Source organism: Chlorocebus sabaeus, chromosome 18 (assembly GCF_047675955.1).
Source record: "Chlorocebus sabaeus isolate Y175 chromosome 18, mChlSab1.0.hap1, whole genome shotgun sequence".
In the NCBI taxonomy this organism is placed as follows: Eukaryota; Metazoa; Chordata; class Mammalia; order Primates; family Cercopithecidae; genus Chlorocebus; species Chlorocebus sabaeus.
In genome coordinates, this window is record NC_132921.1 from 22,642,792 (window position 1) to 22,931,149 (window position 288,358).

A 288,358-nucleotide genomic window follows, 5' to 3' on the forward strand; every position below is an offset into this window, starting at 1 on the left:
AATTAATATCCTGGGCTTAATCCAATGCTTCAAAATTTCTTCTTCTATTTCTATTATCTTGTGATTTTGGTTTCTCTGTTATAAATGATTTTAGAGCCAAACAGAAATAGTTTAGAACCATATTATGCTCTGTATCAGGAGGTTAGGAGTTCGAAATCAGCCTGGCCAACATGGTGAAACCCTGTCTCTACTAAAAAATACAAAAATTAGCTAGGTGTGGCTGTGCACACTGTCATCCCAGCTACTTGGGAAGCTGACACAAGAGAATCGCTTGGACCAGGGAGGCAGAGGTTGCAGTGAGCCGAGATTGCACCATCGCACTCCAGCCTGGGCGACAGAGCGAGACTTCTCTCAAAAAAAACAAAAACAAAAACAAAACAAAACCAAAAAACAAAACAAAAACAAAAACAAAAAACAAAAACAAAAACAAACAAAAAAAATTTCCAAAACAGATTGAAAAAAAGAAAATCTGGTCCTTCACCGCAGGTAATTTGAGAAGCACTGATTTAAAATAGTAGCTCTCGATCCTGCTTTATTTCTCTTCATGGCTTTTACTAACACCTCGCATTATAAAGTTCTGTCTGTTTAATCATTTGTTTCTTGCACATCTCTTAGACTAGGGTGCAGCTCAGTGGGAATGGGAACCTCCTCGTTCACAATTATACTTCTAGATCCTCAGCAGTTGCTGGCATGTGGTAGATGGTCTGTATTTGTTTTCGTGGAGGAAGGACTCAGTTCTCAGGCATAACAAGTGAGGTGAATGGGTTCATTTGGCTAAAGTTGCCCAGGATTTCCTCAGTGTCCAGCTGCAGTCTCCTTATCTAATATTAAACACGTCTGTTACCACATATTCTCTATTAATTAGCACTGTTGATACAGCTCTGTGATCATAGCACTTGTCCTGATTTTCTGAGTCCTAGGAATCCTGACACCTAAGCATACTCACTAATAATTGAATGAGCCATTGAATGAGCCATGGACCTGCTATTAAGAATTGGGGACACACAAATACACTTTAGATAGTTTCCTTTTTTTTTTTTTTGAGATAGAGTCTCACTCTCTCCTAGGCTGGAGTGCAGTGGTATGATTTCGGCTCACTGCAACCTCCACTTCCTGGGCTCAAGCGATTCTCCTGCCTCAGACTTCCAAGTAGCTGGGATTACAGGCACCGGCCACCACGCCCAGCTAATTTTTGTGTTTTTAGTAGAGATGGGGTTTCACCATGTTGGCCAGGCTCATCTCGAACTCCTGACTTCAGGTGATCCACCCGCCTGGGCCTCCCAAAATGCTGGGATTACAGGCATGAGCCACGGTGCCAGGCCCATTTTAGATATTTTCATCCAAATGATCACAATTTTTAAATTTTTTTTTTTTTTTTTTTTTTTTTTTTTTGAGATGGAGTCTCGCTCTGTCGCCCAGACTGGAGTGCAGTGGCCAGATCTCAGCTCACTGCAAGCTCCACCTCCCGGGCTTACACCATTCTCCTGCCTCAGCCTCCCGAGTAGCCGGGACTACAGGCGCCCGCCACTTCGCCTGGCTAGTTTTTTTGTATTTTTTTTTTTTTTAGTAGAGATGGGGTTTCACTGTGTTAGCCAGGATAGTCTCAATCTCCTGACCTCGTGATCCGCCCGTCTCGGCCTCCCAAAGTGCTAGGATTATAAGCTTGAGCCGCCGTGCCCGGCTTAATTTTTTTTTTTTTTTTTTTTTTGGTCACAAAAGTAATAAGTCTTAGTTATCTAGAAAACTAATCAATATAAATTTTTTCATGCCCTGATGAGGAGTTCAATTAATGAGGTCACAAGGAGTCTCTCTCTTGCATGCATTTAGATTATGAAAAAAAACAAGAGGATGAGAATTTTTTTTTTCTTTTTTGAGACAGAGTCTCTCTCTGACGCCCAGGCTGGAGTGCAGTGACATGATCACAGCTTGCTGCAGCCTTGATCACCTGGGCTCAAGTGATTATCCCACTTCAGCCTCCCAACTAACTAGGACTACAGGCACTTGCTACCACACCTGGCTAATTTTTTTCTTTCTTTTTTTTTTTTTTAAAGAGATGAGATCTCACCGTGTTGCCCAGGCTGGTCTGGAACTCTTGAATTCAAGCCATCCTCTTGCTTTGGCCTCCCAAATTTCTGGCATTAGAGGCATGAGCCACCACTCCCAGCCAAGACTTTTCAAACAGAACTTCAGACTTTTCAAACAGAACTGGCCAGGCGCGGTGGCTCGTGGCAAGGTGTGGTGGCTCACGCCTGTAATTGCAACACTCTGGGAGGCCGAGTCGGGCAGGTCATTTGAAGTCAGGAGTTCAAGACCAGCCTGGCCAACATGGTGAAACCCTGTCTCTACTAAAAACACAAAAATAAGCTGGGCATGGTGGCCCGTGCCTATAATTCCAGCTACTCAGGAGGCTGAGGCAGGAGAATCGCTTGAACCAGGGAGTCGGAGGTTGCAGTGAGCTGAGATCGCGCCACTGCATTTCAGCCTGGCAACAGAGCGAGACTCTGTCAAAAGAAAGAGAGAGAGAGAGAAAGAAAGAAGGAAGGAAGGAAGGAAGGAAGGAAGGAAGGAAGGAAGGAAGGAAGGAAGGAAGGAAGGAAGGAAGGAAGGAAGGCCGCCCAAGGGAGGGAGGCAAAGCAAGATGGCCAAAGAGAAGCCTCTAGCAATCGTTCTGTTCATAGGAACACCACATTTGCCAACTAGCTACACTAAAGAGCACCTTCATAAGAACCAAAAATCAGGTGAGCAATCACAATACCTGGTTTTAACTTCGTATCACTGACAGAGGCATTGAAGAGCGTAGAAAAGAGTCTTGAATCTCTGATGCCACCCCTCCCCAGTCTTCCAGCAATGGCTGCTCGGTGCAGAGAGAGAATCTGTGTGCTTGTGGGAAGGAGAATGCAGAGGTGGGGGACTTTTCATTAGGACTCAGTGCTGCCAACACAGGGCAGAACTCAGCTGGTGCCCATGGAGGGAGCATTTAGACCAGCCTTAGCCAAAGGGACATTGCCCATACCAGTGGTTGGAATTTGAGTTTTGGCAAGCCTTGCCACCACGGGCTAAATGGCCCTGGGGTCCTAAATAAACCTAAAAGGCTCTCTAGGCCACAAGGGCTACAAATCCCAGGCAAGTCCTAGTGCTGTGCTAGGCTTGGAGCCAGGGTACTGTGGGGACACGCACCCTAGTGAAACACTAGCCAGGGGTGCTAAGGGAGTACTCCCCCAACCCCAGGCAGCACAGCTTGCAGCAATGAAAGTGACTCCTTCCTTCTGCTTGAACAGTGGAGAGGGAAGAGTAAAGATGACTTTGTTTTGCACATTGGATACCAGCTCAGCTACAGTAGGATAGGGCACGGGGCAGAGTCGTGAGGCCCCTATCCCAGGCACTAGCTGCTGGATGACATTTCTAGACACACCTGGGCCAGAAGGGAATCCGCTGCCTTGAAGAGGAGGACCCAGTCCTGGCAGGATCCATCACCTGCTGACTAAAGAGGCCTTGAGCCCTGAATAATCAGCGTGGTAACCAGGTAGTATGCGCTGTGGGCCCGGCTGAGAGACTCTGAGATGTGCTGACTTCAGATGTGATGCAGCATATTCCCAGCTGCAGTGGCTATGAGGAGAGACTCCTTCTGCTTGAGAAAAAAAGAATGAAGGGGACTTGGTCCTGAAGCTTAGGTATCAGCCCTGCCACAGTGGAGAAGGGCACCAGGTGGCCTCTGGGGGTCCTCAATTCCAGGCTGTGGCTCTTGGACTGCACTTCTGGACCTAACCTGGCCCAGAGAGAAGGCCACTGCCCTGAAGGGTGGGTCCCAGGCCTGGCAGCATTCACCACAAGCTGACTGAAGAGCCCTTGGGCCTTAAGGGCACATTGGTGGTGCCCTGGCAGTAAGTAGTCTTCCCCATGCACCTGTGGGAGTGGTGAGTGGTGGACACGGGGAGACACTCCTCTGCCTGGGGAAAGGGGAGGGAAGAGTGGGAAGAGCATTTATGTGTGTGTGTGTGTGTGGTTTCAGTGCTATCTCAGCTGCAGTAGAATAGAGCACCAGATAGATTTCTAAGGTTTGCAACTCCAGGCCCTGGTTCCTAGATAGCATCTCTGGACCCACTCAGGGGAATTTCCCACCCCAAAGGGAATGACACAAGGTTGACTGGCTTCACCATCAGCTGATTAGAAAACTCTAGGGCTTTGAGCAAACATAGGTAGTGGTTACAACAAGCCTTGGGCTTTCGATCTGACCCAGTACAGTCCCAGTGTTGGTGGCCACAGGGGTGCTTGTGTCACCCCTCCCCTAGCTCCAGGCAGCTCAGCACAGACAGACAGACTCTGTTTGCCTGGGAGAAAGTAAGGGCAGAGAACAAGAGTCTCTGTCTGGCCATCTAGAGAATTCTTCTGGATCTTATCCAAGACACCAAGGCAGTACTTCTATAAGTCTGCAAGAACCATAGTGTCACTGGGGTTGGGGTAGCACCTAATGCAGATACAGCTGCAGTGACCAAAAATGTAGATCAGAACACCCAAGTCCTTTAGAATACCTGTAAAGCCTTCCTAAGAATGATGAATATAAAGAAGCCCAAACTGCAAAGACTACAATAAATATCTAACTCTTCAATGCCTAGACACCGACGAACATCCACAAGCATCGAGACCATCCAGGAAAAAGTGACCTCACCAAACAAACTAAATAAGGCACCAGGGGCTAATCTTGGACAGATAGAAATATATGACCTTTCAGACAGATAATTCAAAATAGTTGTTTTGAAGAAACTCAAAGAAATCCAAGATAACACAGAGAAGGAATTCAGAATCTTATCAGATAAATTTAACAAAGGAATTTAAATAATTAAAAAGAATCAAGCAGAAATGATGTCCCAGGAAACAAATATGCACTGAGATGAGAAAAGCGTGAAAACACTGAAATGTTAGAAGGAAAGATAATCCAGATGTGTTGATCCCAACCTTGGCTGCACACTAGAATTACTTGAAATCTTTTTTTTTTTTTTTTTTTTTGAGGCGGAGTCTCATTCTGTCACCCAGGTTGGAGTGCAGTGGCGGGATCTCAGCTCACTGCAAGCTCTGCCTCCCGGGTTTACGCCATGCTCCTGCCTCAGCCTCCCGTGTAACTAGGACTACAGGTGTCCGCCACCTCGCCCGGCTAGTTTTTTGTATTTTTTAGTAAAGATGGGGTTTCACCAGATTAGCCAGGATGGTCTCAATCTCCTGAACTCACGATCTACCCGTCTCGGCCTCCCAAAGTGCTGGGATTACAGGCTTGAGCCACTGCACCCGGCCAGAATTACTTGAATTCTAATGTGAGCAGTTGTAAATCCTGATGCCTGGCCACACTAAACCAATCAAATCAGTAATTTTAAAACTCCACGGGTGATTCCAGTGTGCCTGCAGACTTGCCCACCACTGGTCCAGAACAGCCCTCGACAAACCTTAACCTGCATATAAATCATTTGCCTTTTTTTTTTTTTTTTTTTTTGAGACAGAGTCTTGCTCTATCACCCAGGCTGGAGCACAGTGGTTCAATCTTGACTCACTGCAACTTCTGCCTCCAGGGTTTAAGTGATTCTCATGTCTCAGCCTCCCAAGTAGTGGGGATTATAGGTGTGCATCACTGCATCTGGTTAATTTTGATATTTTTAGTAGAGACAAGTTTCACCATGTTGACCATGCTGGTCTCAAACTCCTGGCCTCAAATGCTCTTCCCACCTCGGCCTCCCAAAGTGCTGGAATTACTGGCATGAGCCACTGCACCTGGCCTGAGTCATTTGCATTTCTTTCTTTCTTTCCTTCCTTCCTTCTTTTTGAGACAGAGTCTGGCTCTGTCACCCAGGTTGGAGTGCAGTGGCTCAATCTCAACTCACCGCAGTCTCTGGTCCTGCACTCAAGCCATCTTCCCACCTCAGCCTCCTAAGTAGCTGAGATTATAGGCACATGCCACCACACCTGGCTAATTTGTGTGTGTGTATATATATATATTTGTTTGTTTGTTTGTTTGCTTGTTTGTTTTGTAGAGATGGGATTTCGCCATGTTGCCCAGGCTAGTCTTGAACTCCTGAGCTCAAGCTATCTACAGACCTCAGCCTCCCAAAGTGCTGGGATTGCAGGCATGAGCCCCTGCACCCGGCCAAGATGCTGCATGTCTAACAAGCTTCCAACTGCTGCTGCTGCTGGTCCAGGGACCATACTTTGAGGAACAAGGCTCAAGAAGGTAGGTGGCAGGCCAACATGCAACTGATGAACAAGTAGCAGGATAGCAGGCAAGAGTTTGAGAAGCATCTGCAGCACAGTACTTTTTTATTGTGGGAAAATATACACAACACAAAATTTACCATCATAACCATTTTTTTTTTTTTTAATTTGAGACGGAGTTTTGCTCTTGTTGCCCAGGGTGGAGTGCAATGGTGCAGTCTTGGCTTACCGCAACCTCCACCTCCCAGGTTCAAGCTCCTGCCTCAGCCTTCCGGATAGCTGGGATTACAGGCGCCTGCCACCACGCCCAGCTAATTTTTTTATTTTTAGTAGAGACGAGGTTTTACCATGTTGGCCAGGCTGGTCTCAAACTCCTGACCTCAGGTGATCCATTTGCCTCGGCCTCCCAAAGTGCTGGGATTACAGGTGTGAGCCACCCGCTGGGCCTCATCATAACCATTTTAAAGTATACAGTTCAATGACATTAAGTACAATCGTAATTGTGCAACCATCACCACCATCCACCTCCACACATTTTTCATCTTCCCAAAGAACTACTCTGTCCCCATGAAACACGAACTCCCCTCTAACCCCTCTCTCTAGCTCAGTGGTCCCCAACCTTTTTGGCACCAGGGACTGGTTTTGTGGAAGTCATTTTTTCCACAGACCAGGGTGGGGGATGTTTTTGGGATGATTGGAGCTCATTACATGTATTGTGCACTTTATTTCTATTATTATTACATTGTGACATATAATGAAATAATGATGCAACTCACCATAATGTAGAATCAGTGGGAGCCTGAGCTTGTTTTCCCGCAACTAGATGGTCCCATCTGGGGATGATGGGAGACAGTGACAGATTATCAGGTATTAGCTTCTCGTAAGGAGTGAACAACCTAGATCCCTTGCATGCGCATGCGCATTTCACAGTAGGGTTTGTGTTCCTGTGAGAATCTAATGCCGCAGTTGATCTGACAGGAGGCAGAGCTCAGGCAGCAATGTGCGTGATGGGGAGTAGCTGCAAATGCAGATGAAATGCCACTTATCACTCGCTTGCTAGCCGCTCACCTCCTGCCTTGTGACCTGGTTCCTAACAGGCCACAGACTCGTACTGGTCTGTGGCCTGGGGGTTGGGGGCCCCTGCTCTAGCCTCTGGCAAACACCATGCTACATTCTGTCTCTATGAATTTCACTATTCTAGGGACCTCACATAAGTGGAGTCCTACAGTATTTGTCCTTTTGCGACTGGCTTGTTTTACTTAGCATCATGTTCTCAAGGTTCATTCACATGTCAGAATTTCTTACCTGTTTAAGGCTGAATAATATCTCATTGTATACATAGATGCATTATTTTTGAGCAAATTGATCTCTGTAAGAAAACTGATCAGCTGTTTTGATGATAGAAGAACATACCCAGGGTGCTTCAGAGCAAAGGGAATCTATTAAACAGCACCAAAGTCACTCCCCTAAATGGACTGTCCTTTGTAATACGAAGATGACCTCCTTCTAGGGGTTCTGATCCGCCATCCTTTTCCCATTCAAAATCAGTCGGGAAATTCCTGGTTATCAGTGGCATAACACGTTAGTTAGCAAGTAGTCAGCTCTGCACTGTGATGACGAAGCTCAAAGCTAAGCTGCTGGAATAGGGCCAGAAGGATGAGGTCACCAGCGAGCCTGACTCGCATACTCTCAGGTGACCTCAAAGTGACAGAGAAGCTTTCGGTAGATACGCCTCAGTGACAACTATGTAAAAGCAGCAGACCCTCTGGGGACAGCACTAGTGACCAGTTTTTCCTGGTAGAGGTACTGCTGCCTTAGAAAAAGGAGGAAAAAAAATCCCCCAAAGGAAATGAACAAGGAGTTCTTTGCTGAACTAAATGAAAAGGTTGACACCCAAAAATAAAACAATGTAAGAACATTCCAAAGGAAATACTGGATCTGCATTTAGAAACATGAGAACTTACTTCCAGCAAGCCAGTAAGAACCAAACTGACCACCTGTGGGGAGGGTTTTTTTTTTTTATCACTCTCAAATATCAGGAAGCTTTCCCCAAGGTCCAATCCTGATATAATCTCACCGCGATCCCTGCAGTCTGGGGTTGACTTTTTCCTTGGAGTATAAACTTTTCCCTGTTGCTCTTTTTCTGTGCTTATTTGGCATTTGTGAAGAAGGACTTATCTAGTTAGCGCTTGAACAGGAGGGGATTTTCTGCTCTGTATTCCAGAAACAGCCTAGCAGGATCTTAGATCTGGGAATTCAATGGGTCTGGGATGGAATGCTTCCTCTTTGGGCAAGTTATTTATTCATACTACCACAGTTTCATTTATCTCATTGGTAAAATGAAGCTGAAGATCACTTCCATATAGGATTAGCATAAGGATGACATGAGGTGGTGTTTATAAAATTGTCTGGTCAATTCTCAAAAGAAGACAACTAACAACAAACGTATGAAAAAAAGCTCAACATCACTGACCATTAGAGAAACGCAGATAAAAACCACAATGAGATACCATCTCATACTAGTCAGAATGGTGATTATCAACAAACCAAGAAACAACAGATGCTGGTGAGGCTGTGGAGAGATACGAACACTTTTATACTGTTGGTAGGAATGTAAATTAGTTCAACCATTGTGGAAGACAGTGTGGTGAGTCCTCAAAGACTTAGAACTAGAAATACCATTTGACCCAGCAATCCCATTGCTGGGTATATACTGAAAGGAATATAAGTCATTCTATTATAAAGATACATGCATGCATATGTTCACTGCAGCACTACTCACAATAGCAAAGACATGGAATCAACCTAAATGCCCATCAATGATAAACTGGATAAAGAAAATGTGATACATATACACCATGGACTATTCTGCAGCCGTAAAAAGGAGCGAGATCATGTCCTTTGCGGGGACATGGATGGAACTGGAAGCCATTATCCTCAGCAAACTAATGCAGGAACAGAAAACCAAACACTGCGTGTTCTCACTTGTAAGTGGGAGTTGAACAATGAGAACACATGGACACAGAGCGGAACAACCCACACCAGGGCCTGTCGGTGGGGTGGCAGGGGAGGGGGTGGCGGAAGGAGGGAGAGCATCATGATAAATAGCTATGCATGCTGGCATTAAATACCTAAGTGATGTGTTAGGTGCAGCAAACCACCATGGCACACGTTTACCTATGTAACAAACCTGCACATCCTCCACATGTATCCTGGAACTTAAAATGACATTTTAAAAAACTAAAAAAAAAAAAAAAAAAAAATCAATTAAAGTGTCTGGTTACAGGGCACACTATACATGTTGGTATGGATGTCCTTTCTGTATTTCTAATACAGGTACTGCTAGGTAGAGGGAAGCCAATGACGAGCAAAAGCAGACAATGCCCACCCTCAAAGGGCTTCCAGGGTAGAGGGGAGACAGAATGGGAAAGGAACAGAGTGCTATTAGAATTATGAGAGCTATGATGAGACTCTTTTGGCGAAGCTTTCTCCTGGAAGAGACCACTGACCTGCAGCCTGGAGGGTAAACTGGCCTTAACCAGGTGAGCGATAAAGCCTGTTCCAGGCCAAGGCCTCAAGGTGGCAAGTGACAGTGTTTGAGAGAAGACAGGATAGCTGGAGCCAAAAGAGAGAAGTTGAGACAGAGTGGAGGGAGGTGCCAGACAGGGCAGAGTGTTGATAGCCATGCCAGGTAGCTTTGTCTTTATTCTGAGACCATGGGAAGTCCTTGGGGGCAGGCAGTCACTGTTGAAGGCCAACATTTCACTTTTGGAAAACTCCTTGGTCCCAGAGACAGACGATGGCAGACCAGGATGGTGATGATGGAGACGGAGACAAGAAGATGGATTGGGAGCTTTGGGGGCCATAAAACCATAGGTATCACATGGTATTTGCTCTAGACGCATTTGGAGAACAAACTGACGAATAGGATTGATGACTGGCCCAGACATCAGTCTGAGACACAGGAAAAATGGTGTGTGTATAATTTGGCTATAACAAGGAATGAAGGAGTGTGCACAGCTTGGATGAGCCCCAGAAACGTTCTGCTGCGTGGAAGACATCAGTGACAAAGGACCATGTAAGTGATTCCATTTCTATGAGATGTTAAGAATAGCAAAAACGATTGAGACAAAGGAAATCAGTGGTCGCCAGGGTTGGGGAAATTGAGGGGTGACAGCCAAAGGGTATGGGGTTTCCTCTTGAAGGGATGAAAATGTTCTAAAATTGATTGTGATGATCATTGAGCAACCCTACAAATATACTAAAATCCACTGAATTGTACATTTTAGAGAGGTGCATTGTACAGTATATAAATTATCTCTTTCTCTCTTTTATTTTAGCTATGTCCTACAGGAAGGAGTAAATTATATCTCAATAAAGCTATTACCAAAATAAGCCACATGGAGAGAAGAGTGTGAGAAGAAGGCTTATGGTCATATGTACTGCTGCTCACTGCCTGAATAGTCCAGTGGGCATGACCCCCAGGGTGCTGAGATGGGCATTTCCTAACCCAGCATCTTCCCTGGCCCTTAACCCCACTCCCTAATGTTAGCCCTGACTCCTTCCAGATCAAATGAGATGGTTCTGTCTTCAGACTTCCAGGAAAGGAAAAGAGAGGACAGTGTATTCTTTTTTTTAAATTAATTAACTAATTAATTTTTTTTTTTTTTTTTTCTGAGACAGAGTCTCGCTCTCTCACCCAGGCTGGAGTGCAATGGCATGATCTCGGCTCACTGTGACCTCCACCTCCCGGGTTCAAGTGATTCTCCTGCCTCAGCCTCCCGAGTAGCTGGGATTACAGACATGTGCCACCATGCCTAGCTAATTGCTTTTGTATTTTTTAATAGAGATGGGGTTTTGCCATATTGGCCAGGCTGGTCTCGAACTCCCAACCTCAGGTGATCCGCCCACCTTGGCCTCCCAAAGTGCTGAGATTATAGGCATGCACCAACATGCCCGGCCCACCAGTGTATTCTAACTACCTCATTGCTACCTACTTCACTCTATGGATCTGGGGTAAAGAACTGTCATGTGACAGCAGCTGCCACTGAATAGTGACTAAGGGAAGGACAGAAACTCCTACTCATCCTCCAGGTCTCTATTTAGATGTCACCTTCTCCAAGAAACCATCTGGGACTTCCAAAAATGAGTCAGAGCCCTTCCTCTGTCTTCTCACGGGCCTTCCCCCTCGTGAACACTTGTCTTACCAGGGACTGATGGCTTGTTTCCTTGCTCTCGGCTCACTGAGCTCTCACCTCCTCCAGGGCCAGCACTGAGGCTTGCTCGCCAGTTGTATCCTCAGCACTGTGACAGAGGCTTGTGCAGATTTTATGGCCACAGTAGCCAAAACAGATATGGGTCTGAGGGAGGTGCTAGGAGTCTGCTACTGCGGGGATCAAAGCAAGCATGAATGAGCACGTGCAGATGACCTCACGCTTCCCTAGAGCAGGGATCACGCCTGCATTGCTCAAGCTCTGGGCATCTCTCCTCCTTCCAAAACAACTCCAGGTTGTGCACAGAGGTGACACTTACTGACTGACCAACCTCTCAGCTCCTACCCTGTGGGGGAGCAACAGGAATCGCCAATGCTCATACAAAGTGCTTTTATTTTATTTTTCCTTTCCATAGATTGTCTGAATTTTTGAGATTCTGGGTTTAAACGAATGAATACTTCATATATATTTTTTATATATATATATATGTTATATCCTCCTGCTGAAGATAGTTGAGTTTTAAGGTTGTTTGCATCTCTCCTAGACTTTACCCTGTTTTTTACTCACTGCATTCTTTCTTTAAAAGATGGAAAGCTTAGTCTTCTCATTTATTTCAGCCAGGAATGTATTCAGCTGTGAGTGACAGTGAACTGAGAGCTAGTTGGCTTAAACACATGAAGATTTTATTTTCTCACTTAAAAATAAGTCCAGAGTGGGGCAGTCTGGGCTGAGGGAGTGGCATCATGATGTCATCAGGGAATCACACTCTTTTTATGTTTCTGGTCTACCCTCCTCAGTAAATAGCTTTCATCTGCGAAGTCCCCTCAGATCCAAGATGGCAACCACTTAGCAGCGATCATCGTCACATCGCTGACTAGAAGACGAAGGAAAAGGGTGTGTTTCTGGACTTTCAGAGAGTCTTTGGACGTCTCATGTAACATTCTGCCTACACCTCATGGGTCAGAACCTTATCACATGGCCACATGCCGCTGAAGGGAGACTGGGACACATGGTCCTTTAGCTGGGCATGCTGCTGCCGCCAAATCATATCAGGATCTGTGACTGGGGGAAAGTGGGGCATGGATGGTGAAGCAGGTGAAGTCCCCATCGTCCACCATGCAATTAGCTTCCACTGCTTTGTGAGTGCAAATGACATTCCAAGTGAAAGTCTCCTTCCACCCGCACTGACAGGGCTTCTGTGCCTTTTAACCTGGGTCCATCTTTGGGTTCTTGAACAATGGGCAGTGGCCCCTTTTGGCTTGAGGGGGTCTAAACACTGCCTGCTCCAAGAGCTCAAGACAGTCTCTCTTCCTCAGACTTGACTGCAGCTGCTGCCTAAAATTTCACCACCAAAGAGTTATGCCGTTGAGACGAAATATTAATTTCTATTTTAAATGAAGGTCCTCTGAGAAGGGTTAACACATAGAGCTGCACCCTGTCATTCCTCTTTCATCTAGCAGGAGCGGAGACAGTGAATCATGGGGAGAGGAGAGACAGCAGTCCCATCACAATCACAGACGTCATTGCTTGAAGAGGGAGGGGCTGGGTTGAGCCTGGGCAGGACCCAGAAGATCAGAGGGTGAGTTTTTCCAGCACCTCAGTGGGGAGAGACAAGCCCATGAATAGAAGCTATTGTAAGGGAATGTAGAAAGTGGCCCTAGTAACTTAGAATCAAAGACTTAGTTTTGAAAGGGAGCTTAGCGATCATCAGGTCAAACATACCCATTTTACAGATGATGAAGTGGAGTCTGAAAAAGGCCAAGTGACCTGACTGAGGCCCACAAAGGGCTAGTAGCAGGCACAGGTGTCAGACTCTCTCTCCTGATTCCTAGTCCAGGAATCGTTAGAAGTTGTTGTTTTCTTTCTTTCTCCTTTCTTTCCTTTTCCCCTTCCTTCTCCTGCCCTCCTCTTCCCTCCCTTCTCCTCCCCTTCCCTTTTGACAGGGTCTTACTCTGTTGCCCATGCTACAGTTCAGTGGCACCATCAAAGCCCATTGCAGCCTTGACCTTTTAGGCTCAAGCAATCCTCCTGCTTCAACCTCCCAAATAGCTGGGACTACTACAGGCACATGCCACCATGCCCAACTCTACAAAATTTTTTTTGTAGAGACAGGGTCTCGCTATGTTGCCCAGTCTGCTCTTGAACTCCTGACCTCAAGTGATCCTCCTGCCTGAGCCTCCAAAAGTGCTGGGACTATAGGCATTAACCACTGTGCCCCGTCACAGGTTGTCTTTTATTTTTGTTCCACAGAGGACTAGGGCTCCTTGGAGAGGGCTGAAGAGGAGAGGAAGGAGGGGTGAAGCTCTGGGTCCTATCAAATGTGAAACCAGGTTTCGTGAGGGCTGAAGTTTATACAACTAAGGAAAAGGAAAGTTCTTTAAGAAAAAAAAAATTACAAAATTTGGCCAGGTGTGGTGGTTCATGTCTGTAATCCCAGCACTTTGGGAGGCCAAGTTGGGTGGATCACCTGAGGTCAGGAGTTCGAGACCAGCCTGGCCAACATGGCAAAACTCCGTCTCTACTAAAATAAATTAGCCAGGCATGGTGGCATGCACCTGTAGTCCCAGATGCTTGGGAGACTGGGGCAGGAGAATCGCTTCAACCCAGGAGGCAGAGGTTGCAGTGAGCTGAGATCATGCTACTGCACTCCACCCTGGGCGACAGAGTGAGACTCTGTCTCGGAAAAAAAAATAATAATAATAATTATGGTATACATATGTAGCAAACCTGCACGTTGTGCACATGTACCCTACAACTTGAAGTTTAATAATAATAAATAAATTTAAAAAAAAAAAAAATAATAATAATTATGAAATTAATAATGTAAAATTAGGCATAAGGTTTTGGAGAGTCTCTGAAGTTTAAGTGTCACTAGGTTTATGGTAAACCTGACACAGGGGCCATCCATTGTGCCAATCATGTCAGCTGATCCAGTCTCTCCTGTTTTACACATGATTCTCCTGTTTTGAGGTGTTAGAGTTAAAGAAAACAACAACCGAAAGCTGAATATAAAAAAGTTTAAAAACTATCGTTATGCATATCACTGTCACTCAGCACAGCTGAGGACCAGACAGGTTAGCCCACACAAGCACCTGCCGGCATTTGATTGTCTACATCTTTGAGAAATTAAGTATTTTAGGTGAGTCACAGGAAAGATGCTTGTGTAGGCCTTCAGTGCTGGGACTCAGAGAAGCACAGCAATCCTGTGCTTTGACTCACAAGATGGAATGTGAGCAATTCTTGATCAGGTGCCCCACAGATGTCATGGATTGTTTAGATTTGAATACAAGTGGATTTTTAAACTGCTATCCAATGAAGCATACCTTAAAAAGCCAAGATTTTCTTCTGCATTGTTTCAGAACTGTTAGGAACTGGATCAGGAAATATGATTTGAAGGAGAGAAAATATGAATCACTTAATCATCAAAATTCCCACCTTTTACTCATCCACTTGTGATACAAATATTGAAGATTGTGATTAAATGCCTATATGTTTTGTGTAAGGAGAGCTCATCATCATATTTTGTGAATTAATTTATCAGATTAGCTACCTTGGCTCTAAAAGGTAAGCAATGCTTTTAGTCAGTTCTAAATGTAAAGAAAATGTGAAGAGGATAGGTTGGGCAAGGCATCAAGTGGTGGGAAGAGAAGTCTAGGGATCCAGAGAACAAGAAAGACTCCAAATGGAATAGCCTGGAAAAGATGTTTCATTGTTGCCAAGCTTACCCCAGGCCAATTGCAGTTGGATAAAAGTAAGTGTAACTGAGACAGATAATCCAAATTCAAATCTTTTTGTTGCTGTTTTTTAAAAAATGCATCCTAAAAAACTGCATTACTTTTTTTATTTGAAAAAGTAGGCTAGGCATGGTGTCTCAGGCCTATAATCCCAGCACTTTGGGAGGCCAAGGCGAGCAGATCATCTGAGATCAGGAGCTGAAGACCAGCCTGGCCAATATGGTGAAATCCCATCTCTACTAAAAATACAAAAAATAGCTGGGCATGGTGGTGTGCGCCTGCAGTCCCAGCTCCTCAGGAGGCTGAGGCAGGAGAATCACTTGAACCTGGGAGGTGGAGGTTGCAGTGAGCTAAGATTGCACCACTACACTCTAGCCTGAGCAACAAGAGTGAAACTCCATCTCAAAAAAAAAAAAAAAAAAAAAAAAGAAAGAAAAGAAAAGAAAGAAAAGAAAAAGAAAAAGTAATGCATGCCTACACTAAGGCACACTACAGTAATATTTTAGAATCAGAGGAAAAGCTTCCAGAAAGTGGAAAGCTGGTTACATACAAAGGATTGGGAATCAGAATAATATCAAGCATCTGACAGCAACACTGGAAATCTAGAATATATTGAAAGAAAGTTTTCAAAATTCTAAGGAAAAAAAATGCATTCCAACCTAGAATGCTATACCCAGCCAAACTATGAATGCAGACAAAACACATTTTTAAATACACATGATTTGCAGGCCCCGTGGGTTGCCTCTCCAACAGCTATTCCCCCAATCCCTTCTTTCCTATTGTCTGAGATCTGTTCTCACAATAGAAGATGTGAATGATATATATTCATTTTCTGAGACTTCTGTGTAACTAGGATATGACCCAGTTTCTGACAAATGAAATTAGCCAGCTGCTGTAGCCACCTGTGACCTAAAGAGGACACATCATCATTGCTGTGATGAAGGTACAGCAAGGGTATGAAAAGTGCATCATTGAGCTGCTAACCTTTCAGAGAGTTAGAGATGAGATAATAATAGTAATAAAAATTCTATTTGTATTCCAGAATACTATTATTTATAGTTGAAGGCATCCTAGCTGATACCGTAGGCCTCAAAAAAGTTCTCTCTCGTGTTCTCTTTTTCAGATGTGCTCCACCAGAACTAACAAGTACAACAAAAAAGGAATTCTCAGGATCATGACAGTGATCATTCCATCCTAGAGATAGAGGACAGAGTCCACAGCCAGAAATGTCTCATGGGGAAAAAAATGCAAACAGCTGAATTTTGTGTCTGGCCATACTGAGAGGCACTTTATGGTTATGTGAGAAATTTTGGAACTGAATTAATGATAGGCATATGGAAGACAAAGTACATGAGGGGGAAAGGCAATTACTAACTCAACACAAATCCAAGAAACTTTATGAGAAAGGAAGTGCAATGATACTATACCACATGGCTTAACTGCAAACATTATTTCCATAGTCATAATAAGGTGTCCCCTGAAAATTGATTTAGCTATAGGTTGCAATCTAATTATGATTTGAAATTGGAGTAGGAGCAAGAGTTTGTATGGGAGGGTGTCAGGAGTGGGATTCGTAAGCCAGTTAAATCTGCCTCACTGAGAGGAATTCAATAGATAATGTCTAAAATGGGAAAACATCAAGACATGGCCAAAAGAGCTTGTTATTAGTAATATGAAAGTGAATGAGCCTGGACAACATGGTGAAACCCCACCTCTACTAAAAAATATAAAAATTAGCCGGGCGTGGTGGTGGTGGCCTGTAATCCCAGCTACTTGGGAGGCTGAGGCAGGAGAATTGCTTGAACCTGGGAGGCGGAAGTTGCAGTGAGCAGAGATCGCGCCACTACACTCCTGCTTGGGCAACACACAGGGAGACTCCACCTGTGGAGCGCGGGGAAAGAAAATAAATGTGCCAGGCGCGGTGGTTTACGCCAGTAATCCCAGCACTTTGGGAGGCCGAGGCAGGTGGATCACAGGTCAGGAGTATGATACCAGCCTGGCTAAGATGGTAAAACCCCGTCTCTACTAAAAATACAAAAATTAGCCGGGCGCGGTGGCGGGTGCCTGTAGTCCCAGCTACTCCGGAGGCTGAGGCAGGAGAATCGCTTGAACCTGGGAGGTGGAGGTTGCAGTGAGACGAGATCACGCCACTGCACTGCAGCCTGGGCAAAAGAGCGAGACTTCGTATCAAATAAAAAAAAAAAAAGAAAAAAGAAAAGAAAAGAAAGTGAACGTAAGAACCAACTAAAAGTTTAAAATGAGTGTCTCTGGAGAGTATCATTTGAGCCTGAGAAAAGAGGGCAATGACAGGACTGTTATCTTCCCTTAGAAACTCTGAAGTACTATTTGAGTTTAAAATATATATATGTGTGTGTGTGTGCGTATTTTTTGCCAAAAAAATTAAGAAAACATCCAGAAATATGGTAAAAAACAAAGGTTCTACAGTTTAAAAAAGCAGGGAAAAATACAATAAAATAAAATAGCTTCAACTATACAAACATATATGTGAAAATTAGTCTCCCATCATAAAGATGAGGACCATTATCAACTCCTTGTGTATCTTTTCAGTCTATATATACACATATGTATGTGTAATATATGACATATATTAACATATGTTACACATACATAGAATATATAACACATACATATTACATTATATACATACAATATACATTATATTATATGCACACAATATACATTATATTGTATACATAATATACATTATAATATATACATACATTATACATTATATTATTTATTACATTATATTATATGTTACACAAATGGAAACCTATAAACATTGTACACATGAATTTTATTTATGTATACAGAAATAAACTAGAGTTCCTTAATTTAAAAAAATGGCAGATTAGTCTTTTTTGTATGGAAGTAACCTCTGTGAATGGACACTGAGGCCACTTTTGGTCTTTTGCAGAAAAGGCATGCAGGCATGAATATATATGTACATTTAGCTTTGTATAAATGTTCAAGTATATCTCTAAGATAAGTTCCTAGACATAAATTCTTGGGACACATGGCCTGTATCTTAAAATTTTGATATAGTTCTGAATTTCCTTTCAAAGAAGTTGCATAATTTGTACCCCTACCTACAGTATGTGAGTGCCTGTTTCCTCCTAAATATTGCCAGTGTTTGCAACACCAGACTTAAAACAAAACAAAACAAAACTTTGCCAATGTGATAAGCAAAAAATTGTTTCTCGTTGTTTTACTTTGCATTTAATTTGCTTTTCTTTAACTGGGAGGGACAGTCACTCATGCTCACTGGAAATTTAGGAAAACACAGAAGGCTACGTTCATACGCACGGTACACTCCTGTGATTTTATGGAAGAATTTGAATACCCTTCTTTTTATCACTCCAGTGATAGCAACAAAGGCTTACTCATATCCTAGTTCTAACAAGACAAAAATTGTTTGTATACCGAGGCACACTGTTTCTAGAATGAAATACAGACGGACAGATTACAGCCTGCAAAATAACAGGAACCAGATAGAAATATGACCTTCAGAAGCCCTTAACATAGTGGTGGGTTGTGATAAATGAGATATTTCTGGAAACTGATTTGGTAAATGCATAAACATCCAAGAATAACAAGTGATTAAAGAAATCATCAGCAGGAGAAAACACTATACAACGATTGAGAATTATGACTATGCCAACCATTCATTCATTCTATAAGAATTCATAAGCACCTGGAATGCTCTATTTAATGCTCTATGCCAAAAGAGATCAAAAAGAATAAGACTCAGGCTGGGTGCGGTGGCTCACACCTGTAATCCCAGCACTTTGGGAGGCCGAGACTGAGGCAGGCAGATCATGAGGTCAGGAGATCGAAACCAGCCTGGCTAACATGGTGAAACCCCATCTCTACTAAAAATACACAGAAGATTAGCCGGGTGTGGTGGCGGGTGCCTGTAGTCCCAGCTACTCTGGAGGCTGAGGCAGAGAATGGTGTGAACCCGGGAGGCGGAGCTTGCAGTGAGCCGAGATGGCACCACTGCACTCCAGCCTGGGTGACACAGCGAGACTCCGTCTCAAAAGAAGAAGACTCAGTTTTATGTCTAATGGGCTCACGGTGCAGTGAGGAACGAGAGGTAAACAGTGAAAATACAATGGGAAGCTTTCCCTAGAAGTCAGGGGCAAAATGCTGTGGAAACAGCAAGAGCCAACTAAATGTTAGAAATTTTAGTTAGTTCGGGGGAGACTAGGGCAAAGCTTTCCCAGAGGAAGCCACTTGGGAACTGAGATGTGAAGGATGACGGGATCAGGCAGATGAGGTAGGGCATTTCAAACAGAAGGCGTAGCAAGTGCTCTTCAGAATCTAGTAAGTTTCAGCTAGAAGCAGTGGCTCAGGCCTGTAATCCCAACACTTTGGGAGGCCGAGGAGGTCAGATCACTTCAGGTCAGGAGTTCAAGACCAGGCTGGCCAACATGGTGAAACCCCATCTCTACAAAAAAATACAAAAGCTAGCTGGGCGTCGTGGTGCGTGCCTGTAATCCCAGCTACTACTTGGGAGGCTGAGGCAGGAGAATCACTTGAGCCTGGGAGGTGGAGGTTGCAGTGAGCTGAGATCGTGCCACTGCATTCCAGCCTGGGCGACAGAGTGAGATTGTCTCAAGAAAAAAAAAAAAAATCTGTTTAAAATTCTATTCACAGCAGCCTGGAATTAGCCACTTTTAGGGTACAGGTCAGGAAGGATGAGGAATAAAGTCCGAAAGGTAAATGTGTTTTCATGACACAATGGAAAATCATGAGAATAGAGCCTAAGATAATACATACAAACTTCCTACAGTTACATGAACACGTGGCTACATATACAAACAACAATCGCAAGTTATTTTGGAAAATTATTCATGAACTGTCTGTATTAATTATACTCATTAAGTTTAACTGATGTTACATTATCAACATCAGGTCAATGTAATGTTTATTACATTTCCATAAAGAAAGACAGTAAGTAGTTTATTAAAATCTCTTCCTTGTAGAAAAGAACGGTAGACAATCCTACACATTTGCATGCTTATGAATACGAAAGAAAGGGAAGTGAATTTTAATAACATGATAATTTCTCCTCTAACATTTTATGCATGTTAAGTCTGGGTGATTGCCAAAATAATTGAGACACATTTAGTTACTTGATGTTTAATATTTCTTTTGCAATCTAATTTCTTATTTTAAAATGTTAGTCAGAAAAAAAGAAGTCACTAAGTAGTAAAGGAAGTGGAAAGCCCAGTCACTCAGAAGGAATGTTGGAAAACTCATTGTGCCAGAGAAAATAGAATATATCATCTGTATCTGTTGTTTTAAAAGCCATTTCGAAGGATATGGGGCAGATATTTGAAAATTCTAATGTCACTTATTGCTAGGACAGATTCACATAAGAGGTATCTTAACAGATTTAAAATTCTGGAGCTGGTCTGGATAATGACTGTGAAGAACTTTTAACTGAGTTAATCTTGACTGCCAAGCATGGGTTACAATAGCACCTAGTGCAGCATGAATCTTTCCATTGGCATTAAATGCGTAAGCTTAAATGACCACTGGGCTTAGCAAAGACTGAATACAAGCAGTAACACCTCCCTTTAAACCTATCTTTTTATCACTTATCTTGTAAAAAACAAAAAAAAATTCCAGGAAATAAATTTTCAGTAAAACTGAGCTAGCTCTCTTGGCAACCTCCCTGGCTTTCCTATCCACATCATGCAAATGTACATAAGACTGCTGCCAAGAAAAGGAGGGAAAAAAGAAACAGGAAATTATGAACTATGAAAGTTGAAAATCATTGTTACCTTCTTTTAGAAATGGCTATTTCTGGGCGCCATGGCTGCAGTGAGCAATGGTCACCACTGCACTCTGGCCTGGGTGCCAGAGTGAGACCCTGTCTCAAAAAATAATAATAAAAAATAAAAAGTAAAAAGAAATGGCTGTTTCTGTTCCATTTCATGATTTCCCCCAGCAGCTTGTTGGTTACTAAATGAGAGTGACTTCTAAATAAAACCAGCGTGTTTATTCAATCCCATCTGAGAACGCTGAGAAAGGGTTGCCGAAGCTGGTGGAATCAGGGCTCTGCCAGGACAAAGAAGTCATCTCTCAGTGACTCATGTAAGATGCATTTTAAAATTGTTGCATGTGAGACACTTCCAATGATTGCCCTGACAAGGCACCCCAAAATTTGGCATGGTTCTTTCAGAAAGGATCAGGTCGGTTTCCAGGTGAGCTAATTCCTTCATCAGCAACACCAGCTGATGCACTCTGAGAACCTCCTTCCTGAGACGTGGAAGACTTACATAGGGGAAATGTTGTAGGATAAGGTTGTGGAGTTGTGTGGGTGTTTTGTGTTTTTTTTTTTGACACAGTGTCTTGCCCTGTCACCCAGGCTTGAGTGCAGTGGTACAATCACAGCTCACTGCAGCCTTGACTTCCTGGGCTCAAAGGATCCTCCCACCCCAGCCTCCTGAGTAGCTGGGACTACAGGTGCGGGCCACCACGCCTTGCTAATTTTATTTTGTATTTTTCGTAGAGAAGGGATTTCACCATGTTTTCCAGGCTGGTTTCGAACTCCTAGGCTCAAGCAATCCACTGGTCTTAGCCTCGCAAAGTGCTGGGATTATAGGCCTGAGGCACTGCGCCTAGGATAAGATTTTAACATGCCTCCATCTAGTGGGTTCCATGCAAGATGGATTTTCAAAGGATTTGTCTCATCAAAGATGAAACTCTACTTTCTTGCAAGTCTTTTTTCAAATGCAACTTTTCGAGAAGCCTACCCTGACCATATTATTTAAAATTGTGACTCATCCTCCCACTCCTAATCTCTTAATCCTGCTCTATTATTATTATTATTATTATTATTATTATTATTATTATTCGCTCTGTTGCCCAGGCTGGAGTGCAGTGGGGCAATGTTGGTTCACTGCAACCTCCGCCTCCGGGGTTCAAGCAATTATCTGCCTCAGCCTCCTGAGTAGCTGGGATTACAGGCGCCCACGACCACGCCTGGCTAATTTTTTGTATTTTGAGTAGAGACGGGGTTTCACCATCTTGGTCAGGCTGATCTTGAACTCCTGACCTCGTGATCCACCTGCCTTGGCCTCCCAAAGTGCTGGGATTACAGGCGTGAGCCACCGTGCCTGGTCTATTATTTTTTAATGTATAAATCTTAAACATACAGGTCAATGAATTCTTGCATATGTGTCTACTCATATAATTACCATTCAGATCAAGAAATACAACTTTTTACAGCATTCCAAAAGGCAGCTCCTTCAGGGACCTTCTCCCAGTCCAGCCTGTTCTATTTTTTCAAAGCATTTGCCACCTTTTAAGATGGTGGCACAGTGGCTCACGCCTGTAATCCCAGCACTTTGGGAGTCTGAGGTGGGTGTATCACAAGGTCACGAGTTCACGACCAGCCTGACCAACATGGTGAAACCCCCGTCTCTACTAAAAAATACAAAAATTAGTCTGGCCTGGTGGCCATGCCTGTAACCCCAGCTACTCGGGAGGCTGAAGCAGGAGAATTGCTTGAACCCAGGAGGCAGAGGTTGCAGTGAGCGGAGATCACACCACTGCACTCCAGCCTGGGCAACAGAGCGACACTCTGTCTAAAAAAAAAAGATACTTGATTGGCTCGTTGATGTACCCAAGCAACTAGAAAAGTGCCTGACACATATAAGGACTCAATAAATATTTGTTGAATGAAAGAATATAATTTTATTTCGAGACAGAGACTCACTCTGTTGCCCAGGCTGGAGTGCAGTGGCACAAGCTTAGCTCACTGCCTGCCACTTCAGTCTCCCAGGTTCAGTCGATTCTCCTGCTTCAGCCTCCTGAGTAGCTGAGACCACAGGCGCCTGCCATCAAGCTTGGTTAATTTTTGTATTTTTAGTCCAGGCGGTGGCTCATGCCTGTAATCCCAGCACCTTGGGAGACCAAGGCAGGTGGGCCACTTGAATTGGGGAGTTTGAGACCAGCCTGGGCAACATAGTGAAACCCTGTCTCTATAAATAAATAAACAAGTAAATAAATGGAGACATCAGAATGATACCGATCAGACCTAGGTACAGGTGTGGATTGGATGCGTCCTTGTGTAGTCTCTTCTATGTAACATTTTCTTGGACAGGTTGAGCACTTGGTGGTGGATCTGCAAGGAGGGGGTGTCCCCTTTAATCTGGAATCGCTTCTTGATTCCTTAGGTTTGCTGGCACGTATCCAGATAGGCGCAGAGTCTTCCTAAAGGGCTTCCCTCCTTTGGAGTCTGCTGTTCCTTGCATGCCATAACCCAGTCTTGAGAACCTGACCCACCTTCCATTGCTCCCCTCTCCCAGTCAGTTGCAGGTTGTGGCCACTTTGTGCTCTATCTCTCCTCTGTGGTGTCCCTTGAATTTCCCCCTTTTTACTTCCCCGGGCAACCCCTCTGTATGTGGTTGTCCCAGCCTCCCAAGTGATTCTCCCATCTTTAGTCTTATCCTCTCTAGACTGTCTCCCTATTATTTTTGCTAAAACACAGCCTTGATCATGTTCATGCTCTGGTCCTAAACTGTCAATGGTTTGCAGGTGCTACCAAAAAACAAGTCTAAATGTCTTAGATCAACCAGTGTCACCAACAGGCCCCATGTTCTCTTGCATCGGTGCCTTTGTTCTGTTGTTAGCTTCAGAAAAGAAGTGCTGGAAGAGACTATCTGGTCCAATCTCATTTTACAAATGAGGAAACTGAGGCCTGCAGAGATTGAGTGATTGACCAGCAACTAGTCAGAGAACAAGTTTGACTCATGAAAAGGAAGCCCAGAGCAGCCTCGGGGTTGGTATCAGACAAGATCCAGCCAGTCGGCTACCCGTTGAATACCCTCTCCACACAACTCTGATCCCTAAAATTGTGGATCTTTGAGTTCCATCAAGCACGGCCTCCTGTAGGAAGCCTCTGTGATGATCCAGTTGGGAGTCTGGACTCTCGGGCACAGATGTGAGCCTCTAGGTGACTGGGAATCTGTCTAGGAGTCCTGGTTCCTCTACTGCATTTTAAGCAAACTCTGATCTTTGACTTTCCTCAATTCTTATCTCAACGACTCCGTCCATAGTCAGGGAGCCGTAAAAGTCTACTCAAGAAGGAGGGTAATGTCTATACTGCCGGGGAGGAGCGATTCACCCGCTCAGACACCAGTCAGCGACGAGACACTGAGTCCAAAATTTCCACCTACGTTGCGTGGTTCACGTGCCGCACCTTAACTCCTTTTGACTCCAACCCCAAAACACTTGAGAGCGTTTGGACTCGGCAGAAAGCCTGCTGGCTGCAATCACAGGATACGTTTCTGGAAGTCTTGAGGTGCGGCCTCTTTCTTCACCCTCCACGCGGCGAACCTTGACGCTCACTCGATGACCGGTCCCCAAACGTGACTTGGCATCAAGAGGACACAGATCTCCTTACCGAGGGAGCTCAGGTCCCGGGCGCGCCGCGGCCCCGCCAGCTTTCCAGGCTGGCTCAGTCCTCGACCCAGGGTGACGGCCAAGTCAGCCAAGGGCGGCGGGAAAGTGACGCTGGGCTGGAGAGGCGGGGTGGCGAGTGCGGCCCCCGGGAGCCGAGAGCGGCTGCAGCAGCCAGGTCTCAAGCTGGGCCAGGCAAGGGGGTCGCAGGCTGGACTCGGAAGACTGACGCGGGTGCCCACCTGACTCCAGGACTCACGGAGGGCGTGGGGCAGGAGCTGGACCTGGGCCGCCTCGGGCCGCCCTGGGGCTTGCAGTCCAGCCCCTCTCCGCCCTGGGGAGGGAAACAGGGAGGGGAGAAGGCCGAGCCCGCCTCCAGCCCCAGCCCCAGCCCCAGCCGGGCTCGGCGGCTGCGGCTGCTGGAGGGTGACGAGAGGCACCTCCCCGAGCGGAGAAACCAGTTTGGCCGGTCCCGCGGAGCGGAGAGAAAAGGGCGGCTGCAGAGGAAGGGTGCACGGACGCGGGGCGGGGAAAGGCGGAGGAGCCACTGGTGAGCCACGAGAGCCGGAGGTGCCGCCGCCAACTGGACACGCTTCCCGGGGCCCCCGGCCAGCCCCCGTGCGCCATGCAGCGCTAGCGCGGCGGCCAGGGCTGGGGCCGAGCGGGCGGTGTCTGCGGCCAGGTGCGCAGCGAGCGCTCGGAGCGGCGCGCACCCGGCGGATGCCCCAGCCGGGGCCCAGCGAGCGCCAGGTAAGGAGGGGAGCGGCGCCGGGGGCCCCCGGACCGCCTCAAGCCCGCTGGCCCGGCGGTGTCCTGCAGGTCCCCTGGCCGTTCCCGCCGCACTTTGGAGATAAGGGATGCGGCGGCAGCAGCTGTCCGCGCCCTAGTACTCCCAAGCCCGCACAGGTGGGTGGAGGTTCTGGGAGCCCCCGTGGCCTCGGGGACTGCGAGACACGGCCAGCTGGGCGGGCAGCGCTGCGGAGAGTTCCGTGGGGTTTTCACCTGCCTAGAGGAGGGAACTCTCGGGGTGTTTGGGTTCTTCGATCGGTAGCTACACACACGTCCGGGGGTTAAGCCAGGTAGGGCTTGCGGCTCCTTGGGGGATGCCGCTGGCTTCTGTGCGGTGGCTACCGCCCCTCTGGGAGTCCCCAGTGACCAGGTTCTGCTGGGGCGCTCTGGGGGAGCAGATGCCAATGTGTCCGAAAAGGACTTGCGGACCAAACGTATCTGACCGCAGCCCACCTGCCGGAGGGATGGAGGGGTGAGATCGCTCTCCTCCTTAGCTCCTGTGGCAGGGCAGGGTACGCGCAGACAGCTTCCGTGCGCTTTATTGTGGGATGGCGAGGGGAGGTGATGGGGAAAACCGACACTGTTTTTCCGGTGACTGTCGGGTCGCGTCCGCCAGCCCAGCTGAGATGGCTGCAGGCATCTCCTTCCCTCAGCAGTTTGGTGCCCGGTGCTGTCACCTCGCTGTGTGCACGCGGAGGGACTACTTGTTGGAGGGGCGCGGGGAGATATTGCAGAGAATGGCCCAGTGCTTTAACACCCCGCGCCCCCACTTCTCCAACTTCTTCCTTCTCCCCAAAGTGAAAGAAAAGTCCTGAAGTGTCCGCCCAACTTTTCCGAGGGAGGCGTGTGCCTGTGTTCCCTGCCGGGGTTGGGCGGAGGTGGGGGGAGGCTCGGAGCGCAGATCCGTGACAGCTGTGCGGGAGAGACTGAGGTGCAGTAAGGATGCAAAATGGGAGAGAGGGATTGACACGCAAAAGTAAGGGGGACTTGGGCCGCCTTTCTGCCGGGTGAGTCCCCGCTCAACCCTACCCGACCCCCTTGGCCTGCACACGCTGCCCTTGGGGGGCTGCAAGCCCTTCCTGGGTAGCTCCCCACGCCGCCGAGTCCCTCTGCCGGAAACTGGCCTCCCTGTTGGCGTGGGAAAATATTCGCTCCCATCTTCCTGGTTGTATTGCCTTCAAAATTTTGCCCCTACCCATGGGAAATTAAAAAGAAAACACTAGTGGGATGTTTGGAGATCACCCAGCACACGGTAGGTTATCGATGACGGTTAAGTGCTTTCAGGAAAAAAACTAAAAAAACGACGCGTGATAAAGCCTCTAGGGATAGTGAATATGAGCCCGTAAAAATGGGGGATGCAACAGCGGATGTGAAGGAGAAGCGCTAATTTTCATCGGCTAAGGAATACTTTTGTGTTAGACCTAAGAAGCCATTCATTAATTCTGGGCCTATTGTTGAAGGCTTTATTAAACCCTATTATAAATGCATAGACTGTGCACAAGATGATTCATGCTTATTAGCTGATTACTTTCTGGGGGAGAAGTCCCGCCTGCCTGCAGTTAACTCCTCTGAATCCTCTTAATGATTTCCATTATGTAGTGGAGTTTTCCTTGCTATAATTTTGGGAAAGAACATTAACCACTTTGTGCATTTGTCATTTTCCAGTGGCTGTATTTTAGTAACTTTTAGTGATTCTTTGTGTGGGTTATAAAGGGCCGAGCAAGACTCGTGTGGTTATTACTGTCCAACACAGATGCCACCTGTGTGAGGTCAGCTCTGGCTCCTTTCAAGGTTTCCTTATGGATTTTAAGGAACATACACAGCTGTGTGCACTTGTTAGTACATCCTAGTGATAGAACTGGGAGAGGTTTCGTTTTGTTTTTTGTTTAATAGAGGTTTTAAAATAATAATGTGGTAAAGCAAATGGCTTAGCAAAAAGAAGTCTTCGGTAGTAAGGCAAGTTCAGGACTGATTTTATGTTTAATCTGATTTTCAGTCTAGGGGATCTTAGTGCTAATGGAGTCACTACCAGATCTGGCTATAGAATGTTCCTTTCCTTTCCTTCCGTCCACTCCTCTTTCCTCTTTCTTTTCCTTCCTTTTGAAGCAAGGAGAAGTGGAAAACATACGAATTTAGATGGCCACAGATTTCAGTTCTTTTAATTGCTCATTGTATAACCTTAAATGAATTCTTAAGTTTTCTGAACCTCTGTTGAGGGCAGAAGATACTATCAATCTCTTTGGATTGTTGAAGGAATTAAATCAGAGAACATATGAATATTCTTTATACATAGTCAGTGTTTGAATGTTGGTTTCTTACTTTCTTTATTAGACTGATATCTAAAAATACTATTATTGCCAGTATCTGGCATATTTTTAATATTTTATTGCTTTACGAATTAAAATTCCAATTTAGTTTTTATTAAGCAACATTCTCAGAATGCAGGTAATTCTTATAACTCCAGAGAGATTTTTACGAGTTACCTTTGCTCTTTAGCGTCGGTCACTGAAAAAGAAACCGATGCACTCATGAATGCAGAGGAACTTGCTTTTTAGGTACCAGAACAAGTTGTTTTTTAAAATTTTTAATAAATCAAGTAAATAGAGACAGAGCCTTGTTATGTTGCCCAGGCTGATCTAAAACTCCTGGCCTCAAGTAATCCTCCTGCCTTGGCCTCCGAAAGTGCTGGGAAGTGCTGGGATTAGAGGCGTGAGCCACTGTGCTTGGCCCTAGAACAATTTATGTCCCAAATCTCTCTAAAAAAGAGATGCCTTTTAAATTGCTTAAGCACTTAATTTTAGAGTTTGTTTCTATACTTGCTTCTAGTTTAGTCTCCTGGAAAGTTTTTCTTTGTGATGTCTTCAGGTATCTTGTGAGTTTTCAGGTCTGTTGACATTTAGTTAGATTAACTGTATTCATGCCTGTAGGCTTTTTCTTACTTATTAAGTAAAAATTAATTTGCTATCAGAAGTTAACATAAAAAGAAGATAGGTTATCTTTTCATTTCGTTAACCAAGTTACTCCTGAATCCCCATTCCTGTGCTCAGCTAAAAGTAATACCTAATCTAAGATCTTTTGAGGTCCTCTGTCACTGAAGACCTGGTATTGTGGAGGAAGATTCTGAAAGCATATATATGTGCATGTATGTATCTAGATATGTGCATGTATATATACGTGTGTATGTGTACATATCAGTCTTGTTTCTCATTTTTTTTTTTTTTTTTTTTTTTTTTTGAGACAGAATCTTGCTCTGTCACCCAGACTGGAGTGCAGCGGCGTGATCTCACTGCAACCTCCTCTTCGCTGGTTCAAGCGATTCTCGTGTCTCAGCCTCCCGAGTAACTGGGATCACAGGCGTGTGCCACCATGCCCAGCTAATTTTTGTATTTTTAGTAGAGACGGGTTTCACCATGTTGGCCAGGCTGGTCTCAAACTCCTGGCCTCAAGCAATTCACCAAAGTGGCCTCCCAAAGTGCTGGGATTATAGGCATGAGCCACTGCACCATGCCTCATTTTCTTAAAAAACAGATAACTTTTATCACCTGAATCTTAAGGCCATATTAGTACTTTCCCTGATACTTATAAATGCATTGCACTTTTAAATAAATTGCTGCCCAACCCTTCCACAATGAGAAATACGTTTCATAACTGATCCCTGCAAGCAGTCCAGAGGCAGCAGTGAAACAGAGGTTGCCAAGCTTGGAGGCCTTTGACCTGGATTGAAACGCAGGCCTCATAGCTTCCTAGGTGCATAACCTAGGGCAAGTTACTTTGCCTCTCTAGGCTTCAGTTTCCTAATCTGTAAATGGGATAATAATAGTACCGCCTCACAAGGCTGTGATGAGTTCCAAATGAGATAGCTTAGGTAGAGGACTTAGCACACAGCTCAGTAAAAGGTAGTCATTAATACATTGTTGTGTTGTTGCTATGACTTTGTAAATATCACTCACCCAGTCATTGCCTTTCTCCTGGGCTATGTAGGAAACAGGAATCATTCTACAAGTTAGTATTTACTTTGCAAACATCAGTGCCCATTTGCACCAGGCACTGGAAAGACAGAGTTCCCCAGAGCAGGGGCAAGGTTCTAATCTCCGATCTACACTATTGTTCTTAAGCCCAGGTGGCTCAGAGGACCAGAGTGCTCGTTTGCCTCTTAACCTTGCAGGAGAACTTGTGAGGGGGCCTGGTTGCTGTCTCACCTGGGTGCTACCTCCTCCCGCACGGTAGAAGCCCGCGGAATGCTCCTGAGCCCCCTTTACCCCTCACTTCAGTTGTCTCTTCTCTCCCTCATCCTCCACGCTCCTGTTTTCCTATTTTTAATTTTTGTTTATTTATTTACTTTAGACAGGGTCTTGCTCTGTCATCCAGGCTGGAGGGGAGAGGCACGAACATGGCTCACTGCAGCCTTGACCTCTTGGGTTCAGGTGATTCTCCCACCTCAGCCTCTCAAGTGGCTGGGACCACAGGTGTGTGCCACAGTGCGCAGCTATTATTATTATTATTATTATTATTTTTTGTAGAGACAGGGTCTCACCGTGTTGCCCAGGCTTCTCTTGAACTCTTAGGCTCAAGCAGTTCTCCCGCCTGGACCTCCCAATATGCTGGGATTACAGGTGTGAACCACCATGCCTGACCCACACTCCTGTTTTTTTTGTTTTGTTTTTTAATTACTATTCTGTTTAAAACTTGACAGTTTCTGAACCCTGTGGCTTCTTGAAAGGTTCGCTGCTCTCTGTGGTTTTCTTAGTTGTGGATCCTGGGTAGGCATTGCTAATGACAGAGAACCTTGGTATAACTCTCTGCTTCATGAAAGCCTATGGGGTTCACAGAGGGCCTGAGTTGGGTTTCTTCTTTGGTGAGAAAGCAGATCAGAGGCCTGGCACAGTGGCTCACCCCTGTAATCCCAACACTTTGGGAGGCTGAGGTGGGCGGATCACGAGGTCAGGAGTTCGAGACCAGCCTGGCCAACATAGTGAAACCTCGTCTCTATTAAAATTATAAAAATTAGCTGGGTGTGGTGGCATGTGCCTGTAGTCCCAGCTACTCGGGAGGCTGAGGTAGGAGAATTACTTGAGCCTAGGAGGCAGAGGTTGTAGTGAACTGAGGCCATTGTATTCCAGCCTGGGTGACAGAGCGAGACTCCATCTCAAAAAAAAAAAAAGAAGGAAGGAAGGGAGGCAAGCAAGCAAGCAAGCAGATCGGGCGTTTGCTCTCTTTCTGCTTGGGACCTTGTCCCTCTTTGCATGGAGGGATGGTTTCCTTAGGTCCCAGGGGACAGCCCAGGCCACTTCCGCTGGGAAGATCTGTGTTCTTTATCAGTCTTTCAATCTAGTATATTTGCATTTAATAGGTGACAAATGGGCCTGGAAGCTGTGGTGGGGATGGAGTAGGAAACCAGCTTGTCAGTCTGACATTGACTCCTGGAGAGGAGGGTCACCTGTGTTCCTCAGCAGCCTTTCAGTGGCGAAGGCCACCATCCCCCCAGCGTGATTGAGAAGCCTGGCACTTCTGCATAGAGTACTGTGGAGCCTGACCTTTGGCTAGTAGCTTGGTCTTTATTGACAGGGCTGTCGTTTATGGCTTTGTTACTTTGCTGCCGAGTGTCTTTCGTTCCACCGGAGTTGCGGTTTGTTTGATTTAGTGCAAGTAGTGTTTGAAAACAGTTTTCTAACCTTTATTAAAATTGAGTTGCACTAGAAAATCCTCTTTGGAAACCCTCAGGCACCAAATACTGTCCTTCACTTAGTATCAGAATGTCTCTTCTTGCTGTAGGGAAGCTTCCATGGATTGGATGCACTATTTATTTTATAGAGTGTGGTGTGATTTGTGTACAAATCCTTATTTTCTCTTCCTGGAACTTAGTGAATTACTGACATGATCCTCTGAGATTTCTGTGCATGATCTGTAAATCCAGGAGGAACACTTAACATTTTCTATAAGAACATGGCTCATACCGGTAATCCCAGCACTTTGAGAGGACAAAGCGGGCAGATCATGAGGTCAAGAGATCGAGACCATCCTGGCCAACATGGTGAAACCCTGTCTCTACTAAAAATATAAAAATTAGCTGGGCATGGTGGCGCACGCCTGTAGTCCCAGCTACTCCAGAGGCTGAGGCAGGAGAATCGCTTGAATCCGGGAGGCAGAGGTTGCAGTGAGCTGAGATTGCACCACTGCACTCCAGCCTGGCGACTGAGTGAGACTCTGTCTCAAAAACAAACAAACAAACAAAAACAACAACAACAACATAGGTAACCCTTTGACTTGGGTGGTTTAAATATTCACTCACTAGGGAGATGGGTAGGTTTTGTACATTTCATGCTGGGAAATAATGCTCCTATCTTTATATTGAAAAATTAAAGTGTGAGTCCTCTAAGTCAGGCACTGTATCAACTTCCAGATGCTGTAACAACCTCCAGTTTTTTTGTTTGTTTGTTTGTTTGTTTTTAATTTAAAGGCAGGGTCTCAAGATACTACCCAGGCTGTTCTGGAACTTCTAAGCTCAAGTGATTCTCTCACCTTAGTCTCCCGAGTAGTTGGGAATACAGGCATGTGCCACTGCACCCAGCAACCTCCAGAACTTTTGTTACAATAAGGACTCTTAGGTGTGTGAAGTTCATCAGACTACAAAGATTGTAAGAATTAAAAGAAAATCTGTGCCCTGATTTGTACCGGTACAACTTTGAGAGGAGGAGAGGTTCCTCATGATCTTGTCTTCTTAGTGTAGAAGTATATTTCATGGGATTTTTTTTTTTTTTTTTTTTTTTTTTTTTTGAGATGGGGTCTCACTCTGTCCTCCAGGCTGGAATGCAGTGGTGCGATCTCGGCTGTCTGCAACCTCTGCCTCCTGGGTTCAAGTGATTCTCCTGCCTCAGCCTCCCGAGTAGCTGGGATTACAGGCATGGCCACCAGACTGGGCTAATTTTTGTATTTTTAGCAGAGATAGGGTTTCACCTTGTTGGCCAGGCTGATCTTGAACTCCTGACCTCAAGTGATCTGCCCACCTTGGCCTCCCAAAGTGTTGGGATTACAGGTGTGAGCTACTGCGCCTGATCTTTTTTTTTTTTTAATGTAAAATATGCATAACATAACATTTACCATTTTGATCCTTTTTAAGTGCACAATTCGGTGGCACTGGGTACATTCACACTGTTGTACAACCATCACCACCATCCACCTTTAGAACTTTTCATCATCTCAAATAGAAACACTGTCCACAAAAGAGTAACTACCCCTTTCTTCCTATTTCCTGGTCCCTATAACCTCTATTCTGCTTGCTCCATGAATTTGACTATTCTACAGTACCTCAGATTAAGTAGAATCACACAATATTTGCCCTTTTATGACTAGCTTATTTCACTAGTGGAATGTCCTTAAGCTTCATCTATGTTGTAGCATGAGTCAGAATTTCCTTCCTTTTTAGGGCTGAATAATATTCAATTGTATGCACATACCACAATTTGTTTACTCATTCATCTGTGATGGATATTTGAGTAGTTTTCACTATTGTAATTTTTTCAATTAAAAAAATTTTTTTAGGACAAGGTCTCACTCTGTTGCCCAGGCTGGAGTGCAGTGCTGTGATCATAGCTTACTGCAGCTTTGAACTCCTGGGCTCAAGCCATCCTCCCGCCTCAGCCTCTCAAATGTCTGGGACTACAGGCACTCACCACCACAGCCAGCTAATTAAAAAAAAAGAAAAAAGTGTGTGTGTGTGTGTGTGTGTGTGTGTGTGTGTGTGTGTTTAGAGATGGGGGTCTTGATATGTTGCCCCAGGCTGAGCTCCAGGGCTCAAGTTATCCTCCTGCCTTTGCCTCCTAGTATTGATATGACAGGTGTGAGTCACCACACCTGGCCCACCTCTGGCTATTGTGACTAATGCTACCATGGACCTGGGCATACACGTATCTGTTTGTTCATGTCAGTTTTTGAGCCCCCCTTACTCAGTTTGGTAAAATGTATCCTTCATAAATGAGATGGGCAGGGCCACATATGATAGTATTTATTACCATGCTTTCCTCCAGAGTAGCATGGAAATAAGAAAGCAGGGAATGTGGGAGCAGGGTGGTGTTGAAGACACCTGAAGGCAGCACGTGCCTCTTCTTTTCACCTGCAGCTGCTCTCACTGAGCTGGCGGTCATATGCCATTCTTTCTTTCTTTTCGTGTTTTTTTTTTTTTTTTTTTTTTTTTTTTGAGACGGAGTTTCGCTCTGTCGCACAGGCGGAGTGCAATGGCGCAATCTCAGCTCACTGCAACCTCTACCTCCCAGGTTCAAGTGATTCTCCTGCCTCAGCCTCCCAAGTAGCTGGGATTACAGGCACGCACCACATGTCTGTCATATGCCATTCTATCATCCAACTGGCCTGTGCTATGGGTGACTCTTTCCTCTGTGTTAGGGTGGGTGTAAAAGCCCCGGGGTTGTAGCCCCACCATCTGGCCATCTCTGCTAACCACAGCCACCTTCCAGAGATGACATGCCATAGAATGGACTTTTTTTTTTTTAAATTTTAATAATGTCGAGTTGTTTTTCCCCTTAGGGTAGAATCCATGGCAAGGCAAAAGGTCAGTTACAGACTATAGCATGGCAGAGTTATCCAATGTTCCACCTCTATAACAATGTGCTTCTAGGTGTCCTGGTATAAAAGCCAGACGCCTTTATGTAATAATTAGATGTCAATCTGTTAAAGACACCTTAATCTGTGGTTTCTAGAGAACAATAGACTCTCATATGAGTTTATACTCATACTGTGCCCTGAAAATTAGTCAAATAAAGATTTGCGTGTTTAAAAAGCAGGTTTTTAAAGTAAAACAAAACACACAAAAACTCATCAAAGCTTGAAGCCAACCAAAAATACTACTATCCCTAGGTGTCCACCCCCTTTCCTGTTTAATGCCAACTTGCTGCAGAGGCCCTAGGGTAAGAGTGCTTGGCTTATCTAGCTGTTCCTCCAATGAGTGAGTGGGGAAGGGAAGGAGAAGAAGGAGGTAAGGGCAGAGAGGAAGGGGAGCCAGGTCTTGCAGAGCTTGCCAGGCTGTGTAAGGACTTTGGCTTTGATTTCTTAGAAGATGGCGGCTCAGTGCAGGGCATTGCTTCTTGGAGTGGCGTGATCTGTGTGAAGACCCACCTGGGCAGAAGGCTCCCAATCCAGGAGTTCAAGCAGGAGACAAAGCCAGGCAAGTGAGGGGGGAAGCTTTTGCCAGGGGGGTAGTGTCCACCAGGATGGTAGCTGTGGAGCTGAAATGTCAGATTCTTGAGAAAGACAGAGAAGAAAGGACACAAAGAGAAGGGGATCGGACACAGGCATACGTGCAACTTTTATTTTGATAGATCGGAGTGGCAACAGGACTTCCGGAGAGATTGGATGTGGGGTGTGAGAGAGAGAGGAGCCAAAGATAACCTTCTCGGCAGAACCTGGGTCGCAAAAGGAAATCTGAGTTTCAAATGCTGGAAATTCGCTGGGCTGTGTTCAGATCACTTGCAACTAGGTTATAAAGAGGCTCCTCAGAAACATACATATAAGGCTTTGGTTCAGAGAACTTTGTGTTTACCGTCAGCCTGTCTTCCTAGTTTGGAGGAAAGGGCATTGTTAGAAAAGAGAGACGGTTTTCAGGAAGCAGAGGACTTGACTTCACTGACAGGAGGGTGGCCTGTAACCCACAGGCTGTCCTGCCAGGGCGGCTGTCGCAGGTATTGCCACTCACAAGCCCCTAGTCCCCTACCCTATCCTGTTTGTCTTTTGCCTAATTGGGAGGTTAAGCTCTTTCCAGCCACTCCCCATCTCCATACACATGGATTTTTTGTTTTAAACAACTATATTGGGATCTAATTCATGTACTATACAATTCAGCCTTTTAAAATATACAATTCAGTGGTTCTTAGTATATTTACAGAGCTGTGCACCCATTGCCACAATCTGTGTTAGAACCTTTTCATCACCCCCTAAGAGAAATCGTGTACCTTTGAGCTGTGCCTCGTTTATCTCCTTGTCCCTGCAGCCCCGGCAGCCTCTCATCTACCTTCTGCTTCTACGGGTTTGCCAATTCTGGACATTTTATATAAATGGAATCGTATGATATGTGGTCTTTTGTGATCATCTTTTTACACTTAGCGTAATGTTTTTAGTGTATATTATGGTCGGGTACGGTGGCTCACACCTGTAATCCCAGCACTTTGGAAGGCTGAGGTGGGCAGATCGCACAAGCTCAGGAGTTCGAGACCAGCCTGGGCAACATAGTGAGACCCTGTTGCAATTTTTTTTAATTGTTTAAAAAAAAAATTAATAAAAAAATTCATCCATATTGTATTGTTTGTCAATACTTAATTTCTTTATACTGTCAAACACACTAGCTACTTTTGCACATGATACATTCTTGAAAAAATGCACAGGCAATGGAAATGTGTGCTAGTTGCAAATAGACTGACATGTTATAAAAGGAATGTTTTGTGCCCAGAGAGCTACAAATATGTGTGTGTGGATGTAAGTGTGCATTTGCTCACCTTCACAATTGATTACAAAGTGCACAGTGACTCTAAACACAAGGGGCCTTCTGGTGGCCTAGTGATTTTCTTTCATTCAGTGATTCAACAATTACTTAGTGAATACCCACTACATTGCCAGGTACTGCCAGTAAATACAGTCAGGAACAAAGCAGACGTGCCCTTCCCCTCAGGGAGGTTACAGGGTTGTTGAGAGTTCGATGAGAGAGACAGACTAAACAAAATACTGAACAAAAGAGACATGAAACAATTTGATATTAGAATTATAATCTGTGACAAGGGCCTTAAAGAAAAATAAGATATTTCTAAGAGAATAACGAGGACCTACTTTTAAATGGCCTAGGAGGAACCCAGGCATCCACTGACAAATGAATGAACAAACAGAATTGATGTATCCATGTGATTAGGATATCTCTCAGCCTTAAAAATGAAGGAAATTTTTGCTGAGCACGGAGGCTTATGCCTGTAATCCCAGCGTTTTGGGAGGCCAAGTCTGGGGGACAACTTGAGACCAGAAGTTTGAGACCTAGCTTAGCCAACATGGTGAACCCCTGTCTCTACTAAAAATATAAAAATTAGCCAGGCGTAGTGGTGGACACCTGTAATCCCAGCTACTCGGGAGGCTATGACGCAAGAATCACTTGAACCCGGGAGCAGAGGTTACGGTGAGCCAAAATCGTACCACTGCACTCCACCAGGGACAGCAGAGTGAAACTCGGCCTCAAAAAAAAAAAAGAAAAGAAAAGAAAAAGAAAAAAGGAAGGAAATTTTAATACATGCTACATGGATGAACTTTGAAGACATTATGCTAAATGAAATAAGTGAGACACAAAAGGACAAACAAATATTTTGCGATTCCACTTATATGAAGTGGCCAGAATTGTCAAGTTAATAGAGACAGAAAATTGAGCAGTGGTTGCCAGCGGCTGGGACCAGGGGAGAATGGGGAGTTAGTCTTTAATGGACCCTGAGTTTCACTTTGGGAAGATGAAAAATTTCTAGGGATGGGTGGTGGTGGTAATTGCAGAATCATGTGGATGCACTTAATATCACTTAGAAGGCATTAAAGGCCGGGCGTGGTGGCTCGTGCCTGTAATCCCAGCACTTTGGGAGGCTGAGGTGTACAAATTGCCTAAGGTCAGGAGTTCAACACCAGCCTGGTCAACATGGTGAAACCCCATCTCTACTAAAAAATACAAAAATTAGCCAGGTGTGGTGGTGCATGCCTGTAATCCCAGCTACTTGGGAGACTGAGGCAGGAGAATTGCTTGAACCCAGGAGGCAGAGGTTGCAGTGAGCGGAGATCGCACCACTGCACTTCAGCCTAGGCAACAGAGCAAGACTCTGTCTCAAAAAAATAAAATAAATAAAATAAAAGTAGTTAAAATGGTAAATTTTATGCTTTGTCTATTTTAGCATAATTTAAAAAATGGCCCAGGGGGTGGGGCCTCTTGAAGGAGGTTATACTTAAGTTGAGACCTAGAGGATAAGAAGGTACCAGTCAGGGGAAGAGTGGTCCAGTCAATGGAAACAGCATGTACAAAGGCCCTGGCGTGGGTGAGAGCTTAGTACTGTGCTCTAGGAATTGTGAGAGGCCAGAATACCGGGGGTGACAGCTCGGGCTGCCATTGTATGAGGGAGGCAGGCACCAAACTGCAGAGAACCTGATAGGAAGTCACTAACATATTTTTAAGCAGTGGAGTGATGTGATTTGATTCCTGGTTTTGGCTGATAATCCAGAGACTATAATATGGGGAATGGGTTGTTTGTGGGGTGGGGGGAGGGAGTGGGGCAGGAAATGAGGCCAGAAGCAAGGAGAAGAAATTTGGGAGGCTGCTGCAGTGTCCATGAGCGAGAGGGTGGGGGCCTGGGCCCGATAATGGGAGTGGGGATGAGAAGTGGAAAGTAGGAGCTGCACTTCACAAGGGGAATCCTGGTCTTCGTGATGTGTTGGATTTGAAGATGTAGAAGAAGAGAATCGTCGATAATTCTCAGATTTCTAACATAAGTGACAAAAGGTGATGGTGTCACTGAGGCGAAGGAGTAGTTTTAGAACATGAACGTAGCTTCGATTATGTTTAGTTTGAGTTGCTGGGACATCTGGGTGTGGTCGGAGGTCAAGCATGGGTGATTCAGAAGTCTGGGCTGGAGACACAATTTTGGGAATTGCAGCATAGGATTGAGTTTAAGGAGCTGCTTGTGGATGCTGGAAACGCTTCAGAAGCCAGTGCTTCCTATCGTTGGTATCAGCCTTTTAGTTTGGACTAATTTTTGTAAAGTAATCAACTATGTTTTGGCCTCAAAGTATGTACATGTGAGCAAAAAAAAAAAAAAAAAAAAAAAAAAAAGCATTTGTGCAAAGTCACAAGCCCTGCTTTATGGACAAAGATGACAGGGTGGAGGGCTGATACAGGGCTGCCATACATGGCTCAAAACGTTCTCATATGTGGGAAAGGGGCGCTTTGTATGGTACAGGAACTTGCTAAAGCCAGGGAATTTCTTGTAGAAAACCGACTTTTAAAATTGGCTGGTGTGGCCTGACTTAAAAACCAAACCACTCTTTTCACGTGTGTAGGGTGGGATAACAAAGTAGTGCTGCTTTTGTGCTTAATGTACTGTATTTCCACATGTTGTATTGACCCACTTAGTCCCATGGTGTATTAATTTCCTGGTCTCTTTTTGCAAGCAAAGGAATTATAACTTGCCTGAAGTCTCAGAACTAGTAATTGACAAAACCAGAAATTGCAGTCGTGTTTCCAGACTCACAAGGCGAAAGTTCTTTCCAAGAACTCACAGGGGAAGGTTGGAAAATCAATCCAAATGACTCAGAGATAGGGTTGCCAAATTTAACAAATAAAAATACAGGACACAGTTCAGTTTGAATCTCAGACAAACGATCAGTAATTTTTTTTAGTATAACTATGTCCTATGCAATGTTTGAGACTGACTTATACTGAAAATGATGTGTTCTTTATGTTAATGTCCAACATAACTCTGTGTTCTATATTTCATCTGGTAACCCACCCAGAAATGAACTCTTGGAACACAAAATCATTTGTAATTTGTGGACTTCCTGTATATTCAAGCTCCTTATAGAAACTCCTGGATCTGCCAAGCATTTTGTTGCATTTGGGGGTGGGAGTGGGAGGAGGACTGATTTTCCTATTCTCCTGAAAGGGCTGTGTTGTGGTATTTTTTCCATCTTCAATAACTATGATTTGTAATAAACAGCAGCCCGGTTTTGGGAAACAAGCCCAGGAGATGTCAGCTCTGGTGAGTCACTGAATGGTTGGCTGACCTCAGCTAATAATAGCAATTCTTTACATTTTTAAAGCACTTCATAGTTTTAAAATCTCCTCATTTGGGAGTTGGCAGAACAGGAATTATCCCCATGGAACAGATGAGAAACACAAGGGAAGCAGGGTTTGGGGGAGTGGGTGGTGCCAGGAACTGGGTTAGGTACTCTTTTCCTAACTTCTAGTTCAGTGATGAGCAGTTAATTTTCTTTTCTTTTTTCTCCTTCCTTCCTTCCTTCCTTCCTTCCTTCCTTCCTTCCTTCCTTCCTTCCTTCCTTCCTTCTTTTCTCTCTCTCTCTCTCTCTCTCTTTTTCTTTCTTTTTAAGACAGCATCTCACTCTGTCACCCAGGTTGGAGTGCAATGGAGCAATCTTGGCTCACTACGACCTCTGCCTCCCGGGTTCAAGCGATCCTCATGCCCCAGCCTCCCAAGTAGCTGAGATTACAGATGTGCACCACCACACCTGGCTAATTGTTTGTATTTTTAGTAGAGATGGGGTTTCACCTATTGGCCAAGCTGATCTCGAACTCCTGGCCTCATGTGATCCTCCCGCCTTGGCCTCCCAAAATGTTGAGAGCCACCACGCACGGCCGGTTAATTTTCTAAGATCCAATTTTTTTGTGCTTCAAATGATGGACCTGATGTTTTATAGGATACTCTCTCATTGTAATTCCATGCCTCTCTGTGACCTCATTTGTCATAAGCTTCCAATTTTAAGATTTACAGGTTGTAAATAATTTCAAGCATTGTAGGTCCAGATGACAATAAAATATATGTGTTTCTGGTAGCAGGGATATATAATAGGTTTTATTTTGTTCATTCCCTACTCACTTTGTCTTGTTTTAGAGATGGATCTCACTCTGTCGCCCAGGTTGGAGTGCAGTGTCTAATTATAGCTCACTGCAGCCTCAGACCCCTAGGCTCCAGGGATCCTCCCGCCTCTGCCTCCCAAGTATCTGGGACTAATATTCACTTTTATCCAGTACTGTTATGTCTACACAATGGATACTATATAGGTCCCTTTAGAAGATCTGCAAAATTTCAAATGAGGCTTATTTATTTTAAATATATTTTTTCTCCATTTTGATAGATGTTAAACCTCCAGAAAAAATATTGACATTCAAAAAGGTACCTAACCCCTAAGGTTTGACAAACTTTAGAGCAATTTTAAAGGAATAGACTTTTTAAAAATTAAAAATCAGTAAATATCAGCAATCAATGGACTCTAAAAGCCAGCTTTGAAAAAGAAGCTCATGGCAAAGAAGCCAAAATTGCAAGAGGAAATGGTATAGCGGGGCCAACGCTCCCTACCTGCAGTATTCTACATGGAGCTCCACCCACAGTGTTCTAGATGGAGCTCCACCCACAGTGTTCTAGATGGAGCTCCACCCACAGTGTTCTAGATGGAGCTCCACTGAGTGTTCTAGATGGAGCTCCACCCACAGTGTTCTAGATGGAGCTCCACCCGCAGTGTTCTACATGGAGCTCCACCCACAGTGTTCTAGATGGAGCTCCACCCACAGTGTTCTAGATGGAGCTCCACCCACAGTGTTCTAGATGGAGCTCCACCCACAGTGTTCTAGATGGAGCTCCACTGCAGTGTTCTAGATGGAGCTGCACCTGCAGTGTTCTAGATGGATCTGCACCTGCAGTGTTCTAGATGGAGCTCCACCCACAGTGTTCTAGATGGAGCTCCACTGCAGTGTTCTAGATGGAGCTGCACCCGCAGTGTTCTAGATGGAGCTCCACCCACAGTGTTCTAGATGGAGCTGCACCCACAGTGTTCTAGATGGAGCTCCATCCACAGTGTTCTAGATGGAGCTCCACTGCAGTGTTCTAGATGGAGCTCCACTGCAGTGTTCTTGATGGAGCTCTTAGGCCCACTTTTTATCAGATGAAGTTGTCGTCTTTTAGATTTTTTTGTGTGAGTCATAAGGAAATCAGTAAGCATAAAATGGCTTTAATTGCACTTGGCAGAGGACTAAGGGTATATAAAGATTGGTGACCATTGTGAGAACTAAAGTACATTTTATTTGCTTGTAAAATTTTGTTTACCATGATATCTTAGGCATTATACAATGATTTCCGGTCCAGAATACCCTTAGAATTTAATATGAATATTACAAAGTTTCTTGTCTTCAAAATTTTGTATTTGAATACTTATTTTAATATCGCTTAAATATATTTCTAACATAACATCCTGTCTGGCAGTCTTTGTAAACTCTCAAATTTGTCCAAGCTCTAAGTTGTTAGGGGTCATTTTTCTGTTCCCAGTTGATACTGTTCTCCATATCTGCTATATTTCAATACCCCTTACTAGACATTAAAAAAGATAATAATATCTCTTTCAAGCAAATCTTAATTTTTAAAAACACCCTTTAACATTTTTTTGCGTTTCTAGTTTCCATGAACCAGTAGAAGAACACATTGTGTTATTGAAATAAAGGGGCTTCGCTGGGCACAGTGGCTCACACCTGTAATCCCAGCACTTTGGGAGGCCGAGGTGGGTGGATCACTTGAGGTCAGGAGTTTGAGACCAGCCTGGCCAACATGGTGAAACCCTGTCTCCAATAAAAATACAAAAATTAACCAGGCGTGGTGGCACGTGCCTATAATTCCAGCTACTCAGGAGGCTGAGGCAGGAGAATCTCTTGATCCCGGGATTCAAGAGGCTACAGTGAGCCAAGATTGCACCACTGCATTCCAGCCTGGGCAACAGAGCAAGACTCCATCTAAAAAAAAAGAAAAAAAGAAATAAAGGGGCTTAGATTAGAAGATACCCAGCAACATTCTCAGCTTGAATGTCCTGTTTATGTTACATTTAGTGGATTCTCCCCTCCTCCGCCCTGGACCAATTGGTCTCCACTTAAAAGGTGATCCTGGGATTTTTGTTTAATTTCTTTGCTTGTTTCTCTGACTGTTACAGGCACATTTTTAGACTAGCTCTGAGCATCGTATAGTTGCAAATATTCCAGGAGGTGCTACCTCCTCCTGGAAGATTTTCTGATTCCTTCGCTTTCCCACACCAAAGTGAGGGACCCCTCCTTTGTTCTGGTGGTTCCCTGTCCATTCTCATCCTAGCATGGGTGGTACCATCTCGGAGGTGGTAGCTGGCTTTTATCTCAGATGTGGCTTGATCAGTGGTGGTTGCCTAGACACTGGTTCTCAAAATATGGTCCTGGACCAGCCATATCAGCACAACCGGGGGTTACACTCTAGACTCGCTGACTCAGAAGCTCTAGGGTTAAGACCCAGCAGTCAGTGTCCTAACAAAACTTCCCGGTGATTCTGGTGCCTACTCCAGATTGAGAATCCCTGGCTAAGAGGTGTTTGATGAGCAGGATTCTGAGGTCATGTCCAGCCACAGCAGGAAAAGGTGTGTTAGGATTCCTTAGTCCTGTCACCTTGAGCAGGTGAGAAGCAGGACAGATGTGGGCCCAGGGGTGTAGCATCCCTGAGTTATATTGTCATTGCTGGTCTACTTGTCTGTGTTTACATTAGTGGCCACCTCGGTAAGACTAGCACCTTGGCAAGACTCATGTTGTAGCTCAGCCCCCAGCGCAGTTCTTAAATTGTAGCAGCTGTTCTATAATTACATATTAAATAGTGAACTCAGAAACATGCCTTTCCACACTGAGAGGCACTAGCATTAGCTGCCATTATTAGAGGCACGTTTTATGAGAGAGAAAGCCATTGAACAACATCGAACCAATAATTGTTGGCTATTTTTATAGTGACTCTACAATAAAAAGAATCCACCGTAGCCTAATTAAGTGAATTCTATGACTTTTACTCCTTCCTAAGTTGCCAGAGGAGAATAATCAAGTTCTTTCTTAGACTTCATAACTTAGTAAAATAGTCACAAACACAAATAAATACTTACAGCCGGGCACAGTGGTTCACGCCTGTAATCCCAACACTTTGGGAGGCTGAGGCCGGTGGATCACTTGAGGTCAGGAGTTTGAGACCAGACAGGCCAACATGGTGAAACACCATCTCTACTAAAAATACAAAAATTAGCTAGGCGTGGTGGCGTGTGCCTGAAATCCCAGCTACTCAGGAGGCTGAGGCAGGAGAATCAGTTGAACCCAGGAGGTGGAGCTTGCAGTGAGCCGAGATCGCACCACTGCATTCCAGCCTGGGCAACAGAGCAAGACTCCATCTCAAGAAACAAAACAAACAACAACAACAACAAAAATAGATATTTAAAGATTTTTGCACTAACTTTTGGTACTTATTGCCATATTTTGGAAACGTAACAAAAATACCAGGAATTTTTTTAAGCATCTACTTGGGAAAAAATGGACTCTTGTGGCATTTTAGTTTGGGTTAGAGATATTTTTACAAATGGTACTTGGAAATAAACGCCATCCCATAACTCTGAGCTATGAAATATTTACATACAGGGGAAAAACCAGCTAACAGCTGTATCCACTCATTGTTCTATTTTGGGTTTATGTTGTTGTCAAAAGACAAAGGATAAAGAGTTTTCAAGATCTTGTGTATTTTGGGGTTAGTATAACTCCAATTGTTTCCTAATTCGATGAGGCAGCATCCACCTTAATACTAGGTCTGGTGTTTTAAAGTCAATTTTAGGTGCTTGTCAACAAAGCCGGAACATGAGAAAGTTGAAATGATTTGTGAAGCTCTTATCCTGGCCTGCCTGTGAACTTTTTGAGACAGAAGACAGGCAGCAGTTTATTAAAGACTTTGTAAAAGTATACCTAACTTAGTCAACCAGATGTGACTTTTGCTCCCTGGGGAACATTTTAAGTTGCCACAATTCAGGATGCTACAAGTGTCTAGTGGTCAAGGCCAGGGATACTTCTAAATATCCTACAATATGCAGGTCAGCCTCCACAACAAAGAAGTATCTTACCCAAAATGTCACTAGGGTTGAGGTTGAGGAATTCTACCCTAAACCATGGTAGGAGTCCTCTTAAAACACTATGGTCCCGCAGGACTTAGTCATAGGCACGTTTCATACTCTCCTGCATGTCCCTAAACACAGCACCTTGAGCACTGAACTCTGACATCGGTTGAGAAGATGATACCCCTCTAGCCGGTGCTTAAGCCTTCTGGCTTAAGCCTGGACTCGATCTCTGACCCCTTTCTCTTCCAGACTGCCCCCGCCTTCATTTCCAATCCATCTCCAAGGCCTGTTGCTTCTACCTCTGGAAGACCTTGACTCCACCCAATAACCTCTATCTCCGCTGCCATCCACAAGGTTCAAGCTGTCATCCTCCCTCTCCTGGACCATTCCAGTAGCCTTCTCACATGAGGGCTATGTTTCTACCCCGCCCCTTCCAAACCAGAGTACCCCACTCAGATCCTGCCAACTCTTTCAGTAGCTCATGCTGTGGTTTTAACAACAGCCACCTTCTCTCCACAGCTCACCATGCCCAGCCTGCCCCGACCCTGGCTTCCCCCTGCAAATTCCATTCTTTTTCTACTTCAGTTTCTGAAGCATGACGAGTCCCTTCCTGTCCCAGGAACTTCAGATTTGCTGCTTTCTCGCTTGAAAAGCTCTTCCTCTGAATGGCTCCTTATCTTTTGCCTTTTGGCTAAAGTGTCATTTCTTCAGCGTAGTCTCTGCCCACCCCAGTTAAAGTTAAAGTAGGAGTCCCTCCTGAGTTATGCCCTCTGCTCCTCTTTCTTTCTTGAGTAGCAAGGATGTAGAGAACAGGGGAAGCCCAGAAATACTGTTGAAATGACAACAGCTCTGTCACCATGTACCCTTCAATGTATGGTAGAGGAGACAGCTTTTGTGTTTTCTTCAATGCTTAATTTCCTTTTTTAGTTTTACTTTTATTATTTGTTTTAAGATGGGGTCTTGCTCTGCCACCCAGGCTGGAGTTCAGTGGCGCGATCTCAGCTCACTGCAACCTCCGCCTCCCAGTTCAAGCAATTTTCCTGCCTCAGCCACCTGAGTAGCTGGGATTACAGGCGCATGCCACCATGCTTGGCTAATTTTTGTATTTTTAGTAGAGATGGTGTTTCACCATGTTGGCCAGGCTGATCTTGAACTCCTGACCTTAAGTGATCCACCTGCCTTGGCCTCCCAAATTGCTGGGATTGCAGTCATAAGCCACCGTGCCTGGCCCTCAGTTTCCTTTTATATTGTCTCTTCTTGTGAATATCAGGAGTCTTGCTTCACTTAAGGCAGCATCTACCAGGCATATTTGATATTTTTAAAGTTCTTATTCCCCGCAGTCTTTCTGTATTATTAAAGGAAATAAATACATAAAAAAGACTTGTTTGTTAAACCATATGTGTCCACCCTGTTGTGTGCCTGTCATCAGTTTCAGAGGACCACAGTAAGCATGTTAGCACTTTTGTTAAACATAAAGATACGTAAATATTATCTTATCCATGCCTGCGTTCCATCAGATGCCCTCTTTCCCCTGTAATCTTTACAGTTTCTATTTTATAGTCTCTCTGTAGAGCATTCTTAACCTGGACAGTGTATTCTCTGTCACCTATCATACTTCTAGGAATGTCCCTGCCTCCCATCAGCCAGTGCATCTTTAGAAAAGACAAACTAGGCTGGGCACGGTGGCTCACGCCTGTAATCCCAGCACTTTGGGAGGCTAAGCTGGCAGGTCACCTGAGCTCAGGAGTTTGAGACCAGCCAGGCCAACATGGTGAAACCCCGTCTCTACTAAATATTAAAAAATTAGCTGGGCATGGTGGTGGGCGCCTGTAATCCCAGCTACTCGGGAGGTTGAGCCACGAGAATTGCTTGAACCCAGGAGGCGAGTTTGCAGTGAGCCAAGATTGTGCCATTGCACTTTAGCCTGGGCAACAAGAGTGAGATTCCGTCTCAAAAAAAAAAAAAAAAAAAACAAACTAGAATTAATCTGAGCCAGGTATCATTTAGACAGTAAATCTGTTTTCCTAAAAGAATCATATTATAGTCAAGGCTCAAACAAATAGATTTCACATTATCTGGAGCCTTTCTAAAAATGCATAAACCAGAGGTGACTGAAGAATTTTCTGTCTGTGTGTATGTGCGCCATTCATTCTTGACTTTTTGGTAAATGAGATTCTCAAGTTCACCTGGGAAGCATCAAAAACATTGATGCCTGAGTTCTCCTTGCCAGAGAGTCTTATTAGCCAATCTGGGATAAACCTGACTGATTCTCTCATGTATAGTCAAGACAGAGAACAGCTTGGAAAGTAGACACCTATAAAGAGTAGACTCTTAATAGGATGCCTACAGGCATAAAAAATTTACTTGGGTTTATGGAAATGTCTAGATATAAACCTGTGGGGAAAATGATGGAAATAAATGAATGGTGTAACTTAAGGATGCTGGATTGGCGTCTGCAATGCAGCAGCTGTGGGTGGCCTTGATTAGTTTTACTTAATTTCATAACTCATATATGTGTAGTTATTTGCTACTGGCAAACCATTGCTTCATCTTATTTTCGCAAATTCTATAGACAGCAGGTCATCTTTGCATCTTCTGCCCTTTCTGCTCCATTCTCCAATTAAATGGATTTCACTGCAGCAGCTTTCTGGCCTATGGCAGAGGCCTCCCATGTGCTTCCCAGGCTGGGTTAGGTATGGTTTTGCTAAGCTGCCACTGCAACCTGAGCATATTGTCTTCTCCTGGCATTTACTGTATTTTAAATATTATTATTACTGTTTTTTAGAGATGGGTTCTCGCTCTGTTGCCCAGGTTAGAGTGTGGTGGCCTGATCATACACAGCTCACTGCGGCTTTAAATTTCTGGGCTCAGGCCATCCTCCAGCCTCAGCCTCCTGAGTGGCTAGGACTACAGGTGTGTGCCACCATGCCTGGCTAATTAAAAAAGAAAAAATGTTGTACAGACAGGGGGTCTCCTTATGTTGTTCAGGCTGGTCTCAAACTCCTGGCATCAACATCAAGTTATCCTCCCATCTCAGCCTCCTAAAGTGCTGGAATTACTGGTGCGAGCCACTGCACCCGCCTATGTTTCCCATATTGAACTGTAACAGTCTGTGTTAGGATTTAAGTGATAGTGAGAGATCACCATATCTTCTTCATCCCTAGAGTCCACAACCTAGTAGGCATTCAATAACTGATTAATTAATGAATATATTAATTTCCACTTTACAGATGGAGACATGGAGGCACAGGGAGACTAAATACAAGTTCAGCACTCTCACCTCCCCTAATCTTTCTGAGCTCTGGATTCCTCTTGTAAAAATAAAGAATTTTGGAGATTTTTTTCTAATAACCTATATAGCTCAAAAACAGGTGGTTCTGTTTTGTGATTTTAACAACTCTGCAGTGTTGCCAAAACTCAACACAGCTCTCTCCAGATGGAGTGAAATAGTCTCAAGAATAAAGATAATGATCAAAGTAACTCACCTACGGGCAAGAATGGAATTCACATTACACTTCAACCTAGATCAGGAACTCCGTCCCAACTTCTGAGGATTAAAAATCACCTCGGGAGACTTTAAAAAAGTAGAAGTTCCTGTGTTTTATCCCTTCCCTTTCTGGAGTTTCCCAAGTGATTTTGAAGAAGGCCAATCAGCATTTAAGCTTCCTTTTTTGGTGTTCTTGGAGATTACTCATCTCTGACCAGCAGTGGTTATGTGAACAGTCTTCATGTCTGATTTTAACATTTCCAACAGTGGACTGACCCAAACACAACTCTGTTTGAGCAGCCGGCCACTGACCAGGCCACATATATCATACATACCTTGCTGAGACAAGGAAATTGTCTTCTGTAGAAATTCTGACGGAACCAGAGACGTGGCTGTCGAGGCTGGACTCTTGACCAGTTAGAAATCATTTTCCTAATCAGTTATGTCAGGAGGAGGGGTGGGCATGCTGGAAAAACAAAAGAGAGAAAGGTGAAACCACAGCTTCCTTCTACTGGGGTGAAACTGTCCACAGAAAAAATAAAGGTTTTTTACATATCGTATACAATATCACCTCCATCAGGCAACCTCTTGGTTGAAGCCAATTAAGAAATTTTGAAGGTTGCAAAATGTAAGGATTGAACAAGTGTATTTCTTAGAGTTTAAATGAAATCCCTCCAGCGTTTAGAAGTGGCAAACTATATGGACTCCTGATTGCTAAGTAATTATGACTTCCTTTCCCTCCATCTTTCGAGAAGCTTGTTTTCATTTCCGGTTTGCCCACTCTCCACACCCCCACACCTGCCTGCCTGAATTGGAAGACAGCCCACCATAGTTTTAATTGTGAAATTCCCGAAGCTGTTAATATATGTAAACATACAACAGGATGTTTCCCACAGCTGTGCATAGTGACTTGGGAGACAGGCCAGAAGACCTCTGTTTTCAGACTGGGTGAATTCTATAAAGTCTTCAGTTAGGTTTAGAGTAATTATACATTTATGCATTTTTATTTTAAAAGGACTTTAAACAAATTTCACAAGTTGGATATTTTTTAATCCTTTCAAGGGTTTACTCAAGTAAGCAAAAGATTAAAAACGAATGTTTACCTTTTTCTAACTTCAGATTTTAAACATTTCTCTACATTTATTGACATCTTCCAAAACAATTTTACATAGATAGACAAATTTGTGAAATTTGAGATTCATAATAAATCTGTTATGAGAATTAGAAACATGGGCTTCAAGGCCAGTTGGTTTATTCACCATCTAAGCTCTAGCATTTATTTATATGCTGTGGTGATTTATGACAGGTTTAGCCAAAAAAGACTGTTTAATATTATAAGTGTTAATTTACCTATGTTATTTTTTTCATTTTTTGTTTTTTTTGAGATGGAGTTTTGCTCTTATTGCCCAGGCTGGAGTGCAGTGGGCAATCTCGGCTCACTGCAACCTCTGCCTTCGGGTTTTCAAGCACTTCTCCTGCCTCAGCCTCCCAAGTCCCTGCAATTACAGGCGTCCGCCACCACACCCAGCTAATTTTTTTGTATTTTTGGTAGAGACAGGGTTTCACCGTGTTGGTCAGGCTGATCTCGAACTGCTGACCTCATGATCCACCCCCTTGGCCTCCCAAAGTGCTGGGATTACAGGCGTGAGCCTCTGCGCCCTGCCCTACATTTTCTTTCATTACAAAAGTTAAGAATGGATAATTACACCAAAAATAAGGTAGAAATACCATGTTCAGTGTTGCTAACATTAAAAAGTGAACATTAGGCTATTATACCTGACACCAACTTTGGATTTCATAGGTTAATTTTACATTTTATTTTTGCCCCTTCTGGGAGCCTTTCAGCTCTGTCTGTGAGTGCTCCTAATTATCTGCCTCTCTCGATGCTGGTTTGAGTGAAGTAATTTCTCTCTGCTGCTAGACTTCTTTTTTTTTTTTTTTTTTTTTTTTTCTGAGAGAGGGTATCACTCTGTCACCCAGCTGGAGTGCAGTGGTGCAGTAACGGTTCACTGTAACCTCGACCTCCCAGGCTCAAGCGATCCTCTCACTTCTGCCTCCAGAGCAGCTGGGACCACAAGCACATGCCTAGCTAATTTTTGTATTTTTTGTAGAGATGGGGTTTTGCTATGTTGCCTGGGCTGGTCTCAAACTCCTGGGCTCAAACAATCTGCCCACCTCGGCCTCCCAAAGTTCTGGAATTACGGGCATGAGCCATTACACCCAGCCCTGCTAGACTTCTTATGCTTGGTCCATAAGAGCCTTCTCAAGTTACTTTTGGCCAAATTTGGAACCTTTCTAAAATATCTCAGGATTCTTGTTAAGTGTAATTTGTGATTTTTTCTGTTTCTGGGAAATCCCCTCCCTTGAGCAGGGGTTAGACCTAGTGATGCCCTTCTAGTGAATAAAATATGGCCACAGTTACGGGATGTCACTTCTGAGGCTGGGACACAGAAACATCCCACTTTCCTCTTGCTGCTGCTCTCTCACCCTCTCACTTGCTGTAAGAGAAGCCAGCTGCCCCATGGAGAGACATTCATGGCAAGGAACTGAAGCTAGCCTCTGGCCAACAGCCCACGAGTACAGAATCCTGCCAGTAACCCTGTGAGTGAGCTTGGAGGTGGATCTCCCCAGGCAGACCGTTAGATGACTGCAGCCCTGGCACACACCTTGACCGCAGCCTTGCAAAGAGATCCTGAGCCATACCCAGGTTCTCGAACCATTGAAACCGAGATGATAAATACTTGTGGTTCAAACTGCTAAATTTCAGGGTATTTTGTTAGGCAGCAACAGATAACTAAGGTAAGGACAAAGATTTACAGTACAATTAAAGTTGCCGCTTGCACGTGGGGAGCTCACTATCTGGTAAATGCTTCTGTTGTTGACCATCACTGAAAAGTCAAGATGTGATACCATCATGTTTGTTATTTCCTGATAAAGGGCTCCCACAGTTTCCAAGCTTCGGTTTTGTTCCACCTATTATTTTGTTTTTTCATTTAATTTTTGGAATAGGTAATACATGCAAATGGTGCAACCTTCAAAAGGTACAAAAGGGTATTAAGTGTCAGTCTTGGCCAGGTGACGTGGCTTACGCCTGTAATCCCAGAACTTTGGGAGGCTAAGGTAGGAGGATCGCTTGACCCCAGGAGTTCGAGACCAGCTTGGCCAACATGGCAAAACCCCATCTCTACAAAAACTACAAAAAATTAGCTAGGCATGGTGGCACAGGCCTGTAATCCCAGCTACTTGAGAAGCCAAGGTGGGAGGATTGCTTGAGCCTGGGAAGCGGAGGTTGCAATGAGCCGAGATCCCAGTGCACTCCAGCTTGGGCAACAGAGTGAGACACTGTCTCAAAAAAAAAAAAAAAAAAAAAAGTGTCAGTCTTCCTGCCTCCTTTTATCCCAGTTACCTAGTTCTCCTACCCAAAGGCACTGGCCATCACCAGTTTATTGGTTATCTTTTTAGAAATCATCTTTGTGTTTACAAATATATACATTCATATATCTTTTTTCTCCTGAAACAAATGACAGTGGAATTTGACTTTCAATGGCCTGTCTCAGGAAGATGGTAGACATGTGACAGATTGAAATCTTACATAGTTTCTGCATTGGGTTCCAGCATTTGGATTCCAACTCTCAGTAGATTAGAACTTAGTCTGGCTGGGCACTGTGGCTCACACCTGTAATTCCAGCACTTTGGGATGCTGAGATGGGCAGATTGCTTGAACCCAAAAGTTCAAGACTAGCCTGGGAAACATAGCGAAATCCCATCTCTACAAAAAATGTAAAACTCAGCTGGGTGTGGTGGCACATGCCTATAATCCCAGCTACATGGGAGGCTGAGGTGGGAGGAATCACTTGAGCCCAGGAGGTCAAGGCTCCAGTGAGCTGTGATCACACCACTGCACTCCAGCCTGGGCGACAGTGAGACCCTATTAAAAAAAAAAAAAAAAATTGCCTGAGAAAACAGTTGGAAAGGAAGATAACAGATTGCATGACGATCGGCCTGGAGTAGGATTTAGAGAAGCCATCTGGAGTATTGAAGACATCCACATGAACTGCTTTTGAGGAAGCTTCCATAATGGAGTATCTTGTTGACCTTTGAGGGAAGAGGGGGTGAAAATAACATATTAGAAAATGTCCCAGACAATTGTTCCAGCCTTTTCTCCCATATTTTCTAGCCAACTTCTCCCAAAGAAGGCTTAATATTTTGAAAAACAATTGCTTTTTTTTTTTTTTTGGTGACTTGGTTCCAGTCACTTACAAGGATCTAAGGTGACTCTGAGTTAGACAGGAAATGAGTCCTGAGAACAGATGTGAGGGGGAAAGAAAGGGCTTGCTGTTTTCTGTCCCCTCCTTTCTCTCACCAGAGCAGGCAGATCTGGGGGACTGTGGCTGGTTGTGTGGGTGGCTCCCAGGCTCCAGAACAAGTCACTCTTTCCCTGCCTGGCCCTGAGACCTCGTCACTTATCTTAACCTCTTCATGTCTCTGTTTCCTTCCTGCAAGGTGAAGGTCATTAAACGAGATAATTAAAATGACTTTCAAGAGTGGTGGAAGCCTGACTGAGGTGAACTCACATGAATACGAGGTGGTACTATAACAGTCATTACCTTTAAAATTGTAGCGGCATGCCCAGCACGACACAGTGGAGGCAAAGGCTCATTGGACAGAACTCGGCTGAACACCAATGTTAGTTTTGTTTCTTTAATGTGTAGTATCGGTTCCAAATGGAATTGAATCATCAAGTATGCTTACCTGGTTTGTTATGCCAAGTAACAAGACTGACCAATCCTTCTTATTTATTGTTCAGAAACTATGGAAGAAAGCAGTCAACAAATGATGATGGTTTTTCAGTGACTCATGCCTCCTTTGATTAGAATCCAATGTAGCCTACTCCTTATCCTGGCATCATTACTAGACATTGCCTTTTATTTTGACTAAAGGAGCACACGAATGGATAGATTTTAAAGAAATGCCTAGGCTGGGCGCAGTGGCTCATGCCTGTAATCCCAGCACTTTGGCAGGCCAAGAAGGGCGATCACCTGAGGTCGGGAGTTTGAGACCAGCCTGACAGACATGGAGAAACACTGTCTCTACTAAAAATACAAAATTAGCCTGGCGTGCTGGTACACATCTGTAATCCCAGCTACTCGGGAGGCTGAAGCAGGAGAATCACTTGAACTTGCAGTGAGCTGAGACTGCCCATTGCACTCCAGCCTGGGCAACAAGAGCGAAACTCCATCTCAAAAAAAAATTTTTTTTAAGCCTAGTTGTTTCACTGCTCCCTGACAGAATCTCTTGCTCTAGGTAGAACAACCAATTTCTTATTTTAGGCTACTCATCTGTGACCTTGAAAATATGGAGTTAGAATTCCTTCCTCCTTTCTATTTCTTTCCCCCCTCCCTGTCTCCTTCTTTCTTTCCTCCCTTCTCCTTTCCTCCCTCTCTTCCTTCTTCTCTCCTTCCTTCTCCCCTTCCTTCCATTTCCCCTCTCTCCTTCCTCCTTCCCTCCTCCTTTCTTTTTCTTTCTTTCCTCTCTCTCCCCTTCCTTCCTTCTCTTTCTCTTTTCTTTTTTTGAGACAGGGTCTCCCTCTGTCACCCAGGCTGGAGTACAGTGGCATGATCATTGCTCACTGCAGCCTTGACCCCTGGGCTCAAGCAATCCTCCCAATTCAGCTTTCCAAGTAGCTGGGACTACAGGCACATGCCACCACGCCCAATTAATTTTTGTACTTTTTGTAGAGACGGGGTTTCACCGTGTTGCCCAAGCTGGTCTCGAACTCTCCAGGCTCAAGCAGTTCACCCCTCTTGGCCTCCCAAATTGTTGGGATTACAGGCATGAGCCATCACACCTGACCTCTCTGTCTCTCCTTCCTTCTCTTTCTCGTCTCCTCTGTGCCAGGTACTGCCCTGGGTGTTCATCATACAGCAAAGAGAAAAGAGACAAGATCCCTGCCCCTGTGGAGTTGGCATTCTTGTGTGGAGAAGAGAATAAACACACTAATATGTGGTATTAACATTTATCACATGTTGATGATATGTGCAAAGAAAAATAAATAAGCATGAAGGGCAAAAGAGGTGAGGGCTTACTATTTTGTCCAGGTGACTCAGGGAGCCTCATTAATAAGATGACCTTCCACTTAGTTAACAAACATCTGTAAGATAGTTACTGTGTATTGTACTCTATTCTAGGTGCTAGGGATGTAGCTAAACAAAATAAGCTAAAATCCCTTCGCTCTGGGAGTATATATTCTGGTCAGAAGAGATTATTAATAAATGTATTTTATTTTATTTATTATTGAGATGGAGTCTTAGTCTGTCGCCCAGGCTGGAATGCAGTGGCACAGTCTCAGCTCACTGCAACCTCCGCCTCCCAGGTTTAAGCAATTGTCCCGCCCCAGCCTCTCAAGTAGCTGGGACTACAGGCACACACCATCATTCCCAGCTAATTTTTGTATTTTTGTACAGATGGGGCTTTGCCATGTTGGCCAGGCTGGTCTCAAACTCCTGACCTCAGGTGATCCACCTGCCTTGGCCTCCCAAAGTGCTGGGATTATAGGTATGAGCCACTGCGCCCAGCCTAATAAATTTTAAAGTCTGATAGCAGATGAGAAGTGTTATGGACAACAATGTAAAGAAGGGGGACCGGAAAGCCTGGGGTTTTAATATGGTGGTGATTGATTGGGCTCCTAAAAAGGTGACATTAGAGCTAGGACAGTAAGGTGAGGAGCTACTGGGGAAGCGTGTTCCAGGTACAGGAACAGATACTGTGTGGCCCCAAGCTCCAGGACCAGGGAGACACCAGGGTGGCTGTAGATGAGAGGAAAAGAGAGCAGATAGATTTGGGGTTTTACTCTGAGAGAAGTGAGAACCCATTGCAGGGTTTCGAGCCAAGGAGTAACTCCATCTGATTCCCTTTGGAAAGAATCAGCCTGCCCCCCGTGTTGGAGTTAGACCGAAGGGCGTGCTTTCTGGGGCTACCTCTAATCCAGGTGAGGGAGAGCAGAGCTTCAGCCAAGCAGGTTGCAGGGAGGTAGGGAGAGGTTTTAGGTTCTGAAAACGTTTGGAAGGCAGAGCCTAGGGCTTGCAGATGGATAGGGAGCATTGTAGGAGAGAAGATGAGACTCCAGCATGACTTGGTGTTTGGCATGAGCACCTGCGAGATGGGGTTGCCTTTTACTTACTGCTGGGAGGAAGCCTGGGGGATAATGGAGTTATGAGGGAAATTGAGGGGTTCAGTCTTAGGTTTGAGTAGACACTTGAAGTTTGAAATTTAGCTTCCTTTGGCAATATGGAAACATTTGGGGGCACCACCCTCTTCTTGAACAACATGCTAATAAGTGCGTATAGAATGTCAGGGCCAAATAAGAACCTTTGCAGAGTTCAGCTGCCTGCAGCAGTTACTAAGGCTAGAAACTTGGCACTTTGAAAAAAGTGTTTTTCCTCCCAGCCCCCCTGCCCGGATGAAGTGAGTTGTGAAATGCTGCCTCTGCCTCCGAAAGTTCTGCCATAAACTCCATCCTTTCTGCCTCCACCACCTTATTAGCCTCTGCCTTTAGTCCCTGTCGCCAGAGGACAGTAGGGACTTTCTGCAATCTTGTCTTGGCACAGATTAACACTATCTCTTCCTAGAGTCCTTGGTCAGGGTTATCATTTCTATTTTTTTTTTTTTTAAACAGAGTCTCGCTCTGTCACCCAGGCTGGAGTGCAATGGTGTGATCTTGGCTCACTGCATCCTCTGCCTCCTGGGTTCAAGAGATTTTCCTGCTTCAGCCTCCTCCTGAGGAGCTGGAATTACAGGTGTGCACCACCACACCCAGCTAATTTTTGTATTTTTAGTAGAGATTTGTTAGTAGAGCCTTGGCCTCCCATAGTGCTGGAATTACAGGCGTGAGCCACCGCGAGGCCTAGGGTTATCATTTCTAAAATGCAAATCTGATTAGAACAGTTTCTGCTGTAGAGGCCCCAGGCTCTTTGCACAGACAGTTCCTGCACTTCTGCTCCCCACCTCCTTACTTCTGCAGATGCTTCAGCTTCAGGGACCAACTCACTTGTTCCAGGATAGCTTCCTAGGCCCCCTTCCCTGCTCTATGTCCTCATTGTCCCTGTTTCTTCTCCATCACAGTGGACATGCTACTGTGGTCTGAATTCTTAGGGTTTACCTTACTCCAGACTTTAAGCTTCATAGGGACAGGAGCCACGTTCCTCACCAGCAGCTAACTGAATACCTGCCACATGGTCAGGAGGTGGAGTTTACTCAATGCACGGGGGAACTCGAATGGCCTCTCCCTGCTTAGCACACAAATTCCAAACACCTCTAGCACCCGAGGCCTTCCCAGCCTTGCCTCAGTCTGCTTTCCAGTCTCCTCTTTCAACTCTCTTCCTCCTCCTCCCCTGTCTACCCGCGCTTTAGTAACTCTAAACTAATCCTGCGTGCCTTCAGTGCTGCAGAATATTTGCCCCCAGGGATTTCTTTCCAGAAATGCCTTTCTCCTCTCACTTTCTATTTCCCAACCAGATAGTGGCCCGGCTTGGGATTTGACCTTCAAGGCCAACTCAACAACCTTCCTCTCTCTCTCCATCCCTGACCATCAAGTATAATGACTGCTTTCTCTTCCATTTCTCCCGCTGGAAATACTCATGGTGAATGTCATGGTAAGGTGTTTATTTGCCACTATTCATGCATGTGGTGTATATTTCATGTGTTACTTTAGATACTTTGTAACTTTATATACATATATACTTGAAGTACTGTATATACTTTGTATCTTTATATATAATGCATAATTTGTTTATTGGATTGATGGGTGGGTAATAGAGGAACAATGGAATTTTACATTTTAGGAGGCTTGTTCCTTTAATTATCTTAGCTCTTTTATAAAGCACTGATATGTAACAAAATTACAGGTTTGAAGTCAGAAAGCTTGCAAAGTTTTTGCTTTTGTTTTGTTTTTAGGATAACTTTAGGGAGATTTCTAAGTATCGTGTAGGTTCAGTTAACCAATATAATATGTTTTTTAGGAGTATAAACATTATAGAGATGTCTGCCAAATAGTCAGTATGTTGATTGTAGCTTTAATTGTGAAAATTGAGGTGGGAACAGCTAAAGGCAGAGCTAACTGGTTTCCTCCCAGGTATTTATCATGAGTTGTGTGCCTTAGGCTGTGTTCCCTGTTGAATGTGGTTTTTCTGGTTGTTCCAACAGCACTGCTAAGTGTGCCCTTTGACATCACTAGAGAACTAATTTATACTGATGGTGCCACTCATATCTTTGGAAACTGGATGTGTTCTGACCAGCTCATTGATTTCCAACCTGTAGGATTACAGTAAAATTTAGACCTGAGTCACCACGCAGAGCCTCCTGCTGCTGTATGTGACATGAGTGAATCAAAATATGCCTGGACAGCTCATTATTTAACAGAGAGAAAACTCTGCCATTGGCTTTTGAAGAGCAGATGCCCAAACATAACTCGTCAGCCTGATTTTTTGGAAGCTTGAGCAAGGGAAACCTGGTAATCTCAGACCATTTAAAAAGTGAATTGAAGGATCAGGAAGTAAGGGAATTGCCTAACAATAGGAGATGCCCCACGCCCAGTGCTGAGAGAAGTAGACTATATACGCTTCATAAAACTGTCTGAATGCATGCTGGACTACTCCCATATCCTCTAAAGGAGGTAGTCTGACTCCTACAGAAACAGCTCCATTTTGATTTTAGGAGGTGGTTGTGATATAAGACTTACCATCTTAATTCTGCCATCAGTTGTAATCAGCATTAATTGTAAATCTCTTCCTGACAAAAATTCAAGTCCAGGCATGGCGCAGTGGCTTGCACCTGTAATTCCAGCACTCTGGGAGGCCGAGGTGGGCAGATCACTTGAACGGGAGTTCGAGACCAGGCTGGCCAACATGGTGAAACCCCGTCTCTACTAAAAATACAAAAATTAGCTAAGTGTGGTGGCATGTGCCTGTAATCCCAGCTATCAGGAGGCTGAAGCAGGAGAATCGCTTGAACTTGGGAGGCAGAGGTTGCAGTGAGCCGAGATCGTGCCACTGCACTCCAGCCTGGGCGACAGAGTGAGACTCCATTACAGAACAAAACAAACAAAATTCACATCCATGTTCCTAGCAGAACGGTGACTTTAACTCGTATCTGACTGTCCCTTTGCTGTTCTGTCCTTAACATTGGGGCATGTTGACACGTTTTCACCTACGGCTATGTTGCCACGAACTTGCGATCTGCCACAGTAGGCAAGCCCCAGTGTACCTGTCCCCTACGTGTGGTTTGCCCCCCAGGGGTAGCCTCCCCACTGGCTGGCTTGCTGTGCATCTCAAGGTCCCTGTCTCAGCCTCTCCTTCTCTTCTATCCCATTTCTACCCATCTGGAGCTTCTGCCTCAACAATTTGGCTCCAGGGGTATTCTGTTCTGAGGGTGGGCTGGCTGGAGGCAGGAGAAAGGAGCCTTGTGTCTCACGGAGTGAGGACGATCCCAAGGCATCACACATGGTGACTAAATTCTGTGGTGCCATTGCAGATAGAACACAGGCCTGTCAAGGCAAGTGGCATTTTGTGGACTGCTCTGGACAGATCTAAACAAATTTTGAGACATCTAACTGAAATGTGAAATCTTGGACTGCAGTTCCCATTGGCAGCTCGGGTGGGTGGGCACCTAGGGAGGCTTGCTAGGCTGAGGCACTTCTGCCTGACTGCAAGAAAAAGCAGTTCTCATTAGCCAGGCATGGTGGCACGCACTTGTAGTCCCAGCTAGTCAGGAGGCCGAGGCGGGAGAATTGCTTGAACCTGGGAGGCAGAGGTTGCAGTGAGCTGAGATCGCACCACTGCACTCCAGCCTGAATGGCAAAATGAGACCCTGTCTCAAAAAAAAAAAGCAGTTCAGCAGTTCTCAGCACGAGGGTTTTATGAGCAGGGTGCTGGGCTAGCTGGGTTTTAATCTGGGCTCTACTTCACACTTGTGAGACCACGGACAAGTTTCTTGACCTCAGTGTCTTCATTTACACAAGGGGAATAACAAGACCTACGTTATTGGATCCTTGTACATTTAAATGCATTTGTGTGTGTTAAATGCTTGGTATGGTACTTGACACATAGCATTGGCTCAATAAATGCTAGCTGGTGCTATCATTAATATATTATGAAATCAGAATTACAAATAAGGGTTCTTCGATCAGATCTACTATTTGCTGTGCATTTGGGATGCCCTGGGCTCAGTGCTCCTGAATGAGCTTACTTTCCCCACACCCATCTCAATTATCTACTCTGGAGTCATCTTTGGCTGTTTCTTGCCATTTGAGATAGTCCGATGGCATTTATGACATTTTAAAAATCAATTTAGAGGAAAGTGTGTGTGTTTTCATGAATTAAGGCTGAAACCAGTTGCCTGCTGGCTTAATGAAGTACTAGCAGTTTCTTGCTTTACCCCAGCACCTCCAAGGAGCCTTGCACTGAATTTCTTGCCGGTGGGTCTTGGTTTTAACTAAACGAGGAATTGGTGAATGAATGGTCTTCCATTCGTAGTGGGTTTGGAGTGGGAAGGTCCATGGGCATACCTAGAAAGGCTCTAGAGGAACTAGCTTTATTTGAACCCAAGGAAGGGGTTTAAGAGCAGAGCAGGGAGAAGGGAGCCAGTCAGATCTGGCAGGGCAGGCACAGGAGGAGATACGGCTCTGAGGATGGAGGAGATGTGAGGCAGGCAGAACGCATGGCTCTGGGGAATGGCGGCCAAGCCTTCCTGGCCATCAGAGGTTTTGAGCAATGCATACTCTTGGTTCTGCTTTCTTTCTGAGCTGCTCCTCCCCTTAATATGCCTGGGTCAGACTACGGTTGAGCAAGGAAGCTGTCTTGTCTGAGTATGCTTCCCAAAGCCACCTGTCCCTCACCATCAAGATCGGGATACTCAGCCACCCACCTTACTCAATGGGAAGCTGCCTACCTGATCCTTCACGGGAAGTGGGAGGTGGGCTTTTTTTTATCCAGGCTGGTCAAGTCCTTGCAAAGCAGCTGGGAAAACAAGAACATCTCTGAATTTTTATTTGTAGAAATTATCATCTACCTCTGGCTTCTTGGGCTTTTTAACTGGTTACAGTGTTTGCTGCTATGGTCGGCCCAAGGGTTAAGCCTTTCTGTTGGGTGTGTGTTTCATTTTACAGCATAAGTCATTTCCTCCTTGCATCAATTTCCACTTCTATCGTTGGTAGAGGGATTTGTTACCAGCTTGGCTTGCAACTATCTCTTGCGTTTTATTTTTAGAACTTAGAGTAAGGATTAGCTATATAATATTTTGAATCCTTCATACTGACTTCAGTAAAATACACAATAGAGAAATCTTTAAAAGCTTAGTTTTTTTGTTTTTGTTTTTTTGTTTTGCACATAAACAGTAAAAATGGCCTTTTAGAATTCTAATCTGGACTATATTTTCCTCTCTCAATTCCCTTGACTGGTTATTTTTAGGATTTACAGATGGCTTTGGAGAATAGGTATGATACTAGGATTCTTCCTAGTGGCTTAAGAAAATTCTTTTTTCTTTTTTCTTCTTTTTTTTTTTTTTTTTTTTTTTGAGACAGGGTCTCACTCTGTTGCCCAGACTGGAGTGCAGTGGAATGATCTTTGCTCACTGCAATCTCCGCCTCCTGGGTTCAAGCGATTTCCCCGCCTCAGCATCCCCAGTAGCTGGGACTACAGGCACATACCACCACACCTGGCTAATTTTTGTATTTTTTAGTAGAGACGGGGTTTCACTATATTGGCAAGGCTGGTCTTGAACTCCTCACTGCAGGTGATCCGCCTGCCTCAGCCTCCCAAAATGCCAGGATTACAGGCATGAGCCACTGCTCCCAGCCAGAATTCCTTATATCTCATTATAAAGGTGACATCTAGGATATTTGTAGATTGTACATAATGTATAATCGTTAACTGTCTAGCTTTATACGCTATAGATTTTTAAAAAATCAATTTAGAGCTCCGTGTGTATATATTTGTATGTGTGTCTGTTTTCGTGAATGAAGACCCAAACCAGTTGGTTGCTGGCTTCAGGCAGTAGAACCGAAATGCCTGGCAAGTCTTAGATCTAATCCTGCTTATACTTCATTTCTTGGACCAGTGCTGGCTTAGGGAACTTTCCGGGATGATGAAAGTGTTCTGCTTTTTTTTTTCTTTTAGATGGAGTTTCGCTGTTGTTGCCCAGGCTGGAGTGCAATGGCACGATCTTGGTTCACCGCAACCTCTGCCTCCTGGGTTCAAGCGATTTTCCTGCCTCAGCCTCCTGAGTAGCTGAGATTATAGGCGCGCACCACCACGCCTAGTTAACGTTTTGTATTTTTAGTAGAAACAGGGTTTCACCATGTTAGCCAGGCTGTCTCAAACTCTTGACCTCAGGTGTTCCACCCGCCTCGCCCTCCCAAAGTGCTGGCATTACAGGCATGAGCCACCCAGCCCAGCCTGAAAGTGTTCTGTCTCTAGCCACTAGTCACGGGTGGCTTGTTGAACACTTGAAATAAGGGTAGTGCGACTGCTGATCTGGCTTCTAATTTTAGCTCATAGCCACACATGGCTCGTGGCCACTGTACTGAAAGGCACAATGGCCTTGGGTTGTTCTTACCTGAGCAGCAGAAGGCTTTCTGAGGAACTGGAGCTTGGATTGTGTGAGATGGTCCGAGAATTAGAGGGGCATGTACCACTGCCCCCTTCCCCACATGCTTAGACTGCGACTCTATTGTACCTATGCCTTCTCCCGGAGGCGATGAGCTCACCTTAGTTCTTAGAGCTTCAATTCTTGAATGCCGCAAGCCTGCCTGAGGTTGGCTTCCTGTTACCCTGTGGATAAACTCTAGACTCCTAATGCCCTTTTTGATAGATCTCACCTCTCTCTTCCTTACTCATTACTTTCCCTATCACTCTCTGACTGCCCATGACATGGAAAGATTTGCAATTTCAAGAACAGGCTGTTCTTACCTCTAGACCTATGCAAATCGGGCACTCTCCACCTGAAATGCTCTATCCCTTTCATGCACCTATCTGACTCCTACATGTCCTCTAGGTCTCAGGTTATATCTCAATTTCTGCACCACCTCCTCTGGGAAGGGTTTCCTTGACCTCTCCTAGGACAGATGGGTGCCTTTACCTACTATGTGTACTGAGTGGATTCCCATCACAGCACACTTGATTGAAACTGCTTATTTACCTACAAGTCCCTCTTCCTGCCCTAGAGCTTCTTAAAGGGTGGTCCCTCTACTGGCAGCACTGGCATCACCTGGGAACTCGATGGAAATGAAGAGTCTTAGACCTCAGCCCAGTCCTCCTGAATCAGAAATCCTGAGCATAGGGACTAGCAATTTGTCCTCAACAAGCCCACCAGAGGATTTTCATATGTGCTAAAGTTTGAAAGCCATTGGGCTGAACTCTTAGCCCCATGAAGGTAGGATCCGTGATTTTTGGCTTGCCACTGTCCCTAGCTTTTAGCACACTGCCTGGCTAGATACTTGAGAAACACAGCCAGAGAAGAAATCCCAGTTATTCTTTTGGCAACTTGTCTGATCAGGAATTTTTTTAGTTGAAATCAGTTTAAATCTCTTCTCCTTTCTCCAAAGGAGATAAAGAACAACTGAGCACTTTTAAAAAAATTATTGTCATCCAGGCTCGGTGGCTCCCACCTGTGGATCACCTGAGGTCAGGAGTTCAAGACCAGCCTGGCCAATATGGTGAAACCACGTCTTTACTAAAAATGCAAAAGATGAGCCAGGTGTGGTGGCAGGCACCTGTAATCCCAGCTACTGGAGAGGCTGAGGCAGGAGAATCACTTGAACCCGGGAGGCAGAGGTTGCAGTGAGCCGAGATGGCACCATTGCACTCCAGCCTGGGCAACAAGAGCAAAACTCTGTCTCAAAAAAAGAAAAAAAAAAAAAGAAAGAAAAAGAAAGAAAGAAAGAAAAGAAAAAAATATATTGTGGTAAAATATACACAACATAGAATCTACCATCTTAACTTTTCTTTTTTCTTTTTTTGAGATAGAGTCTTCCTTTGTCGCCCCAGCTGGAGTGCAATGGCGTGATCTCGGCTCACTGCAACCTCCACCTCTGAGGTTCGAGCGATTCTCCTGCCTCAGCCTCCTCCGTAGTGCCTGCCACCATGCCTGGCTAATTTTTGTATTTTTAGTAGAGACGGGGTTTCACCATGTTGGCCAGGCTGGTCTCGAACTCCTGCCCTCAGATGATTCAGTCAGCTTCCCAAAGTGCTGGGATTACAAGTGTGAGCCACTGCGCTCGGTCTTAACCCTTTTTTTTGTTTTTTTTTTTTTTTTTGAAATGGAATCTTGCTCTGTCACCCAGGCTAGAGTGCAGTGGCGCGATCTTGGCTCACTGCAACCTCCACCTCCCAGGTTCGAGCGATTTTCCTGCCTTAGCCTCCTAAGTAGCTGGGACTACAGGTGCCCACCATTACGCCTGGCTAATTTTTTGTATTTTCAGTAGAGATGGGGTTTCACCATATTGACCAGGCTGGTCTCGAACTCCTGACCTTGTTATCTGCCTGCCTTGGCCTTCCAAAGTACTGGGATTACAAGCACGAGCCACTGCACCTGACCCAACCATTTTTAATTGTACACTTCAGTGTCTTTCAGGGCATTCACATGGTTGGGCAACCATCACCACTATCCACCTCCAAAACTTCTTCATCTTCTCCAACTGAAGCTCTGCACTCATAAAACAATTCCCAACCCTTGGCAACCATCATCTACTTTCTGTCTCTGAATTTGCCTACTCTGCATTCCTCATATAAGTGGAATCATACAGTATGTGTCCTTCTGTGACTGGTTTATTTTACTTAGCATAATGTCTTTAAGGTTGATCCACGTCATAGGACGCATGCGCCAGGATTCCCTTTTTAAGGCCACATGGTAGTTCCTTGTCTCTATGCCACGTTTTGTGTATCCAGTTATCAGATAGCATTTGGATTGTTTCTACGTCTTTGCTTTTGTGAATATCGCTGTTGTGAACATGGGTCTACTGTATAAATATCTGCTCAGATTCCTGCCTTCAATTCTTTTGGGTATATACCCAGAAGTGCGATTGCTAGATCCAATGGTAATTCTATGTTTATTTTTTGAGGAACCGTTATGCTATTTTCCACAGTGGCTGCACCATTTTATATTGCCACTGGCAGTGCAAAAGTGTTTCAACTCCTCCACAACCTCACCAACACTTATTTTCTGTTTTTTGACAACTGAAAGTGAAAAGTTAATCCAAGAATAGTGTCAGGCCAGGCATGGTGGCTCACACCTGTAGTCCTAGCACTTTGGGAGGCTGAGGCAGGTGGATCACTTGAAGCCAGGAGTTTGAGACCAGACTGCCTAACATAGTGAAACCCCATCTCTACTAAAAATATAAAAATTAGCCAGGTGTGGTGGCGGGAGCCTGTAATCCCAGCTACTGGGAAGGCTGAGGCAGGAGAATCACTTGAACCCAGGAGGGGGAGGTTGCAGTGAGCTGAAGTCGCACCACCGCACTGCAGCCTGGGCTGCAGAACAAGACTCTGAAGGAAGGAAGGAAGGAAGGAAGGAAGGAAGGAAGGAAGGAAGGAAGGAAGGAAGGAAGGAGGGAGGGAGGGAGGGAGGGAGGGAGGGAGGGAGGGAGGGAGGGAGGGAGGGAAGGAGGGAGGGAAGGAGGGAGGGAAAGAAGGAAAAAAGGAAAGAAGGAAAGAAAGAAAGGCTCCCTGGGTAACATGACTGCACAGTCATGGCGGAGGTGACCAAAGCCACATGTCTCTAGTTCATTCATCTGTCCATGCCAAATGGATCATGGGAAAGGTGATTGGGACAAAAATGCAAAAGACTGCTAAAGCAAGAGTGACCACGCCTGTTCTGGATCCCTATTTATTAAAGTATTATAATCAGTGGAAAGCCTCCTTTGTTCATGATGGCCTTTGGCAGTGCACAGCTGGGGATATCATGCTTCTCAGAGCTTTACCTGTCCCATGAATGAAGCATGTGAAACATGAACTGGCCAAGAATGTTTTCAAAGTTGGAAAAGTCATAGATCCAGTGACAGGAAAGCCCTGTGCAGGAACTACTTACCTGGAGAGTCTGTTGAGTTCGGAAACTACGCAGCTAAGCAAAAATCTGGAAGAACTCATTATCTCTTTAGCACAGTGAAGGAGGAGTGGAAGAAGGAGCTAAAGGGAAAGACTGACATGTTTATATTATGGAAAAAGAAATTTTTCAAAGCTTCATCACAAACAACAACTACAACAAGAGAAGAATTGTGTCAGAGGAAGAGAAAGTTTTCCAAACTTTCTTAAATTTACTTACTTGGTCATTAAAACCCATACATTGAGTACTTATTGTGTGATAATGAGAGGTGACAACATGCTAGCAGCCCTCGCTCTCAGCACCTCCTCCAAGCAGTGGGACATTTACTATCGCCGAGTGGTGGGCACCAACGGACCCCTTTCGCTTGCTATTCTGTCCTATTTTTCCTTAGAATTTCGGGGGCTAAATACCAGGCACCTGTCGGCCAGTTAAAAGTGACTAGCGCAGCCGCTGGGCTAAAGACACGGGTATCAGGCTTTCTGGGAAAGGGCTCTCTGACAATCCCTGACTCTTCGGAGTTGGGAGCATTGATTTGCCTAGAACCAGCTTCCGCTTTTCCTGTACTTCTGGGCTGAGCCGAGGGTTGACAGAGAGGAAAGCCATGCAGCTCCGGGGTCCCGACAACAAGTTGGTTGACCCCGCGGCCATGAGCAGAACTGTCAAAGGCATGTCACCAAAGTGAGACTCGCCCATCTATCCTATCTATCCTCACCCTTGCACCCCTGGGTCCTAATGCCTGCCAGACAAACTTCCTCTCGTCTCTCTTCTCTGAGGCTAGTCCTGCTTCTAAAAATCACTTCCTGTCTCTGGTGCTTTTCTATTTTCTCCTATAAGAACGACTTCTAGTATAAACTCCAGGACTCTGTTACCTTCTTTAGGCACCTGGGCTCACCAATCAGAAAGACATAATTTTTGCCCAAAGCCCCGTTGTAGCGGGGACTACCTGGAATTTTAGGATCCCTTCTCAGACAAGCAGACCTAACAAAAGCTATTCCTGAAGCTAGGATATGGGGAGCCTCAGAAATTTTATCCTTCCTATTCATATAAGTGAGGACAAAAGGTGCCACTCTTCCAACCCTGGAGCTCCCTTCCCTCCCTCAGGGTATGGCCTCCACTTGATTTTTGGGGCACAACATCTTCATAATACAGGGGTAAAGTCCCAGTACTAACAGGAGAATGCTTAGGACCCTAAAAGGTTTCTGAGAATGCGTCGGCAGGGGCCACTAAATCTGATTTTTCTCAGTCCTCTTTGTGGTCTAGGAGGACAGGCAAGGTGCAGGTTTTCGAGAATGTGTGGGTAAGAGCCACTAAATCCGACCTTCCTCGGTCCTCCATGTGGTCTGCTGCTGCCTCGGTGAGCACAACTCTTCCGATCAGCAGGGTCCAGGGACCGTTGTGGGTTCTTGGGCAGGAGTTGTTTCTGCTGCTGTGTTGGTGAATACAACTATTCTGATCAGCAGGGTCCAGGGATCATTGCGGGTTCTTGGGAAGGGGGAGAAACAAAACAAACCAAAATCACGGGCGGTTTTGTCTTTCAGATGGGAAACACTCAGGCGTCAACAGGCTCACCCTTGAAATGCATCCTAAGCCATTGGGACCAATTTGACCCGCAAACCCTGAAAAAGAGGTGGCTCATTTTTTTCTGCACTATGGCTTGGAACCAATATTCTCTCTGATGGGGAAAAATGGCCACCTGAGGGAAGTACAAATTACAATACTATCCTGCAGCTTGACCTTTTCTGTAAGAGGGAAGGCAAATGGAGTGAAATACCTTATGTCCAAGCTTTCTTTTTATTGAGGGAGAATACACAACCTTGCAAAGCTTACAATTTACATCCCACAGGTGGACCTCTCAGCTTACCCCCATATCCTAGCCTCCCTATAGCTCCCCTTCCTATAAATGATAATCCTCCTCTAATCTCCCCTGCCCAGAAGGAAATAAGCAAAGAAATATCCAAAGGACCATAAAACCCCCAGGGCTATTGGTTATGTCCCCTTCAAGCTGTAGAGGGAGGGGAATTTGGCCCAGCCCGGGTACATGTCCCCTTCTCCCTCTCTGATTTAAAGCAGATCAAGGCAGACCTTGGGAAGTTTTCAGATGATCCCCTGATAGGTACATAGATGTCCTACAGGTCTAGGGCAAACCTTCAACCTCGCTTGGAGAGATGTCATGCTACTGTTAGATCAAACCCTGGCCTTTAATGAAAAGAATGTGGTTTTAGCTGCAGCCTGAGAGTTTGGAGATACCTGGTATCTTAGTCAAGTAAATGATAGAATGACAGCTGAAGAAAGGGATAAATTTCCTACCAGTCAGCAAGCCATCCCCAGTATGGATCCCCACTGGGACCTCGACTCAGATCATGGGAATTGGAGTCGTAAACATCTGCTGACCTGTGTTCTAGAAGGACTAAGGAGAATTAGGAAAAAAGCCATGAATTATTCAATGATGTCCACCATAACTCAGGGAAAGGAAGAAAATCCTTCTGCCTTCCTTGAGTGGCTACAGGAGGCCTTAAGAAAATACACTCCCCTGTCACCTGAATCACTCGAGGGTCACTTGATTCTAAAAGATAAATTTATTACCCAATCAGCTGCAGATATCAGGGGAAAGCTCCGAAAGCAAGCCCTGGGTCCTGAACGAAATCTGGAGGCATTATTAAACCTGGCAACATTGGTGTTCCATAATAGGGACCAAGAGGAACAGGCCCAAAAGGAAAAGCAAGATCAGAGAAAGGCCACAGCCTTAGTCGTGGCCCTCAGACAAACAAACCTTGGTGGTTCAGAGAGGACAGAAAATGGAGCAGGCCAATCACCCGGTGGGGCTTGTTATCAGTGTGGTTTACTAGGACACTTTAAAAAAGATTGTCCAATGAGAAACAAGCTGCCCCCTCGTCCCTGTCCACTATGCCGAGGCAATCACTGGAAGGTGCACTGCCCCAGAGGATGAGGGTTCTCTGGGTCAGAAGCCCCCAACCAGATGCTCCAACAACAGGACTAAGGGTGCCCGGGGCAAGCGCCAGCTCATGTCACCACCCTCACTGAGCCCCGGGTACGTTTAACCATTGAGGGCCAGGAAGTTGACTTCCTCCTGGACACTGGCATGGCCTTCCCAGTATTAATCTCCTGTCCTGGATGACTGTCCTCAAGGTCCATTACTATCCGAGGAATCCTGGGACAGCCTCTAACCAGGTGTTTCTCCCACCTACTCAGCTGTAATTGGGAGACTTTGCTCTTTCACATGCCTTTCTTGTTATGCCTGAAAGCCCCACACCCTTGTTAGGAAGGGATATATTAGCCAAGGCTGAAGCTATTATCTACATGAATATAGGGAACAAGTTACCCATTTGTTGTCCCCTGCTTGAGGAGGGAATCAACCCTAAAGTCTGGGCATTGGAAGGACAATTTGAAAGGGCAAAAAATGCCCGCCCAGTCCAAATCAGGTTAAAAGATCCCAACACTTTTCCTTATCAAAGGCAATATCCCTTAAGGCCTGAAACTCATAAAGGATTACAGGATATTGTTAAACATTTAAAAGCTCAAGACTTAGTAAGGAAATGCAGCAATCCCTGCAACACCCCAATTTTAGGAGTACAAAAACCAAATGGTCAGTGGAGACTAGTGCAAGATCTTAGACGCATCAGTGAGGCAGTAATTCCTCTATACCCAGTTGTACCCAACCCCTATACCTTGCTTTCTCAAATACCAGAGGAAGCAGAACAGTTCACTGTTCTGGACCTCAAGGATGCCTTTTTCTGTATTCCCCTGAACTCTGACTCCCAGTTTCTCTTTGCCTTTGAGGATCCCACAGACCACACGTCCCAACTTAGGTGGACAGTCTTGCTCCAAGGGTTTCGGGATAGCCCTCATCTGTTTGGTCAGGCACTGGCCCAAGATCTAGGCCACTCCCAAGTCCAGGCGCTCTGGTCCTTCAGTATGTGGATGACTTACTTTTGGCTACCAGTTCAGAAGCCTCATGCCAGCAGGCTACTCTAGATCTCTTGAACTTTCTAGCTAATCAAGGGTACAAGGTGTCTAGGTCGAAGGCCCAGCTTTGCCTACAGCAGGTCAAATATCTAGGCCTAATCTTAGCCGGAGGGACCAGGGCCCTCAGCAAGGAATGAATACAGCCTATACTGGCTTATCCTTGCCCTAAGACATTAAAACAGTTGCAGGGGTTCCTTGGAATTTTGCCGACTATGGATCCCTGGCGAGATAGCCAGGCCCCTCTATACTCTAATCAAGGAAACCCAGAGGGCAAATAGTCATCTGGTAGAATGGGGACCAGAGGCAGAAACAGCCTTCAAAACCTTAAAGCAGGCCCTAGTACAAGCTCCAGCTTTAAACCTTCCCACAGGACAAAACTTCTCTTTATGTGTCACAGAGAGAGCAGGGATAGCTCTTGGAGTCCTTACTCAGTCTCGTGGGAGAACCCCACAACTAGTGGCATACCTAAGTGAGGAAACTGATGTAGTAGCAAAAGGCTGGCCTCACTGTTTAAGGGTAGTTGCAGCACTAGCTGTCTTAGTGTCAGAGGCTATCAAGATAACACAAGGAAAGGATCTCACTGTCTGGACTACTCATGATGTAAATGGCATACTAGGTGCCAAAGGAAGTTTATGGCTATTAGATAACCACCTACTTAGATACCAGGCGCTACTCCTTGAGGGACCAGTGCTTCAAATACACACATGCGTGGCCCTCAACCCTGCCACTTTTCTCCCAGAGGATGGGGAACCAATCAAGCATGACTGCCAACAAATTATAGTCCAGACTTATGCCGCCCGAGATGGTCTCTTAGAAGTCCCCTTAGCTAATCCTGACCTTAACCTATATACCAATGGAAGCTCATTTGTGGAGAATGGGATACGAAGGGCAGGTTATGCCATAGTTAGTGATGTAACCATATTTGAAAGTAAGCCTTTTCCCCCAGGACCAGTGCCCAGTTAGCAGAACTAGTGGCACTTACCTGAGCCTTAGAACTGGGAAAGGGAAAAAGAATAAGTGTGTATACAGATAGCAAGTATGCTTATCTGATCGTATATGCCCATGCTGCAGTATGGAAAGAAAGGGAGTTCCTAACCTCGGGGAACCCCCATTAAATACCACAAGGAAATCATGGAGTTACTGCATGCAGTGCAAAAACCGAAGAAGGTGTCAGTCTTACGCTGCCAGAGCCATCAAAAAGGGGAAGGAGAAGGGAGAACAGCAGCATAAGCAGCTGGCAGTGGCAGCAGAAAGGAAAGAGAGACTAAGAGAAAGGTGGGGGGCGGAAGAGACAGAGAGAAAAAGAGGGTGTCAGAGAGAAAGAGACAATGAAGAAGTCAAAAAAGAGAGATAGAAAGAGTAAAGAAAAAATGGTGTGCCCTATTTCTTTAAAAGCCACCAGAGTAAGTTTCTAAATGTCTACCCAGCCAAGGCATATTCTTCTTATGAGGAACATCAACCTCTATCTGCCTCCCCACTAACTGCACAGGCACCTGCACCTTCTTCTGTCGAAGTCCCAACGTTAACATTGTCCCAGGAAATCAGACCTTATGAATACCCCTCAAAGCTCAAGTCTGTCAATGCAGAGCCATACAACGAATACCCCTACTTACAGGGTTAGGAATGGCTACTGCTACAGGAATCAGAATAGCCGGTTTATCTACTTCATATTCCTACTACCACACACTCTCAAAGGATTTCTCAGACAGTTTGCACTCCATCCAAGGCTTCATTTTATTTTATTTTATTTTATTGTTTTTTGAGACAGAGTCTCACTCTGTCGCTCAGGCTGGAGGGCGGTGGTGCAATCTCGGCTCACTGCAACCTCTGCCTCCTGGGTTCAAGCGATTCTCGTGCCTCAGCCTCCTGGAGTAGCTGGGACTACAGGTGCGCACCACCATGCCTGGCTAATTTTTGTATTTTTAGTAGAGACGGGGTTTCACCATGTTGGTCAGGCTGCTCTCCAGCCCCTGACCTCATAATCCACCCACCTTGGCCTCCCAAGGTGTTGGAATTATAGGCGTGAGCCACCGCACCCAACCAACTCCATCTTAAATAAAAAAATAAAAAGTATCTTCCTTATTACCTTGGTGAACAAAGAGGAGGATATAGTATAGCCACATTTCCTTGTCAGAAGCTTCATGAAGATGAGAAGAGGTTGCAGGAGGTTCGGGTTAAGTGCCAGAAGGTGCATTACTCTTAGACTGGATCTTGTGGAAGCCACTAACTGCTCTTTCCCTTAGAAGAAACCATGTTCAGTTTGGTGAAGGTGGAAGAGCAAGGCGAAGGTGGAGATGGGCTGGCCACAGAGGGGGTTCCTCAGGCATCTCTGGGGCTGCAGGCTCTGTTCCCAGCTGGCAGGGCCTTAGGGTCAGGCCCTTTCCCTCTGCTGGATCTAGGACAGGTAGAAGCAGAAGCTACTCAAGTATCTCATCCACCCAGGCATTATCCTCGAGTGATTGTGTTTATGCAATGTTAATCCTGAGACTTTGTTAATCATGATGTTACTGTACTGAATTCATCTTTGGCTTTCTACCGGGAATTAAAATCACTATGTGGGAGGATAATTTTTAGTCATTTTCCCCCCCCGATCTTTGTATATTGGAGAGATTTGGAGAGATTGGCCAACTTGGAATATCCAGATACTGCAGTACCAACCTCCTTCTTGCTGGTGTGTAGAGGGTTTGGAGTGATAGCTTCTTTCTAGTGCCTTTGAACTTGGGTGCTAGTGACAAAGTGAGTGGACCTCCTAGCAGCTCTCCTACATGATGGGAATGGTAGGAGAGTGGTAGGAACTGCCAGTCAGAGACAATGAAGCTGCAGTTGGCAGTTGGCTTGCACGGGGCAGGACTAGAAGTTTCCTGACAGCGATGGTGGCCTGTTCTGAGTCATCCAAATACCTCTTTTTTTTTTTTTTTTTAAGACTGAGTCTCACTCTGTTGCCCAGGCTGGAGTGCAGTGGCGCAATCTTTGCTCACCGCAAGCTCCGCTTCCCGGGTTCACACCATTCTCCTGCCTCAGCCTCCCGAGTAGAGTAGCTGGGACTACAGGCTCCCACCACCATGCCCGGCTAATTTTTTTTTGTATTTTTAGTAGAAATGGGGTTTCATTGTGTTAGTCAGGATGGTCTCCATCTCCTGACCTCATGATCTGCCTGCCTCGGCCTCCCAAAGTGCTGGGATTACAGCCATGAGCCACCACGCCCAGCCCTTCCTGGTTTCTTTGATAACCACTTGCCATGAGTTACCAGATTATCTGTCAGGGATTAAAGGTTCACAAGGTGATTTTCTGAAAAATTTTCAGTGAGTATTTACTTAGTTGCTACTATTGGAGCTACCACCTTAGATTGAAATTTTGCCTAGGGAAGGTCCCTGGAGTCATAAGTATCTTGCCTAGAGGTTGATAAATTTACTGCAGTAATTTACCGCAGTTAAGAAAAGCTAGACTTTAAGGACTTAGGGTGGTAGATGAAGACTTCTGTCTTGGAAAACAGAGAAAGAAAGGGAAGCAAGCCATGGTGGGATCTATGGATTTCTTTTTTTTTTTTTTTTTGAGATGGAGTCTCACTCTGTTGCCCAGGCCGGAGTGCAGTGGCGCCATCTCAGCTCATTGCAACCTCCACCTCCCAGGTTCAAGTGATTCTCCTGCCTCAGTCTCCCACGTAGCTGGGACTACAGGGGCACGCCACCACGCCCGGCTAATTTTTGTATTTTTAGTAGAGATGGGGTTTCACCATGTTGGCCAGGATGGTCTTAATCTCTTGACCTCGTGATTCTCCCGCCTTAGCCTCCCAAAGTGCTGGGATTACAGGCATGAGCCACCGTGACCGGCCTATGGATTTCTTTAAAAAGTTTTCCAGGAAAATGGTTTATACACAGACATAAGACATAAATATTTCTCTACTTGCAAACAGTTGCCTGAGAAGTGACTTCTAGTGATTATAGGAGATATTGCTAAGTGGAAAAAGCAAAGTGCAAAAGAACATATATATTCTACTTTTGTAAAAGAAAAAAGGAAACATATGGAAAAATATAACTATCTTCGTTTTTTTTTTTTTTTTTTTTTGCTCTTGTTGCCCAGGCTGGAGTGCAATGGCACAATCTTGGCTCACCACAGCCTCTGCCTCCCGAGTTCAAGCGATTCTCCTGCCTCAGCCTCCCAAGTAGCTGGGATTACAGGCATGCGCCACCATACCCGGCTAATTTTGTATTTTTTTTTTTTTTTAGTAGAGACAAGGTTTCTCCATGTTAGTCAGGCTGGTCTCAAACTCCTGACCTCAGGTGATCCACCTGCCTCAGCCTCCCAAAGTGCTGGGATTACAGGAGTGAGTGAGCCACCGTGCCTGGCCTATCTTCTTATCTTTATAGAACACACAGAAAGGATAAACAGAAAACAGTAAAGTCGATTACCAACAAAGGGTGGCTGGGAACAAGGAGAAGGGATTATGTGAGGAAGGTTACTTTTCTAAGACACCCTTTTGCATAGTTTTGACTTTGGGGAGCCTATGTCCTACATATTCAAACATAAATTTAAATCAAGGATGGGGCCAGACTCGGTGGCTCATGCCTATAATCTCAGCTCTTCGGGAGACTGAGGTGGGAGGATTGTTTGAGCTGAGGACCAAATGCTCCTCCCACTCAAGACCAGCCTGAGCCACATAGTGAGACCCCCATCCCTATTCTTTTAAGTTATATTTAAATATCAGTATATATATAATAGGGATAGGAGAAACTCTAAAACTGAGAGCAACATGAAATGAAGAAACCCAACTGTATTTCAAATGAATTCCATAACCACAGTGAAGAGGGGAAAAACAGAAATAATCCAGGGAGCTATGAGCACAGTATTCTATGATATATGCTCCATCTTGTCACAGTATTCTATGGTGTATGCTCCATCTTGTCTAAAGTTGGGTGATGAGGGACACTTGCAAAGAAATGTTAAACTCTTACGGTATACTTTATGTAGTGATACTGGCAAAGCAACTCTGAAACAGGTTTAGATGTATTTTAGCACTGAGCAAATGAGTTATTGTTTTGGAGAGCCAGGGTTCTCACTGAGAAAGAAGGAACATATAGATACGAAATGGGAGATGGGGGAAAAGAACATTGTGGGAATCAATTGGAATTGGAGGAATAGGTATGAACTGATTTCTGAAATGCATGCATGTATAAGCATTCCCATGTAGCGTGTGTGTGTGCATAAGTGTATATGTGTGTGTGTGTGTATATATATTTTTTACTTAGCTTGTCCACCAAAGGACCAAGAAGCAAAGCCACCCCACTAGTAACAAGCACATCAAGTGCCAAGATCTTGGTCTCTGTTATAATTTCCCATTCAAAGGAACCAGGGCTACCGGAAGAAATGGCTGATTACAGGCTGGGGCAGGAGAGGTACAACTTGAGCCTGGAACATCTTGTTATTGTCACACGGTATGGACATGCTGAAAGAATAACGGGAGCCTGTCACAAGGACACAGGTGCTAGCTTGAAAGTGCTTTTATTGGCCAAACCAGGGACCATGTGGACACCAAAATAATTATGGACAGTAAGGAATTATATGCCACTGGAAAAAAAATAGGAATTTACACATCCATATTGATTACTAACTAATAAGCGGAAAGTAGGGAGGCTATGCTTACAGCAGCATGCCCAGGCTGACTAATATGCGTGGAGGGAATGGGTGCTGTGAAATCGTCCTTTCATGGCCATTGTAGTAGAGACTGGATCAGGGGAGTACCGTCCATGAATGTCACGTTTAGGAGGAAATTGTGATAAGGAACAGGACATTTGCGATGTCTTAAAAAAAGTGTCTCCCCACAAATTACAAGTTCAAAAAATATATACAGTGGAGAAATCAAACAACACGTTGACCACATGACCAAAGTATAAAATCAAAATGCAATCACCGACAAGGGGCGGAGACCTCATGTGCCTCCAGATGTCACATCTGAAAGGACACAGCATCACCTATGTGATGTTCCAGCAAGAACAGAGACCTTGAATTCAATCCCAAAGAAATGACCGAGAAAGCCCAAAGGTGGGAGGTTCTGTTTAAAGAGAGAGAGAGAGAGAGAGAGAAGGAATATCATAATCTTTTAATGTCAGTGTTGTAAATGACAAATACAAGTTGTGGAGGCTGGGCGCGGTGGCTCACGCCTGTAATCTCAGTATTTTGGGAGGCCTGTGGGGAAAAGAAAGAGAGATCAGACTGTTACTGTGTCTACATAGAAATAAGTAGACATAAGAGACTCCATTTTGTTCTGTATTTGAGATGCCGTTAATCTGTGACCCTACCCCCAAACCCAAGGTGGGACGTGCTAGTGGCAATGCTGCTCTTTATGCACTAAAAAGGTTTATGGAGATGTTTACATGTGGATATCAAGGCACAGCACTTTTCCTTAAACTTATATCACAGAGATCTTTATTCATACGTCTTTCTGCAGACCTTCTCCCTACTATGATCCTATTATCCTGCCACTTCCCTTTTCTAAGATGGTAAAGATAATGATCAATAAATACTGAGGGAACTCAGAGACTGGTGCCAGCGCATGTCCTCTGTGTGCTGAGCGCCGGTCCCCTGGGCCCACGTTTTCTTTCTCTATACTTTGTCTCTATGTCTCATTTATTTTCTCAAGTCTCTAGTTCCACCTAACGAGAAACGCCCACAGGTCTGGAGGGGCAGGCCACCCCTTCAGAGGCCAAGGTGGTCAGATTGCCTGCGGTCAGGAGTTAGAGACCAGCCTGGCCAACATGGTAAAACCCTGTCTCTACTAAAAATATAAAAATTAGTTGGGCATGGTGGCGGCCACCTGTAATCCCAGCTACTTGGGAGGCTGAGGCACAAGAATAGCTTGAACTTGGGAGGTGGAGGTTGCAGTGAGCCAAGATCGTGCCACTGCACTCCAGCCTGGGAGATAGAGCTAAACTCAGTCTCAAATATATATATATATATATGTTGTGGAAATGTTTCAGATTAAAGGGCATGGCTACTTAAAGTAACACCTGATTCTAGACTGGATCCTGTGCTGGAGAAAAAATAATACTATAACTGACATCATTGGGTCAGTGACAAAATCAGACTATTAGATAACTGTGAATGTTATTGTTAATGTTAAATTGTCTAAAGTTGGTAATTCTACGGTGGTTATGTAAGAGAATGTGTGAGACTATCCCTGAAGTATTTAGGGGTAAAGGGGGATAATGAACTACGTAACTTAAGCTCAAATGGTTCAGCAGGGAGCCTGGTGTCTGGGCGCACGCAAGCCCTCCTCATCTGTCTGTGCCTGGCAGTGCTGCACTGTTAATTATGTTATGGCTGGGGACTGAATTGAATTGGAATTGCACTGTTGTGACTCTGTAGAGAACAGGAGAGAATATGGGATTCTCTGTTTTCAAGACCTGGAAACAATTAGAATACTGACCACCTCTAACTGCTTTTTAAACAGTTAAAAGTTAAAAGTTCCCTTTGGGAGTTTGCCTATGTAAACTTAGGTGAGGCCAGGCAGCTGACCAGAAAGGGAGACCAGCCTGGGATTCACCGATAATGACTACATCGGTCAGTCAACATACATAATCAAGAATTAACTTAATTAAGCAGTCAATGTGAAACTGTCAAAACCACAGGACATTTTATCAAGGGTTTTAGTTTTTTTTTTTATTTCTACAAATGGAATGCTTCATGAATTTTTTTGTCATCCTTGCGCAAAGGCCATGCTAATCTTGTCTACATTATTTCAATGTTAGTATATGTGCTGCCGAAGCAAGCACATATCAAGGATTTTTTTTTTTTTTTGTCTTGGTAGAGAAAAAATTAAAAGATTCAGCGTCTGTTATAATCTTTCCCTTCCCAAATGTTGATGTTGTTATATAATGCATGAATTTTACCATTTATGTAGGATGCTAGCATTAGAACCATTTAATAAGGCAATTCTGATGGAGTGTAACATGAATATATGAATACGTTCAGCTCTGGGTTCTCCAATGCACAATTACACATTGTTGGTAAACGACCTGAGACTATTTTAGCCTGGCCGGTGTAATGTGTCTCTTACTGGCAAGATATACACTGGATATTGTGGCAGAGGTGTCAGATATAAAGACAATTTCTATTTCTCAGAAAAACAAACACCATAAACAAAAACACTTTATCATTCTGAAAAATCCCACATTTACTCACTATGCAAAGATACCAACTCTAAGATGCTTTGTTCATATTATATTCGAAATTCCAGAGTTTGGGGTTTGTGACATGTTTCAGGAGATCTGAAACAGGCAGTAATGGATACACCCCAGGCTGCTTTGCTCTGAGCAGCTGGTAGAGTAAAATATTTAATGTCTCTCTCACTACTAGGGTGACATTTTCCTGTGGCCTGAGCACAGTAGGTTACGAGTTAGGTATTTCCCTTGCTATTAATGATTCAACACACGAAAGTAAATTTGAGCCCCGGCGTGGGCTGTAGTAACTTCTCAGCTGTCCCTGAAGTGTCAATTTGGTGATGTGTTTCTTCTCCTAGTATTTAGTTCTCTCACACAAGAATAACAACAGCTAATATTTACTAAGACTTCCTTTGGATCAAGCCCTATTCCAGAGCTTTCCATATATTGAATCATTTTATCCTCACAGCAGCTGTAAAAGGCAGCTGCTATTGTGTTTATTCATTTTACAGATGATAAACTGAGGAACAGCAATAGTACTTCATAATCTTTTTTTTTTTTTTTTTTTTTTGAGACAGAGTCTCACTCTGTCACCCAGGCTGGAGTGCAGTGGTGTGATCTTGGCATACTGCAACCTCCCCCTCCAGGGTTCAAGCAATTCTCCTGCCTCAGCCTCCTGAGTAGCTGGGATTACAAGCATGTGCCACCATGCCTGGCTAAGTTTTGCATTTTTAGTGGAGACAGTGTTTTACCATGTTGGCCAGGCTGGTCTCAAACTCTTAACTTCAAGTGATCCACCTGCCTCAGGTTCCCGAAGTGCTAGGATTACAGGCGTGAGCCACTGTGCCAGGCCGAAACTGATTCTTAAAAGAAAAAAATTGTAATGTACAAAAAAAACAAGTAAATGCTAAATATTCCTGTTTAACCAAAGAGCAAATATGCCTCAAGTCCAATGCAAATGCCCCAACTCATAAAACATAGTTTTCTATAACATTTTCATTTTATTAAATATTCAAGTGTATCTCTCTTTTTTTTTTTTTTTTTTTTTTTTTTTTTTTTGAGACAGAGTCTTGTTCTGTCTGTAGCCCAGGGTGGTGTGTAGTGGTGTGATCTTGGCTCACTGAAACCTCCGCCTCCCAGGTTCAAGCAATTCTCCTACCTCAGCCTCCCGAGTAGCTGGGACTACAGGAGTGTGCCACTACAACCAGCTAATTTTTGTATTTTTAGTAGAGATGGGGTTTCACCATGTTGACCAAGCTGGTCATGAACTCCTGACCTTAGGTGATCCATCTGCTTCAGCCTCCCAAAGCACTGGGATTACAGGCATGAGCCACTGTGCCCGACCTATATTTCATTTTTTAAAATAATCTCCTCCTAACTGTCTATGAAAAAATTCTTTAATATCTGAGTTTTCAAGATGGAGCCAATGGCTGCACAAAGCATGTGTTCCCTTCAGAGCCTGTGTTAGTGATTAGTACACATGTGCCTTATACAATGGTGACCTAATGTTAATACACTGGTTTATTTGAAGGAGAGTTTTTGTTGTTGTTGTTATTGGCATTGTTTTGATTTAGAAAGATTTCAAATGTATGTAGAAATAGGAAAATGAACCCCCTTGTTCATGGCAAAGGCCAATGTTGTTTTTATCTATAGACCTGTCCACTTCCTCTCTCTTCATATTATTTCCAAGCAAGTTCAACCAATGCATCTTTCCATTCAACCTGGTTTTGAAATTTGGTTTGTTTCACTTGTTCATACCATGATCAAGGTGGTTTGCTGAGTGTACTTTGAGGAAAGCAAAAATGTGTATCAAAGTAGTTATATTACTGGCTATCTCTTCCCTTGTTGACACAAGAGTGATCTTTTTTTGTTGTTGTTTAATCGGGGTTTTTTAAGCACTCCACTTATCTTGAAGTTACTGTCATCTAGAAAATATAGAATGTCTTAAATAATTACAGTTCTGTGAAACCTTACCCTGGGGGCAGGAGACAGTGTGATTGAGGGAAAAGGATGCAGGATTTGGATTCAGATGCTAAGATCTTGTTCTGGTTCCTCTACATCTTATCATTTCTGAGAATCTGGATACAGCCTTGAACTCTGAGCTCGATTCTACATTTGGTAGTTCTTTATGAAAGGTCTACTGTGTGTTACATGCTGTTTTGGACAATGGAGCTGTTGCAGAGAATAAAATGAAAATAATCTACTTTTCAATGATGCTTTATAGATAATATGTTAATGGTATGTGAAAAGCTTTTGCAAGCTGTGAAGTGCAATTATAAAGGTTTTTATTGTTTTCCTACTCTGTTTTTCACTTGAAAACTTAAGTTCCCTGATGTTTCAGGTTTACAATAGTTAATAATAAACTAAGTTTTATTGAAGGAGGAAATATTATGAATTATATCTATGTGTCTTACTGAATTTCTGATGAAATGCATCACCGGAATGCCTCACTAAGTGGATATCTGGGGCCACATACTGTGCCCACTGCTAAGGGCTTTACATGGGATCAAGATTAAGCTTCACGAGGACCCTGTAAGGTAACCATTATCTTCATGTTATAAATGGAGAAGTGGGAGCTTAGTAAGAATATTTTTCCCAAGCTTCTGCAGGTGGTAGGCCTTAGAGCTAGGATTTCATCCCCTGTCTGTCTGTCCTCAGACAGGAGCCTTTAACCATCTCTTGATTCTGCCCCACTTGAGAAATAAGAGGAATAGCCAATGGTCTTGCACCTTTAGATTATCATTATTATTATTATTATTTGAGACAGGGTCTCACTCTGTTGCCCAGGGTGGAGTGTAATGGTGCAATCATGGCTCACTGCAACCTCTGCCTCCTGAGGTCAAACAATCCTCCCACCTCAGCCTCCCAAGTAGCTGGGACCACAGGTGTGCGCCATTTGTATTTTTTTGTAGAGATGGAGTTTCGCCATGTTGCCCAGGCTGGTCTTGAACTCCTGAGTTGAAGCAATCTGCCCACCTTGGCCCTCCAAAGTGCTGGGATTATAGGCATGAGCTACCATGCCTTGCCTGCACCTTTGGATTTTTACTCTGTTAGAAAGAAAAACAACCACAGTACAAGCCATAATGCAAAGAATGGTTCAGGCAGTAAGTTGTTAAAGTACAAATGATAAAGCCATTACATTGGGATTTGAGGACCTGGAAAAGGAATGAAGGTGCCTAGTTGCCCTTGTGAGTGTACTTGTGAGGGGGCAGAAGGTGGCTGGAGCTAGGGTGGGGCCTGCAATGGGCAGGGTCAGAGCAGATAGAGCCTCTCCAAGTTCTAAGGCATGTATGAAAATCTAGTAATTTCCATAATGAAGCACAACAGAAATGTCTATCAAATAGATTTTGAAGATAATTTGAAAGCCTTGCAGATCCCCATTTGACCTATGGAAGCCGTTTCTTGAGAGTCCTTGATTCTGATTTCAGAATATGGTGAGTGTAATTGTATTTTGTGTTTGGTCCAGACAGCAAACTAAATTCCCTTTTTTATTTATTTTTTTTATTTTTTTGAGACAGTATCTTGGCTCACTGAAACCTCTGCCTCCTGGGATCAAGTGATACTCCTCCCTCAGCCGCCCAAGTAATTGGGACTACAGCTACACCACCGTGCCCTGCTAATTTTTACATTTTTTTGTAGAGCTGTGGTTTCACCATACTGCCCAGCCTGGTCTTCTAAGCTCATGTGATCCTCCTGCTTTGGCCTCCCAAAGTGCTGGGTTACAGGTGTGAGCCACAGGCACAACCCAAAATTCCTTATTGATAGCCTAAATTATTAATGTTTACACCATAACATGCATTGATAATATTTATTTTCTTATTCTATTTTATTTTTTGAGATAGTTTTGCTCTCACACCCAGGCTGAAGTGCGGTGGCACAATCTCTCCTCACTGCAACCTCTGCCTCCTGGGCTCAAGCGATTCTTGTGCCTCAGACTCCCAAGTAGCTGGGATTACAGCAGGTGTGCGCCACCACACCCGGCTAAACTTTTTGTATTTTTAGTAGAGACAGGGTTTCACCATGTTGGCCAGCCTGGTCTCGAAGTCCTGGTCTCAAGTGTTCCACCCGCCTTGGCCTCCCAAAATGCTCGGATTACAGGCGTGAGCCACCATGCCCAAGCCAAACATTGATAATATTTAAATACTCATGTGACACATGCACAGAGTTAGCTGTCATGGTTAGTGCAACATTGTTTCTGTGCGTGAGGTTTGAGCTTTGGAAAACTAAGACACAAATTCACTGTAGACAGATCTCTTAAGATGAAGGAGGGGCCGGGCGCGGTGACTCAAGCCTGTAATCCCAGCACTTTGGGAGGCCGAGACGGGCGGATCACGAGGTCAGGAGATCGAAACCATCCTTGCTAACGCGGTGAAACCCCGTCTCTACTAAAAAAATACAAAAAAACTAGCCGGGCGAGGTGGCGGGCGCCTGTAGTCCCAGCGAGGTGGCGGGCGCCTGTAGTCCCAGCTGCTCAGGAGGCTGAGGCAGGAGAATGGCGTGAACCCGGGAGGCGGAGCTTGCAGTGAGCTGAGATCCGGCCACTGCACTCCAGCCTGGGCGACAGAGCGAGACTCCGTCTCAAAAAAAAAAAAAAAAAAGACGAAGGAGGAAAAGAGTAGGCTGGACTTTGAGGATGGGTGGGGCCATAGCCAGAACGTGCCTAGGAGCAGACATGCGAGGCAGGCCTAGCTGAGGAGCACTTGGAGGTGACCTGTTTTGTGGCCCAAACACCAGCTTTTGGTCTTGAGTGTAGCCCAGTTTTTCACTGATGAATACTGTAAAAGAACCTATGTCACAACACTGAAATATTTGAAAGGATGGCATCATATAAATCCAGAGCGCAGTCTATTCAGAGCGCTTTTAAAACATCTTGGAAAATATGTTAATTAGCCCCAGATATCTAATAGTAAAGTTCAAATCCATGTGACATTTAAAGGCTTTTCAGTAATTTTCTTTGAGTTGTGCAGTGTGCAGGTACTCCTGATTTATTTCTGACTGCTGATTTAGGGACTATTTAAACCCCTAGTTTATTCTGTCTTTCTTTCTTTCTTTTCTTTTCTTTTTTTTTTTCTTTTTTTTTTTTTTTTTTTTGAGATGGAGTCTCATTTGTGCTGCCCAGGCTGGAGTGCAGTGGCATGATCTTGGCTCACCATAACCTTCACCTCCCAGGTTCAAGGGATTTTCATACTTCAGCCTCCCAAGTAGCTGGGATTACAGGCTCACGCCACCATGCCCGGCAAATTTTTGTATTTTTAGTAGAGATGGGGATTCACTGTGTTGGCCAGGCTGGTCTCAAACTCCTGACCTCAAGTGATCCTCCCAACTTGGCCTCCCAAAGTGCTAAGATTACAGGTGTGAGCCACTGCCCCTGGCCCTAAACCCCTAGTTTATCCTTAATGTTCTTCTCTCTATTCTTACACTAATTCCATTTTCTTTCCTTTCTTTTTAAAAAGAGCTCTGGGAAGTCAGGAGGATCAATGTGTTAAAATATCAAGTTCAGACCAGTTAGATTTGCTATTGTTGGGAATTTATCCCTGGCATTGATTTATTGATGGACAGCCGAGGGTTTGCTCACAAGAGTGGAGGTGGGGTAGGAAGGAGATGAGTTTGCTGGAAGGGAGAGAATCCCCTAGACAATTCAGCCAGAGCTTGCTTTGTCCCCAGACCTACAGGGGACAATGACAGTGAGCTCTGTTTCCTAAATAATGGATCAATCTTCCTGACTCAACTCAGAGTTCTATAGGGAGTCTTCACCTAAATCAGGTTAATTTGGGGGTAAGTTTTCAGGTTAATAACATGTTGAATATATAAGAGCTTATAATAGCATTAATTGAGTAAGATAAAAGTCATAAATAGTAGTTTGATAACAATAAAGTTAAAGAGGATTGTTTTCTTTATCACTGGAGTCCAGTTGCATTCAAGAAAGTCATTTTCTCTTTATAGGAGATGCAGGTTGATTGACATCTAGGTCTATGGAGAAGGGGGAATGTGGAAAAGCAAAAAATATGCAAACATTTTGGTTGGCTTTACATTGTATTTTATGTCAGAATCATGTATATATATTCTCTGTACTACTTGCCTCTGTGGGGCAGGGACTGGAGATGGGGTGAGCATTACTCAATCAAACCCAAGCCCTCATCACCATGTGCTACTGCACCCATGAAAGTACACAGAGATTTTAAAGGGGAAGCAAACATTGGTTGGGAGGAGAAAATATCACAGCAGAAAACGTTCTAGAATACATTAGCATTTTTCCTGGGGTCATGCTTTTTTTAAGAGGTGGAGCAGAAAACGTCTTTAATGGGCACTTCTTTAAAACTCCAAAACATTTCGAAGATGTTTTAATACATGTTGGATACTTTTACAGGTGTACCTTTTCTCTTAAATGCAAATCAGAATAGATGTTTGCACAAGGCCTGCATGAGTCATCCCTAGTTCAGCAGCCTGGCCTTATTTGCATTAAGCACCAGTCGCAGTTCCTTCTGGTTATTCTCTGCAAATAACTCTTAAACCTGGGTAAGCTGCAAAATTAAATCAAATTAAATTAAACTTTAAAACAGCATGCTTAACCTTTGGGTAATTAGAAGAGAGAAAAGAAAACATGGTCATTTAGGTCTTATGTATATAACTTGTTACGAAAGGTAACCACAGTTTTTCCTTTTGTGCACACAGTCGTTGGCAAAGGTGGATTCAGAATTTAAAGACATCAAGTAACAAATTTGCAGTACCTGACTGTGAAGCCTCTGTTTGTTGGAATTAAGGAATTTGAAAAGCCTTCTGCAATGTTAAAGCTACACATTAAAGCCATATATTAGTTAGCTGGGGCTGCTGTAACAAGGTACCACACATAGAGCAGCTTAAAGAACAGAAGTTTATTGTATCACAAATCTGGAAGCCAGAAGTTCAAGATCAAGGTTTTGAAGGGCCCTCTTCCCTGTGAGGGTGCTGGGGAAGGATCTGTTTCAGGATTCTCTCCTAGTTTCTGGAAGTTCCTTGGCTTGTGGCAGCATGTCTCCAAGGGATTTTATTCCTGTTACCCCTCGTATGTCCTTGGGCAAAGAACTTAACCTCTCAGTTAGGTTTCCTTTTTTTTTTGGATTTCTAAAAATCTTTATTGAGGATTAATATTAGAAACTTGCAATACAGTCTAACTGATTTTTGACTTTGTTTCTGGGCTATTAATGATTTTATATAAGACACTATTTGTAATTTCAGAACAAATAATATGGTCACATTTCTTGTTCCTAATAAATTGGTACTACTTGGGATCAATGGATGATTGAAAAGCAACGGCAACAAAAGCCAAAATAGACAAATGGGATCTAATTAAACTAAAGGGCTTCTGCACAGCAAAAGAAACTACCATCAGAGTGAACAGGCAACCTACAGAATGGGAGAACATTTTTGCAATCTACTCAGTTAGGTTTCTTTATCTGTAGAATGGGGATAATAATTCGATCCTCAACAAACAAAGCTAATGCGAACACATAGTGCAGAGCCTGATGCATAGAACACATAGTTAGCTCTCTGTAAACGCACACACCGTCATCCTAGGAAAACTTCCTGGGAAGTTTCAGAAGCCTTACATCAGAAGTCTTACCATGGGTCCTTAAACTGATCAGATTTGTAGGAGAAGCTTGGACACATTCCTTTTATTTGACCTGTTCAAACTCTGAAAGCCAGAACAGATAGAATTGCTGACTGTTGGTAGGAAGCTCTGTAGATATTTCAAGCCAAATACAAATATTTCCAAGGGACCTATAAAATATTAACCATACGTTTGTAGTAGAATCTTGGTCAAAAACTTAGGATGTGAACTCTGCTGCCTTGGAAGAGTTTGTAATCTAAGTTGAGAACTCTAACCTGACTTGAAATACAGCACAAGAGACAGTGATTAAATATCTCAGACCCAGAATTTGTAAAGGTGTTAACCTTCAGATGGAATGTGAGGTAAGACTCTGTTGACCAGTCTTAGATGTTCAGGAAACCATGGTAGTATCTAGAAAAGATACCAAGTAAGTACCCTAATCATACTTAATATGCCAGTCACCTTAGTGTCTGTTTAAGCTTTGGAACGTGTTTACATATAAATATTTGGAAATTTCAGACATTTACATATGAAAAGGTGCCATGTGGGAATTTTAAGAGCATCTGTTAGCATTTTCAGCTAAGCCACAGCTTTGGATGCAGATCACTAGGGACAGCCACTGACTTTTCTTTCTTTTTTTTTTTGAGACGGAGTTTTGCTCTTGTCACCCAGACTGGAGTACAGTGGTGTGATCTCAGCTCACTGCAACCTCCGCCTTCCAGGTTCAAGCAATTCTCCTGCCTCAGCCTCCCATGTAGCTAGGATTACAGGTGCCTGTCACCACGCCCAGCTAATTTTTGTATTTTTAGTAGAGATAGGGTTTCACCATGTTTGGCCAGGCTGGTCTTGAACTCCTGACCTCAGGTGATCCACCCATCTCGGCCTCCCAAAGTGCTGGGATTATAGGTGTGAGCCACTGTGCCCGGCTAGGGCCACTGACTTTTCAAGCTGTCTTTGTCACTGGCCCCTCTCCAGGGCACTCAAGGTCCATTGTCCTTAGTGCTAAGCAATGGTTGGGGATCTTTGCTGAGGATCAGAAAGGGCTCTTGGAGGAAAAGGTGGACCCAGACTACATGTCATGCAACTCACCATCCTTAGGAGGGATATGGAATCTTCTGTTTACTAACGTACCGGAAAGATATAATACAAGGGACAAAATGTGGCAAGTTTCATCCCTTCTGCCTTGACATGCAAACCATCCCTTCTGAGCTCACTTCCATGCACCATGCACAGTGGGTCCCAAGAACCCACTTCCATGCTACCATTTTTGTCTTAGTAATCATTTACAAAGAGACAGAATGATATTAAGAAAGTATCAGTGGCCGGGCATGGTAGTGCCTCACACCTGTAATCCCAGCACTTTGGGAGGTCAAGGCAGGTGCAACACTTGAGGTCAGGAGTTTGAGACCAGGCTGGACAATACAGTTAAACCCTGTCTCTACTAAAAATACAAAAAGTAACTGAGCGTGGTGACGTGCACCTGTAATCCCAGCTACTCAGGAGGCTGAGGCAGGAGAGAATTGCCTGAACCAGGGAGGCGGAGGTTGCAGTGAGCAGAGATCGCACCACTGCACTCCAGCCTGGGTGACAGAGTGAGACTCTGTCTCAAAAAAAAAAAAAAAAAAAAAATTGTAAGCATCAGTGGGCATAATCCTAATCGCCTGATCCAACTTTTCACCCCCTTTGAACAGCACTGGGACAAATCATAAGAGATCTGGGGACAAACAGACCTAGTAGAAACCTCAATATGTGACCCTGGAGAAGTAAGTCACCTAACCTCTCTAAGCCCACAAAATGAGGATAAGCCCTTCCTTTTGTGTGTGCCGTAAAAATTGCACAAAATGTACCCAGTATATGAGCAATTGCTCAGCAGTGTTTCGATATAGGGGGTGGATAGCTATTATTAATTGCTGATTATTTTGGAAGGAAAAACACACAGAGAATTATGTATCTTTCAGTGCAAATGTTAGCTCTAAAAACAAACGTATTATTTACAAAGCTGCAGTTATAGAACACAATTCTGATTTCTGCCTCACCCCCACGGTTAATACTGTAAAACATTTCCTATGTTTGATCTCATAGTGTTATTACAAATAGCTGTTATTTTTAATAGCTACACTAAAACATAAAAATTTGTAGGTCAGGTGTCATGGCTCATGCATACAATCCCAACACCTTGGGAGGCTGAGGTGGGAGGATTGCTTGAGGCTGGGAATTTGGGATCAGCCCGGGCAATGCAGTGAAACCTCGTCTTTACAAAAATGTTCCCAAAATATTAGCCAGTTGTGGTGTCATGTGCCTGTGGTCCCAGCTACTTGGGGAGACTGAGGTGGGAGGATCGCTGAAGCCCAGGAGGTTGAGGCTGCAGTGAGCCATGATCACGCCACTGAACTCCAGCCTGGGTGACAGTGCAAGGCCCTGCGTCAGAAAAAAAAAAAAAAAAAAAAAAAAATTGTAAAACCATGAGATCTTGTTGGACACTCATGTGGTTTCCATTTCTGCTTTTTATAACCAATGATGCCAATCAAAAAATTTGTGGCCAGGTGCGGTGGCTCAGCCCTGTAATCCCAGCATTTTGGGAGGCTGAGGCAGGCAGATCACCTGAGGTCAGGAGTTTAAGACCAACCTTGTCAACATGGAGAAACACTGTCTCTACTATAAATACAAAAACTAGTCAAGCATGGTGGTGCATGCATATAATCCCAGCTACTTGGGAGGCTGAGGCAGGAGAATTGCTTGAGCCTGGGAGGCGGAGGTTGCAGTCAGCCGAGATCTCCCTACTGTACTACAGCCTGGGTGACAGAGCAAGACTCTGTCTCAAAAAAAAAAAAGTTTAAGTAAGAGTCCTTTTATTGAAGTGTTCCTGTTGGAAAAGGCTCTGTAAATGAGGTGATTGCTTCAAATATATCTTTAGTGTTTTGGGTACATAAAGCGTTGCCATCAGTAATGTATATATTAATTTCAAGGTCAGTAGCAAGGTGGGTGAGGATTCATTCATCTCCACTGCTGACACTGAAAATATTGAATAGTAGCTGGGCATGGTGGCTCATGCCTGTAATCCCAGCACTTTGGGAGGCTGAGGCGGGCAGATCACAAGGTCAGGAGATCGAGACCATCCTGGCTAACATGGTGAAACCCCATCTCTACTAAAAATACAAAAAATTAGCCGGGTGTGGTGGTGGGCACCTGTAGTCCCAGCTACTTGGGAGGCTGAGGCAGGAGAATGGCGTGAACCTGGGAGGCGGAACTTGCAGTGAGCCGAGATCGTGCCACTGCACTCCAGCCTGGGCGACAGAGCAAGACTCTTTCTCAAAAAAAAAAAAAGAAAAGAAAAAGAAAATATTGAATAGCGTCAACTGAATAGGCATAAAATGGTGTCTATGTTTTCATCAACTTGCCATTCTTTGATTACTAGTAAGAGTAATCTTTTATTGTATCATTTTATGTGTTTATTATTTCTGTTTACTTATCTGCCTCTTCTACTGCCTTTTCATTCAAACAAACCATTCCTAGTGAGTCTGGATGGGGAATATAAGTTGTCTCTCTGTAGATCAAAAGTTTCAAAGTTTATATTTTGTTCCAGAAAGCTATGATGATTCGTATGTCTTTCGGGGGTGCAATCCTTGTATTAATAGCTTGGTGACTCTTCTAACATTAAAATGAATTCAGCTTGACAGACTTATTTTACCCTGGAGGGTTTGCTTCCAGGTAGCTGTCAATTATAAAGCTCCTATGACTTTGTTTTATTTAAATGTGAATATAACTTTAAAGCCTAATTATAGAGTCAATAGTAATGGGGTAAAAATGAGACCATTGTCCCTAACAAATAAGGATGACGCTTGAATATAAAAATAACAAGGCTTTTATCCTGGTAACTTTAATTATTTACTATAAAAAGTACACTGTGGATTGAGGCGGAGTCTCCAAAATAAACATCTGGGGAACTACAGCATTCTTATCCTATGGGAACCAGCCCAGTCTTTTATTTACTTTTTTTCCCTTCATTTTCTAGACAAAAGAATGGCAGCCCCACCCTGCCTTCATTTTAAGCACATTTTTCTAGCTGCCACCACCCCAATTCAGGCCGGTATTTCTTTTTTCTATTTATATATATATTTTTTTGGTACAGAGTCTCACTCTGTCGCCCAGACTGGAGTGCAGTGGCGTGATCTTGGCTCACTGCAACCTCCGCCTCCTGGGTTCAAGCGATTCTCCTGCCTCAGCCTCCCAAGTAGCTGGGACTACAGGCACACACCACCATACCCAGCTAATTTTTGTATTTTAAGTGCAGATGAGGTTTCACCATGTTGACCAGGCTGGTGTCAAACTCCTGACCTCAGGCAATCAGCCCGCCTTGGCCTCTCAAAGTGTTAGGATTGCAGGCGTGAGCCACCGCGTTCGGCCCAGACCTGTGTTTCTTCTTGCTGTGGTTAGATTCACGTACTGAGTGTTGTTGCTGAGTGTGATGGTGGAGGTAATAAGGTGGAACCACTTGGTGTTCCAGGCGAAGAAACTGTGATGAGGAAATGCTGTTTCCAGGGTGACTTTTGAACAGTCTCCCTCCCAGGATCTTACCTTCCCTGCTACTCACACTCTTCCCCCTGTCAGATGAGGCTGTGCAGATCAGATTTCTTTCTTTTGCAGACACCTTCCATGGGCCCTCTCACTCCCTGGAATAAAGCCTTGTCAAGGCTGCATGGGCCACCTTACTTTTGAAGGTGACTCCAAAACGACCTTTCCCCAGCTCTGCTCTTTCGCCCACATCTCCCAGCTGTACTAGGGCTGGGCCTTTCCATTGCATTTTCCTGCCTCTGAGTTTTTTCTTTTGGTTCCTTCATATCTCTCTCCCACCCACCCCAAGTTCTTGCTCACCTCTGTGACTCCCAGGTTGCCCAGCTCAAAAATCGCCTAGGAAATAATGATTGATCTCACTTCACTCTTCAGTGGCATACATTGGGAAGCATTTTACATTTTAGAATTCATTAGCGTGGGATCGATCTGCCGGTGGACCTCAAAGTTTGATTGATTTTGCTTGTCAAATTCTTCCTTTGCTTAGGGTTTTCTTGTGATTAATGATGTTGTTAGCAGGCGTGGGGAAGGGAGGGAAGCAGGTGACGTTGGGGGTGGGAGCAGGCTCTGATGCTTCCTGGGCAGAGCCTGAATTCCAGTCTGAATCCACGATGCGTTCACTGCACCACAGAGAGCGCAGAGCTGGGATGTGTGTGCAGAGCGCCTGAATAGCTAGGAGCTAAATCACCGTGGGCAAGCTTTGAAACCACCCCAGTTTTTTCATTAGTAAGAAGGTAATGACATTGCCTGGCGACTCGCCTCAGCATAATTCCATGACAACTGCATGAGACAATGTGTGTGAAAAATCCTTTGTCCTGGAAGGGGCTACCTTATATGGATTGGAAGAAATACAATATTACTAGGAAATGCTGGGAGCCCATGGCAATGTTGGACTAAGAAATCCTTTGAACCTTAGCCAGGGGAATGAAAAATCTGCTCATCTCTGAAAGGCCAAGGTATTGAAATTTCCCCTGTATCTTTTCTAATGACCACCATTGAAATTGTGCAGAATGAAACAAGAGCCAGGCTTTTTTTTTTTTTTTTTTTTTAAATAGAGACGGGGTCTTGTTCTGTCACCTAGCCTGAAGTTCGGTGGCATGATCCTAACTCACTGCAGCCTTGAGCTCCTGGGCTCAAGCGATCCTTCTGCCTCAGCCTCCCAAATAGCTGGGACTAGAGGTGCCCAGCTAGTTCTTTAAATTATTATTTGTAGAGATGGGGTCTTGCCATATTGCCCAGACTCGTCTTGAACTCCTGGCCTCAAATTATCCTCCTGCCTCAGCTTCCCAAAGTGCTGGGATTGCAGGTGTGAGCCACCGCACCCAGGCAACCAATCTTCCTTTGTGAGAAAGGGCTCTGGGGTGGACTTTCTGAGGAATAGGGGGTGAAGCTGTGGACCCAGAGCAGCCTTTTCTATCATGTGTAAAGATCCTGGCTGAATTGTCCCCACTACATTGATACTGTTGATCCCTTAGTTTTATGTTATTTATCCCAGGCTTCTAGGTTTTTTTCAGTCCTGCCTTGGGAGGAAAAAAAATGTAATCTTGTTCCTGCTGGGAACTGTAATTATGCTGTTTCTATAACAGTATAAAGTTTAAATTTAATGTAGATCTTAGATACATTTTATTACTATTGCTTCATGAGATTCTTTATCTAATTACAACTGTCATCAAGTTTGTCATTTTACTTTCAAGAATACTGAGCATTGGCCGGGTGCAGTGGCTCATGCCTGTAATCCCAGCACTTTGGGAGGCCGAGGTGGGTAGATCACTTGAGGTCAGGAGTTTGAGACCAGCCTGGCCAACAAGGTAAAACCCGTTTCTACTAAAAATACAAAAATCAACCAGGTGTGGTGGCATGCACTTGTAGTCCCAGCTACTGGAAAGTCTGAAGCAAGAGAATCATTTGAACCTGGGAGGCAGAGGTTGCAGTGAGCTGAGATCACAACACTGGACTCCAGCCTGGGCCACAGAGTGAGACTTTGTCTCAAAGAAGTAAATAAAAGAATACTGGGCAGATTCCAAACAGGGTCTGGACTAACTAGGCTAATAGAGAAGATTTCTGCTGCCTTTTAGATGGGGGCTCTATGGAAAACCTTGGAAATAATAGTGGCCACATTGAGTGCCTGACCCTAGAATTATTACTTGTGACTAATGGTATGTGTATTGGTTATCGATTTCTATGTAACAAGCTACTCCAAAACTTAGCAACTTAAACCAACATGTGTTTATTATCTCATGGTTTCCATGAATCAAGTGTCTGAGCACAGCTTAACTGGGTTCTCCGTATCAGGATTTCTCACAAGGCTACAATTAAGGTGTCATCCCAGCCTGATGTCTCATCTGAAGGCAGGACTGAGGAAGGATCTGCTTCCAAGTTCATATAGTGATTGCAAAATTCACTGCATTCCTTAAGGGACTGAGGACTCCAGTCCCTGCTGGCTGTTGGTCAGTGCTCACTTCGTGTCTTGCCGTGTGAGCCTCTCCATAGGGCAGCTGCTTCACCAAAGCCAGGAAGGGGAAAGAGTTGACTGGCAAGAAGGTAGTCATGGTTTTTTATAACATAATCATGGAAGTGATATCCCATTACCTGCACCATATTCTATTGGTTAGAAGCAAGGTTCAAGGCTGGGGGCAGTGGATCATGCCTGTAATCCCAGCACTTTGGGAGGCCGAGGTGGGTAGATCACTAGGTCAGGAGTTCAAGACCAGCCTGACCCACATGGTGAAACCCTGTCTCTACTAAAAATACAAAAAATTAGCCCAGGATGGTGGCGCACTCCTGTAATCCCAGCTACTCAGGAGGCTGAGGCAGGAGAATTGCTTGAACCCGGGAGTCGGAGGTTGCAGTGAGCCGAGATCACACCACTGTACTCCAGCCTGGGCAACAGAGCGAGACTCCATCTCAAAAACAAAAAAGAAGCAAAGTTCAGGAATTCAGGCTTATTTTTTAAAAAAAAAAAGAAGAAGAAGAAGAAGAAAGAAGGAAAAGGGGCTGGATACGGTAGCTCATGCCTGTAATCCCAGTACTTCGTGAGGCCAAGGAGGGAGGATTGCTTGACCTCAGGAGTTCAAGACCATCCTGAGCAAACTAGCAAGACCTCATCTCTACTAAAAACCAAAAAATTAGCTGGGTGTGATGGTGCACACCTATAGTCTCAGCTACTTAGGAGGCTGGGACGGGAGGATCACTTGAGCCCAGGAGATTGAGGCTGCAGTGAGCTTGATCACACCAGTGTACTCCAGCCTGGGTGACAGAGCAAGAACTTGTATCAATGACAACATCAACACCAAAAAAAAAAAAAAAAAAAAGGAAGAAAAAAGAAGCAAAGCACCTCATGTGTATGCCACACTCACAAGGAATTAAAGATGTGAACACCAGAAGGTGAGATCACCAGGGGCCATCTTAGAGTAGTAATTTATATTTAGTATGGAACATATAGTAAGAAACACATATAGCATAGAACATATAGAAATGTAATTCATACTTATAAATTATGATATGTTAAATATTTTACAGCATTGTCTTTAATAATAATAATAAACAAAATGAGGAAAAACACATTTCAGAAATAGTCTTTCTTCTTGTGAACTTTAAAAGCCATTAAAAAAAAAATGATGAAGGACCAGGCATGGTGGCTAACACCTGTAATCCCAGCATTTTAGGAGGCTGAGACAGGATAATTGCTCGAACACAGGAGGTGAAGCTGAGATCGCACCATTGAACTCCAGCCTGGGCAACAAGAGCAAAACTTTGTCTCAAAAAAAAAAAAAAAAAAGAAACCTACCATAGCCAGTAGTATGTCAGTAATGAGTAAGGGTGTATTCTAATAAAACTTTATTTAAAAAATAGTTAGTGGGCCGAATTTGGCCCATGGGCTATAATTTGCCAATTCTTATCTAGACTATAGTCTGGTCTAGTCAAGCCTCCTAAGGACAGAAGCAAACGAGCCTCCTATATGACAGATTCTGGTAGGGGCTAGTGATGAACAAGAAAGATCGGTCCTCACCTTTGATATATTTAGTACCCTACCAGAAGGCTGGCTTAGTTTTCTGTACATGGTAAAATCTTGGGCAATGGTTTTTGGATGGCCTCAAATGACTCAGACTCCTAAAAAGTTCCATCTTGTATGACTTCTGAACTTAGCTGTTGCTGTTCTCTCCCATCATTGCCCTCGATCTTTCATCCTTAGTCCAGTGACTTGGTGAATCTGTTACCATGTGGTAGGTGTGACCTGTGTAAAGACGGTAAAGAACTTCGGTGTAAGACAACTCTCTGAGCCCTTGAGGACTTTATTAAAAGTTGATTTGCTCTTTCCCCAGATCTTTCAGTGTCAACTGTGTAGTAGGCACTGAGTATTCACAGACCAGTCTGTTCTTGTAGAGCTTATGGTCTGGTGGGAGAGGCAGATAAATAAAAGCAAATACATATTTACAAACCATAGCAAGTACTAGGAAGGAAACAGAAATGTAAGTGCTCAAGGGGGCCAGTGGTAGCAGGAAGAGGAGGGCAGAATCCTATTCAATACCATGAGTGGAAGAGGACACTGAAATGGAGACCTAACGAATGAGAAATCGGCCAGGCGTGGTGGCCCATGCCTGTAATCTCAGCACTTTGGGAGGCCAAGGTGAGCAGATCACCTGAGGTCAGAAGTTTGAGACCAGCCTGACCAACAAGGAGAAACCCTGTCTCTACTAAAAATACAAAATTAACCAGGCATGTTATCCCAGCCTGTTATCCCAGCTACTTGGGAGGCTGAGGCAGGAGAATCACTGGAACCTGGGAGGCGGAGGTTGTGCTGAGCCTAGACTACACCATTGCACTCCAGCCTGGGCAAAAAGAGAGAAACTCTGTCTCAAATAAAATAAAATAAAAAGTAAAATAAGAGTGAGAAATAGCAGTCATACAAAGAACTGGGCGAAGAGCATTCCAGGTACTAGGAAGAGCATATGCAGAGGCTCTGGGGCAGGAAATGCTTTGTTTGCTTGAGGAGCTGAAAGCAGGGCCGTGGAGCTCAGCAATCGTGAGCAAGAAGGAGGGTGTAGAAGTATGGAGAGCCCTTAGAGTCGTGAAAAGAGTTTGGACTTAATTTAAAGTGATGGGAATCCATAGTGGATTAGTGTTAATCCACTTGGGCTGCCATAACAAAATGCCATGTACTGGTTGACTTAAACAACAGTCGTTTATTTTCTCACAGTTCTGCAGACTGGAAGTCCAAGATGGAGGTGCCAGCAGGGTTGGTTTCTGGTGAGGCCTCTCTTTGGCTTGTAGTTGGCTGCCATCCTGCTGTGTTCTCACATGGCCCTTCCTCTGTGTGCATGGAGAAGGAGAGATCATGTGTCTATTTCTCCTCTTCTAAAGACACCAGTCCATGGCCGGGTGCAGCACTTTGGGAGGCTGAGGGAGGCAGATCACTTGAGGTCAGGAGTTCAATACCAGCCTGGCCAACATGGTGAAACCCCGTCTCTACTAAAAATACAAAAATTGCCGTGGTGGTGGGCACCTGTAATCCCAGCTACTCGAGAGACTGAGGCAGGAGAATCACTTGAACCCGGAAGGTGGAGGTTGCAGTGAGCCGAGATCGCACCACTGCACTCCAGCCTGGGCAACAGAGCAAAACTCCACCCCCAATAAACAAATAAAATAAAATAAAACTATAAAACAGCAAAGCCAGTCGTTTTTGCCTCAAATACTCCTCCAGTTCATCCCCTCCTCTCCATCTCCATGGCCACCATCACCTCTCCCTGGAAATGCTACCAGATCCCTCTAACTAGATTTTGTTGCCCAGGCTGGAGTGCAGTGGCGTAATCTTGGCTCACTGTAACCTCCACCCTCCCGGGTTCAAGCAATTCTCCTGCCTCAGCCTCCCAAGTAGCTGGGCTTACAGGCATGTGCCACCACGCCTGGCTAATTTTTTTGTATTATTAGTAGAGATGGGGTTTCACCATGTTGGCAGGCTGTTCTCGAACTCTTGACCTCAGGTGATCCACCTGCCTCAGCCTTCCAAAGTGCTGGGATTACAGGCATGAGCCACTGCACCCTGCCTGTTTCCTAGCTTTAATAGTTGACTTATCTGTATTCCTCAAAACTCACAGTCAGTCAGTGGCTCTGTTCCCTGTGCCTAGCGTAGTACTCTGCATCTTGCAGGTGTTTCCTGGGTGCTGAGTAGATGCACACCTGTCTGCAGTGTCCTGGAGTGGTGATGAGAGACATTATCAAGTTTCCAAATCCATACCGGACACAGCACCTGACCTTAGGAATCATTATTTAGACCTGGGAAAAAATTCTTTATGTCATTTAGGGCTTCAAACAAGTGATTTCTCCCTGTTTTTCTCTTTGGTACACTAAAATGACACAGCCAAATTCCTCCCGTGTGTGTGTGTTTCACACACATGCACACTGGAGAGAAATCAAGTTGAGGACATTTCTTCACTCTCAGTGTAGAGCTCCCTGCCCCTGCTTTCTCACTGAGCCTGTGCAGATTGTGTGGGTGGCAAGTTGGTTGTGCAAGGCCTTGCTTGCTTTGAGTCACGGACATGTGGGTTGTCAAATCCATTCCTTTGTGCTTGCTTCCTCTCTCAACCTCACAGGGCTGGAGACAGTGTTAATATCCAGATGCCTGGCAGTTTGGAAGCAATGATGAAAAGGATAACTTACAAAATGTTTGTGTAAAATGCACTTAATGCCACAGAACCCTACACTTGAAAATGGCTAAAAGGAAGCTGAGATGGGAGGATCGCTTGGGGCCAAGAGTTTGAGACCAGCCTGAGGAACATAGGGAGAGCGTATCTCTTTAAAAAAAAAAAAAAAAAAAGGCCAGGCATGGTGGCTCGTGCTTCTAGTCCTAGTTACTCAGGAGGCTGGGGAGCAGGGTAGGAGGATTGCTGGAGCCCGCAGATTTGAGAGTGTAGTGAACTAGGATCATGCCACTGCACTGCAACCTGGGTGGCAGAGTGAAACCGTGTCTGAGAAAACAAACAATGGTTTGTGTCATCTGAGATGCAAAAAAATAAGAGAGAGAGAGAGAGAGAGAGAGAGAAAATCGACCAACCAACAAAAAGTTTAAACTCTCCAATGGTACACCTTTAAGAAATTTGAAAAAAAAAAAAAAAAAAAAAAAAACATAGGGTGAAACAAGGCCTGGCATGGTGGCTCATGCTCGTAATCCCAGCACTTTGGGAGGCTTAGGCAGGTAGATTACTTGAGCCCAGAAGTTTGAGACCAGCCTAGGCAACATGGCAAAACCCTGCCTCTTCTAAAAATACAAAAATCAGCTGGATGTTGCAGCTTGTACCTGTAGTCCCAACTACTCAGGAGGCTGGGGGGGAGAACTGCTTGAGCCCAGGAGGCTGCAATGAGAAAAACAAAACAAAATGGCAAAAATGGTCAATTTTGTTATGTATATTTTTGCAACAATAAAAAATGTTTCTATATGATACTTTCAGAGTCACATTATTATATATATATAACAATATATTGATATATATATATCTCAAGGCTGTAGTAACCAAAACATAATATGGGCAAAAAAACAGACACATAAACCAATGGAACAGACTAGAGAACCCAGAAATAAATCTCCACATGCAAAAGAATGAAACTGGGCCCCTGTCTCTGACCATACACAAAAGTCAACTCAAGATGGATTAAAGACTTAAAGGAGACCAGGTGTGGTGGCTCACACCTATAATCCTAGCCCTTTGGGAGCCCAAGCCTGGAGGATCATTTGACCCAGGAATTCAAGATCAGTCTGGACAATGCAGTGAGACCCCATTTCTACCAAAAAAAAAAAAAAAAAAATGGCATGATGGCATGTGCTGGTAGTCCCAGCTACTTGGGATGCAGAGGTAGGAAGATTCCTTGAGCCCAAGAGTTCAATGTTGCAATGAGCTATGATTGTCCTCCTACATTGTAGCCTGGGTGACAGAGTGAAAACCTCTCTCTCTCTTAAAAAAAAAACTAATAAAACTTTATACTAGAAGGAAACATAGGGAAAATATTTAGGACATTGGTCTAGGCAAAGATTTTATGGCTAAGACCTCAAAAGCACAGGCAACAACAACAACAAAAATAGACAAATAGGACTATATTAAACTAAAAAGCTTCTACTCAGCAAGAGAAGCAATCAACAGAGTGCAATGTTTCCTGTTGAATAGGAGAAAATATTTGCAAACTATTCATCCAACTAAGGACTAGTATCCAGAATATACAAGGAACTCAAACAACTCAGAAACAAATAATCCCTGCAGCCATAAAAAAGAATGAGATCGTGGTCTTTCCATGGACATGGATGGAGCTGGAATCCATCTTTCTCAGCAAACTAACACAGGAACAGAAAACCAAACACTGCATGTTCTCACTCATAAGCAGGAGTTGAACAATGAGAACACATGAACACAGGGAGGAGAACATCACACACTGGGGCTTGTCGGGGGCAGGGGGGTGGGGCAAGGAGTGGGAGCACATTAGGACAAATACCTAATGCACGCAGGGCTTAAAACCTAGCTGACGAGTTGATGGGTGCAGCAAATCACCATGGCACATGTATACCTATGTAACAAACCTGCGTGTTCTGCACATGTATCCTGGAACTTAAAGTAAAATAAAAGAAAAGAAAATAAAGACTTAGTAGGGAAATTTAGATTTAACATGGCGATGCCGATTTAGTGGAAAAGATGACTTTTTAAAAATTTAGCTCCATTTAATAAAAAATAATTTTAAAATAGTATAAACCATGAAAGCATATGTACTGCCAGGAAAGTATACATATAACCAGGAAAGCATAAGCATAACCAATGAAATTGTAAGTTCTGCCAGGAAGGCTTGTGCTTGCTACTGAAAAGCTAAGGCCAGAGGTAAAGACTATGGATTTGGGGAGCGAATGTTCTTTGAAGACAGAAGAGAATGGCCTGAGGTGCTGAGGACCAGGAGTGCTAGGAACTCTGCATCTGTGACTATAGGGCTCTTTAGAACTGTGCCGCCATACAACATCATGCAATAGAATCTAAGTTATTCTTTGTAATGAATGCCAACAATATTTTAAAATAATAATAATACCATTAAAAAGTGAGCAAAGGACATGAATAGGCATTTTTCAAAAGGAAACCTACAAATCACCAAGAAGTATATGAAAAATTAATGGTTAATGTTTATTGAGTACTTATTGTAGGCTATGTACTAAGTTGAGCATTTTGCATGCATCATCTCCCTTAAAGTCATGTATGTCCCAGCCTGGCCAACACGGTGAAACTCCGTCTCTACTAAAAATACAAAAATTAGCCAGGCGTGGTGGTACACGCCTGTAATCCCAGCTACTCAGGAGGCTGAGGCAGGAGAACTGCTTGAACCTGGGAGGCAGAGGTTGCAGTGAGCCAAGATTGCACCACTGCACTCTAGCCTGGGCAACAGAGCAATACTCTGTCTCAAAAGATAATAATAATAAAATAATGTATGTCAATTGTTGAGATTTTGGAAAATGAACAAGTGTGTGTGTGAATAACTGGGTGTATGCTATACATATGGCTTAATAACTTACCTATTAAGGTCATTAATGCAATGTCATCAAATACTCTTCTGATCATCTAAATCGTTGCACATTATCCTAGAATATCAGATGCCACAATTTATTTATATAGTCGACAATTGTAACCCAACTTGCTTTTGGCTTTTACTGTTTTACATAATACTTGGCAAAAATCCTCATATAAATATTTGAAAATTTCGTGAGTGTGCATTTGTGAATGTAAAAATTATTTTAGAGGTCTAAGATTTGTTGCAAAACGTACAATCAGCTACATAGTTCTACTTGAGGCAATTTTCGTTCAAAATATATCATAAACCATAATACAAAAATAGAGCGTAGACCTCTCCTTGTGAAGCAGTTGTTTTTGCCTTTTTTTTTTTTTTTTTTTTTTTTTGAGATGGAGTCCTGCTCTGTTGCCCAGGCTGGAATGCAGTGGTGCTAGCTCGGCTCACTGCAAGCTCCGCCTCCTGGGTTCACGCCATTCTCCTGCCTCAGCCTCCTGAGCAGCTGGGACTACAGGCTGCCACACCCGGCTAATTTTTTGTATTTTTCATAGAGATGGGGTTTCACTGTGTTAGCTAGGATGGTCTCGATCTCCTGACCTCGTGATCTACCCGCCTCGGCCTCCCAAAGTGCTGGGATTACAGGCGTGAGCCACAGCGCGCGGCTGCCTTAAATTTTTAATAATTATTGTGCAAGTTATTTAGCATTCCAGTGTTTTGATTTTTCTCCTCTGCTGGGTAGGAATAACAATAAGACTGTTATTCACCATGGTGGTATGGGAAGTTTCAATGAGCCCATGTCTATAAAGTGCTTAGTGCAAGGCTTGGCATGCAGTTAACACAAAATAAATGTGAGCTGCTGTCATTAACAATACTGACTACACGGTACCGTGATGCTTATGTAAATGTCAGGCTGTGTGTCTGTAACCTGAGGTATTTGTGTAAATATTTTCCTAAAATAAATATAACTAAGGTTGTTCTTCGCACTTGTTTGGAGTCATCTTATGCGGTAGATGCTCAAGCACAAATTGCAGATACAAAGTGGGCAGCGGTAGTTGGGAAGATAGAAAAGCTAGGGAGTGTTCCTGGGAAGTCAGTAAACTTGGAAGATCTAAGGTTATATTAAAAATGTTGTGTCAGAACAAAGGCTCGGAATGTTAGTGTTAGCAGAAACCAGATATCTTAGAGCAGTGGTTTGTCAACTTTGCCAGCAATCCACAGGAAGAAATTCAACTCCATTAACACCCACAATGCAAATAAACGTGTGAATGTGTACAACTGTGTTATCAAGCAGTACTTATTCTTATTATATGTGCTGTAATCAGATATTTTATAGTCTGTTTCATTTTAGTTTAATGTTGATTGTTACCCACTAAATTTATTTCATTGGGTAGAGACCCCCTAATTTTAAATATTGCCTTAAAATATATATATATATATACTCTTGTTTAAAAATAAAAGATTTGCAGTGACATATTTTTTAAAAATCTTACCCAAGCATTTAATCAGTACTGAATGGGTTTGTTCTTATTTGCATGTTAAGTTGAATTTGGGGGTACTATTCCAGAATATTTACATGTCAGTAAGACAATGTTCTGTAAAAGGGGCATTGTAACGGGATACAAGCAGGATTCAACCAAAAACTGGGCAAGAGTCATAATCCACTCTGATTTCTCTTTCCTTTTAAGCAGGTAGTTCCAATTTGCCGGCAGAATGAGTACAGAAAGAGACTCAGAAACGACATTTGATGAGGATTCTCAGCCTAATGATGAAGTGGTTCCCTATAGTGATGATGAAACAGAAGATGAACTTGATGACCAGGGGTCTACTGTTGAACCAGAACAAAACCGAGTCAACAGGGAAGCGGAGGAGAACCAGGAGCCATTCAGAAAAGGTAACCACATGAAGTCCCGGTGACTAGGTCGCTTACAAATCCTCATGTGGGTCGTGGCCACACGTGCCAAAGATGATCGGTCCATTTTGTGTGGTCTAGGAGGGAATCTTCTCTGATGTCTTCTTAGGATGCGACTGACAGAATGGTGGATGGGCTTGGACAAGTACCCATTGTGCTTAGTATGAAGGGCTAGGAGAGCATATCTGACAAGTTCTGCAGAGAAAATACATTAAGGTCTTTGTTAGTGTGTATATTTGTTTGTTTGTTTGTTTTGTGTGTGTGTGTGTTTGTTTTTTGAGACAGGGTCTCACTGTGTCTCCCCAGCTGGAGTCCAGTGGTATGAACTTGGCTCACTGCAGCCTCGACCTCCTGGACTCAAGCGATCCTCCTACCTCAGCCTCCTGAGTAGCTGGACTACAGGCATGCACCACTATGTCCAACTAATTTTTGTATTTGTGTGTGTGTTTGTGTGTGTAGATGGTATTTCACTATGTTGCCCAGGCTGGTCTCAAACTCCTGAGCTCAAGGGATCCGCCCCCCTCAATCTCTCAAACTCCTGGAATTACAGGCATGAGAGCTAGGATGCCTAGCCAGTGTATATATTCTTAAAATGGAGTTATGTGTACAAGAATCTGCATGTTACTGCACCCAGAAATTTTTAAAGGATACATATCAATCAATCTTTAGATGTTTACTATTGGTATTGTTAAACTGGTGGTATGAGTTATATAAATAACCACCCTTGTGTGTGTGTGTGTGTGTGTGTATATATATATCCGTGTGTGTGTGTGTGTGTATGTATGTATGGTCTGCCCAGGGTCAGGTCAGCATCAGAGGCAGGGTCTAGACCAAGGCCAGCAAACTTTTTCTGTAAAGGGCCAGCAAGTAAACATTTTAGGCTTTGTGGACCACGTGGTCTCTGCCAATGTTGTGCGTAAGTAGCCACAGACAGTACATCACTGAGGGCAGTAGAACTTGGCTTGCTTTTACCATAATGCCTTTTCCTTTGTGGCTTTTCTATTTCATCTGCTACTGGTTCTCCCACCCTGGCAAACAGATGTATGCTTCTCTTGTAGCTCTTCTCCATGAGCAAGCTGAGACTTTTCTCTCTGGACCCCAGGTTTGATATCAGGCTGAAAATATTTCTTCCATGGTGTTCCCTAAAATTCTAACTGAACAACCTTAGCATCACATTCACAGAAATCATTATCATAGTGTTCCAGTTTCAGCCCTCCAGACATGCCTCCCTGCAGCCTTAGTCAGAGAAGCCTCAGATTTTAGCTGGTTTGCCCGAGGTCTCTGTTCCTGCCATTCTGCCCTTGCAGGTTTTCTAGAAGCCTGTTTTTCCCCCATGCCAACCCCCCCTCTAGTTTCTCTTTCTTGGGTTCTGCTACCTGGATGAGCTATTTTTTTCTAATAATTTTCACCTGTAGAAAATGTGACATGCCATGAAATCCCATTTCTGCAATGATTCTTCCTGTTCCTGTTCTCCCTGTGGGGAGATTCTCAGTGTGGGGAGTGCATGTACCCTTGGGAGCCCCATCTCACCCAAATTTGGGGAGGCCATTGACTCCTGTATGTCTTTTGTCCCCTACCTCTCCATAGTAAACATTTAGATGCCTTACCTCTTACAGTGGGTTTCTGGATTTAATTTCAAGCTGTTGAGGACTGAGCTTAAGTGACTTCTGCCCTGAAGCAGAAGGTACTAAAATCATGATATTTGACCAGAATTAAAATGGAATTCCCGCCGGGCACAGTGGCTCACGCCTGCAATCCCAGCACTTTGGTAGGCTAAGGTGGGTGGATCACCTGAGATTAGGAGTTCGAGACCAGCCAGACCAACATGGTGAAATCCCATCTCTACTAAAAATACAAAAATTAGCCAGGTGTGGTGGCGTGTACCTGTAGTCCCAGCTACTTGGGACTACAGGAGAATCACTAGAACCCAGGAGGCGGAGGTTGCAGTGAGCCGAGATGGCACTATTGCACTCCAGCCTGGGCAACAAGAGTGAAACTCCGTCTCAAAAAAAAAAAAAAAAAAGAAAGAAAGAAAGAAAGAAAGAAAATGGAATACCCACCCACCTGAACAGGAAGGTGGCCTCTGTCATAACAGGTCCAGACTGGATATTGGTCTACTAGCTAAAGCTGAAGCAGCCGGACAAGTTACAAGGAAGTTCTAGTTGATTGCCCAAACAGTGAATAAAATATGCTTCTTCCTCATTCCTTTCCCCCACAACTGCACTGCTTAGTCTCCTATCACAATTTTGGAATCTCTACCAAATGTAGATATCTGATGGGGTGGCAGGAGAATTGGCTCCATGGGGTCAAGGGTCAACTTCGCTCTTGGTGCTTGGTGGCACGCCATCAGACGTGTAGTCTGGGACACAGCAAAGGGACCGGGATTGGGTGCCTGCAGAAATGTCAGAGAAGCATGTAGTGGGTGGAAACTCTCATCCCCTGTTTTTTACCAACTCTGCCTGCCCATTCTGGTGGTTAGGGTCCTTTCCTGATCATTCAGTTTGCAGGTCATATGTTTTGTAGATTTCTACCCTCATCATATGGGCATTAAAAGAGCTCAGTCTTGGCCGGGAACAGTGACTCATGCCTGTAATCCCAGCACTTTGGGAGGCCGAGGCGGTTGGGTCACTTGAGGTCAGGAGTTCGAGACCAGCCTGGCCAACATAGTGAAACCCCATCTCTACTAAAAATACAAAAATTAGCCCAGCATGGTGGCGCACACCTATAATCCCAGCTACTCGGGAGGTTGAGGCAGGAGAATCGCTTGAACCTGGAAAGTGGAGGTTGCAGTGAACTGAGATCTCACCACTGCACTCTATCCTGGGTGACAAAGCGAGACTCCATCTCAAAAAAAAAAAAAAAAAATTCTCAGTTTTGAATCTTAGTCGTGTTTTCCAAGGATGGTTTATATTCCTAGGGGATGTGGGTGGTTCTCACTTCTCAAAACGCATATCAAATGACTTTGCCTGTGACTTTTTACAAAAATTCTTATTCTAGTACCTCTCTGTGCCCTTCCCAAGCACACAGATGATGTTCAGTAAATGCCAGACCTCTTTCCTCCCATTTCCCGTCTGCCCTGCCTCCCTCACAGCCAGTCGGCTCTCCCTCTTTCCTCCCTTCCTCTCTTTGCCCTCTTCATCCCTCTTTCCTCCTCTTTCCTTTCCTGCCATATTCTCATTTGGACAATTTCCCAATTAAGTTCAGTGTAACCCTGACTTCTCTTTCTTTTTTTAATCATCATCTGTCTTTCTTGACATTTCACATCCTGAATAATTTCCTGCAGAGGATCAGTTCTTTAAGACATCAGAATATGAGTCACCCAGCGAGGTACCACCAGGCTGAGTATCACCAGGGACCAGCACCCGTTCCAGCAAAGCACTGCCTAAGTGGCCTGAACTGTGCTCGTTTCTTTAATGAGGATTGTAGCACAGAAAGTTGCTTTCTTTTTTCTTAAAGAAAGGAAATCCCCTAGCCCAACTAAGCTTTCCTGTTAAACAAGTGTTTTGAGAGACCCATTCGGAGTACTTTTCAGTAAAAGGACCTTTATTGTGTTTTGTGAGAAGGAAGGACAGGCACAAACATGCTGTTAGAATGTGCCATGGAGAAAGATAAGCCCACAGGTTCGAGTGGAGAAACTTTACCCTTTGTCTAAAGATGGAGCAAAGATTCTCAGAAATGAGCAGCAATGTTTTCAGTGCTATGGGATGAGCTCCTTCGTTTCCTGATGAACACACTTCTCAGCGTGTGTTCTGGGAAACACTAGTTTTTGTATTTTTGGAGTTTCCTGGTTGGTTGTTTTTGTTTTTGTTTTTGTTTTGAGACGGAGTCTCTTTTCTTCACCCAGACTGGAGGGCAGTGGCGCTATCTCAGCTCACTGCAACCTCTCCCTCCCGGGTTTAAGCGATTCTCTTGCCTCAGCCTCTTGGGTAGCTGGGATTACAGGCGTGTGCCACCATGCCTGGCTAATTTTTTGTATTTTTAGTAGAGACGGGGTTTCACCATTTTGGCCAGGATGGTCTCGATCTCCTGACCTTGTGATCCGCCAGCCTCAGCCTCCCAAAGTGCTGGGATTACAGGCGTGAGTCACCGCACCCAGCCTTAAAGTGATATCTTCATAAAATAATCTGAAATTAAGAATGTGGGGTCTTTAGAGCATCTATGAATTAATATTTAGATGGAACCAACACACAGATAAAGACGGCTCATTGAAACATATCAATTGTAGGATATCCTAGGGATTCTGTGAAAAGCGCTGAGGGAGCTGTTCCACTTAATAAGATGCATTTTCCATTTTTGGCACATACCACATTTGGTAGTCTACTCTGGCCACTTAATTTCCTTCTTTCTCTGATTGGTTGTAAATTGCCATCCACCTCCATAGCCTACAGACACGAGTAATTGAAGCTTGTAAAGCCGCGGGGTGAGGGGTATTCCTGCACTGAGTGATTATTGATAGGGAAGGGTGGTGATACTGTGCCATCTCATTTTATTCTATTTATTTATTTATTTATTTATTTATTTATTTATTTATTTGATAGAGTCTCACTCTTGTTGCCCAGGCTGGAGTGAAGTGGTGCGATCTCAGCTCACTGCAAACTCCGTCTCCCGGGTTCAAGCGATTCTCCTGCCTCAGCCTCCCAAGTAGCTGGGATTACCAGCGCCCACTATCATGCTCAGCTAATTTTTGTATTTTTAGTAGGGACTGAGTTTTGCCATGTTGGCCAGGCTGGTCTTGAACTCCTGACCTAAGGTGATCCGTCCACCTTGGCCTCCCAAAGTGCTGGGATTACAGGCGTGAACCACTGTGCCCAGTCTATTCTATTTATTTTTAAGATCTTGGGCAACATGCTCATTTTAGAGAATTTGCTTTCGAGTCATGTAATTTATGATTGAACCTTGGGTACGAATTTCTTGCTCATGGAAACCTAACTCAGCTGTTGGTTTTCTTCCTGCTACTTTGCAGCCCAAGTTCAGAAGTAGATTTTTAATGATAGAAGTCACCATAGGAAGACATTCTCCCTTGCACTAACTGGAGGTTCTCAGTCCTGCCTGTACATCAGAACCTCTTGTGGAATTTTTACAAACTCTCTAGGTGCCTGGACCCAGTCCCTGCAGATATAGAGTGGTTCTGGGATGAGACAAGGGGAAGAATCTATCATTGAAAATTAATTCAGTGGCCTGAATATTTTCTCCCTTTCTGTTGTCTCTTTACTTTGTTGATTGTTTCCTTTGCTTTACAGAAGGTTTTTAACTTGTGATCTCATTTGTCCATTTTTGCCTTTGTTGCCTTGCTTGTGAAGTATTACTCAACAAATCTTTGCCCTGTTTAGTGTCCTGGAGAGCTTCCCCAGTGTGTGTGTGTGTGTGTTTGTTTTTTGGTTTTTGGGTTTTTTTTGAGACCAAGTCTTGCTCCGTCGCCAGGCTGGAGTGCAGTGGCACGATCTTGGCTCACTGCAACCTCTACTTCCCGGGTTCCAGCAATTCCCTTGCCTCAGCCTCCCCAGTAGCTGGGACTACAGGCATGCGCCACCATGCCCGGCTAACTTTTTGTATTTAGTAGAGACAGGGTTTTACCATGTTGGCCAGGATGGTCTCAATCTCTTGACCTCGTGATCCACCCACCTTGGCTTCCCAAAGTGCTGGAATTACAGGCATGAGCCACCACGCCTGGCCTTCCCCAGGGTTTTCTTGTAGTCGTTTCATAGTTTGAGGTCTTAGATTTAATTCTTTAATCCATCCATTTTGATTCAATTTTTGCATATGGCAAGATATGGGGTCTACTTTCATTCATCTACATATAAATATGCAGTTTTTCCCTGCATCTTTTACTGAAGAGACTGCCTTTCCCCAATGTATGTTCTTGGCACCTTTGCTGAAAATAAGTTCACTGAGGATGATGAATTTATCTCTGAGTTCTCTATTCTGTTCCATTGATCTATGTGTCTGTTTTTATGCCAATACCATGTTGTTTTGGTTATTATAGCTCTGTTGTATAATTTGAAGTCAGGTAATGTGATTCCTCCAGTTCTGTTCTTTTGGCTTAGATTAGCTGTGGCTATTCTGGGTCTTTTGTGGTTCCCATACAAATTTTAGGATTGTTTTTTCTATTTCTGTGAAGACTGCCGTTGGTATTTTCATAAAGATTGCATTGAATCTGTAGATTGCTTTGGGTAGTATGAACATTTTAACAATATTCCAATCCATGAGCATGGAATATCACTCCATTTTTCTGGTGTCCTCTTTAGTTTCTAGCATCATTGCAATCAATTTATAGTTTTCGTTGCAGAGATCTTTTACTTCTTTGGTAAACTTAATTCTTAGGTATTTTATTCATAGCTATTGTAAATTGGATTACTTTCTTGATTTCTTTTTCAGATTGTTTTTCATTGGCAAATAGAAAGGCTACTGATTTCTGTATGTTGATTTTGTATTTTGCAACATTATAGAATTTGTTTATCAATTCTAATAGTTTTTTGGTGGAGTCTTTAGGCTTTTCCAAATATGAGCTCATATCATCTACAAACAAGGATAATTTGACTTATTCCTTTCCAATTTGGATGCCCTTTCTTTCTTTCTCTTGTCCGATGGCTCTAGCTAGGACTTCTGTTGAAAGTGGGCATCCTTCACATGTTCCAGATCTAGGAGGAAAGGCCTTTAGTTTTTCCCCATTCAGTTTGATACTCGCTATGGGTCTGTAATATATGGCTTTTATTATATTGAGGTATGTTCCTTCTATACCCAGTTTTTTGAGGATGTTTATCATGAAGGGATGTTGAATTGTATCAATTTTTTTTCAGCATCTATTGAAATGATCATATGGTTTTTGCCCTTCATTCTGTTGACATGACATACCACATTAATTGGTTTGTGTATGTTGAACCATCTTTGCATTTCTGGGATAAATACCACTTGGTCATGATGAATGATCTTTTTAATGTGTTGTTGAATTCGATTTTCTAGTATTTTGTTGAGGATTTTTGCATCAATATTCATCAATAATATTGGCCTGTAGGTTTTTTTGGTTTTGTTTGTTTGTTTGTTTTTGTTTTTTGATGTGTCTTTGTCTGGTTTTGGCATCAGGGTAATACTAGCCTTGTAGAATGAGTTTGGAAGTATTTCCTCCTCCAATATATTTTAGAATAGATTGAGTGGGATTGGTATTAGTTCTTCTTTAAATGATTGGTAGTATTCAGTAGTGAAGCCATTGGGTCCTGGGCTTTTCTTTGCTGAGAGACTTTTTATTACAGCTTTGATCTTGTTACTTGTTATTTGTCTGTTTGGGTTTTGGATTTCTTCATGATTCAATCTTGGTAGGTTTTATCTATCTAGGAATTTATCCCTTTTTTTCTACATTTTCCAATTTATTGGCAAAGAGTTGCTCATAGTAGCCACTAATGATCTTTGAATTTCTGTGGTAACAGTTGTAATGTGTCCTTTTTCAGCTCTGATTTCATTTATTTGGGTCTCTCTTTTTTTGCTTTTTTTTTTTTTTTTTTTTTTTTTTGGTAGTCCAGCTAAAGGTTTGTCAATTTTATCTTTTCAAGAAACTAACTTCTTGATCAGGCACAGTGGCTCACACCTGTAATCCCAGCACTTTGGGAGGCTGAGGTGGGTGGATCACTTGCGGGCAGGAGTTTGAGACCAGCCTGGCCAACAGGGTGGAAACTTGACTCTACTAAAACTACAAAAATTAGCCAGGCGTGGCGGCACATGCCTATAGTCCTGGCTACTCCTAGTTACTCAGGAGGCTGAGGCACAAGAATCGCTTGAACCTGGGAGGCGGAGGTTGCAGGGAGCCGAGATCACACCACTGCACTCCAGCCTGGGCAACAGTGAGACTCTGTCTCCAAAAAAAAAACCAAACCAAAGCAAACAGAACAATTTTTGTTTCATTGATCTTTTGTATTGTTTTCTTTGCTTCAATGTCATTTGTCTCTGCTTTGATCTTTATTATTTCTTTTCTTCTAGTAACTTTGGGTTTGGTTCGCTCTTGCTTTTCTAGTTCTTTTTTTTTTTTTTTTTTTTTTGAGACAGAGTCTCACTCTCTTGCCCAGGTTGGAATGCAGTGGTGTGATCTCAGCTCACTGCAAGCTCTGCCTCCTGGGTCACACCATTCTCCCGCCTCAGCCTCCCAAGTAGCTGGGACTACAGGAGCCCGCCACCATGCCCGGCTAATTTTTTTGTATTTTTTAGTTGAGACGGGGTTTCACTGTGTTAGCCAGGATGGTCTCAATCTCCTGACCTCATGATCCGCCTGCCTTGGCCTCCCAAAGTGCTGGGATTACAGGCATGAGCCACTGCACCCAGTTCTAGTTCTTTCAGATGCATCATTAGGTTGTTTGAAGTTTTTTTTTATTTTTTGATGTAGGCACTTATAGCTATAAACTTCCCTCATAGTTCTGCTTTCATTGTGTCCCACAGGTTTTGGTGTATCATGTTTCCATTATCATTTGTTTGAAGAAATTTTTCAGTTTCCTGTTTAATTTCTTCATTGACCCACTAGTCATTTAGGAACATGTTTGATTTCCATGTTTTTGTATAGTTTCCAAAATTCCTCTTATTATTGATTTCTAGTTTTATTCCATTGTGGTCAGTCAGAGATGTTTGATATTATTTCAATTTATTTGAATGTTTTAAGACTTGTTAAGTCTTATATATGACTTGTTAAGTCATATATGTGACTTTATATATGTTCTGTCTTTGAGAATGATCCATGTGCTGAGGAAAAGAATGTGTATTCTACAGCTATTGTATGAAATATTTTATAAATATCTATTTGGTCTATAGTGCAGATTAAGTCCGATGTTTCTTTGTTCATTTTCTGTCTGGTAGATCTGTCCAATGCTGAAAGTGTAGTGTTGATGTCTCTGGCTATTATTTTACTGGGGTCTAACACTCTCTTTAGCTCTAGTAATATTTGCTTTACATATCTGGGTGCTCCAGTGTAAGGTGGATAAATATTTATAATTATTATATCCTCTTGCTGAATTGACCTCTCTATCATTATATAGTGACTTTCTTTGACTCTTCTTGTAGTTTTGTCTATATATTTTGTCTGATGTAAATATAGGTATCCTGTTCTTTTTTGCTTTCCATTGGCGTGGAATATCTTCTTCCATCCCTTCATTTTCAGTCTAGGTGGAGTATCTGTTGTAGGCAACAGATAATTGGGTATTTTTTTAAAAAAAAAAAAACAAAACTATTCAGCCACTCTGTTTTTGGATTGAGAGTTTAGTCCATTTACATTCAATGTTATACTGATAAGTAAGGACTTACTCTTGCTGTTTTGTTATGTTTTCTGGTGGCTTTGTGGTCTTCTCTTCCTTCTTTCCTCCCTTCCTTTCTGCCTTTTAGTGAAGGTGGTTTTCTCTTGTGGTATGCTTTAATTTCCTGCTTTTTATTTTGTATGTATCCATTGTATGTTTTTTGATTTGAGGTTACCATATTAGACAGGTTTGTAAGAACTGTCTAATAACTCATTATTTTAAGCTAAAAGAAAACTAATAAAAACTCTACACTTTAACTTCCTCCCTCTGCTTTTTAACTTTTTATTATTTCTATTTATATCTTATTGTGCTATGTCTTGAAAAGTTCTAGTTACTATTTTTTATCAGTTCATCTTTTAGTCTTTCTACTGAAGAGTGTTTTACATATCACAGTCACAGTGTTCCACTATTCTGGGTTTTTCTGTATACTTAACTGTTACCAGTGAGTTTTGTGCCTTCAGGTGATTTCTTACTGCTCACTAACATCCTTTTTCTTTCTGATTAATGTACTCTCTTTAGCATTTCTTGTAGGACAGATCTAGTGTTGATGAAATCCCTCAGCTTTTATTTGTCTGGAAAGGTCTTCATTTCTCCTTTATGCTTGAAATATATTTTCTAGGGTAAGAGTTTTTTCCTTCAGCACTTTAAATATGTCATGCCACTGTCTCCTGGCCTGTAAGGTTTCCACTGAAAAGCCTGCTGCCAGACGTATTGGAGTGCCAGTGTATTTTATTTGTTTCTTTTCTTTTGCTGCTTTTAGGATCCTTCCTTTTATCCTTGACTTTTAGGAATTTGATTACTAAATGCCTGAGGTAGTCTTCTTCGGGTTAATCTGCTTGGTGTTCTACAACCTTCTAGGTCTTGGATATTGATATCTTCCTCTAGGTTTGGGAAGTTTTCTGTTACTACCCCCTTGAATAAACTTTCTACCCCTTTCTCTTTCTCCACCTCCACTTTAAGGCCAATAACTCTTAGATTTGCTTTTTTAAGTCTATTTTCTAGATCTTCTAGGTGTACTTCATTCTTTTTTCTTTTGTCTTCTCTGACCATATTTTCCAATAGCTTGTCTTCCATCTCACTAACTCTTTGTTCCACTTAATCAATCCTGCTATTAAAAGACTCTGATGCATTCTTCAGTGTGTCAGTTGCATTTTTCAACTCCAGAATTTCAGCTTGACTCTTTCTAATTATTTTAATCTCTGTTACATTTATCTGATAGAATTCAAATTTTTTTTTGGTGTTGTCTTGAATTTCTTTGAGTTTCCTCTTTGTTGAGTTTATCTGATAGAATTCTGAATGTCTTCTCTGTGCTGTCTTGAATTTCTTCGAGTTTCCTCAAAATGGCAATTTTGAATTTTCTGTCTGAAAGGTCATGAAGTTTTGTTTCTGCAGGCTTGACCCCTAGTGCCTTATTTAGTTTGTTTGGTAAAGTCATGTTTTCGATGCTTGTGGATGTTCATCAGTCTGGGCATTGAAGAGTTAGATATTTACTGTAGCCTTCACAGTCTGGGCTTGTTTATACACATTCTTCTTGGGAAAGATTTCCAGGTATTCAAAAGAACTTGGATATTATAATCAAACCCATATCTGCCTTAGGGGGCATCTCAAGTTCAGTAACACTGCATTTCTTGCAGACTATCTGGAAGAATTATCTGGATTATCAAGCCCAGACTCTTGTTCTTGTTGCTTACTTTCTCCCAAACAGAATCAATCTCAATCTCTCTCTCTCTTTTTCACTATCTCTTTCTCCCCCTTCCCCCTCTCTCCCCTCTCCCCTCTCCCCCTCTCCCTCTGTCCCCTCTGTGCTGGGCCACCCAGAGCTAGGGGTGTGGTGATACAAGCATCACTGTGGCCATCACCACTGAAAATGTACTGGGTCAGACCTCAAGCCGGCACCACATTGGGTCTCGCCATGGCCCATTCTAACCGTGATCTGGCTACTGCCTATGTTCACTCAATGCCCTGGGGCTCTGCAATAAGCAGGTCTTGAAACCAGTCAGGCTAGCTTTAAGCCAGTGAGTTCCCCCAGGCTGTAGCCAGATCCAGAGATGCCATCTGGGAGCCATGGACTGGAGTCCAAAACCTTAGAAATCTTTCTGGTGTCCTATCTATTCTACTGTGGCTGAGCTGGCCTCAAACCATTAGCCAGTCCTTCCCACTCTTCCTTCTCCTTTCCATAGGCTCAGGGGCCTCTCCCCATGTTTACCACCAACACAGGCCCATGAGGAGGGCTGCCAGGTTACTGCTGATGTTCAATAAAGGCCTACAGCCTCTTCAGTCAGCTTGTGGTAAATGCTTTCAGTCACCCTTCAGGGCAGTGAGCTCCCTTCTGGCAAAAAGCAAGTCCAGAGATGTCATCCAAGAACCTAAGGCCTAGACTCAGGGACCCCAAGAGCCTGTTTGTTGCTTTACCTTACTGTGGCCAAGGTGGTACCTAAAGTGCAACACAGGCTGGGCGCAGTGACTCATGCCTGTAATCCCAGCATTTGGGGAGGCCGAGGCGGGCAGACCACTTGAGGCCAGGAGCACAAGACCAGCCTGGCCAATATGGTGAAACCCTGTCTGTACTAAAAATAAATAAATAAATAAATAAATAAATAAATAAATAAATAGGCTGGGTGTGGTGGCTCACACCTGTAATCCCAACACTTTGGGAGGCCAAGGTGGGTGGATCACAAGGTCAGGAGTTTGAGACTAGCCTGATCAACATGGTGAAACCCCATCTCTACAAAAAATACAAAATTAGCCAAGCATGGTAGTGCATGCCTGTAATCCCAGCTACTCAGGAGGCTGAGGCAGGAGAATCACTTGAACCCAGGAGGCAGAGGTTGCAGTAAGCCAAGATCACACCACTGTACTCCAGCCTAGGCAACAAGAGTGTAACTCGGTCTCAAAAAAAACAAAAATTAGCCAGGGATGGTGGCATGCACCTGTAATCCCAGCTACTCAGGAGGCTGAGGCAGGAGAATTGCTTGAACCTGGGAGGCAGAGGTTGCAGTGAGCTGAGATTGCACCACTGCACTCCAGCCTGGGTAAAAGAGCAAGATTCTGTCTCAAAAATTAAATTAAATTAAATTAAATTTTTAAAAAATTAGCTGGGCATGGTGGTGCACACCTGTAATCCCAGCTACTCAGGAGGCTGAGGCACGAGAATTGTTTGAGCCCAGGAGGTAGAGGTTGCAGTGAGCTGAGATCACACCATTGCACTCCAGCCTGGGCAACATAGCGGGACTCCATCTCTGAAAATAAATAAATAAATAAAGTGCGTGCAAGACAAAGTACCCTTTACTTTTCCCTCTGCTTTTCTCAAGCAGAAGGAATCTCTCACCATGGCCACCACAGCGGGGAATGTACTGGGTCACACCTAAAGCCAGGACGTCTCAGCCTCAATTAAGGCCCGCAGCCTTGGATATTAACTGGGTGTTGCTACTGATTATTTAGGGCTCAAGGGCTCTTTCATCAGCAGGTGATGGACTGCCAGAGCCGGGTCCTTGCCCTGCAAGGCAGCAGGCTCCCTTCTGACCCAGGATGTGTCTAGAAATGTTGTCTGGGAGCTAGGGCCTGAAATAGCCTCATGACTCTGCCTGGTGCCCTATCCTACTGTGACTGAGCCGGTATCCAAGATGTAAGACAAGGTTCTCTTTACTCTTCCCTCTCATCAACTCAAGCAGAAGGAAGAGGTCTCTTTTGGAGCAGTGAGGTTGGCAGGGAGCGGCCGCATAAGCGTTCCACTGGCTGCTCTGGCTGGTGTCTCAGTAGGTCATGTGCCTGCTAAGTCAACTGCTCCAAGTCCAGCTCAGCACTAGGACTTGCCTAAGAGTTGTAGTTCATGTTGGCCTACACTGTCTTTCGAGTTTATTTAGAGCCCCAGAGAACTTTGGCCCTCGGCGAGGCTTGCGAGAATTCAAGTTCTGACCAAGGTACAGGAGATTCCCCTCTGGCTAGGGCTGGTCTAAATGCTCCCTCTATGGTCTGGCAACAGCTGAGTTCAGCCTGTTTTTGCTTTCTACTGTCTGTAATAGTGCAGCACAGAGTTTAATGCAAAGCCTGGTGCTGGGGTTGGGGGAGGGGTGGCATTGGCAATTCAAGACTATCTTTCCTGCCCTCTTCAGTCCTTTTTCAACAATATAAAGTTAAAACCAGGTGCTGTGAGTGCCTGATGTTTTGGTTCTTTTAAAGGTGCTTTTTTATTTGTAGAGAGTTGTTAAATTTGAAGTTCCTATGGGAGTTACAATTAGTGCAAGCTTCTATTTGGCCATCTTGCTCCTCTCCATATTCGCTATATATATAAGCCAATAGAGGGAAGGAGTGGAATCACAAACATTGCTTTAAAACAGTAATACATGTAAATGAATCCAATTAGAAAAGGGTCCAGAATGAAAATGAAGTTTTCCTTCCTGCCTCTTCTGTCCCTCAGTCATGCAGTTTCCTTTCCAAAAAAATACTGCTGGACTGGGCACGGTTGGCTCACACCAGTAATCCCAGCACTCTGGGAGGACAAGTCAGGAGGATAGCTTGAGGGCAGCAGTTCAAGTTCAGCCTGGTCTGCAAAACAAGACCTCATATTTACAAAAAATTTTTAAAATTAGGTACAGTGGCATGCACTTTTGTCTCAGCTACTCCAGAAGTTGAGGTGGGAGGATCGCTTGAGCCCAGGAGTTCAGAGGCTGCAGTGGGCTGTCAGCATGCCACTTGCCACTGCACTCCAGCCCAGGTGCCACAATGAGACTTTGTCTTTTAAAAAAATAACAAAAAGAAATTACGGCTACCAGTTTCTCAAAATATATCCTTCCAGAGAGATACACATGCTTGCATGCACAAAGAATGCTTACAAACTTGTTTCCTTATATGCCCATACACATAGGCAGAAACATACATGTGCGTATGTGTGTACACATATGCATTCATATTGTGTATGAATTCTGTGCATCGCATAGCTGAAAGCACAAGATGGCAGATACCCTTATGCTTTTGCCTCTTAACAGTGTAATTTGGAGGTCATTCCTATCATATTTATGGGGTCACCTCATCGTTTTTTTGCGCACCGCATAGGCTTTTATTGTAATCGTGTTTAACTGGCTACTCCTAGTAGGCAATTGTGTTGTTTCTAGTCTTTCTGATAAACAGGGCTGCATTGAAAAGCCCTGCAGTAGGTACGTGGGGGATATTTCCTAGAAGTGCGATTGTTCGCTCAGTGCATATGTGTGTGTTAAATTTTCAGACCTGGCCAAATTGCTCTCCGTAAAGGTTACCTCGGAGCGTCTGTGTCTCTGCTCTCTTTTCAACTTAGAATGTCATCCCAATCATTACCATGTGCCAATATTTTGCTATTACAGGGTAAAAACTACTATCTTTGTGAAGAATTGCATTTCTCTTTTAGGAACCTGAGTATCTTCTCACAGGTTTAAGAGTCATTTGAGGCCAGGTGCAGTGGCTCATGTCCTTTATCCCAGCACTTTGGGAGGTCGAGGTGGGCAGATCACCTGAGGTTAGGAGTTCAAGAGCAGTCTGGCCAACATGATGAAACCCGGTCTCTACTAAAAATGCAGAAATTAGCCAGGCGTGATGGTGGGCACCTGTAATCCCAGCTACTCGGGAGACTGAGGCAGGAGAATCTCTTCAACCCGGGAGTCAGAGGTTGCAGTGAGCTGAGGTTGCATCATTGCACTCCAGCCTCGGCGAGAGCAGCATTTGAATTTCCCTTTGTATGAACTGTCTTTTCATGTCCTTTACCCATTCTCTCTTCAATTATTTCTATTGTTTTTTTTCTTCTTCTTTTGATGTTAGACTTTTTATCTTCTTGTTTTCCTTGTTCGCTGCAGTGTGTACCAACCAGCGCAGCTTCTTGGTTTTGGTAGGTCTGTAAGCAAGCATTTGGTGCCAGCACGGAGAGGATGAGGGGAGGGCTGCACTCATCTGCTCTTCCAGATGGAAGTGATCAAAGGACGTGGTGATCATGGGAACACTCTGGAGAGCACGTAGCCACATTTAAATATATTGACAACACAACCATTTAGTAGACTCGGGCTGACTTTGAGCCACATGTCATGTGGCAGCTGTTAAAATCATCTCTACATGTACATGGATGGTTTTGATGACACACCCTTGTTAGCTTTGTAGCTTTTAACTAAAGGGCCGTATGGTGAAGGTGCATTTTTTGCTGGTACAGTTCTTATTTCTTCTCTTTTCTTTGTCAATATATCCATTCTAGAAAATGAGATGAGCCAGGCACAGTGTGGTGCATGCCTGTAATCCCAGCTGCTCTGAAGGCTGAGGCAGGAGGATCACTTGAGCCCAGGAATTTGAGGCCAGCATAGGCACTGGGCAACATAGTGAGACTCCATCTCTTTAAAAAAAAAAAAAAAGGAGAAGAAGAAAAGAACAGAAAAAGAAAAAGTGGCCAGGCATGGTGGCTCAAGCCTGTAATCTCAGCACTTTGGAAGGCCGAGGCAGGTGGACCACCTGAGGTCAGGAGTTTGAGACCAGCCTGATCAATATGGTGAAACCCCATCTCTACTAAAAATACAAAAATTAGCCGGGCATGGTGGTGTGCGCCTGTAGTCCCAGCTACTGGGAAGGCTGAGATAGGAGAATTGCTTGAACCTGGGAGACAGAGGATGCAGTGAGCTGAGATCGCGCCACTGCACTCCACCCTGGATGACAGAGCAAGGCTCTGTCTCAAAAAAAAAAAAAAAGAAAAGAAAAGAACAAAGAAAAAGAAAGAAGGACAAAAAAGAAAATGGGGCAAGATGCCTACTTTTTCTGTAAATTATCTTTGTAGTCCAAGTGTCCAGTAAAGTTCTCTGTTCCAAGCAGACACTTAAAATAAATGTTTGCTCAAAAAGGTCAGTTCCTCTGCGTGCTGTTTTGTTGCCCTTCCAAAAGGCATGTGCGTCAGTGCAGCACTTCTTGACTCATGTTAACAGGTGTTCTGTGATTTTTTTTAAAGTGCCTGTGATTATATTAATTTTAGAAAAGCTATTTTAAATATTAAAGCATTTTGAAACATTTAACTTAGAAAATACAATCAGTTTATTTGCTACAGGGCTTCTCACAGCCTTTAATGCACCAGCAAATCCATTGAGCTTCCAAGAGAGGGTTGCAAGGTGCTGTCTTCTGCAAGTGTGTTTGTCCACAGAACTCTGTTTTCATACTTTCATGGTATCTCATTGAAATACAGCTCAAGCAATTAGCCTAAACTCATAGATGAACCGAGTAGACATCAATTTCTTTGTCCCCTGATTTGTCTGAATTAGGCCAAACAAGGATCTTTAACTGGAAATAGGGTTATTGATTACTTGACTGCAGTCAGATTTCTAAAATTGAGTAAAAGCGTGTTTGTGGTTCAGTTGCAGACAAAGACATACTGGTTACTTTCTCCAGGCTCCCCACAGTATTGGCAGAAGCATAAAATTAAGAGATCAAGGTCATTTCTGGTAACCCCTCACTGCTCCTACTCGAGGTCAGATGCCAGCCTCTCTGTCTGAATCATCCAAATCAAAATTGGCCAGGGATGAGGGTATAGCGCTGGGACCAGTCGGAGCCACCACCAGCTGATGGCTTAATTATGAAGCCAATTTACAGAGCCACAAGGGGGATGGACCAGAGGCAGGGTGGGAAAGCTGTTTATGTCCAGCTCCTTAACAGGGCAGTTTCTTCTTTCTGCTTGAGTATTTCTAAAATTGACTTTTAAAAAATCCCTTATTGGCCTTTTCTGTCTTCTTGAAGAATCTTGTCTGTTGTTCTTCTCAGCCTTCCTGAAATTTGGAACAGTGGTTCTGAACAGTGTTCTAGAACACTGGTGGCTGGGATGTGTCACAAGTCATCTGTGAGCTAAAGTAAACCATGAAAAGTGCCTGCATTCGCAAATTACCACCAAATAGAATGGATTCAAGAGTACCTTATATAAGATCTTGCCTACCTACTTTGAGATCTCCTTTTTGAGTGGAATGCACTGTTCTGATTGCATACATGATTACAGTGCTTACGAGTGGCTTTATATTTCCATTTTTATTTTCCCTTTTGATAAGATTGCACTTGAGCTACAAAGATACCAGGAACATTTTCATTTGTAATAACACAACTGTTATGATTACCCGATGAAAGGCAGCCAAAATGATGCGAGAAAAATGTTCAATAGTGATATTGTGGCTTTAAAAAAGCAATCAGAGGCCGGGCGCGGCGGCTCAAGCCTGTAATCCCAGCACTTTGGGAGGCCGAGACGGGCGGATCATAAGGTCGGGAGATGGAGACCATCCTGGCTAACACGGTGAAACCCCGTCTCTACTAAAAAATACAAAAAATTAGCCGGGCGCGGTGGTGGGCGCTTGTAGTCCCAGCTACTCGGGAGGCTGAGGCAGGAGAATGGCGTAAACCCGGGAGGTGGAGCTTGCAGTGAGCTGAGATCCGGCCACTGCACTCCAGGCTGGGCGACAGAGCAAGACTCCGTCTCAAAAAAAAAAAAAAAAAAAAAAAAAACGGGCAATCAGGTAAACTATTTGCATTCCTCAATAGTCTACACTTGTTACTTTCTTTTTTTTTTGAGACAGAGTCTCGCTCTGTCACCCAGGCTGGAGTGCAGGGGCACTATCTCGGCTCACTGCAACCTCTGCCTCCCAGGTTCAAGAGATTCTCCTGCCTCAGCCTTCCAAGTAGCTGGGATTATAGGCATGCACCACCACACCCCACTAATTTTTTGTGTTTTTAGTAGAGATGGGGTTTCACTGTGTTGGCCAGGCTGGTTTTGAATGCCTGACCCCAAGTGATCCACCCTCCTCGGCCTCCCAAAGTGTTAAGATTACAGGCGTTAGCCACCATGCTTGGCCTACACTTGTTACTCTTGCCATATTGTCTGTATTTCCTTTGGAGTAGGAGTCTAGAAAATACATCATTTTGCTGGGCACAGTGGCTCACGCCTGTAATCCCTGGCTCATGCCTGTAATCCCAGCACTTTGGGAGGCCAAGGCGGGCGGATCACCAGGTTAGAAGTTCGAGACCAGACTGGCCAATATGGTGAAACCCCGTCTCCACTAAAAATACAAACATTAGCCAGGTGTGGTGGCAGGCACCTGTAATCCCAGCTACTCAGGAGGCTGAGGCAGAAGAATCGCTTGAACCGGGGAGGCAGAGGTTGCGGTGAGCCGAGATCACGCACTGCACTCCAGTCTGGGTGACAGAGTGAGACTGTCTCAAAGGAAAAAAAAAAAAGGATAATACATTATTTTAAAAGTGAAATATAATATTTTCAAAAGTATATATTTTTATTATTATAGTTGTTAAGACTGATATTTTTGTAATTTTTTACTTTCAAGTGTCTTTGAATATATTCCTATCTCCACAAATAGTTGTGCCACATCCATCAATCATTTCTCCTCTCTGCCAATTTGGTGGGGATTCGTCAAAACCTAGTTCACTCCATTATGTGCGTCACTCAAGGGAGCTTCATCCAGCATGCATGTTCATGGAGAACTTGACGCCAAAGAGGTGCTTCCTCATTTTCTTTCTTTTCTATTTTTTTTGAAATGGAGTCTTGCTCTGTTGCCCAGGCTAGAGTGCAGTGGTGCAATCTGAGCTCACTGCAACCTCCACTTCTCGGGTTCTAACAATTCTCCTGTCCCAGCCACCTGAGGAGATGGGATTACAGGTGCCCACCACTGCACCCGGCTAATTTTTGTATTTTTAGTAGAGACAGGGTTTCATCATCTTGGCCAGGCTGGTCTTGAACTCCTGACCTCGTGATCCACCCGCCCTGGCCTCCCAAAGTGCTGGGATTACAGGCGTGAGCCACTGTGCCCGGCCTGCTTCCTCATTTTCTTCCTGATTTATAGTATGCTTGCCTCAGCTTTCATAGCAGCGGCATGCTTATTCCTTCCTCTAGGCATCAAGATATCAGCAGGATCGATTTCTTCTGAGAGCTACAAGGGAGAGGTCTGTTCTAGCCCTCTCTCCTTGGCTTGCAGATGGCCATTTTCTCCCTGTGACTTCACATTGTCTTCCGTCTATCTCTGTGTCCAAATTTCCCTTTTTGTAAAGGTATCAGTCATGTTGAATTAGGGTCCTCTCTAATGACTTCACTTTCATTTGATTACATCTGCAGTGAGCAGTTTCCTCAAATAAGGTCACATTCTGAGGGATGGAGATTTAGGACTTCAACATTTGAATGTGGGGAAGACACAATTCAACTCATAACAACATGTTAATTTGCTACTTACCAATTTCTCTCCCTTTTTTTAAAAGAATGTACATGGCAAGTCAAAGCAAATGATCGCAAGTACCATGAACAACCTCACTTTATGAACACAAAGTTCTTTTGCATTAAGAAGAGTAAATATGCGGTGAGTTGTTAACTTTCTGAATTGTTTTTATTAAAATGTAGTTTTTTCCAGTAGCTGGCGTGCTTGCTACCTTCTTGCTACACCTGCCTTCTATGTAACCACCTGCCTGGGGCTATTGATAATCATTATTATTTCTATAGAATGTCATTTTTATTGATGTTTATCTTTGGGGTGCGTAGAGGGTGACTTGAAACAAAACAGAATTATATAGATTGAAATTGTCTCTCTTTTTTAAATTTTAAGCTGTCTAAAAATGTTTTATGAAAAAATATACAATGACGGCACAGAAGCCTCCTGTTTGAAAGTAATGGGTTTCAAAGGAATCTCTTAAGAACGTATCTTCCCCTTCTCTGCCTGGAATGGATTTAGAGATTTTAAACATATTTTCGACTCAGAAATACTTATTACCTTTGGAATGTGATAAAGAATGCTTAAAGATTAAACGTCAATTGCAGAAATTAGCCTGGCGTGGTGGCATGTGCCCATGGTCTCAGCTACTCGGGAGGCTGAGGCAGGAGAATCGCTTGAGCCCAGGAGGCAGAGATTTCAGTGAACTGAGATTGTGCCATTGCATTCCTGCTTAGGTGACAGGAGTGAGACCCTGTCTCAATAATAATAATAATAATAATAATAATAATAAATATTAACTATGGGCTTAAATGTTGTAAGATGTGTGTTTTAGTTCCAAGGGCTTCCATAACGGAGTACCACAACTGGATGGCTTAAAACAACAGAAGTTCACTGTCTCCCGATGCAGGGATCAAAAGTCTGAAATCTCGGTGTTGGTAGGGTTGGCTCCTTCTGGAGCCTCTGCAGGAGAATCTGTTCCCTGCCTCTCCCCTGGCTTCTGGTGGCCACTGGCAATCCTTGGAGTTCCTTGGCTTACAGATGAAGTCACCCCAATCTCTGCTTCCATCTTCAAGGGGCACTCTTCCTGTGTGTGTCTGTGTGCAGCTTTCCTCTTATAGGGACCCCAGTCCGAATAAGCACCTCATTAAATTAGAGCCTGTCCTAATCACGTCTGACTTCATCTTGATTATCTCTGCGAAGATCTTATTTCCAAATAAGATCCCATTCATAGGTATTAGCGTTAAGACCTGAACATATCTTTTGCAGGACACAGTGCAACCCACTACGGTACCTTTTGCTCTTTCTTACGTAGTAGGTCTTCTGTCTCCTCACTTAAATAAAAGCGTCACTTTTCCTGGCTTTTGCCATGTTGTTGTCTACCTTTACCCTGTTTTCTAACAGTCTCCAATGGGTCAAGGAATCTGACAGCATGATTTATTTGGTCACAGTTTGATGTATGTTTCTTCTTACTGCCTCTGTCATAAGACTCCAAGTAGTCATTTTGAGACTTGGCTGCTTGGCTAGAATTAAAAGCTTAAAAGAAATCTCAGCATCTTTTCTTTTCTTTTCTTTTTTTCTTTCCTTTTTTTTTTTTAAGGCAGAGTTTCACTCTGTCACACAGGCTGGAGTGCAGTGGGACGATCTGCAACCTCTGCCTCCCGGGTTCAAGTGATTCTCCTACCTCAGCCTCCCAAGTATCTGGGACTACAGGTGTGCACCACCACGCCTGGCTAATTTTTGTATTTTTAGTAGAGATGGGGTTTCACCATGTTGGCCAGGCTGGTATCAAACTCCTAGGCTCAAGTGATCCACCCACCTCGGTCTCCCAAAGTGCTGGGATTACAGGCATGAGCCACCGCACCCAGCCAAAATCCTCAATGTCTTTCTGATAGATTATGTTCCTTTGTCACTGTAAGCTGTGGGACTTAGTGATTTTTGCAGATGTGTATACATTGTGATAAATACAGCATCATTTAGAATGACTCTTATTTTTTCCAACAGAATAATGCAATTAAAACATACAAGTACAACGCACTTACCTTTATACCAATGAATCTGTTTGAGCAATTTAAGAGAGCAGCCAATTTATATTTCCTGGTTCTTCTTATCTTACAGGTAATGCCTTTTGCTATCTTAAATCTGTTTGAATTATAGTGACTCAATAACATTTAAGCTGTAGACACATATAATGCGAATAATCTTGAAAGTGTTTTATATTAGCATCAGGGTTCTGTATATAAAGGAACAGTGCCTCACACACAGAACCAGCTCAATCAGTGCCATATGAACAGGGAAAGGGAGCAAATGGAAATATTATTCTAATTCTGTATTATTAAAAATTTCATGTTATACTGATATTGGTGTTAAAACTGGTATCCCTGAAGTGAATAAAACTAAAATCCAGCCAGGCGCGGTGGCCTACGCCTGTAATCCCCGCACTTTGGGAGGCCGAGGCGAGCGGATCACCTCAGGTGAGGAGTTTGAGGCCAGCCTGGCCAACATGGTGAAACCCCATATCTACAAAAATACAAAAATTAGCCGGGCATGATGGCAGATGCCTGTAATCCCAGCTACCTGGAAGGCTGAGGTGGGAGAATCACTCGAAGCTGGGAGGCGGCGGTTGCAGTGAGCCGAGATCATGCCATTGCATTCCAGCCTGGGCCACAGAGCCAGACTGTCTCAAAAAAAGAAGAAAAAAAAAAAAAAGGCTGGGCGTGGTGGCTCACCCCTGCAATCTCAACACTTTGGGAGGCTGAAGAGGGTGGATCACCTGAAGTCAGTAGCTCGAGACCAGCCTGGCTAACATGGTGAAACCCCGTTTTTACTAAAAATACAAAAAATTAGCCAGGCATGATGGTGCGTGCCTGTAATCCCAGCTACTCAGGAGGCTGAGGCAAGAGAAGCGCTTGAACCCAGGAGGCAGAGGTTGCAGTTAGCCGAGATCCCACCATCGCACTCCACTTTGGAGAGCAAGAGCTAAACTCCATCTCAAAAAATAAAATAAAATAAAATCCTTACTTTGTAAAATTATTTGCACCTTAACGTTAAACCTATTTTTGTGCTTGTCTTTTATTATTGTATTTACATGCTGAATTTCCCCCAAAAAACATCGTTGATTTTTTATTAAAATTTTGGTCATAAATTTCAGTAAGTTATTTTTGTGAACTGTTTTTACATTTTAAAAGGCCTACTTAAATTTTTTTTTTTCCTAATTGTGGCAAAGGATCCAGTTATCCAGAGAGCATGAGTTTAACTGTAATCGAGGGAACTCCACACACACTAGTTAGCGCCAGAATCAACCTTTAGTGTCTGCTGTGCAGATTACAAAGCTCAAGCCCAGACTATACACCTGGTTTCACCAGATTCTCTTTTATTTATTTTTTTCGCTCTTGTTGCCCAGGCTGGAGTGCGGTGGCACCATCTTGGCTCACTGCAACCTCCTCCTCCTTCTCCTGGGTTCAAGCGATTCTCCTGCCTCAGCCCCCCGAGTAGCTGGGATCACAGTTGCCCGCCGCCACGTCCATCTAATTTTTGTATCTTTAGTAGAGACAGGGTTTCACTATGTTGACCAGGCTAGTCTCAGACTCCTGACTTCAGTTAATCCACCCGCCTCAGCCTCCCCAAGTGCTGGGATTACAGGCATGAGCCACTGTGCCTGGTACTTTATCAGATTCTTTACAGCAAGCGTTGGATTTGGAAAACTTACACCTGCTGGGATTGACCCTCTAAGGTTTTATGAAAATGGGGTAGAATGTGTGTCTAGGTGGGGATGGAGGATGCGTGGAGAGGAGGGAAAAAGAAGAGGCGATGCTAAGGAGAAATGGATACACAATGATTTAGGAAACTGAAAGACCTGCAAGTCAGATAGTAAAGGATGGCCCTGTTATCAAAGGAGATGCTTAGACAGCTGTGTGTAGAGGTTAGCACTGCAAACTCTAAGGTGCAGCTCTATAGGAAGTAGGCCATTTTTCCTTACTTTCTTCTAGCAGGGGAGAGGAGTTTCACATATTCACCATGATATGGGAAGAAGGATCTTTCTGTCTTCCAACTGTACCCCAGTTATCTTCTCTCTTTTTTTGAAATGGACTTTCGCTTTTGTTGTCAAGCCTGGAGTGCAATGGTGTGATCTCAGCTCACCACAACCACCGCCTCCCAAGTTCAAGCCATTCTTCTGTCTCAGCTTCCTGAGTAGCTGGGATTACCGGCATGTGCCACCACACCTGGCTAATTTTGTATTTTTAGTAGAGACGGGATTTCTCTATGTTGGTCAGGCTGGTCTCAAACTTCCAATCTCAGGTGATCTGCCCACCTCGGCCTCCCAAAATGTTGGGATTACAGGCGTGAACCACCACATCTGGCCCAGTTATCTTCTCTTAAGGTCAGCAATCCAAATTAGGGTAACAGTAATAGCCGTAGGTAGCTTCTTAACTTGTGTTGTCACTACACTTAATTGTTCTAGTCTAGAAGGTCAGGCCTGGCGTGACCTCCATTTTGCAGAGAAGAGCTGAGGCCTAGTAAGCTAAAGTAACTTGCTCAAAGTCCCATAAGCCATCAATGGTAGTGCTGACTAAGCCTTGGATCTAGGAGTTGACTTCAAAGCCTGTCATTTTAACCACTACATTATATAGCCCACTGATCAGGAGGATGGTTAGGAAATAACTTTATTAAACTTGTGTCCCAATCTTTATTCAAACTTAGAGGCTATCTTGATGGAGGTAGGGCTTCTTGTAAGGCCATCTCACTTTCTTGGATAGGCCAATAGTGATGATCATGAAGGAAGAACTTTCTTCTAATGCCCTCACAGATACTCTCCCTAATCCCTCACTTTCAGAGGCAGCTAGTACCCCCTGCCATCTTTGCCTCTAACATGGGATCCTCAGAAACCACTGGCTGAGAAACCTGCAGTGCAGAACCTACTATGCATGCATTCCTTAAAAGTTAAGATGACTTTGGCCAGGCACGGTGGCTCACACCTGTAATGCCAGCACTTTGGGAGGCTGAGGCAGGAAGATTGCCTGAGGTCAGGAGTTCGAGACCAACCTGGCCAACATGGTGAAAACCCATCTCTACTAAAAATACAAAAAAATTAGCCAAGTGTGGTGGCACACACCTGTAATCCTAGCTGTTCAGGAGGCTGAGGCAGGAGAATCACTTGAACCTGGGAGGTGGAGGTTTCAGTGAGCCAAAATTGTGCCACTACACTCCAGCCTGGGTGACAGAGGGAGACTCCACCTCAAAAAAAAAAGTTAAGATGAGACTTCTCCTTTGCCACTCCTACCCCCTCGCCCCCAGTTAAATATGATTTTCACAAAAAATTTAGAGCAACTCTCTTTTAGGTATCATGATACAAAACTTCCTTGGTGTCCAGTTAAGGTCGCAATGAGATGATTTCAGGAGCCACTGCCCTCTAGGCTCTGTTCCAGGTGTCCAGAAGCTAGAGAGAACCACTAGAAGGAGGTTGTCCAGATGCTTTAAGAGTCTTTCCTACACACTCTGCAGGATGTAGACTTATGTGATGACGGAGATGAGACTTGGAATTAGCAAGCTTAGAATTAGCAATAAGTTACCTGTAAGCCTCATATGCCTTCATGGACACACACATAAGCCCTTTTATTCTTTTAGGCAATTCCTCAAATCTCTACCCTGGCTTGGTACACCACACTAGTGCCCCTGCTTCTGGTGCTGGGCGTCACCGCAATCAAAGACCTGGTGGATGATGTGGTGAGGATTTCTCATACAACCTTCTACTCATTGCTTTGAATTGACTTTAAGTTCTCATGCCTTCCTTCTGTATTGAGATGTTTAAAACAGCATTTCCCCATCTTCCTTCTCAAGGCTCGCCATAAAATGGATAAGGAAATCAACAATAGGACGTGTGAAGTCATTAAGGATGGCAGGTACTGTGTCTTCTTTAATTAGTAACTGAGTTTCGAGGATGTAATGCACAATTCTGCCTAGAAACATATTCAGAGATAATTATTACAATGTAGAAGGCTATTAGTACACTAACTTTTTTTTTTTTTCCCAAGATAGAGTCTCGCTCTGTCGCCCAGGCTGGAGTGCAGCAGCGCGATCTTGGTTCACTGCAAACTCTAGCTCCCAGGTTCAAGCAATTTTCCTGCCTCAGCCTCCCGAGTAGATGGAATTACAGGCGTGCACCACCACACTCAGCTAATTTTTGTACTTTTAGTAGAGACGGGATTTCACCACATTGGCCAGGCTGGTCTCAAACTCCTGACCTCAAGTTATCTGCCCTCCTCAATCTCCCAAAATGTTGGGATTACAGGCATAAGGCACCACACCTGGCCTTAAATTATCTTTTTAATGAGTATGTACCCCTGTTGTAATATATCTAATAAGGATAGTGATAAAAATAGATAAAAAGATGACTACTTTGGGTACTAAATTCCATAGGAAATATTCATTAAAATTTTTAACATATCAACACTTTTAAAAGTTTTAAACTATGATATTGTTTTAAAGATTTTCACATATACAAACGATATACCCAGTGGACATAATGAACCTACTATAATAATAAAATTAATTTATTTGGAGGCAGACATCTAATCACTGTATGTTTATCTGCCATTCATTTATGGCCAAAAATGACCTGGAGATTTAAAATACATTTTTAATATATGTTTATGCCCCAGTTCCCCTAATGTCACAAGAATTTAGTATACAATTCTTAACTCCAGGATTTAAAAAAAAATTGGCTTATCTTTCAAAAAACGAAATTGTAGATGTTTTACATTTCAATATTTCTGAAATTTTAAAATAGAAATTTGCATGTAAGTCTGAAATGACAAATGGATAGGCCTGCACCTTCTTGGCAGGGCTATTAGAAGGCAATTCTGAATACTGAAATATTGGAGGCAATTCTGTTAGAATTGTGACCCCACTGCAAGGGCTGCTCAAGCCATGGCCCTGCCAGACATGCACCCTAGACTTCCAATTCAAGGCAACCCAGAGCTCCTCTTTACCAGTGTAGTAGCTATGGTACAGGCTAAACATATGGGCTGGCCAGGCACGGTGGCTCACACCTGTAATCTCAGTACTTTGGGAGGCCAAGGCAGGAGGATCACTTGAGGCCAGGACTTCGAGGCCAGCCTGGCCAACTTAGTGAGACTCCTGTCTTAACAACAACAACCTCTTCTGCTAGGCTCACTGGGACACTTACTCTGTTTTACTGAATGAAGTGTTTCCTAATCCTAGAATTGTAAACAAAGCCAATTAAGATCTTTAGATTGTTGTGATTTTGTCTTTTGACACTTGAAAGGTAACTTTGGAACATAATTTTTTTATTTGCAAGGGAAAAAAAGCCACCTAAACATATTTATAGCTTGGTATAGTCTATATTTGAATTATACAGGGTGGAAGTACGGCTGTAAGTCAGGTTATTTTCCTCAGTGTTGACACATAAAAAGTCTTGGAATTAGGCCTTAGTTACTATTTTTAGCACTTGAATTTGCAGTTCTGCCTGGAGGCTCTTGCTCAAAAAACAACTCATTACTGATCGCTGAGTTGGTGCTTTCGTTACAGTTGACTACATTAAATTAACAAACACTTATGGAGCACTTTCTGCATGTTGGAGGCAGGACAGTATCCTTGAAAAACTTACAGTTCAAGACAGAAGATGAGACACCTACACACATCATTCTAATAAAATCCATATCAGAATAAAAAACGATACAAACAAAATGCTCTGACAGTTCGGGGAAAGCAAAAGTCACTTTAGCAAGGGAATGTGGGGAAAGATGTCAAGACTGAGCAAAGCCCTGAAGATGATGTGCTAGGGAGGCTGAAGGAGTTGTGTAAACACAAGTTGTGCTGACAATACAAAGCTCCATTAGACAACTGACCATAATCCAATTTGTGTATAGCCTCGGGGCCTTAAAGGGAATGCAGTGTCTTTGCCAGTTAAGGCTTTACAATTAAGAAGTTAACAGGCCAGGTGAGGTGGCTCATGCCTCTAATCCCAGCACTTTGGGAGGCCCAGCTGTGTTGATCACCTGAGGTCAGGAGTTCGAGACCAGCCTGGCCAACATGGTAAAAACCCATCTCTGCTAAAAATACAAAAATTAGTCAGGCGTGGTGGCACGTGCCTGTAGTCGCAGCTACTCGGGAGCCTGAGGCAGGGGAATCTCTTGAACCCCAGAAGGCAGAAGTTGCAGTGAGCTGAGATCGTGCCACTGGTTGCAGTGAGCTGAGATCGTGCCACTGCACTCCAGCCTGGGCAACAGAGCGAGACTCTGTCTCAGTAAAAAATAATAATAATAATTAATAAATAATAAAGATAATTTAAACAATAGAGAGTAGGCAAGCTCTGAAGCCCCCACGAAGACTCTGGCAGGCCCACGTGGGTGCCATAACGTAGGTGCTCCTGTCCTGGGACCAGCACAGAGCAAGTGATGGGTCACTGAGAAGGAACACAGCAGGGAGGCGAGTTGGACATAAGCAAAAACAAAAGGTGGTGGCAAGTATTTCCCTGCCACACACATAAGTGGCCCCCATAAACTCTTCCTTACATGACGTAGAGGGAAAGAGCATATCAAAGTCATCATCATTGCTTCCTTCAGAGGTCAATACGATTTTCATGCCCACTTAATATGTTTACGTCATTAAAAAGCAAAATTTTATCATTTTCTCTGTGACTTACACATTTTCCAGAATCTGTAACATCCAGAAAGAATAGTAATTCCCTTGCCTGTAACTTAAAATTTCAATAAATCCTCATTATTTTTAATCCTTAGGTTCAAAGTTGCCAAATGGAAAGACATTCAAGTTGGAGACGTCATTCGTCTGAAAAAAAATGATTTTGTTCCAGTAAGCGACCAACTTCTGCTTCTCTCGTTTCTTGTTCTCCCCCAGCCCCTGCGCTCGGCTTCTCCCTCAGGGTCTCGGTGTTATCGGTGTGTTTTCTTTTGGACAGGCTGACATTCTCCTGCTGTCTAGCTCTGAGCCTAACAGCCTCTGCTATGTGGAAACAGCAGAACTGGACGGGTAAGTGTGTCTCAGTGGGCCTCATTTAAAGCTGGCCTTTGAAGGCACATTCATTCCATTGAAATCGGAGCATTCTGGACCAGAGGGATTGGTATCTGGCGTTGCCTCTGCCACCTGCTGCCTGTCCCTACCGATCTCACCTTTGCCCCTCTGTGAAGCAGAGCTCTACCTACCTGCCTTGCACCACCTCTCAGGGAAGGTAAAAGAATCAGACAGGCGCATATCTGTCTGAGCCCTTTATCAACTGCTGAGCAGTGTCCAGACAGATATGAATAATACTGAGGTTATTATCTGTGTCAGAGAAAGGAACAGATTTTTAAAGTCTTTACCAATAGGCAATTTATTTATTTATTTTTGAGACAGAGTCTCACTCTGTTGCGCAGGTTGGAGTGTAGTGGAGGTATCTCAGCTCACTGCAACCTCCACACCCGCTGGGTTCAAACAATTCTCCTGCCTCAGCCTCTTGAGTAACTGAGATTACAGGCGCCAGCCCCCACACCCAGCTAATTTTTGTATTTTTAGTAGAGATGGGGTTTCACCATGTTAGCCAGGCTGGTCTCGAACTCCTGATCTCAAGTGATCTGCCTGTCTCGGCCTGCCAAAGTGCTGGGATTACAGCGGAGAGCCACTGCACCTGGCCTCAATAGGCAATTCTGAATTCTTGTGATGGTTTTGGTTACTATGCTATCATTTAAAAGAGAATAAAGTTCTGTTTTTGACCAGTTTTCTGACCAGTTTTCAAGGCATTTATTGAGTGCTCACGAGGTTGCAGGCACTTTACATATTAGCTCATCTAATCCTCTAAATGACCATGTGAGATGCATATTACTGGTCTGTATTACCCATGAGGAATCGGAGGCCCAGGGAGGTGCAGCAGCCTGCCCAAGGTCACACAGTGAGTGGCAGAGTCGGGACATTGCTCCCTCTGCTCCTCGTGCCTCATGCTCCAGATATGCATACACTGCTTTACAGAGAGCCAAAATCATGAGACTGAAAACTAGGGCTGGCCGGGCGCGGTGGCTCACACCTGTTATCCCAGCACTTTGGGAGGCTGAGGCGGGCAGATCATGAGGTCAGGAGATCGAGACCATCTTGGCTAACACACTGAAACCCCGTCTCTACTAAAAATACAAAAAATTAGCCAGGCATGGTGGCGGGCGCCTGTACTCCCAGCTACTCTGGAGGCTGAGGCAGGAGAATGGCGTGAACCCGGGAGGCGGAGCTTGCAGTGAGCCGAGATCGCGCCACTGCACTCCAGCCTGGGCAACAGAGAGAGACTCCGTCTCAATTTAAAAAAAAACAAAAAACAAAAAACTAGGGCTGTCTTTGCTTCATAGATCAGTCAATTGACTGTTGGAAATCTATCACACTTTTTTTTTTTTTTTGAGAAAAACTTAAAACCAATTAACCACTTCTTAATTGTAAAGGCTAATTGGTTAAAAACCAATTAACCACTTCTTAATTGTAAAGACTTAACTGACAAAGACACTGCATTCCCTTTAAGGCCTTGAGGCTATACCCAAATTGGAGTACAGGCAGTTGCCTGATGGAGTTTTGTGTTGTCAGGTTGGTCTCAAACTCCTGACCTCAAGTGATCTGCCTGCCTCTGCCTCCCAAAGTGCTGGGATTACAGGCATGAGCCACTGCGCCCAACTGACTGTTTATTCTGAACTATAAAACTGCTATTATTTCCATGAGAGATTCTAAAGCTTTACAAAGACATAAGATCCTAACATGCCCTGTCAGAACAGAATGGTGAGGTTGAGAATGAACTTACCTAGTCTATGGAAATTCCTGAGTGTTCCTGAATCCTATATAAAGCCATCAGTCATGAGAAGGCAGCCTCACCCTGTCCCCAGCCTGCCCTTGTGCTCACCCACGACCTTACCTTGCGCTATGGTGGGGCAATTGGGAGTAAAGCTACCACCTCCTTTTCCAAATGAAATTTTTTTCAAAAACATGTGATCCAGTTATTCACTCTGGAAAAGAATCTGCCAGAGGCGAAACAGAATTTCTGTAACAAATACATGTTATAGAATCATCTTAATATGATTAAATATTAGACGCTACCTTTTCAAAGAGCCCTTTGGTAGTCCCAGCTGGTGGTAAAGGTCAAGTCAGTGAGAAGGATGTTTGTGGGCACCTCTGTGCTAACCTTCACAACAACAAACAGTGAAGGGAACCAACATTTCCCAAGGTCGGAAATGTTCTCTAGTTCAGGGCATAACCTTATCCAAGCCTGAAATTCCAAGGTGAACAGAGTTTGAAAATAGAAACAGCTAATTATTTAGCCTTCATGTCCAGATACAGCTAATGTAACTTTGGATGATTAACATCCATTTTGAACTCGAAAATTTGTTCATTTAATTCATTTATTTTTCCCCCTTCCTTTAGAGAAACCAATTTAAAATTTAAGATGTCACTTGAAATCACAGACCAGTACCTCCAAAGAGAAGATATGTTGGCAACATTTGATGGTTTGTACAAAACATGTCTTACTTTGCTTCAAATTTTAGTTGCTTGGTTCAATTCCTATTGATTAACAGCAGAAAGAGTTTTGTATGTGATTAATTATGTGAATCTTATATTTTTAAAAGGTTTTGTTGAATGTGAAGAACCCAATAACCGACTAGATAAGTTTACGGGAACACTATTTTGGAGAAACAAAAGTTTTCCTTTGGATGCTGATAAAATTTTGTTACGTGGCTGTGTAATTAGGAACACCGATTTCTGCCATGGCTTAGTCATTTTTGCAGGTACTTTCAGAGTTTCTTGGGAAATTAATCAGCTATGATCTTTAAAGACTTAAAGGAGGGGATTGCTTTTCTGTCCTTTCTCCATCAAAACCAAAAGAAGAGTAATAGCATCGTGAGCTCGTGAGCTATTCCTTTTTTTTTTTTTTTTGGAGACAGAGTCTGACTCTGTAGCCCAGGCTGGAGTGCAGTAGTGCAATCTCAGCTCACTGCAACCTCTGCCTCCTGGGTTCAAGTGATTCTCCTGTCTCAGCCTCCAGAGTAGCTGGGATTATAGGCATGTGCTACCATGCCCGGCTAATTTTTGTATTTTTAGTAGAGACAGGGTTTGCCATGTTGGCCAGGCTGGCCTCGAACCCCTGACCTCAGGTGATCCGTCCACCTCAGCCTCTAAAAGTGCTGGGATTACAGGCGTAAACCACCATGCCTGGCCAAGACCAGTGATTTAATTGGTGAGCCAGTGAATTGATTTTTTTCCCAATTGATAATTACATTGACATTTCCATTTTCAGGTGCTGACACTAAAATAATGAAGAATAGTGGGAAAACCAGATTTAAAAGAACTAAAATTGATTACTTGATGAACTACATGGTTTACACGGTATTTATTTTTCATCTCAGTAGATCTGTCATCTAGATTGCTGTCTTTTGTGCTAATATTATTATATGTTTTTCTAATACAAAGAAATCTTACCTCTTTAGGTGGAACAGAAAAATTCTTGGGCACTCCAAGCTTCAAATGCAGGAAGAAGGGATTTTTCTCAAAAACACCTCATTTTTCTCAGAAATGCCACACTTTTAACAGGAGAATCCCCTTGGGAAGGGAAATTTCAGTTGTAGGGTGCCCTGAGTGCTTTGATGACGGGAACTGGAAAACCCGGAAGCCCTAGATAAATTAGTGAAGCTGGACTCCTGAAATCAGTGTAGGGTTGGTTTCATTGCTGTTACTTTCCCATAGAGGCAGTTCTCTTAGAAGCAAACCTCCCCCGGCCCCCCCACCCCACAATGTCTACTGTATAGCTCCAAATACAAGGCAAGGCTTAAAATAAAGTATGTCGAGGACCCCCAAGATCACTCCCAGGTTTGATGATTCACTGGAAGGACTCATAGGCCCCAGCACATCATTGTATTCACAGCTGTGACTTATTACAACAAAAGGACACAGAGCAAGATCAGCCAGAGGCTCATGGAGCAAAGTGCAAAGGAAACCAGGCGCAAGCTTCCAAAAGTCTGCCATCCCGCCCGCACTCCCCACCAAGCCACACACACAATAGGCACTTAATTCTCCTAGCAGCAATTAATGACACCACAAGTGAAATGTTGTCTATACCAAGGAAACCCATGAGAGACTCGGTGTCAAGGGTTTTTAACAAAAAAACTCTAGACTCCCCAAAAGAATACAGGTGGTCAGCATAAACCATGCTGTTTGCACAGTTAGGCATCATGAGTTATTCTTTTTTTTTTTTTTTTTTTTTTTTTTTTGAGATGGAGTTTCGCCCATCTGCCCAGGCTAGAGTGCAATGGCATGATCTTGGTTCACTACACTCTCCGCCTCCCAGGTTCAAGTGACTCTCCTGCCTCAGTCTCCCAAGTAGCTGGGATTACAGGCAGCCGCCACCCCACCTGGCTAATTTTTGTATTTTTGGTAGAGATGGGGTTTCACCATGTTGGCCAGGCTGGTCTCGAACCCCTGACCTCAAGTGATCTGCCCGCCTCGGCCTCCCAAAGTGCTGGGATTACGAGCATGAGCCACTGCACGAAGCCCATGAGCTATTCTCATCAGAGAATAAAAAATAACCGGGAAATCCTCCAAACATCTAAGTTACCAGATACCAGCCCAGGGCAAACCTTGCAAGCAGGCTTCGGAGGAAGCAGTCTCAGACCTGCTATGTTCGCTCTTTTCTGCCCATGTGGTGACCCCAAATATTAAGCACTCCTTCTATTTCCCAACGAAAATTTTTTCAAGTATTTAGTTCAATTTGAATGCATACTTCTAATACTTACTCTTTGATTGCATATACATATTTAAAATCAGATAAAAATAATAATTTAAGAAACATTTTCCCCTGCTTTCTCGTTTCATGAGAATTGTATTTGAACTTTTCACAGTCATCGCTGGTGTCATGGTTGTGGTTATGAGTGCGGCACTGTCAAAAACCTGTTGGCACTCTGCTATTTCCATGACAAAGTTGTGAGATATAGCACTTTTGGAGTCTGTGTTCAGAAATTTAAATTTGTCTCTGGAATTTTATTCCCACTTGCGAATCTCTGAGTACCACTAGCAGAGTTGACTTTTTATTCCTTCCATAAATATATGCTCATAACTTCTACAACATAATACTTATCATATTGCTTCTTAAGTGATCTTATTTTACAATGTTATGCAATACTTGTGACATTACACCTTAAGGAATAATGGCCCAAATATAGGTGAAATTTTGTTACCCTGAAAAAAAATTCTGGTTGGGCGAGGGCCACCTGTAATCCCAGCAATTTGGGAGACTGAGGCAGGCAAATCACTTGAGGCCAGGAGTTCCAGACCAGCCTGACCAACATGGTGAAACTCATCTCTACTAAAAAGACAAAAATTAGCCAGGCATGGTGGTGCGTGCCTGTAATCCCAGCCACTCAGGAGGCTGAGGCATGAGAATTGTTTGAACCAGGGAGGCGGAGGTTGTAGTGAGCCACAGTGGCACCACTGCACTCCAGCCTGGGCGATACAGTGAGACTGTCTTTAAAAAAATCTGTTGAATATTTTCTATAAGCATTCCAGTTTTCCAATTCAGCCTTGTTGGAAGTTGTTTCATGCTAAGTATCTTCCCCAAACAGTATGTTATTGTTCAAAGTAAACATAATTGAGAGAATGCCCTATAATATAAGACTCTTCAAGGATTTGAATATAAGACACCACCTTCTCTTTTGAAAGAGAATTTTGGGAACAAAACCTCACCTTCTGTGGGAGATGTAGGATACATCAGTCAATCGTAGCAATCAAATAGACTTTCAAAGCGTTATGTTGGCGCTGTTTTTATTTGACATATATTATTTTTACAGACTACTAAATTCTCAAACATATGAAGTATTGAGTAAGTTAATTAGCATCTAGGAAATGCAAGAGGTTGGAAATCCATCTTCAGAATGCATTTAAATGTTTTCTGTCTTCTAGATCTTTGTTGTTCTTAGTCTGCTTTCTGCTGGTCTTGCCATCGGCCATGCTTATTGGGAAGCACAAGTGGGCAATTACTCTTGGTACCTCTATGATGGAGAAGACGATACACCCTCCTACCGTGGATTCCTCAATTTCTGGGGCTATATCATTGTTCTCAATACCATGGTACCCATCTCTCTCTATGTCAGGTAAGGCTGTCCTCTCTGGCATTTTGCTTTAGTGGAAGAATGTTGTACCTTCTCCCAACGTAGTGCCTTCATTTCTAACAATCATTGTTTCAAAGGTCACAAAGAACAGGTAAGAAAATCTCATTCATTTCAGAACTGAGGGTAAGAGACGAAAAGGAAATTAACATTTGAGTATCCACTCTGTGCCAGGCACCTTTTATCTCATCCTGTTTGCAGATAAGGCTAGGGAATTTCAAAGATCGATTGATACTCCTGTAGTCATTGTCTTATTAGTGAGGTTCCCTTCACACCGGGTTCCAAAGCCCAGACTTCAGAAAGAACCTGGGAGGAGGGGAAGATTTAGCATGTGATGGAAAAACTTAGTTTTCCCTTTCGAAAATGGTCCTCACCTCTTATCTGAGCCTTCCTTATTATCATCTGCCACACCTAAGGTGGAGAACTTGTGCTTTCTGGCCACTACCTCCTGGTAGGAAAGAAATTTCCTGTCCTTCATCAACCTCTCAAAATGTTCTCTTTTCATCTCAAATCTCAATCACACCAACCAAGTCAGGGGCATATATCTCTGATAAGTGGTAAGCAGCTGATTTGGTGATATTTCTTAATTTTTCACTTTTACTTTTTTTTTTTTTTGAGATGGAGTTTCACTCTTGTTGCCCAGGCAGGAGTGCAATGGCATGATCTTGGCTCACTGCAACTTCCACCTCCTGGGTTCAAGCGATTCTCCTGCCTCAGCCTCCTGAGTAGCTGGGATCACAGGTGCCCGCCACCATGCCTGGCTACTTTTTTTGTATTTTTAGTAGAGATGGGTTTCACCAAGTTGGCCAGGCTGGTCTTGAACTCCTGACCTCAGGTGACCTGCCCACCTCGCCTCCCAAAGTGCTGGGATTACAGGCATGAGTCACCACGCCCGGGATTTTTCTGTTTTTAATAGGAAAGTTCACTGCCCTTGGCCAAACTGACTTTGAGAGCTTTTTGGGAGGGTTAGTGCTTTGGAATAAACCCAGCAGCCAGAGTTCATTCTTAGTTCTGATAAAGAATAGCCCAGAGACATAGGGATCACATACACACCTATAATTAGAGGCATTTATTTTGTTTTAGTGTCATTATATGTGCATTTGCTTTACTTTTAATTTGATTACATGTAGTTACTGTTGTTCTTCTAACATGAAGGAAAGCCCTGGGGCAGCCATCTGTTCCACGGCTACTTTGAGAAAAACTGAGATGAGTGTTACCTTTGTCAGGGGAACTGTTACACAGATAATTTTGCCTAAAACTATCGATGTGTATTATAAAAGAAACTGTATACGTAATTTTGTATAAAGATATGTCACGTGACAAATATGATTTCTTTATTTTCTTGGAGATAAAGGTCCTTTGAAAACATGCTGGAGCAAGTTCTTCCAGATAGTATCTCTGCTTTGACTTCAACCCTCATTCAGAATAAACCCACCCCGCAAGGCCCCAAGTGTGATCTGGTGCTCAGCCTTCCACTCTGCCCGTACCTTTTGCATCTCAGCCCACCTCCCTGTGCTTCTGCCACTCTGGCCCCTTGATACTCTTCCTGCCACAGGGCCTTTGTACCCGCTCTTTTCTCTGCCAGGAGCATCCTTATGTAGGTATCTATCTGCTCCCCTTTCACTAAAAAGGCTTCTACTCAGACAACACCTTATTACCATGGCCTTTCCTGACTCATTCTGTTTCTGACCACTTCTCCTTCATGGAGATCTTCATATCTCCTTACCTTGCTTTGCTTTGATTTTTGTTTGTTTGTTGTTTGTTTTGTTTTGAGACAGAGTCTTGCTCTGTTTCCCAGGCTGGAATGCTGTAGCACGATCTCAGCTCACTGCAACCTCCGCCTGCCGGGTTCAAGTGATTCCGCTACCTCAGCCTCCCTAGTAGGTGGGATTACAAGCACATGCTACCATGCCTGACTAATTTTTGTGTTTTTAGTAGAGTTGGGGTTTCACCATGTTGGTCAGGCTGGTCTCGAACTCCTGACCTCATGATCTGCCCACCTCGACCTCCCAAAGTGTTGGGATTACAGGCATGAGCCACTGTACCTGGCCTCTGCTTTGATTTTCCGCAGAGAACTTCTGTCTCTGATACAGCCTCTCTTTATTAGTTTATATATTTGTCTGTCTCTACTAGAAAGTAACCTCCTTTAGAGAACGGACTTTGTTTTGTTTACAGACACGTCCCCTGCACCTAGAATGGTATCTGGTACATAGTAGGCACTTAAGAAATATTTATGGAAGGGAAAGAAGTGGGGAGAGCATTATTTTTCCATCTGTTTAACTTGTTATGGACTTCCTTTGCCCACCTAACAATTGCGGGCTATGTAAACAGCTTCCTTATAACTGAGATAGGTAATGTCCCTTACAGTTTTAAAATTCACATGATCCTTTTATAATATCTTATTTTGGATATTCTATAACCTTATCATAATTTAGGGATCACGATTTGGGGTATTTGCCAAAAGCCTTTTGCCCTATTTGAGAGCGCAGAGGAGTCTGTACCCTAGGGTCTTCTCACTCCCTCTGCCCTACCACTGAGGGCAAAGGTGAACGTGGCCATTCCAGTGCCCCTGGGTGCTATGGGGAATGGGGGAGAAGAGTCAGTCTTGCTGTGTCCACTGCTCTGTCTGCAGTGTTGCTGTGTCATCCATTCTGCTGGGCTGTGGATTCTGAACATGGGTGCCTTGGCTAAATGTGCCCAGGAGTGAGTGGCAAATCTCACTGAGCAATTTTGAATGGAAATTACTTCTCTAAAATCAGCTTGACCCTGATGCCTGAGAATGATGCGTGTGGTTAGGAGAAACCAGAGGCTGAGTGCATGGGCTTGTCTCCTTGGAGAGGGCTTAGTTTGGGCTGATGTAACAAAAGATCTTCGAAATTTATTGCTCACAGTTCTGGAGGCTGGGAAGTCTCAAATCAAAGCATCAGCAGATTCAGGGTCTGGCAATGGCTCACTTTCTGCTTTATAGGCACAGCTGGTGCCTTCTAGCTACATCCTCACAGGGCAGAAGGGGCAAGCAAGCTCCTTTGAGCCCCTTATTAAGGGCACTAATCCCATTCATAAGGGTGGAGCCCTTATGACCTAACGACCTTCGAAAGGCCTCACCTCAATACTGTTGAACTGGAGACTGGGTTTCAACATATGAATTTGGATAGGGATTCTAACATTCGGACCATAGCAGTAAATAAGCAGCTTACTCTTGTCTGTACAATGATAATAAAATCTCTGCTACTTACCACTCATATCTGAGCTCCCTACAGAAAATAATCTTCTGTCTTCCTAGCGTGGAAGTGATTCGTCTTGGACAGAGTCACTTCATCAACTGGGACCTGCAAATGTACTACGCTGAGAAGGACACACCTGCAAAAGCTAGAACCACCACACTCAATGAACAGCTTGGGCAGATCCATTATATCTTCTCTGATAAGACGGGGACACTCACACAAAATATCATGACCTTTAAAAAGTGCTGTATCAACGGGCAGATATACGGTGAGTGGAAGCCGTCACTCATTTTCTGGGTGAGTGAGGCTGCCTGCCGTGTGCAGGGCACTACCTGGACCAGAGCCTGTCTCCTGGCATTGCTGGTGCCCTCCCAATTCGGAGTCCTGCTGCTGGGACCATTCTCCAGCTAAGCACCAGAGGAACACCATGGACAGCACTGGGGACATGTGTGGGAGAGGACAGTGGCCAGAAGTGGGATCACGGCCGGGGCGGTGGCTCATGTTTGTAATCCCAGCACTTTAGGAGGGTGAAGCGGACAGATCCCATGAGGTCAGGGATTCAAGACCAGCCTTGCCAACGTGGCAAAACCCCATCTCTACTAATAATACAAAAATTAACCAGGTGTGGTGGTGGGGCACACCTATAATCCCAGCTGCTTGGGAGGCTGAGGCAGGAGAATTGCTTGAACCTGGGAGGTGGAGGTTGCAGTGAGCTGAGATCGCACCGCTGCACTCCAGCCTGGCGACAGAGTGAGACTCTGTCTAAAAAAAAAAGAAAAAAATTAGAAGTCTCATTACTATACGATCCAGCAATTCCACTTCAGGTTGTATACTCAAAAGTACTGAAACAGGGGCTCAAAGAGGTATTTGTACACCTGTGTTCATAGCAGCATTATTCACAATAGCCAAAAGATAGAAGCAACCCAAACGTTGATCAGTGGATGAATGGATAAACAAAATGTGGATACACACAATGGAATATTATTCAGTCTAAGGAAGGAAGGAAAATTTGACACATGCTACAACACAGATGAACTTGAACTCATTTATGCCAGAGGTTAAATTTTTTTGAATTTTTGCAATCAGAACTTGGTGATGACCTTGAGCAGTAGGATATAAATAACTCCCACATGCTTAGCGTTCCAATAATGGAACACTAGGCATAAATGAGTTAAGGACATTATGCTAAGTGAAGCAAGCCAGTCACAAAAGGACAAATATTGTATAATTCTACTTATATGAAGTACTTAGTATAATCAAATTTGTAGAGACAAAGTAGAATGATGGTTACCAGGGGCCGGGGTCAGGGGAATTGGGAGTTACTGTTTAATGGGTACAGAGTTTCAATTTGGCAAGATGAAATAGCTGCATGACATTGTGAATATACTTGATGCCACTGAACCATATGCTTAAAAGTGGTTACAATGGGCTGGGTGCAGTGTCTCATGCCTATAATTATAAGACTTCGGGAGGTCAAGGTGGGAGGATTGCTGGAGGCCTAGAATTCTAGACCAGCTTGGGTAACAAAGCAAAAATTTTTTAAAAATTAGCAGAGTTTGGTGCTGCATGCCTGTAGTTCCAGTTACCTGGGAGGCTGAGGCAGGAAGATCCCTTAAGCCTGGGAGTTGAAGGCTACAGTGAGTACACCACTGCACTCTAGCATGGGTGACGGAGCAAGACCCTGTCTCAAAACAGCAACAACAAAAATTGGTTGGCTGGTGTGCAGGGGCTCACGTCTGCAATCCCAGCACCTTGGGAGGCTGAGGCAGGCACATCCCTTGAGACCAGGAGTTTGAGACCAGCCTGGGAAACATGACAAAATCCCGTCTCTGGCCAGGTACTGTGGCTCACGCCTGTAATCCCAGCACTTTGGGAAGCTGAGGTGGGTGGATCACCAAGTCAGGAGTTCGAGACCAGCCTGGCCAATATGATGAAACTCTATCTCTACTAAAAATACAAAATTTACCTGGGCGTGGTGGTAGGCACCTGTAGTCCCAGCTGCTCAGGAGGCTGAGGCAGGAGAATCACTTGAACCCGGGAGGTGGAGGTTGCAGTGAGCAAGATTGTGCCACTGCACTCCAGCCTGGGTGACAGAGCGAGATTCCGTCTCAAAAACAAACAAACAAACAAACAAACAAACAAAACACACGCCTCTACAAAAAACAATAATAAAATAGTAATAATACAAAAATTAGCCAGGCATGGTGGTATGTGCTTGTAGTTCCAGTTACTTGAGAGGCTGAGGTAGGATCACCTGAGCCTGGGGACATCAAGGTTATTGTGAGCTGGGTTTACACCACTGCACTCCAGCCTGGGTGACAGAGTGAAACCCTGACTCAAAAAATCAAACCAAAAATTGGTTAAGATGGTAAATTTTATTATGTGTGTTTCACTATAGTTGTTTTGTTTTCTTTGTTGTTTTTGTTTTTAAGACGGTGTCTCACTGTCACTCAGGCTGGAGTGCAGTGGTGCGATCTCAGCTCACTGCAACCCCTCCACCTCCCAGGTTCACATGATTCTCCTCCCTCAGCTTCCTGGGTAGCTGGGATTACAGGCGCACACCACCGCCCCTGGCTAATTTTTTTTTTTTTTTTCAGTAGAGATGGGGTTTCACCATGTTGACCAGGCTGGTATCGAACCCCTGACCTCAAGTGAACCACCTGCCTAAGCCTCCCAAAGTGCTGGAGTTACAGGCGTGAGCCACCACACCTGGCCTACAATTTTTTTGTTTTTGTTTTTGTTTTTTTGAGACAGAGTCTTGCTTTGTCACCCAGGCCGGAGTGCAGTGGCGTAATCTTGGCTCACTGAAACCTCTGCCTTCTGGGTTCAAGTGATTATCCTGCCTCAGCCTCCTGAGTAGCTGGGACTACAGGTGTGTGCCACCATTTCCAGCTAATTTTTGTGTTTTTAATAGAGATGGAGTTTCACCATGATAGCCAGGCTGGTCTTGAACTCCTGACCCCAGGTGATCCGCCCATCTTAGCCTCCCAAAGTGCTGGGATTACAGGCGTGAGCCACCACACCCAGCCAATAGTTTTAAAAGTTGATTTCGGTTCTAATTTTCTGAAACATTTAGAAATTTAATTTTCTGTAAATTTACAAATAATATTAAGGTTAATACTAGATTCAAATAGAGTGTTCTCTATTTTAAATACACTTAAAAACACAATTGTTTAAAATGATATAGGGACATGCATATATACTTCCTACTTGTAGGAAACTGTACACCGTGAGTGCTTTTCTCATAAGGAGTATCAGTGAAGATGGTGGGGCACTGAGGGGCTGAGGACGTGGCTCACATGTGTGGATCCTTCTGACTTGGGGGAGGTAAAGCATTTCAAAGGATATGACCCAGGCCCCTAGGAGAAAGTATTAGGGAGGGACAGGCACCAGTATTTGAATAACTAGACCAGGGGTCATCTAATGTTTTCTGTAAAGAGCCAGATAATAAATGTGTTAGCCCGTCCAGGCCATATATGGTCTTACCTCCACCACTACCTAAGCAAAGCCATGTAAGGAGGGGCCTCTGGACACAGACGGAGAATCAATTTGTTTTGTCCTGTTTGTTTCTCAGGGGACCATCGGGATGCCTCCCAACACAACCATAACAAAATAGAGGTAAGGCCTTTAAGCTGAAGAATTGTTTGGGATGCTAGGGATGTCAGGGTCCCAGCAGGGCCATGCTTCCTTTGAAGGTCTAGGGAAGACTCTTTTTGTTGCCTCTTCCCTGCTCCTGGTGGTTGTCCACAGTCCTTGGTGTTCCTTGGCTTGGAGACTTGGAAACACAACTCTGTTTCTTTGCTTTTGTTGTCACATGGTGTCCCCCTGTGTGTCTGTGTGTCTCTGTGTCCACATTTCCCCTTCTAATAAGGATACCAATCATTGGATTAGGACCCACCCTAATTGAGTGTCACCTCATTTTATCTTGATTACATCGGTAAAGACCCTGTTTCTAAATAAGGTCACATTCATAGGTACCAGAGGTTAGAACTTCAACATATCTTTTGGGGGAACACAGTTTAGTCCACCACAAACTACCTTTTTGACTGGGCTTGGTGGCTCATGCCTATAATCCCAGCACTTTGGGAGGCTGAAATGGGCAGATCAATTGAGTCAAGGAGATTGAAACCAGAGAAACCCCATCTCTACAAAAAAAATACAAAACTTAGCCAGGTATGGTGGTGCATGCCCACAGGCCCATCTACTCAGAAGGATTGCTTGAGACCAGGAGGCGGAGGTTGCAGAGAACTGAGATCAAGCCACTGCAGTCCAGCCTGGGTGACAGAGTGAGACCCATATATGGTCATATATGTTTCCAAAAAAAAAAAAAAGATATCTTTTTATTGAAGACAGTTGTGAGCCTCTTGACATTTAAGAATGTGCTAAAATCCTAAGGTGGTTTTTGCATAATTGAAACCTTGCCTTTCAAGGAAAGTTCATGTCATGTGTTAAGTGAAAAATATTTTATAAAATTATATTTTGTTTTTCTCCATTTCTTTCAGCAAGTTGATTTTAGCTGGAATACATATGCTGATGGGAAGCTTGCATTTTATGACCACTATCTTATTGAGCAAATCCAGTCGGGGAAAGAGCCAGAAGTACGACAGTTCTTCTTCTTGCTCGCAGTTTGCCACACGGTCATGGTGGATAGGACTGATGGTGAGTGTTTCTCTGGCATCTCAGGCATTAGAGACCAGGTTTTTTGTTTCCGGGTAACTCCTGCTTATGACTCAAATGCATGTCAAGTAGTACAAATCTGTCGCATATTCGAATGCAGTGAATGTTTTTCAGCACTTACCGCTAGATGGTTTATGGAAGAGCGAAGTAGGAAACAAGCTTCTTGTCCCTGAAAATTTACTTCTTATTCATAGTTATGGCTCCAGGTGTATTTTTTTCACTTTGCAAATGAAATCTTATTGAAATGATTGATACTCGAATTATGATAGAAGAATCTAACTTTTCTTAGCACATTCATTACTGAGCATTTACTGAGTGTGAAAAGTCAAGCCTTATCTATATCAGAAATGGACTCTGAACTTGACTAATCTTTTCTACCACATAATTTTAGATATATGCTCTTATTTACTAGATCCTGTTATAGCTTGGGTTTGAAATAATATCAGCCTCAGCCTGGATCTCTTCTGGGTGCCTTTTCCATTTAAAGGAGCATAATTAATGTGAATTTCATGGGAACAAGCAGAATGACTTGTAAGTTCCTTTGCAGAATCCTTCAATACAGTTTGTGCCAGCTTTGTCACAGCAAGTTTGTCCTATATCAAGGAAAGCTAGTCATTTTATTACAAATGGACATAATGATAAGTTATATAGACACACGTGCACTTTATAGAAAGAGCAAAAGGAGTTCCTTTGGTGTTTCTGTAATGAAGCATAGTCTGCCTTCACTTCACTCATTCACTTCATCCACTTCACTACATCTTCCACTTTTTACTTCAGTCAGTGCAGCATACATAAGTCCCTCTCTCTTCTCAACCTTGATGTTTCATATGTAGCAGGTATGAAATTTCTAGAGAAGGAATATGCATCAAAACTAAATGTGTAGGCCAACGCATGGTGGCTCACACCTGTAATCCCAGCATTTGAAAGGTTGAGGTGAGTGGATTGCTTGAGCTCAGGAGTTCAAGACCAGCCTGAGCAACATGGCAAAACCCCATCTCACCAAAAAATACCAAAAATTAGCCAGGCGTGATGGCACATGTCTGTAGTGCCAGCTACTCAGGTGGGGATCGCTTGAACCCAGGAGGTCAAGGCTGCTGTGAGCCATAGTCTCACCATTACACTCCAGCCTGGGTGATGGAGTGAGACCCTATCTCAAAAAAACAAAAAGCAAAACAAAACAAAAAACACCTAAATGTATAGAAGCTGTATGTGATACTTTTCAGCAAGTTGCAAAGAAACCCATTTTCCAAAGATGAATCTAATGTTGCAATGAAGCAAGGTAACAGAGTTCAGATTAGGGTGGATACATGGAAGCATTTATCAGCAGACAATGTGGGGAAAGATAGAAAGGGAGGATACCAGGTCATGAATCATGGAAGCAGAGGTCAAAGTCTATTTGACTCGCCAAGCCAATTTTACTCAGTCTGTAAGCATAAAGTATGACATTACAAAGTCACCTGGTTCTCTTTGGTTTTGATTCATTAGTACAATTGTTGTACTCTTCTCTGAGTACATGATAGTATTTTAAGGGCTAACTGGTCAACTTAGGCAAGTGTAAATTCATCTTGTGGTCCCTATTCTATTTTTCCCCAGTGGGATATTATGGGAAGAGCCCTGGACTATGTGCTAGAGATGAGTCAGCCCAGTTTGGGTCCCTGTCTGAGAACCACCTTCCTCGGTGTTGTAGTAAGAAGGTTGGATGTACAAAGTTCCTTCCAGCAGGGCTGGGTGTGGTGGCTCACACCTGTAATCCCAGCACTTTGGGAGACCGAGGCGGGCAGATCACGAGGTCAGGAGTTGGAGACCAGCATGGCCAACATGGTGAAACCCCGTTTCTACTAAAAATACAAAAAATTAGCCAAGCATGGTGGCATGTGCCTGTAATCCCAGCTACTTAGGAGCCTGAACAGGAGAATTGCTTGAACCTGGCAGGCGGAGGTTGCAGTGAGCCGAGATCATGCCACTACACTCCAGCCTGGGCAACAGTGCAAGACTCGGTCTCAAAAAAAAAAAAAAAAAAAAAAAACAAGAACACAAAGTCCCTCCAGCCTAACCTACTGTAACTCTTTGTCCACTGTCAGCTGAGGTCAAGGGTTGTACAGAATAGAGACATGTTACGTTTCTAGTGCAGGAGCTTAGAGAAATTGATTTTGGCTTTTAACCATAAAGTACCAAGAAAGGATTCCTTGAAAGGACCTTGAGGACTACGCCTCCAATTTTTTTTTTTTTTTTAGACAGTCTTGCTCTTGTCACCCAGGCTGGAGTTTAACGGCATGATCTCAGCTCACTGCAACCTCCATCTCCTGGGTTCAAGCATAATTCTCATGCCTCAGCCTCCTGAGTAGCTGGGACTATAGGTGCCCACAAGCACGCCCAGCTGATTTTTGTATTTTTAGTAGAGATGGGGTTTCCCATGTTGGCCAGGCTGGTCTCCAACTCCTGACTTCAGGTGATCTGCCCACCTTGACCTCCCAAAGTGCTGGGATTACAGGCGTGAGCCACCATGCCCAGCCACATGCATTAGTTTTCTGCTACTCTGTAGTGAATTAGTGTAACTCAGCTACTGAAAACACCCGTTCATTAGCTTACGGTTCTGTAGGGCAGAATTCTTAGCATGGCATGACTGGGTTCTCCGCTCGGCATCTGACTAAAATCAAGTTTGGGCCATGTTCTCATCTGGAGCTCAGTGTCTTCTTCCACGTTCAGTGTGGTTGCAGCAGGATTCAGTTCTCTATGCTTGTAGAATTGAAGTCCCCATTTCTTTATTGGCTGTCAGCTGGGTTGCTTTCCCCTCCTCGAGACTGCCCTCATTCCCTGCCAGCTGGTCCACTCCATCTGCAAAGCCAGCAGTGGAGAATCTCCCTTAAATTGAGCCTTTTTCATACTGCTCCAAGTCTCCCCACAAGAAGAGGTCTGTGCTAAGCTCATCTAATTAAGTCAGGAACACCTGGATAATCTATTTTAAGGTCAGCTGATTAGGATCGTACATCTGCAAATTCCCTTCACAGCAGTACCTAGATTAGTGCTTGATTGTCTCACTGGGAGAAAGTGAATGTACATCCCTAGGATGGGAACCTTAAGGCCATTGCAGACTCCCGCCTGCACAGAGGTCATGTGAGAGCAGAGTGTGGAAGACTTGGAAGCCTTCACTTCACTGGAGGTTTTGAATCGATGATCAGAGAGCTTGTCTCAGGAGTTTTGCGCATCACATTGGGTGCGAGAGTCTGAAGCAGGCAGGCACTGGAGATTGGCACAGAGGCTGAAGGTTTGTATTAGCTGGGGTCTTTGGGAAGGATGACAAAGCCACGAATCTGGGAGACACTTGGCAAATCATTTAAAGGGGGTGAGAGGATTGAGGACAAAAAGACATCTGAGAGGTAGGGTTTTTTTGTTTGTTTGTTTTTGTTTTTGTTTTGAGACCAAATTTCACTCTTATTGCCCAGGCTGGAGTGCAGTGGCGTGATCTCGGCTCACTGCAACCTCCGACTCCTGGGTTCAGTCGATTCTCCTGCCTCAGTCTCCGACTAGCTGGGATTACAGGCACACTCCACCACGCTCAGCTAATTTTGCATGTTTAATAGAGACGGGGTTTCTCCATGTTGGCTAGGCTGGTCTTGAATTCCCGACCTCTAGTACTCCTCCAGCCTTGGCCTCCCAAAAGTGCTGGGATTACAGGTGTGAGCCACCGTGCCCGGCTTTTTTTTTTTTTTTTTAAAGACTGAATCTCGCTCTTATTGCCCAGGCTGGAGTGCAGTGCCACAGTCTCGGCTCACTGCAACCTCCGCCTCCCAGGTTCAAGTGATTCTTCTGCCTCAGTCTCCTGAGTGGCTGGGATTACAGGTGCCCACCGCCAAACCCCGGCTAACTTTTTGTATTTTCAGTAGAGATGGCGTTTCCCCATGTTGCCCAGGCTGGTCTATCCACCTGCTTTGGCCTCCCAAAGCACTGGGATTACAGGCGTGAGCCACCATGCCTGGCCAGGTAGTTTGTTGTCACTTAATTAGAGTGAACCAGGTGCAGTGGCTCACGCCTGTAATCCCAGCACTTTGGGAGGCTGAGGCAGGTGGATCACCTGAGGTCAGGAGTTCAAGAACAGCCTGACCAATATGGTGAAACCCCATCTCTACTAAACATACAAAAATTAGCTGGGAATGGTGGCGGGCACCTGTAGTCCCAGGTACTCGGGAGGCTGAGACAGGAGACTTGCTTTAACCCGGGAGTCGGAAGTTGCAGTGAGCCAAGATCGTGCCACTGCACTCCAGCCTGGGTGACAAAGCAAGACTCCGTCTCAAAAAAATAGTAGAGGGAATCAGCTGAGGCAGTCGTGAAGGAGGGAAGAAAGGTGCATTTAGCTTTCTCCTGCCACCATTACCCTGAGGCTAGGGAATCAGGATAATGAGAACTGAGAGATAGGATTTGTGGTTGGAGCATCTTTCTTTGATTACATCAATTTCATGAGTCACAAATTGTGTGTGAAACACAAAGAAGGTCTTCTTTCTGGTTGCCTCTAAATGTGCCATAAATAAAGAGTTTGCCATAAAGAGTTTTCTTAGGAAGGTGGCTTTGTTTTGTTTTAGTTTGTTTTTACACCTTCAACTTTTATTTTAGGTTCAGGATATACATGTGCATGTTTGTTACATGGGTATATTGCATGATCCTGAAGTTTGGAGTACAATTGATCCCATCATCCAGGTAGTGAGTACAGAACTTAATAGTTTTTTTCTTTTCTTTTTTTTCTTTTTTTTTTTTTTTTGAGACGGAGTCTCGAACTATCGCCCGGGCTGGAGTACAATGGTGCGATCTCGGTTCACTGCAACCTCTGCCTCCTGGTTTCACACGATTCTCCTGCTTCAACCTCCTGAGTAGCTGGGATTACAGGTGCACACCACCACACCTGGCTAAGTTTTCATATTTTTAGTAGAGACGGGGTTTCACTATGTTGGCCAGGCTGGTCTCAAACTCCTGACCTCATGATCCACCGGCCTCGGCCTCCCAAAGTGCTGGGATTACAGGCGTGAGCCACCGCGCCTGGCCCTGATAATAAGTTTTTCAACCCTTGTTGCCCTCCCTCCCTCCTCTCTCTCGAAGTCCCCACTGTCTATTTTTGCAATCTTTATGTCCATGAGTACCCAATGTTAAGTGAGAACATGTGTTAGGTATGTGGTCTTCTGTTCCTGAGTTAATTTGCTTAGGATAATGGCCTAATCTCTATTGTGACAAAGGACATGATTTTGTTCTTTTTTATGGCTGCATAGTTTTTTAGTCCAAGTGTCTTCCAGCAGTCATAAGGTTGGAATTTGGACCAAGTCTCTGACATTCTTCCCATCTCTGTTAGTCTACAATTCTGTGATTCCATTATCGGAAGGTAATGGAAAACATTTCTTTTTTCTTTAATGATAAAAAGATCAAGGTGTTTGCTCTAGATATGATTGTCTTACTTGTGGGAACTTTACCACCTTTTATTATTTTGTTTCTTTTTTCTGCTGGAAATGCGTTTGCTGTCACTTATGCCATATATCGCTGTGCCAGCTTAAATTGCCGAAGGGAATTTGTTCTCACCACTGCTGATTTGTCTCTGGTTAAATACTTTGCCCCCTGGCACTTGTATATGTTTGCTACGTGGCCGGATTTAGGAAGTGCATTTATAGCTTCTAGTGAATGACTTTCTGGGTGAACTAATATAGAGAGATCCTAAAGTGTCATCTTTAATTATTAATTAGGAAGTGATTAATACTGACTTAAAGAGCGAATCTTCTGAGCCAATTGTGAAGGAAGGAGGTGTGTTTAGCTCTGTCTGCCACCATTACCCCAGAGCACTGACGATTCCAAGTGAGACTAGGGGATAAAGAGCTGCTCATGCATCTGTGGCCTTCATCCTGGTCAAAGTATTCTGGAAAACTAAATGCTCTTTCTGTCCAAAGTCATCTGGCCATGGAAATGCTTTTCCTTCTATTTTGAGACAAAATAACTAGAGTAGAAAAATAGAAGATCTTGGGTAGGCAGAGTATTTTTTAAACTTTTTACTGAAGTACAACATGCGTATACAGAGATACGTACGTATCATAAGTATATAACTCAATGAATTTTCACAAACTAATACTCTTGTAATGAGCACCCACATTTAAAAAAAAAAAAAAAAAAAAGACATTGGCAATCCCCCTAGAATTCCCTTTACATTCCTTTCCAGTGATTAACTCTCCAAGAAAAGTACTTTCCTGACTACGAATAACACAGATTAGCTTTGTCAGTTTTTGGCTTATATAAGTGGAATCATGTAGCATATGTACTCTTTTGTGTATCTGGCTGTGAGATTTATTCCTATTCTTATTGGTTTTTTCCTTTTTCCTAAAAGAGACTGCATCTTGCTCTGTCTGCCAGGCTGGAGTGCAGTGGAATGATCAAAGATCACTATAACCTCACACTCCTGGGCTCAAGTGATCCTCCTGCCTCAGCCTCCTGAATAGTTGGGATTACAGGCATGTGCCACTGAACCTAGCTTATTCTTATTGTTGAAATGTAGTTGTGAATAGAAGACAATTTTCCATTATTTAACTTTTAAACATTAAGATATCGGATAGTGATCAAACTAAGGTTGGTTTGTCGGTTGGTTGGTTGGTCGGTTGGTTGGTTGGTTGGTTGGTTGGTTTCAACTTTTCTTTTCTTTCGTTTTTTTTTTTTTTTTGAGATGGAGTCTCGCTCTGTCACCAGGTTGGAGCGCAGTGGTGCGATCTCGACTCACTGCAACCTCCGCCTCCTGGGTTCAAGTGATTCTCCTGCCTCAGCCTCCCGAGTAGCTGGGACTATAGTTACGCGTCACCATGCCTGGCTAACTTTCTGTATTTTTAGTACAGACAGGGTTTCACCATGTTAGCCAGGATGGTCTCGATCTCCTGACCTCAGCCTCCCAAAGTGCTGGGATTACAGGTGTGAGCCAACACACCCAGCCTGTGTTGTTTTGTTTTGTTTTGTGTTTTGTTTTGTTTTTTTTTTTTTATAAGGAGAATATGGCTATGGTAAAGAAAAAAATAGCCTGGGCAACGTGGTGAGATCCCATCTCTACAAAACAATACCAACATTAGCTGGGCGTGGTAATGTGCGCCAATAGTCCCAGCTACTCGGGAAGCTGAGGTAGGAGGATCACTTGCACCTGGGGTGGTCGAGGCTTCAGTGAGCTGAGATCGTGCCACTGCACTACAGCCTTGGTGCCAGAGTAAGACCCTGTCTCAAAAAAACAAAAGAAAGAAAGAAAACATACTCTTTCAGAGGAAGATAAACTGGTACAACCTTCTTGGAAAACAAATTAGTAATGTATACCAATGAGTTTTAAAACTGTCAGTGTTCTGTGGCTCAGTAATTTCCTAATAGGAATCTGCTCTTAGAAAATAAGCCAGGGGCCGGGGCAGTGGCTCACGCCTGTAATCCCAACACTTCAGGGACTGAGGCAGGCAAATCACTTGAGTCCAGGTGTTTGAGAAAAGCCTGAGCAACATGGTGAAACCCTGTCTTTATAAAAAAAAATACAAAAAATTAGCTAGGTGTGGTGGCATGTACCTGTAATCCCAGCTACTTGGGAGGATGAGGTAGGAGGATCACTGAGCCTGGGGAGATTGAGGCTGCAGTGAGCCATGATCGTGCCACTGCACTGCAGCCTGGGCAACAGGGTGAGACCCTGTTTCAGAAAAACAAGAAAGAAAGAGAATAAGCCAGGTGTGGTGACATGCGCCTGTAGTCCTAGCTACTCATTAGGCTGAGGCAGAAGGATCACTTGGGCCCCGGAGATCAGGACCAGCCTGGACAACATAGGAAGACCTCTGTCTCTAAAAGGAAAAAAGAAACAGAAAAGTCTTTGCACACATACAAGAGGGTTATTAAAATGTTATTTTTTGAGAGTAAAAAACTTTGGAAATAAACTAAGTGTCTGTAATGGGAAAATGATAACATGTTTACAACTCTTCAAATGTTTATAAAGAATTTAAAAAGGGATGGCAATATACTCAGATACAGCATTAAAATAATCAAGATATAAATGTATATTCAGCTTGATAGAAACAATTTCAGATACAGACATTTTAAAAGGCGCTGGAAGGAATGATAAAGTGTCGACACCTGTTGTTTTTCCTGTGGATAGTGGGATTATGGGAATTTTCCCCCATTCTCCGCCAATGTTTCACTTTTAGTTTGTATTACCGTTTATAAGTCAAGATAAAACAAAGAAGTTTCCATCTTGGCATAACCCTTCAGAGTCAATGACTTGTTTTCCTGGGGATGCTTTGGGCTTTGCAGCCCAGCTGACCCCCACAGGAGCCTCAGCGAAGGCCTCAACAATGAGCTCTGCATTTGGTTTTACAGCTTTTCTGGGATTTCTCTCGCTTCCTTGTTAGGTCAGCTCAACTACCAGGCAGCCTCTCCAGATGAAGGTGCCCTGGTAAACGCTGCCAGGAACTTCGGCTTTGCCTTCCTCGCCAGGACCCAGAACACCATCACCATCAGTGAGCTGGGCACTGAAAGGACTTATAATGTTCTTGCCATTTTGGACTTCAACAGTGACCGGAAGCGAATGTCTATCATTGGTAAGTCCCCCTCACAGTCTGTCTATGAATCGCTCATTTAGATATTGCTTGTGCCCATTGTATTGAATGGCACCAGGATAAAGCAGCCAGCGAACAAGCTACTTGGCTTCTGGGAGATTTCTGCAGATTTTTTGAAACTAGTATTGTTTTCTTCATTCTTCACTGTGTTCCCTACTCAAAGGGACAGCCGCAGTATCTCTGAATCTTGCAAATGCTGCTGATATTCTTTTCTAATCTCTTTTTTTTTTTTTGAGATGGAGTCTTGCTCTGTCACCCAGGAGTGCAGTGGTGTGATCTCAGGTCACTGAAACCTCCGCCTCCCTGGTTCAAATGATTCTCCTGCCTCAGCCTCCTGAGTAGCTGGGATTACAGCTGCTGACATTCTTTAACCATGTGGGCTGCCAGATGCTGAATCTGGGGTGGCAGGTGGAACGCTTCTGAAGTAGCAGATAGACATTTGTAGCAGTCTTTTATTTTAAACAACACAAGCTCTTTTATTTTTTGAGCACCTTTGAGTGCTGTCTTCTGTACTTGATGGCAGGGAAGGGAGGGCTCAGCAGGAAAAGATTTCTGAGAAAATCAAGGCTATGCTTATGAATCAAAATCCTACCTGCAATGCAGGCACATAGCAGACCACCAAGTGAAGATGAAAATCACTTCCTACCACTGAACTGCTTCAAATTTGTAGTTTGAAATAATCTCAAACTTACAGAAAAGTTGCAAGAATGGTTTAAAGACCTCTCATACTCTTCCATATCCAGCAATTGTTAACATTTGCCATATATATATAATTTCATTATATATATATCTATATATATACATACATATATATGTACACACACATACATACAGATTATTGTTTTCTGAACCATTTGAGAATAAATTGCACTAGAAGGAGCAAGATTACATAATAAAAAAAGAAAATAAAAATATAAAAAAGAGACTAAATTGCAGATCTAATGTCCTTTCCCCTAAATACTATACTATATACCATAGTAGGTATTTCCTAAGAATAGGAACACTCACTTATATATACAGTCCAATGATCAGAACCAGAAAATTTAACACAGTACAATATTATCTAATCAACAGACTTTTTCCAATTTTACTAGGGAAGTTCATTCTTTATGTTTTTCTCATCCAGGATCCAATCCAAGATCACAGGTTACGTTAGGTGATCATGACTCTGAGTCAAGGATGGTTCAATCTCTTTTTGATCTTTCATCCATTGACATTTTTAAAAACCACACACTGGTTATTTTATAGGCTATCCCCCAACTTGGGTTTGTCTGATATTCCCTCATGATTAGAGCTAGGTTACACATTGTTGGCAGGAAGAGTCCGTAAGTGATGCTGTGCTCTTCTTTAAGTATCACATCAGAAGGTGTATATATATATATACACACACACACGTATATATTTATATGTATAGATGTGTGTATATACATATATGTGTATATATGTGTATATGTGTGTATATATGTGTGTGTGTATATTTTTTATATATATATATTTTTTTTTTTTGAAACTGAGTTTCACTCTTGTTGCCCAGGCTGGAGTGCAATGGTATGATCTCAGCTCACCACAACCTCCACCTCCCAGGTTCAAGCAATTCTCCTGCCTCAGCCTCCTGAGTAGCTGGGATTACAGGCATGCGCCACCACTCCCGGCTAATTTTGTATTTTTTAGTAGAAACAAGGTTTCTCCGTGGTGGTCAAGCTAGTCTCCAACTCCTGACCTCAGGTGATCGGTCCACCTTGGCCTCCCAGAGTGCTGGGATTACAGGCATGAGCCACCCTGCCTGGCCAGAAGGTATATATTATTGGTTTGTCTCATTATTGGAGATGTTAACTTTGATCACTTGGTTAAGGTGGTGTCTACAAGCCTTCTCCACTATGACTGAATTTTTAACCAATAAAAATATATAGGTTTAACTGTCTATTACATTCTCCTTAGGCACACTTACTGAATGCTTTCTGTGTCCCTCACACAGATCTAGACTGATTATCATGCTTGCCATCTACCTTGACTTAAAATCTAGTTAGCAATGAGGGATGTATTACAATTATTGCATTAATCAAAAAAACAAAAAAATAAAAAGGTCACAAGGAGGGGTGTTGTGGTCCAAGTATTAAAGGCAGTAAGTGTTGTGAGTTCATAGGTAAGAAACTTCCTGTTGGTTGGATGGAGAAAAATTCTATGAAAGAAAGTAACTAGCACATGGCATAGCATATGGTAGGGAATCAGTAAATATTTGTTGGAAGAATAACTAAGGTTATGAAAAACAGAGCTGACTGTGAAGGAATCTTTTTATATTTATTTCACTATTATATTCAATGTAGATAATGACTTACCAGTTTTGTTGAAGGCAACACTTTTCTAGAGGAACTGATGGTTTTAAGCTAATAGTGAATTATGAGATAGTAACACTTCAAATTAACTTTGTAAATGTAGTTTTATATTAAGAAATCAAACTTAGCTGGGTGCTATAGCTCACATCTGTAATCCCAGCACTGTGGGAGGCTGAGGCAGGAGGATTACTTGAGCCCAAGAGTTCAAGACCAGCCTGGATAACATAGTGAGGCCTCTATATCTATAAAAATAAAAATTAGCCAGGCATGGTGGCATGCACCTGTAGTCCCAGCTACTCGGGAAGCTGAGATGGGAGGATTGCAAACCTGGGAGGTCAAGGCTACAGTGAGCCAATATTACACTGCTGCACTCCTGCCTGGGTGACAGACCAAGACCCTGTCTCAAAAAATATATATTAAAAAAATCAAACTTTGTTGTGTTTATTTCCTTCTTTTACTGCCAGTAAGAACCCCAGAAGGCAATATCAGGCTTTACTGTAAAGGTGCTGACACAGTTATTTATGAACGGTTACATCGAATGAATCCTACTAAGCAAGAAACACAGGATGCCCTGGATGTAAGTTCCACTTTTATTCTTTATGCAAGGGATTCTGATCTTACTCTCTAATGTTGTCTGTTAAGTTTGCATGAAAGTTGTATGTTAACTACTGACCCTCCCTTTGCTTTGGAATAGTTGGGGTGGAAAGAGCAGCAAAGTAGAAATATAGCCATCTGGGTTCCAGTTCTGCCCCTACCGCTGACTTCCTGGGATATCACCGTGGTGCCTTCTCCCAGCATGTGGGTCTTCAAGGTCTATAGGACTGAGGCAGGAGAATGACTTAGCTCTCTTCCAGTGACCTTGAGCAAGCTATACAACCATACTAGGTTGTAGTCTTACTATGTATGTGGCCCCCAAGAACTCCACAAACTTCAAGGTGTAGTGTGAAGGAAGGAGAGCATTCATATGTGGCAGGATGACAGAGCAATGTGTTGGATCATTGACTTTTGATAGCTTTGTTGGTAAAATCACTTTGATCTTAATTACTTCCAAGTCCTTAGGAAGGTGTCTGTATGTTTAGTCCCGTGATGTTGCCACTACTCAGAATATCTCTGGATCTTGCACTGTTTTTTGGTACAACAATGGCAGGGAGGCATGGAGGAGATCAGGCAGACCTGGTGTCCCTGCCTCTTTACTAGCTTGTGTCTTTGGAAAAAATGGTAGGTATATCATATGAATCATTAATTCCCCCTGTGAAAGAGGGAAGGGATAATTCCTTTCTTGGAGGACCATTGCAAGAGAAAGCATCTTCCATACTGGATAGCACCTAGGAGGTACTTAATAAAGGTTGGGGATTTTTCCCCTTTGCTTTAAGGGTCGATTGAGTTTTAGAACCACCCAAACATCCTTCAGAGAAGAGCCTGATTAATATATTGTCTCCTAGATAGAGTCACATTTTAAGATTATATACTGATGCTGATGCACTTAAAACTGATGAGATCTTATGAGGATATGAACGATGACAAACTAATCAAATAAATGCAGAACCTTCCAAAGAATCTTGAAAGCAAATACTCAACCAGTTGAACCACTTCTGCCATCTTGGCTAGACAAGATGTGACTATAGGCCAGGCGTGGTGTCTCACGCCTATAATCCCAGCACTTTGGGAGGCCAAGGTGGGTGTATCAACTGAGGGTAGGAGTTCAAGACCAGCCTGACCAAACATGGTGAAACCCCGTCTCCACTAAAAATACAAAAAATTAGCTGGGTGTGGTGGCAGGCACCTGTAATCCCAGCTACTTGGGAGGCTGAGGCAGGAGAATCGCTTGAACCTGGGAGGCAGAGGGTACAGTGAGCCGAGATCATACCATTGCACTCCAGCCTGGGTGACAAGAGCAAATCTTGGTCTCAAAAAATAAAAAATTTAATTTAATTTAAAAAAAAAGATGTGACTATAAAGTAATGAGATATTTACTGGTTCTTGTTGAAACTGCTTAAAATGTTTAAATCAGGCTGGGCACAGTAACTTGCGCCTGCAATCCCAGCACTTTGGGAGGGTGAGGCGGGTGGATCACAAGGTCAACAAATCGAGACCATCCTGGCCAACATGATGAAACCTCATCTCTACTAAAAATACAAAAATTAGCCGGGCGCAGTGGCACATGCCTGTAGTCCCAGCTACTCAGGAGGCTGAGGCAGGAGAATGGTGTGAATCCGGGAGCCAGAGGTTGCAGTGAGCCGAGATTGCACCACTGCATGCAAGCCTGGGCAACAGAGCAAGACTCCATCTCAAAAAAAAAAAAAAAGAAAAGAAAAGAAAATGTTCAAATCATTCACCATTGAAAAACTGCCAGATACTCTTTACCATTAAAAGGTTTGACCTTAGCTTTAATAATGGCTTCTGTATTTTAGAATTGGTTTGAGGGAATCATGCTTGGTGGAGAGTTCATAGGTGATTGGACTCGTATCACAGTTTGTTGGAACAAGTTATAAAGTTGTCAGGTTCGTGCTTACGTCATTACACCGCAAGGCAGCTCCCTTAGTCTGATATTTTCCTAGTCATTAAGAGAAAAAGAGAAATCTTTAAGAGAAAAATCATTAAGAGAAAAAAAGAAAGGTAATAGAAGACTTAGAAGAAAGGCAAACTTTTCCCTTTGGAAACTAGAAGTACAGTCCTGGACCCTACAGAAGTTTAGAAAAGCAAAGTCTATTATAAAGTGATGTTTAGGCGGGGCGCAGTGGCTCATGCCTATAATCCCAGCATGCTGGAAGGCTGAGTTGGGCAAATCACATAAGCTCATGAGTTCAAGACCAGCATGATGAAACCCTGTCTTTACAAAAAAAGTACAAAAGTTAGCCAGGCGTTGTGGTGCACACCTGTAGTCCCAGCTACTTGGGAGGCTGAGGTGAGAGGATGACTTCAGCCTGGAAGGCAGAGGTTGCAGTGAGCCAGGATTGCATCACTGCATCCCAGCCTGGATGATAAACCCAAACCTTGTCTCAAAAAAAAAAAAAAAGAAGTGACATTTAATCCCCTCTCTAAAATGTATTTGTACAGAATCCGTCATCTTTAATGGTCTCTTTTTAAATTCTGTTAGTATATTACTTCAAAGTAAAATTTCATACTTGATCCTGAATTACATAAAATTAACTATTCTTTGCATTGGTGGATTTATTTTTTTAAATAAAACAGATCTTTGCAAATGAAACTCTTAGAACCCTATGCCTTTGCTACAAGGAAATTGAAGAAAAAGAATTTGCAGAATGGAATAAAAAGTTTATGGCTGCCAGTGTGGCCTCCACCAACCGGGACGAAGCTCTGGATAAAGTATATGAGGAGATTGAAAAAGACTTAATTGTGAGTTTTAGCCTTAATAACTTTTTCTTTGATATTCTAAGCAGAATTGAAATTTTTATTAAGTTTTATTGAATATTTGATCTCATGCTTAAGAGATAATTGCAACTTCAACATTTGACACTGGCACAATGGAAGAAGGTAATTTCTTTTGTTCACCAAAATAGGAGCAGAACAGAAGTTGCCATTATGAGAAACCAAAAGACAAAATACATTAGGAGAGATTCTAATTCAATTCCATAATTTGTATATCACTTATTAAAATTCATTATAATTTTTAAACAATAACGAATCTGCATCTAATACTTATTACATTGGGGGAATTACTGAAACAAATCATATTCTGCAAAATCTTGAAATAAGAAAAATATATTGTTTCTAAAAGTTTTCCAAATTTAATACATAGTTTTCATAGAGTTTAGATCAGTGGAAAATATTCAACAAATAGCTAGTGTTGCAACTGGTTAATGTCAGTGTAAAGTCACAAATACGCAAGGAAAGTATTTTTAACATCCTTGATTTTGTACTTGCATTTTTATCTTGCTAAATTAAATAGTTCAGCCTTTAGGGAAAATGTTTTTAGCTGTGTTGGTTTGCAGTAATTGAGAAACATGGCAGCCTTCCCTGTCAACACTGGCCATTGGCACCAGGAGAGCAGCAACCAGGAAGTGTAATTTGCCCTTCTTTTTACAGGTTGGCAACCTGTAATTACAGAAAACTTTTGGTTTATTTGCTAATCCCCCCCCCCCTTTTTTTTTAAATATACATTCTAGCTCCTGGGAGCTACAGCTATTGAAGACAAGCTACAGGATGGAGTTCCAGAAACCATTTCAAAACTTGCAAAAGCTGACATTAAGATCTGGGTGCTTACTGGAGACAAAAAGGGTAATTCATTGTGCAGGGAAGCATATCTGTTAATTCACAAATATTTATAGCTGCCGTTTCCTTTGCCCAAGATGACCTCCTCAGACTTTTCATCCTGTACAAACACTGTTTCTTTGGACGGAAGATGCTTTTTCTGAGAAACTCTCCTCTGTTTTTCCAGCACACCCTTCTGCATCCTTTCCTGATCCCCCTCAGCAGCAGTTTCTTCCTCATAATTTAGCTCCTGGCCATGTCTTGATGATTATAATTGGTCTTATCTCTCCAGCCAGACATGGGCTCCCGTCCTGAAAGGGCCATCCCTCTTATCCCTCTGTCCTTCCAGTGCTTTGACATTTGGTGGGTACAGAGTAGAACAATACAAAGTGCTGAACAATAACTTTGGTTTTCTTGCCAATTTTATTGCTTGGCAATAAAATTGTATACCTAAGGAAAGAACGATTTTAATTTTTTAACTTTAGAACTCAACAAGCACTTGTTTGGTATTGACACTTTACTTTGCAAGCCTTCCACAAGAAATCAAATAACGTCTCTTGCTCTGAAATCATCAATGGGTTACACACTCTGCAAAATTATAGGAGGCACAGCCCTGACCTTAAATAAATGCCAAATTGGGTGGTAATTTAAAAGGAAGAAAAAAATCTTCACGTAAGGGTTGGTGGAAATTATTATGCTTCCCGCTGCCCCCCTCCCCCTGCCAATAACAGAGTAATTAAACCATGAACTGAAAGTATTTAGTAATTTAGTGAACATTGGTTTATTAAATAACCAGTTTATATGTTTGATAATATAGCACATTTTATTTATTGAAAACATTTCAAATTAGACTTTGACTTTCACTTGTTTTCTTTTTTTTTTTTTTTTTTTTTTTTTTTTTTTTGAGACGGAGTCTCGCTCTGTCGCCCAGGCTGGAGTGCAGTGGCGCGATCTCGGCTCACTGCAAGCTCCGCCTCCCGGGTTTACGCCATTCTCCTGCCTCAGCCTCCCGAGTAGCTGGGACTACAGGCACCCGCCACCTCGCCCGGCTAGTTTTTTGTATTTTTTTAGTAGAGACGGAGTTTCACCGTGTTAGCCAGGATGGTCTCGATCTCCTGACCTTGTGATCCGCCCGTCTCGGCCTCCCAAAGTGCTGGGATTACAGGCTTGAGCCACCGCGCCCGGCCGACTTTCACTTGTTTTCTTATAGAGAACAGCATTTTTTTCCTGCATGTGATTCCTATAGATTGCTATAGAAAAACAGCATATTTGTGTGAATCTGGTTATGTTCATGAACTAAAAACTATCATTACTAGGTAAAATCAATTATTCAGTTCAACAGTAAGAATGAACCTGGCAAACATGACGAAATCCTGTCTCTAGAAAAAATACAAAAGTATTTTCTATTGGTAGCTTGGTAGCGAGTTGTGTAGTCCCAGCCACTTGGGGGCTGGGGGCAGTGCTGAGATGGGAAGATCACTTGAGCCCTGGAGGTTGAGGCTGCAGTGAGCAGACACCGTGTCACTGCACTCCAGTCTAGGCAATGGGAGTGAGATGCTGTCTCAAAAACACAAAATAAAAACAGCAGGAATGACATTGACTTAATTTTATTGTATTGTAGAAACTGCTGAAAATATAGGATTTGCTTGTGAACTTCTGACTGAAGACACCACCATCTGCTATGGGGAAGACATTAAGTGAGTAAAAGCCTGCAGTATGAAATTACGTAAGAGCTCATCTTTTCAAATGCAAGGCTGTCTGTAGAAGATAGCAGATATGGAGAAACAGGGACTACGATATGTCACTTGGGGCAGTTTCCTCAAGTTTAAATGAAGCAAGACAACAACAGGCAGTTCCAAGTAATCAAGGTTCAGCCTAAATTTGAGCAGATTTTACTTTTAGGGAAACTTGGGGCCCTTCAGAGGCCACTTTTCTCCATTCCTTCGTAGCTCAGGCCAGGCGCAGTGGCTCATGCCTGTAATCCCAGCCCTTTGGCAGGCTGAGGTGGGTGGATCACCTGAGGTCAGGAGCAGCCTGGCCAACATGGTGAAACCCCACCTCTACTAAAACTACAAAAATTAGCTGGGTGTGGTGGCTGGCAAGTGTAATCTCAGCTACTTGGGAGGCCGAGGCAGGAGGATCACTTGAACCCAGGCGGCAGAGGTTGCAGTGAGCCAAGATCACGCCACTGCACTCCAGCCTGGGTGACAAGAGCGAAACTCTCTCATTAAAAAAAAGTCTTCTCTGTTCACCTACTGGAAAAGGAAGTGAGCCTGTCATATCACTAGCAAATTAATATGAATTATAGTCCTGTTTTGCTTTTTCTAGGAACTTTTACTTTTGAAAGGGAAATAGAAGAAAGGAAAAAAAAGCTTTTGCCCGGAAGGAAATGTGTGGGTGGGTTACATCATGTAGGTCCTCTGTAATCTAGTCGAGGTGGGGCAGGCCTGATAATTCAAATGTCAGCATATGCTGAAACATTTGTTAGCTTTAAATCAGAGTCGCAGCAGACCTGGAAATGTATGATGAAAAAGCCATGTCTTGTTCTGAAGCTATAATATGCTGCACACAGTTACTGTGTTTACTGATGGCCTGACAGTTCCTCAAGCTTTTTCCCTACAACACCTCTCTCAGGCCAGCATGAGGTCAGATTAAGCTGTTAACATACACACTTGCGAGGTGTGATAAAGTGATGAGGGAATTGATGGTCAATATTCGTCTTATTTCTAATGATGGTGATAAAGTGTTTTCTAGTTGTTCTAGTATATTAGGTGTTCCGTTAAATTAGACAAAATCAGTAGCCTTATGATTTAACTCAGTTCCATTTAGAACTGATTTAGTTTGTGTGCCTGAATAGAGGCACATTAACCATGCCCCTTAGTGTTTTTAGGCTTTAAAAAAGTAGCAACAGGCTAGGCACGGTGGCTCATGCCTGTAATCCCAGCACACTGGGAGGCTGAGGCGGGTGGATCACAAGGTCAGGAGTTTGAGGGCCTGACCAATATGATGAAACCCCTCTCTACTAAAAATACAAAAATTAGCCGGGCGTGGTGGCGGGTGCCTGTCATCCCAGCTACTCGGGAGACTGAGGCAGGAGAATCGCTTGAACCTGGGAGGCACAGGTTGCAGTGAGCCAAGATCGTGCCACTGCACTCCAGCCCTCCTGGGTGACAGAGCGAGACTCCATCTCAAAAAAAAAAAAAAAAAAAAAAAAAAGGTAGCAACAGACAAATAAATGCTTAATGAGTTTACTTTTAGTTCTGGGTTTCAAGTAATTCGGTTAATTACTATATGCAATGATTCTCAGTGGGGAGTGAGTCTGCCTTCCAGGGACCCTTTTTGACACTGTCCAGAGACACGTTTGTTTCAACTGCGGAGAAGTACTCCTGGCTTCTAATGGTAGAGGCCAGGGACGCTGCTGAACATCCTCCAGTGCAAGGGATGGCCACATAAAATAAAGGATTATTAGGCCCAGGACGTCAAGAGTGCCAAGGCTGAGAAACCTTCTTTGGAAGGAGAAGAACAATGACTTTGTGTGTGTAATAGTAAGAGTCCTGAGCCAGGAGTTACGAGATAACTGAGTCCTCGTTCCATTCTTCCTATCAGCTCGCAGCAGGCAAATCACATCACCTTCCTCTGGTTTGACTTCCTTATTTGTAACATGAAGAGATTGGACAAGATATTTAAGGTCCCTTCCACTCCAAAGTTTCATGACTCATTTTTCTATCACATGAAAGTGTTATATGTGGCCTTGTCACATATATCATTTTAACATAAACATTCAATTTGTTGATATAAAGCACTGAGAATTTCTCACAGATATAATTTTGTTTATATGAAAATAAGTTTCTTCCTAACAAACAATAGCCAGTATTCTAATTCAGATCAAGATTGCCTTTCCTTTTTTTTTTTTTAATGAAAAAGACTCTCTCTGCCACCCAGGCTGGGGTGCAGTGGTGCAATCTTGTCTCTTTGCAAACTCCACCTCCTGGGTTCAAGTGATCCTCATGCCTCAGCCTCCCAAGTAGCTGGGATTACAGGCACCACCACCATGCCTGGCTAATTTTTGTATTTTTAGTAGAGACAGAGTTTCACTATGTTGGCCAGCCTGGCTTGGAACTCCTGACCTCAGATGATCTGCCCGCCTCAGCCTCCCAAAGTGCTGGGATTACAGGTGTAAGCCACAGATCCTGGCCTAAGATTGCCTTTCTTCTGTTGCTGTGTATACATTTTCAACTGTATCTTCCTTTAGCTGTCTTCGAAAAATGGTGAATTACCAAGAACATGGTACCCCCCCATGGTGGACGAATCGAGACTTAGTAAAATTACATGTCACTGAGTTAAAAAAAAAAAAAAAAAGGCTGGCTGGACACGGTGGCTCATGCCTGTAATCCCAGCACTGTGGGGGGCTGAGGCGGGCGGATTGTGAGGTCAAAAGATTGAGACCATCCTGGCCAATATGATGAAACCATGTCTCTACTAAAAATACAAAAATTAGCCGGGCGTGGTGGCACACACCTGTAGTCCCAGCTACTTGGGTGGCTGAGGCAGGAGAATTGCTTGAACCCGGGAAGCAGATGTTGCAGTGAGCTGAGATCACACCACTGCACTCCAGCCTGGTGACAGAGCAAGACTCTGTCTAAAAAAAAAAAAAAAAAAAAAAAAAATGGGTAAAGCACTTTGAGTAGACATTTTTCCAAAGAGGACATACAAATGGCTGATAAACATGTGAAAGGATGCTCGTCATCACTAATCATTAGGGGAAGAGAAATCAAAACCAAAGCAAGATAATACCTCACACCCTTTAGGATGGATACTATCAAAAACAAAACACAATAGAAAATAAGCATTGTTGAAGGAACCTTTGTGTGTTGTTGATGAAATATATAAAATGGTGCAGCCACTATGCAAAACAGTATGGTGATGCTTCAAAACATTTTAAAAAGGATTACCATATGATTCAACAATCCCACTTCTGGGTATATCCACAAAATAATTGAAAGCAGGATCTCAAAGAGATACATGCACACCCATGTTCATAGCAACACTGTTCACAGTAGCCAAGAGGTGGACACAACCCAGGTGCCCATCATTGTGTGAATGAATAAACAGAATGTGGTGCCTCCACATAATGGAATATATTCAACTTTAAAAAGGAAGGAAATTATGACATGCTACATAGATGAACCTTGAAGACATTATGCTAAGTGAAATAAACCAGTCACAAAAAGACAAATACTGTTTGATTTCACATATATGAGGTATCTAGAGTGCTCAAATTCATTCAAACAGAAAGTAAACTGGAAGTTACCAGGGACTGGAGGGTGAGTGAGATGACGTGTTATTGTGTAATAGGTATAGAGTTTCAGTTTTGAAAGATGAAAAAGTTCCAGAGATTGGTTGGATAACAATGTGACTATAGTTAATACTACTAAGCTGTACACTTAAAAATGGTCAAAGCCTGGGATATGGCGAAACCCTATTGCTACAAAAAATACAAAAATTAGCCAGGCATGATAGCGTGTGCCTATAGTCCCAGCAATTCAGGAGGCTGAGGCAGGAGAATCACTTGAGCCTGGGAGGTCAAGGCTGCAGTGACCCATGATCATGCCACTGCCCTCCAGCCTGGGTGACAGAGTGAGACCCTCTCTCAAAAAAATTACAATGAAAATAAAATAAACAAAAATAGTTAAGATGGTAAACTTTGTTTTTTTGGTCACTTTTTTTTTTTAAGTCAAAATTATCTCAGAATCAAGGGCCTATTTATGGTCTTACACTTTAAACACTTAAATTTGCTTTCCCCTAGTTCTCTTCTTCATGCAAGGATGGAAAACCAGAGGAATAGAGGTGGAGTCTATGCAAAGTTTGCACCTCCTGTGCAGGAACCTTTTTTTCCACCCGGTGGAAACCGTGCGTTAATCATCACTGGTTCTTGGTTGGTACGTATCTTTAGTGTATCTGTGCCTTTAACTCAGAAGAAAGAAGTTCTTTTGGGGCCACTTTTAGATGCTTTCACATGTTAACTGCCAACCTAAAAGTCTCTTAGCCTATACATGAAAGTGCGATTTTTCCAAGTTTAAGACTTAGTAGTATATGATATATGAAAGGATGTATACCAAAGAGGTCAAAGTGGTTATCTTGGTTTATTAATTAATGGGTATTTTTCATTTTCTTCTTTATAGATTGTTGGATTTTCTAAATTTTTGTTGCATATATATTTTATAAGCTGGATGTGGTAGCATGCTCCTGTAGTCCTAGCTACTCTGGAGGCTGAAACAGGAGGGTAGTTTGAGCTTAGGTGTTCGAGGCTGCAGCATGCAAAGATCACACTTGTGAATGAATAGCCACTGCACTTCAACCCAGGCTACACAGCAAGACACCATCTCCATTAAAAATATATATATATAGCCAAGCACGGTGGCTCATGCCTGTACTCCCAGCACGTTAGGAGGCCAAGGTGGGCAGATCACAAGGTCAGGAGATGGAGACCATCCTGGCCAACATGGTGAAGCCCTGTCTCTACTAAAATACAAAAAAATAAAAAATTAGCCAGGTGTGGTGGCGCACACCTGTAGTCCCAGCTACTCGGGAGGCTGAGGCAGGGAAATCGCTTGAACCTGGGAGGTGGAGGTTACAGTGAGCCAAGATCGTGCCACTGCATTCCAGCCTGGCAACAGAGACTCCGTCTCAAAAAAATACATATATATGTGTGTGTGTGTGTGTGTGTGTGTGTGTGTATGTATACACATACATATACATGTTTTGATTATAAAATCAAATTTGTTTGTCAAATATAATCAGTGATATAACCCAAAAATTATCCTTCACATAATTTAAATCTTGGGAATGGTACTCCTGGGGTAAAACTAAAATGAATGTAACCTTTTCCCTCTCTGATTTCACAGAATGAAATTCTTCTCGAGAAAAAGACCAAGAGAAGTAAGATTCTGAAGCTGAAGTTCCCAAGAACAGAAGAAGAAAGACGGATGCGGACCCAAAGTAAAAGGAGGCTAGAAGCTAAGAAAGAGCAGCGGCAGAAAAACTTTGTGGACCTGGCCTGCGAGTGCAGTGCAGTCATCTGCTGCCGCGTCACCCCCAAGCAGAAGGCCATGGTGGTGGACCTGGTGAAGAGGTACAAGAAAGCCATCACGCTGGCCATCGGAGATGGGGCCAATGATGTGAACATGATCAAAAGTGAGTCATGCACCGACGGCCAGTGGGGCCCAACGTGCTGGAGAGGAAAAATGGCTGGAATGTGTAGGGGGTGGTTTTTTTTTTGTAGATTTTACAGCTTTGGTTTTCACAGAACAGATGTTTCATAAAGCAACTTAACCATGACAACGCCTGTGACCCTACCCCCAGAAAGCCCTAGCCCATCAGGAGGAAAGAGTATCGCTGACAGGGCTCCTGAAGGATGCTAAGAGAAAGATAAGGTCTATGGAGGGGGGAATTTATCCTTATATTTTTCTTCTTTTACATAGATGTGGTGTATTTTTTCCCCTCTTCCCATATTTCGGGTTTATTAAAAGCCCTGATATTGGCTGGGCACAGTGGCTCACGCCTATAATCCCAGCACTTTGGGAGGCCAAGGTGGGCGGATCACAAGGTCAGGAGTTCGAGACCAGCCTGACAAGATGGTGAAACCCCATCTCTACTAAAAATACAAAAATTAGCCAGGTGTGGTGGTGCACACTTGTAATCCCAGCTACTCGGGAGGCTGAGGCAGGAGAATCACTTGAACCCAGGAGGCGAAGGTTACAGTGAGCTGAGATCGCGCCACTGCACTCCAGCCTGGGCAACAGAGTGAGACTCCATTTCAAACAAAACAAAACAAAACAAAACCCTGATATTTAATAAGTTTTGTAAGACATAAATTGTTGAGCTCTGGTGCTTGCTTTGACAATGTCATTCTCCTTCACCTAAGCATTTCTTTCTGGGACTTTCTTCCTACCTTTGGTAAATCTGTGGGAACTTCATCATTGGGTCACCTGGAGTGAGTTTAGAGTTTTAGCATTGAAGAAAAGCTTCCATGTTCTCTCACCATCCTCCTGACCTCCCTAGAAGGCTGCCTTTTGCTGGATGCTAGAAGTTAAGTCCACACAAGTAAAAGATTGAGTCCTGCCTTGCAGAAATACAGTTGTGCTGGTATTAAAGCCTGCAGAACCACACCCGCGGCCCTCATCTCTATGTCTGAATCCTGTTCCTTTTTCCTCCCTCTGTTACTATAAGGGAGTATCTTGTAATAAAAATACTTAAACTAATGACCTGGATATTCATCCTCATCCTATTGCCAAAATCTGGTGTCACCTCGGGCTTATGTTCAGGTTTCAGTTTTCTCATCGGAAAAGAAAATAATCCCCAATGTCACCTCCAGCTCTGTCGTATTATCACTGAGCTGAAGTATTACCTGACTGTACATAGGTAATTGCATGTTCCTGTGGTGCTTAAATGCATTATATATAACTAGACTTTTCAGTCTATTTTGTGGCTCATGAGTCTGTCTCTTTCTTTTCTTAGTCTCCTCCTCCTCCTCGATGTATACTAAGAATATTCCAACTTTATCTTCCTCAACAGGAGTCAGCTGTATGATGTATGTCATCTTGCCTTCTTTATCAGTGCGTATGTCTGTCGTCACTAGCAGTTTAATTCATCCACATGGGTTTTTTTTTTTTTTTTTGCATGTGCTTGCCCTACCATGCAAATGGTATTGCTTGCTTGGAATTAGATCTATCTCTTTCCTCCATAGCCAGCCAGCTCTAGTTTATTTTCCATTATGTACCTTTAACATAACTAGCTGTGCCAAAAGGACAAGTCAAACATGATTTTTATTCAGTAATAAAGTAGTCTTCTAGATAATGGAAGGGGACGGGTTTGCTTTGGAGATTTATCAACTGATTATGTGACTGAGGCTTGAAACATTTTGTTCCTCTGAGTTCAGCAATGAGAGGGATTGCACAAAGTCAACGTAGATAATCTTAGAGGGGCTTGTTTTCCTTAAGTTGTTTTAAAATTTTTATTAAGCACTGTTACATGCCAGGTGTATTTAGAAAAAAAAGAAAAAATTAAAAAGGTCTCCCTCTGTGACCCAGGCTGGAGTACAGTGGCACGACCTTGGCTCACTGCAACCTCTACCTCCTGGCCTCAAGCAATCCTCCCATCTCAGCCTCCCAAGTAGCTGGGACTACAGGCATGAGCCACTATGCCTAGCTAATTTTTATGCTTTTTGTAGAGTTGGGAATTTGCCATGTTGCTCAGGCTGGTCTCGAACTCCTGGGCTCAATCTGCCTGCCTCAGTCTCCCAAAGTGCTGGGATTACAGGCATAAGCCTCCGCACCTTGTCCCAGGTACTTTTATATGTAAGTTGTAGAGCATCCCTTTGGGATAATAATATAGGAAACTTCGGGGGTCTCCTTAGACTAACTAATACAAGTAGTATTAGTGCCTTTATGTACTTTGTAAAAGCTGTCATTTCTTCCAACTGCATCAAGAACAATATACAGAAAGATTAGCCAAGTATGGTGGCATGCACAGGTAGTCCCAGCTACTTGGGAGGCTGAGACAGGAGGATCACTTGAGCCTGGGAGGTTGAGACTACAGCGAGTCATGTTTGCGCCACTGCACTCCAGCCTGGGTGACACAGCAAGACCCTTTCCCCAACAACAACAAAAAAGCACACACACACACACACACACACACACACACAGAGAAACTGTTGGTCATAAAGTAGTCGAGTGAAATTCAAGTGTCAAAAAATAATCTGAGCATTTGCTAACATTCATGTTTAGCACTGTAGTCTGTAAGAAGTGAAGGAATCATGACCCACCATGTTTTTGCCCCTAGCAAGGATCCAAGGACTATCACAGACTGCCTTCTCCCTCTATCCTACCTGAAGATATCTCATACCAGCTGGGTGGATGTTGTCTCTTGGTCTTAGACCCTGAGAATATACATGAAGCAGGAGAGAGATAAAGGCAAGGTGGGACATGGTGGCTCACGCCTGTAATCTCAGCACTTTGGGAGGCCAAGGCAGGCAGATCACTTTAGGTTGGGAGTTCGGGAGCAGCCTGGCCAACATGACGAAACCCCGTCTCCACTAAAAATACAAAAATTAGCCAGGCATGGTGGCGGGCACCTGTAATACCAGCTACTTGGGAGTCTGAGGCAGGAGAATCACTCCAAACCTGGGAGGCAGAGGTTGCACTGAGCCAAGATCGCGCCACTGCACTCCAGCCTGGGCGACAGAGCAAGACTCCATCTCACAAAACAAACAAACAAACAAACAAACAAAACACACACACACAAAACGGCAAGAGGGATTATTGCTGCAGTGAGGAAATAATCCTTTTGTTAAGGAATGATAAAGGAGTGCCTACCAGTGAATCACCTAACACCCCATAATGAGATTTCAGGAAACTCTAAGTGCCTATACTTAAATATTACAAAAAAGACCAATGTCACCTTGTAGTGTATCTGTTCAGTGCTTTTGGTTGCCCTGGGAACTATGACAGTGTTCATTTCACATTTGTCCTTCATCTCCTCAGTGGGAAAGTTGAGGACTGGGGCAGGACCAGGGCCTGGGACAGGGGTTCCTCTTCCTCAGCCGCATCAGCCAAGAGAATCTCAGCATTTTCCTCGGTGGCTTGTTTGGGAAAGAAAAGGCCATGGTTTGGCAGGAAAGCGCAGTTTGGCAACCATGCTGGTCATAGGAAATATTTGTGTGTTTTCAAAGAGATCGTAAATATTATATGAGATGCAATTTGTTCTGTTTTTTTAGAACTGCAAAGTGTTACTGAAAACGTAGGTTTGGAAACATCATCACAGTTGTGTTTTGAATTGCCAGACCTTGTGTTCTATAACTAGGGCAGGATTTTTGAAGCTTCTTTTTAGTTAGAAATGCCTCAGCTTTGCAGCCACTTTTCAGGGTCTGAGTAACAATAGGTTGTGTTCTCCAACATATCTTTTCTAAATGATCTTGTCTATCTTCACATTCATTACTTTTAAGACCCAGACAAAACTAATCATTCTCTAATTTGAAAGTGTTATTTATGACTATTGGAAGGATTTTATACATTCTGCAAACCTTCCCCCTGTAAAGAAAAAAAAAAAAATGTCTTAAGGTCCTGGAGGGCCATGAATAAGATTTTGAAAGTTTAATAGTTTCTTAGTTAAAACTCTTTTGATTACAAGTATTGGAGAACAACCAAAGCTAGCTTAAGAAAAAAGTAAATTTGGGGGGTGGGAGGCGAGGGGAGGGAACCTAGAGGATGGGTCAATAGGTATAGCAAACCACCATGGAACACGTATACCCAAGTAACAAACCTGCACGTTCTGCACAGGTATCCTGGAACTTAAAAGAAAAAAAAGAAAAAAGTAAATTTATTTAAAAAGATACAAAGACACCTCCTGTTGTCCAAGAAGCAGCCAGGCCTCAGGAAGATACTGGAACAAGGACATAGATTTGCACCAGGAACCCGGTGTCTATCTCTCTCTCTCCCCCTCTGTCTCCCTTTCCTTCTTCTTCCCCTCCTTCCCTCTCTCCCCTCCCTCCCTTCTCCCCACCCTTCTCTCCCCTCATTGTCTCCCCCCATTTTCTCCCTCCATTCTCTCCCTTCTCCCCACAACTCTCCCTCCTAGTTTTTTTCTCTGCCCCTTAGAAATCTTCAGGAAGAAATACATCTATTTTGGCCAGGCACAGTAGTTCATGCATGTAATACCCCAGCATTTTGGGAGGCCAAGGTGGGTGGATCACCTGAGTTCAGGAGTTCAAGACCTGCCTGGACAACATGATGAAACCCTGTCTCTACAAAAATTAGCTGGGTGTGGTGGCACACACCTGTAATCCTAGCTACTCAGGAGGCTGAGGCACGAGTATTGCTTGAACCCAGGAGGCAGAGGTTGCAGCGAGGCGAGACTGTACCATTGCACTGCAGCCTGGGTGACAGAGCAAGATTTCATCTCAAAAAAAAAAATAAATAAAAGAGAGAGAAAGAAATATAACTATTTTTTACCTCAAGAATTTAGACCTTAAAATTCTAGACACAAAATAACTGACTTCTAATTCCAGAATATCAAGAGAGAGACTGGCTTAACTTGGGTTTTCTGTCAGTCAGGGTTTAGCATGGGAAACAGACCTCAGTTGGTATTTAAGCAAGAAATGATTAAGACAGGGGACTAGGTACTTTCAAAAGCTTTGGATGGTCTACAGAAGCAGGTTCTAGGCTGGGTCACTGACCAGAAGAGCTTCTACCCTTCTGGTAAGTGGTAAGAGGTTCCTCTAAAGAGCTTCTAATTAAGAAGCCTGTCAACATTCAGGTAGCCAGAAAGTAGATATGAGCTCTGCTGCAGAAATGCCAAAAAAGGAAGGGATGCTGGGCTCTGATTCACTTCTGCTTCCAAGTCGTAAGTGGATCTAAACAGTGGAACCTAATTCACAAAGAGCCTAGCTGCAAGGGAGTCTGGGAAATGTAGGGTTTTTATTTCCTTTCCCATCTCTCTAATTAGAACAAGGGTGGAATCAAGTTGGGGGAGCCGATTTGTAGTATCTACCACAAATTATGTATCTGCCCATGACTGATATAGCTGCTGCCAAAGAGGCAAGGACACAGTGTACACATGGGTGCCTGGGGCTCACCCTGTGGGTGGAAGGGATGGCTGTGATCTGGGCAGATAATCCAAATGGAATTCACCACCCACATGAGATCCTTTCCCAAATATTTATGGAGGCCCTACTATGTGCTCTGTTTAGCAACTTGTAACTGACTTTGAGTTGAGTTCAAGAGCTGGGGGCAAGGGATGGTGAGCAAGAGCTTCTGTATTATTGTTCCATCAATGTCTGTCTTTGTTTTTTGTTTGCTATGAAACCTTTTTATCATCTGATGTTTTGCCTCACAATCGGCTTATGATTCACAGTGTTTTCTCCCTCTGCCCTATAGCTGCCCACATTGGCGTTGGAATAAGTGGACAAGAAGGAATGCAAGCTGTCATGTCGAGTGACTATTCCTTTGCTCAGTTCCGCTATCTGCAGAGGCTACTGCTGGTGCATGGCCGGTGGTCTTACATAAGAATGTGCAAGTTCCTACGATACTTCTTTTACAAAAACTTTGCCTTTACTTTGGTTCATTTCTGGTACTCCTTCTTCAATGGCTACTCTGCACAGGTAATGTAATGTTGTTGTTATTATTGTCATTTACTAAGTAGAGCTCTTAAATGAATAAAATTCTAGTTCTGAAAAACCAAATTGTTTCTTCTATATTTATAGTTTTGGGGCTGTGTCTCCTTACAGTTGGGGCATAATTAAGAATGATCATGACTTCTCTAAATGTTTCTGGTGCCGTAAAAACATTTTGCCTTAGAAAGGAAGGGGTTTGGCCGGGCACAGTGGCTCATGCCTATAATCCCAGCACTTTGGGAGGCTGTGGCAGGTGGATCACCTGAGGTCAGGAGTTCGAGATCAGTCTGGCCAACACGGTGAAACCCGGTCTCTACTACAAAATTAATACAATACAAAAATTAGCCGGGTGTGATGGCAGGCACCTGTAATCCCAGCTACTCGGGAGACTAAGGCAGGAGAATCACTTGAGCCCGGGAGGCAGAGGTTGCGGGTGAGCCAAGATTGTGCCATTGCACTCCAGCCTGGGCAAGACTTTGTCTTTAAAAAAAAAAAAAAAAAAAAAAAAAGGAGGGGATTTGCTTGTATGCTTTTGTCTTTATCTTTGGTTATTTTTTCATGTTACCTTGCCATTAATAGTAGTGATAACGGGGCTGGGTGCAGTGGCTCATGCTTATAATCCCAGCACTTTGGAAGGCCGAGGTGGGCGGATCACCTGAGGTCAAGAGTTGGAGACCAACCTGGCCAACATGGTGAAACCCCGTTTCAACAAAATATACAAAAATTAGCCAGACTGGTGGCGTGTGTTTGTAATCCCACCTACTTGGGAGGCTGAGGCAGAAGAATTGCTTGAACCTGGGAAGCAGAGGTTACAGTGGGCCAAGATCGTGCCACTGTACTCCAGCCTGGGCGGCAGAGTGAGACCTGTCTCAGAAAAAAAAAAAAAAAAAAGAATAGTGATAACAGGCCAGGCGCATAGACTTTTGCCTATAATCCCAACACTTTGGGAGGCTGAGAAGGGGAAATCGCTTAAGGCCGGGAGTTCGAGGCCAGCCTAGGCAACATAGCAAGACCCCATCTCTATTAAAACAAGCAAACAAAATGTTAAATAAAGGAAGTAGAGGAGTATGTGCTAACTAGGCTGGCATGTGTCTTTGTTGGTGACATGGAGCCTCTGTCCTCCCCTCACAGACTGCATACGAGGACTGGTTCATCACTCTCTACAACGTGCTATACTCCAGCCTGCCCGTGCTCCTCATGGGACTGCTCGACCAGGTAGGAGCCTCGCACAAGCAGGGACACTTCAGGACAGATGAGCACGCGTTAGAGAAGTCCCAAGCAAATGTTTCAATGCATTCTTCTGGTTTACTTCTTTCTGATCAAACCCTATTATAATTCTGTTGTCAGGCATCAAGGGTCAAGGCTGTGCTTCTTGTTTTGTAGTAAGGAAAGAGGATTTCTCTGTAGTCCCTGCTACTCAGTAGGCTGATGCAGGAGTATGATTTGAGCCCAGGTGTTCAAGTCTAGCCCGGGCAACAAAGTGAGACCCCATCTCTAAGGCAAAAAAAAAAAAAAGACAGAAAGAGAGAAAAGAGGATTTCTGTGACTGGGGTTGAATTCATTGACACATATATTTGTTATGTTCCTTTTAGACCGTAAGACCTTACTATGAAGATACCTGAAGGCATGGTGGATCATACCTGTAATCCCAGCACTTTAGGAGGCTGAGGCAGGCAAATTGCTTGAGGTTAGGAGTTTGAGATCAGCCCTGGCAACATAGGGAGACCCCATCTCTACAGAAAAACTTAAAAATTAGTAGGCATGGTAGTACATACCTGTGAAGTCCCAGCTACTTGGGAGGATGAGGTGGGAGGATCACTTGAGCCTGGAAGGTTGAAGCTGTAGTGAGTTATGTTTATGCCACTGTGCTCCAGGCTGGGCAACAAACTGTCAAAAAAAAAAAAAAAAAAAAAAAAAAAAAAAAGAAAGAAAGAAAGAAAGAAAGAAAGAAAGAAAGAAAGAAAGAAAGAAAGAAAGAAAGAAAGAAAGAAAGAAAGAAAGAAAGAAAGAAAGAAAGAAAGAAAGAAAGAAAGAAAGAAAAGAAAAGAAAAAAAGAAAAGAAAAAAAAGCACCTGAGAGTCCAATATGTATCTACAATAATAATTTACTCATTTTAAAGTAAGTTTAAATCCTTTCCAAAATTTATGTAGCCAGTGTATATTTTTATCTAATACCAATTCTTAAAAAGAAGTGCTATAAAGACTAAAAAATAATAATTTATAATTAACTCATCAACTTGCATGAGAAAATTTTTCCCCAAAGGATTTGCAACAATATATATTCACTCAGGAGGTAAAAATAGCCACAGGAGGTAAAAATTCACTCAGGAAAAAAAATATTTTTTGACATTACTAATTTGTTTTCTTTTCATAAGTAGCAAAGTAATAAACTTATACCTAGCCCATCTCTAAATTAAATATTAAGTAATGGTGGTCTAAACAATGAGGTGGAGCTCTGCACACCACAAATATTGCAGGATTGATCGATTATCTTGTTTAGTTTGTGCCTTCCTAAAATTTAACAGCAGGCTGCAACTTTTTGTGAGATATTAATTATAATGTATCTCTGACTGCTTTGACCTGATGGATCAAATACCATCATTTTGTTTTCTCTTTAAGGATGTGAGTGACAAACTGAGCCTCCGATTCCCTGGGTTATACATAGTGGGACAAAGAGACTTACTATTCAACTATAAGAGATTCTTCGTAAGCTTGTTGCATGGGGTCCTAACATCGATGATCCTCTTCTTCATACCTCTTGGAGCTTATCTGCAAACCGTAGGGCAGGATGGAGAGGCACCTTCTGACTACCAGTCTTTTGCTGTCACCATTGCCTCTGCTCTTGTAATAACGGTCAATTTCCAGGTACGTGGCTTGCATTGGCCGTATTCAGTGTCTATTGGTACCTGTCTATATTTCTGTATACAGGGTGGCGTGCACATCCAACTGACTCCCACTGCACCTGTGCCACTTACAAAATATAAATGCTATTTTCATCTCTTATACCAAGCACATTTTCTATTTCTTGCCTGAGTCAAGGATGGTTTAGTTTCTGGTCCAGTATTCAAGTCACATCATGCCTAACGTGCTGAATTCTGTTTTCAGGATTGTTAGATCCTTTATTTCTTGCTAACTCCCCAAAATGAGTGCTGTTTTTCTCTGGTTTCTCAACAGATTGGCTTGGATACTTCTTATTGGACTTTTGTGAATGCTTTTTCAATTTTTGGAAGCATTGCACTTTATTTTGGCATCATGTTTGACTTTCATAGTGCTGGAATACATGTTCTCTTTCCATCTATATTTCAATTTACAGGTTGGTATTTTCCAAATTCCAAAAATAAATGTACAGACAAATGTCAGTAGTTTAGATTTTCACATAACTTCTGGTAAGTAATAAAATATACAAGGTGGAATGGCCAGGCACAGTGGCTCACACCTATAATCCCAGCACTTTGGGAGGCCGAGTCAGGTGGACTGCTTGAGCCCAGCAGTTCAAGACCAGCCTGGACAACATGGCAAAACCCTATCTCTACAAAAAATACAAAAAAATTAGCCATGCATGGTGGCACATGCCTGTAGTTCTAGCTACTGGAGAGACTGAAATGGGAGGATTGCTTGACCAGGACGTTGCAGCTACAGTGAGTGGTGATCGCACTGCTGTACTCCAGCCCAGCTGACGGAGCGGGACCCTGTCTCAAAAAGAAAAAAACAAAGCAAAACAAAACAAATATATACAAAGTATTAAGTATTGCTAGTGAAAAATCAATGTTCTGTCTGGAAATTAAGTGGTGATGGTGGGTTGAAAGTGCGTAACATGATGGGAGGAAAACAAATTAAAATAGCTTTACAATAGCGCTGTACATGGTTGAATTAGATAACTTAAGACTTAAAAGGCTAAATAAAAGCCTATTCTTTCTTTCTCATAAAAGCTAATATTGGGGCGAGATGTGGTGGCTCATGCCTATAATCCCAGCACTTTGGGAGGCCAACACAGCAGGATCTCTTGAATCCAGGAGTTCAAGACAAGCCTAAGCAACATAGGGAGAACTCATCTCTATCCTCCCCCCAAAAAAATAAATAAAATTGAAAAAAAATTAATGGGCATGGTGGTACACACTACACACTGGTGATTCCAGCTCCTCAGGAGGCTGAGGTGGGAAGGATTGCTTGAGCCTGGGAGATCGAGGCTACAGTGAGCCATGATTATGCCATCCCAGCCTGGGTGACAGAGTGAGACCCTTTCTTAAAAAAAAAATCCCCAAAACCTAGTATTGGTAGGTTTTTGGAAAAGTGAGTATACAAGTATTGCTGGTAACACTGAAATATATTTTAAGTTTTCCAAACATCTGAAAATGCATAAGGGATTATAAAACTTTTTATATATTTTGGCCAGGTATTTCTACTTGGGGAAAGTATCCTAAGACAATAAAACACACGAAGTTTTGGCAAAGCTAATTTGTACAGATGGCTCCACCATAACATTTCTAATTGTAAACAAGAGGAAAAAATGGAAATAACCCAAGACCTAAGAATATTATTAAATTAGCTAATCATACATGAAATACCAGTATGATGAAATTCTAGAATTCAAAAGTGGTCAACATTATTAGAAATATGTGTGCAGGCCAGGCACAGTGGCTCACCCCTATAGTCCTAGCAGTTTGGGAGGCTGAGACAGGAAGATCACTTCAGCCTAGGTGTTCAAGACCAGCCTGGGCAACATAGCGAGACCCTGTCTCTTAAAAAAATAATAATAAAGTAATAAAAAAGAGACAAATAAGAAATATGTGTGCAGAGCAATAAGTAAATTGATAGAAAACAAAATAGTTACGTGACCAATGATTACAATTGCATAAAATATACAACAAAATGACAAATGCTAGAATGAATGTGAAGTGATAAAAATATCATAAATATTATAAATATAAAATATTAATAAAAATTAATTATGAACTGGAATTCATGAGCTTCTTATTTTGAATAGAGAGCTTGGACTCACAATGAAAAACAATCCTCATAAACTAGTTTCCCTGGCTGGGTGTGGTGGCTCATGCCTGTAAACCCAGCACTTTGGGAGGCTAAGGTGGGCAGATCACGAAGTCAGGAGATCGAGACCATCCTGGCTAATATGGTGAAACCCCATCTCTACTAATAAATAGAAAAAATTAGCCAGGTGTGTTGGCGGGCACCTATAGTCCCAGCTACTCGAGAGGCTGAGGCAGGAGAATGGCGTGAACCCGGGAGGTGGAGCTTGCAGTGAGCCGAGACCGTGCCACTGCACTCCAGCCTGGGCGACAGAGTGAGACTCAGTCTCAAAAAAAAAAAAAAAAACTAGTTTCCCTGTAAAAGATTTAGATTTTTATGACCAGTTGTTGGGTTGTAAAAGTCCGTTGCTGTGGTAACCCTTTCCTTCTTGGGATTCAGCTCAGTTTTTTGTGATTTCCTTTACTAACTCTGTGTTTTAAAATACTAGTAACCCAGTTACTTAGCATATTCCCATAGGGAGTTTTTTAATCCCATACACACTTAGCAGGGTAAAAACCACATTTAAAATAAATAAAGACCATTGTTTTTACAAACGGAGAGTGTAAGTACAGAAAACATGATGAGAAACATGGCTCTAGAAGATGGTCATTTGATTTTGAAAATTGGGTCATGTCTGTGATTATGTGATTGTATTATTGAATTGAATTATTACTTCATTTGACATAAAAATTCAGAAAACAAATTGCAGTGGAAAAGCACGGCTCCAGTCAGGCAGAAGGAGGTTTTAATTCAGGCATTGCCATAGTTGGTTTTGTTGGCTTGGGCAAACTTTTTAACTTCTCCATAACACAATTTACTTATGTGACACAGGGATAATACCCATCTCTCAGAACTGATTCAATGACACAATCTGTATAAAACACCAGGTACTGGCAGTACTAGCTTTTTTTTTTTTTTTTTTTTTTTTTTTTTGAGATGGAGTCTCGCTTTGTCACCCAGGCTGGAGTACAGCGGCACAATCTTGGCTCACTACAACCTCCACCTCCCGGGTTCAAGCCTCCAGAGTAGCTGGGACTACAGGCACCTGCCTTCATCCCCGGCTAATTTTTGTATTTTTGTAGAGACAGGGTTTCACCATGTTGACCAGGCTGGTCTTGAACTCCTGACCTCAGGTGATCTGCCCACCTCGGCCTCCCAAAGTGCTGGGATTAAAGGCATGAGCTACCATGCCCAGCCTGGTAGTGCTATAGCTTTTATTATTTGGAGTTTCAAACCAGAACTAAAATTGAAAAGCGCTTTTTTTTTTTTTTTTTTTTTTTTTTTTAAGATGGATTCTCACTCTGTTGCCCAGACTGGAGTGCAGTGGCACGATCTTGGCTCACTGCAATCTCCACCTCCCAGGTTCAAGTGATTCTCATGCCTCAGCCTCCCAAATAGCTGGGATTACAGGCAGGCATCACCACACCCGGCTAATTTTGTATTTTTAGTAGAGACAGGGTTTCACCATATTAGCCAGGCTGGTCTCGAACTCCCCACCTCAGGTGATCTACCCACCTTGGCCTCCCAAAGTACTGGGATTACAGGTGTGAGCCACCACGCCCGGCTGAAAAGTGCTTTTTTAAATCCTTAAATTCAGAAGGCCAGGTGCTGTGGCTTGTGCCTATAATCCCAGCACTTTGGGAGGCCAATGTGGGCGAATCACTTGAGTTCAGGAGTTTGAGACCAGCCTGGGCAACATGGTGAAACCCCATCTCCACAAAAAATACAACACTTAGCCAAGTGTGGTGGTGCACACCTATAGTCCCAGCTATTTAGGACACTGAGGTAGGAGGTCACTTGAGCCCAGCAAGTTGAGGCTGCAGTGAGCCATGATAACACCACTGTACTCCAGCCTGGGTAACAGAGTGAGACCCTATCTCAGCAAAAAAGTCAGAAGTCTTGATCACCTAACTTTGCATTTTTAATCAATGCAATGTCAACAAATGTGCTTTTTTTCCTTATTTGCTCACTTATGTACATTTGCCTTGTTTCAAATAATTTACCTTCCCAATTTTGCTTTGCTTAGTCTGATTTTAAAATGTCTTTTCTTTGAGTCATAATGGATATTTTGGGGAGTCCAATCTGGTGGTAAAACTTTACCATAAATGATCTATTTATAGATTATGATATATTAACTTTTTTTTTTTTTTTTTTTGAGACAGAGTTTTGCTTTTGCTTTGTCACCCAGGCTGGAGTGCAGTGGCATGATCTCGGCTCACTGCAACCTCCGCCTTCCAGGTTCAAGCAATTCTCCTGCCTCCTGAGTAGCTGGGACTACAGGTGAATGTCACCACACCCAGCTGATTTTTTGTATTTTAGTAGAGACGGGGTTTCATCATGTTGCCCAGGCTGGTCTCGAACTCCTGAGCTCTGGCAATCCACCCACCTTGGCCTCCCAAAGTGCTAGGATTACAGGCATGAGCCACCGCACCTTGTGAAATATTAACTATGTTCTTAGGAAAAAAGGACCACAGTGATTCATTTGCCATGTTCTTTACAGGCACAGCTTCAAACGCTCTGAGACAGCCATACATTTGGTTAACTATAATCCTGACTGTTGCCGTGTGCTTACTGCCCGTCGTTGCCATCCGATTCCTGTCAATGACCATTTGGCCATCAGAAAGTGATAAGGTATATCGAATACAGTCCTCTCCCAAATCTGTCCCTCACAGAAACCAAAGCGTTTCCCAACAGCACCTTTCCTGCAAAATTCTAAGCTCATGGGAAGTTTTGTAAGAATGATTTTTCATGATTGCTTCTCTTTCTTTAACTCTATCTCACAAATAAGTCTTTTGGAATTGGGAATTTAGTGTGCTTTCTTTTTAATACAAAGATTACCAAACATAAACAAAAAAGGGAGAATAGAATAATGAGCCCCGTATATCTGTCCCCTCAGTTTAACAATTACCGTGTTAACATTTTGTCATACAAATCAGATGGGGTTTTCTTCTTTATTTAAAGAAAAAATGTCACCTTCTGTAGTAGCACCCTTTGAGCTACAAGGAACCGAAATCTGTGACTCAAAATATCTCTACAGTAGTGCGTCATCATTAATCATTAGCAGACTTCAGGCCCAGCTGATTGACCAACTTAATGTCAAAAAAGGACTGGGCAGGTTCTTGACATCTCTCCTCCCAGAAACCTTCATTATTAGCTTCATATGGATGCTGGAAGATGGCCAGAGCAGTTCTGGGCATCACATCCTGACATATCGGTGTCGGGGGGAGATAAGATACTATTCTGTAGCTCCTTAGGGGCCATGGAACTTCTCACCCAAGGGCCCCAGTACAGTGCCTTCAGGTCTCATGTGCCAAAATTAGGTCACTTGCCCATTCTGGACTAGTTTAGCAAAGGAAATCAACCTGCCCACCACCCATGAGAAATGTGGCTGTGGGGGTTGGGGGGGGTGATCTGAATACAATCAATTTCCATTAGAAAGAAGGAGAGAGCGGAGGCTAGTGAGGCAACCTTCAGTATCCCTCGGGTCTCCCTTTTGCAGTTCCAACAGTACACAGTAACAACCCGGAAAGGCCCTACTGAGTTTTCTCTTTGGCTGTACCCATCTGGTCTGAACTAGAAAAGGGCACTAGCTTCTGGGGAGTGGGAATCTTGGCTTTGCATTTTCTAGCTGTGTGACCTTGGAAAAGTTAGATAACCTTCCCTCAGCTTCTATATATATCTCCAGGTAGGTAGGTAGGTAGAACGATCGATCAATCTATGTATAACTATAGAGAGATGGATATAGATCTATATCATCATATCTATATGTCAATATATCTCTCTATAGATAAACAGATATAGGCAAGCATTGTGACTCACACCTGTAATCCCAGAACTTTTGGAGGCCGAGGCAGGTAGATCACTTGAGGTCAGGAGTTCAGGAGGACAGGACCAGCCTGGCCAACATGGTGAAAATGCATACTAAATATACAACATAATAAAAATACAAAAATTAGGTGTAGCAGCGCGTGTAACCCCAGCTACTCAGGAGGCTGAGGCAGGAGGATCGCTTGAACCTGGGAGGCAGAGGTTGCAGTGAGCCAAGATCACACCATTGCACTGCAGCCTGGGTGACAGAGCGAGACTCCATCTCAAAAAAAAAAAAAAAAAAAAAGAAGATATAGACACACACACACTATAAAGTGGGGACAGAGCTGCCTGCATCAAAATGGGGCAGGCATCTGGCCAGGCCTCCTCCCTGGAGTGGACCTTATCTTCATCCCTCCCCATCTCTCCCTCTTGCAGATCCAGAAGCATCGCAAGCGGTTGAAGGCGGAGGAGCAGTGGCAGCGGCGGCAGCAGGTGTTCCGCCGGGGCGTGTCATCGCGGCGCTCGGCCTATGCCTTCTCGCACCAGCGGGGCTACGCGGACCTCATCTCCTCCGGGCGCAGCATCCGCAAGAAGCGCTCGCCGCTTGATGCCATCGTGGCCGATGGCACCGCGGAATACAGGCGCACCGGGGACAGCTGATCCCTCACCCCCAGGCCGGGACGCGGCCACAGAGCACGTCTATTTTTTTATGAAAGATTCTCAGGACTTCGTGTGTGTGTGTGTGAATTGCATTCGTCACAAAGATATTGAAGACAATAAATAACCTTTATAACAAACTCCTTGGGTTGAACTATTAAACAATAGCAGAGCCAAGAAATAGGACTTTTAAAAGTCCTATTATTCGGCTGGGCGTGGTGGCTCATGTCTGTAATCCCAGCACTTTGGGAGACTGAGGAGGGGAGATTACCTGAGGCCAGGAGTTCGAGACCAGTCCAGCCAACATGGTGAAACCCTGTCTCTACCGTAAATTAAAAAATGAGCCGGGCTTGGTGGTGGGCACCTGTAATCCCACCTGTTTGAGAGGCTGAAGCAGGAGAATCGCTTGAACCTGGGAGATGGAGGTTACAGTGAGCCAAGACTGTGCCACTACACTCTAGCCTGAGTGACAGAGCAAGACTATGTCTTAAGAAAAATTTAAAAATAGGCCGGGCATGGTGGCTCATGCCTGTCATCCTAGCACTTTGGGAGACCAAGGCGGGTGGATCACTTGAGGTCAGGAGTTCCAGACCAGCCTGGCCAACACAGTGAAACCCCGTCTCTACTAAAAATATAAAAATTAGCTGGAAATTGCTTGAACCTGGGAGGTGGAGGTTCCAGTGAGCCGAGATCGTGGCACTGCACTCCAGCCTGGGCAAGAGAGTGAGACTCCATCTCCAAAAAAATTTTTTTTAATAATAATAAAAGTCCTATTATTCAACTGGTTATGTACACTATGGTTGAAAGGGAACGTTCTAATCCAGTCTCAATCCAGGGCAATAGAATTACAAAGTATGTTGTATTTCAGTTCAAATGGTATTGTATTATAAAATTAGTTACAATTTCCTTTCTGTGATCTTCAGCATAATTTCCCAGAGGCTCCTTTTTACCTCCATAGGCCACCGTAACATATTTTTAAATTTATAGTAGTAATGACAAATGACATCAGTGTTCATCATCTGAAAGCTAAGTGGTTCAATCACTTTTTCAAAGTTGATAGTAGATTGCATGGTTTCATGTTCTCCTCATATTGGTTTAATAATTCTATTTAATCAAGGAAAACAACTTCAGATTCCATAAAGTTTCAGTTTATTTTTGGTTTACTACTGGGTGAGACAGCACATTACATACTTTTACTATCAAATATTATTTTAGCAGCTTCCCATAGTACCAAATGACTTAATTCCCTACTCTCATTTTTTAAAGCATCTAAATATTTCTAGGCTTAAAAAAAGGGTTTTTAAAAACTGAGGATATCAGTGATAAATTGCAGAATATTTTGTAAAGCTTTCTTTTGGAAAGCAAACTTTTGTGCCTGCCTATATGTAAAGTATTTTATAAGGGACTTGAACAGAGACCTCACTCTTTTTCACTTGTCTTATGTCTTGAGAGAAAAGGCTATTGGCAGCCACATTCCTAAGACTGGGGAATGGTGTGTCCTTTTAAATTTGAAGATAACTTTAGGTAATTATGGAAACTCCTCAAAGAGGTAAAAGTAATTTTTTTCCAGACATTTTTCTCATTCTGTGTCTTTCACACACTAGTTTCCATAGTTCAATAATTCTGTTTTTTACCATCGGGCTGTGAATGTTCACAATATCAGTCCCGTTGAATTCCTATGAGGTAATCACAATGTGTATATAGTTCATTTTCTAGGTTTGATAAAAGAATGTATGGCTTTTTATTCTGTGGAAGTAAAATGCTGAACGTTTACAACTTTTCCTTGTAAATAAAAAATTGTAAGTTTTTTTTTTTTTACAGAAAAGTTAGCTTGTGTAATTCTGTTAGTTTCAGATTTCTCTCCTGTTTTCGCAAATTGTGGGAAAGATTGACAATGCAAATGTGTCAAAGACATACTGTTGGGTGCAATACTAACAATTTTAAAATGCAAATTTCTTTGGATAAATTATTTCTATATTCTGTAAATCTGAGATTTAATGTATATTTTGTTAAAAAAATGATTTAGTAAAATCTTTGAAAAGTATAATCTTCTAAAGTATTTAAATTGGCTTTTGTTGTTGTTGTCATTTTTAAGAATAGGGTATGTGACAGAAGAATCTAGTCCCACAAGGTTTCTAGAGGAATGCAGGGGTCCTTTAGTGGTGAGAAAGTCAGGGACAGGGAAACTAAGTGTTAGGGAAGAAGTGATGGAGAAAAGGTGATCAGGACCAGGCACTGTGGCTCACGCCTGTAATCTCAGTACTTTGGAAGGCTGAGGCAGGAGAATCACTTGAGGCCAGGAGTTTGAGACCAGCCTGGGCAACATAGCAAGACTCCGTCTTTTAAAAAAAAAAAAACAAAAAACAAAAAACTGGGTGTAGTGGCATGTGCCTGTAGTCCCTGTTGCTTGGGCGGCTGAGGTGGGAGGATAACTTGAGCCCAGGAGTTTGAGGCTGCAGTAAGCTTTGCTCATGCCACTGTACTGAAGCCTGGGTAACAGAGCAAGACTCTGTCTCTAAAAGAATTAAAAAGTTGATCAGACTTCAGAGACAGAGGGGTAAAGATTTAGAGTTAGGGAGGTCAGCCAGGCATGGTGGCTCATGCCTGTAATCCCAGCACTTTAGGAGACTGAAGTGGGTGGGTCACTTGAGGCCAGGAGTTCGAGACCAGTCTGGCCAACATGGCGAAACTCTGGCTCTACTAAAAATACAAAAATTTAGCCGGGTGAGGTGGCGCACATCTGTAGTCCCAGCTACTCTGGTGGCTGAGGCAGGAGAATTGCTGGAACCCAGGAAGCGGAGGTTGCAGTGAGCCATGATTGTGCCACTGTTCTCCAGCCTGGGCAATGGAGTGAGACTCTCTCAAAAAAAAAAAAAAAAAAAGGAAGATTAACTCTGGGTTTTTCCAACTGACTTCAACTCTTTAGCCAGAATGAAAGGAAAGGTAACCCTCAACCAAAAGTAAGGGCTTGGGCTGGGCATGGTGGCTCATGCATGTAATCCCAGCACTTTGGAAGGCCAAGGTGGGTAGGTCACCTGAGGTTAGGAATTCGAGACCAGCACGGCCAATATGGCGAAACCCCATCTCTTCTAAGAATAAAAAAATCAGCCAGGCATGGTGGTGCATGCCTGTAATCCCAGCTACTTGGGAAGCTGAGGCAGAAGAATCGCTTGAACCTGGGAGATGAAGGTTGCAGTGGGCTGAGATTGTGACACTGCACTCTAGCCTGGGTGACAAAGCGAGACTCTATCTCAAAAAACAAAACAAAAAAAGTAAGGGCTGGGAAGTGAGCAGATAGTCCTAGAAATACATGATGAATCGTTGGCAGAAAAATGAGCAAAGAGGAGTGAGTGAGGAAGTGGATGGGAGACGTGGGGTTTGAGGCTGCGGGAGTCTGACCAGGCTGTGGGACAGACAGCTCTTGGATGCAAGGGAAGCCGTGACCCCACTAAGAAGGTTCTCTCTGCGTCAGAGATGGGCGACTCTTTGGGAGGCATAATTAGCAGCAGGTTATAGAAAAATATCAGTCTTGGGGTGCTTGGGGTTGGAGGAGATGGGCAAATTACTAGCCTCTGCAATATAAATGGCAGGAAAATCGAGTAAATCTGGGAGATCATCCCAAAAAAAATAAAAGTCACTTTTTCCTGCAATATACTACTGTATTTAAGTTGTTTGAGGGATAAATGTTTTCAATCAAAGAGCACCACCTAAAGGTTCTTACTCATGTTCAGCACCAGAAACTGCTCAGTAACAACATCTGATGGGAATAAAATGATTCTTGAGAGACTTCAATGTGATAGCAAAATGTACCCTAATGGAATCGAAATATATTTTAACAATTGCTGCCTTCATGTGATGTGAATGAAACTTAGGAAAACCGTCAGCTCCTAAGAGTCCTGCTAGAAAGTTAGGGCTGCACTATAACTCTGGGGCATTTATAAAAATGAAAAGGCCTGTCAAAACACTGAAGACAATACAACATAGATCTCAGGACAAAGTGGAGGTTGGGGCCCTTAAAAATAACCACTGTAATGCAATCATTTTTTTTCCTGCTAAAAAATACAGTAAAGGTCGGGCACGGTGGTTCACGCCTGTAATCCCAGCACTTTGGGAGGCCCGGGCGGGCGGATCACCTGAGGCCAGGAGTTCGAGACCAGCCTGACCAACATGGAGAAACCCATCTCTACTAAAAATAAAAATCAGCAGGGCATGGTGGTGCACGCCTGTAATCCCAGCTACTTGGGAGGCTGAGGCACGAGAATCGCTTGAACCCAGGAGGCGGAGTTTGAAGTGAGCCGAGATCACGCCATTGTACTCCAGGCTGGGCAACAAGAGTGACACTCCATCTCAGAGAAAAAAACAAACAAAAAGAAACAGCAAAAATGATTTTCTTGATTAGATATTTCTCCAAAGAAGAGATATAGCCGGGCACAGTGGGTAGCTCACGCCTGTAATCCCAACACTTTGGGAGGCCAAGGCAGATCACCTTAGGTCCAGAGTTTGAGACCAGCCTGACCAATATGATGTAACCCTGTCTCTACTAAAAATACAAAAATTAGCCGGGAATGGTGGCGTGTGCCTGTAATCCCAGCTACTCGGGAGGCTGAGACAGGAGAATTGCTTGAACCTGGAAGGTGGAGGCTGCGGTGAGCCGAGATCAAGCCACTGCACTCCAGCCTAGAAAACAAGAGAGAAACTCCACCTCAAAAAAAAAAAAAAAAAAGAGATATAAATGGTCAATAAGCATATGAAAATATGCTCAACATCATTAGTCATCAGGGAAAGTCATCAAAATTGAGGCTGGGTGCGGTGGCTTATGCCTGTAATCCCAGCACTATGGGAGGCTGAAGTAGGCGGATCACCTGAGGCCAGGATTTGGAGACCAGCCTGGCCAACATGGTGAAACCCCATCTCTACTAAAAATACAAAAATGAGCCAGGGGTGGTGGCATGTACCTGTAATCCCAGCTACCTGGGAGGCTGAGGCAGGAGAATTGTTTGAACCCAGGAGGCAGAGGTTGTGGTGAGCCAAGATTGCATCACCGCACTCCAGCACTGGGTGACAAAGTAAGACTGTGTCAAAGAAAAAAAAAAAAAAAAACAGAAAAAAAAAAAACACCATACTAGAAAGGGTTGATTCTCCCTACAATAATTTAAAAATGGCATATAGTCCTCATAAAAATGCCAACAGTTTCCTGTAATAGACAGGCTGATTCAAAAGTTCATATGGAAAAATTAATGTCAGAAAACTGTAAGCAATGAGGTGAGACTACTCCTACCAGATATTATGCCATATTGTAATTTGAAAAACAGTTTCAGTGGTATGGTTCTGATACATGATGACACAGACATTCCATGGAACAGAATAGAAAATCCAGAAATAGACACAAACACGTGAACATTTACTATATAAAGTGGCATCAAAGGTGGGTGGGGGAAAGATGGACTTTTAAATAGACAGTGTTGAGACAAGAGGGAAACAAATTAGATATCATGCACTGTAGTAGAATAGACTCCAAATAATAAAGAGATTTAAATGTAAAACAAAAAAAAACTCATAAAAGTACTTGAAGAAAATCACGAGGAAATTCAAATACTGGAGTGGGGAAAGATTTTCTAATTAAGACTAAAAATCTAAAGCCTCAAAGGAAAGGCTAATAATTTCAAATACGTAAATATTTTTAAAACCCCCATTATGGCAAAAAAAAAAGAAAAAGAAAAAAAGGTATAAGCAAAGACAAATGGCAAAACGGAGAAAAAGTGTGCAAGTCTTAGTTCAGGCTGCTATGACAAAATACCACAAACTGCATGGTTTATATAAGCAACAGAAATTTTTTCTCACAGTTCTGGCAGAAGCTAGAAGTCTTAGGTCAAGGGATTGACAGATTTGGTGTCTGCTGAGGAAATGCTTTCTGGTTCGCAAATAGTGCCTTCTGACTGTCTTTACATGGTGGAAGGGGCCAACAAGTTCCTTCAGGACTATTTTATAAAGACATAATCCCTCCTGATTTAATCACCGCTGAACGTCTCCACCTCCTAATATCACCTTGGAGGTTAGCATTTCAGCATATGAATTTTAAGGGGGCACAAACCTTCAGACCATAGCAGTCAAAGTTGTGGGAAAAAAAAAAAGTCAGAGAAAAAGAAATACAAATGGGGCGGGGTTCGGTGGCTCATCCCTGTAATCCCAGCACTTTGGGAGGTCGAGGTGGGCGTATTACTTGAGGCCAGGAGTTCGAGACCAGCCAGGCTAACATGGTGAAAACCCATGTCCATTAAAAATACAAAAATTAACTGGGTGTGCAACTGTAGTCCCAGCTACTAGGGAGGCTGAGGCAGGAGAATAACTTGAACCTGGGAGGTGGAGGTTGCAGTGAATTGAGATTGCACCACTGCACTCCAGCTTGGGCAATAGAGCCAGACTCTGTCTCAAAAAAAAAGAAATACAAATGGCTCTTAAACACATGAAACGATGTTTAAACTTACCTGAAATAAAGCAGTGCAAATCAAAATGATTTTGACAAGTCATCTTCACCTATTAATTTGGCAAAAACAAGAAAGTTTGGTAATGCACTGTTAAGGCTGTGGCAAAACAAGCCTTCTAATTTATTACTGAAAAGTATATAAATTGAAACTCTAGGAAAGGCAATTTAGCCATAACCATTAATTTTTTTTTTTTTTTTTTTTTGAGACAGAGTTTCGCTCTGTCACCTAGGCTGGAGTGCAGTGGTGCAATCTCAGCTCACTGCAACCTCCGCCTCCCAGGTTCAAGCTATTCTCCTGCCTCAGCCTCCCGAGTAGCTGGGACTACAGGCACGTGCCACCACTCCCAGCTAATTTTTTGTATTTGCTTTTTTTAGTAGAGATGGGGTTTCACCATGTTAGCCAGGATGGTCTCGATCTCCTGACCTTGTGATCCGCCCGCCTCAGATTACCAAAGTGTTGGGATTACAGGTGTGAGCCACCACGCTCAGTCCTTGCCATTAAAATTTTAAGTGTGTATTCCCTTTGACTTGGCAATCACACTTCTCAAATTCATCTTGCAGATATATTTGCCCACAACGGAAATGACATGTACAGTGATTGTATAATCAAAATATCGGCAGGCAGTAAGCTAGCAATCCATCAGTTTAACTACAGTTAAATGAAATAAGTTCCATCCCAATAACAGGATACAATGAAACTATAATGGGAGCTAAGGGAGAAGAATAAAAGATCTCCATTCATTGTGGAGTGTGAAGAGTCAGGTACAGAATTGTGTATGTGGCGACAACCTTTCATATAAAAAAGAAAAAAGAGGAGGCGATTAAATTGATGTGTAGAGTCAATGCAATTCCAATTGAAATCCCATGAGATTTTTTTTTTGGTAAAAATTGATAATTTGATTCTAAAATTCATCTGGAAATGCAAAGGACCTAAAATAGCCAAAATAACTCTGCAGAAGAAAAACAAAGTTGGAGGAAGAACACGACTTGATTTTGAAAGTTGTTACTGGCATGGGCTGAAGAACCACTTGTTAAGTACTATGCTGACTGGCTGGGGGACAGGATCGTTGGGACCTCAAGCCTCAGAGTCATCCGGTTTACCCATGCCACAAAGCTGCACATATACCCTTTAATCTATAATACAAGTCAAAATTTTAAAAATAAAATAAATGTGAAATTAGGGCCAAAAAAGAGGAAACTATTATAAAGCTACAGCAATCAAAACAGCATAGTATTGGCTTAAAGAGAGCAGGTAGATCAATGGAACCTAATAGAGTCCATAAATAAATCCATACATCAATGGACAACTGATACTGAACAAGGTTACAAAAGCGATGAGGTGGAGAAAGGATGGCCTTCTCAATAAATGGTGCCGGGACATTTGATATTCACACGCGAAAAAATGAACTCAGATCCCTACCTGGAACCGTACTTTGTCCTCACAAAAGATCTGAACAGACACTTCAACACAGAAGATATAGGTAAGGCAAAAAAGCACATGAGAAGATGCTCAACATCATTAGTCACTAGGGAAATACATTAGAAAACTTTTTGGGGTGATGGATTTGTTCCCTATCCCCAATTGTGGTGATGGTTTCACAGGTATACATATAAGTTAAAACATATCAAATTGCACATTTTAAATGTGTACACTTTGTCATATATTTTTTTTTCCTTTTGAGATAGGGTCTCACTCTGTTGCCCAGGCTGGAGTGCAGGGGCACCATCTTGGTTCACTGCAAACTCCAACTCCTGGGTTCAAGAGATTCTCCTGCCTCAGCCTCCTGAGTAGTTGGGATTACAGGCATGCATCACCATGCCCAGCTAATTTTTGTATTTTCAGTAGAGACGGGGTTTTACCGTGTTGGCCAGGCTGGTCTTGAACTCCTGATCTCAGGTGATCCGCCTGCCTCAGTCTCCCAAAGTGCTGGTATTACAGGCATGAGCCACAGTGCTCAGGCTGTTATATATTATTTATGCCTAAAACAAAACCAAACCAAAAAAAAAGCTGTTTTAAGGAAAGGAAGGAAGGAATAAAGGAGGTAGATTGAGAGGAATATAGTCATATTTCAACAAGAATCTCTAGATATAAAAGAGACTAGTAGGGCATGCATGGCGGCTCATGCCTGTAATCCCAGCACTTTGGGAGGCTGAGGCAGGTGGATCACGAGGTCAGGAGTTCGAGACCAGTCTGGCCAACATGGTGAAACCCTGTCTCTACCAAAAATACAAAAATTAGCCGGGTGTGGTGGCGGATGCCTGCAATCCCAGCTATTCGGGAGGCTGAGGCAGAGAATCGCCTGAACCCAGGAGGCGGAGGTTTGCAGTGAGCTCAGATCATACCACTGCACTCCAGCCTGGGCGACAGAGTGAAACTCCGTCTCAAAAAAAAAAAAAAAAAAAAAAAGAGACAAGTGAAAGTTGTTATGAGGAGTGAGACCTTTAAATATTGAATTATCTTTCCATACTTTTAAAATTAAAAATACTGAACCATATGGACACATTTTCTATTTCAAAAATTAAACAATAAAAAATAGAAATGGTTTTTAGGCCAGAAGGAGTAATTTGAGTTAATATTTTTCCTGCTTAAGTCACAAAGCCTCCCAAACTGAGACTCACCCAAGCCCACAAGCTTCTCCCTAGAGCAGCAACCGCAGCTCTTCACATCGTCCTCTTGGGTGACTGCCAGTGCCCAGAGATGGGGACTTCCTGTTGCTATAGACAGAGTGGTGTGTTTTGTTAGGCCATTTATATGCACACACATATTCTTTGCCCTCAGAAGAGTCTGGGTAACATCTTAAAGTCGTGTCAAAATAGTGGAAAGGACCAGTGGAATTTGAAAGACTGTTTTCAGAGTCAAAGACCAGTATGGATTTACCACCATATTGTCCAATTAATTATCAGCTAAGATGACCTTAGCAATAAGATGCATAGAAAGAAATAACTCTCACAATTTTAAAATTATCAGGAATTTTGCTTCAAAACGTGAATCAAATAGAATGTATTTGTATTAACAAATAATTTGTATTAATCAAATAGTAATGTGTTAATAAATACGAGGAAGGAAAATTTTAATATGGAGAGAAATTTAAACTTCCTGATCTAGGATGGTGGTTAAAAATCCAAGGTGCTGGCCTAGCACAGTGGCTCATGCCTGTAACCCCAGCATTTTGGGAGGCTGAGATGGGTGGATCATTTGAGGTCAGGGGTTGGAGACCAGCCTGATCAACATGGTGAAACCCCATCTCTACTAAAAGTACAAAAATATTAGCCAGGCATGGTGGCGCATGCCTGTAGTCCCAGCTACAGGGGAGGCTGAGGCAGGAGAATCGCTTGAACCAGGAGGCGGAGGTTGCAGTGAGCCAAGGTCACATCGCTGCACTCCAGCCTGGGAGACAAAGCAAGACTCCGTTAAAAAAAAAAAAAAAAAAAAAAAAAAAAAAAAAAAAAATCCAAAATCCAAGGTGCTCTGGCCAAGTTTAAAATATAGATTGTCTCACTCCAGATAACCTGTTTTTGACTTCCAGTTGGAAAGATGTCAATATGCCTTTGGCCCCTGATGCTGAGACTGTTGCAATTATTCTGGAAGGCTGTTGTAAGCCCTGAAATGTCTCCTTGTTTCTTTTCCATGAGAGGATTAAAGATATTGGATCTGGCTTGTAGAGTGAACGTGGGAGGGTTTTTTGTCTAGCATTTCTCATCAGGAATCAATTCTCCCAGTTGATAAGAATCAACCTTTAGAATAGAGGTTGATTTGCCCGCTGGGAGTCATCTTGCAGTTTCATTATAAAATGGTTCTGCTGAGCCAAGCTGCATAATGAATAAACCAATCTATGGAAATGCTATAGGAGGTTTTCTGTTACCATCCATTTGGGGGTTCCCACCTACCTTCGGCTTCCTTATTTAAATTTTGTGTGAACAACATAAAAACTTTGTGCTCATCGAAGAGTTTAATAAAAACAACACAAAGGACTGTTTCTAAAGGAGCTTTGAAAGTTCTAGAAAATTTACATCAAGATTTCATCACTGCAAACATCTTGAGTAAATAGAAACTCAAAAGGGCTCTTTTATGTTTACTGAATTTGTCCAAGAATGAACTATTTTATAGGATTCTGTGGCTTGGGGTGAAAATATTTTTATGACCTAACAGCAAAAAACAAAACAAAACAAAACAAAAACCCAAACCTGATTAACTAAAATATCATCAGCTGAGCTTCTGAGACCCCAAGAGACCCCTTAAGACTCTCAATTCCAGCTGGGCACAGTGGCTAACGCCTGTAATCCCAGCACTTTGGGGGGCCAAGGCAAGTGGATCACTTGAGGTCAGGAGTTCGAGACCAGCCTGGCCAACATGGAAAAACGCCGTCTCTACTAAAAATACAAAAATTAGCCAAGCATGGTGGCAGACACCTGTAATCCCAGCTCTCGGGAGGCTGAGGCAGGAGAATTGCTTGAACCTGGGAGGTGGAGGTTGCAGTGAGCCGAGATCGTGCCATTGCACTCCAGCCTGGGGGACAGAGTGAGACTTCGTTTCCAAAAAAAAAAAAAAAAAAGTCTCAATTTCTATAAAGTGATACAAGATCGTTCTTCAAACTAACCAAGAGGACTTCATTGCTTTTAGAGGACACAATTAATTCTGTTTTGAAAGTTTCCCCACCTCTATAGAGAAAATGTTCTTCTCTATTTGACTCTGTCTTCACCTTTCTTAACAGCTATCCCAAATCCCACATCATACCCAGATCAATTCCGTGAAGCAGCTAGCCTGGGCTAAAGTTAATTGTACCTTTAAAAAGCAATAGGGCTGGGCGCAGTGGCTCACGCCTGTAATCCCAAGACTTTGGGAGGTTAAGGTGCGCGCATCCCTTGAGCCCAGGAGTTCGAGACCAACCTGGGCAACAGGGCAAAACTCCCCAAACCCTGTCTCTACAAAAGAAAGAAAAGAAAAGAAAAGAAAAGAGAAGAGAAGAGAAGAGAAGAGAAGAGAAAAGAAAAGAAAAGAAAAGAATCAGCCAGGTGTGATGGTGTGTGCGTGTAGTCCCAGCTACTTTTGAGGCTGAGGTGGAGTTCGAGACCAACCTGGGCAACAGGGCAAAACTCCCCAAACCCTGTCTCTACAAAAGACAGAAAAGAAAAGAAAAGAAAAGAAAAGAAAAAAGAAAAGAAAAGAAAAGAAAAGAAAAGAAAAGAAAAGAAAAGAAAAGAAAAGAAAAGAAAAGAAAAGAAAGAAAAGAAAAGAGAAAAGAAAAGAATCAGCCAGGTGTGATGGTGTGTGCGTGTAGTCCCAGCTACTTTTGAGGCTGAGGTGGGAGGATCACCCCTGTCTCAAAAGAATAAAAAAAAAATAGCTGGGCGTGGTGGCTCACACTTGTAATCCCAGCACTTTGGGAGGCCGAGGTGGGTGGACCAGCTGAGGTCAAGAGTTTGAGACCAGCCTGGCCAACATGGAGAAACCCCGTCTCCACTAAAAATACAAAATTAGCCAGCATGGTGGTGCATGCCTGTAATCCCAGCTACTCCGAAGGCTGAGGTAGGAGAATCACTTGAATCTGGGAGGCAGAGGTTGCGGTGAGCCGAGATTGCTCCATTGCACTCCAGCCTGGGCAACAAGAGCAAAATTCTGTCTCAAAAAAAAAGAAGAAGAAAAATAAAAATAAGAAGCAGTGGCAAGCCAGAGCATACACAGCCTGGTAAGCCTGTAAGGATGTTGAGGTGAACCCTGAGAGCAAAAGTCAGTCCACGGAAGGTTGCTAGAGAATGAAATGACTGTGTTTATATTTGAAAGTGTTCGCCCTGGCTGGAGTGTGGAGATTAGATTGGAGAGGTGTGGGGAATCCAGAAGATAGGTGGAGAGGCTAGCCAGAGGGAGGATGCGACTAGCATTGCACTGGAGGGAAAGGATGGATGCCAAAGCACAAGAGTGTAGGTGTCCAGGGAGGGCTGTCAGACAGCACCCATTTAATAGCTTGAAACAAGAGACTGGTAATTTGCTGAGATCTGGGGCTGTGGGAAGGCCCTACGGTTTATTATCACTTTACAATTGAAACATCTGTGGCTTAGAAAGGTTAAGAAACTTGACCAGGCTCACCAAGCCAGAAAATGGGTTCTGTGATCTACGGAATGCATCTCTCTGGCTTCATTCAGAGCTCTAACTGTACAGGAGTTACCACTGTTTACCCTCCTTAAAGAGTGAGCATCCAGGGGACTTTAAAATAACTGTAATTTTTTTAGTGAGAGACAAAGTGCTTACAAGGAAGCAGCGTGCAATCACGAAGAAGCCTGGGAATCACTGAAGCAAATCTCAGTGCTTAAACTTAACTACAGGAAAAGGAAAGTTAAGTTTTCGGTTCCTCAAATTAATAGTTTCATCGTAATGATAATTCCCACTTTTAGTTTGCCATTTACAAGCCAATTTTATTTTTTATTGCATCTATCATCTATCTATAATTTATTTATTAATTAGAGACAGGGTTTCTCTCTGTAGCCCCAGGCTGGAGTGCAGTGGCATGATCACAGTTCACTGCAGCCTCGACATCCCTGGCTCAAGCGATCCTCCCACCTCAGCCTCCTAGGTAGTTAGGACCACAATCCCATGCCAATAAGCCCGGCTAATGTTTGTAATTTTTGTAGAGGGGTGGGGGCGAGGGGAAGCTCACCATGTTGCCCAGGCTGGTCTCGAACTCCTGGCCTCAAGCGACCCTCCACCTCCGCCTCGGCCTCCCAAAGTGCTGGGACTACAGGCGTGAGTCACCGCCCTTGATGTCATGTAAAATATTACTAAGATTTTCCAACTGTTTCATTGATTTGTTAATTAAGTGCACTCGGCTTGGACCCCCTCCCCGATTCCCGGTCTTGGGACAGGGAAAGGAGCCCTAGGGGCGCTCGCAGTGATGTTTGCCTGTTCTCTTTCCGAAGCCTGTTTTGAGGAGCAAAAAACAGAATGTCCAGGAAGGCTCTTTGAAGATGTCTGTGAGTTTGCCTGAGGACAGCTCCTGGAAGGCAGTGTCCCCGCGACTAGGGCGAGCCCCGGACTCCCCACCATCCCAGACTCCCCAACACCCAAAGGCGCGGCGCCGCGAGCAGGACCAAGTAAGAAATACAGCACAACGCGCCTGAAACGCGGAAGTGGCCCGGAGACAACATGGCGGCGCAGGCGTCAAGTGCCCTAACCTCGAGCCGGCGGCCAGGTACGGTGGCCTGTGGGGGACGCCCCATTAAAAGAACAGAGACGCTCATCCTAGGCCTGGAAGAGCAAAGTGGGGGCCGGTGAAGCGACCTTGAGCGCAAATATGAGTGGGCGCGGAGACCTAACAGCAAGGGCCGCAGCGGGAGGCCGCCCCTTGCTGGCCAGAATCGGAATGAAGAGACACGAACAGTGCTGTTCATTCTGGCCGTCCGGAGTAGCTGGGACTATAGGCGTGCGCCCACCATGCCAGGCTAATTTTTAAAAAAAAATTTGTGGAGACGGGGGGTCGCACTATGTTGCCCAGGCTGGTCTTGAACTCCTGGCCTCATGTGATCCTCCCACCGTGGCCTCCCAAAGGCCTAAGCCACCGCACCTGGCCATTCCACTATTATTTTAAGCCACACACTTCTGGATAATAGAGCATGTATTAGTCTACTATTGCCACAATAAAGAGGTGTAACAAAATGCCTCCCAGACTCAGAGGCCTAACCCAACAATCGTTTATTCTCTCTCATGCATCTGCAGGTCACTGATGTGGGCTGAGTTCAGCTGGACGTGTCCTCAAGCTGAAGACTGGTCCCTGTCTTCTCCATGTCTCTCACCTTCCTTGGACCAGTGGGTCAGTCAGGGCGTGTTCTTCTCATGGTGATTGTTCACAGAAAAAGCGGTCTTGATCCAGACCCCAAGAGAGGGCTCCTGAATTATACGCAGGAAGGAATTCAAGACAAGTTGCAGGGTGCAGTGAGAGTTTATTGAAAGCTCCTCCATTAGAGTAGGGTATCCTCAGGAAGCAAGCAAAGGAATGCCCCATCTTTGTTTTAACTTTTTCTTTCCTTCTTTTTTTTTTTTTTTTTTTTTTTTTTTGAGAGGGACTCTTGTTCTTTTGCCCAGGCTGGAGTGCAGTGATGTAATCTCGGTTTGCAACCTCTGCCTCCTGGGTTCAAGCGATTCTCCTGCCTCAGCCTCCTGAGTAGCTGGGATTACAGGTGCCTGCCACCATGCCCAGTGAATTTTTGTAGTTTTAGTAGAGACAGGGCTTCGCCATGTTGGCCAGGCTGGTCTCAAACTCCTGACCCCAGATGATCCACCCGCCTCGGCCTCCCAAACTGCTGGGCCACTGCGCCCCACCTGTTTTAACTTTTTCTTATATAGGGGTTTTGTCTATGTAAAGGCTGTACCTATGTGCATGTGGACTGACAGCATGACAAAATTTATTATTTTGTTGATGTAAAGAAAACTGTCCTTGACATTTTAGTGTGTAAGTAAGCATAACTATAATTATCTTGAAAGCATATATTGCGAGTATTGGGACATCTGGTCGTTCTGTTGTTACAGGATTGTGTCCTGCAGGTATCTTTAGGCTGTTTTCTCAACTGTAAACATCTTATGACCATGGGTCATGACTGGCAAGGAATGTGCCTTAGTCTCAAGATGGAGCTGAACTTAAAACGGTGTCACTCTGGCCTTCCTAGGCCCCGGCTTCCCTAATAATGGCAGAAGCAAAAACACAAGTTCAACTGCACAAACACATTGTAAACCTTTGCTTGCATCAGACCTGCCAATATCCTATGGCCAAAGTAAATGCACATGGCTAAGCCCAGCAGAAATGAAGTAGGGAAGTATATTCCTTCTGTATGGGAGAGGGGAGTGTGAAAAGAAAATATTTTGGATCCCGAAAATATTTTCCTTTTTATGAAGGAAAACTCAAGCTGGAAACTGCTTAAGGCAAACCTGCCTCTCATTCTATTCGAAGTTATCCCTCTGCTCACTGAGATATATGCACATCTTACTTGCCTGCTTTGGAAACGGTAATCAGAAACTCAAAAGAATGCAACCGTTTGTGTCTCACTTATCTGTGACCTGGAATACCCCTCCGTGCTTCGAGTCTTCCTGCCTTTGCTTCAAATTGTCCTGCCTTTCCAGACCTAACCAATGTAATTCTTCTATTGATTAATGTCTCATGTCTCCCTAAAATGTATAAAAGCAAGCTGTACCCCACCACCTTGGGCACATGTCATCAGGACTTCCTGAGGCTGTGTCATGGATGCACCCTTAACCTTGGCAAAATAAACTTTCTAAATTAACTGAGACCTGTCTCTGATTTTCTGGGTTCACAGGAGCATGTCTGATTACTTTATATAATAATCTAACACAAAGCACATGGTTAGACCACTGAATTAATTCCATAGGTATGAGCTCACTGTCACACTTTCTTTACTAAAAATGTGTCCCAGCGTGAGAGATGCTGCATACTGTAAAGACATATGCAGCATTCTGTAAGTCCATAGATGTGGGTGCTGCAGGCAGAGAAGGCATATCCCTATATGGACAGAGTCTATACCTGGGAGGCATATTGCTGCCTCCTCCAAGAGTCTGATGTAATTTACTTGCCGTCAAGTGGCCAGCTGGTCTCCCTAAAGAATCGTGTCCTGGCTGGATGCGGTGGCTCACGCCTATAATCCCAGCACTTTGGGAGGCCGAGGTGGGAGGATCACAAGGTCAGGAGTTAGAGACCAGCCTGGCCAATATGGTGAAACCCCGTCTCTACTAAAAGTACAAAAATTAGCCAGGTGTGGTGGCGGCCGCCTGTAGTCCCAGCTACTCGGGAGGCTGAGACAGGAGAATTGATTGAACCAGGGAGGCAGAGGTTGCAGTGAGCCAAGATTGCACCACTGCACTCCAGCCTGGGCAACAGAGTGAGACTCTGTCTCAAAAAAAGAAAAAAGAAAAAAAAAAGAATCGTGTCCTATCAGGTTCTCAAACTTGGCTTCTGCTGTTGGCAGGCTGGGTACCTAACAGTGACAGTGGCCAGCCAGATCAGTCAGGATGAAGGGCAGTTCATGAGGCTGAACACATACATAGCCTCTATCCTGTTACTATAGCCACTTCGCAGATGGGCTCTTTGAGCAAGAACTGAGATGTTTTGGGAGGAAAAGTCCAACATCCACAGATGACAGAGACCTCCTCCATACCGAATGCCTTCTGATGGATGTTTGCAGAGGACAAGAAATCTTCACATTCAATGCCCATTCAAAAAGGTCTATCCACATCCCCACCAGACCTCCTGTACCTAATCTTTAATCTTGTTCTTTCTTAGTCCCTGATCAACTGGCCAACCCTCGAGCCAGTGTCCATCAGTCCTTTTTTTTTTTTTTTTTTTTTTTTGAGATGGAGTTTTGCTCTTGCTCTGTAGGCTGGGGTGCAATGGTGCAATCTGGGCTCACTGCAACCTCCGCCTTCCAGGTTCAAGCGATTCTTGTGCCTCAGCCTCCTGAGTAGCTGGGATTACAGGTATGTCCCACTGTGCCTAGCTAATTTTTGTATTATTAGTAGAGGCAGGGTTTCTCCTTGTTGGTCAGGCTGATCTCGAACTTCCAACCTCAGGTGATCCACTCGCCTAGGCCTCCCAAAGTGCTGGGATTACAGGCGTGAGCCACCATTCCCGGCCTGGTCCTTCAGGCCATCCCTACTTAGCTGAGAAGTGGAAAACCAGGCACAGTGCTCAGAGTTCCACCATCTGAGATGACTTCCCTTCACCACTGTCTTTTTTTTTTTTGAGATGGAGTCTCCTTCTTGTCGCCCAGGCTGGAGTGCAGTGGTGTGATCTTGGCTCACTACAACCTCTGCCTCCCATGTTCAAGTGATTCTCCTGCCTCAGCCTCCTGAGTAGCTGGGATTACAGGCACCTGCCACCATGCCCAACTAATTTTTGTACTTGTAGAGATGGGGTTTCACCATGTTGGCCAGGCTGGTCTCGAACTCCTGACCTCAGGTGATCCGCCCGCCTCAGCCTCCCAAAATGCTGGGGTTACAGGTGTGAGCCACCTTGCCCAGCTTCACCACTGTCTTTTTAGGGCTTCTTCCAAGTGAGGCTAGAGTAGACTGGTTGTTCATGTCTGGCATGTGCCAGAATATTATGCAGATGTCAACACTAGGCCCATTTTTCCATCCTGCACTAACTGGACATAGAGAAATCCTATGAGTTTATAGGTGTGGGCTGAGGCAGAGGTGGGAATTTAAATGACCCTCTTGTACAGCCCGCTTGTACAGTTCTACATACACTTTTTATTTCACAACGGAATGTTGCTGTGTAAATTCAATTTTTATTTTTTTTGTTTTTTAGACAGAATTTCACTTTGTCACCAAGGCTGGAATACAGTGGCCTGATCTTGGCTTACTGGAACTTCCACCTCCCGGGTTCAAGCAACTCTCCTGCCTCAGCTTCCTGAGTAGCTAGATTATAGGAGCACACCACCACACCCAGCTAATTTTTCTATTTTTAATAGAGACGGGATGTTGCCATGTTGCCCAGGCTGGTCTTGAACTCCTGGCCTCAAGTGATCTGCCTGCCTCAGCCACCCAAAGTGCTGGGACTACAGATGTGAGCCACCATGCCCGGCCAGTAAATTCAGTTTTAATGTTCAGATGAAACTAAATTCATGAAGGGCAGTTCAGATGAATCTCTTGGTGCCACCTGGCAGGAGCGGCAGCCCTCAAGTGAGGATGCAGCCAGCCTGCAATGAGGAGCTAGGGGAATAAGGACCCCAACCTCACATCCCACTTCTGTTCTTCCGCAAGTGTTCCCCATTGGCTGCAGCTGATCAGGAATCAGAGAACGAGGGAGCCCATCAATGTGGTTCACATGAGTCAGCCTCTGGGGCAGAGCAGGATGAAGTGGAGAAATTCATCCGGACAGGCTACGGTGGGCAGCCTCTAAGATAGTACCCAGTGAGCTCCACCCCTGGTATTCACCTCCAGGGCTGGTCTGTGTGACGAGTAGAATATGGCAGAGACAATGACATTTCACCTAACAAGCCAGGTTAGAGAAGGCACCGAAACCTCAGTTTTGGTCACTTCAGTGGGGAGCTTTTAATGGCTCATGACTCCCACCTGCTGGCATCCATGCCCATGTGTAATACCCTTCCTTCGAGTGTATGCTGGACCAAGTGACTTGATCCTAATTAATCGAATATGGCAAAAGTATTGGGATATATCCCTTGTGATATCAGGCAACTAAAGGTTCTAAATTCCATCTTGGTTGCTGGCTTTAGCCAAGCAAGAGGCCTGTGTGGAAAGAATTGAGGGAGACCTTTGGCCAACACCCACCTGAGTGCGTGTGGAAGGGGATCCACCCCAGGTGAGACTTAAGAATCTCAAGTTAAGCTGACTGCAGCCTTTGGAGAGACTCAGCTCCGAGTCCTCAGCTAAACCGTGCCCAGATTCCTAGTCCACAGAAATGTGAGATAACAAATGCCATTTGATGCTTTGGGGTAATTTATTATAAAACAAAGGTAACTAATATTCTCTCTCTCTCTGATCACCTGCTTTAGGTGAAGTCAGCGGCTGTGTCATTAGCAGCTCTATGGGGAGCCCACCTGGCAAGGAACTGAGGTTTTCTGACCACAGCTTGTGACTGAGCCTGGAGGCAGATCCCACCCACCCAAGCCTTCAGATGACTGCAGACCCTGCCCTCAGCATGATTCATGAGAGACCTGAGCCAGGACCTCCAGCTAACCCACTACCTTATTCCTGACCATCAGACACTGAGCAAGGTAGGGCCTGGCGTGGTGGCTCAGGCCTGTAATCCGAGCATTTTGGGAGGCCGAGGTGGATAGATCACTTGAGGTCTGGAGTTCAAGACCAGCCAGGCCAACATGGTGAAACCTCGTGTCTACTCAAAATACAAAAATTAGCCAGGTGTAGTGGTACACACCTGTAATCCCAGCTTCTCGGGAGGCTAAGACAGGAGAATCTCTTGAATCTGGTAGGTGGAGGTTGCAGTGAGCTGAGATTGCACCACTGCACACTCCAGCCTGGGTGACATAACTGAGATTGTCTCAAAAGAAACTGCTAAGGTAATAAATGTTTGGGGTTTTAAGCTGCTAAGGTGTGGGATAATTTGCTTTGCAGCAATTGATACTAATTCATGAGCCAACAGAAAACATTCAGCAAAGAGGAAAAGAGAGAAGTTCATAAAATTAGGTGAAATATTCCTTAGGAATAGTATTTGCAACTTTTTTTTTTTTTCTGAGTTACAGTCTCACTCTGTTACCCACACTGGAGTGCAGTGGCACGATCTCGGCTCACTGCAACCTCCGCCTCTCGAGTTCAAGTGATTCTCTTGTCTCAGCCTCCTGAGTCACTGGGATTACTGGCGTGTGCCACCACGCCTGGCTAATTTTTGTATTTTCAGTAGACACGGGGTTTCACCACTTTGGCCAGACTGGTCTCAAACTCCTGACCTCAAGTGATCCCCCCACCTTGGCCTCCCAAAGTGCTGGGGTTGATTACAGGCGTGAGCCACTGTGCCTGGACCTGGTTCATATTCTTGATAGGCCCTGAACCTATATATGGAGTTATTTTTTTGAGGACCTTTCATTACAAAAGAGTTTTCTTTTGCTTCAGGGACAAACTCTGGTAGTCCACTAAATTGAGAATAAAGGGCCGGGCACTTTGGGAGGCTGAGGCAGGAGGATCACTTGATCCCAGAAGTTGGAAACCAGCCTGGGCAACACAGGGAGACCCCTCCCCTCCTCCATCTCCACAAAAATAAAAAATAAAAATAAAAATAAACGAGCCGGGCATGGTGGCATGCACCTATAGTCCCAGCTACTTGGGAGGCTGAAGTGGGAGGCTCGCTTGAGCCCAGGAGTTCGAGACTGCAGTGAGCTATGATAGCACCACTGCACTCCAGCCTGAGCAACAGAGAAGACCTAGTCTCCAAAAAAAAAAAAAAAAACACCAAAAAAGTAAAAAAAAAAAAAGTTGAAAATGATGACAGATCCTTTATTAGCACCTCTTACATGCCCGGGCAGTGAACTTACATCATCTTTCACAAACAGAGAAACTGAAGCTCATTCAGATTAGGTAATTTATCTGAAGACACAGATAAACCCCTCCCAGCGCCTGAGTCTCGGCGCAATCGGGATGCTTCGCAGCGGGGCAGGGGCAGGGCCCGGAGCCACCGCCATAGCAGCCTGGGGGAACGACGGATTCGGGGAAGCCCAGCCTGGCCCTTCAAGTCCCGGGCCCAGCAAGGGCCAGGACCCTCCCTCCCTCCCTGCAATCGGTCCCCAAACTCGCTGAATGAAGCTTATTCAGATTAGATAATTTATCTGAAGACACACGGTTAGTAAAAGGCAGAACCCGGGTTTGTATTCCGAAGCCCTTTTGTTCTTTTCCACCACATTATTATGGACTCCCTAACAGTAATCCTTGTAATTTTAAATGAACATACACCATAGTTCCTGTCCTGAACACCGAGAGACGTTGGTTCACGGAGGTGAGAAAGTTAACGCATCCCGCTGCGTCCCCTCCACCGCCGCGCACCCAGTCTCGCAGCTGGCATGGTGTTTGCTGGTGACATGAACTCAACCAGCCTCCAGCATCTAGGGATCGGGGTGACATCCTTTGGTCTGGTTTGCAAGAGGACCCGCACGCCTCCAGCTGGGACAGAATTGAAAGGTTCAGAAAGGAAAGCTGGGGAGGTGGGGAAGGAAGAGTGCAAAAGTGACGCCGTGCCAGGGTCTCCAGGGCCAAGCAGCCCCGGGCCAGGCGGCGCACTCCGAGCTGCGCAAACGCGGGGGGCGGTGCGTCTCCGGATACGGAAGTTGCCTCTGCCCTCACCAAATATGGCGGCCCCCGGCGCCGCTCGCCCGCCTCTCGTAACCAATGGAACCGCGGCGGTCGGCTGATTCACGCAGGCGGTCTCTGCGCTACGCTCTCTGATGCAACGCCGGAGTCGCGGAAGCCGTTGGTGCACGTCGGCGTGGCAAGACGTCGGCGGTATTGCAGTCTATGTCCTTGGAGGTGACCAGGGCCACTGCAGGCATGGTGCTAGGTGGGTGAGACTCGTGTGGCGCGGTGTTCCCTGCCTGGGGCAGGAACTCTGCTCCATCCGGGTTCCGGCGCTTTCCTTAGTGCGTACTAGAGTGGGCGCCCCGCGAATGTTTGGGGACCGATTGCAGGGAGGAAGGGAGGGTCGTGGCCCTTGCTGGGCCCGGGACTTGAAGGGCCAGGCCGGGCTTCCCCGAGTCCGTCGTTCTCCCGGGCTGCAATGGCGATGGCTCCGGGCCCTGCCCCTGCCCCGCTGAGAAACATCCCGATTACGCTGAGACTCAGGCGCTGGGAGGGGTTCTGACACAGGGTAGCCCCTACTCCCGCAGATCTTCAAAGTGATCGTCAGGAAGAGGCTTTAGGATTCCAGTTGTTTTTCTCCCAGCCTCATTTTTTTATTGAGGTTTCCGGGGAGACCATGCTGTGCAGTAGAAAAAAAAAAAGAGAGACCTGTATGGATGTCACTGTTCAGACCTACTAGTTGTGAGGCCTGAAATTTTCCAACCTCAGAGCTTCTGTTTCCTTTGAAGATCAGAGGGAGCTGGTGTTTATTTGCCATCTCTACAAAAACTGGCACTGGGATATCTGATTTGCATGTGTTATTTTATTTCATCCTCAGTACAGCCTTTCAAGATGGGGATTGTTTTTCTTATTTTATAGTTAAAGAAATAAGCTCAGAAAGGCTAAGTAAATTCTCCAGAATCACCCTTCCTTTTAAGGTACAAAATCGAAGATTCCAGCATATGTCTGACCAACTTCAAAGCCCTTGTTTTATTTTTGGGTGCCCAGTTGGATAGAATAAATATCACAAAGTGAAATGATCAGAGTTCATTTTGAAAACCTGGATTGTTAACTAATGTTTTTAATGAGATGGATGTTATTGAAATGGAGTGGGGAAATAATTAGGATATTAATTTCTTATGGACCTCAGTAATTTTTACTAATCGATGCTTGTTCTGTTTACAAAGGTAAGGAATGAATAAAGTAGTAAGGTGACTAATAGTTAATGGCCAGACCACAACTTACCCTCATTTTGTCAAACAACAGAGCTGTACGTCTCTGACCGAGAGGGAAGCGATGCCACGGGAGATGGAACCAAGGAGAAACCATTTAAAACTGGTCTAAAGGTAGAGTCTCTTCTCATTAGGAAAATGAGACTGCATTTATTAATGACTTATGTCAATTATCGTGTGACTTGTCAAGAATTTAATTTCAAACCCTGAGTTCCAAAGATAATTTTCAGAAAAGGGAAAGTAAGGAATGCGTACAGATACGTGACTTTAAGATTGTTAGATGATGGAAGTCTAAACTTACTTTAACATTTTAAAAAAAGGTATCTTCTTTTTTACCACATGGCATTGCTTCTTGCAGTCTTTCTCTGCAATGAGTCAGATTGCTGGATTCTCAATTCTTGTAAAGATAAAAGTTATCTTTCCTCAATCACAGTGAGCTCATGACCCGGGGGCTCCTGAGAGGGTTTTTGGTGAATTTACCACAATTCAGAGTATGATCCTGAGATCTGACTCCAAGACCTGGTTTATACCAGCACACCAAGAATGGATTCTTGGAGCTGACTTATGACTTGGAGCTTGAAGCTAGAATGCCAATTTATTAACGTGCAATTATTTCTCAGGATCTAGAATCCTTGAATGAGTTTAGCTCATTCTCAAAGAGGTTTGTCAAGAACTTGGACTCAGGCCAGGGGCAGTGGCTCACGCCTATAATCTCAACACTTTGGGAGGCTGGGGCAGGTGGATCGCTTCTATAATCTCAACACTTTGGGAGGCTGGGGCAGGTGGATCGCTTCATTCCAAGAGTTTGAGACCAGCTTGGGCAACTTGGTAAAATCCTATCTCTAAAAGAAACATAAAAATTAGCGTGGCATGGTGGTGCGTGCCTGTGGTCCCAGCTACTCCAGAGACTGAGGTGGGAGGATTGCTTTAGCCTGGAAGGTGGAGGTTGCAGTGAGCCGTGATTGTGCCACTGCACTCTAGCCTGAGACCCTGTCTCAAAAGTTAAAAAAAAAAAAGAGGGGGGGGCTTGGACTCACAACGTGGGTGTTAGGTAGTTGATTGTATCAGGGTGAAGTGTGGCCTAAGACAACCTTCTTAAAATAGACCATGGACTTAGCTGTGAACTCATATGCTAGAATCCATTGGCTACAGCTGCCACATAAGGAAGATGGTTAAAAGTTCCTTGGGTCTGGGCTTTGGTGCCTCAGGTCTGTAATCCCAGCACTTTGGGAGGCTGAGACTGGAGGATTGCTTGAGCCCAGAAGTTTGAGAACAGCCTGAGCAACGTGATAAGACCCTCGTCTCTACAAAAAATTTAACTTCTTAAAACTTTTTAAATAAATTTAATTTAAAAAATAAAGATAGGATATTAATGCTCCCAAAGTGCTGGGATTATAGGAGTGAGCCATCACACCCTGCCAACTACAAAAAATTAAAAAAAAAAAAAGATTAGCCAGGCATGGTGGTATGCACCTGTGGCCCCAGCTACTCGGGAGACTGAGATGAGGGTACTATTTCAGCCCAGGAGGTTGAGGCTGCAGTGAGCCGTGATTGCGTCACTGCTTTGCACCCTGGACAGCAACAACAAAAAAGTTCCTTCCTTGAAGTATGTTAGGAAAAGCGGTGCCTTGACCCTCCTTTTTCTGTGCCTCCCTTTTGTTAACTGTGTTACAACATTTATAGTTACTGTCAAGTCCTCCTAACTGGGAGCATTCTCCCCTCTTCTCTTTTAGATCATACCATATGGTTATACTTTGGTGTGTCATACATGGGTACTTGTTTTTAATTTTATTTTTTTTTCTGAGACAGGATCTTACTTTGTTGCCCACGCTGGAGTGCAGTAGCACCATCATGGCTCACTGCAGCTTCAACCCTGGGCTTAAGGGATCCTCCCACCTCAGCCTTCTGAGTAGCCCAGACCACAGGGGCGTGTTACCACACCCAGTTAATTTGTTTCTTATTTGTAGATACGAGGTCTACAAATGTTGCCCAGGCTGGTCTTAAACTCCTGGGCTTAAGCAATCCTGCTGCCTTGGCCTCCCAAAGTGCTGGGGCTACAGGTGCGAGCCACCACTCCTGGCTGGGTTTTACTTTTTAACCACTCTTAAGGGGAAATCTTTAATTTCTGGATTGTTGGTTGCCTCATTTTGCAGCTCCCCAAAACTAGCAACACTGTTTAGATGAACGTTTGCAGAATGTCACTCTTAACAAAAGCGTAGCATTCTGATTTGGGAACTGATAGTTTGGCTCTTTCAATTTCAGTGATACAAAAGGAGGGATCAGTACAGACTGTCGGGTAGTAAGTGAATTCTGAAGGACTTAGATGTATTCATGGGACCTTCTCTCCTGGTTTTGCATTTTAATCAATGGCTATCTTTTTTGTTTTTGAGACAGACTTTCGTTCTTCTTGCCCAGGCTGGAGTGCAGTGGCGTGATCTCGGCTCACTGCAACCTCTGCCTTCTGGGTTCAAGCAGTTCTCCCTGCCTCAGCCTCCTGAGTAGCTGGGATTACAGGCACCCGCCACCATGCCTGGCTAATTTTTTAAAAATATTATTATTATTTCTAGCAGAGATGGTATTTCACCATGTTGGCCAGGCTGGTCTCGAACTCTTGACCTCAGGTGATCCACTCACCTTGCCTCCTATAGGCTGGGATTACAGGCATGTGCCACTGCGCCCAGCCCCTACATGTATTCTTACAATGTCTAGTTGTTAAAAGGATGGACTATTGAATGTTTTCTTTTTTTTCTTTTTTTTTTCTTTTTTTGAGGAGTCTCGCACTGTCACCCAGGCTGGAGTGCAGTGGTGCAATCTCAGTCCACTGCAACCTCTGCCTCCCAGGTTCAAGAGATTCTTTTGCCTCAGCCACCCAAGTGACTGGGACCACGCCTGGCCAGTTTTTGTATTTTTAGTAGAGACGGAGTTTCATCATATTGGCCAGGCTGGTCTCGAACTCCTGACCTCGTGATCCGCCCACCTCAACCTCCCAAAGTGCTAGGATTACAGGCGTGAGCCACCACACCCAGCCCTTGAATGTTTTGAAAAGATCCAGATTCCCTCTTTCTCTGCAGCAGTCATAGAACTGAGAAAAAGTCCGTTTTTACAGGCTGCAGATCTTGCAACAAGAGAATAATTCATTGCATTTCTTGTTTGATTTAATAACTTGGAAGAGATTTCGAAAGATTGTTTGTGGCTTTAAAGTATTCATCTTTTATATACTTTCAACTGTGTTTTTAAAACCACAAACGATAAACTATCAAATGATATGTAACACAGCAATGCCTGATATGTTCCATTGTTGCAAAGAGGTATTCTACAGTGTGGGAATTTTTCAGATTAAATGAGTTTAGCTTTTTGGGGTTTTTTTTTTTTTTTTTTTGACACGGAGTCTCACTCTGTCGCCCAGGCTGGAGTGCAGTGGTGCGATCTCGGCTCACTGCAAGCTTCACCTCACGCCATTCTCCTGCCTCAGCCTCCCAAGTAGCTGGGACTACAGGTGCCCACCACCACGCCTGGCTAATTTTTTGTATTTTTAGTAGAGACGGGGTTTCACTGTGTTGGCCAGGATGGTCTCAATCTCCTGATCTTGTGATCCTCCTGCCTCGGCCTCCCAAAGTGCTGGGACTACAGGCGCCTGCCACCACGCCTGGCTAATTTTTTGTATTTTTAGTAGAGACGGGGTTTCACTGTGCTAGCCAGGATGGTCTCAATCTCCTAATCTTGTGATCCTCCTGCCTCGGCCTCCCAAAGTGCTGGGATTACAGGCGTGAGCCACCGCACCCAGCCCTTTTTTGTGTTCTTAACCATTGTTTTGTTGAAAGTTTCAAAAATGTCTGACACTTCTCTGATTTCTCACAGAGGACTACGTTTTAGATGTCACCTGCAGTTGGCTTTTGCTGTCAGGTGTCTCTTCTGTTGTCTGTATATCTGTGCTGGTTGCTACAGCCACTTAAGATCTGTTGCTTGTAGTCTGCTTGTCTTGGAGAACTGTATAGTGTATGCCCGAACTTGCTGGAATTGTTTGTGAGAGGACCTCAGAGCTTCAGCTTTAGCCAGTGTGCTGCTTTTGTTTTTTCTTTTCTTGAGATGGAGTCTTGCTTTGTTGCCCAGGCTGGAGCGCAGTGGCGCGATCTCGGCTCACTGCAAGCTCCGCCTCCCGGGTTCACACCATTCTCCTGCCTCAGCCTCCTGAGTAGCTGAGACTACAGGTGCCCACCACCACACCCAGCTAATTTTGTTTATTTTTTTAGTAGAGACGGGGTTTCACCATGTTAGCCAGGATGGTGTCAATCTCCTGACCTCGCCCACCTCGGCATCCCAAAGTGCTGGGATTACAGGCGTGAGCCACCATGGCCAGCCAACCAGTGTGCTGCTTAAATGTTCAACCAGTCACTCCGCCGACATCAGCTTTTGGTTGTTGGGGTCTTTATGCTTAGATTGTTCAAGTTGCCTTATACTTGAGATGTTATTTTGATTTTAAGTGTTGTACGATGTTCAAGAACTGTCTTTTTTTCTCCTCCCTACCCAAGGCTTTGATGACAGTAGGAAAAGAACCATTTCCTACCATTTACGTAGATTCACAAAAAGAAAATGAGAGGTGGAATGTTATTTCTAAATCACAGTTGAAGAACATTAAAAAGATGTGGCATAGGGAACAAATGAAGAGTGAATCCCGGGAAAAGAAAGAGGTGAGTCCTGAACTTGCCACAGTGAACGTTGTTAAAGTTAGAACTCTGGAAACAATGTTAACCAACTGCTTCATCTTTAAAATTAGGCAGAAGATAGTTTACGAAGAGAAAAGAACCTGGAAGAAGCAAAGAAGATTACCATTAAAAACGATCCAGCTCTCCCAGAGCCAAAATGTGTAAGTTTGTTTATCTTTTCAAATACCGTGGACTTGGCTACATCAGATCATTATTTCTGTGTGTGAGGGGCATGCCATGTGGTTTGTTCCTTTACATTTTGTTTTTACTTTCCTTTTATTTTTTATTTCTTAATTTTAAATTTTAATTTATTTATTTTGAGACAGAATCTCGGTCTGTTGCTCAGGCTGGAGTACAGTGGTGCAGTTTCTGCTTACTACAACCTCTGCCTCCTGGGCTCAAGCGAGCCTCCCAAGTAGCGGGGACCACAGGCATGCACCACACCTGGCCAACTTTTATTTATTTTTAATTTTTGTAGAAACAGTCTCCCATATTGCCCAGGCTGGTTTCAAACTCCTCGGCTCAAGGGATCCTCTCACCTCAGCCTCCCAAAGTGCTGGGAATTCAGGCATGAGCCACCATGCCTGGCCTACTTTCCTTTCAGAAGGGACATAGAGAAATAATGTTTTAGAGTTATGAGGCTAGTTCTTTAGGGGTTCATTTTATTACACAGTCAAGTAAATGCATGTTGAATGAATTCTGTCCCAATTGAATGCCAGCAGATGGGGGACCCAGGCCTGACTGCGCTTCATGATGTTGGTCATGTGATTTAACCCTCTCTAGTGTCAGTTTGCTTATAAAACGAAGAGGTTGAAATCCATGATTTTCATGTTTATTTAAATAGAGTAAAAGTTTGTGAATTGTGAAATTAGATTCACTCTTCTTCCTTCTGTTCTTTCTGGAACCCAAATAGATTGCTGGACTATGAATGAAAATGGTTTGATTTCCAGTAGTTCTTATTTTATTTTATTATTTATTTATTTATGAGACAGAGTTTCGCTGTTGTCACCCGGGCTGGAGTGCGGTGGGGAGATCTCAGCTCACTGCAGCCTCCACCTCCCAGATTCAAGTGATCATCCTGTCTCAGACTCCCAGGTAGCTGGGATTACAGGTGCCCGCCACCATGCCTGACTAATTTTTATATTTTTAGTAGAGATGGGGTTTCACCATGTTGGCCAGACTGGTCTCAAACTCCTGACCTCAGGTGATCTGCCCACCTCAGCCTCCCAAAGTGCTGGGATTACAGACTTGAGCCACCACGCCCAGCCAGATTTCCAGTAGTTCTTACTGCTGATGAATTTTTGTATTATTTCCTTATTGATGAAGCTGGGGTTTTTGGGCTACATTCACCAGCCCCTTCCTCTACTCATCTCCTTTCTCCTTCATCCCCCAAACAAAAGTTAGCCTTTTTAGGTACTAGGTTCTGGAAGGTATCGAAGAACTGTGGGGTCACGGAAAAGGCTCCGTGTGGACTGGGATTGTTGCTATTGTGGGACGCAAGTGCTCCACTTATGACAAACGAATTCATTTATTAATTAATTTCATCTAGCAATACCTGAAATTCTTCTGGGTGTTTCTCATACCAGTTTTACCCTAAGAAAGAAGACTTGAATTGTTTTTTTGTTTTAAACCACTCCAATACAGTGAAATGTGTTTGGTTCTGACCTGCAGTAGAGGGGCTATCTCCAGTTTTGAACCATTTGCGATTTTTAACACTTTACTACCGTCTGTCTAATATTAGTGAAAAAGTTGGTGTATATAAATGACATTATTGAACAAATGTTATTTATTTCAATTTGACAGGTGAAGATTAGTGCATTAGAAGGATATAGAGGCCAAAGAGTAAAGGTGTTTGGCTGGGTCCACAGGCTGCGTAGGCAAGGTAAATGGCAAAGCTTTTCCTTCTTTCTAATTTTTAAATATCTCTGGTCTTAGATGAAGAAAAACACAGATTTGCAGGGGTTTTTTTCTGCCTTTTTTTTTTTTTGAGACAGAGTCTCACTTTGTTGCCCAGGCTGGAGTGCAGTTGTGCTATCTTGGCTCACTGCAACGTCCGCCTCTCAGGTTCAAGCAATTCTCCTGCCTCAGCCTCCTGAGTAGCTGAGATTACAGGTTACCTGCCACCACACCTGGCTGATTTTTGTAATTTTAGTAGAGACAGTGTTTCACCATGTTGGCCAGTCTTGTCTGGAACTCCTGGCCTCATGTGATCCATCGTCTTGGCCTCCCAAAGTGCTGAGATTACAGGTATGAGCGCTTATGCCCGGCCCTCTTTTTTTTTTTGATATGCTGGCTAGAACTCCCCCCAGCCATCCTGCTGCCTCAGCCTGAGCAGCTGTGATTACAGGCACATAGCACCTTACCTGACTTTAAAGGATAGAATGATTTATATCTTAAATTTGTTCTTGTTTAAAGTGACTATTGAAAGTATAAAAATTTTTAAATGCTATTTTAACAGTTAGTAATTACAGTGATGAAGACATGTCCAGTAAATATTTGTCAAGTATTTGTCAAATTGGGAGGATCGCTTGAGCCCAGGAGGCAGAGGTTGCAGTGAGCAGAAACTGCACCACTGCACTCTAGCCTGAGCAACAGAGCGAGAAAGGAGATGAGTAGAGGAAGGGGCTGGTGAATGTAGCCAAAAAACCCCAGCTCCATCACTAAGGAAATAATAGAAAAATTCATCAGCAATAAGAACTACTGGAAATCTGGCTGGGCGTGGTAGCTCAAGCCTATAATCCCAGCACTTTGGGAGGCTGAGGTGGGCAGATCACCTGAGGTCAGGAGTTTGAGACCAGTTTTATTTAGCAAAAACCAAGGGGTGTTACCATAGGAAGTTTACATCTGAATCTGAAACTTGGCCATAGTTTTGACTCTTATAAACAGTGTATTTGCATTCTCGCTTGGTTCTGACATTTTGTTTCCTCTTTCCCTTTTTATTATTATAATATATAAACATTATTACTTTTACTATTTATTGTGAGGGATTAGCAAATCTTTCATTAAAAAGTGGGATGGGGCCGGGCGCGGTGGCTCAAGCCTGTAATCCCAGCACTTTGGGAGGCCAAGATGGGCAGATCACGAGGTCAGGAGATCGAGACCATCCTGGCTAACACGGTGAAACCCCATCTCTACTAAAAATACAAAAAAAACTAGCCGGGCGAGGTGGCGGGCGCCTGTAGTCACAGCTACTCAGGAGGCTGAGGCAGGAGAATGGCATAAACCTGGGAGGCGGAGCTTGCAGTGAGCTGAGATCCGGCCACTGCACTCCAGCCTGGGCAACAGAGCAAGACTCCGTCTCAAAAAAAAAAAAAAAAAAAAAGTGGGATGGGCCAGGTGCGGTGACTCACGCCTATAATCCCACTACTTTGGGAGGCCAAGGTGGGTGGATTGCCTGAGGTCAGGAGCTCAAAACCAGCCTGGCCAACATGGTGAAACCTTGTCTCTACTAAAAATACAAAGATTAGCTGGGTGTGGTTGTGGGCACCTGTAATCCCAGCTACTCCAGAGCCTGAGGCAGGAGAAGCAGTTGAACCTGGGAGGTGGAGGTTGCAGTGAGCCGAGATCATGCCATTGTACTCCAGCCTGGGCAACAAAAGCGAAACTCCCTCTGAAAAAAAAAGCAGTCAGGAGGGGACAAAAAGTACAAATGAAATGTTTTAAGTAGATTTCAGTAATGGACCTTTGAGACATAAATAAGAAAAAGTGATTTTGTTCAAGAACATTTATGCATCACCCACTGAGTGCACAGTACTACACCAGACATTGCAGGGGATTCAAGGGTGGATAAGGCGTAATGCCTTAACTCATGTTGCCTTCTGTCTTGCTTTCCCCTGGTTGTGTGGATCTTGGGGATCATGTAGGATTTGAAAGTCTAAAACATTGAAAATAAAATATTTTACAAATACTGAGTAGTGGTATTACCAGTGGTTACTTCACGGGCAGGGAGCCATGTGGGAGGTCTGAACTTCAGTGTTTAACCTTGGAGTTTCCTTTAGATAAGATTAAGTCATGGCTGGGTGCAGTGGCTCATACCTGTAATCTCAGCACTTTGGGAGCTTGAGGTAGGAGGACTGCTTGAGCCCAGGAGCTTGAGACCAGTCTGGGCAACACAGTAAGACCCCTGTCACTACAAAATAATTAGCCAGGTGTGGTGGCATGTGCCTGAAGTCCCAGCTATTTGGGAGGATAAGGTGAGAGGTTTGCTGGAGCCCAGGAGGCTGCTGTGAGCTGTGATTGTGCCGCTGCACTCTAGCCTGAGTGACAAAGTGAGACCCTATCTTTAAAATTATATATATATATATAAAATTTGGTGCTTTGAGAACAGTCTGCCTAAATTATTATTTCTCATTTTTAGGAAAGAATTTAATGTTTCTGGTGTTGCGAGATGGTACAGGTTATCTTCAGTGTGTGTTGGCGGATGAGTTGGTAAATATTTTCTCTTACTTATGCCTGAAAATTAGATGTTTTCAGTAGATTCCTCTATTGTTCTGGGAATTCTAGAATCTATACATTTATTTAAAATTTTTATTTTGTTGACAATGAATGTCAATAAATCAAAACATCACATTGTATACTATAAACATGCAATTTTTATTTGTTTATTATACCATAATAAGGCTAGGGGAAGAAAACTTTTATGGAGAATTTCCAGCACATTAAAAAATAGAACCATATAAAAAAATCCTCAAATGCTCATCACCCAGCTTCTGTAACTACCAGTATATGGCTAATCCTGGTAAGATATTGCCTCTCAGACATCATATCATTTAAATACACATGCTTATGCATCTCTAAGAAAAATAATGTGGCTGGGCATGGTGGCTCACACCTGTAATCTCAACACTTCGGGAGGCTGAAGTGGGCAGATTGCTTGAACCCAGGAATTTGAGACCAGCCTGTCAGCATGGTGAAATCCTGCCTCTACAAAAGATACAAAAATTAGTCAGGTGTGGTGGTGCATATCTGTAGTCTCAGCTACTCAGGAGGCTGAGGTGGGAGGATGGCTTGAGCCAGGGAGGCAGAGGTTGCAGTGAGCCAAGACGATGCCACCACCCTCCAGCCTAGGCAACAGAGTGAAACCTTGTCTCAAAAAAAAAAAAAAAAGAAGGAAAGATAATATAGTCATCTACTATTATCACACCCTCCACCAATACAACTACTAAATATGATCTAATATCCAGATTCTTATCAGTTCATACTGCCTTTTTATAGTTGCTTGATTTGAATGAGCATTCTAACAAGATTAACATGCAGCATCTAGTAATACGACTTTGAAATTTTCTTTATAACTCTGCTGCTCCCTTTGCATGCCCTTTTCTGCTGTCACCCACCCATTGATATAGATTTGTTGGGAAAACCCTGGTGGATTGTCCTGTGGAACTTCTCACATTCTGGATTTGGTTGTTTGCATCCTTGTGGTATTCTTTAGCATGTTCTTCTAGTCTCTGTTTTTTTTATAAATTGGAGGTTGGAGGTTAAGTCTGATTAGGTTCAGTTTTTTGGCACAACGACTTGGGCAAAGCTACGTTCTTTTAGTTGCATCACGTCGAGAGGCACGTAAGGTGTGGTTGTCTTTTTTTTTTTTTTTTTTAATTTGAGACAGATTCTTGCTCTGTCACCTATGCTGGAGTGCAGTGACGTGATCTCAGCTTGGTGCAACCTCTGCCTCACAGATTCAAGTGATTCTCTTGCCTCAGCTTCCCGAGTAGCTGGGACTACAGGCATATGCCACTATACCCAGCTATTTTTTTTTGTTTTTAGTAGAGACAGGTTTTCGCCATATTGGCCAGGCTGGTCTTGAACTCCTGACCTCAGGTGATCTACCCGCCTCAGCCTCCCAAAGTGCTGTGATTACAGGTGTGAGCCACCATGCCTGGCTGGTTGTCTTTTCTATGACTAGTGGGTTCAGGTGTTGGCAGCCTGACTTCTTCCTTTCAGAGTCCCCTATCAATTTTTTCCTAATGACTTTAGTAAGAAGTGATTATAGTGTAGATGGGCTCTGTATGGTTTTTGTTTGTTTGTTTGTTTGTTGTTTTGAGACACAGGGTTTCTTAAAAAGAGTGCAGTGGTGTCATCATAGCTCATTGCAGCCTCGACTTCCCAGGCCCAAGCAATTCTCCCATCTTAGCCTCCCAAGTAGTTAGGACTATAGGCAAGAACCACCACACCCAGCTAATTTTTATTTCTCTCTCCCTTTGTTGTCCAGGCTGGTTTTGAACTCCTGGGCTCCAGTGAGCCTCCCACCTCAGCCTCCCAAAGTGTTGGGATTACAGGCATGAGCCACTGTGCCCAACCTGTATGTTACTTTAATAGTCTAGATTTTTATAAATAAATAAATAAACTGTCCAGATATTTTTAAGTGATGTGGGTCAGTGTTGTTTATTCATATGTATGTAAAGTGTGTATTTACATGTATATGTTTATATTTACATGTATATGTGTATATATAGATAAACCTCTGTCTTCCACAAAAATAGCTATATTTTAATATTAATAATATGTGGCCATCTCACTCTTTATTTTATTAGTATTTGATCAGATAACTTGTTTGTAAATAATCCCTTTGATTTTCTATATGGTAGAATTTTTAAATCAATGTGAATAACTAAAGTTGTGCTTTGACTTTTGTATAGTGTCAGTGCTACAATGGAGTACTGTTGTCCACGGAGAGCAGTGTTGCAGTGTATGGAATGCTAAATCTTACCCCAAAGGGCAAGCAGGTGAGTGGATTGAGTTTTGCACTGGGTGAATGAATAGTTTATTTATTGGTTTGTTTTCCAGTGTCTTGGTTTGTACATTTGGCATATGTATTAGGGTTCTTCAGAGGGGCAGAGCTGGTGGGATAGATGTATATATGAAAGGAGTTTTTAAGGAGAATTCACTCAGAAGATCACAAGATGAAGTCCCACGATAGACCATCTGCAAGCTGTGGAGCAAGGAAGCCAGTAGTGACTGAGTCCAAGTTCAAAAGCCTCAAAAGTAGGGAAGCAGACAGGGCAGCCTTCAGTCTGTGGCCGAAGGCCCAAGAGCCCCTGGCAAAGTACTAGTGTAAGTCCAAGAGTCCACAAGCTGGAGAACTTGGAGTCTGATGTTCGATGACAGGAAGCATCCAGCACGGGAGAAAGATGAAGGCTGGAAGACCTGGCAGGTCTGCACTTCCACCTTCTTCCTCCTGCTCTTTCTAGCGAGGCTGGTAGCCATTTGGGTGATGCTCACCCACACTGTGGGTGGATCTGCCTCTCCCAGACCACTGACTTAAATGTTAATCTTCTCTGGCAACACCCAGATACACCCAGAAAATACTTTGTATCCTTCATTCCAATCAAGTTGACCCTTAATATTAACCATCACAGCATATAAATACAGTAAATGTGAAGTACATGTCATATTCGGTATGCCTTTTCCAGTGAAATACGTACATTATACAACTCGTGATAAAAAGAATGCAGTGATTTCCAGCCTTACAGAATTCCTGAATCATCCTCATGGGCTATAATATAGCCACTGTGCTATAGATATATGAATTACTTTTCAGCCAGATGGAAATAAAAACTTAACAACCCACCTAAAAATTTTCAGAGAATTTCTTAATAGAATTTGAGAGGCTGTTTTTTTTGTTTTTTGTCTTTTCTTGAGACAGACTTTCACTGTTGTTGCCCAGGCTGGAGTGCAATGGCATGATCTCCACTCACCGCAACTTCTGCCTCCCGGGTTCAAGCGATTCTTCTGCTTCAGCTTCCCAAGTAGCTAGGATTACAGGCATGCACCACCATGCCTGGCTAATTTTGTATTTTTAGTAGAGACGGTATTTCTCCATTTGGTCAGGCTGGTCTCGAACTCCCAACCTCAGATGATCCACCCACTTCAGCCTCCCAAAGTGCTGGGATTACAGGCGTGAGCCACTGCACCCAGCCAAATAAAGTGGTTTTTATGGCACCAAGATAATTATATGTTCCATATATGTGACTTTTAAAATGAATTGCTTTCTAATGTAATTATTAGGGAGAATTTGAATTTTTATTATATATATGTTTCAAAGATAAACAGCTTTTAATAAAACCTTTGCATTTTAGAAGTTAATATGTGCAAATACATTAATTTAAAGTAGGTGAGTAGGACTGGGCGTAGTGGCCCATGCCTGTAATCCTAGCACTTTGGGAGGTTGAGGCAGGTGAATTGCCTGAGCTCAGGGGTTTGAGACCAACCTGGGCAACTTGGCGAAACCCTGTCTCAACTAAAAATACAAAAAATTAGCCAGGTGTGGTGGTGCGCGCCTGGAAACCTCAGCTACTTGGGAGGCTGAGTCATAAGAATTGCTTGAACCCAGGAGGCAGAGGTTGCAGTGAGCTGAGATTGTGCCACTGCACTCCAGCCTGAGTGACAGAGTGAGAGTCCATCTCAAAAAATAAATAAATAAATAAAAATAAAGTAGGTGAGTAGAAGCTGGAAAAATATATCAGCATGTTAACAGTAGTTAGTAGGGACTCCAGGTGGTGGGATTACATTTTATTTTATAGTTTGTGCATTTCTTTTCTTTTCTTTTCTTTTTTTGAGATGGAGTCTCCCTCTGTCGCTCAGGCTAGAGTGCAGTGGCGCAGTCTCAGCTCACTGCAACCTCCACCTCCCGGGTTCAAGCAATTCTCCTGCCTCAGCCTCCTGAGTAGCTGGGACTACAGGTGTGCACCACCATGCGTGGCTAATTTTTTGTATTTTTAGTAGAGATGGGGTTTCACCATGTTGGCCAGGATGGTCTTGATCTCCTGACATTGTGATCTGCCCACCTCGGCCTCCCGAAGTACCGGGATTACAGGTGTGAGCCACCGTTCTGAGCCACAAATATCTTTTAAAAATAGAAATGCACAGGCTGGGCGTGGTGGCTCACACTTGTAATCCCAGCACTTTGGGAGGCTGAGGTGAGCAGATCACGAGGTCAGGAGATTGAGACCAGCTTTGCCAACATAGTGAAACCCCGTTTCTACTAAATATGCAAAAATTAGCCAGGTGTGGTGGGCGCCTGTAATCCCAGCTGCTCAGGAGGCTGAGGCAGGAGAATCACTTGAACCCAGGAGGCGGAGGTTGCTGTGAGCCAAGATTGTGCCACTGCACTGCAACCTGGGCGACAGAGCAAGACTCCATCTCAAAAAAAAAGATATTTGTGTGTATGTGAGTGTGTATCCAGAAAGAATATTCATAAAAATATCAATATAAAACTAAAGGCTGAGAATTATGAGGTTCTTAAAAATCTCAGCTTACCAAAACTTTGACATAAATTAAAATCCTCAATACTGTTAATTTTTTATTTCCTTTTCCTTCTTTCTCTGGACCCCACTTTTTAAAAATGCAGGCTCCAGGTGGCCATGAGCTGAGTTGTGACTTCTGGGAGCTAATTGGGTTGGCCCCTGCTGGAGGAGCTGACAACCTGATCAATGAGGAGTCTGACGTTGACGTCCAGCTCAACAACAGACACATGATGATCCGAGGAGAAAACATGTCCAAAATCCTAAAAGCGCGATCCATGATCACCAGGTGCTTTAGAGATCACTTCTTTGATAGGGGGTACCATGAAGTAAGTATGTGTTCGTCAGCTTTTGCAAACAATACATTTTTTGCCATTTTGAAACTTGAATAGTGGTGCTCACGATAGACATTGATTTATTCCTTCTTTGCATTTGAACAGGTTACTCCTCCATCATTAGTTCAAACACAAGTAGAAGGTGGTGCCACACTCTTCAAGCTTGACTATTTTGGAGAAGAGGCATTTTTGACTCAATCCTCTCAGTTGTACTTGGAGACCTGCCTCCCAGCCCTGGGAGATGTTTTTTGTATTGCGCAGTCATACCGGGCAGAGCAGTCCAGAACACGAAGGCACCTGGCTGAGTATGAAATTGTCTTTTTATTTCTTTTTAGTTAATATCTTTAGAGAAGAAATCTTAGTGTAGGTAAATTATGTCTGTTTAAAAAAACAAAAAACTGATATATTAAGTGGTTAACGGAAGAACATATAACAAAGTTTTGCCACCTTAGATCATAGCTAAGGTCTCTTTTTTCACTTTGACTTGATCTTTTATGTAAGAAGGAACAAACAGGAAATTACTACTCAGTGGAGAAGAGGGGAGTCCACAGCTAATTTGCAAAGCTAGGAATTGGTAGCATTGTTGGAATTTTATGGACAGCTTCCCGATGTTAAAACCCTTGCTGGAGGAAAAAACAGTGCAGGAGAAAAGCAGTTCTGAACTAGTGTCTTGTTCTTCAGGTACACTCACGTGGAAGCCGAGTGTCCTTTCCTGACCTTTGATGACCTCCTGAACCGGTTGGAGGACTTGGTTTGTGATGTGGTAGATCGAATATTGAAGTGTCCTGCAGGGAGCATAGTGTATGAGCTCAACCCGGTAGGTGCAGTGTTTATGGAAAGAAAAAAATCACAGTCCTTTTTTGGAAGACAATGAAGGCGTCATCCTCAGTTTTTGTAGATTTGATGGCTTGGTGAGCTGAAATAAGTGACTAATTATTTTGAAGACTAGAATTTGATATTAGTCATTGTCGATAATTTTATAACGTTTTCAGTTATGTAAGAAGAGACTCATGTTTTCCATTTTAGGAATATCTACATAGTTTTCTAGTCTGACGTTTTCTATATATATATGTGTGTGTGTGTGTGTGTGTGTGTGTGTGTGTGTATGTATTTTTTTTTTGAGACGGAGTCTCACTCTGTCACCCAGGCTGGAGTACAGTGGCACGATCTCTGCTCACTGCAACCTCTGCCTCCCAGGTTCAAGCGATTCTCCTGCCTCAGCCTCCTGAGTAGGTGGGATTACAGGAGCCCACCACTACCCCCAGCTAATTTTTGTATTTTTAGTAGAGATGGGGTTTTACTGTGCTGGCCAGGCTAGTCCCAAACTCCTGACCTCAAGTGATCTGCCCACCGCAGCTTCCCAAAATGCTGGGATTACAGGCATAAGCCACCACCCCTAACTGAAGTAATATTTTATAATAATAATATTTTATAATAATAGTTTTTAATGGAAATTTTAGTGTTAATGTTTACATTTACGTATATACACATTATATTTTTCCTTTCTTCTATAGAACTTTCAGCCCCCCAAACGGCCTTTCAAACGGATGAACTATTCAGATGCTATCATTTGGCTAAAAGAACATGATATAAAGAAAGAAGATGGAACTTTCTATGAATTTGGAGAAGTATGTATTCCTTTCTCTCATTGTTTCCAAGGTGGGATTGGGCTCCAGTTCTCTTCTTCTGGTTAATGAACTAGTAATGTGGGTGGCATCTGCCTGTCCTCAAATAAATGGTAACAGCAGAACCTGCTTCATGGGGTTGCCTGCGGATTCACTGAGTTAATAGAGTCAGCCTTAGGACAGTGCCTGTTCTGTAGCATCCAGTAAGTGTGAGTGAGTTTCTTTTTTTGTTTGTTTTTTTGTTTGTTTGTTTGTTTTGAGATAGAGTCTCACTCTGTTGCCCAGGTTAGAATGCAGTGGCATGATCTCGGCTCACTGCAGCCTCTGCCTCCTGGATTCAAGCAATTCTCCTGCCTCAGCCTCCCGAGTAGCTGGGACTACAGGCGGGTACCACCGCGCCCAGTATTTATTTATTTATAAAATAATAAATAATTTTATTATTTTTAGTAGAGACAGGGTTTCACCATGTTGGCCAAGATGGTCTCGATCTCTTGACCTCGTGATCCGCCCGCCTCAGCCTCCCAAAGTGCTGGGATTATAGGTGTGAGCCACCGCTCCTGGCCAAGTGTGAGTTTCTAAGCTGCCTTCACATCACATCTCCTGCTTTGCCTCTTCCCTCTTCCTTCATTGTTCTTCCTTGGCCACAGCTTATAAACTCTCCTTATTCTCTAGGCTGGCAGGAGTGCTTTAGAAGGTTGTGAAGCCTTTGAAATCACATGCAAAATGATGGTATATAGATATATATGTATATTTTTTTCCTGGAGAATGTATCTTTTGCTTTTAAAAAGAGGTTCATCCTCTCCCCCAAAACAGTGATTTAAAGCTCCTTAATGTGGAAGATGAGAAAGAAGATAGCCATTGGTTAAAAATGCAAAACCAAGAGAGAAGGTCTTGGAAAAGGTAGCCTACTGCCCCAGATAAACTTAGCATTTCGGTTTTGCCTGAGAACCACTCTCCCAGCATGCACTTGGATTGCAAGTTTTCTTTCTTTGGGACAGCGTCTCCATCTGTCGTCCAGGCTGGAATGCATGGGTATGATCATAGCTGGCTACAACCTTGAACTCCAGAGTTCAAGTGATCCTCTTACATCAGCCTCCAAAAGTGCTGGGATTACAGATGTGAGCCACCACGCCCAGCTAATTTTTTATTATTTATAGAGATGGTATCTCCCTATGTTGGCCCAGGCTGGTCTCAAACTCCTTGGCTCAAGCAGTCCTCCTACCCCGGCCTCCCAAAGTGTTAGGATCACGGGCGTGAGCCACCGCGTCTGGTTCAAGTTTTCAGCACTATGCTAGGCCCTCTTTCCTATGCATTTAACCATTACTTACATAATATTTGCACAACTAATTGTTTTACAGTTGAAATGTGTGTAGCTGCTACTAACTACTTTTGGGTTTTAGAAGGAATTAATAGAAACAATATACTAGGTCTATGTAAAGCACTCTTATTGTTTCTGTGAATTCAGTTTTTTTTCTTTTTTAAAGAGATGGAGGTATTGCTTTGACTGGGCTGGTCTCAAACTCCTGGCCTCAAGCAATCCTCTCACCTCAGCCTCCTGAGTGTTGAGATTATAGTGTTGAGATTATAGGCATGAGCCACACTGTATAGTGTTGATATTATAGATGTGAGCCACACTGTGCCCAGCCTGTGAATTCAGTTTATGATGTATAATGACAAAATTTTGTATTGAGAACTTGAATACTTTTAGTGTACTTAATACTTAGTAAAATAGTGTAGTTGAGTGGAAGGAACACAAGCTGTGGAGTCAGAAGCCCCCCAGGTGGGCTTAGCTCCCACCTCTTTTGTGCTGTGTAACTGAAGACCAGTGACCCCCTCTCAGGTTCCTTATCTTTACCTTGGAAGTAACATCCATTTTGTAAGATTGTGGGGACTACAGGAGCAAAATGCCTAGCCAGGACAATGGCAGGGGAGCCTGTCAGCATTTACTATACATTGCTATTCCACACACATGAGGACACTAGAGTAGATACATGGACTTCAGGCTTTTGGGGGGTATGAAATAAGACCTGTTTTCCCCTAACTCAATCTTATAGAGCCCCGCTGTGTAAAGCAGATGCAAGCTGAGAGACTAGAGCTCTCCTGCCCATCTCCTGTTGCCTCTCGGCGTCTCCAAGGACGCAAGGGCTCCAGGGCCCGGAGCTTGAAAACAGGTGTGCTGGGTGATTGGTACCTCCATTTCACTTCTTCATTAAACAAATCTGCGAGTCTTCTCCAGTTCTCTCAATCCGTTTTTACTGGGACAAGACTTTTCAGTTTTAACTTATGTGTTAACTTTATGTGTGGTACAGAAGGATGTTTTGAGAGAGAAACTAATGAGCTTGAGTCATCATCTAACATTGTTTGGCTAACTATTCCGGATGTGCTTACACTTACCAGTTTGACATTGGTTATTTGTCTTATGATTGTGCCTTTCTGTCATTGAAGGCATAACTGATTGATTACAACAGGAAAGAAGGGCAGATAACAGAGAGTTTAAAGATTAGTGTCATTAGTAATATTCTCTGTGTGTAGATCAATGATGTTCTAGAGCATTCATGATTACCGTATGCCTTATGGGACTAAGTGGACCTCATTTGCTTCAGAGCTAGACAAAACAGGCCACTGAGAAAAATACTGAGCTGTGTCTAGTCACAGCTTGAGGCTGGCTTTTGTTTTTGTTTTTTTGATTTTCCTTCGTCAAGCAGCATAGTGCTTGAGATATGCTGTAAAGGGAGACAGATCTTTTACACTTCATTAAATAACTGAGTTTTAAGAATATGTTTATTTCTTTTTGAAAGAAATTATTCTTTACACAAATGTGTATGGGTTAAGGGTAGGTGTGTCTCTACTCCGTTGAATTGATAGGAGAAAGGACTGGTACAGGGTGAAGGAGCTGCTTCTGTCTTGTTGCAGTCTAAGTTGTAAATGTTAATGAAGTCTTGTTTAACCTCAGGATATCCCAGAAGCTCCTGAGAGACTGATGACAGACACCATTAATGAACCAATCTTGCTGTGTCGATTTCCCGTGGAGATCAAGTCCTTCTACATGCAGCGATGTCCTGAGGATTCCCGTCTTACTGAATCTGTCAGTTTCTGTTTCAAAGAGTATTCATAATTTTGCTTTTTAAGGGGATGGGGACCGTCATCTGGAATCAGATACAGCTCATGGCAAATATATCGTTCTCTATCTAGAATGACAATATTTAAAGATGTTGGGTTTTCCCCCCTCCCCTGATTGAGGTTAACATGCTTGGTTAAATTAGATAAATGTAAATATTTGAATATTATGTAATCATAGTGCCTCCTTTAGCCCTTGGAGCTTAATCGTAATTTTCATTTGAACTCTAGAGCAGTCCTGTGTCTGATCGCTTGAGAGTAATTGTGTATCTTCTTTCACTTACATTTAAAGGTCGACGTGTTGATGCCCAATGTTGGTGAGATTGTGGGAGGCTCAATGCGTAGCAGCGATGCTGAAGAAATACTGGCAGGTTATAAAAGGGAAGGGATTGACCCTGCTCCCTATTACTGGTATACAGATCAGGTAAAACCAATTTTTTAAGCACTCAAAATTTTTTTCATTGTAATCATTCTGTATATATTGAAATTTTTAAAAGGGGAGAATTCAGGGTAGTACTTTGGTATTTGAATGAGCTGTATGTGTTCAGCTTCCAGGTTATAATAATGTGGTGTGTGAATATTGCCAGCTTTGTCTTGGCCAAGTTATATGTTGATTTCATTGGAAAACCTGTTTAATGCCTGGCTTGTTGATTGCAACTGAGTTTTAAAAAATTGATCCTACCAGTATCTAGTACCCTTCTTCATTTTCCTCTCATAAAGAGATATTGACTTATTTTAAAAGTTTTTAAGAATTTCTTCTTTCCAGGGTGGTACTTATTCCCTGGTTGATTTTTCATACCAAATTATTTCGTTACACATGGTTCATGAAGGCATAGAGATTAAGTGCTGAGATTACAGGCACAACCCACTGAATCTGGCCATAGTTGAATTCTTAACCACGGTAAGCTAACTCCTTTCATGGTGGAAAATCTTAACTACCTTAGATGAAATTTTTAACTAAGTATTTACTCCTCTTTCTTTCTTTCTTTCTTTCTTTCTTTTTTTTTTTTAAACAGAGAAAATATGGCACGTGTCCACATGGAGGATATGGCTTGGGCTTGGAACGATTCTTAACATGGATTCTGAATAGGTATCACATCCGAGACGTGTGCTTATACCCTCGATTTGTCCAGCGCTGCACGCCATAACCAATTTCTCCGGAAGTGTGGAGGAAAGGTTATGAAAGGAACAGGCTCTTTAAAAAAGAAAACAAAAAGCCAGAATCTTCGTTTTTCTGTTTCACTGGGGTTTTCTCTGTCTGCGTTTCTTTCTACTACCATAAAAAGTACCTCAAATCACCTGAACATCGAGTTAAGGTTATCATTTTAAGAAAAAATATCCATTATGAAGTTTGGGGGAAATACCTGGCATGAAACTGTAGTTAGGGATACATTCCAGCATTTTATTCACTTTGTTCAAGTTATTCATTTTATTCAAGTTATATGTATATATAATTCAACAATTTTAGATTATGGTGTAAGATATTCCAGTAACTTAATCTACCTGTGCTTTTAAGTGTACCTGGAATTCTTTGGTTTATTTTTTTGCATTAATGAGTCAAAGCAAAAATCTTGGGGGAAGAAATTGGCAATATGGTATAAAAATCTGCTCATATTAGAACACAGTATAATTCAGCAGCAGACACTAGAATCAAATGATAGTCTTTTGTATCAGTTATTAACTTTTCTAAGTCTGCATAGCTGCTTATAATTCTGAGGCCTACAAATTGATATGGAAGAATTTGTAAAAACAGAATTGCCTTAAAGGATTTGAAGTAAGAGCATAATTTTGGGGAGAGTTCTTTAGTGATTCACAGTATCCCTCTTAGCATTAGTTTAAGGTAAAGAGGCAGACTGATGTTCCCTCTTTCCTGGTAATTCCTGAGTAATTAAGAATAAGTTCCAAAAGAATTTGTAGCTGGAATCTTAATAACAATTGTCAGTGGCTGTTTGAGTTGCCCCCAGCATGTCCTTAGATCTAATCTGTGCTACCTTATTAACTCACAGCAGGCTTACTGAATGACTTCATTTCAGATTTAGTTGATTTCTCCACCAAATGCATGTCATGTATTCTCAATAGGCTGTATTCCCAGCAGTCAATAAATGAACATCCGTAAAAACTCTTTGCTGGCATAATTTTCTTAAAGCTAAACATCTCTGTCACATTAGTTCATGCTTTTGCAATTATTTTATCTTTTTTATGATGTATATATGTGAAATTAAGTACTACTAAATTTAGGTATTGCTAATGTTACATGAAGGAATGATTTTTTTAAATTAGATATGTGGGTCATGGTTACGTCTTTTTTATAATCATTTTTGTGTTACTTTTGGAGACATTAGATTTTATCCTGTTTTGCAATTAAGTGAAATGACAGGTCAAAATGAGGCATTTAGGCCGGGCGTGGTGGCTCACACCTGTAATCCCACCACTTTGGGAGACCAAGGCGGGTGGATCACCTGAGGTCAGGAGTTCAAGACCAGCCTGGGCAACATGGTAAAACCCTATCTCTACAAAAATACAAAAATTAGCTAGGCATGATGGTGGGTGCCTGTAATCCCAGTTACCCAGGAGACTGAGGTGGGTGAATCGCTTGAACTCGGGAGGCAGAGCTTGCAGAGAGCCAAGATCGCACCATTGCACTCCAGCCTGGGCGACAGAGCAAGACTCTGTCTCAAAAAAAAAAAAAAAAAAGAAAAGGAAGAAATGAGGCATTTATAATCTATTCGGCCTGCATCTTTAAGTAAAAAATGCTTGGAAGAATGTGAATGAGCTATAGATTCAACTAGGCAATTCATTTTATCAGAATTTAAGTGAAGAGGTTAGGCTCAGCCTAAATTTTAATGTTGTAAACAGGCCGAGAGTTTTAAAATAGTAAAGGAGAGCCAGGATAAGGTATGGATAAGGGAGGTAAGGTCGTGACCTCAGGCTGAGAGACTGAGCACGGTGAGCAGCAAACCTCACAGGTGTGGACTTCACTCCTTCGTTGTGTAGTTACTACCCTAATCCAGGTGTCACAGATGCCATCCCGCATTTCATGGACAGCTCACAGACAACCCTACCCTCTTAGGACTCCCCATCTCATGACTTTCTCCCTGAAACTCCCTGTTTTTTATACCAAAAACTCCCTTCACCTTTGGCACTTGTGTGACCTGCTCAGTTTTGGAGACAAATCAGGAGGCTAATTCAATTGCTTAAGTATCAGCTTGCCCTCTTAAATGTCTTCAGCCATTTCAAGCGACCCAGTTTCCCACCTTGCCGTTCAGTCCCTGCCATCTTGCTGCCTCGTAACAGTTCCTAAAAATGTCCTTAATACGGAGAGTAGTTCAACTCCGCGAGGAAGCAATCTCGGCAGAACATTGGGGTCATTTGGGGACCTCAAAAATAATGGTGTTTGGGCCTTACCCCAGACCAGTTGAAGCTGAATTTCAGAAATGGGACCAGGGTATTTTTTAAAAGCTCTGCAGGGGAGGTTGTTGCACAGTGAGGTTGACAGTCGCCAGGTAACTTCCTCCTACTCCTAAACTCAACCTTAAGCCTCTCTTATTATTGCTGTAGGTTCTCTCTTGATTTCATATTAATCTTTGTAGTTGAAATGGGAACACTGAAGCAGGGCTGAGAAACTTTAAAGCTTGAATTTTGAACTGCCATAGAATCAGTGTATTTCATCCAGCCCTTCTGGGAAAAAAGAAGGGATGTCATGATATACAAATACTGCAATTCCTAGTATTTGGAAATTGCTGGTTAATGATTCAGTTTCCTTCTACCTTATGGATTGTAACCAACGTGATGATCAGGTGAGGAACATCTTTGAAGAGATTGATAAACTTGGTATGTGGGACAAAGACCAGTTTCTAGAGTCAAAGTCAAGTTTGATTGGATATAACTTGTCTTAGTACCCCAACTTACAGAAATGGTGTTCAAAAGTTTTAGCTTTTTTTCAGTATTTACCTCCATATTGCTAAATAACAGACTTATATTACTTCATTGATTTTTCAGTTTTAGGCGTTATTTATTGCCCTTTTCTGGCATACAAGTATTTCATTTCTTCCTTATCCTATCCCCACCATTCGTGTTCACCCTTCTTATCTCCCCAACTGTATTAGGCTGTTTTGGGGTTGCTATAAAGAAATAACCTGCAGCTGGGTAATTTACAAAGAAAAGTGGTTTATTTTGGCTTACCGTTCTGCAGACTGTACAGGAAGCATGGTGTTGCCATCTGCTTCTGGTGAGGCCTCAGGAAACTTCCAGTCATGGCAGAAGGCCAAGGGGGAGCCAGCATATCACATGATGAGAGGGAGCAAGAGATGGGGGAGGTGCCACACTCTTAAGCAACCAGATCTGCTGTGAACTCAGTGCAAGAACTTATATATCACTTCATGAGGAGCACCAAGCCATTTATGAGGGATCCATCCCCATGACCACCACCTTCCACCAGGCGCCCCCTCCAACACTGGAGATTGCATTTCAACATGAGATGTGGAGGGGACAAACATTCAAACCATGTCGTCATATTTCCAACTTAGTTAAATTATAATTTTGGTTGGGTGCGTAGTTCACAATAATTGCTTTTCTCTTTCTGCCCAACTTTTTATTTTCCCTATAATTTGTCTTATTTTTTTCCTTTAATAATTCAATCACAAAAGATGTTCGCATATATTGGGTTGTCTATCAGTTACTTCTTCCCATCTTCTGGAGCCTTTGCCTGCTTTAATTTGAACGGGTTGCCCTCTAGGAACACAGCTGTCATCTTGGGATCTTTCATTACCATCCTGGGTGTTCCCTTTACCTTTTTTTTTGTACTGGACATCTTGTTTCCTGTGTTTTTCAGTTTACATCCTCATTGTGGTTGGGCACATCCTCTGGTAATTTTTTTTTTTTTTTTTTTTTTTTGAGACGAGGTCTGGCTCTGTTGCCCAGGCTGGAGTGCAGTGGCATGATTTTGGCTCACTGCAGCCTCCACCAACTGGGTTCAAACAATTCTGCCTCAGCCTCCCAAGCAGCTGGGATTACAGGCGTCTGCCACCACGCCCAGTTTATTTGTGTGTTTTTAGTAGAGATGGGTTTTTACCACATTGGCCAGGCTGGTCTCAAACTCCTTAACTCAGGTGATCTGCCTGCCTCGGCCTCCCAAAGTGCTGGGATTACAGGCCCGGGCTACTGCTCCCGACTGTCCAGTAATTTTTGAGAAAGGGTTCATGGAAGGTAAATTCATTGAGACCTTCTTTGTCTAAAAATGTTTTAAATCTATCTTCACATACTCTTGTAAAGAATTGTGGGTTAGAAAACATTTTCCAGTGGGGTGCAATAACTCATGCCTGTAATTCCAGCACTTTGGGATGCCAAGGTGGGAGGATTGCTTGAGGCCGGGTGTTTGAGACCTGGTCTCTTTTTTTTTTTTTTTTTTTTGAGACAGAGTCTCACTCTGTCACCCAGGCTGGAGTGCAGTGGCGTGATCTTGGCTCACTGCAACCTCCGCCCCCCGGGTTCAAGTGATTCTCATGTCTCAGCCTTCCAAGTAGCTGGAACTACAGTCACGAGTCACCATCCCTGGCTAATATTTTGTGTTTTTAGTAGAGACGGGGTTTTGCCATGTTGGCCAGACTGGTGCGAGACCCAGTCTCTACAAAAAAATTAAAATATTCGCTAGGTGTGATGGTGCACCCACTTTTAATCCTAGTTACTTGGGAGGCTGAGGCAGGAGTTTGAGGCCATAGGGAGCCATGATTGTGTCACTGTACAGCCTGGGTGACAAAGTGAGACCCTGTGTCTAAAAATAATAATAAAAAAATTTTTCCTTCAGAATTTAAGTTTGGCTTTCTGGTGGTGGTATTGAGAATTCCTAAGCATTCTGATACATGAGCTTAGTTCAGTGTCTGATATTTCATGATAATATGTATTGAGACTATCCATTCTAATTGGCCCTTTCAATACAGAAAGTTATGCCCTTCAATTGTGAAAAAGTTTCTTAAATTATTTCATTAAAGATCTCCCCTCTGTTTTTTTGTTTTCTTTCTACAACTGCTACATACTAGATCTCCTCCTTTCAATTTTCTTTCTTTCTTTCTTTCTCTCTCTTTCTCTCTCTTTCTTTGATACAAGTTATCACTCTGTCGCTGAAGCTGGAATGTAGTGGCATGATCATAGCTCACTGCAGCCTCGACCTCCCGGGCTCAAGTGATCCTGCCTCAGCCTCCTGGGTAGCTGGGACTATAGGTGCATGCAGCACACTTAGCTAATTTTTTAAATTATCTGTAGAGATGGGGTCTCCCTATGTTGCCCAGGCTGGTCTTGAATTCCTGGCTTGCAGTCTTCACCTTGGCCTCCCAAAGCGCTGGTATTACAGTGGGAGCCACCACACCTGGCCCTTATCTTTATTTTATTTTGACACAGAGTTTTGCTCTTGTTGCTTAGGCTGGAGTGCAGTGCAATGGCATGATCTCAGCTCACTGCAACCTCTGCCTCCCGGGTTGAAGCAATTCTCCTGCCTCAGCCTCCCAAGTAGCTGGGATTACAGGCATATGGCACCATGCCCAGCTAATTTTCGTATTTTTTTAGTAGAGATGGGATTTCACTGTGTCCGTCAGGCTGGTCTCAAAATCCTGACCTCAAGTGATCCACCTGCCTCAGCCTCCCAAAGTGCTGGGAATACAGGCGTGAGCCACCGCGCCTGGCCATCTTCTTTATTGAGCTGCTAATTCGGGGAGTTTTCCTCAACTCTTCCCCAGTCCTTTGATTGAGTATTTTATTTCTGTTAACCATAGTAAAAATATATTTTTAAAAATCCTTATTCTGGTTTCAGAAAGTTCTATCTTTAGTTTTTTTAATCTAAGTGTTCTAGTTTTCTTCCTGTATCACTCCCATTTCCTCCATGTTGGGTTGCCTTTTTTCTTTTTCTTTTTCTTTTTTTTTTTTTCCTGCTTTGTTTGGTCTCTGGTTTTCCTGTTAGAGGCTGTCTTCAGATGGCAGGTGCTGCTTGGTTATCTGCTGATAATTCAGAGATAATTCAGGATAGGAGATTAAAATGTCCATTGGATGCTCCAAGCATGTGAATAGATGTGAACCTTACTGTAAGCTATCTGCCCTAGGCGGGTTAGCAGGGGAGGCCCGTGCCATTGTCTGTTAGGTCTTTCTTCTTAGGCTGGTTGGGTTTCCTGTGGAGGGAAAAAGAAGAGGGCTGGGTCTCTGCACCTTCAGTTAGTACAGTTCACTAAGCTGTTTTCTGTGGTGGCCCTGCTCTCAGCTGTGCTTGGGATCTGCAGTCCATAGCCCTCGGTTACCTCTCCAGGAACCAAACATCTAGTTGGCTTTGGGGGTTCGGGGGGAGCAGTCACCCCACTGCAGGGTGGGAATCTAGGCAATCTGCTGCTTTAACAGACTATTTTATTTTATTTATTTTATTTTATTTTTCTGAGACAGGGTCTCCCTGTGTTTCCCAGGCTGGTCTCAAACTCCTGGGCTCAAGGGATCCTCCTGTCTTAGCCTCCCAAAGTGCTAGGATTACAGGCGTGAGCCACCGTGCCCAGCCTGCTTTAACAGACTTTCGGTATATTTCATTCTAGCATCTCCTTTCATCCCTACTTCCAGTGGTAACTGCTACTGCCAGTCCTGAGCGCCCTAGTGTAATCTGGATGGTTCTTATCTAAGGATGGCCATCTTAGGATTCAATTTTCTTGGGTTTGCTAAATTAAGTATTTATTCATCTGCTGCCGCTTTAAAAATTCTATTGTGGTTCACTTTTTCTTTTTTCCCATCCTTTTAGGTTTGTGCTTAAAAACAAACAAAAAATATGAACCATCATGAACAAAACCCCTACCGTCATTTTAGTGGGGTTTTGGGGAGCGAGTGAAACTATACCCCTGTGTTCAAGCCCCATCTTTACCCAGAGGTCATTACTCTGTATTTGAAGACCAATCAAAAGGGAGTGGGCATAAACAAAAGGGAAGAAATGTTCAGTTATTAGCTATTAGGAAGGAAAAAATAGCAAGGAGAATGATGAATTCTCTGTAAATGGGGAAAAAAGCAGTATATAACTCTGAAAGGTTATAAGTGAAATTTAACTGGGTTATGGGAATGGGTAGATACCTATTATTCTTTGACTATGTCTGTTAAAAAAGAATTTCCTTAATGCATTCAGGTTCACCGACAAATTTGAATTCATAATTGTCTCATAGCTTCCTACGGCACCTCTAACAAATCCAAGACATCGGTGACAGGAACACCTGGGTGAGTGGTGAGAACTCCATAGGAGCTCTCTGACCCCTGCTTGCTTTCTTTTTTTTTGTTTGAGACAGTCTTGCTCTGTTGCCCAGGCTGGAGTGCAGTGGTGTGATCTTGGCTCACTACAACCTCTGCCTCCTGGGTTCAAGTGATTCTCCTGCCTCAGCCTCCCTAGTAGCTGGGATTACAGGCGTACACCACCATGCCAGGCTAATTTTTGTGTTTTTAGTAGACATGCAGTTTTTCCCTGTTGACCAGGCTAGGCTTGGACTCCTGACTTTAAGTGATCCACCTGCCTCAGCCTCTCGAAGTGTGGGATAACAGGTGTGAGCCACCACGCCTGACCTGACCCTTGTTTTCTGTCATCTTTTCTCTTGTGAGATGCACACTGAAGGTATGGAGCCAGCCCCGGCTTGGGAGCCAAACATACCTGGGTCCAAATACTGGCTCTGCCCCTTGCTAGCTGGATTCAGGCAAGTCAGGGGACCTCTGTGACTCTGTTATCCTCATCTGTAAAATAGGGTGGTGCCTTCTCTTTATAAGCCAGTTGCAGTGATTCAATGTCTGGCACTTAATAAATGGAAGCCATTACAGTTATTGTGACTCCTTTTCCAACGGGCTAAATGTGTGTGTGACCCAGAAGCCTGTCTTAACTTTCCTTGTTGCAGCTACTTTAGTTTGTGGCACACAGGACCCAGCCCAGACCTTGACCCTGGCTCACCAGGCTCCCTGTGAGCTGCCCCCTGCCCGCCTCCAGGACTCAGTGCTCGCCTTGCTAAATCCTTCAGATAGTCCCCTCCCGCTGACCAACCAGCAGCTGCAGAACACATCTTACTTTCACAGTGCTTGCTGTTCTCCTGACTTGCAAGGCTTGTCCCCTAGCAGCTGCCCCGTCTTCCTGGAAATGATGCGGGGCACCAGCAGCCTCTCCCTCGGGGCTGTCCTGACAGCCCTGCCCCTCGCCTCCTGCCGCTGTATGGAACCCAGAACAGACCTCTGTACCTTTTATTTCTCTTTGTTTAGATAGCTGCTTCTCTGCTGGTGTATAAGCTGCTTATGGGCAGTGGTGGGCTATGCAAGGCACATAGCAGGCTCTGAAAAAATGATGAATGAATGGCTGGCTTCAATCATTATTGCTACATCGATGACCACCAAAAGTTTTTTTAAAAATTTGGCTGCGCACAGTGGTTCAGGTCTGTAATCCCAGCACTTTGGGAGGCCAAGGAGGGTGAATCACTTGAGGTCAGGAGTTTGAGACCAGCCTGACCGATGTGGTGAAACACTGTCTCTACTAAAAATACAAAAAATAAGCTGGGTGTGAGGCGGAGGTTGCAGTAAGCCGAGATTGTGCCACTGCACTCCAGCCTGGACAACAAGAGCGAAACTCTGTCTCAAAAAAACAAACAAACTGTACCTCTTTTTCTTTTGTTTCCTGCAGCATAAAATATATGCAGTTAGAAACAAAACAAAATGAGAACAGCAATGACAAAGAGCCCTCAGCTTTGTCTCAAACTAGCTCCACTGCTAACTAATATGTTTCTCTTTTTCGGCCTCCTTAAGGCCAGAAACCTTGGAGTTATTTGATTCCAGCCTGTTTCTTATCTTAATATGTCATAACCTGTGCCCATCCTCTCAGCTTCTCTATATTTTTTAAATTAAATTTTAAAAATTATTTTTAATTAGAAATTTTAAATGTATTTTTTGAGACAGGGTCCTACTCTGCTGCTCAGACTGGAGTGCACGTGGCATGATCACTGCTCATTGCAGCCTTGGCCTCCCCGGCTCAAGCAATCCTCCTGCCTCAGCCTTCTGAGTAGCTGGGACTACAGGTGCACACCACCATGCCCAGCTAATCTTTGTAATTTTTGTAGAGATGGGGTTTTGCCATGTTGCCCAAGCTGGTCTTAAATTCCTGGGCTCAAGCGATCCTCCCGCCTCAGCCTACAAAGTGCTAAGATTACAGGCATGAGCCACTGGGCCTGGCCTTCTCCATACCTTTTGCTCCTCTGCCATCTTTACTTCCATTGCCACTCTGCTCAATACCTTGATCCTCACCTGTGGCCACTCTGTCCTGCTCGGTCTCCCTGCCTGGCCCCATTACGTCCTGTGACCCACACCCTGCTTGCTCAGTATTCTCTGCCACAGCCCTGAGCAGCTGCTGGCCTCCCTGTCACGGCTCTTGATGCCTCTGCTGGCCTATGAAGGGCCAAGCCCTCAGTGCATTCAGGCTGGTCTTTTTGCCTTTTCTCCTAGTCCTCGCCATACCCCGTGCTGTGGCCCCAAGTGAAGGTCTTGCTCCTGGTTCTCACGTGCTCTTCCACCTTCGTGCTGTCTCTGCACATTCAGCCTATCTCAGTCCTCTTATTGTAAGTCCTGATACCTCCTCGATGGAAAGCCTTCCTTCATCTTCTCAGCCTGAAACCCTCTTTCACTTTTATCAGGGAAACTTCTGCTCACCTCTTGTTACCGCATTATAAACAGATTTACTAGATACATCTATTTGCCCTCAAAATCCTAGGTGAGAAAGGAACATCTCTGGGCATCAGAATTGGAGGGGAGGGGTTAGAGAGAATCTCAAAGTCAGAGCTGTTAGGTTAGGAATCGGGGCTCCTGGGAGAATTGAGCCCCGCCGGATTAAAAAAAAAAAGTTTCATTAAAGTATAGCATTTATACAGAAGAAGGCATACATCATAAGCATGCAACTCCCTGAGTGTTCACAGTGAACACATCATGTGCCCAGCTCTTAGAATGCCTATGCAGTCATAGGAAGGTGGAGCTAGAACCAGACCCCTCCATGAAGCAGGGCTGCAGAGGCCCAGTACTTCTGTGAAAAGTAATGCAGAAAATTGGCCCTCTAGCCCAGAGAAGCACAAGGAAGCCTGCTGTCTTCCCAGGGCTCTGGGGAATGCCTCTCCCTGGCTGTGAATGTATACACCTGCAGGGAAGAGGACAACCAAGTTGAGATATTCACTCAAACTCGGTCTAAGACTGGTGGGACCGCTGGGTCCTGGAAGAAGCAAATCAGAAAGGCCCCTTAGGGACCCTTCCACCACCCAGGAAGCAGAGAACTCTGGAAAAAACACTCAGTATGAATAAGCTAAAAACCAAACAAACAAAAAACAATGGACACTTTTTTTTTTTAAGACAGAGTTTTGCTTTTGTTGCCCAGGCTGGAGTGCAACAGCACAATCTCAGCTCACTGCAACCTCCGCCTCCCGGGTTCAAGTGATTCTCCTGTCTCAGCCTCCTGTGTAGCTGGATTACAGGCATGTGCCACCACGCCCGGCTAATTTTGTATTTTTAGTAGAGACAGGTTTCTCTATGTTGCTCAGGCTGGTCTCAAACTCCCGACCTCAGGTGATCCGCCCGCCTCAGCCTCCCAAAGTGCTGGGATTACAGGTATGAGCCACCGCACCCGGCCACGATGGGCATATTTAGTCACGCAGTGTAAGTGAAGACTGGCTCAGAAACTTCAGTTTATTCCCCATACTGAAGACAAAGTGAACCTTCTAAAACATAAGCATGTATCACTCTGCTAAATGAAGGTCACTCAGAAGACACAATTTTTCATTACCTACAAAGTTCTACATCACTCTGCCCTGGTTCCCCTACTTCCCGCCCCCCTACTCAAGCCATGTGGCCTCCCTGCTGTTCCTTGATAGCCTTGTTCTGGGGCTGAGTTGTGTTCCGCCAACAGACATGGTGACATCCTAGCCCCCAGGAACCTGTAAACATGAACTCTCTTATTTGGAAACAGGGTCTTTGCAGACGCAGTCAAGTTAAGACGAGGTTATTAGGGTAGGCCTTTAATCCAAAATGACTGGCATCCTTCCAAGCGGAGAAGACAGCTTGTGACTGCAGAGGCAGAGGTTGGAGTGCTGCATCTACAAGCTGAGGAACATCAAGGATTTTTGCCACCACCATGAGCTAAAAAAGGCAAAGAAGGATTCTCCCTTACAGGTTTCAGAGGGAGCACAGCCCTGCTGACACCCTAATTTTGCATTTCTAGCCTTCAAAACAGGAAGACAACACATTTGTGGTATTTTGTTCCAGCAGCCGTAGGAAATGAATACAAGCCTCAAATGTGTTCCAGCGCTTGCTGGTCTCTCTTGCTTGCAAACCCTTCCCGAGACAATGCCCTCATTCCCTGCAGGTCCCTGCTGAAATGCCACCTTTGCAGACAGGCTGGTCCTGACTACACTACTGGCCTGAGCAGTTGCAGCCTCTCTCCCTTCCTCCCCCTCCTTTAGCTTTCTCCACAGACCCTAGCCATACCTGACAATATGTTGTATGCCTTTCATCTTTGTTGTAAAACAATCATCTGCCTTGCCTTCTAGAAGGTACGTTCTATGAGAGTAGAGACCGTCCAGTTCATTGCTGCACACCCATTGCCTGCTACGTGCCTGACATAGAATAGAGTCTCCCATACGTTTGTTTCATAAGCGAATGAGCTGTTTGAGAATGTTGTTTGTTTTCCTTTTCACTCTTTTATCCTCCACATGACCTAATGTTTTGCTCATGGTAAGACAGTCAGGAAATATGGGCAGATGGATTAATAAACCTGTCACCACCACTGGGCTGAAGGCTTGCATGGTGAAGAGTGGCAAGTCAAAACGTGTGGCATGTTGGCCTGGATTTTGTGGCCTCTTTGTTGTAAAATGATTCTAGGGACAATCGATCAGATTTCTCTGAGTAATCATTATAGCTTACCATTTGTCACATGCAGCCACTGTTTCTCTTGACCTGAATCCCTCCTGATTCCTCCCTTCCCCAGTTCTTTTTATGATTAAGGAATCAGAGTTGAATAATCTAAATTTAGTTCGTGTAGCTCAGAGGTGCCAATCATGGCAAATAATGAATGAAGAGATTTCCCACCCTTTTCCCTGAAGCACTGAGCTGAAACCAACAAATTCATTTTATTTAGGATCACAGGCTGCACTCAAAGTGGTGTCTGTGACAGGTGAGTGCTTTATTCACTAATGAAGTCACCAGGCCTCAGACAAACCCTCTCCCTCCTGGTTGGGGTGCTCCTTATCTCTGTTAGCCCAGACACTGTGCCTTTTTAGCCTTCTGTTTGCTAATGGAATTGGTGTATAATTTTGTTAAAAATATGTTGTTAGAAAAAACTCATGTTATATATGTCATATGGTTCTGCAAATTTCTTTAGCCTTTCAGGGGCTTTTCTGGTAAGCCTGTATTTAGAGTTCACAATTTCTGGGTTAAGGACTGTTTTCTACCAGTTTTGAAAAGGACCAACATAAAGCACATTTTATCTGCTTTCACTGCATAACAACATAAAAATTTACTTATTGGAGAGCTGTTATATTCAATGTTTGTGAGAAATAAGCCACAGATTAGGAATAACAATTGTTACGGTACTCTCTGTTGGGGAAAAAGAAGGAAGTTCTGTTTTCAGTTATAACCTATGAGTTCTTCATATGTGCCACCAGGAGGTTTTATACATGAGGAATCTTGAATGAGTTTTTAAAAGTCATAAAGGCACCTGTAATCCCAGCTACTCAGGGGGCTGAGGCAGGAGAATCACTTGGACCCAGGAGGCAGAGGTTGCCGTGAGCCGAGATCACGCCACTGCACTCCAGCCTGAGCAACAGGGTGAGACTCCCTCTAAAAAAATAATAATAATAATAATTAATGAAAAAATAAAAAATGGAAGTCAGTAAAAATGAAAGTACAAGATGTGAATAAAAGAAATGAAATGATGCTGATTCATTAAAATATGTAATAAAGTATGTTCTGCTAGTTCCTTAATCATTTCTGGACAGAAACAAATTTAACCTGCACCAGCCATTGATTTTGTACTGGTGAGACTTGGCATCTTTATGCCTTGTCACTAATCATCAGCGTTTGCCTGGGAGGGACCAGAAGCCCCCTTATCTGCACCCAGCAGGAGGGGCCCAGCACCCTAGATGGAGGGGATGACTTCTCCAGGGCCTCCCAGAGGGGACAAGAAGAGCCTTCATAGCTCAGACGTCTTAACACCCCTGGCCATTTTATTCTCTGGCCTTGTCTACACTTCTGGCACACAGTATTGCAACATGAGAAGCCTTTTAATTTAGTTTCTTTAGAAGAAATGGGTTCAGGCTGCGCACGGTGACTCACGCCTGTAATCCCAGCACTTTGGGAGGCCGAGGTGGGTGGATCACCTGAGGTCAGCAGTTCAAGACCAGCCTGACCAACATGGCAAAACTCTATCTCTACTAGAAATACAAAACCAACAACAACAACAACAACAAAAATGGGTTCAGATTGTAGGTAGAGAAGTATGTTATCCATGAAGATTACCTCTTTAAAGGGCAACTTAAGAAGACTGTAATTTTTGTTATGAGGGTAGAGAATTAGCCACACATATAAGGAAGGTGAGTTGATACCTGGATCAGGTTTTACTGTGCTTTTCTCAGGACATCCGCTTGGATATGAAGATCATGTAGGTAATATGAAAGGCTATCCATTTAATTTGACAGTTTGCATTGGCCTTATAACTATCAGGAGGACCAACTTTAATAAGAAATAAACTAATTCCATCAGTAGCACATATTTAAGCTACAGAAAACTGGGTTTCAGCTGAATCTAGACTCCATCTTCCCTGAATGTTCCATATGGCTTGCCACCTTTGCTCAAATGTGTATAAGGCCTTTGCTCGAATGTGTGTGAACTCTGACCCACCTGCTTCAAATTGCATTAGTCCCTTCCCCCACGCTACCCCATCTCTTTTACCTTGCTTCATTCTTCGTTTGTCCTGAGAAGGAAAAAGAAGTGGGGAGGCCGTGGAAGGCTCCATCATTCAAAATATTACATATTGTGATTATTTTCTGTCTCCCCTAACCCCATGTAAACCCCCGTCTGCTCTATTCACTACTGTTTTCCCAATGCACATAGTAGGTGCTCAATATTTGTTCAATGAATACCGATGCCTGAGACCTTTCTGTACCAAGGACTGGTTTCCTACTCCACAACGCATTGAACATATATGGGCAGGGTGGGCTGGCGGAGGTGTAGGAATGAAATGTGCACCTGTTCCTCCCTGTGGTCTCAGTGTGCGACCTTGGGGGCGGGGCAGGTGGTTAAACTGGGAAGGTGCGCGGATATGATACAGACAAACCTCATCATACCGTCCCTCCAAGAAATACACTTGCCAGGCTGGCCTTCAGTTTTCCTAATGCTCTTCTGTGAGTCTCACCTGTCAAATTCTGCTACACAGAGAGGGTGCAGATAAACTGAATAATCCCTTTTTCTGTTCTGAAAATAAAGCAAAACAAAACAGGATCTGCACACTTGTGCTGTGACTAGGCAGGCAAACTGGAGAACTGAGGCAAAAGCATCCTTATATCTAATAGTAAAGGAAACGTCAAAAAAAGTTATTTGCTGAGTCATGGCTGAGGATCTTCAGTTGGCTAGCTTGGCAGATGCAACCAGGGCACCCATCCAGCGCAAATACGAGTCCAGCAGGTTTTGCAGTGAACTGCGATGGTGGTGGGGAGTGGGCTTCTAGCTCAGCCGCCAGGCCCATTTTCACGCAGGGAGCAGCGCCCAGCTGGGGCTGGCTCTCCGCGAGAGGCGTGTCCCCGCCTGGCCTCGCCCCCGAGGCCCCGCCCCGGCCCGGCAGCGAATGAACGGGCGCGCCGGGAGGGCGCGAGGTCAGGGGGCCGGGGACGCGCGTGGGGAGCGCTGCCCCCCTCGGCCGCTGCTGGGCGGACACCTGGGCGCGCCAACGCGGGAGGAGCCCGGACTCGGGCCGAGGCTGCCAGGGCAATGCCTTCACTCGGCGCAAACATGGCTGCGGCTCTGCGCGCCGCGGACGTCTTGCTCCGCGATCCGCGTAAGTGGGTCTGTCGCGGCGGCCGCCAGGGCCAGGGTCCCTGAGACGGCGTGGGCAGAGCGGGCAGCTGGCGCCGGGGCCCTCGCGCCCCGGGGATTTCGGGATCGGCCGTGGGGGCACTGCGAGCAAACGGGCGAGGGGCTTCGCGGAGAAGGGAGGGGTGAGGGCAGCACTCAGGGCTCGGGAGGCCGCGGGGAGGGCGCCTGGATCCAGGAGGCGCAGGTTCAAGTCCCATCGGTCGGCTGGGTGGCTTGCAGCCGTGGCTGGAATTTCCTAGAGCCTTGGTTATTGTCACCTGTAATAACCAGACTGTTGAGAAGGTTACACCGGGGAAGGTATGTTATGGACCTGCCGTAGAGGACAGTAAGGAAGGCATCGTCATCATCACCACCATGGACATCTGCCCTGCATTTCCTTCCCTGCTGAGGAAAGCCCATGGCCCTTGGTCCCTCTAGGCCCACTTCTCCTTGGCAGCAGGACCCACCGTGGGGCAGCCTGGGCTGCTGTTTTCTAGAGATATTTGGAGAACATGTGAAACCCAGGAACAGCTTCCCATGTTTCTGATGCAAACCGTGAATAGGTTGTGACCACAGGATGAGCTGATGGGACTGTGGGTCTCACCCACCTGGCTGGGACAGCATTTCCAGCTGTGACACCTTGAACAAGGCACCTAACTTCGCCAGAGCTTTGGTAAATGTACATTGAAATCCTAATTTTTTTAAGGCTTGCCTTGAACATGAGCACCTTGCCTGGCACACAGTAGGTACACAGGCATCTTCAAAATGTCTAGCCATTCATGTAGAAGGCTGCCACAAATAAGATGCTTATTTAATGCATCTGAACGGTGACTGGACACAGACCGGACATATTTTTCTAGGAAGTTCATCAGTCTGACACCGACTTGGAGTGGAGAGAATCCCCTCTGAACCTCCATATCTCATTAGAGGTGGCTTTGTTAGGAAAGTAATAAGGACCCAGTGTACAATGAGGCTAGCTCACTAAAGGCACTGGGGGACAAAGGACATTGTTTTTTAAGAAGAGGCAGCACAGTGCCAGTCGTGGGGCTGAAAGAAGTATTGAACTAATCTTTTCTTTCATTGACCTTTCCTGTGGCAAATGAAGTCTGACAGACCTTAGATTTGAGGTCATGGAACAATACGTGAACTTTAAATTATTTGTAGTCTAGATTAAAAGTGGAAGGATTCAGAAACTCTAGCAGAAATACTTTTGGAGTCTATTTGTGTTACAGACTTTGATTTGAAGATGTAGTTATAATCATCATTTTGGTTGATAGGAAAAAAATCAACTTCTGTGTGAGAAAACATTGAGGAGTATTTCTGAAAATGAGTTCTGAAAGTAAAAGTGGAAAAGCAAAGTTTTATACTTTATGTATCTAGCATATTACAGAATTAATAAGCTTCCTGGGGTGGGCCATATATTGTCTGTCTGTCTGTTTAGCTATCTATATGAAATATTTTTTTTCTTGGTGCCTTTTTCTTTCCAAACTTTAAACGTGTTTTGTTTTGTTTTGTTTTTTAAGAGATGGAGTGTTGCTCTGTCGCCCAGGCTGGTATACAGTGGTGCCATCATAGTTCACTGCAGCCTTGAAATCCTGGGATCAAGTGATCCTCCTGCCTCAGCCTCCCTGGTAGCTGGGATTACAGGCATGATCTGGTGTGCCTGGCCTTCCAAACTTTTTTTTTTTTTTTTTTTTGCTGAGCATATATTGTCTTATGTAATTAGAAAAAAAATTCTAGGATAATAAAAGAGTTTTAGGGTTTACATAAAAGACATTAGAACATTTTGGCTCCATATCAGCAACTAACCAATATTTTGAAGCACCCACTATGTTTATTGATAGTTACAATATAGAACCTTATTTCTGTTGTTAATTTTTAAAATGGTGCATATTTTGTAAGTACTTTTGAAGTAATCTTCATCTCCTGTGTGATAGAAAAGGGCCATCATAGATTTCAGTACTTGTGTACCTCGCCTTTTACTCTCTTCTGCCTCACCTGCAAGGATCCAAAATGTTAATTTGGTTTTGAAGAACCAGATGATACTTATTAACTTACGAACTTCTTAAGTCATGGGTATACTTTTGAATGATCACCTATTGGATTTGTCCAGGAATTATGAAGTTTGTTTTTTGAGAGAAGTTTTTTTTTTTTTTTTTTTTTTTTGAGATCGGGTCTCACTCTGTTGCCTAGGCTGCTGGTCTTGAACTCCTGAGCTCAAGTGAGCCTCCTGCCTCAATCTTCCAAGTAGCTGTGACTACAGGTGTTCACCACCGCAGGAGTGATGACTTTTTTTGTTTTGTTTTGTTTGTTTTCTTTTTTTTTTTTTTTTGAGATGGAGTCTGGCTCTGTCGATAGGCTGGAGTACAGTGGCGTGATCTTGGCTCACTGCAGCCTCTGCCTCCCAGGTTCAAGGGATTCTCCTGCCTCAGTCTCCCAAGTAGTTGGGACTACAGGCGTGTGCCACCACACCCGGCTAATTTTTTTGTATTTTTAGTAGAGATGGATTTCACTGTGTTAGCCAGGATGGTCTCAATCTCCTGACCTGTGATCTGCCTGCCTCGGCCTCCCAGAGTGCTGGGATTACAGGCGTGAGCCACCGCGCCCGGCAGAGTTTTGTTTTCTTTTGTCATCTTCTGTTTTGCTGCTTATCTCTTGGTTTGATCATTTTTATTGTTTGGAGGCTTTTTTTTTTTTTTAATAAAAAATAATAGAGATAGGGTCTCTTCACGTGGCCCAGGCTAGTCTCAAACTCCTGGGCCCAAGCAGTCCTCCCGCCTCAGCCTCCCAAAGTGCTGGGATTACAGGTGTGAGCCCCCATGCCCGGCCTGTTTGTAGGCCTTCTAAAGGTAGACCAGTTATCCATGTAAGGAGGAGGGGCAGAATTACTTGGTCTTAGTTCATAAATGGGCAAGTCTGTACTATTGGATATTCTTCACCCCTTTGCTTAACCACATGCAGTGTGGCAAGGCATTGCTGTTGGGGCTGGACATATTTTTCCCCTGTTATCTTCACAGCAGCCCTGCAGAAGTAGCCTTATCACTATTTTGCAGATGAGAAAAGTCAGACTCACAGCATCTCAGTGAGTTGCCCAGGCCCAGCCATACAGCCTCTTGGTCCCGTGTGGGATTTCTGCTCAGATCTCTCTGGTTTCCGAACACGTACTCTCTACGCCACTCAGTGCTGCCTGTGCCATCAGATTCTCTTCAACTGTGAGCTGAGTCTTTTCCAGAGTCTCAGTTGGCCCTTTGAATGTTTGCTTTAAACTCCTTTAGCCTGGACAAATGCTAATTGTTTGGTAGGAGACACTCTTCATTTCTCTAGAATCTTCAGATCATTAGGGGAGAGGAGTGTTTTAGATGAGTCCTTGAAGGGTGAGTGTATTAACTCACCTGAGTGGAAAGGGTCCCTTGGTAGCAATATCATTCTACTCTCTGAGAATCTGGTGAACCATGGAGAACATAATTTTGTAAGTAGGACATGGTAATAGTTAAGCTGCTTGAAAAGCTACTAGCTCCCAGATTTTACTAGGAAATCCTCATCTACTAGTTGGAAAATCTAATCCCTCCCCACTGCTTCCTTCTTTTTTTTTTTTGAGACGGAGTCCTGCTCCGTCGCCCAGGCTGGAGTGCAGTGGTGCGATCTCGGCTCACTGCAAGCTCTGCCTCCCGGGTTCACGCCATTCTCCTGCCTCAGCCTCCCGAGTAGCTGGGACCACAGGCACCCGCCACCATGCCAAGCTAATTTTTTTTTTTTTTTTTTTTTGTATTTTTAGTAGAGACGGGGTTTCACTGTGTTAGCCAGGATGGTCTCGATCTCCTGACCTCATGATCCACCCGCCTCGGCCTCCCAAAGTGCTGGGATTACAGGTGTGAGCCACTGTGCCCGGCCTTTCTTTTTTTTTTTTTTTTTTTTAAACTCCTTAAATTTTTTGTAGAAACGAGGGTCTTTCTATGTTGTACAAGCTGCTCCAAAATGGCTGGGTTCAAGCGATCCTCCCACCTCAGCCTCCCAAAGTGCTGGGATTACAGGTGTGAGCCACCACACCTGGAACTCCTTCCTTTTTTTAGGTTTGAAGGAGGAAATGTCATTTTATTACTGGTGGAGTGCCCCTTATCCTGAATGCTTGGGACCACAGGTGTTTTGGATTTCAGATTTTTTTAGATTTTGGAATATACTTACCGATTGAGCAGTCCAAATCTGAAAATCTAAAATTCAAAATGCTCCAATGAGCATTTTCTTTGAGTGTCATGTCAGCGCTCAAAAAGTTTCAGGTTTTGGAGCAATTTGGATTTTGGATTTTCACATTTGGGATGCTAAACTTATACCAGCAGTCAAATTGTGGAATGCCAAGGTTTTATTCTCATATCCCATGGAATCGGATACAGTCGCACTCATATAAGGAATTAGGGACATTGCAGCATGATTAGGAACCTGGTTAAATCCCATGATGAAGTTCAGAATTAAACTTATGTAAAAAAGGAGATGTGAGTTGGTTTGAGCCTTGGAATTGAATTTCTTTTTTTTTTTTTTTTAAACACCAACTCAAACCAGATGGAATTGAACTTCTTTATGGAATCTTTGCACTTCCACTTTGAGTTGGTAAAGATTATTTAGCATAAGCTCACATAATTGGCTCTGCTGGGAATGTGCACAATCTGGATGGTTGGAAATCTAATGGCCTGGAGATATCATTGTCTTCTATTTCACAGACATGCTAGGTGATAACATCAGAGCAGGTATAGTTCCCATCCTCTAGAAACTGTCCATTGAAACTAACGCCAGCACTAATCACATGGTGGATGCTGCAGAGCGCTTCACTCTTCTGCTCTCCTCCTCACAAGAATCCCTGTAGCAAGGTGTCATTTTACAGATCGGGAAACTCAGGCTCAGGAAGACCTGGCCCCAGGTCACATTGCTAGTAAGTGGCAGAGCTGAATTCAGAGTCAGAGCTGCTTGACCCACAGCCTAAATTCCTCCTCAGGGCACCTTTGCCTGTTAGGAGGAGGAGGGCAGAAGGAGACTGATGGCAAGCTGGTTTCTAACCGACTGGTTTGAGAATGGGGAAGAGGTCATGTGCATAGCACCAGGCGCCATAGTAACCGCCCTCTCACATGGCCATCTTCAGTACATCCTCTATGGCTTCAGTTTCATTTCACTGGATGTTTAAGGACTAGTACTCTTCATATGACAGCTGAGTATGGCACACGGACTCCTCAATTCAGGTGGGTTCTTCAGGCCCACTGCCACCTCCTGTGGGGCCCAGGACAAGGGTATACTTGAAGGCACATATATGGTATGTGGGATGTCGCAAGCTACCAAACTGGGAAATATGTTCTGTCCTCCTATGTTGACAAATAGACCTTGATCACGACCTGGAAGGGTGAGCTCTTGAACTCTCTGAACTCCTGCAGAAATGTAGAGGCCTTTGGAGAGTTGCCTCTGATTCGTACACTTTCCTGCTTCTCTTCCTGCCGCCAGCTCTTTCTGGCCTTGTGAGGAGTCTCACCCACAGCCTGGATGGATTCTCTGGTCTGCATGCCTAGTTCCACTCTTGCTCCTGCAAACGGCCATCCCTTGGCCACCATTCAGGTCAAGACTTGCTACACTGATGGCACAACCTCCCTCAGGAGGATGGATCCAGAAAAGATGCCTGCACCCAGCCTGGGAGTGGGTGTGGAGCCTGGGGGACAGGGAATCCTGGGGCGCTGGGAGCCTGGTCTGGTACGTGGGATGTGGACTCCTGGCGGGGCATGTCTCCTTGGCGGTAGAGACTGCATACCCCGCGGGGTGGGGTGCAGTGGGAGGAGGGCTAGAACAGGCCCTGGGAAGCAGAGGCCCCTTGTCAGGGTTCAAGGGCAGTACTGGGTTCTCAGCACCAGTGCTTTCTGAAGAAGGCTTGGAGGCAGAAGGGAGAACTGCAGCTATGTGAAAACTGGCCCAGTTGCCACTCCTGAAATTGGCGGCTTTTCACCTTTTCTGCAGCCCCTTCTCCTTCCACAGGAGCAGCACGCTACTGTCAGTCATGTTGGTCTCATGCAGGGCTTCTTGTGAGGGATTGTATCAACATCTGCAGCCGAGGTGGGGAGAGGAGGTGTGTGTAGTTTCTAAAATGCTTCCCTGCAGGCTCTCATCGGCCATCCTAGGGGAGCGATCCTCCACCCCATCCCCTTGGACAGGCCTTAAGTGCCTTTACCTGCCTGCAGAGAAATGCTAGGAAAATCATTTCTGCCATCGCATCTCTTTAAATTTTAAATCCAGGAATTCTGCTCTGAGGACTTCTTCAGAAGAAATTACTTTCCTGCTGGATTTCATGCGAGCACTTTAATTTTGTCACAGTGGCATCCAGCAGCTGGAGGGTCTGTCAGCCATGGAGGTGGAAGTCCGGTGCAGCTGCAGCAGCCGCCGCCACAGAAACAGCCCAGCATGCCCAGCATGCAAAACCTCAAGTTCAACCGCAGAAGAGGTATGAGGCTAACATCAGGTACAAACAAGGATTTCTCTTTATTGATGCAGACACCTAGCTGCCTAGGAGGAAAGGTGCTGGGAAAAGCCAGTGTGGAAGGAGCGGTGTGCTATTTTCTTGGCTTCCTTTCAACGGCTGTTAAACCATAGATTTTACACCCTCCTTCCCCACTGGATCTTTCCTCGCAACAGGGCTATTGTTAAAAGACACAGTTGAGTACAGTCTGCAAATTGTGTTAAGAATTTGGTTCTGGAATATGTCATATAACACAAATTATATATGCTGGAAATGTATTTATGAACCTAACATAATTATGCCTATGAAATGTATGTTCTGTACAGGATAACGAATAACTGATCTACCAAGAATTTCTATAGGAAACTAGAGGATTGTTTTTCATCCCTTAACACAGTGAACATAATTATAAAGGAAGTAATATGATTTATCATCTATTAAAGAAGTGAAGTACACGTTTCATACCTCACCTCTTCTGTTGTTGGTGGCTGGCAGCAGGCATGGCATTGTTGCAAGGGTCCTCTTTAGTAACAGAAGTCACAACTGCTCCCAAGTCTTCCTCTGTACAGAGGCAACAGAAGACTCTATAAAGGGAAGTTATCGAGATGAGTACATAGAAACAGCACCCTTTAATATCAGGCAGAGCGAGATAAAGTAGCTAGGACCTATTTAACTCCATGACCTTTCTCCTAGATCACACATTGTTTGATGAAAATTATACAGGTATGAGTATGTGTGTATAATATATATATGTATAATTTTTTATTTTTTTGAGAGAGTCTCACTCTGTCACCTAGGCTGGAGTGCGGTGGCACAATCTCGGCTTACTGCAACCTCCACCTCCCGGGTTCCAGCAATTCTCATGTCTCAGCTTCCCAAGTAGCTGGGATTACAGGCACACACCACCATGCCTGGCTAATTTTTGTATTTTTTGTAGAGATGGGAATTCACTATGTTGGCCAGGCTGGTCTCGAACTTCTGACTTCAAGTGATCCGCCTGCCTCGGCCTTCCAAAGTGCTGGGATTACAGGCATGAGCCACCACACCCAGTCATATATATATGTATCTATATATATATATATATATATATAGATTTTTTTTTTTTTAGAGGGAGTCTTGCTCTTTCACCCAGGCTGGAGTGCAGTGTCTTGATCTTTTCTCACTGCAACCTACACCTCCCAGGTTCAAGCGATTCTCCTGCCTCAGCCTCCCAAGTAACTGGGATTACAGGTGTGTGCCACCATACCCAGTTAATTTTGTATTTTTAGCAGAGATGGGGTTTCACCATGTTGGCGATGCTGCTCTCGAACTCCTAACTTCAAGTGATCCACCTGCCTTGGCCTCCCAAAGTGCTGGGATTACAGGCATGAGCCACTGTTTTTATTTTGAGAAGTGTTGCACTGTCACCCAGGCTGTAGTGCAGTGCATGGCTCACTGCATCCTTGAACTCCTGGGCTTAAGCGATCCTCCTGTCTCAGCCTCCTGAGTGGCTAGGACTACAGGTACACACCACCACACCCAGCTAATTAAAAATTTGTTTTTCTTGTAAAGATGGGATCTTACTTTGCTGCCTAGGTTGGTTTTGAACTCTTGGCTTCCAGCAGTTCTCCTGCTGTGGCCTCCCAAAGTGCTGGTATTACAGGCATGAGCCACGAGCCACCGTGCCTGGCCAAAACCAAAATTTTCTTATTGTGTGTTTATTATTTTCTGCTGTATGATCATAAGTATGATGATTTAGTGCTGTGTAACTTGAGGTTACTTGGGGATGGGCATTGGATATCTTCTTCATCTGGCAGCCTGCCAAGAAGGACCCATTCCATTTCTCCTTGCCCTTCCCAGCCCCTCTCCCCACTTAAGCCATAAGTACTGACGGTTGGGATTTGATAGAAACTGAAGAACTGATTCAATGTGGAATCCTGGAAGAAAAATTATTTCATTTGTGTGTTATTCTAGTGGCAACTCATTAATATAAGTAGCCTTAATATTATTAAAATTAAATGAAAATCTTTAAATTCTACGAAGTAACTTTAGATCATCTTTATATAAAATACATGGGATCATTTTAGAGAATACAGATAGGGAAAAAAAATACTTTAAACATTATGAAAGGTCTTACCACCCGATATTTTGTTTCTCTCTTCTTAAAAAAAAAAAATAGAGACAAGGTCTTACTGTATTTCTCAGGCTTGTCTTGAACTGCTGGGGTTAAGCAGGCCTCCTGCCTCAACCTTCCAGAGTGCTGAGATTACAGGTGTGAACGACCAGCCAGGCCAATTTTGTCTGTATGACTATTAAGATTCACTCTGTATGTATTTAGCAAGATGTGACCGTACTATACATCATGTATTTATAATGCCCTCTTTTTATTTATCATCATATAAATATTTGTCTATATTATTTTAGTAACGGAAGAGTATTTTATTAAGTCATAAACTACCCTGTCCAACATTATGGGACGTGTAGGTGATTTCTAGTTTTTTAATACTAGAAATGGTGAAGCAATGAGTGTCTTTGTGGATTATTCTGATGGCAGACATTATGAAGGCATTGCGCTGCTTAATGCTTGGGCTGGACTAGATTGCAGTACTAGGGTAGACACTACACTAGGCTGGGGTTGACAGATTCGTTCTGTAAAGGGTTAGGCAGTAAATTTTTCAGGCTTTGTAGGCCAAACTCTCTCTTTTGCTGCTATTCAACTCTGCTGTTGTAATGTGAGAGCAGCCACAGATATTACATAAACAATGAGGGGAGCTGTGTTCCAGTAAAACTTTCTTTACAAAAGCAGGCAGTAGGGGTGTATGTGTGTACACAGATTTAGTGCCTGGGCTGTAGTTCGCCAAATTCTGTTCTAGAGGCATCGTAGACCCACAGGCCAATCATGTCTTAGAGGTTCAATGAAGAGCTGGGATCTTACTACTTTTTCTTGAGGCTGACCATATAGAGTAGAATAGAATTATTGTTTATGAATTGACAAGCTTAAGTTTCTGTTACGTACATTCAATATTTCAAGGAAAAACCTTGTATTTTGAGAGTCCCGGGATATAAAAATGGCAAAATGTGGAAACCTTTCCAAGTGAGACATTTTAAATATATTTTGCTGTATACACTTTTATGTTAAAACAAACGGAACATGAACGTTCAGACCTTGGTCTCAGGTGTGTTCTGTCTGGAAGGAGAGGAGATGGAGGCCCTTGACTAAAGCTTTCACTTCACATTCTAGAATAGAGGGGTGTCAGACTAGGACTTACTAATGCGCTATTCATCATGCACAACACAGTTTTGAATTAAGTGCATGTGTATTTAGGTATTTTCAAGTCGTGTGCATCTCTTTAATGTGTAAGATCAACATGGGTTTGCAAAACCGTGAGCAGGGCAGAGTAGCATCCCCTTTAAAGCCACTCTTGTTCTGAGCTCAGGTGTTATAGATGAAAAACAGCTCTAAATCCCGTTTGCACACTGATACTGTCTGTGGCTTGGGTAAATCTTTTAGCCTGAGGTTTTTTAACCAGTAATCTGTTAACTGGCAGCAATCCATGGGAAATGCACTTAATTTATTGTGAGTCACAGATTTTGAGGGCGAAAGACAGGATCCCAGGAGAAGACTGGTGTTCTAAGTAGAAAGATTAAAGAAATATCACAAAATAATGCATCTGGAATTTTCAAATATCAAGGAAAGAAAACTCAACACACCCCTGTTAATGCAGTCGTAGGACTCGAGCATGGAAGAGTTATCTAACAACCACATCTTCACTGCAGTTGCTTGGTTTTTAAAAAGGGGATGAAGCCCTCTTCCTCTAAGACAGTGATTCTCAGTAGGGGGAAGGGGGCATTTTTGCCTCCTGGGACAAATTTGGCAATGTCTGGAGACATTTTTGGTTGTCACACTGGGGTGGGGTGCGTGCTGTTGTCATCTGTAGGTAGAGGCCAGGTATGCTGTTAAGCCTCCCGCATTGCACAGTACAGTCCTCTACAACAAAGGACTCTCCAGCCCCACACGTCAGTAGTGCTGAGGTTGAGAAACCCTGGTCGAAGACAATGATGTGAAAAGGGACCTTAGTTAATCTTTATAATGGGGTCTAAATGAGAAAATCCCTGACCTCATTGTAATGCCATATTTCTCCTTCCCCAGGAATTGATTCGTATTCTGAAAAATTAAGTTGAGAAATCAGATTTTTACCTCATTCACTTACAATAGGTTTGATCAAGAAAAGTTTCCATCTGTTTACATCTGACATACGCTGCTGCCTTACATTATTGCCAAATGTTGTTAATAATTGTTTACAAATTACCCATTAAGATGTCATCATAAGCCCGGGACAATGGCTCACACCTGTAATCTCAGCACTTTGGGAGCCTGAGCCAGGAGTTTGAGACCAGTCTGGGCAACATGGCAAGACTCCGTCTCTATAAAAAAATTTAAAAAGTAATCAGGCATGGAGGCAGGTGCCTGTGGTCCCAGCTCCTCAGGAGGCTGAAGCGGGAGGATCGCTTGAGCTCGGGAGGTCGAGGATGCAGTGGGCCTTGTTTGTGCAACTGCACCCCAGCCTTGGTGACCGAGTGAGACCCTGTCTCAAAAAAAAAAAAAAGAAAAAAAGAAAAAAAGATGTCATCGTAGTATCGTTAGTTGTCAAGCACATAAAGAATGTTTTTCTATACAGGCTCTGTCTCAGCAGCGTTGGCTTAGTCGCTGCTGTAGTCAGACGTGGTCTGGTGTAGGAGATTGAGGAAGTAGACCCCTCAGCACTCGTAATAACGGTGTTTAGATAAACTTCAGGCTGGTTATTTTTCAGCTGCTTTATTGAAAGTGAATAGAGGGTACAACCATATAATGAAATATTATTTAGCAATAAAGAGGAGTGAAGTGTACTGATTCATGCTATGACATGAATAGGCAAATCTATAGACCCAGAAATGTCCTGAATAGGCAAATCTATAGACCCAGAAAGTAGATTAGTGGTTGCCAGGGGTGAGAAGGGAGGGAATGGGGAGTGGCTTTAATGGATACAAAGATTCTTTGTGGGGTAAAGATGTCCTGGAGTTAGATAGTTGTGGTGGTTTCCTGCCCTTCCTTATGTATTAGAAACCTCTGAATTGTTCAGATTATGGTGAATTTTATGGTATGTGAGTTATATCTCAATTTTTAAGAATGAAAAAAAGATGAGTGAATGGAAGAAATGCTCCTTGTTCTTTAGTTCCCCAGTTATTGCCATCCCATGGCTACCTGTTCATGGGGACACACAAGGTCTTCTGATGGCTCCTGGTCCTGCTCCGGCTTCGCCTTGCTCTCTGGCGGGGCTTAGGAGTGGAGAGCTCCTGGCCTGGCTCACTTTGGGCTGTGTTGACTCTGGAGCTTGATCTGGATTTTAGGTTTACATTTTTGCCTAGTACTTTGTTTTTTTAAGTTTCCAGAAACTGCTTGACCTAAAACTTGTTATAGAGCTCTGCTTTCTTTTTGCTTCTTCCTGCTCATTCAGTGGTTGATTCTCTAGCCTGGGACTAATTTGAATGTTAGCACCAGTTCTTGGAGGAATTATCTAGCAGTGAATTTACATGCAGGATGGAGAGGAGAAGTTTATCATAACAGGAGCCACGGGTGAAGGAATAGAGGGAGGTCCTAGAGAAGGAAGCAGAGGAGCAAGTAATAAGGTTCCTGAGGTCAGGATTTTGAGACCAGCCTGGCCAATATGGCAAGACGCCATCTCTAGTAAAAATACAAAAATTAGCCCGGGTGCCTGTAATCCCAGCTACTTAGGAGGCTGAGGCAGGAGAATTGTTTAAATCTGGGAGGCGGAGGTTGTAGTGAGCTGAGATCGTACCACTGCACTCCAGCCTGGGTGACAGAGTGAGACTCCATTTCAAAAATACAATAAAATGTAAAAAATAATTTCAGTCAGTACTCATTTAATTTAATCATTGACTAAAGAGACAAGAGTAGATGCAAGAGTGGGGATGGGCTGGTATTAGACTGTGGAGGTTTAAAATTAGGGGGTAACCCTGCTCTGTGTAGAGTAGAACTTACCATGTGCCTGCACGTGCTAAGTGACTGAAACTGTTACCACTGAATTCTCAAAACAGCATTTTGAGTAGGTGGTGGGTGCTGTGTTTTCCAGATGAGGAAACCTGAAGTTGGGAGAGGTCGGGTAACCTCTGTATTCGCATGGCATTCACATGTACAAATGCTTTAGCCTCAGGACAATTTTAGACTTCTACCTTGACTCCCAGTCCCTAAAGATTCGATCTCTGTTCAGGCTGAGACTTTAAAAGGGAAACATTTCTAGCTGAGTGAAGACTGATATCGTGGATTAAGCCAAAAGACAAAGGTCCGCGTCTGAGCTGGGACCATGAGGAACTGGAGGCCACAGATGTCCCTGAATAGGTATCCGTGTGATGGCAGTGAAGAGAGCCGTAGTATTTACCTTTGTACGGAACAGGTTAGATAAGAGTTGCTGGCTGAACCAAGATTCCACCCTGGAAGAAAATAAGAAGTGTGACAAATCAACCATTGTATTTTATTTTATGTAGGAAACCCAAAACTGGAATATTAATGCTAAACATGGGAGGCCCCGAAACCCTCGGAGATGTTCACGACTTCCTTCTGAGACTCTTCTTGGACCGAGACCTCATGACGCTTCCTATTCAGAAGTGAGATCCATATAAACACCACGACTTGATTATAACCTTGGCACTGCATTGACATGCGTCTCTCAATTCTGTAGTTTCAAACCAGTAAATTGTTTTAATGCGTATCTGGTAATGGTTAAAGCAGCAGCATTGTTTTCTATTGGATATCAGAAGGATATGATATCAGAAAATTTCAGGGGGAGAGAGCAAATAAGTTAGTGAGGATTCTCCTTGAGCCCTTTGCTCCCCAGAGCCCTGGAAATTGCAGTTGTCTTGACATAGCCTAAGCACCTTTAAAGATTTTTAAAGATGTATTTGTCCTTGGCACTTAACGGCTGATTAACAGTCAGGGAAGCAATGATTATTATTCATTTGTACTATAAATATGGATTGTTGCTGCCCTTCTTTTCCTTTCATCCTTCTTTCCCTTCTTCCTTCTCTCCTTTTTCTTTCAAAATAGATTTTTGTAATGAAAAATTAATACATGCATGCGATAAGAACTACACATAGTATAAAAGTAATTACAGTAAAGGGCAAATGTCCCTTTCCCCTTGCACCCCCAGTTACCCACCTGGAGGTCAACTCTGTTACATCCAGAAATAGTCTGTGCATATCCAAGTATAGACATACATACGCACACACACACACACCTCCCCCACTTTGTTACACAAATGTGAAGGTACTTATGTACTATATTTGAAACTTTCCTTTTTTTTTTTTTTTTTAAACTTAACACTGTATCTTGTTTCATAACATTATATCGATATATAGGTCTGGCTCATTTTTTGATTACTATTTAGAATTGCATGATATGGCTGTAACTTCATTTGTTTAATCCGTGCTTCATGTTGGACAATTAGGTTGTTTACAGTATTACAGTGAATATAGTGAATATTCTTATGCATACATCTTTGCTCCTATATGCAAGTGTATCTATAAGATTAATAGACTTTATTTTTTAAATTAAGAGAAATGTATACTGCCTTTGTCTTATATCCTAGTTCTCGTTAGGTGTGGGATCAAAATGTGTTACTCTCGTAGCTAGCACACATCCAGGGTTCTCCGCATGGGTGCTGTGTGTCCTGAATCTTCAGGGTGTGCTACTGGAACAACTTGTGGAGCACAGCTGGGTATTCCTCAGAGAGGGTCTAGCTTTGGCTCCGTAATCTACAACAAGACAGCTGGCTATTGTCAGTGACCTCAAGCTTCTATTTTAAAGGCTTAATCTTGTTAGGCTCTCTAAAATTTTGCTTATTTTTTTTTTTTTTTATTGAGTAGGAAACATTTCTCAGGTTGCTAAGGTGGAATAAAATCCACTTACCTGTGTGTTAAATGATTTAGTAAGCTGGCACCATTCATCGCCAAACGTCGAACCCCCAAGATTCAAGAGCAGTACCGCAGGATTGGAGGCGGGTCCCCCATCAAGATATGGACTTCCAAGCAGGGAGAGGGCATGGTGAAGCTGCTGGATGAATTGTCCCCCAACACAGGTATGGTGTTTCTTCATTAACATGTAACTAGATTAGTTCTTTCAAAGTAGTTATGAAATTCAAAACAGTAGTAGAAGCTAAATGCTTCATATGTACTGGCAACTCGATTTGTGGTGTTTCTACATAATACATGGTCATTTAATTTAGGTCTCCAGGCATTATCCCTTGACCTTTAGCCTTTGTTATGACTTCTTACATTACAAGTGAAAAAAAGCTGAGGATTTGGGACATGAGTTTCAAAAGGAAGTTCGAGATGTTTGTTAAGTTGAGGTAGAGTATAAGGCATAAGCAACATACCATAAATAAAAGATGCATACATCATTATGCTGGAAAGAAATCTTTGGGAAATAAATTGAGTCTGTTGCTATTGCCTTTTCTTTCTGGTTGGATAGCTAATTAGAATATTTAGAGCAGTATTAGCTAGCTATCATGGAAGCCACAAGACACTAAGCAACTTGCAGTGATGCTGTCAGCTCTCAGGATATCATCATCATAAGGTATTGAAGGTCCTCATTGGATATGGCACCAAAAAGAGGATTGTGCACATCTGAGAACCTCTATCCAGAATAATAGTGTGCAGAATGAACCACTAAATGCATGGATGAAGTAAAAATGCCATATTAAACACATTGAAGACACAATTGATTGCAGGACAGCTGTTTTTGTATAATACTAAGACACAAAAGCACTACCAGTTAATTTTAAGACACCATCTATTGTAGACTGGACTGATATGTGAAATGTTAAAACCAAAAACAGGTACATCTTAGGACACATGAATATTTACATTCATCGCAAATATATCTTAGAGCTTTGGGATCAGGATAGGTGTGTGACATTGGGAACCCTCAAGGAGAACAGCTCCACTAGGCAGGACCAAAAGGAGCATTTCACTCTTTCCCGACATCACTGAGCAAGCGTCCACTCCAGCTGCTCTCAGAATCCACTGGCTCCCATGGCACAAAGTAACAAAGGGTCTTGGCGCCTTCTCAGATCACCTCACATGGAAAATCGTTCAACTGTGCTTCTGCATATTTGGCTTGCTTCCTGCTTTCAGCTGTGGCTCAAGGGCATTTCTTATGCAGTTCCTCCGTGCATGCCGCAGTGCACCTTTAAAATGTCAGCCCTCCATTCACACCTACTTGATAGAGAACAAACTCCAGTCATTAACAGTTTATCCCAATCAAAGATTTCTTGTGGGCCTGGCGTGGTGGCTCATGTCTGTAATCCCAGCACTTTGGGAGACCAAGGCGGCTGGATCGCTTGAGCCCAGGAGTTCAAGACCAGCCTGAGCAACATGGTGAAACTCTGTCTACACACACACACACACACACACACACACAACAACAAGAATAACAACAATAACAAATTAGTCAGGCATGGTGGCACACACCTGGAGGCCCAGCTATTTGTGAGGCTAAGGTGGAAGGATCGCTTGAGCCAGGGAGGTTGAAGCTACAGTGAGCCACGATCACGCCATTGCACTCCAGCCTGGGCGACAGAGTGAGACCCTGTCTCAAAAAAAAAACAAACGTCTATTATGAACCAGATTTGCAATTGCTATGGTGTCTTCAGTGGGAAGAGGAGGCAGAAAGGTTCCCATTTTTCCTGTTTTTATGTTACTGTAGTACCCATCATTATAAAGAGCCCTAGTAAGCATGGGGGTGGGGCACACCCCAGCTGTTTGGGAGGCTGAGGCAGAAGGATTGCGTGAGCCCAGGAGTTGAAGCCCTGCTAGAGTTGTCAGACTTGAAAAAGGAATAGACAGAAGGGCATCCTTCCCGCCACCTCCTGTCTCTGATGAGGCTGCTGGGGGTACCTCTCCATCTCCTTCTCATTTCTCCTCCCTTCTGATCCTTTCTTTCCTATACAATTGTAAAGTTTACTTTTGAACTATGTCTATTCATTTATTTCTATTAAGAAAAATTCTCTTTAGGCCAGAAAATGTGATAATTGCAAACAGATAAACACGTTTCATGCTGTCATTTTTTAGGGAAGTGGTTGTTGCTTGGTAGCCAGTGTGGACATTTTGAGACTTGCACTGGTTTCATAGAATTGACCAGTTAACTAAGACAGTGAGTTATATCAGGAAGTGGTTTCATGTAGTTGCATTGCAGAAATGTAGAGAATAGATACGGAAATAGATGAGAAGTGTAATCATGTGATGGAAAGTTTAAATCTCAAATATGCTATACAAATTGTAGTTTAACTGTTTGGCTTGTAACTGCTTTTAGTGACTCATGAAATAATTCTGTTCTTTACCGGATGCAGTGTGGTTAGGAGTATAGGTTCTTTTCTCTGATGGTGCTGGCTTCCCTGTTCTGGTTCAGGCAGTTTACTTACTTCACTAAGCCTCAGCTAGAAAATGGGGATGGTAATAGAACCCAACTCCTAGATCCTTGTGAAAATTAAATGAGATAATCCTGAAAGGCATTAACATGACAAAAATTCAATATACGTGAGCTTTTTAATTCATGATTAGCACAGGGTTCATGATCTGATACAAATTAAGAAGCATTTGCTAGATATTTCAAACTTTTCTTTCAAAAAATCATGTACAAATCGGACATTTGAACTATTGTATATGCTAAATTAATGAAGTTTTGCTGTTTAAAAATCTAGTTTCTCTATCTTTTAGTAGTTCTGGCTGAAGACTGTTTACATTAGACGGCTGCTCTGAGGGTACCTAGGCTAGGCCAGTGAGTGATGTGTTTTGGGCTCACTCTGGCCAGATGTGCCCATGAGATGTGGCGCTGGTTAACATCAGAGATGCTCCTTCCCGTCCCTGCGTCCTTCCAGGGACAGCCAGCCTCTGTGTGAAACCCACCCTGGTGGACAAGGGGCCTCCATGAACACTGTTGGTTCTTCAGGATATGCCCAGTTGGAGAGTACATTGCCGCTTTTTCTACAATATGTGTTTACAGGTTGTCTTTAGAAAGCATTTAGAAAACATTATCAGTTCTTTCTAGGGTATTTTTCTCTGTCTCACTTTAAAATGTGGCCACCTGCTGTGTCTTTATCTGCAAGGGCAGCCCCTCTACCTCTTAGTGTGCACAATTTGAGGCACTCCCAGACTCCAGGCATTTAGACTGTAATCTTCAGCTACTGGACAGGTGAAAAGAAAATGTGAGAAGCCAGTTGACCTGCAGCACTGGGGATGTCATTCTGATCATTGTATTGTTTCAAAGTAGATTCGAAAACAGTTTCCACTTGCTTGCTAAACCTCAGCTCGGATCACCAAGAGTTGCCTCAAGGGTTTTGATGGTATTGTAATAGTTGGCAGTTTTTAGCACAAAGCACATAGTCTTTGAACAATTAAGTCATTTGGAGTTTGCTTATGGGATCATGTCCTCTGATATATTTTAACTGCTAGGGATCATTTTATGCAAGGCAGCATGAAATTCGTGGCCTGAAAATGGACAGAGCACTAAAAATGATTCAGTTTTACTTCCTTCCTCTCCCTTGCAGTCCCCAACCAGAGACTACTGAGTCCAACTAGCCTTTCTGTGCGCACATGTGCTTCTCTCGCCTAACGGCATTCTGCTTCTCCCTTGGGAATGTGTTCCATTGGCTCATAGTTCTCTGGGTCAAGTTAGGAGGAATGTCATCCTTGTATATATCTATGTTTAAATGAGATAAACTCCCGTCTTCTCCTTCACTGTAACCTAAATGTTTCTTGTGGCAATTTATGTCACATTCATAGTTGCAGCCCCTGCTAATGCTTTGGACAGTAACATTATCATGGTCTTATTATTACCTGACATTCATGTAGTGATTCTCACTGTCATCCCTGAGTGTAAGTTATATGTAATCCTATGAAAAGACAAGGAAACAAGACTAAGTAAGTTTAGGAAACTTGTAGTTTTATGACTGTATACATGCTTAAGCAATTATGTGGTGTGGATGTTTTTGAACCATAGGAAAGGAAGATGCGGGAGGATAAAGAAGATAGAAGAGGGTATTAGTGAAAGGACAGGGAAAGAACACGAGGATATGCATCAGGCGTGGGCCATTTAGATACCAAGAACGATGGCTTTCAATCCCACGTGGCACCTCCAAATTAAGCACTGTTTTATGTGTGTAATGAGGAGAATCATTTTAATCATTTGTTATCAATGAATTTTTTTACATATCCAAGAACTCTTTCTTTTTTTATGTATAAACGAGTTGGCCTGGGGTTTCAGGGAACTGGGTAATAGGAGCCGGGTGAGGGGGGTTCTGGGAGGAGTGAGAAGCATGGGTCGGGCGACCCAGGCTCTAATTCCAGCTCGACCACCTGCAAGGTATGACTTTGGATAGTTCAGTTAACCTTCAGAGTCTCTGTTTCCTTATCTGAAAAATCAGGTTTAAATGATTAAAAAAATATGGGCGGGCGTGGTGGCTCACGCCTGTAATCTCAACACTTTGGGAGGCCAAGGCGGGCGGATCAGAAGGTCAGGAGATCGAGACCATCCTGCCTAACACGGTGAAACCTCGTCTCTACTAAAAATACAAAAAATTAGCCAGGCATGGTGGTGGGTGCCTGTAGTCCCAGCTACTCAAGAGGCTGAGGCAGGAGAATGGCGTGAACCCAGGAGGCACAGCTTGCAATGAGCCAGGATCGAGCCACTGCATTCCAGCTTGGGCGACAGAGGGAGACTCTGTCTCAAAAATAAAAAATAAAATAAAAAAATAATGCCCAGTGTCTACTATAGTATCTGGTATGCAGGAGGAAGTTATATTTTAGAATCAGTGTTGTTTTTTCCTCCTTTCTCTTGACGCTTTCTTAGGCCAGCCAAGAACAGAGAATTAGGAAGAGAAGTTTGAGTTTTAAAAACCACTGTGCAGTAAAGATGTGTGGGTGGGGTGCTGATCCCAGAAAATCGTGATTAAAATTCCACATACCAGCTGAAGAGTGGATACGATCCAAGGAATATGCTAAACTTGCCTCCACCATTAGTGCCATAGGAAATTACACGAACTGTTCTTTGTTCTGGGCATTGCATTATGTTCGGTGACTCTGAGGAATCTATGTAAAGATTAACACTTTCTCCTTTCCACGTGTGCTTCCTAATAGCCCCTCACAAATACTATATTGGATTTCGGTACGTCCATCCTTTAACAGAAGAAGCAATTGAGGAGATGGAGAGAGATGGCCTAGAAAGGGCTATTGCCTTCACACAGTATCCACAGTACAGCTGCTCCACCACAGGTAAGGGCATCTCTCTGCCAGTAGAAAGGTAGATATGGTGCTGGCAAAAATAACCAAGGAGTGTCAGTACTACTGGAGGGAAGGATGAATCATTTGCAATTTGAATGGCAAATTCAACCTGTCTTCTTTAAACACGAGAGTTCAGGTCAGTCCATTTGAAATCTCATGGTCCATCTGTCCCTTGAATTATTGGCCACTTGGCTGGGAATTACAAATGGTGGGTGGTAGGCAGTGGCTGTAAGTGTTCAGTGCTTTAATGCCATTGTGTAATGGATCCGTAATGAACCTTAAGGCTCTTTTTAGGTTTGTGTGATAAACCTTTTTATGGCTACCCAGATTTTCTTACTGATGTAGCAAAGATTGTAACTGCATTTTGAAAGCAAAGATGCCCATACAACATGGGAAATACTGGTATTTTATTGCTGTTGTTGTGCTTCAGATATGAGTTGGTTGCTGGTAAAACTAAAGCCCAGTTTGGGGTTCCCTTTGCAAAATTTTCTGTGTTCTTGATTTTGGAAAATGTTACTACTTGTTGTTTTCTGTATATTTAACTGGAGCTGGGGAATAATCGGTGTTTGGCAATCTCTGTATCATTCATTGTAGGCAAAGCTGCTGCTGTCACCCACAGATACATTTGTTTGCATTCCCTTGCAAGGACTGAGGTCAGCACATTCTTAGTCCCAAATAGCTTTCGGATATTAATGTTTATCATTTCTATAACCATAAGGAGAATCAAAAGGCTATTGAAAAAAGTCAAAGCTTGTTATGTGCCTTAAATATTTGTTCAGAGAACCCATTAAAATGCCTGAGTTCTCAGATACCCTCAAGAGTTTAAATTATCATTTCTTTTCTTTCTTTTTTTTCTGAGACAGAGTCTCGCTCTGTCATTGCAACCTCCATCTCCAGGGTTCAAGCGATTCTCCTGCCTCAGTCTCCCGAGTAGCTGGGATTACAGGCACGCACCATCACACTCAGCTGATTTGTGTATTTTTGGTAGAGATGGGTTTCACCATGTTGGCCAGGCTGTTCTCAAACTCCTGGCCGCAAGTGATCCACCCGCCTCAGCCTCTAAAGCGCTGGGATTACAGGCGTGAGCCACCGCACTCGGCCTGAATTATTATTTTTCTTTTTGAAATGCACCACTACAACTTCAAAATGTCTGGTCATATGTTACTGGAGAAGGAGTCAGATTTTATGAATTTTTAAGCTCTACTTTTGCCTTGTTTTAAGAAATATACCTCAATATGTAAATGGCTGCTCTCACAATTAGATAAATTAAGAAGTTTGTTATTTACATGACAGGAGATTGACTATGATTTTTATTTCAGGGCTGGCTCTAACAAGTGACAGTGTATGCAAACCTTCAGCATATGCTTAGTTTTCCTTGAGTGTATCTCATATAAGGACAGGTACATCCATCTATCCAAGTTGTGGAAGGCTTTGGGAAGTACATAAATTCTTCGAGGCCACTCAGGTGCTGTTTATCTGTTGGATCTTTTAGACATGCACTATTGTGGCAGAGCCAGTGTATGTCTTCATCACAAACGAATTTCTCAGTCACATTTTTCTCCTTCTTAATGACTTCTTTGGATTGTTTGTTGAAAGTTTCCACACAACCTGAAAGAGCTAATGCCAGATGCTCCCTTACACATATGTCCAGATGCCCTCTTGCACATATGAAAATGATATCCACCTGTGAAGTGTGGTCTGTAATGTGAATATGGTGGTGACAACTTTTTGATTTCTGGAGAGATTGTTTTTGAACCTTGAATGGAGTCCATTTGAATTCTTCTGTATTCTACTCACCAAAATTGAACCTGTTTATCGTTTTGGAAGTTGAGTCTTAGTCTGAGAGTATATTTGATTTAAAATATGCTCTCTCCTAACATTTTAAATTGGAAACCTAACTAATAGTTCTTTTTTTTTTTTTTTTTTGAGACGGAGTCTCGCTCTGTCGCCCAGGCTGGACTGCAGTGTCCGGATCTCAGCTCACTGCAAGCTCCGCCTCCCAGGTGTACGCAATTCTCCTGCCTCAGCCTCCCGAGTAGCTGGGACTACAGGCGCCCGCCACCTCGCCCGGCTAGTTTTTTGTATTTTTTAGTAGAGACGGGGTTTCACCGTGTTAGCCAGGATGGTCTTGATCTGCTGACCTCGTGATTCACCCGTCTCGGCCTCCCAAAGTGCTGGGATTACAGGCTTGAGCCACCGCGCCCAGCCACTAATAGTTCTTATAGTTAGAGAGCCCAGTGGGTTGGTGATGGAAAGCATAGAAATGTTTTGGGACTTGCGCTTTGTTAACATTGAGGAAGAGGCTGTGTGTTAGACTTGGTTTCATAGGATTCGGGTGTGACGCCAATGCTAACTCCCCTAGACAGGAAAAGGTTGCATTGGGTTGACACCATCTGCCTTCGTTTTGGCTTTGAATTTTCATGATTTCCATCTCTCTCTTAGAAAAATATAAGTTTATTAGATTACTTGTAATGATTTGGTGTCCATTTACCTTATTCTAGAGAATGAGAGCTCACAGGAACCTCAATAATGTTCTCTCCTTATCATGAGTCCATTAATAATAATAGTTATGCTGGGTGCGGTGGCTAACCCCTGTAATCCCAGCACTTTGGGAGACCCAGGCGGGCCAATTACCTGAGGTTGGGAGTTCGAGACCAGCCTGACCAACATGGAGAAACTCTGTCTCTACTAAAAATACAAAATTAGCCGGGCATGGCGGAACATACCTGTAATCCCAGCTACTCAGGAGGCTGAGGCAGGAGAATCACTTGAATCCGAGAGGTAGAGGTTGCAGTGAGCCGGGATTGCGCCATTGCACTCCAGCCTGGGCAGCAAGAGCAAAACTCCGCCTCACAAACAAACAAACAATAGTTACAAAGCTTTTATCGTAACATGGAAAATATTTATCTCTTAATATTAAGTAAAGATGCTCAAAATACTCAGCATGCAGAATTGCATATGTATTAAAAATTACAACTTTGTAAAACAAAACATCTATAAAGAAAAAGAACCATATTAGAGTAAAACAATGACTGTAATTAGCATGCTGGGATAATGGTCAGTTTCTTTTTTCCTTTCTTCCCCATCCCATACGTTTCCTATAATGGGATTGATAACCTTTGTAACTGAAAAAAAAAAATAACATTTTTTTTTTTTTTTTTTTTTTTTTTTTTGTGACGGAGTTTCGCTCTTGTTGCCCAGGCTGGAGTGCAATGGCGTGATCTCGGCTCACCGCAACCTCCGCCTCCTGGGTTCAAGCGATTCTCCTACCTCAGCCTCCCGAGTAGCTGGGATTACAGGTGTACTATCAGACTTGGCTAATTTTGTATTTTTTAGTAGAGACAGGCTTTTTGCATGTTAGTCAGGCTGGTGTCAAACTCCCGACCTCAGGTGATCCACCAGCCTCGGCCTCCCAAAGTACTGGGATTACAGGCGTGAGCCACTGCGCCTGGCCAACCTACTTTCAATTGTAAGACTTGGTCCCTGCAAATATGACTGCTTATATTTCATAACTCTGCAGTCATCTTGTTTTTCACTAGAACTAACATCAATAATCTTTGAAAGTCCATTGAAATTGATTGCTTTTTAGTGATCTTCATTTGCAGGGTAGTTAAATCTATATGCATTTTAGAGTATTGAAATGATTGTAATTAGACTGATTCAGTATAGAAGCAGTGACCTGCTTTGAACTTATATATACTACCTTTACGAGTCTGTTTTTTATTTTCACCATAATCAAAATGCATCTACTAAGTGGCCTCTGTATATTTCAGGCAGCAGCTTAAATGCCATTTACAGGTACTATAATCAAGTGGGACGGAAGCCCACGATGAAGTGGAGCACTATTGACAGGTGGCCCACACATCACCTCCTCATCCAGGTAAGCCAGTGATTGCCAGCTGCCTGTCACGCCAGCATCTAGTGTGTATCAGCTTCTTGTCCCTTCTGGGTTTGTGGATGTCCTTCTGGGCCTTACTGTTCCTTTGCTTAAATTGTGTGTTAGGGATTAAATAAAAGTATTATATTCTTGATTTATTATGAAAAGAGAAAATATATTTAAAGATTAAAATGATTAGAGTCTTCTTTCTTCAGATTAATGCTATTAGTCCCAAACCATAACAGAACAATATTTTGAGTTTTGTGTTTCCTGTGACTCGAAGAGCATTAAAGATTGTTCATGGTGTTTCAGTTAACTTGCATTTGTAGGCTGGATGACTGACCAACGAATTAAATTTTCTATTTTCTAAATCCTTTAAAATGTCAAAAGATTTTTAAAATGTAAAAGTAATATATCTACATTTTCTGAGACATGAAAATAAATTGAACGTTTCAATAGAGAAAGTTTTACATATTAAATTTCATATTTCTTCTGTACAATTTATATATATAATATTTTTATTAAAAGATGCTTGATTTTAGGAGAATAAATTAAAATTACAGTTCTAAAGTTAATAGCTTTGAACTGATGTTACTATATTCTTTTCTGCCTGTCAAAAATGAGAGGGCAATTGGTAAAATATTGCCCTAAATTAGGCAAATATAATTTTGTTCTGCTAGTAGAAGTTTCTGCTTTTGAGTTATTTTAGGTAGCGGAAATATTAAGTCATTTAGATTTTATCAATTTTATTTTTCACTCCCTGAACCTTTTCTGACTCTTGGCAAAAAACCCTAACAGCTTTAGAAGCCTGGTATCACTTAAATCTGTGACCACTAGATGGTGCTAGACATCATTGAAATCAGGCCAGCTCTCCCCAGAGCAGTGTTCCTTAGGCATATAAAGAGTTAACACTTGGGTTGAAATCCAATTTTAAGTAAAAAGTGAAGGAGCTTACCCTTAGGGGTGGGTGTAGTTGTGGTCTCTGTGTGCACTATTGACGGCTGTGTTGCTGGGTCCAGCCAGTACTGCCTGAAGCACCAGCGGCCTGGGTTTTGCTCTGGGAGGCCTGCGATTGGAAAGGAGGGGGGTTTCAGGTCAGCATTGACATGTGGTAGCAGGGAATGGAAGGATCTGCACAGCATCTGCCTGCCCTGATCAAGTGAGTAATTAGATTTGCATTAAAATTCAGCCCTTTGAAAAGGGGGGAAGCAGAACGATGGAAAGGTCTCTTAACTGAGGAAGTCTCTGTTCATAAAATGAAAGGGAATTTTAGAGGCATTTATCCGCCCTCCTAGATGGTGTGATTGAAGGCTCTGAGAGGCTCGGTGCCTCTTTCATTCTGCAGAGAGGTTGCGCCTGGAAAATACCGCAGATGGGTTTTAGGTGATTTAAATAGCACTTCTCCTTGCCCATGGCGCCTCAGTTTTGAAGACGGCTTAGAGGCTGTTGCAGGCCGTATGATTTGTGTTTTTACTTGCAGCTTTGCAAGCCAAGAAAAGAAAAGCACTAAGCTTTGGATATGATATGACATTTTTGGAAACCAGAAAACAAAACCCTAAACTAAAACAAAAAATATAGTTTAAAACTACAAATTCTGTTTCGAATCCACATTTCTACTTGGCATAGGTAGTGATTGCTCCAAATAGCCATTTTATTACTGTTTTCTCTAATATTGGTATTTATCTAGCTGTTGGATTAATTGGGGCAAATATATGTTCTAGATTCCTGTATAAACCTTGCAGTGGGCCTCCTTATCTAGGCTGAGGCCCAAAAATAATCCTTTCTGAGCATCCTTAGTTTCCAAACACTGCAAAGACCAGAAAATATTGGTTTTGTTTGTATCTAATCCTATCACATTTACTGAGAATTTGCATTATAAATTCTGAAAAGGGAACTGAACTTTAGGTACCATTTTACGCCTTAGGATATTTATTTGCCAAATTTCAAGAGTTCTGGAAAGATTAATAATATCTCAATATGTATTAGGGAATAGTTTGCTTATCCCATAGTTTTCACTGACCACTGATGTATCAAAATACCAACAAGTGCAGATTTACATGTTTCTGATCAATTGTCCTTTATAGTTTTTAAAAAGTTACAAAGGACAATTGGGAAATAATTTGAGATATGCAGAAAAGTTACAAGATTAAGAACAGTATAAGGAACTCTCATCTACTCTTTTACCTATGTTACTGTGTTATTAGTATTTCGAGACAGGGTTTCACTCTGTTGCCCAGGCTGGAGTTGAGTGGAAGGATCATAGCTCACTGCAGCCTTAACCTCCGGGGCTCAAGTGATCCTCCTGCCTCAGCCTCCTGAGTAGCTGACCACAGGCATGTGCCATTATGCCCTGCTAATTTTTAAAAATGTTGTGGAGATTAGGTCTTTCCATGTTGCCCAGGCTGGTCTTGAACTTCTGGGCTCCAGCAATCCTCCCACCTTGGCTTCCTAAAGTGCCAGGATTACTGGCGTGAGCCACTGCGTCTGGCCTATTGATGTGTTATTAACATGTATCTCCTACTTGCTTTGTCATTCACATGCCCTGTGTGTATATGTATGTGTGTGTCTCTGTGTTTGTATACACATGATTTTTTTCTGACCCATTTGAGAATAAGTTATGCATATATCATCATCCTCTACACCTAAACACTTAAATGTGTGTTTTCTAAAATCAGGAATTTTCTCTTACATAACCACAGTACAACATTCAACTTCAGTAAATTTAACATCAATATTTAAACTTTTACTTAATCTACATTCATATTCTGATTTTGTCAGTTGACCCATTTGTGTCTGTTGTAGCATTTTTTATAAGCTAAATGACAGAGAATGATTAAAGTATAAGATGAAAGAAAGCTCCTTCAGTTCTGGTATTTCAGCACCTATCGACGTGAATCAAAGTGCCGGCTAGACGAAGGGAGCTCCCTGGTCTGGTAGACAGAGGTTTGGAGGGAGAGGCAGGAACCCTGTTCTTTCCCAAGTTCCACAGATGTGACTGAATGAGCCCCTAAGTTTACCACATCTTTCCTTGCTCTGTGAATTTAATGGGTGTGTATCACCTATCATCTGTTGTTGGGAAGGTTTTTATAAAACTTAACTTGATGGGGATACGAGGCTCAGAAGAAAATGTTATAAAAATAGAACAGTATTTTCTTATTTCCCTACTATTCCTGACTAATGTATTTAATGTGGTATGCCTGAAAGCCAAACTAAGGAGGCTTTAGAAAGACCCTGTAAGCTGTTTTCCTGCTAACAGAGCAAATGAGAGGTCTTAAAACAACTTCTCCTTCCCATCTGTGTTTCCTTTCCATCTGGAAGCGTGCCCTGTCCTTCCCGAGGGGAAGCAGATCCACAGCCCACATTTGCAGTGAGCCATTAGCGAGCTTTAGAAGTTTCCCAGCAAATTCCCTAGGCCCCTGAAACCGTTATGATCCATTTTGATGATAAACCAATGCTGAGAGGCTGGACTGTTTGCAATTTTTAAAAAAAGAGGGTTCTGATTTTTTGAGGGTTGCTCTGAGATTTTTGGTGTAGGCTTCATTTTAAAAATATTTTCTTTTTCTTTCCATTTCTTTCTTCCCTTCCTCTTTATCCTCCTTTCTTATTACTCCCTCAGTGCTTTGCAGATCATATTCTAAAGGAACTGGACCATTTTCCACTTGAGAAGAGAAGCGAGGTGGTCATTCTGTTTTCTGCTCACTCACTGCCGATGTCTGTAAGTACGAACATTTTCTTGGATGACCTAGTGATAGAGGATTGGGTGATTTCATTTGCTAAATGTGTGAAATGGGTCCAGCTTCCATTATGTCCTAAGCCCAGTGCAAGAATGAATTCTCAAATCTCAGACTTGGTGCTAACTTAACTAGCCTCACTTCTTAAAACCTCATAACAATGAATCCAAATTATAATAATGTAAGTAGATCTTTTCCTCTTTTCTTTTATTTTTTGAAACAGAGTCTTGCTGTGTTGCCCAGGCTGGAGTGCAGTGGCGCAATCTCGGCTCACTGCAACCTCCGCCTCCTGGGCTCAAGCAATTATCTTGCCTCAGCCTCCCAAGTAGCTGGGATTACAGGCACTCACAACCATGCCTGTCTAATTTTTTATATTTTTAGTAAAGACTGGGTTTCACCATGTTGGCCAGGCTGGTCTCGAACTCCTGACCTTAGGTGATCCACCCACCCACACCTCCCAAAGTGCAGGGATTACAGGTGTGAGCCCCACCACACCTGGCTTCTCTTTTCTTTAAAATGATAACTTGAAGATAATTCATATATAAGAGTTTCTAATAAGTGGGACAGTTAAGAGAAGGCTGCTTTTGCCTGCCCTGTCGGCAGAGCTCAGCTTGATGTTTCTGTGTGTTGAGTGGGAGGGTCTCCATTTCAGACAAAGCGCTCTCAGTCCCATGCTTTTGGATGGACTTGTTAGGGGCTGTTTGAATTCCAGGCAGCCATTGTAGTTTGCTAAGACTCAGGACCACATTTTTGCAAGTGAATATAGAGGATCAAGTTGGGGTCTGGCTGCTCCTTAGTTCATCATATTACTCTAGGCTATTCATCCAGATGCTACAATCTGTGCCATAGCTGTTGTATTATTGGAAACAAGAATGATCAAGCTAGTGTACTGTATGATATATAGAAGTGCTTGGAATAAGTAACCAGTTTCATCTGCTCAGAACTGGCATTGTATCCTAAAACCAGTGCTTTCCAAGCCAGAGAGGTGGATAGTTACATCTTCATAGTTGTGATTTTAACAACGTCGGGAATGGAGCCAGCCTCAGTGTCTGGGCCACGCTTGTAACTGGGCCTTACCACCCCCTGGTAGCCACTAGGGCCAAGCCTTGGCAGATCCTCTACTCATTTTCTCTGCTGTGGGCGGGTGGTAGGAGGCCCTGGAGATAAATTCCTTTCTTCTGGAAGCCGGCCTATTTTAATGGGTTTGCTTTTCCTTTTATGGTGTCATACAGTCCTTTTCACATGTCCATCCTCCTGCCACCTCATCCTATGTAAGGTGAGACCTCCCCTGAGATGCCAGAAGGGAAGCTCTTGAACCAGCCCAGAGCAAACACATTTGTTTGTTTTTTTGTTTGTTTGTTTGAGATGGGATCTCGCTGTGTTGCCCAGGCTGGAGTGCAGTGGTGCGATCACAGCTCACTGTAGCCTCCACCTCCTGGGTTCAAGCGATTCTCCTGCCACAGCCTCTTGAGTACCTGGGACCACAGGCACACACCACCGCAGCTGGCTAATTTTTGTATTTTTAGTAGAGACAGGGTTTCACCATGTTGCCCAGGTTGGTCTCAACCTCAAGTGATCCACTCACTTTGGCCTCCCATAGTGCTGGGATCACAAGCATGAGCCACTGTGCCCGGCTGAAACCCATTTTTGTATGTGGGGACTCCAGGTGCTGCCTTGCCTCCTCTCACCCTGGCCTCGCTTCCTTATTCTTTCACCTGGGGGCAGAGCACGCCGCCTCCAGGTTATTTTGCTGGTCAAGCCTAGTTGTGGGACCGGGAAATGCCGTGATGTCATAAGGATAAGTCAGGTATGGGGAGGACAGTTGGAGAGGTGAGAAAGAACAATGATCTAGCACACTCTTCTCTTCCCCTACGTTCACTTCTGACAACTTTTTAAACTTTTTATTTTGAAGAAATTTTTAGACTTACAGAAAACTGGTGAGGAGAGTGCAGAGTTACCCTCTACTCAGCCTCTCCCTGTGTTGACATCTTTGCACAGCCATTGTACCGCTACCGACACTGAGACCAGTGTTAACATCTTACACAGCCATTGTACCGCTACCGACACTGAGACCAGTGTTAACATCTTACACAGCCATTGTACCGCTACCGACACTGAGACCAGTGTTAACATCTTACACAGCCATTGTACCGCTACCGACACTGAGACCAGTGTTAACATCTTACACAGCCATTGTACCGCTACCGACACTGAGACCAGTGTTAACATCTTACACAGCCATTGTACCGCTACCGACACTGAGACCAGTGTTAACATCTTACACAGCCATTGTACCGCTACCGACACTGAGACCAGTGTTAACATCTTACACAGCCATTGTACCGCTACCGACACTGAGACCAGTGTTAACATCTTACACAGCCATTGTACCGCTACCGACACTGAGACCAGTGTTAACATCTTACACAGCCATTGTACCGCTACCGACACTGAGACCAGTGTTAACATCTTACACAGCCATTGTACCGCTACCGACACTGAGACCAGTGTTAACATCTTACACAGCCATTGTACCGCTACCGACACTGAGACCAGTGTTAACATCTTACACAGCCATTGTACCGCTACCGACACTGAGACCAGTGTTAACATCTTACACAGCCATTGTACCGCTACCGACACTGAGACCAGTGTTAACATCTTACACAGCCATTGTACCGCTACCGACACTGAGACCAGTGTTAACATCTTACACAGCCATTGTACCGCTACCGACACTGAGACCAGTGTTAACATCTTACACAGCCATTGTACCGCTACCGACACTGAGACCAGTGTTAACATCTTACACAGCCATTGTACCGCTACCGACACTGAGACCAGTGTTAACATCTTACACAGCCATTGTACCGCTACCGACACTGAGAAACCAGCACTGGCACAATACTACTAACTGCACTCCAGGCTTCATGTGGATGTCACTTGTGTTTCCAAAAATGTCCTTTCTCACTCCCAGGACCCAGTCCAGGGTCCCACACTGCATGTGGCTGTGGGCTTTCCTCAGCACCCTCCAATCTGTGACAGTCCTGATACTTGGCTTCTCTTTCATCACCTTGATTTTATTTGTTTATTTATTTATTTTTGGTACAGGATCTCACTCTGTCACTCAGGCTGGAGTGCTGTGGTGCAGTCACGACTCACTACAGCCTCAACCTACCAGACTTGGGTGAGCCTCTCACCTCAGCCTCCTGAGTGGCTCGGACTACAGGCGCACACCACCCCACCTGGCTAACATTAGTATTTTTTGAAGAGACAGGGTTTCGCCATGTTGCCCAGACTGGTCTCGACCTCCTGGGCCCAGGTGATCCACCCACCTCAGCCTCCCGAAGCACTGAGATTATAGGTGTGAGGCACCATGCCCCGCCACACGTTGATATTTTTGAGGAGTCATTTTTAGGATGTCAGTTGTTTTGTGGTACGTCCCTCCATCTGGGTTTGTCTGAAGTTTTCTCATGATTAGATTGCGGTTATGCATCATTGGCAAGAACCCACAGGGGTGTGGGGCCCTGCTCTGTGCATCACACCCGGGGGTCTGTGATGTCAATGTGCTTTTCTACTGGTGATGTGATCCCTGGTGACTTGTTTAAGGGTGTGTCTGCTGTGTTGATCCATCCTAAAATTACTATTTTTCTCTTTGTAATTAAAAATATCTTGGAGGAGATACTTTGAGACAATATAGAGATTCGGTTATTCCTTATACTTTGCCCCTAATCTTAGCATCCAAGGGTAGATCATGTTTGTAGCAATTACTGCATTGCTGTCCTATTGGCAACTTTGTGTTTCCTTCATTCCTTCTACATTTATGCCTCCCATGGCTTTTAAACAGACCAGTAGTAATACTCGTAAAATAGTTTGTCAGTGTATATATGTAATTGTTTTTTTTTGAAATGGAGTCTTGCTCTATCGCCCAGGCTGGAGTGCAATGGGGCAATCTTGGCTCACTGCAACCTTTGCCTCCTGGGTTCAAGCAATTCTTCTGCCTCAGCCTCCCGAGTAGCTGGAATTACAGGTGTGTGCCACCCCACCTGGCTAATTTTTGTATTTTTAGTACAGACAGGGTTTCACCATGTTGGTCAGGCTGGTCTCGAACGCCTGACCTCAGGCAATCAGCCCGCCTCGGCCTCCCAAAGTGCTGGGATTACAGGCATGAGCCACTGTGCCTGACCTGTCAGTATACTTCATTTCACCAGTATTCTTTGAGCACCTGCTATATTCCAGTCACTGTTTCCAGCCATATCATAGGGTATGGGAATGAAGAAAACAGAAAAATCTTTGTCTGCAGAGAGTAGGGAGAAAAGGTAATAAACATAATACATACGAAAATGGTACGGTAGATTAGCATATAATAGATGTTACAGAAGAAAATAAAGCCAGGTGAGGGCTAGGGAGTCAGTACACAGTGAATGTTTAAAGCATTAAAATTTGCCTTGAAAATTTTCAAAGGTATTAACAAGGGATCATGTATAAAACATTTGCTGTGCACAGAGTGTTTGCCTGTTGTCCATTGTTGCAGGAAGGGTGGGGAGAGAGGAAGTGGAAGGTGTGGGTCATACTCTTGGAGGTGCCCGTAACCTGCACTGATGTGCTGCTGCTTTCCTCCTCTAATTCCACCAGGGTTTACCGTAAATCCAGCCGTTCTGTACATTGTCCGTGCAGCACTGTTTCAGTTCCTGTTGTGAAATCAGCTACTCTCATGACCACCAGGTAGAAGTTCCCATCCTGCCCAGCTTTTCTGTGTCATCTTCATATTTCAGATGAGGGAGAGAGAACCATCCTCCTTAGTTAGATCTTGTGAGTCTCCCATGAATAACATGGAACATAGAATTCTCCACCCTCTTAGGGACGTTAGAGATGATTGAGTGCGGTGTTTTTCTTTGGCTGATGATGAAGTGGAACTAAGGAAGTTTGGTGATTGAACTCAGACCATGTCATCATTGGTGCAGGAGACAGAAAGGGAAGACTTTGTTCCAGCGCTCACACCATGTCAGCACATAGTCAGAGGCTCTCGGGGCCTTCCCAGTGTTAATGACTGAACACCCATTGTGTCTCCACTGCAGGTGGTCAACAGAGGCGACCCATATCCTCAGGAGGTAAGCGCCACTGTCCAAAATGTCATGGAAAGGCTGGGGTACTGCAACCCCTACCGACTGGTGTGGCAATCCAAGGTAGGTGGCTTCCACACTGGTGGGCAGCCAGCTCTTTTGGTAAAATTTATTTTATGAGTTGTAAAATGGTTAGATTTGGCTCTTACACATAGACAGGCTCTTCCATAACCTGAAGGCTCACCATGGGCAGAAAGAATCTGCAAGTAAGATAGAAGGGGAAATCAAGTGACTTGTGGAGTTCTGTTGGTTTAATATTTTACTTTTAGCTGCAATGACAGAAACTGTTATTTATTTATATTCAGGCAACTACTAGGATTCAAGTTTCCATGTGAAAATATCAAAATCCATTCAAGCAGGTGTAAAGAGTGGCTCTTGCCCCCAGTGGGCAGTGCGTGTGCCCAGGGGGGCAAACGGGTACTACAGACCATCAGGAGGCATGGCCCACTTACACATTCGTCTACCTTTTGCATAGGTTGGTCCAATGCCCTGGTTGGGTCCTCAAACAGACGAATCTATCAAAGGGCTTTGTGAGAGGGGGAGGAAGAATATCCTCTTGGTTCCGATAGCGTTTACCAGTGACCATATTGAAACGCTGTATGAACTGGACATCGAGTACTCTCAAGTTTTAGCCAAGGAGGTAAATGCACCCATCTGCCTTTATCCCATCACGACTTGTTTTAAAAGGAAATTTTCTCTGCAACTAACTAATGTGTCATTCAAAATATTGTTTACTGTATTTGTTTGCATGTACAGTGTCCTCATTCTCCTGAATAATAATTCATCTGAGTAATAATCTCAACACATTGAGTTAATTCCATGCAGTAGAAGGGGAAACCTGTGCTTTCCTTAAACCAGGTGCCCCAGGGATCACTGTGGCTGACATCATTTTGTTTGAGTTACTGGGCTACTCGAAAGTAATAACAACTACACTTCTTTAAGAAAAAAGAAATGTACTTCTCACTAATTCCAAAGGAAAACATTTTATTGTTTTATAATTTCTTTAATTTGCCTAATAGTGACCTTTACTCAGGGCTATTACATGGCTTCTTGTTGGGTGTCAAGGCATATAGGAGTCATTGTCATTTAAGAGAAGAGCGTGAAATGAACGTGGAAGCAATGTGTGGTGTGATTTCCTTGGCTTCTTTTATGCACTCACTTAGTTAGCTGTTTGCTGCCGTGTTGTGATCAATCTGATTACTGAAATAACAAATACCATCTTTGGTGTCTTGTAATATGAGATGGATGTGAATTGTCATGCAGGATGGAGAAAAACTATTGTTCATCTATGTCCTGCCTTTTGAGAGCCGGCCTAAAACCTATGTCGAATTTATAGCTTTGTTTTTATGGGAAGTGTGGAAGCATTGGGACCCAAGAAACCCTTTTCTCCCTCTCTGCCAGAGTTTCTGGCCCTGGTCACCCCATGTGTGATAGATGGAGGCCCAGCCTGCAGGAGACTTCACCCTCTCTGGGACTGGGCAGCAGGTGGAGGGCAGGGGGGAGAGTGGGTGGGGGCAGAACTTGAGCCAACACCCGACCCCCATGGAATTTGAATTTCCATGCTGGACATCAATCAGACGTGGGTGAAGTTAGGGAGCACATAAGTTTCTTGTCAGTGGTTTTGACACAGGATTTGCAGGCAAGTTGTAACTGGCTAAGAAGTGGTTGCAGCATTGTCTATGGATTTTGTTTAAAGATGCCTTCTGTATCTCTCCATGAGCTGGCTAATTGTGAACTTGCTAAAACTTCAGTGAAAATATAGTTTATACCAATATATTTGGAAAGCAATTTTTTATTTTAAATTTGTTATGATTTTATAAATTTGCTTAGAGATGAAATCTGGCTCTCTCAACCAGGCTGCAGTGCAGTGACACAGTCATAGCTCCCTGCAGCCTCAAAATCCCGGGCTCAGGTGATCCTCTCCTCAGCTTCCTGAGTGGCTGGGACTACAGGTGCACACGGAATTTCAGTATTGATATATATTTTTCTAGTTAGTGTATCGCTGACGACTCTCCCATCAACATTGTTGGAGAATGCCCTTCACCAACACTGGTTATTCTGTTGTAACTGACTTTTATATGAAGTTTGAGAATATAGCCTCTTCAGTTGAGATCCATGTGTTTGCTGAATCTCAATGTTTTTCCCATGCCAGTCTCCTGATGTTAATGCTAATCTAAAAGATCAAGTAACTGAGGCCAGGTGTGGTGGTTCACACCTGTAATCTGAGCACTTTGGGAGGCTGAAGCAGGTGGATCACCTGAGGTCAGGAGTTTGAGACCAGCCTGACCAACATGGCGAAACCCCATCTGTACTAAAATACAAAACTTAGCCAAGCGTGATGGTACGTGCCTGTAATCCCAGCTACTCGGGAGGCTGAGGCAGGAAAACCACTTGTATCCGGAAAGTGGAGGTTGCAATGAGCTGAGATTGCACTACTGCACTCCAGCCTGGGCAACAGACCGAAACTCCCTCTCAATAAATAAATAAATAAATAGATAAATAAAAAATATCAAGTAACTGAAAAGCTATCAGAAGAAAAGGGAGAGAGAAGAATCCTAACTACCTGAGTAAATCATGATTAGATTGTTTTCAGTTATTAGGCAGTGGATATTTTTGGAGCCAGAAGTAGGGATGGTACTGAAACAATCCTCCCATTGTTTTCCTTCAGATTTTTCTCCATAAGAATATATTTCAGGCCAGACTTGGTGGCTCACACGTGTAATCCCAGCCCTTTGGGAGGCTGAGGCGGGTGGATCATTTGAGGTCAGGAGTTCAAGACCAGCCTGGCCAACATGATGAAACCCTGCCTCTACCAAAAATACAAAAATTAGCCAGGCATGGTAGTGGGTGCCTGTAATCTCAGCTACTCAAGAGGCTGAGAAAGGACTCCATTGAACCCGGGAGTCAGAGGTTGCAGTGAGCCAAGATCGCGCCACTGCACTCCAGCCTGGGTGACAGAGCAAGACTCCATCTCAAAATATATATATATGTGTGTGTGTGTGTGTGTGTGTGTGTATGTGTGTATATATGTGTGTGTGTGTGTATATATATATATATATTTAAACCCATCTCTGAATTGGATCCAGTGTAGGTCCAATATACATTTTATAGTCAATAAGTTAATTTACTTCATTTTGGCACTTGGGATCAAAACAAGTATGAAACTATGTTTAAAGCAACATTCTACTTAGAGTCTGTAAAATTATGTAAAATTTTACACTAGTAAAAGAGAATTAAAAAAAGAATGGCAAACAGATTTAAATTGCTTGAGAATTTCATCAAGTGTAACCACAAAAAGGATTTGCAAACAAACCACCTGTAGGACGGTAACGGGAAGGGGAAGGACATAAGAATTGAGGAATAGTTTATGATAACAAAATCAACATACAGCCCTACCCTGTGACTGTTTTTCATTAATGAGCAGTCTGTGAACAGTTGAAGTCAGACTTTGAATTGTATGTGTGTGTCTGTGTGTATTTATTTTTTTGTAGCAGTTTCTTTGGGAAAAAAAAAAGAAAAATAAAGTATGTCTGTGTTTTTCCTCCCTTTTCTCATTTGATTCAGTGTGGAGTTGAAAACATCAGAAGAGCTGAGTCTCTTAATGGAAATCCATTGTTCTCTAAGGTATCTACAGTGTTACAACCGTTTTAGTAGAACATACCAGAGAGTAATCCTCTGAGAAACTCTTGCAGAATATTGGTTTTTCTCACATATTAGAACATTTGGAGTTCCAATTAATTACAAAAATAAAATCGAATTCCTTATCTGCTCAGTCTTTTTTCCTTCAGATAGCCCCAATTTTCTGATTTCTACCCACCTATAACTATGTCTGATTTAAAACCTGCTTTCCAGAGAAAAGGCCTAGTGGGTGGGGTAAGAGGTTTTCATTTCCTGAAATCTCTGTTTTAACTTTCTCTAAGCTGAGGATTCTCAGGAAAGGAAGATGCTGTAGAATTTGGTTCAAAGGGCTCACCACTTGGATGAAAAGAAACCCCAAGCCAGAGTGCTGACCTGGGCAGCTGGAGGAGGGGGCATGGCAGACGAGCAGACCCTGTGCTTCTTATGCTTCTTTGCCTCTTGTCTGTCTTCCAGGCCCTGGCCGACTTGGTGCATTCGCACATCCAGTCAAACGAGCTGTGTTCCAAGCAGCTGACCCTGAGCTGTCCGCTCTGTGTCAATCCTGTCTGCAGGGAGACTAAATCCTTCTTCACCAGCCAGCAGCTGTGACCCCCGCTGGTGGACCCTGTGGCATTAGGCAAATGCCCAACCTCCAGATACCTCCGATGTGGAGAGGATGTTATTTAGAGATCAAGGAAGGAAGTCATCCTTCCTTGATATATATACACAGCCTTTGGGTACAAATTGTGTGATTTCTTGAGGATTGGACTCTATTGATGGATTTCTATTTTTGTATAACTATACAGTAAGCATTTGTATTTTCTCTCTCTAGGTATGTTACTAGTTTGGAATGTCCACTAGGACCTTTAATAAATGAGTTAAAAATGTATCTTATTAGACACACCTATTTTAAATACAGATTTTGGCTTTATTGCCCAAAAGCCTCCTGGAAGGGTACAGAGAATCCCCTCTGTGGGCTGGCAGTGTGAATGAGATCTGTTTAGTCTTGTGCATATAGTTGCTGTTTTTTAAATGAACATAGTTGAGTATTTGAAGTGAATTTGAAAAAGAAATGTTACTTAATCTTTCCCTAAGCCCGTGGGTTACAGAGTGCTATGGAGGCAATTTGGTCACCTGCAATGGCTGCTGTTGCCAGCGAGGCTACCATTCATTGGTCATCTTGGTATTTGTGTATTAATCTCACTTTCCTCAGTGTAAAAAGGAATCAAGTACGGATTTCAGAAGTGCTCTGAGATTCCCCGTACACCCAAGGCTAATAAACGTGTGCCAGTACAGTGTTCATGATACGTGCCTTGGTGGGAGTCTGTGGTGCCACAGGGAAGGGGCTCCCACTGCTTCTGGTCTCCAAGGACAGTGCTGCTGGAAAGGCTAATGATGAGCTTCACCCTGGAGCTCCTCCCGGGACCTTGCAAGCCTTTCCATCCAGCCTCTTCTCTTAGTTGAATGCCTTCTTTCTACACATTTGTTTTCAGAATTATTTTATAAGGTCAACAATACTTTACTTGAATTCTTTCTTAATTTACAATTTTTTATTATAAAAATTTATAGCCATACAATGGGACACGTGAAGAATACAGAAAAGTAACCACTTTAATGAAATAACTCTTATCATAATATTGTATTTCTTGCTAGTTCTTTCCTGTAGATACTTTTAATGCCATTGTCACCTTGGATTTGTGAGTGAAAAGTGTTTCTAAAAGTATAGAAATAATATCAGATAAGAATCTGATCTATATTTGTATTTAAATGGATTAAAAGATCCCTGGTGGTTCCATGAAGAATTTGTAAAGATCACTTTCTCTTTCCTCCAAACCCTGAAACTTTGTTCTTCAAAAGAGCATTTTTTTTAAGCCAGTTTATAAACTGGAAGTATTAGGAGATTCATAAATCTTCTATATTGAGAATTGGCTGTGTTAATAAATATTACAACATCATTAAGGTTTTAACTAAGTTTGATTCATGCTGTCTGTTAAATCAAAACTGATCTAAATCAAAATTATTAAATGTGAGGAGCTTTTTTAATACAGGAAAAGAAGCATGCCATCCACTTGAGTTAATAGTTTTCCCACATTGATGACAGCCCTCTTGAGTAGCGTCTACGTTTTTAAAATTTCAAATTGGCTTTTCTATTAGTAGATTGTGTTTCTAGAGAAAGATACAAGGCATAGGTAATTGTTTAGGATTTTCCTCTAGCCTTTTCCATTACCTTTTTGGGGATTAGGTTCACAGTAGACTTTGAGTGACCATCCCACCATGAAGTGAATTTTCTGGGTTAGTGGTGTGGTGCTGGAAGGAAGGTTATTTTTGGAGCCACTCTCTGTCCTTAAGGAAACTTCCCAAGGGTCTGCTTCAATTCTTCAATGAAAAAATAGAGTTGAAAAAATATTTTTATGGAGATGATGCAGAAAACTCCAATTCAGGAGCCCTTGCGAGTATATCTGAAGCAATTATTTGCTAAGGAAACCTGAATTGATAGTGCTGTGCTGTCTGGACTAATGTCTTTGATGCTGAGTTGGGACCAGACCAGCTTCTATAGTGACAAGCAAAGAGGGATTTATTGAGATCGCTGCTCATGGCATTTGTTATTGTAAGAAGTGTTGCCTTTGATTGTTACTAACCATGGATGGGTAATGGTCATACACTAGGCTAGCGTTTGGTAGGACAAAATCTTTTTAGAGCTTTGAGAATTGTCATCCTGTTGGTCAACTTTGAAATATAAATGTTTGCCCTGGTAATTAGCAATGAACTACTGGCAGTTTCTTCAAGCTGTGTATGTACAGATCTGGCTTTTAATTGATGAATCAACTTCTACAGAAACTTTTGCAAGGACAGTGTTGATAAGGCAGTTTAGCTTGCCAGGGTGATGACAAAGCCCAGGTCCCTGCATGTACAGTGCTCTTCTAAAGGATATGCTTTCTTGAACTACTTAACTTTTTAAAAATCAAAATAAATTTTTGCACTCAAAATTTGCTTTGTATCAGGAGAAATGAACTCATTGTGTGTCTGTGTGGTTTGTTTGTTTGTTTGTTTGTTTTAAGATGGAGTCTTGGTATGTCACCCATGCTGGAGTGCAGTGGTGCAATCTCACTGCTACCTCTACCTCCTGGGTTCAAGTGATCCTCCCACCTCAGCCTCCCAAGTAGCTGGGACTATAGGAGTGCACCACCACGCCGGGCTACGTTTTTATATTTTTTGTAGAGATGGGGTTTTGCCATGTTGTCCAGGCTGGTCTTGAACTCCTGGGCTCAAGGGATTCTCCTGCCTCAGTCTCCCAAAGTGCTGGGATTACAAGGATGAGCCTTTGCACCTGGCCCTGAACTCATTATTAAAAGCCCTTTAAATGTGAGGCTGGGTGCAGTGCCTTACATGTGTAATCCCAATACTTTGGGAGGCCGAGGTTGGAGGATTGCTTGATCCCAAGAGTTCAAGAGCAGACCCTGACACTACAAAAAATAAAGTAAAAATTAACTGGGTGCAGTGGCACATGCCTGTAGTTCCAGCTACTTGGGAGGCTGAGTTGATAGGATTGCTTGAGCCCAGCAGTTTGAGGTTGCAGTGAGGTGTGATTGCACCACTGCACTCCAGCCTGGGTGACAGAGGAAGACCCTGTCCCAAAATTAAAAAAAAAAAAGAAAGAAATACTGGAGACTAGGTCATTTATAAAGGAAAGAGGTTTAATCGACTCAGTTCGGCATGTCTGAGGAAGCCTCAGGAAATTTACAGTCATGGCAGAAGGGGAAGCAGATGTCTTACATGGCAGCAGGTGAGAGCTTAAGCAAGCGGGGAAGAGCCCCTTATAAAACCATCAGATCTTGTGAGAACTCACGTGAACAGCATGGGGGGAACTGTCTCCATGTTTCCATCTCCTTCCACCAGGTCCCTCCCTCAACACGTGGGGATTATGGGGATTACAATTTGAGATGAGATTTGGGTGGGGACACAGAGCCAAACCATATCATTCCACCCTGGCCACTCCCAAATCTTACATCCTTTTTACATTTCAAAAGCAATCATGCCTTCCCAAGAGTGCCCTAGAGTCTTAACTCATTCCAGCATTAACCCAGAAGTCCAAGTTCAAAGTCCCATCTGAGACAAGTCAAGTCCCTTCTGCCTGTGAGCCTGTAAAATTAAAAGCAAGTTAGTTACTTCCAAGATACAATGGGAGTACAGACACTGGTAAATGTTCCCATTCCCAATGGGTGAAATTGGCCAAAATACAGGGGCTACAGGCCCCATGCGCTACGGCACTCCCCTGTGCCAGTCTCAAACCTGGCAGGGCACTCCTTAAATTTTTTTTTTTTTTTTTAAGATGAGTCTTGCTCTGTTGCCCAGGCCGGAGTGCAGTGTGATCTCAGGTCACTGCAAGCTCCGCCTCCCGGGTTCAAAGGATCATTCTGCCTCAGCCTCCTGAGTAGCTGGGATTACAGGCGCCCGCCACCACACCCGGCTAATTTTTGTATTTTTAGTAGAGATGAGGTTTCACCATCTTGGTCAGGTTGGTCTCTAACTCCTGACCTCGTGATCCGCCCGCCTTGGCCTCCCAAAGTGTTGGGATTACAGGTGTGAGCCACCACCCCCGGCCTACTCATTAAAGTTACAGAATAATCTTTGACTCCATGTCTCACCTCCAGCTCACGCTGATGCAAGAGGTGGGCTAATCTTTCTCATAACTTGGGTATTTAATTCAAGAAACCCTAACTTAAGGCATGTAAAAGAGATCCTTTGCTCAATCTGATGCCATTGTGTTTATCCAAAGTATATTATCATTACCCACAAAGGGTGAGAGAGTAGGCTGCAACCATACCCCAAGTGGAGTGAGCAGCAAGACCTGCCCCTGCTCAGAATGTAGGTGACTGAGGGCACCTGCTTTCCTAGGGGCTCTGCCGTATGAGCTCCTCTCGATGCGGCAAAGGACCACCTTACACAACCACAGCGGGAAGGCAGAATTTAAAGCTGGCAGCTGTAAGAAAGTGAACGTCTGTGTGTGCGCACGGGGGCGCGTGAAGGCGCAGGTGCATTAGCCAGGAACCCCAGTTCGCCTCGTAACCTTCTCACCTCACCTGAAACCCCTTCTGCCAGAATCCTGAGGGTGGTCCAGGAACGTGGCTCCCAACGTTAGGTGGAAATGGGAAATTCGTTGAGATGTCACAAGCTGGAATAAGAAAATTCTGAGCTCACCCAGAAACGAATGCCCTAAATTAAGATTATTCAGCTTCTCAGTTGTTAATAGCAAAATGGAGACCTGAGCGTGGATAGCTTTTGGTATCTGTGGGGAATCCTGGAACCAATCCCCACCAATATAGAAGGACAACCGTCCACAGTACTTGAACGTATTATTAACTGTATTCATTATGTATGTTAGATGCCCAGAACATATTTATCCTGCATATCTAAACGTTTGATCATTTTACACACCTTCTTTTTTTTTTTTTTTTTTTTTTTTTTTTGCCAATTTTATCCAGCTAGACACTTGTGCAATATGGCTAGTATCTGATCTTTGCCTTAAATGTTGTGCTTCTTTTCCATATGCACGTATTTTGCAAAATATAAAGTGTGTAGAGCTATATAGCACCGAGCCAAGAGGTGGGTACCTGCGGGTGCTTCAAAGAAGTAAACTGATGCTGCTAATATTTGTTGAATGGCACAAACATGATGAGCAATAGCAGGTGGTGCCCTTCAGCCAGACCATTGCTCTGTGCGTGTGATTCCTGTTGCCAAAGAGTAGTTCTGGGAGGTGGTTGCCTCTAGAGAACACATTCCTAATATCCTGGGGTCCCATGAGAGAAAGAAATGCTTTTGCTTTTGATGTGGGACTCGTATTAAGCCTTTCTTCAGGGAAAAGGCAGTGAAAAATGCACCCCGTGATAATCAGTTTCTTACAAACATGCTGTGATAGTACCGGCTTCATTGTTTTTAGCTGGAATCATTAGCTTCCATTTTTAGAGTAACAGCTATTGGCTAAATTAGGCTACAGTAGGCCATTAAGATGGATGTTGGAATTAAAAACATTTTTGGAAAAAAGCCTGCTTTGAGCCTTTGTTATAAGCCCTTGGGCAGAGATCTGGGTCCTGTTTCTGATTTCTTGTGAGCCTTCACTCTGACAGTTTTGTTTCCAGAAACACACTCTTAGCCTGCTCCTGAAATGGGAACAGACAGGCCAACTTCCCCTCTCCAGTCTCCCCTGCGGGTCAAAGCTTTACTTTCCTGTCATGTTAAGAAAGAATAGATTTAACCTCGAGAATCCATGGAGTATTCTGTATTCTTACCTTTTCCTTATTTTAAAAAAGTGTACATATGGCATGGAATTGATTGCACAGGCACATGACATGTTGACTTGTGAACCCATTGTTAAAATTTCAAGGTAACAATCATTAAAATCATAACTTTCAAATTAAGTTATGTTAAAAAACAAAGGTAACATTCAAAATTCATTGCTTTCTAATTATTTCACCCTATTTTTTGTTGTTGATTATTTAGACTTAGGAAAGTGATGGGAAAAACGTTAATAACACAATACATAATTGTTTCTGCAATCATTACATTATGATATTCACAAACACTTGAACACTTGAATAGTCTTCCATTATTTGAAAACTATTATTCAATTTATCCAAGTGAAGTATTGGCATACAAAGAAGCTGTTTCATATTTGCATTGCTCATTAATGTAAACAAAACGTCAATATGTGTGAACTATGCTTGTTGATCAATTGCAACCACAGGTTGGTTGCAGATACAAGAGCTTGGTAAAAATAAACAAAAGCATTCTCTGAGGATGAATTGGCTATATGGAAGTTATAGGAAGGTGTATTGTGTATTTTATTATTATTTGTAAATTGTGTGTTCCACATCTTTTAGATAAGTAAAATTTATAGTAAACATACTCTCACACATACATATATGCATAGATTGTTTTTCAGATTGCTGGTTAGTCACCATTTACCAGCACACTGCTGCCTAAAAGGGAACTTTTCTGGGGTGATGGAAATGATATCTATGGATTGCATACTTGTATTGTTCTCCACATTCATGATATAGAGAGGGAGCTCTTTCTATAATCACTGCCTATTTGGAACAAAAGTTACTTATGCCACAGTGACTAGGGGCATAAGTCTTTTTAGTAAGATTCCATTTGTCTTCACCAAAAACCCATGGGCCTGTAGTACTAACAGAATCCATGGAAAGTGATTCCCAATCCAAGTTCCAGCCAGAGGGCTAAAAGGGACAAAATCTTTCCGATGACATAGGTCTGTCTGAAAAGTCCACTTTTTACTTGTCATCTCATCCAGCCCTGGAAGCTTGTCACGGGGGAAGACCAACGCAGCAGTGGGGAAGCACCCACTTCAGGGGAGCATGAGTTGCTCATTCTCAAGATTAGGCAGTGGGGAACCAAGTGGTCTCTGGGAGGGCTACACCTTACAGCATCCATGACTACACTGGAGAGAATGAGATGGAACACTGTGTGCAGAGCTGTAGAGCTCCAGCTGGTCCCTGAAGGCAGCCTACCTTTTCACTAACACTAGTGAGACCCTCTCACCAGCGTGTCCCCATCATACTCTAGAGCCTTGGGTTGCACGGTCCTGTTTTTTCCTGAAGCAAAGCAATCTTTTCCCCAAGCTACACTCCCCGGACAAGCAGCTTCTTTTATTTGTATCTTTCTCCTGTCAATTGCATGACAGAAAAGAAAAACTGTGTCAAATAGTGAATTCTAACCCCTTCCTATGCCTCAGAGCTTGATGCAAATAAAGACAGCTACTCTAAGGAGCCACTTCACCTTTTTGTGTCCCCCAAGCCTCTCCCTGGGCCTCTTCTGAACTCCTGGTTCACTCTGTTTCTGCGATGCTTTCTCCTGTTTCCAGTTGCGGTGTTATCCTTTGCTGCAATCCCTTGATCCTCAGGACCTAGGAATATCTTCCAGGTTTTATGCCTGATCCCTTCTGAATCCCCCAAAGGCCAAGTACCGAGCCGAGCCATGGTGGCATCCAGCAGCAAAGGCTAGCCTGGCTTTACCTTCCTAAGAGCCGAATGTCTCTCCAGGAGCGTGATCAGACATCTCATTGCAGCTGTAAAACATGAGGTAGCATTTTGAGGGTATGTGGCTGCTTGGTTACATTCCCTTCTCAAAAAAACTTAAATGGGTTTCCCTAGACTGAGGATATGCACAGCCAAGTGCTCCTGCCTGCATTAGAGCCATCTGGGCCAAATTATCTCCTGATCATGTTTCATTCCCAGCTGAGTCGTCCTCAAGTGCAGCGTAGAGACTGTTCATGAAGCTCCAGTGAAGGCGGCCTAACGACTGGGAAACCGGAGGACAGGGGCAAACATGTTATCAAGCCTTTCGGCTCAGAAGAGTCTGACTTCGGGGCAAGACTGGGTTGTCTGACACAAATGTAGGCACCGCCATGGTGAGCAGGACATTCTTCTGTCCGTGCTCAGAGCTTGGCTGTCTGTTTCAACCACTGTTTGGGTCCATCAAGTTTAGAAACAAAAGAAGTGTACTAGGTAGGCTTTCTTTGACTCTGGGGGAAACACAGCAAAAGGAAACAAACTTAAGTGACCTCGAGGAGGCATGGAGAGTGGGTAGATTGGCAAGGTTTGTAAATACATAAACAGTTTTCGGAATAATATGTTATTTTAAAACAACATTCACGGCCTGCTTAGTCTGTGCAGCTGTAGTCTTGCTTAATTAAAGCAGGGGTTTGGAGGGATTGACCTTCATTTGAATGTATGAATTTTTCTTTCTGAGACTGCATCCAGTGGTGTGCTGATCAATGTCTAATCACAGTCTCTCTGGGAGAAAAGAGAACCCTGATTTGTAGCATTTGCTGATTTCCATGGTGTAAATACTACCATTGCTGCTGGCTCCAGGCTACCAACATGACATTACTGATCACAGAGTTGGGAAGAGTTGTTAAAGATTGGCTTTCCTGAGCCAGCACGAGCCAGTGGCTGCACATTGCTGACTCTATTCCTTGTCAGAGGTCTCACTCACTATGTACTCTGGAATGTTCCCCCACTTTGCTCCCTTCCTGTCCTGAACAGAGCGGAATCCTGCAGAACCTAAGAAGTAATGGGAGCATGGGGAGTCCAAGGAGTGATAAGGTAGATTATTTTCAGGGCAGTTGGAGCACCACGACAATGGACATTGGGAGCCTGCAGTAGACACCCTGTGGACCACAGCCAAGGGCAGCCTCTCTTCAGAGAGGCCTGAATATGCCTGCCTGTGGGTCCCAGGATGGAGTGCAGTGGTGCCATGATAATTCACCGCAGCCTCGAACTCTTGGGCTCCCCCTGCTTGTTTCCTGAGTTGCTGGGACTACAGGTCCATGCCACCACACCAGGGTAATTTTTATTTTATTTTATTTTTTGTAGAGATGGGGTCTCTCTCTATTACCCAGGCTGGTCTTGAACTCCTGGCCTCAAGTGATCCTTCTGTCTCTGTCTCCCAAAGTGCTGGATTACAGGTATGAGTCACTGCACCCAGCCTTTTGATTATTTTTTGTATGTTTAAAAATCTTTAGCATTATAAGACATCCGCTCTGCCCACCCGAAAAGATGGTGTGAGAATAATCTGAAACAACGTGTAAAACCAGAGTGTAGACTAGAAAGGGCTTTGTATCTGTAATGGGCTATTATTCATTAACATCTATGACTATTTGGACATAGTACCTAGGTCATAATTTTAAAATATATTTTTCTTACTAAAAAGTATTTTAAAATGTAGAAAGTAAATACATAAAAAGGGGAAATTACCTATGATCTTATGACACTTCGATGAAACTAACCCCACATATTTTATGCATACTTTCAAATTATAAAAATACTCATATGTTTCTTCTCTTCTATACTCTGTATTGCTCACTTAACATCTCATGGATATGTCTTATTTGTCATGACATATTACTAAACAATGGTTTTGACAAATATCCTTATAGACAAAATCTTCGGGCATGTCCTTGATCATTTCCATAGGAAAAGTTCTTGGAAGTGGGTTGTGTGAATCAAAGGATATTCTTGCAGATTTTTTTTAAAGGATGAAATGAGAGCACATATGTAATATGTTTAGTACAGCACAGTGCCTGAGATATGTGTGCGTGCATGAGTGTATGTATGTGTGTTTAAGGCCCAACAAATGGTAGTGATTATGAACTTGTATTAATTTGGTTAGCACACTTTTGCTGTATTGTTCTTAGTGGTGTTACAGTTTTTTTTCTGGGGGTATTATGAAGAGAGTGTGATGGCAGGAATCTAGGGGATCAGTTCTCTTGTCCTGTTTTGTTTTTGTTTTTTGAGACAGGGTCTTGCTCTGTCACTCAGGCTGGAATGCAGTGGCATAATCCTGGCTCTCTGCAGCCTTGACCTCCTGGGCTCAAGTGATCCTTCTGCCTCAGCTTCCCAAGTAGCTGGGTGTATAAGTCTGTTCTCACACTGCTATAAAGAACTACCTGAGGCCGGGCGCGGTGGCTCACGCCTGTAATCCCAGCACTTTGGGAGGCCGAGATGGGCGGATCACGAGGTCAGGAGATCGAGACCATCCTGACTAACACGGTGAAACCCCGTCTCTACTAAAAATACAAAAATTAGCCGGGTGCGGTGGCGGGAGTCTGTAGTCCCAGCCACACGGGAGGCTGAGGCAGGAGAATGGCGTGAACCCGGGAGGCGGAGCTTGCAGTGAGTGGAGATTGCGCCACCGCACTCCAGCCTGGGCGACAGAGCGAGACTCCGTCTCAAAAAAAAAAAAAAAAAAAAAAAAAAAAAGAACTACCTGAGACTGGGTAATTTATGAAGAAAAGAGGTTTAATTGACTTGCAGTTTCTGCAGGCTTAACAGGAAGCATGACTGGGAGACCTCAGAAAACTTACAGTCATGGCAGAAGGCGAAGGAGAAGCAAAGACCTTCTTCCCATGGTGGCAGGAGAGAGAGAGAACGCGGGGAGAAGTGCCACATGCTTTTAAAGCATCAGATCTTGTGAGGACTCACTACCGTGAGAACACCAAGGTTAAATCTGCCCCCATTAACCAATTACCTTCCACAAGGCCTCTCCTCCAATTCTACACAAGATTTGGGTAGGGACATAAATCCAAACCATTGCTGGGACTATAGGTGCGCCACCATGGCCAGCTAATTCTGTGTGTGTGTCTGTAGAGATGGTGTCTCCCTATGTTGCCCAGGCTGGACTCAAACTCCTGGGCTCAAGAGATCCTCCCTCCTCAGCTTCCCAAAGTGCTCGGATTACAAGTGTAAGCCACCACACCCGGCCTGTCCTGCTCTTTCTGTTCCTTGTTACCGTTTACTTTTGGTCACTTGCTTTGATAGGGTTATAGGAAGAATGTATTGATGGGCATAGGAAGAAGAGACAGATGACAAAGCCATTTGTTCTTACTTATCAATAACTTTGCGACGAGTCTGAGTGTTAAAAAAGTTGAGTTTCAGGTTAGAAGAACTTGGGGGATTATGTGTGAATTTTACTTACCCTTTGTGGGTCTACAGGTACCTCAGCATTGCCTGAGTGTGTCCTGAGTGCCCTCCTGTCCCCAAACAGCTCTCAGCAGGCTCCCAGAGGGCAGAGCCATCCATCAAAGCTGGGCAGGCCTCCAGCTCAGGTAACCACCGCACTTACACAATTGTCCCTTACGAAAAGGCAGCGGGGAATGTGTTCTTCCTGTTTCTACCCTCCTGAAGGTTTTCATGTCCATGCTAACCCACTGTGGGCCTGGGCCAAGGCCAAGTTGCCCATCAATATTTTAAAGTAGTGGTGTTATAAAATTTATGGAAGACGCACAAAGAACAATCCCCTGAAGTGACAAGCCCGCTGAGAAGGGATATTGGCTAAAAGGAGATCTCCCACTTTGAAACAGTGTGAGATCAAGTGCCCTAGCTGGTGAGGTCCTTTGTAGGCATAGGGCCTGGAGCTTGGGGGAAAATCTGACCCGGTTTCAAATCCCACCTACAACTGTTAATTTATTTGGTTATCTATTAACAGTCTCCTGGCAGCTTACTTTTATGTTTAAAATTAAGTGCTCAATTGATTATTTTCTAGAACAGTGATGGGATGTTGTTCTATACTTAAGCCAATCCATTAGTGGGCTCTCTCATTCCTGATCTCTTTTCCTTCCTTTCTTGGTTCATTTTGTGTGTGTGTGTGTGTGTGTGTGTATGTCTGCGCACGCGTGTGCGAGCTTGTGTGCATGTGTGTGCACCCGAAGTTTGTGGGAGTCAGAGGATAGAGGAAGAAAGAGTCTTTATTCTGAAATCAGAGGAGAGTAGGGCTTTTATATTTCTTCCAAACTAGATATTCACAAGGAGTTTTCAGCACCCGAGCAGAGGTAGTTATTTCTTAGCATGGTTCATAGATGGAAGCAGTGTCTGACTCTCTTCCTTGTCAGAGGTCTTACTCACTATGGATTGGGGAATTTTATATTATGAGGATTTCATTTTATCAAAAATCTTAGCCTAAGCTGCTATTTTTTGAAAACCTCTACTTTCCTTTTGTCTGCTGTGGAGGCATCTTCAAATATTTCCATATTTCCAGGATTTGCTTCTGAGGATTGAGACTCAATTACTTTTTTTAAAAAAATTGGGTTTATTAAATATATTGACTAGATAGAAAAAATATGACATATGTGAGGCAGAGCTCCTGACTCTCGTGCTTGGGCAGGTTCCTCGGTGTGCTTGGAACTTACCAGTTTCTTCAGCCTGGAGTGAAGCCAGGTGTGGCCTGAGGTGGCCTGAGCTCCCAAGCAGGTCATCTCTGGCCACCAGAACAGTGCTGTCTGGGCTCCTGAGTGCAGCATGAGCAAAGGAGGATCTGACCTCTGTTTTACCGGGAAAATGTTTGAAAACACTGGAATCAAGTGTCAAGGATGACAATTAAAACATTCATGTCCCCAGTTCACAGCCTGAGAAGTAGTCTGTGCCATTCCTTTTTAAATCTGCCGCTTAGTTAGGGCTGATGCTCATTCCAGTATACAGATGAGAAAAGTAGGTATACATGGCTAGTTAGGAACAGTCAAGACTGAAGCAGATGTTCCTCCATTCCCAGCCTGTAATAATGGCTACTTCCTTGCATGATCATGCCAGTGCAGAGTGCTGGCTTTTTACACATCATCTCTCTTCATCTTTACAACAAAGCTGTGGGTAGATGTTGCTATTCACATCCTCAAACTGGGCTTCTAGGATACAATGATCCAGGGAAGAAGCATTCAGGCCATCAGTGCTGAAGTGATGAAGCATCCTCATCTCCTTTCTGCCTGCTGGAATGTTCTGTCTCAGAGCCAGCAAGTCTCAATAAGGAAGCCCAGCCACCCCTGCCTTTGTAGTCTTATAAGCCAAGGACCCATTGGGAACAAGCAGGCAGTCTGTACTATGGAACTTGCTTTACATAGAAATGTGTTTCTGAAAATGTCCATGGAAATGGAATGCATTAGTCTGTTTTCATACTGCTATAAAGAACTGCTTGAGACTGGGTAATTTATAAAGGAAAGACGTTTAATTGACTCACAGTTCAGCATGGCTGGGTAGACCTCAGGAAACTTACAATCATGGCAGAAGGTGAAGGGGAAGCAAGGCACCTTCTTCAAAAGATGGCAGGAAGGAGAAGTGCTAAGTGAAGGGGAAAGAGCTCCTGACTCTCGTGCTTGGGCAGGTTCCTCGGTGTGCTTAGAACTTAGTTTCTGTGGCCTGGAGTGTAGCCAGGTGTCGCCTGAGGTGGCCTGAGTTCCCAAGCAGGTCATCTCCAACCATTCACGTGATAGTAAATGAGAGCTCATTCACTATCACGAGAACAGCATGGGGGAAACTGCTCCCATGATTCAATTACCTTCACCTGGTCTCTCCCTTGACACATGGGGACTGTGGGGATTATGGGGATTACAATTCGAGATGAGATTTGGGTGGGGACCAAAGCCTAACCATATCATGGAAGTTTTAAAAATCTAATTGCATTGAACATATATTTGGGAGGG

General features: G+C 43.5%; 3 protein-coding genes, 2 long non-coding RNA genes, 1 other non-coding gene and 1 pseudogene across 13 annotated transcripts in view; 5 read left to right on the forward strand and 2 right to left on the reverse strand.

The window, feature by feature from the left end:
• The first annotated feature begins 24,346 nt into the window (after positions 1 to 24,346).
• Positions 24,347 to 182,693, forward strand: ATP8B1 (ATPase phospholipid transporting 8B1). 6 transcript variants are annotated; one of them, XM_008013974.3, is made up of 28 exons: positions 24,347 to 25,330; positions 100,127 to 100,332; positions 119,853 to 119,950; positions 121,802 to 121,915; positions 125,423 to 125,521; positions 125,636 to 125,697; positions 128,557 to 128,629; positions 128,736 to 128,806; positions 131,201 to 131,283; positions 131,404 to 131,562; positions 132,072 to 132,160; positions 134,726 to 134,916; positions 138,215 to 138,423; positions 141,730 to 141,773; positions 142,658 to 142,814; positions 151,214 to 151,402; positions 154,218 to 154,330; positions 156,946 to 157,110; positions 157,881 to 157,992; positions 159,587 to 159,662; positions 163,772 to 163,904; positions 164,871 to 165,159; positions 170,898 to 171,121; positions 172,265 to 172,348; positions 173,752 to 173,997; positions 174,307 to 174,445; positions 178,658 to 178,788; positions 180,403 to 182,693. In XM_008013974.3, the coding sequence occupies exons 2-28, from the start codon at positions 100,152 to 100,154 to the stop codon at positions 180,625 to 180,627; spliced, it is 3,756 nt and encodes a 1,251-aa protein (XP_008012165.3). In that variant the 5' UTR covers positions 24,347 to 25,330; positions 100,127 to 100,151; the 3' UTR covers positions 180,628 to 182,693. The 6 variants fall into 6 exon arrangements, with proteins under 6 accessions (XP_008012165.3, XP_008012164.3, XP_008012167.3 ...); XM_008013973.3 differs by having other exon boundaries at positions 100,130 to 100,332; XM_008013975.3 differs by lacking the exon at positions 24,347 to 25,330 and adding an exon at positions 26,283 to 26,376 and having other exon boundaries at positions 100,130 to 100,332.
• Positions 64,209 to 64,741, forward strand: LOC103244218 (small ribosomal subunit protein uS17m pseudogene; annotated as a pseudogene).
• On the reverse strand, positions 76,263 to 76,369 carry LOC119620537 (U6 spliceosomal RNA). Its single transcript, XR_005237020.2, has one exon. It is a non-coding gene; the product is annotated as a U6 spliceosomal RNA (small nuclear RNA).
• LOC119620481 (uncharacterized) lies at positions 174,452 to 193,929 on the reverse strand. Its single transcript, XR_005236969.2, has 4 exons — positions 193,762 to 193,929; positions 189,728 to 189,823; positions 188,969 to 189,088; positions 174,452 to 174,821 (listed from the first exon to the last, which is right to left on the reverse strand). It is a non-coding gene; the product is annotated as an uncharacterized lncRNA (long non-coding RNA).
• Positions 193,930 to 201,909: 7,980 nt separating this feature from the next.
• NARS1 (asparaginyl-tRNA synthetase 1) lies at positions 201,910 to 224,281 on the forward strand. The gene is made up of 14 exons (XM_008013980.3): positions 201,910 to 202,131; positions 203,175 to 203,254; positions 207,670 to 207,828; positions 207,915 to 208,004; positions 209,647 to 209,725; positions 212,201 to 212,271; positions 214,479 to 214,565; positions 217,190 to 217,411; positions 217,523 to 217,722; positions 218,099 to 218,234; positions 218,932 to 219,045; positions 221,996 to 222,127; positions 222,452 to 222,583; positions 223,176 to 224,281. The coding sequence occupies exons 1-14, from the start codon at positions 202,089 to 202,091 to the stop codon at positions 223,305 to 223,307; spliced, it is 1,677 nt and encodes a 558-aa protein (XP_008012171.3). The 5' UTR covers positions 201,910 to 202,088; the 3' UTR covers positions 223,308 to 224,281.
• A 13,743-nt stretch (positions 224,282 to 238,024) lies between these two features.
• Positions 238,025 to 277,386, forward strand: FECH (ferrochelatase). Of its 3 annotated transcripts, none has more exons than XM_008013982.3 (11): positions 238,028 to 238,216; positions 244,573 to 244,717; positions 251,237 to 251,356; positions 252,677 to 252,825; positions 257,882 to 258,016; positions 261,799 to 261,905; positions 265,519 to 265,617; positions 270,712 to 270,819; positions 271,232 to 271,396; positions 274,321 to 274,380; positions 274,849 to 277,386. In XM_008013982.3, exons 1-11 carry the CDS (start codon positions 238,150 to 238,152, stop codon positions 274,981 to 274,983), a joined length of 1,290 nt encoding a protein of 429 aa, XP_008012173.2. In that variant the 5' UTR covers positions 238,028 to 238,149; the 3' UTR covers positions 274,984 to 277,386. The 3 variants fall into 3 exon arrangements, with proteins under 3 accessions (XP_008012175.2, XP_008012173.2, XP_008012174.2); XM_008013983.3 differs by having other exon boundaries at positions 238,031 to 238,216; positions 244,573 to 244,699; XM_008013984.3 differs by lacking the exon at positions 271,232 to 271,396 and having other exon boundaries at positions 238,025 to 238,216; positions 274,849 to 275,118.
• Positions 277,387 to 282,603: 5,217 nt separating this feature from the next.
• Positions 282,604 to 288,358, forward strand: part of LOC119620480 (uncharacterized) — a 15,012-nt gene continuing 9,257 nt past the window's right edge. Inside the window, exon 1 of the long non-coding RNA XR_005236966.2 lies at positions 282,604 to 283,858. This is a non-coding gene — a long non-coding RNA (uncharacterized lncRNA). The remainder of the gene's footprint in view (positions 283,859 to 288,358) is intronic.

What these genes read in the sequence shown, in the direction of transcription:
- ATP8B1 (XM_008013974.3), top strand. Translation starts at nt 100,152, where the DNA reads ATGAGTACAGAAAGAGACTCAGAAACGACATTTGATGAGGATTCTCAG. An exon ending in TTAAGAAGAGTAAATATGCG is followed by an intron (nt 119,951 to 121,801) that starts GTGAGTTGTTAA and finishes TTTTTCCAACAG; the next exon opens with AATAATGCAATTAAAACATA. An exon ending in CCCATCTCTCTCTATGTCAG is followed by an intron (nt 134,917 to 138,214) that starts GTAAGGCTGTCC and finishes CTGTCTTCCTAG; the next exon opens with CGTGGAAGTGATTCGTCTTG.
- NARS1 (XM_008013980.3), top strand. Translation starts at nt 202,089, where the DNA reads ATGTCCTTGGAGGTGACCAGGGCCACTGCAGGCATGGTGCTAG. An exon ending in AATCCCGGGAAAAGAAAGAG is followed by an intron (nt 207,829 to 207,914) that starts GTGAGTCCTGAA and finishes CTTTAAAATTAG; the next exon opens with GCAGAAGATAGTTTACGAAG. An exon ending in TTGATAGGGGGTACCATGAA is followed by an intron (nt 217,412 to 217,522) that starts GTAAGTATGTGT and finishes GCATTTGAACAG; the next exon opens with GTTACTCCTCCATCATTAGT.
- FECH (XM_008013982.3), top strand. Translation starts at nt 238,150, where the DNA reads ATGCCTTCACTCGGCGCAAACATGGCTGCGGCTCTGCGCGCCGCGGAC. An exon ending in ATGACGCTTCCTATTCAGAA is followed by an intron (nt 251,357 to 252,676) that starts GTGAGATCCATA and finishes TAAATGATTTAG; the next exon opens with TAAGCTGGCACCATTCATCG. An exon ending in CTCACTCACTGCCGATGTCT is followed by an intron (nt 265,618 to 270,711) that starts GTAAGTACGAAC and finishes TCTCCACTGCAG; the next exon opens with GTGGTCAACAGAGGCGACCC.